Source organism: Spermophilus citellus, assembly GCF_964194105.1.
Source record: "Spermophilus citellus genome assembly, chromosome: 1".
In the NCBI taxonomy this organism is placed as follows: Eukaryota; Metazoa; Chordata; class Mammalia; order Rodentia; family Sciuridae; genus Spermophilus; species Spermophilus citellus.
In genome coordinates, this window is record NC_138182.1 from 268,792,930 (window position 1) to 269,036,722 (window position 243,793).

Genomic DNA, 243,793 nt, shown 5'->3' on the forward strand with positions numbered 1-243,793 from the left:
ACAACTCCAGCCCTATTTTATTTATTTTTATGTGGTACTGAGAATCGAACCCCATGCCTCATGTGCATGGCAAACCTGCACCAGTGAACTACAATCCTAGCCCCTTTATTTTTTATTTTGAAACAGGGTCTTACTAAGTTGCTGAAGCTAGCCTCAAACTTGTGATCATCCTGCATCATTCTCCCCTGTTGCTAGTATTACAAGTGTGTACCACCATGCCTGACTTTCTTTTACTCAGTTTTGATGGCAACATTGATTGCTTTTGGGAACAGGGCTCCTAAATTAATCTTTGGCTCTAGTGTTGTCTCCAAAGTTATAATGTTTCTTTTCCAGGAAAATGTTCTTATACCTACTGTATTTCAAATTTATTTTCAGCATTATTCTGCTATTCCTCTCTCTCTTAATATAATTCCAGTCCTGCATCATCTTGACTTAAAATTTTGAAGTCATCATAATTCTTTATTTACCAAATATATCCTGTTCTGTTACCTTCCTAAATCTCACATCTGCTTTCATTTCTGCTTATTAAAATTCTATCTGTTCTTCTAGGTCTCTATTAAGTGTTAATCTTTGAGCCAAGCTCAGTGACTCACGCCTATAATCCCAGCAGCTCCAGAGGCTGAGGAGGAAAGTTCAAAGCCAGCCTCAGCAAATTAGCAAGGCCCTAAGCAACTCAGTGAGACTCTGTCTCTAAATAAAATACACACACACACACACCAAAAAAAAAAAAAAAAAAGACTAGTGGTGTGACTCAGTGGTTAAATACGCCTAGGTTCAATTCCCAGTATCAGAAAAAGGGAAAAAAACAAAAAGAATGTGATCCTTGATCCTTCATGGACCCTTCCATCATTTCTTTAAGTCATTAGTTAATATTTTTTATATGATTTTATTAAGTCCAGGTGCTAGAAGTTTTAGAAATACTTAAAAATTATAGTCAGGTAATTTTACTTATTAGATTTTGTTGGAAAAGAATGCTTCACGTTTGGGCTTGTATCTCAACAGTAGAGTGCTCATCTAGCACGTGCGAGGCACTGGGTTCCATCATCAGCACCACATAAAAATAACCAAACAAATGTCCAACTACAACTAAAATATATATATATATATATAAAAGAATATTTCACGTTTTAAAATTAACATAGCTACTTAATATGCAGTATAACTAATATTTTTATTAGTGCATGAAAATGTCTAATTATAGCCATCTGTAACATGGGATATGTTTAAAGATATGGTAAAGATTTTATTTACCAGATAGTGTTCAACTGTTTTATTAGAGACATTATTCGTGTGGTAAAAGTTTTGCCTTTATGAGCCATTTTAATCTTATAATAATGTATTTTCAGGGATTAAAACCCCAGCTTCTGCAAGAGAAAACAGCAAGTGAATGATATATAAAGCATCTTGTTCAATTCTGACAAAAGTGCTTAGATAAGATAATTTTTTAATATTCTATCTTTACTGTATTGTCACTTTTATAATATTTCTATCACACTATAAGAAAATATAAAATGAGCACAACTGATTATTTCTATTGAATTATTTTTCTAGGATCAAGACCACCTTTAATTCTACAATCTCAGCCTCTACCTTGTTCATCACCTCGGGATGTTCCACCAGACATCTTGTTAGATTCTCCAGAAAGAAAACAAAAGAAACAAAAGAAAATGAAATTAGGCAAGGATGAAAAAGACCAGAGTGAGAAAGCTGCAATGTATGATATAATTAGTTCTCCATCCAAGGACTCTACTAAACTTACATTAAGACTTTCTCGTGTTAGGTCTTCAGACATGGACCAGCAAGAGGATATGCTTTCTGGTATGGAAAATAGCAATGTTTCAGAAAATGATATTCCTTTTAATGTGCAGTACCCAGGACAGACTTCAAAAACACCCATTACTCCACAGGATGTAAACCGCCCACTAAACGCTGCTCAGTGTTTGTCACAGCAAGAACAAACAGCATTCCTTCCAGCAAATCAAGTGCCTGTTTTACAACAGAACACTTCAGTTGCTACAAAACAACCCCAGACTTCTGTGGTACAGAATCAGCAACAGGTATCACAACAGGGACCTATATATGATGAAGTGGAATTGGATGCATTGGCTGAAATTGAACGAATAGAGAGGGAATCTGCTATTGAAAGGGAGCGCTTTTCAAAAGAAGTTCAAGATAAAGGTAAGATAATCTCATTACCACTTCAACATCTGGACAAATGTGCAATTAATTCTTTGTTTTTTCTCATATATATATATATATATTACTAATTTTTATACCTCAGAAACTAAATTCTTAATTTCATTTTTTATGCAAAGCAACTCTCAGATTTGGTATTTTTCTCTACTGCAGATCTGTCATCTATTATGCACTATATGATTTTACTTGCTTGTATTTTTCTACTAAAATGAACAATTTTTATATCACATGCTTTTTTCATAAATTATGTTAGTGTAATAGTGCATCTTCAACTTTCTTCCCCCAAACAAATTTAAATACTATAAAATTATTTTAAAGCAAGTACATTTAAGAAACATTTATCTGTAGGCTTATTAAGTAGTAAGATATTTCACTAGGTTAATAAGCATATCTTGATATATGATCTTTTTTTTGGTAATGAGCAAATTACAGAAAAGATTTTAAGTTAATAGCAAACTTTAAGCAAGGATCTTTTTATGGTGGTTAGTTATTGTTCCCTTTTTATCTAATATATTAAGATCAAGTTGGAAGACGGCCCACCTATTCTATGAGTTTATAGGCTTACTTAATTAATGCTTTGTAATTACATTCTAATCAAACAAAAGTAAGTCCCTAGAATGTTCTTAAATATTTGATATGAAAGATGGTGGAATGCGATGGACATTATTATTCTAGGTACATGTATAACCACTCATGGTATGATGCTATATCATGTACAATCAGGGAAGTGAAAAGTTGTGCTCTAATTGTGTACAATGAATCACAATACATTCTGCTGTTGTATCTATCTAATTGAAATAAATAAAATTTATTTTAAAAATTAATAAGAATGATATTTAAGGGAGACCAATGAATCAGTTATTAAAATTAGTAAATAATTTATGAATTTGCTGTCTTTGCAAATGCATACACACATTTGATATAATCCAAACCTAAAATATGCTTTGTAAATTATTTTTATGATTAAAACATTCTAGATTGATAAACTATTCTAATATAGATTTTAAATTATATAAATTCCAAAGTGTATGTCCTTTTTTAACCTCTTATAAAAGTATATGCATGTCAAGTGATGGTAGCAAATTACTCAGCTTCTCTTGATATTAATCTACTCCAAATTCCAGAATCCTACAACAGTCATTTTTGCCAGAAATATGCACAGTAGTGATTGTCTGACCCAGTAATATAAATTTCATAGAGAACTGAATTTCTGCATGAAATTTAATCTGTTATGGGAAACTGGGTTTTTAAAAAGGAATGTAATTTTTAAATGATTTTTTTAGTAGTTGTTGATAGAACGAAAAATGAAGTGGTGAAATTTTTTAAAACTTTCCTGAACTTTTATTGTATCACATTTGTTGCACACAAAATGTTTACTTTTAGAAACGGAAGAAAAGTGAAAGTATTAAATAGTTGTATTTGCATATTAGCAAACTCGTTTTATGCTGCTAACTTCTTTGGAGAATAAACAAAATCAACAAGATATACTGTTCTTGTGAAAAGTTATAATGTATGTTTTACTTTCACTTATCTAAACAGTTTTCTCTGTAATCTGATTGTGTGGCCATAACAAAGGTAACTGAAAAGCTCAATGAACAGAGTTGGGTTTACAGTTTTGGTGAAGATATAGTTTTCTGTTGCTATCAGGATTAAAGTAGGTTTTGCTGGCTTCATATTAGAGTTGTCATTTCTAAGTTGTTTTTCTGAAAGCCTTGTTGTTTTCCATAGATTTGTTTTACTTTTAGAATCTAACCTTTGATTTAAACCTGTTTTTTTTTTTTTTTGCATTCAATTTCTGCACTGTGTGATGGAAGTGTGTGTGTGTGTGTGTGTGTGTGTGTGTGTGTGTGTGTGTGTGTGAAATACCTTGAGATTTTGGAAAGGTTAAGGGTTCATATACGTTGTTGCTACGAGGTTTTAGGTGAGGTCACAAATCAAAGTGAAATTCTAACGAAGTAGTAATTTTATAATCAGCCCTTGATCGATGAAATACTTCATCATTGGTTATCTTATTTTTACTTTTTAGGACTGAATTCCAAATTGACTTTATGTGTGTGTGTGTGTGTGTGTGTGTGTGTGTATTTTAGTTGTCAATGAACTATTTATTTATATGTGGTGCTGAGAATCAAACCAGTGCCTCATACATACTAAGCAAGCACTCTATCACTGAGCCACAATCCCAGCCCCAAATTGACTTTTAATGTATTTAGTGTACGTGGCACTAAGAATTTTTTTTTTTTTCACAATGAGAAATAAGTAAACAAGACTACTTACCTACATGATTTTACTGAGAGCTCTGCTCTTGGGTCTTGAGTTTGTTTGCCAATATTATATGCTATCAGAAATATTCCTTTCAGTAACCAGAAATAAAAACTTTATATCTTATAAATAAGATTATAAAGTTTAGCTTGAGCACAGTGATGCATTTCTATAATCCCAGCTACCCAGGAGACCGAGGTAGAAAGATCACAAGTTTAAGGCCACCCTGAGCAATTTAGCAAGACTGTGTAAGTCTCTAGTACTTAAAAAAAAAAGAAAAACTTCAGCAAACATAGCTGATAATTATGGAATTCAAGAAAGAGACTAGAATAGTCTTTTTACCTAGGCTGTAGAAGAACCTAATATACCCTGGTTCCATACTTAGGAGACCCTTTTCTGGCTGTTAGAAAATTTCTGTCCCTTTGGCCTTTTTTTCCTTCTTTAGACAGTTCTTATGTATACACTGATACAGTAATTCTGTAACATACTCTGTTATAATAGTCCAAAAGGACATTTTTATCAGTCTTTTTGCTAATACTATTAACATCTGTAATTATATAAATTAATTTTAAAGGGCTAATCATCTTTGCTTCTGGGATGACCTGTCATTGACATTAATAACTCCTTCATGTGCTGACAATTCCTGCTTTCTTTTGTCAAAGAGGAAGTTTCTTTGTGTATCTGCCTATTTCATCTTTTCCAAGGTCCACTTTCCATGTTAGCAAGTACAAGGAATGGCATAGCTTTACTAATATTTTTGTAATGTTATAATACTCTTGCACTATAACCCTTAGAAGAAGTAAATTACAGATCAAGCATCCCTAATCCAGAAATCCAAAATGCTCTGAAATCCAAAACTTTTTAAGTTTCAGATTTCAGAGGATTTTAAATTTCAGATTTTCAGATAAGGGATCTTTAACTGGGAAAGTATATACAAATATTCAAAAATCTAAAATACTGAAATTGGAAACACTTTAGTTCCAAGTATTTTGGGTAAGGATTCTCAACCTGTATTTCCTACTATCAGTTGGAATAAAGAGACTGAGATTTTGGACAAGAATAGGATGATTCACTCAGCCTATACTTTGTATTAGGTGTGGGATGTTTTCATTTTTCTTAACTGGCTATTGTGTATATGATTATTGTGCTTTCAGTTATCACATGTAATGTCTTTAAGTGATAGTTTATTTCTTATGAGCATAATTGTTTAGAATTTCTATATGAGTGGATCTTATTTTTAAATATCAGAATCTGGATGGCAATTGTTGTAGTATCCTTTTGTTTACATTTTCTTTAGGCGTATATAAATTCTGATAGCTAATCTTAAGTTTCCTGATGCTGAAGAGGGCTTAAAGGTAATCAGTGTCCCAAATACTAAAATCATTCTTCACAGAGATGGCTTTCCATTATTAGATGACGGTTATGATATAATGAAGACATTACAAAAGTGAATAGACAAGTGACTTATGTAGACTGTGAAATAAATTCATAGTGAGTAAATTCATAGGAATAAATTCAACTGAATCAGACCAAGTAAATCAGAAATGAGTGCTTTTAACATATCCAAGAATCCCTACAATAAAATGGTGAAATTTCCCTGATTTTACAGAAAAGGTGAAATACTTTTCAATAGGTGAAATATTAGAACTTTGTATTTAGGGATATCTTACATATAGTAGGGGAAAAGTTTAAGGTTTTTCTCAATCTTAATGCATTACTTACATACAAATGCTTTTGTATATTTTCATTCAAATAATCATAGGATCTATAGTTTAAGATAGATTGAACCTGATAATTTCTTTGAAATTGACTTACTTGCCCAATTTCCATCTTAATGGCAAGAGGTAAATTGTAATGAAGTTAATGATAATTCTGAAATGTTTTGATCATTTAAAAATCAACCTGAGCATCTTGGAAGACTGAGACAGGAGGATCTCTAGCCTTAGCAAGTTAGTAAGGCCCTAAGCAACTTAATGAGACCCTGTCTCAAATTAAAAATTAAAAAGGACTAGGGAACCCTTGGTTCAATCCCTGGTGCCCCCCCAAAATTAGCCTTCTGAGCTATTAAATATTTTTCTAAAAAAAAATTCACTTGGATTAATAAAAGAATATGCCACACATTTCTTTGCAAAAATTTTCAGATGCCTGAAACCAATAACATTGTAGTTGTTAAATATGCTTAGGTTGCCATTTTGATGACTTTCTAAAGCATACTGCATAAAAATAAAGTCTTGGGCTATACTATATGAATTTCTGGGTTCTTGTCATAAAGGTTTAAGGTAAAGAGTATATGGTGATAGAGCATTCTATTTATAAGCTAGTAATTATTTGGTGTGCCCTAAAGTATTTTCTATGACATTTAAAAAACATTCTATAAACATAAATTTAGTATTCTGAGTATTTTTCCTAAGTATTGATGCAGAAAGCTTTATATAAATTCTTACCATGTTATAATTTTAGAAAATAATCTAATGATAGCATACTTTATTATTGTTATTATTATTATTAATTGTTTTGGAAATGAAGTATGTTTGATGGTATTTTGACTTCTAGATGACTGAAGGAGTAGATTGGTTTAGTTTTATAAGAAATAACTAACAAATATCCAAAGTGAATTGTTTTTCCCTTTTTAGTAGTGCTGGGGATGAGATCATCAAACTCAGGTCCTCCCGCTTTCTAAGCAAGCATCCTACCCACTGAAACACATCTTCACCCACAAAGTAAATTACATTTGATTAGATTTTAAATTGGGTTGAACTGCTGCTTCTCACTTTGAGAACAAAACAGTAGAATTTTGGTGTATTAAAGAATCATGTATCATTAAGTTTTGGGTTTTTTTTTTTTCCCCCTGAACTTTGTTTCCTAACAATAAAGGGCTGCTTTTCACTCTTCAGTTTAACTTCTAACTTGGTGATACTGTTTCCTTAAATGATGTATCACCTTAGTCAATGTCATAAAAGAATCTGGACATTCCTTTTTTATTGACTTTTAAAAACAGTCAAGCAGTTCAGCAAGTAAAGTAGGCAAATACTTTAATATATTAAAATGTAACTATGCTTAAGGACTAACTAAATACTCAATTTATAGCAAGTGACATAGCAATCTGGAGTCAGAAGTACAATCCTGCACAGAAATATATAACTTAAAAAAATACTATAACACTTTATTGCAGTGTGGATTTGTGATTATGTGTGTGTTTGTCCTTACATTTTAGAATACTCCAATTCTTTCTTTCTGAGGTCAGTATATAAACCCACAAAAATTTTTGTTGAAAAGTCAGAAGTATTTTTGTCACTGGACAAAAATAAAAAAAATTAAGACAGAGTTTATCTTAAAAGTTCTTACATACTTAAGTTGATACCTATGGTTTATGTTGTTTCCTTATTCTAAATTTAGCTTCTATGTAATACTGTGTGTTAATTTTTGAACTCCACCTACTTTATTAACAACTTGAAGACTTTGAATTCTGAATCAGAAGTTAATGACAGATTATTGATTTTTAAACTTTTTTCTTACTTTCTTCATTAACCTTTTTTCATTGGCATGGTTTATGTTTTCTTGTTTCATTCTTTTCCATACTTACATATATAGTGTATTTCCTGTTTGGTATATGGATAGATATGTGGTTCTTAATCATTTGTGGTTAACAGTTTAAATTGCCTTAAGTGAGAATGTATGCTTTGTAACTGGTTATCTTTTTTCTTATATAAAGAATCTGGTTTATACTTAACATACATGAACATAAGTGTGCATTTGTTTTTGATATATTATAAATTCTGTTCTTTTAAATCTTTGTACTTACATACTTAAAAAGTATGCTTTTTTAAATGAGAGTCATTAATATTTGTTGAAGTCCAGCAAGCATGAAGATTCCCTTAAACCTTTATTTATTTAAAAAGTATTATGTCATTCATGCTTACTATTTTATATATACATATTTACTTTTGCATTCTCTATATTTTTTTGAAAATATGACTTAAAAAGATAGTCAAAATCCATAGGTTTTTAATAGGATAAGAATATGTCTATTACTGATACTGAATATTTATCTTTAAATTTCAGATAAGCCTTTGAAAAAAAGAAAACAAGATTCTTACCCACAGGAGGCTGGGGGTGCTACAGGAGGTAATAGACCAGCTTCTCAGGAGACGGGTTCTACGGGAAATGGGTCAAGGCCAGCATTAATGGTTAGCATTGATCTTCATCAGGCAGGAAGAGTGGACTCTCAGGCTTCTATAACTCAGGATTCAGACTCCATAAAAAAGCCTGAAGAAATAAAACAATGTAATGATGCACCCGTTTCTGTTCTTCAGGAAGATATTATTGGAAATCTTAAATCTACACCAGAAAACCATCCTGAAACACCTAAAAAAAAGTCTGATCCTGAGTTTCCTAAAAGTGAAATAAAACAAAACGAAAGTAGGTTATCAGAATCTAAACCAAATGAAAACCGATTGGTGGAGACAAAATCAAGTGAAAGTAAGTTAGAAACTAAAATTGAGACCCAAACAGAAGAACTTAAACAGAATGAGAGCAGAACTATCGAACCTAAACAAAATGAGAGCACCATAGTTGAACCTAAACAGAGTGAAAATAGACTCTCTGACACAAAACCAAATGACAACAAACAAAACAATGGCAGGTCAGAAACAACAAAATCAAGACCTGAAACCCCAAAGCAAAAGGGTGAAAGTCGACCCGAAACTCCAAAACAAAAGAGTGATGGGCGTCCTGAAACCCCAAAACAGAAGGGTGATGGACGGCCTGAAACTCCAAAGCAGAAAGGTGAGGGCCGGCCTGAAACTCCAAAGCAAAAAAATGAAGGCCGGCCTGAAACACCAAAACACAGGCATGAAAATAGGAGGGATTCTGGAAAGCCATCAGCAGAGAAAAAACCTGAAGTGTCAAAACATAAACAGGATATTAAATCTGATTCACCTCGGGTAAAATCAGAAAGAGCTGAAGCCTTAAAGCAGAGACCTGATGGGCGATCAATTTCTGAGTCGCTAAGACGTGACCATGATAGTAAACAAAAATCAGATGACAGGGGTGAGTCAGAACGACATCGAGGGGATCAGTCTAGGATACGAAGACCAGAAACATTGAGATCCTCTAGTAGAAATGAACATGGCATTAAAACTGATGGTTCAAAAACTGATAAACTAGAAAGAAAACACAGGCATGAATCAGGGGACTCAAGGGAAAGACCATCTTCTGGGGAACAAAAATCAAGACCTGACAGTCCTCGTGTTAAACAAGGAGATTCTAATAAATCAAGACCTGATAAACCTGGTTTTAAATCACCAAATAGTAAAGATGACAAAAGGACAGAAGGTAACAGAAGTAAAGTAGATGGTAATAAAGCACACCCTGACAATAAGGCAGAATTTCCAAGTTATTTGTTGGGGGGCAGGTCTGGTGCATTGAAAAATTTTGTCATTCCAAAAATCAAGAGGGATAAAGATGGCAATATTACTCAGGAGACAAAGAAAATGGACTTGAAAGGAGAGCAAAAAGACAAAGTAGAAAAAATGGGATTAGTTGAAGATCTTAATAAAGGAGCTAAGCCTGTGGTGGTTCTGCAAAAACTGTCTTTGGATGATGTTCAGAAACTAATTAAAGATAGAGAGGATAAATCAAGAAGTTCCCTTAAGTCTATGAAGAATAAGCCTACAAAGTCAAATAAAGGTAAGAATACTTCTGATGTCATTTGTATTCTAATCAGCTTTATGTTTGAAAGTTACTAAGTTTCAAACAATGAAAATCTATATAAATTAAAGCACTACTACATGAAAATAGAACCTTTATATAAAACAATAGTAGACTGTTTCAGGAATACAGATAAAAAGTTCTCAATGAACTTTTTCTTCTCTCACCCCTACATGAACTACTCTAATAGTAATTAATTTTATCTCTATTTAGTTATAGAGATAAGTTCTTTCAATGTTTAGTTTCAGATGTTTCTGAAAGTTACTTCTTAATCCAGTGACTGATGTATTGGAATAAATGTTTAACTCTCCCAAAAGTTCCTTTGACTGTAGAGATACTCCATTTTGCAATGAGGGAGTGAGTTGAATTTTAATATCTAGTATCTCACAGTAAAGCTATGTGGTATATAACAACTAATATAAATTATTTTAAGGAAATTGTCTTACAATATTTTTTATGGAATTCTCTCTGATTTAATTATCATGAATAGTTTGAAGTTGCATAATTTAGAAAATTGTATATAAGGTTATTTTCGAAATAGTTTTAGCTGGGTGTAATGATGCATGCTTGTAATCCCAGCTACCTGGGAGGCTAAAGCAGGAGGAACACAAGTTTGAGGCCAGCCTGGGCAACTTAAGGAGACCCTGTCACAAATTAGAATTTTTTAAATTCTGGGGCTGTAGTTCGGTCATTACCCAGTACTGCTGCAGCAGCAACAGAAGGATAGTTTTCCCTATTTTACGCAAAGGTAATAGAAAATGATATTTGCCTCATAAATTTGGTTAAATTGTTAAATTCGTTGAGGTAGAGTTAGTGTTATTTTTGCATGATTTTTGGATGAAATTCTCTGGTTGCTTGAATACAATTATTTTGGGTATGGGGACAGAATTGTAAGTGCTGAGAATATAATAGCAATTTGTACAGTAAATATAATTTTATGTTCCTTTCTGTACTCACATTTAAAATACAAGGACTTATCTTATGATACTATAGCCCATGGAGTCTAATACTTTAAGCAAATTGAAACATAGTTTTAACTGAAAGTTAATATTAACTTTTCATTGTATGAAAGAGTTACACTAAGGACTTGTACTTTATGAACTTAGGAAATCTAGATTTACACTGTCCAGCATGGTAGTCATAGCGTCTTTGGCTGTTAAATTCAAATTAATTTAAATTAAGTTGAAAGACTCACTTCTTCAGTAGTCACATGTGGCTATTGATGACTGTATTGTTCAGCACAAATAGAGAAGATTGGCATCATCATAGAAAACAGAATTGTCTATCACCTATAATATTTTAGCAGATACATAAGTATAATGATTATTATTTTTGTAGCATACTATTGTAGCTTGTCTACCAAAAACATTGTATTATAAAGAACTCTTTATTCAAAGAAGTGACTTATAGCTAATCTTTTTATTTTTTACTTGGTCTTTATTAAACATGAACTTTTTCCGTGTTAATTCACTTTGTTTTTCTTTTAAAAATGAAAAAAATGACCTCATGTTATTTAACTTGAATGTGTCTTTTCAAAATTACTTGTTAATATAAAAGATATTATAGGATGTGGAAGCTAGCACCATAATTATATGAAGGTTTTATTTACATTTTTCAGTGAAAGTTTAGGGATATATTATATTTATAAAGAGCATAGTTATAAATTTTAGAAGAGTCAGTTGAAAAATGGAAAGTGGTACCCTCTTGTTTCCTTGATCTGGACCATTTTTCTCTCCCTGCCCTCTGTCAGCTTATACTAGCCTTGCTTTCTAAGCTCTGTTCTAACAAAGAGTCATTTATAAATGCTTTAAAAAAATAAGGAAATTAATATATCTCCTAATTAGTAAAGACTATTATTTCTCATGGTTTGTTCACTTGTAATTCTATTACCTATGAAAATGTGTTTTTAGTACTGACGTGTTTCTCTTAAGTGTATTTTTAATGGAAATGTGTATACCTAATATCTCATGTTAGTATTTAGACTACGTGTCTGCCTATTAGAGTGGTATGCATCTGTGTACATGTGCATTTTGTGTGTATATACACAGATATTAATTTATGTGCAATTATAATATAGAGATCTCTTCATAAAAAACATTATGTAAGTTGTTAGGTTTACTTCATGAAGCCAGCTGAGATGACTTTGGCTTTATGTCTTAGGAACTGTATTTTTTTTTTTTTAAGTAATGTTATAATTTGTTGTATTTAGATCTCTGCTTAAAAAAAAAAAAGAGCTCTGCTACTGTGTTAGCAATCATGAGTTAAATGATTGTGGGGATTTTTTTTTTAGTACTTATATATGAAGCATAGTTATGGATTGATGACCCTTTGTAATAAATCCCATTACTTGGGATTTTCTTTGCTAATGAATTTGTTTTGTTTTGTTTTGTTTTTTAGTCTGCTTATTACTAGGATACTTTTATGGTTGATTCCTTGGGCCAAAATTCTGAGTAGGTTCCCTTTCTTTAAAGAGCCATAAAATTCCATCTTTAAGTATTTTACTTGATGTGCATATATTAAATATTCATTCTTCAGTGTAATATAAAATCCTTGAATATACTTTAAGATGATAAATTTTGAATGTGTGGTAGGGGTATAGATTTATGACGTCTAATTTATTTATTCTGTCTTTTGTAGCATATTAGATGTAAAGTAATTTAACATTTTATTTCATTCTGTGGTGATATGGTTCTATCCCTAGTATGTAATCTAAAACCTCATAGAAAAGAGCATATTAAATGTCTATTGAATGAGCCGAGATGATGGTGCTGCCATGTTTGAAAAAGCTTTTGTGTGAAGATTAAAATTGTTCACTCATCTCTTGTGTTCCCACCTATACACACTAGTGTAAGAGCTATTTAACCTTGAAGTTCCTGATCTTTAAACTTTGTAATAACTTTTTCATCCTGTCAACTACCTCATTTTTGTTAAGATCCAAAGGAAACCCACTCATTCATGTCTATTTATTTCCATTTATGAATTTTGATCTGCAGCTTTTCCATGATGGGCTCCATATCAGTCCCATTCTCTTTTTACATCATCTTGTTTATTCCCTTTGGTGGTGAGGGAGAAAAATAATCTTTTAAGAAACCTTTTAAATTTTTAAAACACCTTTTGTTCTATTTCAGTCAGTATATTAAATGCCAAAAAATACTTCATTGTTAAAGTTTTATCAGATTATTACTCTAAAGTTTATGAGATCTTTGAAGACCAGTGTGATTATCATCTATAGATGTTGTTAACAGCTTAACATCAGTATTTACAAACCTTAATAACTTGACTGTTTTTTTTAGATACTTCATAGTGTCTCAAAATATCTTTATATCCAATGAAACCATTTTCTCTTGTTCCCTCCCCCCTTCCTTCCAACTACTAGTAGTAGTAGTCTCCATTTCTTGTAGTAAATGCCTTTAAGAAATATGCTGTAATCTTTATTGGGAAAAATTTGATATCACAAAGTTGTTTTTACTAAGCCTGATATAAAATCGAAGTTTTATATAGCTGAATGTGATAACTATATTATTTTGTTATTTTGTAGTTCTTATTCAATATTTGTAATTGTAGTATGAAATTAACCATATATATATTTTTAGCAGGATAATTAGTATTACTAAGTACTCACCTTTACATAGTGGAGGTATATTAATTGCTAACATTATTATACATATAATAAACACATAAGAGTATAATTTATTCAGATTTAAATTGCTTTTAAAATATTTTAAGTTTGTTAATTTTGAAATATTTATAATACTTTTCTCCTAATGGGAATACTTCTCTAATTTAATATAGAATAACTAAGAACTGACTTCAGGATATCAGAAAGAATTTTCATCTGGAAAAATTTCTTGTAAGACCACATATTCATTCTAGACTTACATTAAGTATTCAGCAAATATTTCTAAACATCTTCAGCATCCCTAACACTGCTAGATACTGCAAACACAATACAGTTATGACTACATCAAGTATATGACTTCATGAAAGATATAGGTAACTATATAGTTCTTAAGTTGTTATATGGTAACAATGTAGAAGCTGTTAAGGAGGAGGTTCCTAGGGATCACACATTTTGAGAACAAGAGTGTGGGGGGGAAACATGGCAAGTTTAGGAAACAAAAACATTTGAATGATGTTTAGAGTACAATGGAGAAATATGATGACAAGATTGGTTAATATTAAATATCAATGTTTTAATAAAGCTATCAGAAAATATGAACTGATATGGTTAGAAGATGTTTTTTCAGAAAGCACTATAATTCTGTACACATCCAACCTAATGTAATAGTAGTCCGTCCATTGAATAGCTAATGACATTTTATTTTTTATTTTACTTTTTTTAGTTGTCAAAGGACCTTTATTTTATTTATTAATATGTGGTGCTGAGTATTGAACCCACTGCCTCACACATGCTAGGCAAGTGCTCTACCACTGAGCCACAACTCCAGCCCGACATTTTATTTTTTAACTTATTTTGATCAACCCAGCACCTCACACATTAGGAAAGCATTCTACCTTTGCCTAATAATACATTTTAATACTTGATCAGATTGATTAAAATAATTAGGATAAACATCACTTGTGAATTTCTTTATCCTTGACTCCATTTCTTCTGAATTCTACACAACTTTAACATGTTCTGTACATAGTTGATAGTATATTGATGTATATCTCGTTTCCCAAAATGAGATATAGGAAGTACATAATGCTAATACGTATAACTCTCTAAAATAGTTAATAAATTCATAATATCTACTTAACAGTTCTCCACACCTTTCACGTAGACATTAAATAGCTCCTAGAAATGACCGCTCTGGTGCAGTATAAGCAAACCTACGAAGTTGGAGGCAAAGCCTGGATCATTTAAAATAGTCTCAAGTAGGCTTGTGTATTACAGTTAACTTCTATAGAATGTACAACATAGTGGAAAACTGGATCTTTTCAATAATGATCCTAAGTCAAGAGTTATTTTTTTTTAAAGGATGGGTATAGTGCTTTCTAAGATTTGCATAAAAATTTTATAATTCTAAGTAACCCAGGGTTTTATTTTAATGAACATTCATATCAACATTTACATCACAATTATAGTTGTAGATAAATAAGCTCTCTGATAGAAGGTAACCAAATTCTATCAAGTTATGATGAGTAAAATCAAATCAGACTAATTTTGAACACGTTAATCAAATTATCTTTCATTGAACCTTTAGCTTAACAACATTGACTAAAGCCCACACTTTGAGTTAGATTGACCTAGAAAAATCTTTTAAATATGAATTAATTCCTATGTGAGAGAAGTAAATAATGAAGTTTAAAGGACTTTCAAAAAAAATTTTTAATGATGTTTGGAAAGAAAGAAAATGTATGTTGTGTTCTAATATACACACATAAACACATTAACAATACCACAAAATTGATTCCACAACTTGTTTCAGTGACACCTTGAAAATTACTTGCTAAAATTTAAAAACTGGCGAATTAATAGATTATTGTGATTCTTTGTATTAGTTCCGGGAATATTTCCCAATACCACCAGAAAGAGAAAATAGCTATAGATTTGACCCTGAACACCTCTGTCAGCTACAGAAGAATGCTTGTTTCTTTAGCTTCTATTTTTTTTAATTAAAAAATTTATTTTTGTAATCCTAAGCAAGCATTATTAGGTTTCCAGCCAGTAACTGGGATCTCTGCTTTTTTTGGTCAAAAGTAAGACAACTTTAAACCATATTATCTCATCATGCTGTACTTGCAGTTATCCTGAACCATCATATAAAATGTAAATCCCTCTTAATTGTTTTCTGACTCTTCTTCATGATATAATACCTGATCCCGTGCTACCTTAAATTAAGGTATGACCACCTCAATTCTGAAGAGATCCTTTTTCTTATTACTTGGATGATTATTAATATTACCATAGAAATGATTTCACTTAATTTTCACTCAACATGTGAACCTTAGTACCAAAATGTGCTATCTTCTTTCTCCTAGTTTTCTATTGTTTTTACCAAATAATTTTTCAGATACATATGTCAGAGTTCTTCCTTGGAGGCCAACATTTTGTGACTTCAGAATTTTTATTCACTGATCCATGTCTCTGCATTCACTGAGGATTTCACTTCCTGGTGCACAATCCTCCTCTCTAACCCTAGTTTAGGAATATTGGGGTCCCTGTGGAAAGACCATCCCTGGTCTCATAGTTTAACCCCACATTTTTTTTTAGCTTCTCTTCAGGTTGCTGTCTTTTGTTTGTTTCTCAAATTTTACTATTTTTCAGGACTGGGTCAATAGTAGTTCATAGTCTTTGGATGTACACTCTCTTGGTATTTTCAAAAAAGTAGTTGTTTTACATTTAGGTACTATTTGTTACCCCCCCCCAAAAAAAAAAAAAAAGTTTTCAAACAATATTCATTTAGGACCACAAGAAGAGCACATTGACTATCTGTACTATTAATTTTTTCTTTTTGTTGCCCTTGTTTACCTCTAGTTGGAGTTACAGATTGGTTTGATGATATTCCTGTGTTATATGAGGCAGTTACTGGAAGGAATGTCACTGAAACATATGCCAGCCCAACTTGTGTGTGTGTGTGTGTATGTGATTATAAAATTTGGAGATTTATGTGAGGTTTGACTAGTTTCAAACTGTTCAAACTGACTCATAGTTTAGTCCCCAAAGGTTTGTTAATTAGAGTAATTTGTTTTAATCTCATGGTTGTTTTCTATTTAAAAAAACAAAACACACTGTTATTTATCAAATCAGTGAATCTTTGGGAATTTAAGTCTCTCAAAGACTTGTATTTTAAATAGTCTGGCAAATTTGCCACTATGAGTGATTTACATTAGAAATCCAAGATTGCTAAAATGTCACACATCTAAGAGTACATGTGTGTTTGGTCTTACTACTGTCAGAATGTAATGTTGTATTTATTTATGTAATGGAATATATTTATAAAAGTTGATAATGTGCTATTTCACAAAACTGACAAAATGGCATTATCCATCAAGCGAATAACATAAAAATTTGTAATAATTGATATAACTGCTTTAAAGAATAAAGTAGCTGGGACAAAAGAAATGAAGTGAAAAGGTAATCATAAAGCACTAGCATTCTGAGTTTCTAGAAAGTTATTTTATTTCTTACCCTTTGCAATCAAGAGATCTGAGTCCACTTGTAAAGTACTTCATAAAAAGAAAGGATGCAGCCAGGAACAGTGGTGCATGCCTGTGATCCCAGTGGCTAGGGAGACTGAGACAGGAGAATTGCAAGTTCAAAGGCAGCCTCAGCAAAAGTGAGATGCTAAGCACCTCAGTGAGACCCTGTCTCTAAATTTAAAAAACAAAACAAAACAAAAAAAGACTGGGGATGTAGTTGAGTGCCCCTGAGTTCAATCCCTGGTACCAAAAAAAAAAAAAAAAAGAGAGAGAGAGAGAAAGGGTGCGATTAGTTCAGGAAATGTATACGTTTCTGGAATAAACAGTTTGATTCAAAATGAAGCAGGGTTCACTTTTAGAGGACAGTACATTGAGAGACATTAACCATTACAAGATTTTCAGGTTTTTTCCAAAGTCAAGTCATCTTTTGGAGTAGGGGGAAAGTTTGATTACTGAATTATGTTCCTGTAACTTTCAAAGTTGCACAGGGTTTAAGAGAGAATATTGTGTTCTTAAATATCATCGTATTCTTGTTAATTTAGAGAAGGAGGATAAACTACTGATACTTGCATTATTAGATAGAAGACTCAGGTTGCCTTTCTTGTTTTTTGATTGCTGTAAAGAACTTTTGTGGGGCTGGGGATGTGGCTCAAGCAGTAGCGCGCTCGCCTGGCATGCGTGCGGCCCGGGTTCGATCCTCAGCACCACATACCAACAAAAAGATGTTGTGTCCACCGAGAACTAAAAAAAATAAATAAATATTAAAAATTAAAAAAAAAAAAAACTTTTGTAAGAAGAGAGAAAGAAGAAATCAAATGCTGAGGGCCATTACCAAGTAGGAAATTTCCTTGCCAGCGCACCCCATGTTAATTGTGGTAATGCTGGCATATCTTTGCTGATGGTGTCACCAGTGACGCAATTTTTCCAAAGGAGCCGCAGTCTTGGCTGGGCACAGAATCACGAGCCACCACACAGCTTTGTAGATTCAAACAGCAATTCTTTATTTTCGAACTCACACCGGCCTCCACACACGTTCTCTCGCAATCCCAGTTCTCCTGCCACCCAAATCACCTACTCCACGAGGCTTATTTCCCAAAAATGCTCTCTGAATCTCACCAGAGTTCAACAGGAGCTTAGGCAGCAGGAACGCCCTAATTCCAGCAGCAATAATCCTCAACATCGAACTTCCCTAAAATCCAAGGTCTTAAACTGGGAACGCCTTAAACTTGTCTTAAACCGGGAACGCCCTAAACCCAAGGATTGGGATACTTCCTCAAACTGCAGGATACACCCTAATCCTGGATCCACCCTCGTCCTTGGGCAGGGTCACCTAACATGCAATGTCAACAGCGAAATTAACATGGGGTACGCTGGCAAGGAAATTTCCTACTTGGTAATGGCCCTCAGCATCTCCCCCCTTCTGATTAATTAAACAACAAGCAATGTGGCTTAAGGACCGTGCCTGGTAGGTTGTCCAATTCAACATATGGTTCTTACCCGTCATGGGAAAACTGACCTTTAGGCGTCAGCCTCCTGTCTTAGGTTGAATCCACTGCAATCAGATCAACCCGTCACTGACTACCGGTCCAGCATTCAGCCAAGCTTGTGGAAAGGCCTATGCACCAGTGGGGGGGTGAGGTTTCTTGCCTCACCTCTGTTGGCCCCCAAATATCCTTGGTGCCAGTGGGGGGGTGAGGTTCTTGCCTCACCTCTGTTGGCCCCCAAATTTTAGACCATCACTAGTAGAAGGGAGGAGGATACAGAAATGCCACGACACCAAGCCAATTGACGGCTCCTTTGGAAAAAAAAAAAAGTGCTGGGGTTGTGGCTCAGTGGTAGATTGCTCGCCTAGCATGCATGGGTCACTGAGTTCGATCCTCAGCAATCAAAGTCTTGCGTATCTGCAGGATGTTATTAATTCTAGCATATTAGTATCAAGTCAGTATACTTTTGTGATCTGAATTTAATCTCTGAAAAGCAACCAGTTGGGTAAATCTTTTAAATAAATTCTTTGCTGGTGGCTTGAGAGTAGCTCAGTGGTGAAATGTGTGTTAGTATGCAAGAAGAGACCCTGGGTTCAATCCCTAGCACCAAAATAAATAAATAAATAAATAAATAAATAAATAAATGGGAATGGACTAAAGGCTACATGTGGCAATTCAGGAACTATACAAGAAGTACATGTGTAAGTGAATGCAAGAAATTATGAATTGATTCTTTCATCAAAAACATACTTAGCCCTGCACAGTGGTACATGCCTGTAATCCCAGCAGTTGGGGAGGCTGTGGCAGGCAGATTGCAAGTTTGAGGCCAGCCTCAGCAGTTTAGCAAATATAGCAAATATAGCAATTTAGCAACTTAGACCCTGTCTCAAAACAAAGGAACTGGTGATGTAGCTTAGTGGTAAATTGCCCCTGGGTTCATTCCAATTACACATACACACTAAATTAGACGTGTTTAGAGCATTGAAGACTCTTAAGTTAGATGCAGAGTGTGTTTGGTTTGGGGCTGAAAAATAGTGACAATGCAAAGCTCCAGTTAATTTCTTTTACCTATACCATTATTCTAAAAAAAGGCTCTTCTTGATAAAATTTTGTTAAGCCAATTCAAAGAAATATTGCATGAGTTGAAAATGACACAAGATAAGTTAAACTCAAATTTTTTGACAAGATTCTCAGCAGTGAAGTCTTTAGAATAGTAGCAGTCACCAGTATTGCATCTTTGTTGGGTAAAATTGCATGTCCTTAGAAGAACAGAAGACTGAAAGTTGCTGAAACTCCATTATATTCAGTAAAACCTTCAAAAGAATAAAGAGGGTTTAGTCTTCCATTGAGATTAATATGTTGCATTCCTTTTCTTGAATTATATGTTTATTCTTGAGACTTTTGAAATATATCTTAATTGATAAGTATTTTTCTTTCTTTTTTATTATTTATGTGAACATTATTTGAGTGTTAAGGATAGTTTTAATGTCGATTATAAGTTGCTTATATTTTCTGCTGTAAACCACTAAGACATTCTTTGCTTCAAATTCATAAAATTTATGAGGTAAGACATTATTTTTATACTTCCCTTCAAAAGGTTTACATAAATAAGTGAAGTAAGTTAAATTTGTCTTTTTCAGTAGTCATTAAGGATGAATTATTCCAAATAAATAGCTTTTGCTATTTCTGTTTTATTTTGAAACTGTCAGGAAGATGATAATAAATTATTTCTAAACAGAAATATGTGTATGCTTATATATATATATGTTACAGCATTCAGTAGTATGTTAATGCTTCTTATTGTAATATGTTAAAATATTTTTATTTTGTCTTTACTCTTTTATAAGGAAATATGAAGTTAATTTTCTAACAGACTTGAATTTGCTAAGTTGTATACATTTAACTCCAGTGGATCTCTAGTTTCAAAAAGCTTTTTTAATCAGTGTGAATAAATGAAACCATTTTATCAAAAATTGATGATGTAACTACCATTCATTATTATAGTAATATGCCTCATACACACATAAATTGTATTATCAGTTTAGGGCTAAGAGTATTATAATTGTAAATGCAAAACCATTTTATTAAAATGAAAAGGTGATTTATAAAACAAATACTAATATTTTGTTTTTATTATATTAATTTGGTTAAAATATTTCTTTTATATTCAGATTTAAATTTTTTCTTACCTTTCATTAATAGGTAGTATAGATCAATCAGTGTTAAAAGAATTACCCCCTGAACTCCTGGCAGAAATTGAATCCACCATGCCACTTTGTGAACGTGTGAAAATGAACAAACGCAAGCGTAGCACAGTAAATGAAAAGCCAAAATATGCTGAAATCAGTTCAGATGAAGATAATGATAGTGATGAAGCTTTTGAATGTAAGTATCACATAACTTTTTCAAAAAAAGAATTTAAAAGGTAGATTTATGTGTTTGTCTCATAATTCAGGGGGTCAACAAGAGCACAGTAACCTTAATTCTTAATAATCTAGAATCTAGTAGAGCAAGTTATTTTCTTTATATTTTAAAAGTATATGAAAGATGAGATCAGTTGGCACCAAGAAAAATATTTTAAATGAGCTATAATTAGTGTTAAGCACTAGGTATGTATCTGTATGTGTTCATTTATTAAGCTCCTACTATATGCTAGGCACCGAGAACAAAAATACAAATAAGATGTGACCCCTGTCTCAAAGAGTCTTCTGTCTATTGGGGGAAATAATTGAGTAAATGATTGTGGTACAGTGGTAATAGTTAAATCTAGGATGATATGGGAACACATTGGATTGGCATCAAAATCAGAGTGGGGGTTCAGAGAATGCTTACTGGAAGAGGTGACACTTGAGTTGAGTCTTAAAGGACACGTAGGAGATAGCCAATTGAAGAAATATTTAAAACCATACTATCACTAAATTATGAATGGATTAGCCACATTGTGGATTATCTGTGTGGTTTGGACCTGGCTTCTCCTTTTTGCCCAGCTGTGTCCTGGAATTCCTCCCTTGTTTCACTGTTTTCCAGAGCTGGCTTCTTCACTACACAGCTACCTCTCTACAACACTGTGATCACCTGTCTTTGCACTAGACTTGCTATACCTCGCCTGTCTTCCTACTGGCCCACTGAAAAAGTTCTTCTCTTTTATCCCTATCTTCCTTCTTCTGGAGCAAGAGAATTGAGCCTAGCCAAGAGGGGTCAGCAACCTTGTTTGACTTAAACGGCATTCAGTGGAAACAGACTATGGGAGATCTTCACTTGTGTGCCAACTGACTTAGTCATAATGACCAAAAGAAGTGGGAAGATCACCAGTGTGTTCTACCTTTTCCACCTAGTATCCATAGATTGAGGTGTGACAAGCAAGGGCAGGAAGGACAGATGCATGCTGCCATTTTTAAGTGTATATTGCTGATGGAAGCTCTTCACCTCCAAAGTTTTTAACCAATGTTCATTTATTCTGACTTTTTTAAAATTGTGAGTTCTTGAGCTATGAGCAGTAGACTATGACTGAACAAATCTGAACAGTTTTAAGAGTGAAATAAAATATACAGCAAACATAATCTGACATATTTAATTTATGTATGATTGTTATAATTTTGTATTACCTTGAGATGTATTTACACACAGTATATTAAAATGGCTAAGGTTAATTTTTTTATTACAATCAACATTTGGTCATATGGGGACATGATTAGCTCGGGCAAGTAAACAGAGAAAGGATATTTGGTGGCCCAGAATCTCCCTCCCTTTCATACACATGACTCCACTCCCTTCCCTAATATGTTACCACTTCTAGAACATCCAGGAAGTCCCTTAATCACAGATTTATTTTCAATTTTACTTCAATTCCAGTTAATTGATAGTGGCTGCCTGTATTATTAAATTGATGAGAATTCTGAAGCTACCTCACAGATAAGTGGAAAGGATAGCAGAATTAGAAATGTCCGCCAAGTGTAAAATGTAGAGCCACACAGGTCTCATGTTTGTCATAAGTGCAACCCCTATTCTTTTCCTTACTTTCCATTATGAGAGATGCTATTTTATGGGAACAAATAGATTCATCTTAAAGCCATGGATCTCATTCTTCAAATATTTTGAAAGCTATTATTGCTTATTCAGAGGACCTGAGCGTCAACCCTAGGTAAAAGGAAAGTTTCTCTAGGATTTTAAGGATAAGTGGCCACTAGGGCTATTGATTACAGTTATGAAAGAAATCCAATTGGAACTTGGAGTCACCAACCAAACTGTCATTATACTGCAGAAGAAGTAATAGTGAAAATATAGCATATTACAAAATGTAACATTATTGGGCTGGGGCTGTAGCTCAGTGGTAGAGCACTTGCCTAGCATGCGTGTGACACTGGGTTCAATCTCAACATCACATAAAAATAAATAAAATAAAAGCATTCTGTCCATCTATAACTACAAAAAATATATATATTAAAAATGTAATAAAAGAATTATGAGAACTTAAGTTTCAAGCATTATGCTGCTTTTAAAAGAGACTTTTTAAAAAATAAAGGTTTTAATGTACTTTAATCAATTGGTTTCCTAAAATCAAAAACTAAGGAAATATTTTGTTTAAGATAGGGGAAAGGATTGAAGAATAACTTTGAAAGTTGGGCCACACAGGCTTAGATAACTGTAGAACAAACATAAAGTCAGCGGGTGCCCTGGGGAAAACAAAGAGTGAGTATATAGGAAGCTAAAGAGAATTTTGGAAAGGGAAGGTAAAGAATGCCCAAGTCGTAGTTTATGTACCTCTCACTTGAGTCCCTTCCTCTCCCCTGCTTTTTCGAGAGTAATGAGGGAAATGAAAAAAGCCACAGTGAGTTGGGATCCTGGTAACCTCATTATAGCACACACAATGTCATAGAAGTTGTTTGGTTTTGTTATCCTCTACCCCATTTTTATTCAAACTACATAAACTAATGAATATGAAGAAAAATTTCAAGGGTCTATAAACAGTTGTCACAATACAGCATATTATATGTAATTACTAACAACTGTGAGATTTTTTAAGCATTTTCTGTTCATGAGATTTCACACTAGAGGGGCTGAGGTTGTGGCTCAGTGGTAGCATGCTTGCCTAGCATGCATGAGGCACTGGGTTTAATCCTCAGCACCACATAAAAATAAAAAAAAAAAAGATATTGTGTCCACCTAAAACTAAAAAATAAATATTAAATTTTTTAAGATTTCATGCTAGAAATAGATTTCTTATCAAAATAGTTACAGTGCAGAAAGACTAAAGTAGCTCATTAATTTTGGTTCATGTCAGACTTCATATCTGAGATCACAGAATACTACTTTCTGAACAAGTTTGTTTATTAGTTGCCAAATCCTTATTTGGTGGGCATTTCAATACTTTGACAAAACATTGAGTGAATATTATAAAGAAATGACCTGTTTCTCATAGACACACACACACACACACACACACACACACACACACAAACCTACTTATAGTAATATATGAGACAACCCTTAAAAGGGAAAGGGGGAAAAATCCTATTTCTCTTCACATACTTCATAACCAAATTCATGACTGATTATGAAGAAAATCATGATTTTAATATATTTATTTACACTTGTCCTTTATATGATCTCGCTATGCCAAACCTATGACCACAAAGAAGTGGAAACAGAATTAAATTCCTTTTCCTGCCATGTTGTTGATAGATTGGACAGAAGGGTTGGAACCAGAAACCAAACTAGACTTGAATAGGAATAGTTAGGGCAGCAGATAAGAGTAAGTAATTGTGTTATCCACATATAAGGACACTGACAGAAGTATAGATAGATGAATGAGCCAGAGATTGACATCCTTAAATCAAAGCCAAGTAGGGAACTCAAAAGGTTTGTCTTGAGTATTTGTGTGTTGATCAGTTAGGCATTCAAAAACAAGACAGTCAGAAGCAAGGGAGTCAAGCAGCAGACTAAAAAGTATGTCTCTGTCAGCAACAAGTGTTCCCTCTGATAAGCAGTGTATGATTTCAAGGTAGGACACATCAGTTCTCTACCCTGGTTTTAACTTGATGGTGCCTACACTCTAGAGTAGGTATGATAAATATGTCTCCCTTGTACTTCACTCCACCTGTCACTGCAGAAATTTCTAATCTGTCTTTTTTTCCTGAACTGTGATGCTTTCTTGGGGCTCAGAATTATATTCAACTTAATACTTTAGGCAGCTATTACCAGTTGATCAGAGTTGATATATCAAATGAAATCTGTTTGCCACATTTGCCTAGAGAATCCTGTCAGTCTTGTGATTTTAAACAGAATGCTTAGATTCCTGGAAGGATGGGAAAAAGACTGAAAGTAACATATAAACATGCTAATGTAGCATGCATAAACTTCGTGGCTTTTCTCCTTGGGTTTAACAAGCCTATTGTTGGAGAGCTGAATTCAGTAATTAGTGTTTACAATATTGGTTTATTCTATCTCTGTGGGTTTGTAATATTAGGTCATAAGAGTCTATGGAATTTATTGCTAAGTTGTGGGTGTAACTTAGCTATTAATTGATGACATATTTGGTTACTCATATTCTGTAACACAAAAGTTGACTCAACATCCAAATCCTGCTCCCCATCAATAATATAAATGCTTTAACATGATTCTGTTTTTTATCCAAATATTAAATAAAGGTTGTTTTACAAGCCTTAATTAATCTTGAAGTTTACATAAAATCTTTACTGACATATTGAATACCTTTTATTGAAATGTGTACTGTGTTTTAATTCTCAGAACCTTCCTGTTCTGTTTAGTAACAAACTGAATTAATGTAAAAATTTTTAATTTTAGATAAATCTAAACTTCTGAATAGACAAAATTACTCAATTCCTAGACCCACAGAAAGAATACCCCTCCCCCCCAAACATGGTTCATTTGTAAAGTACAAGTTTTAATAGTCTTTTTAAATGAGGTAAATTATTTGTCATGGGGATTTGCTTCTAGCCTCTAGGAAACGACATAAAAAAGATGATGATAAAGCTTGGGAATATGAAGAACGTGACAGAAGAAGCTCTGGGGATCATAGGAGAAGTGGCCACTCTCATGAAGGAAGAAGGAGTTCAGGTGGTGGTCGTTATCGAAACCGAAGTCCATCAGATTCTGACATGGAAGATTATTCTCCTCCTCCCAGCCTTAGTGAGGGTAAATCATCAGTGTAAACAGCTTTCTTACATACAGATTTAAATTAGGGCTTTAGCTTTGAAGAATATTTTATATCTTGTTTTGAGTTACTTAACTCTTGATTTTAATTAAGACAAAAGTAAATATTTAGTTTGGATTTTTTTATCATTATTGTTTAAAGTATTTAATTAATGTTAAGGAACAAACTAGGAACAGAAATGGAAATATTTTAAATTGTCATTCCTGCAGTTTAGTATTTCTTTTGTTTATTTCAGTCGCTAGAAAAATGAAGAAAAAGGAAAAACAGAAGAAAAGGAAAGCTTATGAACCAAAACTAACACCTGAAGGTAACATTTTAGGGTTTGTTCTTTTTTGTTTCCTTTTATTTTTGTGCTTCTTGATTATTTTTTTGTTTTTTGTCTTCAGCTTCATTTATCTACTTGGAATTTGGATATAAAAAAATTTTTTTCACTTGCAGAAATGATGGACTCTTCAACTTTTAAGAGATTCACAGCATCAATAGAGAATATTTTGGATAATTTGGAAGATATGGATTTTACTGCCTTTGGTAAAATCAATTTAAAATATGTTTATTTATCTCTTGTATATACCTAGCTTTTTGTGAATTCTCTAGAGCATTATAGAGGCATGCGCTGTGCTATCAAGGTACTTAAAATCTAGTTGTGCATTTAGGTCTAGTGCATGTTATCAAGAAACTGAAAACTTTTACACAAAAATCAGATAATAAATTAGTCAAGTCTTTTTTTATACAAGTCTGGGGGTGAGGGAAGAAGGATCAAATCCAGGGCCTTTAGCCAGGTGTGGTGTAGCACACTTATAATTCCAGCAGCTCCAGAAGGTGAGGCAGAAGGGTCACAAGTTTAAAACCAGCCTCTAAATAAAGAAATAAAAGCCTCAGCAACTTAGTGAGACCCTGTCTCAAAATAAAAAAGAGCAGGGGATGTGGCTTAGTGATTGAGCGCCCCCAGTTCAGTTCCCAGTACAAAATAATTAAAAATTTAAAAAAGCAAAAACAAATCCAGGGCCTTTCTTCCATAGGCTCTACAACTGTAGTATCATTGATTTACATCCTCAGGCCCCAATTAGTTAAGTCTCCGTATACCATCTTTTTAGAATCCTGAAAGTACAGCTACAATACTAGGTTAAAAGAATTAAAGAAAAGTCTTAATGCAGGTGAGGTTTGAATAGGCAGAAATAGGAATCTATTAATTTATTGTAATTGTATTTATTGAATCCTTACTGTACCATGTGTGTAGTGCTTTATTTTTACAATAGTATGTAAAGATTATCTCTGTAAATATAAAAATGAGTTCATAAAAACACTGCTTACAATAAATAGAGGTACTCAAAAATCTTATGCTACCTTCAGCTGATAAAAACACTAAGGCCTAATTTATTTGAAAACCTTATGGCAAATGTTAATTCTGATACAATTCCATCTATTTGAGAATACCTTTAAAGGTATGTTGCTCTCTTTATTTTTTATTTTTTAGTTTTGGTGCTGGGGATTGAACCCGAGGGCGCTCAACCTCTCTATATATGTATATATATATATATACACACATACACACACATATATATATATTTAGCTGTAGATGGACACAATATCTTATTTATTTAATTATTTTTATGTGGTGCTGGGGATTGAGCCCAGTGTTTCACGCGTGCGGGGCAAGCGCTCTACCACTGAGCTACAACCCCAGCCCCCTTTTTATATTTTATTTAGAGACAGGGTCTAAGTTGCTTAGCACCTCGCTTTTGCTGAAGCTGTCTTTGAACTCATAATCTTACTGTCTCAGCCTCCTGAGCTTCTGCGATTAAGGTGTGCACCACTGTGCCCGGTGCTCTCTTTATTTTAAAAGTGTTTGTTCTGTGAAAATTAGTGTAAATAACATTGTTTTTTATGATCATGTTGAGTATCAGTTTCATCTTTTTAAAAACTTCGCAATTCTATACTGAGAAATTGTCTTCTGTGTCATTTAGGGTCCCAAAAGGAAAACAGAAGCACTCTCAAATTAGGATACTTTGAGGTGGAGTTATTTACAAATAGATTAATTATGAAGATGGGGGTGAAGTAGTGCCAGAACCCAGAGTTAACTGCCATGGACTGTTACCATCCCTACACCCAAATGAATAAGGGTAAAGAGAAATCATAAGAATTCACTTGATAGGAAAAAAAAAATGTTATAGAGCAGGTACAAAAGAAGCAGTATTTTTGGACAGATCCAGCCTGAGACCTCATAAGAAAGGAGTCAGGGATATAAATAGCCTGACCTCACTCTCCTTCTCTTTGATCTTCTGACAGGGTACCCCACTGGCTGAACCCAAACAGAAGCCAGAGGGCATGGGAGACTATTGATGTAGTTCATACAGGTCAGCCTCCTGGGACAGAGAGAATGGTTGAAAAGGGTCAACAGTGTACCTGTCTACTATAGTAAAGACAAGAGAGCTGTCTGTCTTCCCATTTTAGTCAGAACTCTTTAATTTTACTCCTTCCCCTTTTCATTTAGGGTTTGCTTGAGATTTACAAAGGCCTTTTAATTTATTTGTTTAGTTTATTTATATTTTTGTGGTCAAATTTTTTATTAAAAGTTAAACTTACCATCTTGAGCTATTTCTTTTACCTAAATTCTATATTTGTTTGTTTGGTTTTTTAGGTGATGATGATGAAATTCCTCAGGAACTGCTCTTGGGAAAACATCAACTTAATGAACTCGGCAGTGAATCCGCTAAAATTAAAGCAATGGGTATAATGGATAAGGTATCTCAGTAAAGTAAAGTTTATAAATTTTCTGGTTTTTTTTTTTTTTTTTTTTTTTTTACTGGGGATTGAACTTGGGTACTCAACCACTGAGCCATATCCCCAGCCCTATTTTGTATTTTATTTAAAGACAGTGTCTCACTGAGTTGCTTCGTGCCTTGCTATTGCTGAGGCTAGCTTTGAACTCGTGATCCTCCTGCCTCTGCCTTCTGCACTGCTGGGATTACAGGCATGAGCCACCACACATAATGTTTTCAGGGTAAATTTATAAAGTTTATGGAAATAATAATGAAAACTCGTTATTATTCTTAAAAAGTCCTTGAGTGAAAGTAGTATACTATAGATATTATAAGGAAAATTATATTATTGTTTTGAAAGAGCATGGGTCTTGAAATTTTTTTCAGTTTTACAAATATTTAGATTATTAAATGCAGAAATACACAACATTTTTCTTTGACCTTTACTCATTTTGGATTATTAAAGAGTAGATGTGCAATTTTAACATGTTACATCCCATGGTATAGAATATTGGTTTTAAAATTGTTATTAAATATATATAGCCTCATTTTTTTAGTGAGTTGTCTTCCTGTGAGTGCACTGTCACTAAGAAATAGTTTTATTTCACTAACGAAATAGCAAATTATTTTACCAGTGATAACTGCAAGCAACAGTGACAGCATCAAGATTTAGCTTCCTGAGCCAGGCACTGTGGCGCATATCTATAATTCCAGCTCGGAAGGCTGAGGCAGGAGGATTGCAATTTTAAAGAAACTCAGTGAGAATCTGTCTCTAAATAAAATATAAAATAGGACTGGGGATGTGACTCAGTGGTTGAGTACCCCTGAGTTCAGTCCCCTATACCCCCCCACCCCCGGTCTACCCCCCCCAAAAAAAAGAGTTAGCTTCCTGCAGTCTTTATCTGCTATCATTCACACCTTAAATTGCTGTATGATTGCTATACAAAGAGAGTTTCAAGACAATTTCCCTCTCCTTCTCTTCTGACCAAGGTCCTTTCTGAACAACATTGTAACTGAGTCTTAAGTTTCCTGGTCTATAATGTAGGTACAGTGATCTAATCTTCAGAAATACTAAAAGAATTAATAAAAATATTATGTTGACTTGTGGAATCAATTCCAAGCAATTTAATCCTGTTTAACTTTTCTATTTTATAATTTTAAAGCAACCTATAAAGTATTTTGATGTTTTTATAAACCTAAAGTATAATTGGTTCTTCATTTTTTGTTGAAATATTATGCCATGAATTTGATTTTTAAAGCCAGACATACCACAGTTAACATTTATTGTGCCATTAGTTCACACCAGAATTTCTATATATGGTTGTAGATATTGGTGTAGTTGTGTATAAGAATATGTCAAGAGTTTTTTGAGGTGCCTGTGCCAGTCTTAGATATTTCTTAATTCCATAATTACATGTTAGTTAATATTTCAACTTATTTGCAAAGGCAAATTTGCTAGATACAACCAAAGTATAGATATTTATGAAAAGTCTCAATGCTTTAATCTATTATGAAATAGTCCAAAGCAGTGTTTGGGGAAATTTGCTTCTGTACTACAGCATGAGTAATCAAACTGGGTTTAACATCAGTTGCTTTGTTGGTCTCCTGTTGGCTCTTCTGGCTGATTTGGTTGAATGTCCCGGCAGCATGCTAGGAACTAAGTAGAACACTATTAAATCAAGAGAATCTGAGTAAACAGTTACCTCCTGATGATACTAACTTTTTAAATACAGAAAACATCCTTTGTAAGAAACTAAACAGGAAACATTTTTTAAATGTCTAAGAAGGATTTCTAAATAAAGCCGTGTTGTTTCAATTCACGTTCATAACTTTTATCATTCACCTTTTCATGCTTCCATTATTCAAAATGCTATCTGGGATTATAAATCTGCTGAATAACATTATAGTGTGAAGCTAAGTGATAATTAAATCAGTGGGTGAAATCTTTAATGTATACATGTGTTCATGTGCAAATTCACTGTCACTTCCACAAGGGCAGAGGGCCCAGCATCAGAACACATTGAGTCTTACCTGGATATATGCCCATTCTCTTTTCTCAGGGTGTTTTCAGAAAAAGTTGAATAATTCTTTACATACATGGAATTTAAGATTCTTTGAAGGGAAGCTATTTTTTCCCCACTCTTTCAAGTAGTAATGTTATGTTTTTCACAGCCCAAAAGGAATAATTGTTTTTTGAACAATTTATAGTTTTTTGCCAGTAATTGATAAAAAAATTTATGTTCCCATTTTAGCTTTCCACTGATAAAACTGTGAAAGTCCTAAATATCTTGGAGAAAAATATTCAGGATGGATCAAAACTCTCCACTTTGTTAAATCATGTAAGTGTAAATTAATATTGTTGATTTTACCCTTAATATTGTTAAGATACAAATTTTTTCACAAGCAACTTCAATTTATATGGAAAATTCCATATTTCATAATTTGAGCTTATTACTACAAATTATTAATTGTATTTCTTAACATTTCTAATAGAATTTCACTTTTAGTAATTCAAAATTAGTGTTATACATTGTCAATTTCCAGCTTTACCATGAAAAGTCAGATAACTTTTTTTTTTAATATATTTTTTTTAGTTGTAATTGGACACAATACCTTTATTTCACTTTTATTTTTATGTGGTGCTGAGGATCGAACCCAGGGTCCCGCACGTGCGAGGCAAGTGCTCTACCACTGAGTCACAACCCCAGCCCCCCCCAGATGACTTTTTTTATTTTAAAAGTGAATCTTGACTTTGCTCTTCCTTGTATGAGTGTTTAAATTTTCATTTTATAATGTTGTATAAGTAGTAAATCTTTTTGTTGATCTTTTAGAAAAAAGTGAGAAACGTTATGCTGATTTCCTAATGTATACTAAAACATTAATCTTTTATATGCCATTTTTATACCTAGTTCAAAGGTAGTTGAAAGGATTCAATGGGTTAGTTCATGTAGTGTTTAAAACCATATCTGGCATGTTGTAACTATACACTAAATGTTAACTGTAACTGTTACTGCATTTTAATATGTTTATATCAAAAGCAATTGGAACATGGTTGCATGAATTGACCAAAGTACATTTTCAGACGTCTACCTTCCTAGCATTGTAGCTAACTTTATAAATCACATATGCATTCAAATTGATCTTGATATTTCTAACATTAATGAAAACAAACATTGATATTTATAGGAATTTAGTATAAGAGATAAGATTTAGGGAAGTTTTAAGTCAATGAACTTTCTTTTTTTAAAAAAAGTCTAGGGGATGGGTTGAGGTTGTAGCCCAGTGCTAGACCACATGCCTTTTGTGAAGGATGCCTGGTTCTGGGTTCATTCCCCAGCACCACATAAAGGAAAAGAAAAAACACAGTGGGGTGGGGGACTTGCATATATGTCAGCAGTAGAGCTCTTGCCTAGCATGCATAAGACCCTAGATTTTATCCACAGCACCACAAATTAAGATAAAAAGGGTTGGGGGAGCCTGGTGAAAATTTTCAAAACATAAAAAAGTTCATACTCTCCTATAGCACTGGCCACTTTTAATACTTTTGAGATATAACCACAGTTCCATTTTTGGATATATGTGTGGGTGTGTGTATTTATAACACACTGAATTTTGTTTTATCTTATGAAATAATTTGGTGTTTTTAGAAGCCACAGGTTTGCTAAGTATCCATATGGAATAAGACATGGAGAAAAAATAGTCTTAGGTAGTAGTTCTCTGGATTATTAAATGTATGTTTTTGGTTTTTTTTTTTTTTTTTTTTTTGAGGTTCTGGAGGTTGAACCTAGGAACTCTACCACTGAGCCATAGCCCCAGCCCTTTTTATTTTTTGTTTTGACAGAGGATCATACTAAATTGCCAAGGCTGGTAGCATCAGCCTTGTGATCCTCCTGCTTAAAACCTCTGAGTAACTGAGATTATAGGAGTGCACCCCTGCACCTGGCCTATATCTATACTTTATAATTATTATTTTTTGTAGTTGTAGATGGGCGGAATGAAATGCCTTTATTTTATTTGTTTATTTTTATGTGGTGCTAAGGATTGAACCCAGTGCCTCATACATGCTAGGCAAGTGCTTTGCCACTGAGCTACAGCCCCAGCCCTGTATCTATACTTCTCAATACCCTCTTTTTTAGACTAGTTTTGACATTTTTTTTTTTATTGTTGTTGTTTGGTTTTTTGTTGCTAGGGATTGAACCTAGGGCCATGTATGCTGGGCAAGCACTCTACCCACGGAGCTACATTCTCATCCCCTTGGCTAGTTTTTTAATCATATGGAAAAAAGGCTAAAAGAAACCTGTAGTGGCAGTCTACTCTATTGTTTCTATAAGTTACTTAAAACTTTGCCAAGAAATTATGGGTTCTGGGACTGGCAGTGTAGCTCAGTTGTAAAGTACATGCCTACCATTCATAAGACCCAGAAGTAATACTATAACATGAAGTTTGTATTTCATGAAAAAGAATGTGATAGGGCCTGGGTTGTGGCTTCGTGGTAGAGCGCTTGCCTAGCAAGTATGAGGCACTGAGTTCAGTTCTCAGCACCATATATAAATGAATAAATAAAAAAACAGTTTATCAACTTAAAAAAATATATTAATAAAAAAAGAATGTGGTAAAAATATTTGCACTTTTAATAGTAAGCTTTAAAATATTCCCTCCCAGTTGTAATGTCAAGTTGCTAATGTGTGAAATAAAAGGAAGTCTTTTGTCAGTTGTTGAATTAGAAAATGAGTTATGTCTTCAGTAGTCTTTTTATCACTACTTTGGGTGCGGTGAAGTTGCTGATGTTTGATTCTAAGGTCTCTCATGCATGGTAATAAGCGCATGCTCTACAACTCAGTTATATTGCCAGCACTGAATATTTCTACTTTTAATTTCAGTTTCAGAAATACAGTGTGGTTAATAAACAGGTATTAGGAACTGCTCAGTCAATAAATTTGACTACTTATAAATAAAAACTTCCCATGTTAATTTCTCTTTGTTTTTACTTAAAAAGTTATTTTAACTATCATATTTATACCCAAGACACAAAATAAATTTATATGCAGTGTAGTGTGGTAAGTTAAAATCTTAGATCTAGATAAAGTACACAAAAAGTAAAGGTAACCATAATTTATCACTGGAGTGTCACCTACTGGGGAAATTAGGAGGCAAGTATATCATGTTTGCAAATACTGATAACAAAATTTTTAAAAAAGAAAACCTTGCCTAAAGTAATATAGTATTTGTGCTTTATTCCGGATATTCTTTCAGAGTATGCACATCAAAATCCTGTGTTTTCTACCATTGAAAATCAAATATATCATAATTTTTTATTGATGTTGTAGACTTATACATGTGTTTATTTCCACTTCATTAAACATGTGCTCTTTTATAGAATAATGATACTGAAGAAGAAGAAAGGTTATGGAGAGACCTTATTATGGAGAGAGTTACAAAATCAGCAGATGCCTGTCTTACAACTATCAACATTATGACATCCCCTAACATGCCAAAAGCTGTATACATTGAAGATGTAATAGAAAGAGTTATACAGTACACTAAATTTCATTTGCAAAATACACTTTATCCTCAGTATGATCCTGTTTACAGATTAGATCCTCATGGAGGTTAGTTTGTCCATGTATGTGGGTAGTTTTTAATATAATATCAAAAATGTCTGTTGTAAATTTTCCCATGTTAGATGAGTCAGAATATAAGAAATATATAAGATATTCCATTTTAAAATGGAATCAAAACTATTAGATCACATAAATCATACTAAACATTGACTTTGGCTTTGTATTTGAGTAGAATATAGAACTCTTAGTTAATATAGTGTTTCCCTAATTATGATTTTTTTTTTTTTTTAGCACTGAGAGGTTAACATCCTAATCTGAAAATCTAAATGCTCTGACATCTGAAACTTTTTAAAGTTCGTGGGGTTTTTTTCCCTTTTATTAATGCATTGTAGTTATACATAATAGTTAGGTTCATTTTGCCAAACATATACATGCATAGAATTTGATTTACTCCATTTTAGTCCCAAGTTCTACCATCCTCACCATCCTTACTCCTGAAATCTGAAGCTTTGTGAACACCATCAATAATAATGCTCAAGAAATTTGGGGATTTTGGAGTATTTCATATTCTTGTCTTAAGGATGCTCAACTGGTAAAGTCTATGCAAGTAGTACAAAATCTGAAGAACTTCGAAATCCAAAACTCTTTGTTTCCAAAAATTACATAAAGGATACTTAACCTGTATTTATGTATGATTGAAGGTACTTTTACTAGTCAAGAGAAAAATCCCAGATGCTCCTGTTTCTGTTACCACTTTTCCCTAATTTTACCGAGGTAGTTTTCTCTTTTAATAAATAACTGGCTTTATTTGCCAGATTGTGTTTTAATGTAGCCAGAAACAAGATTGTGTTCTTTTAATTCAGAAAATCGATTTTAGCATTCATTATGGAAAAATATTAAAAGTTGCTATTTTCCTTATCTTGATATTTCTTTCTTTTTAGGAGGGTTATTAAGTTCAAAAGCCAAACGAGCTAAATGTTCCACTCATAAGCAGAGAGTAATAGTAATGCTTTATAACAAAGTTTGTGACATTGTTAGCAGCCTGTCAGAATTGCTAGAGATACAACTTCTTACAGACACAACAATTCTTCAGGTAACTTTTTTTTCTTTTTTTAAGCATTTTGTAAATTTTTAGATGAAACAATATAAGAATAGAGGATCTGATGAAGTCTTGTGTAATCTTGTTTTACTCAGTAATAATGTCATTTCTACATTAATTTTTTGCATTCAGACAATGTTATAATCAAATTAAAGAAATTAAAGTTCAGGGGAGTTTTAAAAAGAAACATTTTGGCTAGAAGAGAAATGAATGTAGTATAAATTCCAAACTCTAAATTCTTTGAAAGATATTTCCTTTACAATATGTCAGGATATTTTCACACAGGAAAATGAATGGTTTTTGTTTCTTTATATTTACATGGCATTTATTAATCTAAAAGATAGATATTAGAAAAATGGCAGCTATGAATCAAGGTAACTAATGTATGAGCTAATGTCCTTGAGAGATGAAGGGGAATAGATACTGACTACATGAGGGAAAGAAAATGCCCTCTGAATGTCTTCTGGTAAAGTTACATGTTGTTGGAGTACCAACTAGTAAGATACAATATTACTGAAATCAACTAAAGATATTTACTTATTTTTTCTTTTCAGGTTTCATCCATGGGAATAACACCATTTTTTGTGGAAAATGTCAGTGAACTACAGTTGTGTGCCATTAAATTAGTCACTGCAGTAAGTATAATCAATTTGTATTTTTAGTTATTCCCCAGTAAAATAATATTGACATCATTTAATCCAGACTTGGAAAATTAATGTAGATTCCTGGTTTCAAGTAGGTTAATTTTGCTATCAGGATTATTTTATGTGTCTTATTAGATTCTGTGAACTAAGGATTCATCTTTTTGTTCCATGAATTTGTCTAATTAATCTGTGTTCCAGCTAAAAATTCCTTAATATTTATAATAAAATCAGAATGGTTTGAAGTCACTTAAATTTTGTCTTATTTCCATATCCAAAATATCATACCAAATGATACAATATATTCTTTGACTTCTTTTTTTAGTTGTAGATGGTTACAATACATACCTATATATTTTTTTTTTTATATGGTGCTTAGGATCAAACCCAGTGCCTCATACCTGTTAGGCAAATGCTATACCACTGAGCTACAACCCCAGCCCTATTCTTTGCTTTTATAAGAATGTTGTAATCAATAACAGAAAATTTGAGCAAATTGTCTTAAGACATTATCATTGAAAATGAAACATCTTCATTCTAAATAAATAATATTTTTATTACATGTATCATTTTTGCTTTGTTTCCTAATATAATAGTTTAATTTGTAATCTTATAATTACTTAACAGGTATTCTCAAGATATGAAAAACATAGGCAGTTAATTTTGGAAGAAATTTTTACTTCACTTGCAAGATTACCAACCAGCAAGAGGAGTTTAAGGAACTTCAGGTAACTAATTATAGAAGTAGTCAAGTAATGAAGAACTTCGTAATATTATAACCAGGATACATTTATTCATCATTTCTGCCTGATTTATATTCTTTATGTTCTAATGACTAAATAAAAGGCAGTTTAGTTAGAACATCATGAAGAGTAGCTTAGATATGGGGAATCATATTTGGGGAATTCAAAGTAGTTCAGTCATCCTCAAACGTCAGGATCTATGGCAGTATTTTATAATTTTGGTTTATATAATCAATCAACAAACATATGACAAAATGTTCAATATCTCTAGCAATTACAGAAGTGCAAATCAAAACTACTCTAAAATTTCATCTCACTCCAGTCTGAATAGCAGCTATTAAGAATACTTAAACAACAATAAGTGTTGGCGAGGATATGGGGGGAAAGGTACACTCATACATTCCTGGTGGGACTGCAAATTGGTGCAGCCAGTATGGAAAGCAGTATGGAGATTCCTTGGAAAATTTGGAATGGAATTACCATTTGACCATCTATCCTACTCCTCACTTTATACCCAAAGGACTTAAAAATAGCATAATACAGTGACGCAACCACATCAATGTTTATAGTAGAACAATTCACAATAGCTAAATTGTAGAACCAACCTAGATGCCCAGTAGATGAATGGATAAGGAAACTATGGTGTATATATATACACATATATACACACACACACAATGGAATATTACTCAGCATTAAAAGAGAATAAAATTATGGCATTTGCAGGTAAATAGATGGAATTGGAGAATATTATGCTAAGTGAAGTAAGCCAATCCCAAAAAACTGAAGGCCAAATGTTTTTCTCTGTTATATGGATGCTAATCCATAATGGGTATGAGGGTGGTGCATGGGAGGAATGGAGGAACTTTAAATAGGGCAAAGTGGAGGGAGAGGAAGGAAAGGGGCATGTGGATAAGAAAGACTGTGGAATGAGTTGGACATTATTACCCTATATAGATGTATGAAGACACACACAAAAAAAGAGTGAGGCCTATGACTTGGACTTAATTTTAAATAGTCGTAAGCCATTGAATGTTTTGGAAAGAGCTGAAAGATTACTCTTCACAGCAATATAAAGAATAGACATGAGGGCTGAATACTTTTAAATCACTAAGTACACTCTAATAAGGAATGTTATCCATTGCTATGGTATTATTGTCTTTGTTGTCAAAGGGAATTCTTTAGTGATTATGTTGACCTGGCATGTAGGTTTATTTTTTAAATTACTTTGAAGGCTGTCTTCTATAATTATTTTTATCTTAATTTACTTTTAGACTCATGTTTATTGATAAATGTCTGTTATCTGTTAACCCTGAAAAAAATAACTATCAATATATAAAAGAACTCTTATTTTTGTACAACCTCTGTAGAACAAAGCACTTGTCAATTGATTTTTCATAATCTGTGCCACTGACATCATACTCACAAATGATCAAGAGTTGAATTTGTATTCAATTTTTTTTTAAAGAGAGAGAGAGAGAGAGAATTAATATTTATTTTTTAGTTTTTGGTAGACACGACATATTTATTTTATTTTTATGTGGTACTGAAGATCGAACCCAGTGCCCCGCACATGCCAGGCGAGCGTGCTACTGCTTGAGCCACATCCCCAGCCCCAAAGAGTTGACTTTGTATTCAATTTTAATACCAAATGACCACTTCATTCAGCAGATGGAAACTGAAAGCTTTTATCATTTCAAAATCATTTTGATAAACATTCAGTAATTTTTCATTATAAATTTATCTGCAGTGCATATAAAATAGAAATTTGGATTAACCATTGTATTTTTCTTCTGGCTACTTTAATTATCTAAGCACACATTGCATTGGCATTTATTTGGTATTTTTTATTACTCATTAAAAATAATTAGACCTAAGAACACTGTTAGAAGGACTAAAGACAATGCTTAGAAATATTAGTAAAACTGAAACTTTCAGATAATGATTGACTTGTAAAATAAGATTTTCTTCATACCCCGTATAATTCAAACCATTTTTTCCTTACTAAAGGTTAAATAGTAGTGATATGGATGGAGAACCTATGTATATTCAGATGGTTACGGCACTGGTTTTACAACTTATTCAGTGTGTAGTACATTTACCATCATCAGAGAAGGACTCTAATTCAGAAGAAGACTCAAATAAAAAAGTAAGGAAATATTTTAAAGTTTTATAACTTTGCACTTTAACAATCAGAAACACATATATTCTCTGTAATTCTTTAAAAAATCTGAAGTTCTTAATTAGGATTTCATGATTGGCCTTTTAGTTCTTATAGAGCATTGGATAAGGTTTTAGAAGACTGGAATTCTAGTACTGATTTGTAGCTACAGGTCATAAAACATGCAAATCTTTTTGACCATTTTGGGTTTCTTCTCCAGCTGTAAAATGAAGGTAACAATACTTAACAGGCCTACTATCCCAGATTGTGAAACTCTAGTGAGATATTGAATATGAAAGTGAATATAATAACTCTAACATGTAACATAAATGTGCAACATATAAATATAATTGATATGGAATTCATATGGAAATGTGTTTATGCCTTCCCTGATAGGTTACTCTTTACTAAGGTTTTCTCTGGTATCTTTGTTTTTGTGTTGTTTTGTTTGTTTGTTGTAATTCTGGGAATTGAAGCAAGGCCTCTTTCCACTGCTACGAAAGTGCTCTACCATTTGGCTACACCCCTATTCCTCTCTTGGTTCTAATAGACTCAGTTGACACTTGGACTTTTCCAAGTTCTATAGTTGTACCCCAACAAAAGTTTAAGAAACAGAAATAGTTTTATTTGTCTATTCTGTTATAGCTAAATACTAATAAATATTACTAATATGTCATAGTTGACAAATATTGTCCAAAAAGTTGAGATCCTGTTTGTTTCTCTCCTCCTTTTTTTTTTTTTTAAAGACCTTTATTTTGTTTGTTTATTTTTATGTGGTGGTGAGGATCAAACCCAGTGCCTCACATGTGCCAGGCAAGTGCTCTGTCACTGAGCCATGACACCAGCCCCTATTTCTCCCCTCTTCTGGTCCCATTGTTTTGTCTCTAATCTTCATTTCTTTACCATAGGGGACCAGTATCATGAGTATGTTTATCTTCTTCCATTAATTTATTTATCATTATAGATTTCAGTAGGACTATTTTGTTTTTAAAATGTACATAAATGATAGTGATATATGTACAGTTAATATTTTCAGTCAAGATTTTGGGGAGGGGCATGTGCTGCGGATTGAACTCAGGACCTTGTGCTTATAAGGCAAGCACTCTACCAACTGAGCTATATTGCCAGCCCTCAAGATTGTTTTTAATACACATAACTCAGGTTATTTTTTAGTTGAATTAATAAAGCTATAGTAGAATGTTGTCATAGCCTAAAGCAAATGCTTTTTAGATGTACTTAGAAGTATAATTATTAAATTATAGAATACATACATTAATTTCACTTAATGTTGTCAGTTTGTTCACCAAAGTGATATTTTAGTTTACGTTTCTTTATTATTATTATTTTACCTAGTATGGTCATTATGAAATTATATCAGAGTTTTATTTCATGTTTCCCTAATGAATATTAGTGAGTTTGAGCCCCTTTCCTTGTATTTGTAAACATTTGGATTTCTTCTGCTATGTGTTGAATATTTATATCCTAATCTTAAAATTTGCAATGAATTTGTTGAATTTTCCTTTGAATTATATTCCATTGTTTCATAAACTTTGAGGTTGGAGTATTCTTTGGTTGGTTTTTGTTTTGCTTTTGCTTTTTTTGTTGTTGTTGTTGTTGCATTGCTGAGGACGGACCCCCAAGGCCTCATTCATACACTAAGCACGCATGCATTCAGTTACCACTGAGCTACAGCCCCAGCCCTGAAAAATTATTTTTGTACTTTTAGTTCTTATCTTCTTATCCTGACCTGTATCGCTATAAGCAACGACTCACTGCATTTTCTCTCTTAACAAACTCTACCAGTATTTTTATCCTTATAGTTTTAAAATTTGTTTAGTATGCTAACTGTGGCTTTTCTTTTTTTATAGAAAAGAATAAATATTTAGTATTTGAATGTATTTATTACCTCTGTTTAGTAATAACATGGCAGTAGCAACAATAACTTATTTCTTACATCATTATAAGTTCATTTTTCTCACTGTAGGTTGACCAGGATGTTGTCATTACCAACTCTTATGAAACAGCTATGCGAACAGCCCAAAATTTCCTTTCCATCTTCCTTAAAAAGTGAGTAAAATTAACTTAAGTCTGATTTTTATTTTCCACAGTATATACTTTACTTAGAAAAAAGATGAATCCAGTTTCCTGCCATAATCTGAACTTAGGGTACACCTCCCTGGTCCTTGCTTTCCTTATCTTTAAAATGAGGCTGTTAGAATATTAACAGTTTAAGATTTTTTTACTTTCTTATGTTAGACCTTAAGGTACTACATTGAAGTTCGGTAATTTTTCTTCACTAAATTTTGAGATATTTTACTCAAAGTTTGTGGAGAGAGGTTACTTAACGTCATAATTATCATAATTGTGGAGAGAAAAAAACAGTGGTTGTTTTTTAAAAGTTGTTATGGTTTCCAGAAAATAATGTTAATTTTGGTTAATAAGTGAATTCCCTATACTGGGGGGGAAAATGGGGTTTGAGAAATAGATCCATAGATCATATTTTGTCTAATGTCCTCCCATATGCCTTGTTTCTAAAATACAGAGAAAAGATGAATCAGTTAACAAGTTTAGTTGTAATAGTAGACATGTCACCTAAATTAACATCCTTTTCATTATTTGTCCTTGAATAGATGTGGTAGTAAGCAAGGTGAAGAAGATTATAGACCACTCTTTGAAAATTTTGTTCAAGACCTTCTTTCAACAGTCAATAAGCCTGAATGGCCAGCTGCCGAACTACTCCTTAGTTTGTTAGGGAGACTGTTGGTAAGAGTATAGCATTTAAAGATTATTAGATTTCTAGAAGACAACATAATGAGGATGTACTCTGATTCACAGATGATGAATTCTTTAAAAATGTGTAAGGAAATATGAACATTGCATCTCTATTTTTGCATGTGTATAACTGTACACTATATTACCAGTACTTTGTGGAAAACGTTAAAATGTGAATTTTAGTAGTTTCATTTTATTATATAAGAAAACAATGCTTTAACATTTTTGGTTTGGTTTAGTTTGGTTTGATTTGGTTTGGGGCTATTAACATTCTTAGTTTAAAACATCTCAACAATGAGCCACAAGTTATTTTATTTACTCATTTCAAAGCATGAAACTAACTAATATGAAATCTTCATCATCTTTAAGAGTATTTCCAAAACTATATGGTTTTAGTCCTCATGAAATACAATAAGAAAATGAAAAGAAATATTGTGATTTTTCTTTTTACTTTTAAAGTACATTTGGATTTGTACAATATAAACTGTTACAAAGCTTTTGAGAACTTTTTGTGAACTGGGAAATATGTTAATATTATTCTAAAACTATTTAATGTTTCATAGGCATCAGAATTCAACCCCTAAGAAATTCTTACTCAGTAACATTCAATTTTATACAGTTGAGTCTGCACTTTTTAAAAACTGACTATGCTTTATCTGTAAATTTTTTTAGCAAATGAAAATGTTCAGATTTCACAAAACGATAAGGCAAAAATCACTTTATGGACAGTACACAAGAAAAAAAGTTTAAATTCCAAATAGTTCAACATAGATTTAAAATTTATAATCTTACAATGATTATTAAATATAAAATGGTAAATTTATATTAAATATAAAATTACTTAATTTTGATGTTTAGGTTCATCAGTTCAGTAATAAGTCAACAGAAATGGCTTTAAGAGTGGCATCTCTTGATTATCTTGGAACTGTTGCTGCACGACTAAGGAAAGATGCTGTTACAAGCAAAATGGATCAAGGCTCTATTGAACGAATTTTAAAACAGGTATTGAGATAAAGATTTAAAATTATGGAGATAAATAATAGTTAATTTCTTTAGATGTTTTTACATTAGTGTTTTATTTGTAGTTTCAAAATGAGATTTATACTTCTAAAAGTGGACTTTTTGAAGTTCCAAAGATGAATTTAATACTTTAGGGTAAATTATGTAAAGTCCTTAGTTTACTTTTTTTTTTAACTACTGTTGTGAATGCATAATGTTATTTTTATATTTGGTTTGGCTTAATGGAGATATAGCTCAGTGGTAAAATGGTCACGTAGCATGCTTACGGCCTAGGGTTTCAATTCTTAGCATCACCAAAACAAAACAAAAAAAGCTATGTTTGGTTTGACATTTAAATTTTTTAATTACTAAGATGGTGATGTGGCGTGCCCATTCAGATTATTTTGTATCTTTAAATGTTGTACATCTTATATTAGGGAGGGTTGGAGAGGGCTTCTTTTCAGATTATATTATTAAAAGAGTGTTCATCTAAGGGAAAAGTTGTTTTATTGTTTCATATATTCTTTTTTAAAAAAAATATTTTGTTAGTTGTTGATGGACCTTTATTTACTTATTTGTGGTGCTGAGAATAGAACCCAATGCCTCACACATTCTAGGCAAGCACTCCACCACTGAGCCACCACCCTAGCCCTTTTTATATTCTTTCAAAGTATGGATAAAAAGTTAATTTTCTAGTCTTATGTTCAAAACTGTGTCCACGTTGGTAGAAACGCCTGATTTTTTTCACTGTACTTTTGTGTTTTGAAATAATTGCAACCTTATATGTAAGTTGTTAAGAATAGTACAAAAAATACCATCAATTCTTCATCCAAATTCCTTAATTTTTCACAATTTGTTACATTTGCTTTGTCGTTCTCTTTCAAAGTATGCACATCTTTTTTTTTTAATGTTTATTTTTTAGTTTTTTTTTTTTAGGTGAACACAATATCTTTATTTTATTTTTATGTGGTGCTGAGGATCAAACCCAGTGCCTCACGCATGCCAGGCGAGCACGCTACCAGTTGAGCCACATCCCAAGCCCCTGCACATCTTTTTGTGGGACTGTGATGGAACAAAGGAAACTCCATCTACTGAGTTATGTCCCCAGTCCTTTTCTTTATTTTTATTTTGAGAAAGAGTCTCACTAAGTTGCCAAGGCTAACCTTAAACTTTCAATCCTCCTGCCTCAGTCTCCCAAGTCTCAGGGATTATAGGCATGTACCACTACACCCTGCTTATATATGCACTTATTATTATTTTAAAAAATATTTTCTGAACCATTCGTGGTTAAATTAGACATAATACCCCTATTATCCCTACTGTATTCTCTAGAACATTGGTTTTCAAATTGTGATTCCCTGTCAAGCTGCACCAATATTTATATGACATGGGAACTTCTTAGAAGTATAAATTTTTTAGGACCTTCTCTGTGTTTACTGAATCAAAAATTCTCAGAGTGTGGCAGTTACTCCTCCAGGTGATTGTAATGAATGCTAAAGTTTGAGAGCCACTGTTTAGTGTATATTTCTGCAAATAAGAGCTCTCACTTAAATATCCATAGTGTAGCTATCAAAAGTGAAAAATTATCATTAATGTTAATATAAATACTACTATCTAATGTAATACTATCATTCCTATTCTATTTAATAGATTATAACTTACTGCTACATTATTTTACTGTTCAAATTGTCCTACATTTGCCCAATTTGACTCTGTAAGCAGTCTTTTGTGTCCTTTTGATATGTCCCATCATTCTTTAAGGACTTTTCTGGAACAGCTTGGTGTTTCAGAGACACTTTTTACTTTTCCTGCCTAACCCTGCCCTGGGATCAGCTATTTCTCCAAAGAATCCTCTTCCTTCTTAGTGAATGGTAATGTGGAAAACAAAATGTATATTGACCTTCAATATTTCCTTGAGAGGCCCTGGAACCTGTTATGCCATATATGACTGTGTAGGTTGTTCACTCAAGGGGAGGTATCATTTGTGGGAGGAAAATGTTTTTTTCAAATATCATTTGTAAATATGAAAGCATACTTTCAAATTGTTTTTGAAGTTTATAGAATGTTTCAGTTTCACCACCCTCCTAGATCAGGGGTTACCTTAATCTTTGCTTTCTTTTTTGAGATATAGTCTAAAGTATGTGTTTGGCATTTCACATGCTAAAGCTAAAACTGCTAAAGGAATAACTGTGGACAAAAATATCAGCTCACAGTTAATTTCTGCCTCTTTAAAATTCTTGACAAAAACTAAACATTTAATCCTTTTATGCACCTAATTCAGTAAACAGCTCACCTGTTATCTAATATCCTACATGAAATAAGTACTATTGTCATATTACTAATAAGGAAAAAATATTTCCCTTCACAATGTTCTTTTTAAATAATGTCTTAAAGAAATTTGTAATGCTTGGGGCTGGGGCTGGAGCTCAGTGGTAGCACACTTGCCTGGCATGTGTGAGGCACTGGGTTGTATTCTCAGCACCATTATAAATAAATAAAATAAAGAGTTATCAACAACTAAAAAAAAATTTGTAATGCTTATTAATACAGATGATAACAATTTCCATTTACTGATTTAAAAGTTTGAAGACCAGGATTTTCCTACATCTGAAGATTTAACAGATTGTTCTCATAATTTTTTTGTCAATTACTTGTAAGCTTTTTAAATGAAATATGACATGTAGTTCATAAAAATAAAAGCTAACCTCATCTATTAATTTATATTTTCAGAAGTTGTTTTTCTGTTCCTTCCTTTGAGTTGCTATAATTATATTTTCACTTTTAATATTAACATTTCTTCTCTTAGATTTGTGTTTATATATAGACAATTTGCTAAAACATAACAGTAATATCTTTTTGGTTCCTAATTGATTTATTTTATAGGTTTCTGGAGGAGAAGATGAAATCCAGCAATTGCAAAAAGCATTGCTTGATTACTTGGATGAGAACACTGAAACTGACCCTTCACTAGTGGTAAGATTGTTTGCTTTTTTTTATTTAAATTTGGTCTTAAGAAACTTTGGAAATGAAGAGGAAAACTTAAGTTGTTTTGGAATATTGATTTTGAAACAAAAAATTACTTGGTCTTCTAAATAGAAAAGAATGGTTAACTATTATTTTGTCTGATGTGGGATTCTGATTACAGATACCATAAGCTGAACAAAAAGAACTTGTGTAAAAAGGGGAATATTTGGGCTGCACATGTGGCTAACACCTGTAATCCCAGCCAGCTCTTGGGAGGCTGAGGCAGGAGGATCATGACTTCAAAGATGCCCTTAGCAACTTAGAGAAGCCCTAAGCAACTGAGTAATATCCTGTCTCTAAATAAAAAGGGTTGGCGATAAGTGCCCCTGGGGTTCTATTCTTGATACCAAAAAAAGAGGGGTGGGAATACTTGGAAATCTTCTCATTAATTGTCTTTGAATCTAGGGTAGGTTGTTGCCCCTCAGTATAGGTATATGTGATACATAGATGATCTTTTTAATTATTATATGTTATATATAACCATTTTTATGTATAATCTTTATTTTTATGTAAGTTATATAAACTACCCAAAGTATTCGTATAATAGGCCATGTATAAAATTTGTAAAGTATGTTAAAGAAAAGGATGCGTATATTGGAGTGTTACGTTTTTGCTGAATGGCTATTCTGCTGAATGAGATTGGAGACCGACACATTATTCAGCCAACTCCTGCAAGTTTTCAATTTATATTCATAGAACAGATTTATAGGTGTGCCTCCATATTAAACTATTTCAATGATAACTGGCCTTTGCATTTCTTAGAAAAGTAAAACAAGGTTTGAAAATGGATGGAGTCTTCTACCTTCAGTATTTTATCCATTTATTCTAAACTTTACTAGTTGACCCATAACCTATCTAATCTTACTAATTCATGTGATATGCCCTTGGATAAGTAATTGATAGTAGTATTTTATATTTCATACAGATGTATTTATTATCTTTTGACCTCATTAGTATAAGTGTTTTATCAAGTCTAACTAGTAAGTTTTCTATTATCCAGGCTATTCCCAATTTTCTGTTCTTAAAATTGGATTTTTTATGATATGAGTTGGTTTACAGTAAACCTGAATAGTTGTATTTCTGATTGTGAACATTCTAACTTTATTAATGACTGCAAATGTTGTTACTAATTTCATCAAGCTTATCTATCTAATTTCTTTCCAGTTTTCTCGTAAATTCTATATAGCCCAGTGGTTTCGTGACACAACTCTGGAAACAGAGAAAGCAATGAAATCACAAAAAGATGAAGAATCATCTGAAGGAACACATCATGCAAAAGAAATTGAGACAACTGGTCAAATTATGCATCGAGCTGAAAACCGGAAAAAGTTTCTTAGAAGCATTATCAAAACCACACCATCTCAGTTCAGCACATTAAAGTAAGATCCAGGGAGAAAATGTATTAGATGTATAGATTGCTTTGATACCTATTTACAAAAAACAAAAAAATAAATTAAAATTTTAATGACTTTTTGTTGCAGGATGAACTCTGACACCGTGGACTATGATGATGCTTGCTTGATTGTTCGATACTTGGCCTCTATGAGGCCGTTTGCCCAGAGCTTTGATATTTATTTGACACAGGTAAACTGGGCCAGAATTCCTTATACAGTGTTATTGACTTTTTTGATTCTGGATGCTTATGGAGTAGCATATAATATCTACTTATTGTTGAACACAAATATTTCAGAGATTATGGAAATAGGATTTGTTGTAATATTCCATATTTGTTAAGATGCCATTGTTCTATATGTCCTTTTTATATTGGTTGTTTTGTTCTACAGATACCTGCGTATATATCTGTATGAATAGACACAGGGTATAGGTAGTGAGGTTGTACAAAATTATTCAGTTGGTCAAATTATGTTTGAATGATAGTAAATATTCTTTATTAAAGTTCACATAACAAGATTTTAGTGTGACTGTAGATTCTCAAAAAGGAAACATAACAGTTGGTGTAGTTGAGAATGCTTACCTGAAAGAGACCCTGAATGCTACACTTCCAAAATGTACTGATCTTTATTTTTTTTTTTAATTTTTTTATTGGTTGTTCAAAACATTACATAGTTCTTGATATATCATATTTCACACTTTGATTCGAGTGGGTTATGAACTCCCATTTTTACCCCGTATACAGATTGCAGAGTCACATCAGTTACACTTCCACTGATTTATGTATTGCCATACTAGTGTCTGTTGTATTCTGCTGCCTTTCCTATCCTCTACTATCCCGCCTCCCCTCCCCTCCCCTCCCCTCCCCTCCTCTCTCTCTACCCCCTCTACTGTAATTCATTTCTCCTCCTTGTATTATTTTTCCCTTTCCCCTCACTTCCTCTTGTATATAATTTTGTATAACCCTGAGGGTCTCCTTCCATTTCCAAGCAATTTCCCTTCTCTCTCCCTGTCCCTCCCACCTCTCATCCCTATTTAATGTTAGTCATCTTCTCATGCTCTTCTTCCCTACTCTGTTCTTAGTTACTCTCCTTATATCAAAGAGGACATTTGGCATTTGTTTTTTAGGGATTGGCTAGCTTCACTTAGCATAATCTGCTCTAATGCCATCCATTTCCCTCCAAATTCTATAATTTTGTCATTTTTTAATGCAGAGTAATACTCCATTGTGTATAAATGCCACATTTTTTTTATCCATTCGTCTATTGAAGGGCATCTAGGTTGCTTCCACAGTCTTGCTATTTGTACTGATCTTTAAAGTTTGGGATCAGGGGGCTGGGGATGTGGCTCAAGCGGTAGCGGGCTCGCCTGGCATGCGTGCGGCCCGGGTTCGATCCTCAGCACCACATACCAACAAAGATGTTGTGTCCGCTGAAAAAAACTAAAATAAATAAATAAATTCTCTCTCTCTCTCTCTCTCTCTCTCTCTCTCTCTCTCCCTCTCTCTCCCTCCCTCCCTCCCCCCTCTCCTCTCTCTTTAAAAAAAAAAAAAATTCTCTCTCTCCTCTCTCACTCTCTCTTTAAAAAAAAAAATTCTTTAAAGTTTGGGATCTGTAAGATAATGAATCTTGTACTCACTTATATACAAATTCAAAGGAGATAAATAATAGATTGTTTTCTTTTGTATGTCTTCATCTATGCTTTGTTAAATTTTATGTTTTAAAATTTGCAAAATGTCAATGTTTGCTTGGCAGATACTTCGTGTTCTTGGTGAAAATGCAATTGCTGTTCGAACAAAAGCCATGAAGTGTTTATCCGAAGTTGTTGCTGTAGACCCCAGTATTCTAGCAAGGGTAAAGAGAGCAAAAATAATTTTCTTCCTCATGTTTTCTAGTGAGATTAAAATATTATCTCTACTTAATATAAATTATAATATATTTTTCATTAGCTTGATATGCAGCGAGGAGTTCATGGACGACTGATGGATAATTCCACTAGTGTTCGAGAAGCAGCAGTAGAATTACTAGGTCGATTTGTCCTTTGTCGACCTCAGCTTGCTGAACAGTATTATGATATGCTGATTGAAAGAATATTGGTATGTTTGTTTTGCCATTTTTTTAATGAATGCAATTTTGACTTTAAATATCACAATTTTAAAACGATAAACTAGAAAAGAGACTCACTTCTTAGTATCATAAAGCAAAACATTGGCAAAAATTGTATTCCTCTTTTCAGCATGGCAGTTTACAGTGAGTAAATGATAGGAAATGAGATAATTATTTTTGGACAGGAATGTAGAGTAATTATATATTTATACATATGTATGTATGTATGTAAACAATAAGAATTATTTGAGTGAGAAACAATTATAGAACATTGGTATCTGAGAATATTTTTGGATCCTTTATATGTATCTGCATGTTTCCTTAAAGCTAAATTATGGTAAGCTCAGATACCTGCAAGTTAAACCAGAAAGTTACTTGAGGTTTAAGAATGAACTTAAGGGCTGGGGTTGTGCTCAGAGGTAGAGTGCTCGCCTACCATGCGTGAGGGACTGGTCGACCCTCAGCACCACATAAAAATAAAATATTGTGTCCACTTATAACTAAAGAATAAATTTTTAAAAATAAATTTATTTTAAAACAAAAGAATGAACTTAAAAAATACTGTTCTAAGTTACTCTTTCCTTGCATATCATAGAATTTTCTGGCCTTGAAGGATTTTCCTGGAAAATAAAATAAAACATTGGCATTCAGAAATGACTATTCTTCTTACCACCCATTGTAGGCACATTGACTTCTTTTTGTATATTCAGCATAGATACATTAATACACAAGATTAGATGTGCATATAGTGAAAAGAATTTGTTTTATCATCATTAGTCAAATATCAGAGTATTGTGTAATTGAGCAGTATAGAGTAGTTTTCAGCCTCTGCTAGGCATTAATTAATTTCATTGAATAAGAAAAGGGTAGAAGAATTTTTTTCCTTTTTGTACCTCACTCTTTCCCCAAGAATAAAGGATATAATTAATAGGATTCTCAAATATCTAATGAACTTGGATAGAATTAATCCTAGAAGAATATCCTAAAATGTTTTTAGGACTGCTGAACTGTTTATGAGAAATTAAAAATTTATATATTAAGCATCTAGAGTTTGTTATTTATTTTTAAAACTGTTGGGGTTTATTATAAAAACTGCTAGGGTTGAGGTGAGGATGTAGCTCATTGGTAGAGCTCTCACCTGTCATCCATAAGGCCCTGGGTTCTATCCAGAATAACACACACACACAAATTTACTATGAAAATATATAAATTAAAGGAAAATAAAAACCCACCTTTCTATTTCACATGTGTTTTTGCTAGATTATTTTAAATTAAATTATAAATATTTTACTATTTTTCCCAAAGATACTTCAACTTGCAATGCCAAAAAATAAAGATATTATAAACAAACCCTATCTTACCTAACCAAACTAACACTTTCTAACATCATCTAATAACCAGTTCATATTCACATTTTCCTATTCTTCCCAAAATAATGTCTTTGAGTGTGTGTTTTTTGTTGTTGTTTTTTTTAATGCCTCAGATAGCACATTGCATTTGGGGATCTTAAAATTGAACTCTATTTTCCCACTTTTTTTATACTTTCCCCTTAACTGAATAATTTTAAAGACCAGGAATTCTATTATTTTTCCATGGTTTAATATATAATTTGTCCCTTTTTGCATTTCCTGCAAGCCTAAATTAGGTAGTGTCAAAGGTTTTATTAGTTTCCATTTAAAATTTTTTGTTAATTCTACTATATAGATGCTTCTTCCCTGCCAGACACTGTTCTAAAAGCTTTGTAATTTTTATCCCACTTAACTCTGGAAAGCTTGTATCTAGTACTAAACTATAGAAAATGTTTCGAATATTTATTTTAAAGTACAGACTATCATAAGATTATCCATATTTGTAATAATATTAATAAGAAAGCATGTAAAGAGTAAATGTGCCAGGCATAATGATGTACAGCTGTAATTCCCATGGCCCAGGAGGCTAATGCAGGAGAATCTCGAATTCAAAGGCAGCCTCATCAATTTAGCCAGGCCCTGTCTGTAAATAAATTATAAAAAGGGCTGGGGATGTGGCTTAGTGGTTAAGCATCCCCAGTAAATGTTTGGACCATGTTTATCATATTAACATATAGTGAATGTGATGGTTTGATGTATAGTTACTAATTTTATCAAATTGTATTCTCCTAAAGCATCTGAAAATTTTCTAACAATTGAAAATACCTTTCTGCTCTTAGGATACTGGTATCAGCGTCAGGAAAAGGGTAATAAAGATTCTAAGAGACATCTGTATTGAACAACCAACATTTCCAAAAATTACAGAAATGTGTGTAAAAATGATTCGCAGAGTCAATGATGAAGAAGGCATAAAGGTAAGATGAAAATTTACTAATATAAAATTTATTTTTCATAAATATTTGAAATAATGCATGTTTATTGCATCTATATTTTTTTTCTTTAAATATATGCTTTACAAGTGAATCAACATTGTTAAGTTAAGAAAAAGACATATTTGACACTATTTCTTTCTTTGTTACCTGGGATTGAAGCTGGAGTGCTTTACCACTAAGCTATTTCCCCGATCTTTTCTATTTTTTATTTTGTGACAGGATCTTATTAAGTCACTGAGGCTGCCATTGAACTTGCAATCCTCCTCCTGCCTCAGCCTCCCAAATCACTGGAATTATAGGTGTGCACTCCATGCAATCTGCTTAAGTAAATACTTTATTAAAATTTTAATCCTAAATTGTAATTTCCATATATACATACACACACACACACACACACACACACACACGCATACACTTATAATCATTTATTTGTCCCTAGTTTTTTAAGTTGAGCAAGCACTGTAAAAATGTCTCTCTTAAAATGCAGTAAAAATAGACAGATATTGTGGTTCACGCCTGTAATCCCAGTGACTCAGGAAGCTGAGGCAGGAGGATCACAAGTTTAAAGTCAGCCACAGCAATTTAGCGAGACCCTGTCTCAAAATTTAAGAAAAATGAAAAGGCTGGGGATGTGAATCAGTGGTTAAGCAACCCTGGATTCAGTCCCTATAGCCAAAAAAAAGGGCAAAGAAATACTTTTTGTTGGATCAAAAATATTTGTTTACTAAGCATAGGTTCTAGGCTAGGCATAATATCACCCAAATTATTTAAAATTTGGGTGATATTAAATTTACCAAAACGAAAAGTTTATAATTTCAAAAAATTAATGGTGATTTTAATTATAAGGAAATTCATACCAGAAACTTTTGGGAATTTTGTTTTGGCTAAATAGGCTTTGTGTTGGACCTAATGAGAATTTAGTGTTGAAAATTTGCCATATTTGTTGTAGTTACTTAATTTGAAATTTGTTTTCTTCTAGAAATTAGTAAATGAAACATTCCAAAAACTCTGGTTTACTCCAACTCCACACAATGACAAAGAAGCAATGACAAGGAAAATTTTAAACATCACTGATGTGGTAAGAATGATAAACAAGTATGTGGTCACTGTGGGTCCAAACCTAACTGAGACCCATTGTATCTTATGAAGGGGGAGAGAAATGTGATGAGCTATTTGGTTTTAATCTTTACATTTAGTACTACTTCCTGCATATTTTTGAAGTTTCTCAACAGACACAAGTAAGATTGAAATTGATGTCTTACAAATGCCACAACTTCTTGGCATTTGTTAGTGTAAGCTCTTATTGATCATCTTCTTGTCTTCCAACAGTTGAAATCAGAGAGAGAAAAAAGAAGAATAGATATAGTAGCCAAGGGACAGCAACATACAATTCAGAAAATATGAAGTCAGTTTAGCTTCATTTTGGTTTTTAAGCTATAATTTTTGAACCCAAATTTGTTCATGTTTTGAATATAAGAAATTTTATATACTCAGTATTTATATTTTGAATATAAGAGATTTTTTATGCTCAGTGACATGATCATCTACATTTTCACTGATACCTTTAAACCTACCATAAAGAAGGTTAAGAAACAAATATCTTTATTTTTATTTTTTAGACCTTACAGATTTTTCTGATAGAATGCACTTTTAAGTTGTTATACAAAATTTAGTTCCATATTAATCCTCAATATATTAAATTAATTGATTGCTTTGGAATAAAATTCTGTAACATTGGCAAATGTTTAAATTACTGATAAAGGATAGTTTAACTAAAGTATGATGTTTGGTTTTTTTTTTTTTTTTTTTTTTTTTTTGTGGTGTTGGAAATCAAAACCTAGGACCGTGAGCATGCTAGGCAAGCTCTACCCTAAGATACATCCCCAGCCCCCAAAAGTATGTTTTTTTTTTTTTAATAAATTTCTAACTTTGATAGTTTCACCATCTATTATTTCCCCCAGGTTGCAGCATGCAGAGATACTGGATATGACTGGTTTGAACAACTTCTTCAAAATGTGAGTATTATTTTGACTTCTGATGATATGAAATTTATATAAGGTGGTTCTATACAGACTTTATGATCTTAAAAAAATTGTTTTTTAGTTATTTTGTTAAATATTTGTCTTTTGATGGGAGACATTTATTTCAGTATGCTAGGCTGAATGTTTTTAATTTCCCTAGGATATGATCCATTATTCCATTGCCTGTTTTTGAACCACTAATGAAAATTCTTTATTTCTGTCTTTTGAGATTATATATTTTTATCTTATCCCTTTAATTAATAATAGACATAATATATATAAATAGATATACAGATTGCCTGTGTTACTTGTCATATTATAAAATCCATAGAATTTCCTTTAGTGGTGTAGATATAACAAAAATTTGTTTTGTGAATGGAAATGTTTCTCTAAGAATTTTAAATTATTTTAATTTCAGAAACTTTCAAATAAAAATATTCATCACTCAGCTTCAAAAGTTAGCATTTTTCAGTCTTGTTTTATCTATCCTCTCGTCTTTTCTCTTTCTTCCTTTCTCTTTCTTTTTTAATTTTACCCTCCTGTAATAATTTTTAAACAAATCTCAAGCTTTATATTTATTCCAACCATAAACATACAATACTAACTCTAACAGGTAATGACTTTGAGCGGGGAGTGTCATCTCTATCAAAGTAAATTGTAGATTGTTTCCCATTACCTAATATCTATAAAATGCTCATATTTCTTCAACTATCTCAATCTTCAACTATCTCAATGTATATTTATAGTTAATTGACAGTGGGTTCTTTTTTATATAGCTTTAAGATTTTTTTTAATAAATATTTTTAGTTGTAGTTGACACAATATTCTCCCTCCCCTCCCCTCCCCTCCCCTCCCCTCCCCTTCCCTTCCCTTCTTTCCTTTTTTCTTTTTCTTTCTTTTTTTCTTCTTTCCTTCCCTATATGTGGTGCTGAGGATCGAATCCAGGGCCTCGCATGTGCTAGGATAGTGCTCCACTGCTGAGCCCCAGCCCCAGCCCCCAAGATTTCTTAATAATAGTTGATCCCTTTCCTCTTTAGTTTTTTTTTTTTAATGCCATTTGTGTTATTGTAGATTGTCCCACATTCTGTATCTTGTAGATCTCATCTAATGTCTTTGAAGTTGTTTCTCTATCCAACATTTTTCCTATAAACACCGGGTTAGATCTAGAGGCTTAAATAAAATTGAAGTTCACTGTTTAGGATAAGGACACAAATACTTCACAGACAGTGGTGAATATTATTGCATCACATCAAAAAGCACATAATATCTAGGTCTGTCCTTAGTGATTGATCTTTGAGTTTAGGTGTTGTCAGTGTGATGCATTATATAAGTCTCTCAGACTGGTTTTTATGATCATTATCTAGACTCAATATTTCTTTCATTCTTAATGTATTAATTAGGTGGGACTTTTCTTTAAAAATAATTTTTTAGGCCAGGTACAGTGGTGTACACCTGCAATTTCAGCCACTCAGGAGGCTGAGTCAGGAGGATCATTTAAATTTAAGGCCAGCCTCAGCAACTTAGCAAAACCCTGTCTCAGAATAAAAACTAAAAAGACTGAGGATGTACATTAGTGGGTTTTTTTTTTTTAATTCCCTGTCCAAAAGCAAAAAAAAAGAGAATTTAAAATTTTTAAGTTTTATTCCTGAATAACTATCTGGTTACTGTGAAATACAATTTGTACAGAAAATGCTTGATTATTTTATACTGTCAATCTTCAGAATGAGTTTTATCAACATTCAGAGGTGATTGTTGAGTTTTGTTCATTTTTTAATCAGTGTGAACTAATAGATTATGTATGTTATATATTTTATTGCAATCATGATTTGTTTTGAATCTCAAATTCTCCCATCTTTTTCTAGTACTAGTAGTCTGTTCAGGTTAGTCCTGTATACTTTTTGTAAATTGGGATGGTATGGGATTTGAATGTAGGAGTTTACGCACAAAGAATTAAATGTAGCTATAAGAAATTACATTATTTGGGATTACTAAAAAGAATCTAAAATAATATCACTGAATTAGAGCTGTGTATTGTGGGCAAGTTAGAAGCAAAGGGGAGATGTCCATCCAGATTCATGATCTTTTAACAGTGGTAGTTTTATTCTTACATTTTTTGTATCTTTGCTCTACAATCCTATTTAGTTAGCTAATTAATTGTCCATTCAATTCATGCCTCCTATACTTTCTTACTTTTAGTTTCTACCAGCAATTTAGTTTCCAATAACATTCTTACTTTGTGATCTAGTTTCTTAAACAAGCAGAGTTTGATTTGATGAAAGAAATAAAGCTCAAAAATATTTATGCAAATACATGTGAAAGACATAATCACCCTTAGTAATTTTAACAATATGTATGCATAAGTTTTAAGAGAAGCTAGGAAGAATAAAACAATGGACTGTTAAAGTTATTGGAAATTCTTGAATATTATGTTCACACATATATATACATTCTACTCAGTACAATTTCATATATTTCTAATTTTTGTTTTGGGGTTGTGTTCATTTCTTGTAGATCAGTGATTTCCCATTTATGGAATTATCTTCTTAGGGAACCATGAAGTACTACACTAAATAGCTTGAAATTCATATATGTACCAAGTTCTGCCCATTGACTAAGTATTTATGTTAAAATATCACTTTTAAAAGATCTGTGGAGTAGACAAAGGGAAATAAAGAGAAGGGAGGAGGAATGGAATTTTCAAACACAGTGAAATGAATCTGACCTAACATTCCTATGTACAAATATGAATAAACCCCAGTAATTATAGGGCGGGGGTTGTGGCTCAGCAGTGGAGCGCTTGCCTAGCATGTGTGAGGCCCTGGGTTCTATCCTTAGCACCAAATAAAAATAAATAAATAAAGATATTGTATCCAACTATAACTAAAAAATAAATTTAAAAAATAATTATAAGTAAATAGCAGAAAGATCAGTAGAGGAAAGGGAGAAGAAGTATTGGGGACTAAATTAGAGCAAATTATATTTCATACTTTTGTAATTATGTCAAATGAAATCTATTGTCATGTATAACTAAAAAAAAATCAAGAAAATAAATGTAAAATAAAATATAACTTTTAAATATATGGAGCTAGCTGGGCCCAGTGGTGCACACCTGTAATCCCTAGGGAGACAAAGACAGAAGTATTATGAATTCAGAGGCAGCCTCGGCAACTTGGTGAGACCCTCTCTCAAAATAAAACATAAAAAGGGCTGGAGATGAGGCTCAGTGGTTAAGGGTCTCTGAGTTCAATCCTCAGTATTAAAAAAAAAAAAAAAGTATGAAGGTATCATTTCCTTTAAAACCTTAAATGAAAAAAAATAAAAATTTTAAATGAATGAAGTCATATTTGAGTTTTGTGCCATAGTTAAGTAATACATGAAAGAATAACTTATAAAGGTTCCCTTTTTTATATATTTTTAATTGTAGATAAACACAATAGCTTTATTTTATTTACTTATTTTTATGTGGTGCTGAGGATTGAACCCAGTGCCTCATACATGTGAGGCAAGCACTCTACCACTGAGCCACAACCCCAGCCCTCACATATTTTTATTTCTTAAAAAAAAAAAATTCAAATTAGTTTAGCCATTCCCATATGTTTAGTACTTTCCTAAGAAGCTCTACATTAACAGCCTTCAAAAGGTACTATCATAGCCCTGTGATAGGTACACTAAAACTGAATTGATTTTTTAATAGTGCTATTTATTTTAATTAGCTTATAATCCAAAACTGGTCAATTTTTAGTGTATGAAGAAAATTCACACAATGAAAAAAATAAGGATGGTCCCATGTTTTCTCTCTTTCTGGGTAATATGATCCATAGTATGGTCTTCTTGAAGTTTACAGTTAAACACTACCTCTGTCGACCAGTAAATGAATAAACTAACTGTGATGATTCTATACAATGTAATAGTACTCTGCATCAGAAAGAAACTAGAATATTAATACATACATCATAAATGACCAATGAAATATTATGCAGAAAGAAATTAGACTTACTGAGGTGTGTATGTCATTATTCCATTTATATAAAATTATATAACAGACCAAACTATTTGTATTAGAAAAATTCAGAGGAATGGTTGAAGAGAGTTGGAGATTGGGAAAGAACATGAGGGAGCTTTCAGGGATTATTTATAGTAATGCTGTATGTCAGTGTTACTAATTGGTGCATCCGTATTACCTGAGGAATTCTTAGAAGTGTAAATTCTCATGCCCTTTCCCAGATTTAATGAATCAGTAACTCTGAGGATAGGGCCCATCATTCTATACTTCAATAATCTCTCCGAATGATGCTGATGAAAGGTAAAAACTGAGATCTCTATTCTCTATCTTGGTGTAGGGGTTTGTGAGGTATAATGGTGAATCTGACAAAAGTGAGCAAAGATATGCTGAAGATTTACCCATTTTATTACATATACATTTTATCTCGGAGGGAAAAGAGGGGCATATACTAGTAGTTTGCAAATTACTTTGAAATGCATCAAAAGTAAAATAGAAGGTACTGCAGATATAGCTCAGTGATAGAGTATGTGTTTAATACAATATTAATGGTATAAAATCTAAAGGGTAAGTTGAGTGTATTCATGGTGAAAGAATTTTTTAACTTATTTGTATGCTCAAAATTTTCATAATAAAATATTACTGTGAAGTACCTAAATCATTTGGTATGTTGGTACCTTTAAAACATTTTTAGCTAGGAAAAATACTGTATTAGAACATTTTATGTACCTTAATTAGTATATTGTGAGTGCACAGCTAGTATACATGCATGTGATTAAAAGAAATGATCATTTCCAAGGATATAAGAAAAAAGTTAATAAAATTTAATACCTTTGAGTAATAAATTATAATAAAATATGAATTCATTAATTTGACAGATAATAAACTATAAAACCTAAAATAAAAATAATGCAAAATGAGGAACTGTTAAGGGATTTTATCAAAATCAAGAATACAAAATATTCATCATGTGGCTGTGGTTATAGTTCAGCAGTAGAGCTCTTGCCTCTCACGTGTAAGGCACTGGGTATGATCCTTAGCACCACATAAAAAGTAAATAAAAGATATTTTTTAAAAATATTCATCTTTCATGCCAAGATGATCATAAAGTGTACGTGGAAATGTAAAGGCAAACAAAAACAACTAAGCTACTGTTAGAACTTATTTTTAAAGATAAAGTAAATGAAGATATAACAATAATAAATAGATCAATACTAAACATACCAGTAGAACAAGATAGCCTAGACCTACATTTGCTATTAAGATGTGGCAGTGCAGATTACGGAAGAAATGAGGTTGGAGTATTTGACTATTCATCAGATTTTTTTTTTAAATCGATTCTACTTGAACTCAAAAATCAACTCCATATAGATTTAAAAAAAAAAAAAAAACCTTTGAAATTTTTAAGCAGAAAATAATCGGTGAGTACTTTTTTTTTAACCTTTGTGTAGGGAATGATTTAAAGAAGTCACAAAAAAACTGAACATTAAAAGACAGATAAGTTTCACTGTCTTAAAATGAAGAACATTTTTAAATCAAAAGACATCTTAAAGGGAGAAGACAAGTCACAGAGAAAATATACTCGACATACACATAACCACCAAAGAATTAATCTTAACAATCTATGTGGAATTTCTTTGTTTACAAGCAACATAAGAGTCCTAGTAGGATAATAGGTAAAAGGCTTAAACTGTGTTTCATAGGAGAAAAAAAAAAAACGGTTTAAACTTGTGCTGTTGCAAACTAGCTACGTGCATTATATCTCCAGAATTGTTTTAACTAATCATTATTAGCAAAACAGATATACCTTAATGATTTTTCCTTGGATCTATCATGAAAGATTGGATTAATGCCATTAACTTAGAAGTGATCTCTATTTTCATCTCATTATTCATAGTATTTTTAGCATTTTTTATAAATGATTTAGTAGAAGATAATAGAAGAAATTATTTTGTGTTTGCCAAATTTGAGATGTAATCACATACAGATACAGTTATTAATTCTTTAAAATAATTAAATTAATACCGAATGATATTCTTTGTTTGGGGTTGGAGTAACAGAGAGAAGGAATATCTCATATTCTACTTCAGGTCCAACACATAGCATAATAAAATCGTTTGAAAGTATTTGTAAATTATTGGTTTATATTTTTAAACATGTCATATATTTTTGTTATTAATTTGACTTTCAATATTTGTTAATGACAAATTGAAAAGCATATTACTTACAGACACGTTTAATGTGTTTATTATTATTGCCTAATGAATAATTATACTGGGATTTTTTTTTTATATATATATACATATATAGTTGTTGAAGTCCGAAGAGGATTCCTCATATAAACCTGTGAAGAAAGCTTGTACTCAACTTGTTGATAACCTAGTTGAGCACATTCTTAAATATGAAGAATCTCTAGCTGGTAAGACATTTTATCTATTGGTCCTTAAGTTTGATATTATAAGATATTTTAAAATACGTTGGACACATTTCTCATCTTTACCTCTGATTCTGCTTGCCTAATAATTATCTACTTTACTTTTCAGTGAAGTTTCTTTTTATTGTATAAATATCTGTTTAATGATGCAGTCTACATTATATTTTTAGAGATGACTAAAATTGTCTAGCACAATATAGTGAAAACGTAAGCCTCATCTCTTCTACATATCTTTCAGTCCAGGGTCTCAAATGTATTTAGGTAATGGTACTTATCACAAAACTATTTGATATCTTTTAAATCACATAAAATTTTCTCTCAAATGAAATTATTTTACTATTTTGTATTATCTATCACACTATTTATTAGTTACAAATCTGAAATTTTCATCAGTTGTAAATAATTATAGAAAAATACGAAAGTCATAATTGATACCTATTAGCTGAAAGCATGTAAGATAAATGTTATTTTCCATCTCCTAAAGCACATTAAGGAGAAAGAACAATTAGCCTCAGTCATTCTTCATGCTGGGGACAGATAAGTGTCTTAACAGAGATACCATTTATGACACCTAAGGAAATTGTTGATAATTGTTAATATTTTTATAGCATTTTTTTCTTCAATTTTTTCCCATTTTCCATGTGTACCTCTTTTTCCCTTTTATCTCCTTGTTCTGTTTTTTATTCTGGTTCTCTTCATCCTAGATTTTAACGGTGATACTGATGTCCTGTCCGTTCTTGTTAAAATTTGCTAATTCCCTCAAAAAATTAGTTTCCTATGAACTAGTATCTCCTAATTAGTATCATTTTTTTCCCACCTGAAGAGCATTTTTTTAACATCACTTTTATTTTTAACATTTTTCAGCTAGAGCAGCATCCCTTTTTTCCCCCAGTATCCCTTAAAAACAGTATCACCTTAGCTAAATTGTTTTTGTTCCTCTTTATACCACATTTATTCCCAAAAACCCATCCTTGAACTTCCCAACTTCCATTTTACTTTTTTAACTTTAGTCCTATCCTCTTATGTGAAACTTGCCTTACATGGTGATGTCTCTTTGTCCTTTATCTTCAGTGTATTTAATTTCTATAAGAGAAAAAAAATGCAGAATAGTGTCATAAGAAATGCTAATCTATTGTATTGAGACTATCCTGAATCTATTTAAGGGATAATATTGAATAATTGAAATAATATTCTGTATTATTTCCTCTGCTTTGTCATATTTTAGTGTTTTATTTCTTTGTTTTTTCAGACTCTGACAATAAAGGTGTGAATTCTGGAAGACTGGTAGCTTGCATAACCACTTTATTCTTATTCAGCAAAATAAGACCACAACTCATGGTTAAACATGCCATGACTATGCAACCATACCTTACCACTAAGTGTAGTGTAAGTATAATGTTATCTTAATGTTCTTTCTTACGTTAAACTTCCAAGTATTTTGAATTTAGAATTCACATTTGTTACCACATTCTCATTGACAGATCAACTTTGTCATTTACTTAAATGTACATTCTAATATTTGTAGCAAGTATATTTTAAATAAAATTTAGGCTTCATTTCTCTGTAAGTTCCTCAAGACAAATCCTCAATAATTACTTAATACATGCAGCTATTATTAAAACCGCAAAGGTGAATGAAGCAGAGTTCCTGTCTTTGAGAAACTTATTATCTTTTGGATTCTGAGTTCGCTTTTCCTTTGTTTGTCATTTAGAATATATTTATATTAATCATTTTTATAGCAGAAGTTTATTGAATATGGAAGATCTAGTATCACACCAGAGATATTAGACTAATTAATATTGGATATTAGATATTCATGTTGATACTTTAGATCAACATTAACGTATACGGTTTTCCAAAATAAAATCCAAAAATTAAAATTGAAGTAAAGCAATTTAGCAAATAAATTGAAATTTTTTAAAAAATATATATAAGACAGCATTGTGGATGTGTTATCTGTTACAAATGCTAAATTTTAAAATACTAAAATAAGTTCAACATACTATGTTTTCAGTATTTCTAAGGAGCTAATTGTAACTGTTTCTCTACTATATTCGTTTTTCTTTGCTGCTGTTTTAAATAATCTGAATTATAAGTGAATGTGAAAACCTCAGAATTTAAGAGTATTTTGAGGACTTAGGAGAGTATCAGAGGATAAAAAAATACATTAAAAACAACATATATTACTTCTGAGATACCAGTTCTATCTTTATGTCTTGTATTAAGCCAGAAATAAATTGGTTAATATGTAATCTGACTAGTAATAGCTCATATTTATTAAACACAATTATTAGGCACTTCCAAGAATTTTGCATGCATTGTCTCATTTGCTTGTTAAAGTTGGCACTATTTTATCCTAGTTTTACAAACTAGGAGACTAAAGTTTAGACAATATAAATAACTTACCTAATGTCACATAGCTCCCCAGTCACAATATTAGAATTTAGTTCTTTGTCTGTCTCCCTCTATCTAGAGTCTGGACTATAATGTAAATGTCCTTGCATGATTTTTAAGGTTTTTGGTTTTATTTGTGTGTGTGTGTGTGTTTTGTTTGTTTGGGGTACTAGGGATTGAAACCAGGGGCATTTTACCACTGAACTTCATCCCCAGCCCTTTCTATTTTATTATTTTGAGGACAGTTCTCACTACGTTGCTGAGGCTGGTCTTGAACATGCCATCCTCCTGCCTCAGCCTCCCGAGCTGCTGGGATTACAGGTGTGCACCACTGGGCCCAGCTATAACACTGTTCATATATATTTAAGCACTTCTGCTTTTATTCCAATGGGATGGATTTTTAGGACTGGACTTGCTAGGCAGAGAATGCAATTTTTTTTTTTTTTTTTTTTTTAAGTTTCTGACTTTTGAATAGATCTTACCAGATTGCTGGGGGTATGTTTTACAACCTTTTTCGAAATCTATATGTGACCATTAATGTCATTAATTTTGTGTGCTTTACCAGTCTAACAGATGTAAAGGAATACTTCATTGTTGCTTCAGTTGTTTTCTCTGACCTCCAAGAAAGTTAAGCAATTTTCATAATATTGAGCAGATATTTTTTGGTAAATTCACTATTCATATCATTGGCTCATTTTACCTTTGAATTATGGGCCCTTTTTTAGATTTTGAAAGCTCTTTAAATATATAGCTGTTAAACCACCTTACATTATATTCATTTCAAATACATTTTTCTTATATTCTGCTGCTCTTTTATTTCATGATCTCTTTCATTATTTAAGGTTCTTTTCTAGATTTTTAAGATATTTCATTTACCTGGTTTTTCAGCCTGGTATTTAAACAAATTTCAGAAAATGCTGCTACTGCTTTTATTTTCTTTTAAGTAAAATGTTAACAGTGGATCTCAAATAAATTTATCTTACCCAACAAAAACTCTTAACTTATCCCCTTTTGCTTTAAGGAGTTAGGAGTGAGGGATAAGGAAATGACAGAATTCCTGTGTTACTTAGAACATAGTATTCTTTTTTTCCACCCCCCAATGTATTTATTTAGTCCTGTGGGAATCCTGAAGAATGAACGCAAGGTAGGAAAGTTTTTAACCAGTGATATAGTAAGCTCAAAAAGTCCAGATGAAGATTGGTAATCAGTTGCTAAAAACAAGGAATGGTAGCATGGCTAGATTAAAAGCATACATTAAAAACCTCACTCCACCAAAAAAAAAAAAAAAAGTAACTTTGGTCACCTTTAAGAGACTTTATCATAATCCTTTAGTACATTCTTCAATTTTTGTCTTAACGTTCTACCAGTTTTTAAAAACATGTTTGGTATTTTTTTTTTAATCAAAGAAACATTTAAATTTAAAATAAAGAAGACTTATGCCTAGTTTTAGGATTGTACTTTTTTTTTTTTTTTTTTTTTTTTTTTTTTTTGTACCAGGGATTGAACCTCAGGGGCATTTGACCACTGAGTCACATCCCCAGCCCTATTTTGTATTTTATTTAGAGACAGGGTCTCATTGAGTTGCTTAGCACCTCACCATTGCTGAGGCTGGCTTTAAACTCTCGATTCTCCTGTCTCAGCCTCCCAAGCTGCTGGGATTGCAAGCGTGCACCACCACACCTAGATGGGGTTGTACATTTTTCATCACAAAGTTTAACACAGGATTTACCATTCTCAGCACTATTGACAGAGCAGGATTATTCATTGTTGTTAGAGATTCCAGTATTCTTTGCATCATAGGATGTTTAGCAGCATCCCTGACCTCTGTTCACTAGATGACATCTGTGCTCCCATCATGACAAGCAAAAATATCTGTAGACATTGCTAGATACTCCTCAGTAGCGAGTGGAGAGCCATCTCATCCCCAGTTGAAAACTACTTGGTTAACATACCCCAGTTTGAAAAATACTAATCTTAAAAATATACCTGTCTTTGTAAAATGTTCTGCTAATGCTTAAATAACTTTTGTTTAGCATTAACTTATCTTTCCTTTTAGGAAAAAAAAATAACTTTAGCAATGTAATTAAGTGACCCCAGGTTCACATAGTAGGTTAGTGTTAGAGCTGGAATCCAGACTTTTTTCTTCTTGTTACTCTTCCTTCCATACTTTAAACAAAAACTCTTTTCTAGGTAGACCTTTTTATTTTTAACTGAAATTTTATATACATATGTCCCATAAATGCCTCCAAATACATAAATTTGTATATAGTTTCATTTTAGATTTTGGATATTTATATATTAATTTTGTTCTTATAGACACAAAATGATTTCATGGTTATCTGCAATGTTGCAAAAATCCTAGAACTAGTTGTACCACTGATGGAGCATCCAAGTGAAACTTTCCTTGCCACTATTGAAGAAGATCTAATGAAGCTTATCATCAAATATGGCATGACTGTAAGATCCGGTTTACCACCTCTGTATTAATTGATATATAATTTGCAGATGATAACTTATAAAGTATTATTGTGTCAGATTAAGTTCCAATGTATTTTATTATATTTTTAAAGCAAATATATATAAAGGATAAAATTAATAGTACATTTTAACTTCATCTTTAACTTTTACCTAAACAGTAACACTTTATTTATCTTTTAGGTAGTGCAGCATTGTGTGAGCTGTCTTGGAGCTGTTGTTAATAAAGTAACACAAAATTTTAAATTTGTGTGGGCCTGTTTCAATAGATACTATGGTACGTTCAATGCCTGAGCTTTAAAATTACTCTGCTAGGTTCTGAAGTGTGTCTAATTCATTTTTAATACACTTGATAAAGGGTAGCATCAAGAGAATTATAACCAGTGTGGTTTTCCTCCATGGTCCACAATCAGAATCCTCTGTCTGAACATGGTGTAGAGTCACACTGGTATCGTAATCATACACGTATATAGGGTAATAATGACCATCTCATTCTACCGTCCTTCCCATCCCCCCACCCTCTCCCCTCTATTATCTTTTGTATTCCTTTAAAACTCCTCTATTATTCAGAAACTTGTCTCCTTACAAATAAAGGCTGATAAATTTTCTGTCTACTATGTAAAGTAGAATTTAAATATTTCTTCCTACATTAATTATTTTACCCTTTAAGAAATGTACCTATATTTTTAGACATATTTAATTATTGGAACCTTTACTAAAAACTAATTGTAATTCTTTAGTAATTATTTGAACCTCATAGTTTAACTATAGTGGGTTTATTGTAAATAAATATTACTTATCTTCATTAGGTGCCATTTCAAAATTAAAAAGTCAACACCAAGAAGACCCAAATAACACTTCACTTCTAACAAATAAGCCAGCACTTCTTAGATCCCTTTTTACTGTTGGAGCACTGTGTCGGCATTTTGATTTTGACCTAGAGGATTTTAAAGGCAACAGTAAGGTAAAAATCATAATATTATCATTGTGCTGTAAAATAGTCTTGTGTGGCCATGTGAGCTGAGAATGACTATAGTGACAATGGATGAAGGCAGCATTAGAGCAGTCAGGTTAATGAGAATTCTGAAAACAGCCCTACTCAAAGCATGGTCCTCAGACTTGTTTCTGATACATAAACTGTTTATTATTGGTCTGTGACAAGTTTTGAAGTTTCCACCATCATCTATATCAGCTCTTTAATAGTCACACTATTTAGATCAGTACTTTCCCCCACCCCTCCATTTTCTCAATGAATGGAGCAGTGCATTGATTTACATCCCAATACAAGCCCTTTGTCACAATCTGATACTTTGAATGTGACTATTCTAAAATAAATGGAATTGGGTTTTATTTCTTTTGCGGCGTTGGCAGTTGAACCCAGGGCCTTTGTGCAAGTAGGCAAGCACTCTACCACTGTCCTCAACCCAGTTTGTTTATTTTAAAATTCACGAGTGGAAATACTCATTGTTTTAAATTTCACATGTGGAAATGCTCATTGTTTCTAGGCCTTTTTTTTGGGGGGGGGGGTAACTAAAAATTGATCTAAATTACTCCTTTTGAATACTTTAATGTGATTTCCCCCCCTTAGGTTAACATAAAGGACAAAGTACTTGAACTATTAATGTATTTTACAAAACATTCAGATGAAGAAGTACAAACAAAAGCCATCATTGGTCTAGGTAAGTTCAGACTAAATTTATTTATAGCTTTTAGCTCTTTTAAAAGTGGAGTAAACTTTTGAATATTGTGAATCTAAATTGTTAAGTTTATTTAAATATGTTTCTACTGGCAATGTTGGTATGTAGAAGGAAGGACTGGGGTTTAAAACACCTGGATTTCATTCATGCCTCAGCCAGTGACTTTGAGTGACCTTGAGAAAGCCACTTAATTTCTCAGTTCACCAGTCTCCATTAGTATAATAGAGGTAACTTACTGTCTCCCACCCGTACTTCCTAGGGTGTCGTAGAATATTCATCCAGGTTCAGTGGCGTACACCTGTAATCCCTGCAACTCAGGAGGCTGAGGCAGGAGGATCTCAAGTTCAAGGCCACCCTTGGCAACTAGGAGAACTTTTTTCAAAATACAAAATAAAGATGGCTGGATGTCGCTCAGTGGTAGACTGCCCCTGGGTGCAATGCCTAGTATAAAGGAAAAATAAAAAACATTCATTATAGCACTTTCGATAAAGAAAGATAGCATATAGAAACTTGGTGCTATTTGCATACCTTTTATTATTTTTCATTGCAAAATTTTGTCATTACACATAACTACCACTAAAGGTTAAAACACTGGGCAGTATACACAGCCTTATATAGAAACACATGGTAACCAACCCAAGAGGAACAATTTGTCTACATACTTTTTTCATGTCATTTTTTCAGGAGCATTGGTATAATAAAAATGTGTTCTGCCAACAGGTCTATATGGCTTACTGGAAAGAAATTAGAATATAAGAAATAAGAGAATAGTACTAAATCACCTAAATTGAATAATCTTTAAAAATATGAAGTGTAAAACTTTCTTGCCTTAATTAAACATGTAATAAATTTTCTTTCTCTATAATGTAAAATACAAGTACAAGAAGAGCAGTTTGTCCAGTTTTGGGGTTTTGTTTTTACTGTTTTATGCAAATTGATATAAAGCTACCCAGTAAGTTTTAAAAATTATTTTTATCTATTTGGAAATGATATTTTGGTAGCATTGTCAAGGTTTATAATTTAACTCATATGCATGGGTAGTCATTTGAATTAGTCTTTTGACAAAAGTTAATAATAAAAAGATTCCGAGTTACCTACACCTTTAAATTTTGTTCATAATATCTGTAAACAAACTTAAATCTTATTACCTTATAATTCTTCTATTCCTTTCAGAAAATTATTTATAGCAAGTATAGTGAAAATCCAAACATCATTTACTAGGAAGTTAAATTGATGTAATATTGCCTTTAAGCCAGTGTATATCATTAAATATTTAGTTTGAATATAGGTAACATGGAATGGCAAAAACCATTGTTACAGCTAATTCAGAGAACAAATAAAATTTTAACTTAAAGAAGCAATACTATCCAAAAAATTGAACCTCTAGACAAATTAATAAGACATCTTTCTTACCTGGGCCATAGTTATCCTATGTCTGATCATTCCATGCTTTGAGTTCAGTTGGGTTTTTGGCATCAATTCTTGGTGTCTTCAAGGATCATCTTTTTTTTTCTCAAATATTTATGTATTAACATTGATAATATTCTTTTGCTATTTATTAGTGGTTATAGAATTCAGCACTGTGGCCTCGTGTTAATTCCATATGAGAAAGAAATGGAAGATATTTTTAACTCTAGTTAAATTTAGAAGTTTTTCTGTTTCATAAAATGGATCTATTTCAATATATTTTTAAAATAATTTCAATGTGGTGCCTTCTGCTAGGGATCTGAAAAATGTTTGCAGACATGACTTCTTAAATCCTGAAAACATCCCTTTGAGGTAGGCGGGTGGTAAATATTATTGTCCCCATTTTACAGATGGAGAATTGAGGCACAGAGAGATTGTATGACTCACCCAGGGTCACAATACAAGTCAGTGGTGGAGCCAGGAATAGAACCCAAGACTCCTGACTCCTAATCCACTCCCCTAGCCACTAGGCCCTGCTCCCTCCTCAAGGTTTCCTCTTGTGTGAAATTCTCCTTTGAAATGCAATTTCTTGTTTTTAATTCATGGGGAAAGAAGTACCTGCTCTAATACTGCTCTAGGTAAGGCCACCAGCATATTCTTCCAGTCATTCTAAGTTTTAAATTTTTGAAATAAGGAGCTTTTTATATAATTTAACATTTTCAGTAAATGTCGCGTTTAATAGGAACATATGAAGAGTTTTCCCCCCCTCTTTCTTAGGATTTGCCTTTATTCAACATCCAAGTCTAATGTTTGAGCAAGAAGTGAAGAATCTGTATAATAATATTTTATCTGATAAGAACTCCTCAGTAAACTTAAAAATACAAGTGTTAAAAAACCTCCAGACCTACCTACAAGAAGAAGATACACGTATGCAGCAAGCAGATAGAGACTGTAAGTGAAAATATATTCTTAAATTTCACAGTACAGTTACAGTTACAATATTCTGTAACTCATTTTCTTTAATCCAGATATCTAAATTTCCTTATATTTTAGATGAAGGAATTTAATTAATTAAGTAGGAGTCCTTGAGCTGAATTCGTATCTAGACCTTGGGATATTTTTAAAATTCCTAAAATAGTTGTAATGTTTGGATATATAGAAACCTTAATATGTTGAAGCAAGAGAAGGAATTACAGTACTCAGTGGGGTCTCAAAGGAGCCTCTGACACAAGGAAAAAAACATTTTGAGGTTTGAGTTGTAGCCTTAGTTTATAGCTAGTAAAGTTAGTATGCTCTTACTCTGTGTTTTCTATTTGCTTCCTTTTTTAGGGAAGAAAGTTGCAAAACAGGAAGACTTAAAAGAAATGGGTGATGTTTCCTCAGGGATGAGTAGTTCCATCATGCAACTTTACCTCAAACAGGTGCTTGAGGCGTTTTTTCACACCCAGTCAAGTGTACGCCACTTTGCCCTAAATGTCATTGCTTTGACTCTAAACCAAGGTCTTATTCATCCAGTTCAGGTAAGCAAGTTTCAAAGTAGTAGCACTACTAAAGAGCCACTTTGTCATTTGATGACATTGTGATTAGAGAATTAAGTAGTTCTTGATTCCTCTTAATCTTTAATTTCTTTTTCTAAACTCTTCTTTTGTTTTAAAGAGTTAGAGTCTTGCTATATTACCCAGGCTCTCTTCACATTCTTAGATTCAAGTGCTCCTTCTGCCTCAGCCTCCTGAGTTGGTCTAAACTTTTAAAAATCTAAGTTTTTGACAGTCTCTTAGGTTGTCATTACTGCAGAGTACCTATATATTCATAATACTATCTCTATTAAACTTTACTTCCAATTTCTATTGATAGAACATGGACTCTAATCTTTTTTTAAGTAGGAATGACAAAATTATTTTAATCCATATTTTACCCTTAGCCCCATTAATCAACAATATGATAATAATACTCAAGAGAATTGACCGGGTTTAAGAGTATATGTTCTGGGGCTGGGGTTGTAGCTCAGTGGTAGAGCACTTGCCTAGCATGTGTGAGGCATTGGATTTGATCCTTAGCATCACATAAAAATAAATGAATAAAAGTATTGTGTCCGTCTACAGCTACAAATATTATTTTGAAAAGATTATATGTTCCATAGAATAGAATTTTAAACATAAGAAAGTAAATTTTATAATCTGAGCTTAGTTTTTGCCTTTTTAATTTGGATGTAATACGACCTATCCAACATGTTAAAGCACTGGTGTGAGGATGAAATGATTTGATAAAGGGCTGGGGTGTAGCTCAGTGGTAGAGTGCTTGCCTAGCATGCACAAGACCCTGAGTTCAATCTCCAGCACCACAAAAGAGAGAAAGAGAAGGAGAGACAGCAGGGCAATGTAATAAACCTATTAATATTGCTGAGTATTATCAGCCAAAACTAAGGCAATATCTTGTGCTCAGGAGAATGCCATAGACTACAAAAGTAATCTTATCAAATTGTCAACTCTGTGCCCTTTAAAATTTTTTATTATTTCCTTGCTTTTTTTGGATTTTGGTTTTTGGTTTTTTCATGGGGCTTTACCTAAAATATGCTATATTTAAATATAACGGGGCTCAGTCAGTGATGGAGCACTGGCCGAGCCTGCCTGAGGCACTGGTTTCAAGCCTAGCATACATAAAAATAAACAAAATAAAGGTATTGTGTCCATCTACAACTATAAATATATATATATTTTAAAATAAATAAATATAATGTGCTCTTCCCTGTGGGCTGAAACAAAATACACTGACAAATATTTAATCAGTTCTTCATGCCTCACAGCTGTCATCAACAAGATCACTTATCACAGTGTACAGCAATATGTTAAGAATTTCGCCTTTTGCAAACTTAAGTTCTTTTTATTATTATATAGATTGCAAATCCCTTATCTGAAATATTTGGAACCATAAGTTTTGTATTTTAGAATTTTTCATAGTTGGAAATATTTGCTTAGCTTTTACCAGCTAGACATTCCTAATTGAAAATATGAAATGCTCCAAAATCCAAAATTTTCTGCTGGGCAAAGATTTCAGATTTTCAGATTATAGATTTTCAACAAGTATCTGCTTATTTAAACCTTTTATTTCATTTGTTTTGTTTGTTTGTTTTGTGGTAGTGGGTATTAAACCCAGGGACATTCTGCCACTGAGCTAAACCCAACAGCCCTTTTTATTTTTTGAGATTCGGTCTCTCTCACTGTGTTGCCAAGGCTAGCTTTGAATTTGTGATCCTCCTACTTTGCCTCCTGAGTCACTGGTATTACAGATATGTGCCGCCATGCCTGACTTGCTTTTCAGAACTGGTTAAAATTTTCACAAAAAGAAATTGCAAGAGTGGTACAATAAATTGCTTTATGCTTTTCACCCGTATTCACCGTATGTAACGTTTTGCCACATTTATTTTTATCTGTCTTCTTACATCTGCTTTTTTCTGAATCATTTGATAGTAAATTTCAGATGTGATTCTTTACATGTCAGCATGTATGTTTAAGAACAAGGATATTGTCTATATACAGTCATCAAGTTTAGGAAATTTAAAAGTTGATCTAATAAATGGGTCCGTTTTCAAATTTTTCCTAGCTAAGCCAATTATGTTCTTTAGAGACATTCTCATTTCTGGTCTGAGATTTAACCCATGATCACCCATTTCATTTGTTGTGGTATCTGTATCTTAAAGTAGTTTTATGTATTTTTCTGACCTTCTCAATGCTGTCTGATTCAAATTCATTTAACATAGCAATGGTATGTCTTAGGATTTAGCCCAGCACTTGCTTAATATGCGTGAGGCCCTGGATTTCATCCCCAGCAACAGGATAAAAAAGTAAAACAAATATGGCTTTACAAACTATCTGATTGTTTAGATCACATCTAAAATCAGCTTAGTGAAAAAATTATATTTTCCTAAGCTTTCGCATATTGGAGGAAATTACTTTTGCCCTGTATTATTTTTACATAGCAATTTTAGTTAAGCTTCAAGAATTATTGAATTACACATTTGTAGTGTATTTTATGTGATAATCTTAGTGTGGGAGTACTCTAAAGAATCTTGGGGCTGGGAATGTGGCTCAGGCGGTAGCGCGCTCGTCTGGCATGCGTGCGGCCCGGGTTCGATCCTCAGCACCACATACCAACAAAGATGTTGTGTCCGCCGAGAACTAAAAAATAAATATTAAAAATTCTCTCTCTCTCTCTCTCTCTCTCTCTCTCCTCTCTCACTCTCTCTTTAAAAAAAAAAAGAATCTTAAATTTACTTTGAAATTATTAAATTTCACATCAATATTTTGCTAATGCTTTATTTAAAATCAAAATTTATCATTTTAAAAAGAACATTAAAACACAGCATTTGTAGGCACGCCTATAAAGCTAAATTTATATGTCCCAGATATACAAATTTTGACATATGTTGAAGTACATATATTTTTTTTTTTTACTGTAATATCTTATAAATATTTTTTTTCCAGTGTGTTCCATATTTAATTGCTATGGGCACAGACCCAGAACCTGCTATGCGGAACAAGGCTGATCAGCAGCTTGTGGAAATAGACAAAAAATATGCTGGATTCATTCATGTATGTATTTTTTTCCTCTTTTCACATTTTTTGTTGGTGCATTATAATTGTATGTAATGATGTATAATAATGGGATTTGTAGTTATATGTTGCACATGCACGCAATTTAACAGTACGGTTTAGCCAGTTTCACCCCCAGCACTTCCCCACTTACTTCCCACATTGTACCACCTGGTCCCTTTCCTCTGCTAATCTCCCTTTGATTTTCATGAGATCCTGTCAACCCTCCAACTTTGTTTTCATTTTTCCTTTGTAGCTTCCACATATGAGAGAAAACATATGACCCTTGCTTGACCTTCTGAGTTTGGCTTATTTTGCTTAACATAATGGTCTCTCATTTATCCATTTTTTTCTGCAAATGATGTGATTTCATTTTTTTTAATGACTGAATAAAACTTACATTGTGTATGTATGCCCTCCTTTTTTACTCGTTCTTCTGTTGATGAATGCCAAGACTGGTTCCATAGTTTGACAATGGTGCACATATATATTTTTTAATAGAATAACATGTATTTAAACATCTTTCTTTAACAAACAGGTCATGTATTTTAGAATAATATGTTTTGCTTAGTACTTATCTTTTAAACATGCAATTAAGTATCCCCAAACTGTTTATTCTAGTTTAAAATTAACTTAAGATAGGTCCAGTAAGTACACTGGCTGAAAATTAGGAAGCGTTAGTTCTAGAGCCTACTCTGTGAATATGGCAGCAAAGACTTCCAGTCCTCAGTTTTTTCTTATAAAGAGGAGATGTCTAGAGTTCCTTCCAGCCTTTCATTCTGCAAATTGTATTATTTTAAATAAGAAAACCAAATAACAAAGTTAATCTCAAAATGTTATGCTGAAAGTATACTTTCAATTTAATTCTTTTAATTAACTTACCAAAATTAGACTTTTATTGATTTCAGATGAAAGCAGTGGCTGGTATGAAGATGTCTTACCAGGTACAACAGGCAATCAACACGTGCCTAAAAGATCCTGTAAGGGGTTTCAGACAAGATGAGTCCTCTAGTGCTTTGTGTTCACACCTTTACTCCATGATCCGTGGAAATCGCCAACATAGACGAGCCTTTCTTATTTCTTTACTCAACCTCTTTGATGACACAGCAGTAAGTATAGAAATTGTTATTTTAAAAATATAAATGTTTTAGAAATTTTATGCCTCAAGTAGTCATCACTTTTAAAATATTGCCATTTTAGATAATTTAGTAACTATATTATGTGTTTTCTTACTCTGCTTTTATTTACATTTAATACAGTCAAAACTGAAAGGGAGGGGCTGGGGTTGTGGCTTGAAGGTGGAGCGTTCGCCTAGCATGCGTTAGGCACTGGGTTCGATCCTCAGCACCACATAAAAATAAAATAGATATTGTGTCCACCTATAACTAAAAAATAAATATTTTTTTAAAAACTGAAGGGGAAATTTTATATGAGAATAAATGTAATGAGGAGTAAAGTATAATTGTACCTCCATCCTGAGTATTATATTTATTCAGTACGTGCTGTTATATCAGTCATTGTATAAGAGATTACAGGATAAAATACAAAAGCATACTTTAATTAAAGAGTAGTGGTATCTACTCACTTAGAGCTTACAGACCAGTCTCTGTATATAGCAGCTTTAAAAGAAAATCTTTTAAATCTTTAAATGTAAATCTTTTTTTTTTTTGACCACTTGTTAGCCTGACACAGATTTTTCACAATAAAACAAAATTATAATTGCCAGAGTAGAGATACTTTACTAGACCTTTTCCTTTTACAGTGCTACATGAAATTTTACTGTGTATGACCTAGCAAATAAATATTACAAACATCTGTTTCAGAATTGCCTGGGATATAATTTGTCATCACCACCATCATCATTATATCATCAGTATTCTGCTTTCACTATATGTAGGACTCTTTGCTTATGATGTAGTACTTTTGCCCTCAGAGGATTTTTACCTCCAGTTATGGGGATAAGACACAAAATAAAAAGAATAAATAGTGATTGAGGGTAGCATATTCTGAGTGCTTGGTGGTTTGTATTGAAGCTATTACTGCAGTCCTTCCTTGTCTCTCTGTTGAGCTTAATTCCTGTGTGGTTTCACTGCCTACTGTGTATTATCCCCTGGACATTTCTGTTATCTCAGCATTTGAAACTGGAAATTCAGCTCTCATGATGCAGTATTTTCTTCTAAGCACCTCCAAGAAAGGTTATCAGAGGAGGAGCATATCACTGAAAGCCTAAAGGGATTTGATGAGCCAAATCTACTCTATATACCAGAAGAGGAAGATGTTTTTACCCCCAGGCAGGGGTAATACAAATAAGAATATGTGGCAGATAATAAATAGATTGTCATTTGTTGGGGCAGGAAGGTCTCAACATACTATCTGAAGGATCCTATATAGACATTGGAGGATTGTTGAAAATATTTAAATAAAATGATGAGAACAAGTGCCAAAGAGCATTTTTAAAACGTGATTTTTTTCCATCATTGTTTTCACAATGGAGTTTATAAAGAATTGATTTGGGGCTGGGATTGTGGCTCAGCGGTAGAGCGCTTGCCTAGCATGGGGCGGGACTCAGGTTCAATCCTCAGCACCACATAAAAATAAAAGCATTGTGTTGTGTCCATCTACACCTAAAAAATAAATGTTAAAAAAAAAAAGAATTGATTTATTTTAATGATAGTAAAGAAAGAAGAATGGGTAATAGGAAAGAAAAGGAAAAACATTGTGAGGAAGAAATAAATGAGATTGTATAAGAAGAATAGGCAAAAAATAACTGGAATATATTTGTGCTGAGCACCAAAGAGAATAATGGGACTGTTGCTAATACGAGTTTGAAAAGGAGTTGACTTGAGGAGGATATGTGAGGGAATAGTCAAAGAGTTAGGAAGAGAAAACTGAGGAACGTTTCAGGAAATAAAGTATGGGTAATAGTGTCAGATGCTACTGAGAAGTCAAGGAGAATAGAAGTAAAAATAAAAATACATAGGTTGGGATGATTGGTGAACCTGGTAGACAGAAACAGTCAAAGAGTGAGATACAAAAGCATACTTTAATTAAAAGAGTAGTGGAGAAGGTATGGAGAAAGCAGTCTAAACTCTTTTAAAACCTACTATGTTCCATTATTCTATACAGAATTGAAAATTTGAGACTTAATGAGTTAAGAAGTTTAATTTTGAAAGGAAGGAGCAATAAGACTTTTATGACAAAAGTTGGAGAATTATCAAGTCCTTCTGTTTACATTTTATATGATTTATGAAATGCTGAGAATCTGTTTACTTCTTTTTAAAACCAACAACTAGCAATAACTATAATTTTTCTCTTAAATTTTGCCTATCTGGTAATGCTGTCAAAACAACTCTGACATTCTAAATTACAAATATATAGGAAACTGACAAATGTTTTATTAGTACATGAATTTGGGGTTGCTTTTTTTTTTTTTTTTTAACCCATGTATTAGTACTATAATTACCACTTGATTTTGAGGGCAGAATAGTAACTGTGTGTAACTGATCTCCATATGAGTTAAACTCTTAGAAGCACAATGACAAACAATGATGAACTCATAGGTATGTTTTCTGATGCAGTATGGCTTTATCATAAAGGTCACATATACTCTATAAGAAAACTTCAAGGATTTTCATTTGGGTACACTAAAAAATTCACCTCTTCCCTCTTAAGTTAGTATGGTGTAAGTTATCATAAAAATCTTCTAAAATAGGTATAAGATTATTTTATAAACTCTGTTTCTGTCCCCAACCGTTTTCTTTCTTATATACCTTTCTTCCTCTTTCTTTCCTTCTGCCTTCCTTCTTCCTCCTGTCTTTTTTTTAATCCATCTCCTCTTTTATTTCTCTTTGTCTCTATTTAACATTAACTGAGGTGAAAGTGCCCTGTAATATTTTTTTCTAAAACGTTTTTTTGGATGGGTTTTTAGGCTATCCACTAAATGTGTGTACCTTTTTTTTAAAATTTACAGAAAACAGAAGTGACTATGCTCTTGTATATAGCAGACAATCTAGCCTGTTTTCCATACCAGACACAGGAAGAGCCGTTGTTTATAATGCATCATATAGACATTACACTCTCAGTTTCTGGTAGTAACCTACTGCAGTCATTCAAGGAGGTAAGTTACACACATTACTATTCTTAATGCATCTTTCAAAATACAGGCATGCTGTTTTCATTGTTTTGTTTTTCATTTTTATTCTTTTACAATATATTAAATCTTTCTAAATTAACTTATTGAAATCTGGTTAGTCCTTGAATTGGGAGAGGAAGTGGGTTACCATTTCTAGTCAGAAAGATCTAAAACCATCCATTTCTAGATCACTTAGGTGATTTTATAAAATATACACACATGGATTATTCTGATAAGCCATCCCACTTCTTATTTCTCATCTTAAACAACAACCTTAAGTGTTTCATTTTCATTCATATATCCATTTAAACCTCATTTTAGAACACCTTACTATTTTGTAAATCTTGTGCTATAGGTCATAATAGTGTACATAAAGATATGTAGATATGGGTATATAGCCTACTTATAGAGAAACATTAAATTCATAATACCATTGATCGCCTTGTCCTTCAACAACAGCTTCATAATGGAGTTATAGTATTTTATATGTCCAAAATCTTTGCTAAATTTCTTATAAACTTTGTCTTTTCTGTTATGACATTTAGAAAATTTTAATTAATTATAAAAGCACCCTTAACATAGTTAAGCACTCAGTAAATTCTTTAAAAGTTGAATGGAATATTTTTATGTGCTTGATAATGCAATTAGATCTCATTTTACAGTAGTAGTGCTCAAAACAGCCTTGTCAAACCAGTAAGTCAGGGAAATTGTTTAAGCTATTTTATTAATTTTAAGCTATCTTAAATTATTAAGCTATCTGGTATTAAAGAAGTATTTAAACCCTTGCTAATTTAAGTGTGAACCTCAGACTAGAAGCACTAGGTTCACCCAAGAGCCTGCAACGCCTCAGACCCCACACTAGCCCTGCTGAAATGCCCATCTGCATTTTTAACAAAATCCATAGGTTATTAGTATGCCCATTAATGTTTGAGAACTTAATGATTATACAGAAATTTTAGCCATCATGCTTATTTTATTTTGTTACATTTGTAAATAGAATTGTAACATTTTTCCTGTAGTTTTCCTGAACTACATTCCCAGCCCTTTTTACTTTTTATTTGGAGAATTGCCAAGGCTGTCTTAAACTTGCCATCCTCCTGCCTTTGCTCCAGAGTCACTGGGATTGGAGACCTGTGCCACCAAACCCAGCCTATTTTATTTCTCGGCAGTTAACATTTTTAATAATTGTTTTTGTAATTAAGTTATCCTCCCCATTCCACCACCTAAACCCAGTTGACTTAGAGCTAACATTTTCAAAAAGTACAGAGAAACAGGATTTAAGTTTTCAAGGAGTAGTTTGATAGATGCTGAGGATGTTTAAGCCTACTGTATTCTCATTTATATAATTGCTTTATATAAATGGCATGCCTCTGTACCAAACTGATACTTTTGTAGAACTATCTTTCATTACTATCCTTATGAGAAAATTGTTTTTCCTTCTAGTGATATTTCAAAGGGGTATTTTGAAATTCAGAGGTATTTCAGGGGAGAGGAGGGTGGGTATTTTATATGATTTTACTTATTATAAGTCTTGGGACCTAACTTTTCCCCAAGACATACTTCTCCAATTGTTTATAGGAAGTCATGGGCTTTATAAAATGTTAGTTTAAGGAAGCTTTTTTAAAGTTATTGAATGGAACATACTTACATCTGTTAGTGGTAATTTATTTTTATTATTTTTCAAACGGAAGAATTTCCTCTTTCTTTCAGTCTATGGTAAAGGACAAAAGGAAAGAGAGAAAATCATCACCTAGTAAGGAAAATGAGTCAAGTGAGAGTGAAGAAGAAGTTTCCAGGCCTCGGAAGTCACGGAAACGTGTAGATTCGGATTCAGATTCAGATTCAGAAGATGATATAAATTCAGTGATGAAATGTTTGCCAGAAAATTCAGCTCCTTTAATTGAATTTGCAAATGTCTCCCAGGGTATTTTATTGCTTCTCATGTTAAAACAACATTTGAAGAATCTCTGTGGATTTTCTGATAGGTAAGTTTACATAAGCAGTGAGAGGAAACCAAAAATTCACTCTGTTCAAATAATAAAGAAATATAAACCTAGTTTTTATTGCATGCTTATCTTAATATTGGAAATAGTTTTGGTTAAAAAAAAAAATGCATGAAGTGGTGCATGCCCATAAGCCTAGCGACTCAGAAGGCTAATAAGGCTGGAGGATCACAAGTTCAAGGTCATCCTAGGCAACTTAGACCCTATCTCAAAATAAAAAGGATTGGGAGTGTAGCTCAGTGGTAAAGTGTCCCTGGGTTCCACCCCCAGTATCAAAAAATTAATTAATTAATTACAATTTTTAAAATTAAAAATGCACAAATTGCCATGCATGATGGCTTGTACCTCTGGCCCCAGCTACTTGGGAGGCTAAGTCAGAAGAATCACAAGTTTGAGTCCAACCTGGGCAACATTAGGCATCATTGAGATGATGTCTGTTTCAAAAAATGTTAAATAAATACACAAATATATGAATTGGCCAGTCAATATCATGATCCTGAATTCAACCCCAGAACATGATCCTTTTTATTATTACATAATATTCCACTGTGTAATATATTATAATTTATTTATTTTCTTACAGTATTCAAAGAGGAAAAACTTTTTTTTTTTTTTTTGGTGACAATGCATTATGAATAAAAGGATTCATTTTGTTGATTTCTTTAAAAAGGCTTTCCTTAAGACAGTGAAATCTTAAAATAGATAACAACTTTAAATTCATAAGGAACTATGAAATCAAAATAGATGTAAATCGGGGTAGGGATTTAGCTCAGTTGGTATAGGGTTTGTCTTGCATGCACAAGGCCCTGGGTTCAATCCCCAGTAGCACAAAAACAAGATATAAATCAACTAGGCTGAGCTCTAAGAGACCCCATGCTAGCCTTCGTGTGTATGGGTGTGTAGGGGCGGGTGTTACTAGGTATTCTGGGGATTGAACACAGGGGTGTTCAGCCACTGAGCCTATATCCCCAGTCCTTTTCATTTATTTTGGGACGGAGTCTCCATAAGTTACTGGGTCTGGCCTCTAACTTGTGATCCTCCTGCCTCCACCTTCCAAGTTGGTGGGATATGGGCATGCACCATCGTACCTGGTTGCCAGATAATCTTTATAAAGTAGGAGATGGAGAAGTGCTAATTATTAGTCACTAAAGGTATCTTTAGTATTCTTGACATGTCTTACAGTCTGAAACCTTATAATAGTAATCAAAAATTCAAATTTAATAAGAGACAAATAATGAAATAAGTGGACCAGGTCAGTGGCCAACTAGAAAGAGTATGTTTCATGTAAAAGGATCACTTAAGTGGACATTTTTAGGACTTAGGGATGTAACTCAGTGGTAGAGTATATCACTAGCATGTGGAAAGCCCTACGCTTGATCCCCAGCACCCAAAAAAAAGGACGCTTCTCGGTAATGCGCTCGCCTGGCATGCACAGGGCGCTGGGTTCAATCCTCAGCACCACATAAAAATAAAATAAAGATGTTGTGTCCACCGAAAACTAAAAAATATATATTAAAAAAAAAAATTCTTTCTCTCTTTAAAAAAAAATTAAAAAAAAAAAAAAGACACTTCTTAGGTTTTCATTCACATGTTGCCACAGGAGAAGTGGGTAGAGTTCCTACATTTTCAAGAGAAATTTAAACTATTTTTTTCTAACACAGTGCTGCAGATTGAAACCAGAGTCTTCACACACACTAAGCATGTGCTCTATCACTGAACTACATCCCCAGCTTTAGAAATTCAGAATTTTGTGATTGGTAGGTAAATTTTAGCAACTAATCTAGAGTAACTTAAAACCTTATAAGATCTTGGCAGTGAAAAGGAGTTGAAAAGATTTGTAATCAGAGTTGCTAGTAATCTGAAACAAGTTTATAAACCATCAGTCTGGCTGCTGTGCAAAGAATGAATAGGCAGAAGGCAGCAAGCAGGGGGCAAGCCAGCTAGGTTTTAGTAAGTCACTGTACTAAAGCTGCCTTGTAATCACAGTATTACAAAACAGACATGAGAAACTAATTTCATTAAAAGAATATTTCTTATCTATAATCAGATTTCTCCAAATTTGGTGCTTCCTTACATCCAGGTATTTTTTTCTCCATCCCCATCCTTTTGATGCCTCTATTTAAGACAAACACTGATAGAAACAAGATAAAATTATTTTTTCAATCTTTGTTTCTTATGTCTTTCTTTTTTAAAATTATATTTTTATGTCCAAGTTCATTAGTTGAAATCTATGTAATAAAAATGTTGTTAATAAATAACATATAACTTTAATCAGTTTAAATGTAAGCACCTGGAAATGTTTTAAGCTTTTGGTTTTGTTTTCCCAAAACAGTAAAATTCAGAAATACTCTCCATCTGAGTCTGCAAAAGTATACGATAAAGCAATTAACCGAAAAACAGGAGTTCATTTTCATCCCAAACAAACACTGGACTTCCTGCGGAGTGATATGGCTAATTCCAAAATCACTGAAGATGTGAAGAGGAGTATAGTAAAACAGTATCTAGATGTGAGTAGTAAAACTGAAAATATTTCTTTCTCATTATGACTGTTTTGGAAAGTACATTTTCAGGAGAGAGATAGCTGTCTCATTTACATTGAATGTAAGCTTCGTGAACTATCATTTTATTATTCTCTGTATAGTTTTAATAAGGTACTTTAAGAGTGACTTTCCTTTTGCACCCACTACATCATAATTATTCTTCCTTAGGAAAAAACAGTTCATAGATAAAATATGAAAGATTATAGTAAAAGTGTGTGTATTTTTAACTCAATGAATTATATGTTATATTTCATAAAGGAACAACTGTGAACAATCCTCTTTTTACCTTTGGCTATTCTGTTCTCCTTTCTGACAAGCAATATTACTTTTCATGTATTCTTACATGAGTAATATGTTACATATTTATATATCTCTATGTATACTTATTTACGAAGTATCTGAGACAGTGTGTACAAAATGTGCTTAAATTCATAGAAACAGAAAGTAAAATCTAGGTTGCCAGGGTCTGGGAGGAAGAATGGATAGGTAGCTACTGTTATTAATGAGTATAGGGTTTGTATTTAGAATGATAAAAAAGTGGGGCTTTTTTATTTATTTATTTTTATGTGGTGCTGAGGATCAGACTCAGGGCCTTGCACATGCTAGTTGAGCACTCTACTGCTGAGCCACAACTCCAGCTCCAAGTTTTGTATTTTAATCTGCTCAAAGCAATAACTGAACATAAGTCATATCAGCTTTTTGACTAAGAATGAAGTCTACACAATGGTCATATTATTCACACATTTTACTAATGTTTTACTCTAAATTTTTTTTAAAGTATTTTAGTTCTCTTTTGTGCATGGTGAGAGAAAGGGATTCAGTTTCATTTTGTTGAATATGGATTTCCAGTTCTCCCAGCACCATTTGTTGAAGATGCTATCCTTTCTCCATTGCATGCTTTTAGCACTTTTGTCTAATATAAGGTAGTTGTACTTTTGTTGATTGGTCTCTGTGTCCTCTATTCTGTACCATTGGTCTACCCGCCTGTTTTGGTACCAGTACCATGCTGTTTTTGTTACTATTGCTCTATAGTATAGTTTGAAATCTGGTATCGCTATACCTCCTGTTTCAATCTTCCTGCTTAGAATTGCTTTAGCTATTCTGAGTCTTTTATTTCTCCAGATGAATTTCATGATTGCTTTTTCTATTTCTGCGAGGAAAGCCATTGGGATTTTGATTGGCATTGCATTAAACCTATGGTGTACTTTTGGTAGTATGGCCATTTTAATGGTATTAATTCTGCCTATCCATGAACAAGGTATATCTTTCCATATTTCTGATCCTGCAATTTGTACACATGGAAAAATGAGAATTCATACCGTATTTGAATCAAATGTATGATATGTCAGGATCATTGTATTGTCTTGAGCAACTAAAAAAAAAAAAATGAAAATCTATAGCTTTCAAACAGAAAAAAAAAAGTATTTTAGTTCTCATTTTGAATTCTTCACCATTCTTTGTTTCCTTTTTCCTCTTGTTTTTTCTTAGCAGAGAGCAAAGAGGGCAAAGATCTAAAAAGATGTCTAACCGTATTTCTAATCACCTGAGTACTTGATGACTTAGAGCAAGAGTTAGCAAACTATGGCTTATGGGCCAAATCTGACCCATTGCCTGTTTTTTTTTTTTTTTTTTTTTTTTTTTGTTGTTGTTGTTGTTGTTGTTGTTGTTTGTTTTTGTTTTGTTTTAATGAAGTTTTAGTGAGATAGCCATGCTCAGTCTATAGCTGCTTTCTACAGCAGTGGTAAACTTGCATAATAGTGACTTAAGGTTTGCAAACCCAGAAATACTTATCCAACTCTGTTTACCAACAGTTATTTTGAACAGTAAATGTGGTCTTTTCACCCACTACTGCCATAGGATACTGTATACCATAGGATACATTTAGGAATTTGACAATCTTGTGTGAAATATTTACTTAAAACTCTGAATTAATATCTATTTTTTTTATAGTTCAAACTTCTCATGGAACATCTAGACCCTGATGAAGAAGAGGAAGAAGGAGAGGTGTCAGCTAGCACAAATGCTCGGAACAAAGCAATTACCTCGCTGCTTGGAGGAGGCAGCCCTAAAAATAATACAGCAGAGACAGAAGATGATGAAAGTGATGGGGAGGATAGAGGAGGAGGCACTTCAGGGGTGAGGCGGAGGAGGAGTCAACGTATTTCGCAGCGTATTACGTAAAATGATTTTTATGTGCTTATATATGTCAGTCTATTAAATGTACACCAAGTAATGTAATACTTATAAGAGAAAACATTTTGTAGATAGAGATTCTCTACCTAACCATTTATATACATCCTTTTGTAGAAAGTTTAACATAAAAGATAATAAAAAAAAAAACAGAAATGAGATTTATGCAGCAAAAAGGGTTATTAATTTTTCTTTGAATTGTATTAACGTGTGTTATCCTTTTTATTGTTGCTAAGTTTTATGTAGCTTTATGGTTCATATGTATATATAATTTTATATCAAGAGTAAAGACACGGGTACAAATTAAGAGTTTTATGGTTTTACAAGTATATTGTTAACCCCTTGGCGCTGGCGGTCACGGTGCGTCTCATTGCCGGCAATGGAAGTGTGCTGGGAAATCCCAACTCCCGGCGTCAAGGGATTAAAAGCAATAAAAACAATAATTTCACTAAAATTCTTTTGTGTAACACTTCGTCTTTTTTCCCCCCCTCCCAATGTTTTAGTCATTGAGAAGGTCAAAACGAAATTCAGACTCTACGGAGTTGGCAGCACAGATGAATGAAAGTGTTGACGTCATGGATGTCATCGCTATTTGCTGTCCAAAGTACAAAGATCGACCACAAATTGCAAGAGTAGTACAGAAAACCAGCAATGGCTTCAGTGTTCAGTGGATGGCAGGCTCCTACAGTGGCTCCTGGACTGAGGCTAAGCGCCGTGATGGCCGCAAACTGGTGCCTTGGGTAGACACTATTAAAGAGTCAGACATTATTTACAAAAAAATTGCTCTAACGAGTGCTAATAAGCTGACTAATAAAGTTGTTCAGACTTTACGATCCCTGTATGCCGCCAAGGATGGGACTTCCAGCTAATGAATTTGTACATGCAGCCAAATTTACAGGAATTTTTTTAAAAGGCAGAAAAACTTGAAATATCAACATTCTGGCAAAAAAAAAAAATCAGTTTTTTGAAGAGTAAGAGTGGAACCTGGGATGCAGGAACAAAAGAAGGAAATGTTGGGCAAACATTTTTGTGGGAGCTCCCTTCGCTGTTGTGCAGCAGAAACAGATTCTCAGTTCATTTTTACTCCCACTGTATTATAGTTTAACAAAAATTGTTTATATCTTGGAAAAAAACTTTCTGTTTAAAAAAAATAAACAAGTGAATGTTGGAAATTAGTCTGTTAATGTTCTTAATAAAGTGTTCTTGGAGTTTAACCTAGCAGCGGATGGCTTTCTTTAGCTTAGCCCAGTTTCCAGGGAAGCATTGTTTTTTCCAGGCTGTAAAATGGCAGAATCTCCTGGATATATAATTTATTATGTTGAAAAAAAAAAAGCATGCAGTATCTATGACCTATCTGCAGAAGGAGTTTTTGTAAATGTAGATTTTGTTGTATTAGGTCACCCTGAAAACAATACAAGAAAAGGGATCCCCAGGCAATCTGGTGGAGCGAATACTGCAATAAATTTTTTTACTTCTCTTTGTTACTTGTCTGTTTCCATTTGAATTTCTTATTGTAAAAAATCTGTTTAAATCCATTTATATTATTTTGCAGTCTTATGTAAAATTTATTATATCACTGATTTTCAAAGCAAAACATAAAAATATTGTTTATACAGTTTGTATAGGCTGACTTCTGAATAATTGGTATCTTATTATTTTCATTCCCATAAGAGGGTGTAAACAATTAACTCCAGGGTTTTATTGTATCCTGCAATATTTAGTATTAACTATATATGATTTAGCACTGTGCCAAACACATTTTTTCAAGAGTACATTTTGATATAAAAAGAAACTATAGTTTATTCCTTGTATGCTTCAATTTCTTTCTAGTGATGTCATAATGGTAATATTTATTTTTTAAACCTTGGGGAAAGGTAACAGTTCCTCTATTTTGAAAAAACAGCATTTCTCTTTAAATGATGCCATGCTATTTTAGAAATAGAATGAAGATGAATGTGACACTTCATCATTACACACATTTTTCACAGATTATTTTTTAATGCTGAAAGAGTAATTTTACTAGTTGAAATATTTCTTCATTTTCTATTATAAATGTTTTATCATACATTTTTGGGGAGCAATTGTCATTTATACATTAGTTACTACAAATACCTCGACTAAATTGGGAGAAGGGTGTTTAGCCTTAGATCTACATCGTTGATACTCAGAAAAATAGTAATGTCAGAAATTTACAGTGGATGAGGTCTGTTTCAAGTTTATTTTTTAAAACTGTGTACTTATTAACACTTTGAAAAAAAGTTGACTTAGCTCTAAAATGCTAAGTTTCATGAATCTGGCAAGTAATGAAGGTATTCAATTTGTGAGGAAGAATGACTGCCACAAAATACCTTTTTGTGAACACCTATTAAACCACTGTGAAAATAACTTTTCAGGATCTATTTCCTATGTGGAATTCTTTCAGAATGCTTTCTTGAAGGAAGTGTTTTCATTTTTTTCCTCATAATTGCATGTTCCCTTCCCTTTTACTGTGAACTCTTTGCGACAAAACTAGATTGGGTTTTTTCCCCTCAGAATTTGTCATTTTGTATTAAAAATGGATTTGAGGAAGCCTATAAAAACAATATCAATAAGAGTAAAATACCAGTTAGAGAAAATATAAAGTTCAGCCTAGAGTACTAAAGAATAAAAATGTGAGTAAAAAAAAACAACTTTCTATCCTATATGTTTGGTAGTGTTGCATGTTGTCATTTTATTCTCACAAAACCCCTACTAATTAAAACATTTTATCCCCATTTTGTACATGAGAAAATGGGCTCAGAGATTTCAGTAATTTGCTATTTAATGTCACAATAGAAATTTAAATCTGGAATTGGAACAATTGTGTCTCATTACTTTCTTTACACAGTAAGCATTAAGATAGAGTATCCTTACTCAAAGTAAACCAGTTTCTAAAGTATCCTTGCAGCATAGCTACTTGGGAATCCTATTTAAAGTAAACTTTAGAAAATGAATTGCACAGTAATAAGTGTTCTGTTGCCTCTGATGATCATGGGTGAATTGCTGTGTGTTTGTTGTTCATTGAAATTTCAGGAATTCGAAGGTTTGGAGTTTTCCGTGTATTCTAAGGACTGATATTTTATGTATGAGTAATATAAGCTGAATGTTAATGGATAGGATTCAACTCTTAATGTATAGCCAAAGTTTTCAGAAAGTTGAAGATTTCTCAAAGATGATTTTTTTAAATATTTATTCACAATACCTTTATTTCACTCATTTATTTTTTACGTGGTGCTGAGGATCGAACCCAGGGTCCCACTCGAGCGAGACCTGCGCTCTACTGCTGAGCCACAACCTCAGCCCTCAAAGATGATTTTTTTTAAGATCTAGGAATATAATTTGGTGGTAGTATGCTTGGGGCCCTGGTCTTAATCCCTAGCACTACAAGACTTTTAAGTCTTTAAAGTTAAGACCTTAGAAATGTTCTAGTACCTCTGTATACACACACATATGTGTGTGTGTATATATATATTAGTATGAAATTTAAGTTTTCTTATTCAATTTGTCTTATTATTTTAAGACATTATTTAATGTCTAGTTTTTAAAGACATTTATAACAAAATATACATGGCAGAAAATTTAGAGATCTATAGAATTTTCTAGAATTTCATAATCTCTAATAGAAATGCTGTGCTTTTAGAGAAACGTGATGTATGTGTGTGTGTGTGTGTGTGTGTGTTGAAGACAGGTAAGTCAAGTTCATTTGTGTCTAATGGGTTTCATAATCAGCAAGCACATTTATCATATTTTTGTATTTATTTTTAGTTGTAGATAGACGCAATGCCTTTTATTTATTTTTATGTGGTGCTGAGGATCGAACCCAGTGCCTCACTCGCATGAGGCAAGCGCTCTGCCTTTGAGCCACAATTCCAACTCTATCATTTTCATTTAGAAAGTAAACCAAACCAGCTAAATCCATGGTTCTTTGCAACACACATACACTTTTATTTGCATAAAAAAATATGATTACTGCACTGATATCCAGGTGGTCTTCATCTTCAGAACTAATGGTATGGAATAAGTTAACTTTGGCAGACTGCTCACTTAAAATAATAATGTCATTTGTAGCACTCAATAATTTTTGTTCTACTAAAAATCCTACTTGGGAGTGTGTGTAGCTCAGTAAAAGAGTGTGTGCTTAGCATGCATGAGGTTCTGGGTTCAGTCCCCAGCACCGCCACCTCAAAAAACCCTACTTTTTGCTGTTTATCGTGCTTATTTTAAGACCAAAGTTTCATCCCCTAGCTAATTTTTCTCATAGCAAACATATCACACATTGATTCTACTAATTTTATTTATGTTTTTTTTTTTCTAAAACTACCCCTTGCTGTCTGTATTGGTCCTTTCTGAGAAAAGTAAAATAGAAATTTAGGGTGATAGAAAGATCACTGACCAAACAAATTAATAGCTTTGTGGCAAAGCACTTACCTTGCATTCAGGAAGCCTGAAATTCAATCCTCAGGTTAAAAAAAAAAAAAAATCGTTTCTGTTACAAAAATGCTGTTAGTTTTACATGACAATGTGGGTATCACCAAACCATTCTTTTTAAAATCTCATTATACATGGCTTCATTGCTCAAGAGTAGTATGGTACAGTGTAAGTTGTACCCTGTGTGTTCCCCTCCCCCATATTTTTTTAAACAAATCCAGGCATCGAATTGTTTCATCTATAAATTTGTTAAATATTAATGTTCCCTTAATATCAAATATCCCATATGCATTCAGATCTTTAATTTTCTAGCCAGGTATAGACCTGTAGTCTGGGCTTTTGGGAAAGCCAAAGCAGGAGGATAGTTTGAGCCCAGAACTTGAAAACAAGCATGAACAGCACAGCAAGACCCCATCTCAAAAAAAAAAAAAAAAAATTTTGTCTCAAGTGTTATATGTTTTTAGGTGGTGGTGTGTTTTTTCATCTGTCTTTGTTTTCTTGCAAAGTTTCTTTTGAAAAAAAAAAATTTTCTTTAGTTCTTAAGAAAAATAATTGATTCTAAATGGAAGAACTATAGTTACTCTGGGTTTTACCCCCCCCCTTTTTTTTTTACCTGAATTATAGATTTGAGCAGTACTGGATCTTCATATCCCATAATTTTTAAAATGCAGGAATCATACAATAAGAGATCTGAGAAATCTTTCAATCCAGATGTTCTTAATTTTGAAATTTATGAACCCCTTTGACAATCTAATCAAAATCTCCCCTCAGAAAATGAAAAATTCACACCCAGAATTGTGCCTACAATTTTAGGGGATTATTCATGGTTATTCCTATTCCAATTCCATATATGACTTGTGAAAACCTGGACTACACATTTACCAGTCCTGTTCAAACACTTCTTTCTATAAAGGGAAATTGAGGCTAAAGAGGTGACCTGACGCCCACAAGCTGTAGACCTTATTAGTACTAGAATCAAGAGCAACTGCAGGTTCTTATCTCCCAGATGAGCCACTCTTACAATGAAGATTTCATCTCAGAAATTCTTCATTCAGGCTCCTGATAAGATCTAAGTGTGGGCTACATAACGACTTAACTTGTTGATTTGATTCTTAGATTTTGTGATACCTACCATTGTGTTAGATAAATGGGGAATAGAAAATAAGGAATTTTATCATGTATTTTTATTAATTGTTTTCTACATTACCTCTTGATGTACAGGATTAAAACTTAATAGGTTAAGAAAAAAAGTGTTTTGAAATCAGAAGACACAGTCTGCAGCCATGTGTTTTTGAAATCAAGTGTAAAATGAAGTTTGGTAAATAAAATCACTTAGCATCTTAGATGGAAGCTGTATTTAAAGAAATCCATAGCTATTTTTGTATGTATTCATATATGTACATCATTAGAACATTAAGTGGGAAATAGAACCCCACCTTTAAGTGGGAATAGCAGTAGAGGAGAGGAACTGGGATGCATGTACAATATCAAAAGACAAAGCTATTACAGAGGAGGGATAAATGTCCAATTTTGATTAATAATGTAATTTGTTTTAATGTTTAGGCATTTGAAGGGCTTTAAGGTGTTAATGAAAGCCTACTGCTATGCAGAGGATAGATTTAAGGGTGTCAAGTAAAGGACACTAACAATAGTTTCAGCAACTGCAGTAGGATGATGATGGCACTGGGGATAAAAAAGGATCAGAGTGATTACAGATGAATCTAGAAAATAAAAATAGGACATGACAGTTGATTGAGGTAAATGCACACAGAGGTGTCAAGGGTAGACCAGGTTTCTCTAGCTTCAGTGAATAGTTTCGATTGTTTAAATATTGAAGCAAACTGTGGGCCATTCAGTTGATGTGCAGAAGGAATATGCACAAGTGCAAGACTTGCAGAGGTGAAGCCTGGACTGCACTATGTTTGGGAGTTATCAGCACGTAAGCTATAGAACAAGAGTAGCACAGAGCAAAAAAGAACTTTGGAGCCTACCAACATATAAAGTATGATAGGAGAAAATTAATTCTTAGGGGAGTCTGGAAAGAATGCAGGAAACATGAACCAAAAAAGTTCAAGAAAAAGCTGAGTGCCATGGTACATATCTTTGATCCCAGTGACTATAATTGGGAGACTGAGGCAAGAGGGATCACAAGTGCCAGGCCAGCCCGGGCAAAAAATAAAAAAGGATTGGGATGTGGCTCAGTGGTAGAGTACCCTTGGGTTCAATCCCCAATGGCAAAAAAAAAAAAGAAGGGAAAAAAAAGTGGAAACGTAGTGGTAAGACTAAGACTGAAAAATGTGAGATCTGCTGTTCAGGATGTATATTTTAGCCTTTAGGAGAGGAATATCAGAGGCCATGAGAACAGAAGCCAGATTGTAGCTAAATTGGAATTGGGAAATGGGTGAGAATATAGGGACAGTGACAGAGCAGGGAAGGAAATAGTGCAATACTGAAATTCTGAGAAGGGCAGCTGGAGAAGAAAACTGATAATAAAGGGCTTCGAGTGCCACATTCAAAGATTTGGAAGGACTTTAAATTTTTTTTTTTTTTAATTTTAAATGAGTATGAAATGGCCTGTGCATTAATCAGTGGCTGCAGTGGACAGCATTGTGGTGATGCTAAACTGTATGATTGTGCTATTTTTTAATACTTATTTTTTAGTTGTAAATGATCACAATACCTTTATTTATTTTTATGTGGTGCTGAGGATTGAACCTAGGGCCTCACAGGTGCTAGGCGAGCGCTCTACCACTGAGCCAAAACGCCATCCCTGATTGTGTTATTTCTCTCCAGCAATGCTCATTGAGCCAGATTTGGGAGGAGGCATAGTTGAAGAGCTAAATTGAGAGCAAATGGGAGGCTCAATGTTCAGAGGTCTACATCAAGTGAAAGAGCATGTATAACAGGAACAGCAGACAAGGAATGATGGGACAACAGAGTCAGGGAAAGAGATGTGTGAGATTTCTAGAGAGTGGTTCTGGAGGTGAGGCACAGTGTTCCCCAACAGGGAATGAGTCAAGTGAGAAGATAGAGGTCTGGCACTGAAGTCTACACTCCTTTCTTGAGCTAAAGCATTGGCTTATTCTTTCCAGCCACACTAACAGATTGTCCTAGAGATCATTAGGTACTGACACTCATTCTTATTTTTATTTTTGCAGATTCCATCATTCCTTTTCTTTATTTTTTTTTCCTTTTTATTTGGGGCTGGGGATTGAACCCATGGCCTTATACATGTGGCAAATTCCATTGTTTGACAAGAATTTACTTGAGTGCTTGTGGACCCATTGGCAATAAGCTTGCATTCTAGTAGTTGTAATTATACTACAAAGTATACAGTATCCGATCATTTAATTACAACTGAGGTGAGTGAAAGAAAAAGTAATAGAAGTCGGTGATCAGAAAGGCTTCCTTCTCCAAGTGAAAGTCAGCCTCAGATAAAGCCTGACATATAATGGATATAATAGATACCAAATAATGTTGGTTGACTTTTTTTTTTAGAATTTTTTAATATTTATTTTTTAGTTTTCGGCAGACACAACATCTTTGTTTGTATGTGGTGCTAAGGATCAAACCCAGGCTGCACGCATGCCAGGCGAGCGCATTACCGCTTGAGGCACATCCCCAGCCCCTGGTTGACTCTTGATAAATACAAAATGACAATATTTTTTTTTCTCTCAGCAATTCATTACTTAGGGGAAAAGAATAGGTGAAGGGAGGTGTTATGGTTTAGATTGTAAATGTCCTCTGAGGGCTCATGTGTTGAAGGCTTGGTTCCCAGCTGGTGACACTATTGGGAGGTGGTGGAACCTTTAAGAGTTGGGGTTAGGTCACTGGGGGCATGCACTTGATGGGAGTATCGGGAGCCTGGCCCATTCCCTTCTCTCTTCACTTCCTGGATGTCACAAGCTCCTATGATATGCTGCCAAACCACAAACCCAAAGTAACATGACCAAGAGACCATGGACTGAAACCATGACCCAAAGTTAACCTTTGTCCTTTGTCTATTTTAGGTATTTTGTCACAGTGATGGAAAGCTGACCAACCCAGGAGGAGAGGAAGAAGGAACACATGGCCTGTAACAGTTCCAAGGAATGGCAGGGAAGAAAAGAAAGAATGAGGAGGCTGATGAAAAGAGAAGGACCAACTCGTGCTTCTGCAAGCAATGTTAAGGATGTCCAATGAACCAGCCGTGAAAGAGGTTAAGATGGATGGGAGTGAAAAGGAGATTTACATGTGTGGAGTCCAATTCACGTTTTCAAAAGACCACTGACTACAGCCAGGTGCTGTGGAGCACGCCTATTATCCCAGCCATTCAGGAGGTTATGGCAGGAGAATCGATAGTTGGAGTCCAGCCTTGACAACTCAGTGAGGCCCTAAGCAACTTAGCAAGACTCTGTCTCAAAATAACAAATAGAAAGGGCTGGGGAGGTAGCTCAGTGGCAAAGTGCCCCTGGCTTCAATCCCCAGTACCACAACCTATAATATTTTTAAAATTTTAAAAATACCACTACAATTTATGGAATGATTGGAGGGGGGTGATGGTGACAGGCTGGAGTGATAGTAATGGAAGAAGAGGAATGAACTCATTTATAGACTGTTTATGAAATTACATCAATCACATTGTTTTGTTTGGTTATTTAAATTGTAATGAGATAATTGGTGTAAATTTCCTTAGGAAGGTTAGGGTATTTATCCACATAGAAGATAAACTGATGGACCCTTTGGTTCATCTACAGAACAGCCCAAGAATAATAACTATGATTTGAAAAGAAGAAATAAATTAACAGACGGTGTTATCTAGAAAGGAGAAAGGTCTTACTGGATTTCTGCATGATTTCAATCAATTACACGTTTAAGATCCTGCCTTTTATACAATTCAAAGTAATTGTATAAACTATTGATACAAACTATGAGTAGACAGGATTTTATTTAGCTCAGTATTAAAGTTTATTTTATTTAATACTTTCATTTTTCTAACCAACCTTAGGGAAATAATGCCTTGCCCCGCCCTTCCCCACCCAGTTCAGTCCTTCTGTGTAGTGGCAACTATTTTGAACCCTTGGCTCTTTCTTGGGGTCATTATATCTATATTTCTAAAAAATATATTCTTAAAATTTATGAATTCAAAATCTATATATTGAATTAGGATTGACTTTTATGATGGATAAAGACTTGGCTCTCATATCTCCCCTCCTCAATATGGGTATCAATATATTTAATAAGCATTTAAGTAATATAAAACTATGTAAATATTTTTTCAATCATAACCAAAACTTAATGTTATCATGAATATTTTTTTCTTGTATGCTTTTTTTCTGCTTCAGTAAAATTGCTTTGTTTCTTCACTCATATTTTTTTCATAAATAGAAATATTTAATTCTTTTGGAATGCTTGTTGACATAATTCATCCTTTGTTTGTTTGCTTTGTGGTCCTGGGGAATGAACCAGGGGCATTTTAGCACTAAGCTAAGTCCCCGGACCTTTTTTTTTTTTTTTGAGACAGGGTCTCACTACGTTGCCAAGGATGGACTTGAACTTGTGATCCTCTTGCCTCAGCTTCCACAATGGTGGGATTACAGGTGTGTGCCACCACATCTGGTGGCATAATTCATTATTTTAGTCTTCCCCCACCCTCTGCTCCAACCCACCCCCTGTGCCTCATCAGGAAACTCTGTCCTGGGAATATTCTTTCTTATGCACTAATTAAGACTGGTTTTCTGAGACTGCCGCACAGTTGTACCAGTTTTCCTTCCCTTCCCTAGTCAGATCCAAAATCCACCTCGGGAATCCACACCTTCCTCCTTTTACCTTAAATGCGCTCAGTTTACTTAAAAATATTTTGCTGTGACTCCCTAAGAATGGGTGCACAGACACAAACTTTGGAATCATTAGGTGTGTGGAAATTTCTCTACTCTCCCTCTCATGATGATAACTGGGTCTAGAACTCCAAGTTTTTCCCTTTGAAAACATTTTACCATAATCTTATAACCTGTGCAGACTGATACCATTCTGTTTATTCCTTTGTATCTGGCATTTATTCTATCTAGAAACTTTTAGGATATTTTCTGTATTTCACACTGATGTCCCTTAAAGCATATCACTTTTAAAAATTCCTTTTTCAAGATATGTTGTAGACTTCTTTAATCTGCCCCTAGCACTGAAGAATTTTCTTTAATAAAAAAATAAAGAATTTTCTTTAATTTCTTCCCCTTTAGTTTCTTTATCCTCTCTGAAATTTCTGTTACTTATGTTCTTTACTCTTTTTTTAACTCTTGTCATTGAGGCTTTTTCCGTTTTTTAAAAAAACCACTTCTTCTACTTCCTCATAATTTCTTTTCTGTATTCTGTGTTTCATGTGTGTGTCTGTATGTATGTGAACATGCACATATGCTGAGAATTAAACCCAAGGTCTCACACTGTTAGACAAGTGCTCTACCACTGGCCCTTGCCTGTTTAATTTGGATTCTCCTTTCTATAGTGTGAATTTTCTCTATGCATCTGATTATAGCTAACAGTCATTTTATTTTATTTTTATTTATTTTATTTTATGGTACTGCCAATCGAACCCAGGGATACTTTACAACTAAGCTCCATATGTTCCCACCACTTTTTAATTTTTATTTTGAGACAGGGTTTCACTAAGTTGCCCAGGCTGGCCCCAAACTTGGAATCCCCTTGCCTCAGTCCCTCAAGAAGCTAGAATTATAGGCAAGTGCCAACGCACCCAGCCCAACTGTCCACTTAGGCGAAGGTACATTGAGGCACAGAGCATGTAGTTGTGGTTCCTCTGGAGGGCTCCACTGGAGGACAGTGGCCAGACAATGCTTCTCTGTGAAGTCAGAAAATAAGTATTTTAGGCTTTGCTGTTTATAAGATCTATGTTGCAATTTTGCAACTCCAACCCTGAGGCACCAAAGCAGCCACAAGGAACATGTAAACTGATGGGAAAGCTGTGTCTCAATCACATGGACAGTTGTTTGAAGATGATGTGAACATATTGAGCTAAGAGGCTAGAAACCAAGACTATTAGTTCTCTGCTAATCTCTGCTCTGCTCTCCTTTATTCATTCTTTCAGGTTTGCTATTTGGAGATAAAATTCCCTAAGAGAGGACTCACTTCCAGCTATGACAAAATAACTAGTACCTGCTCAGCCTACAAAACATATGTGAGATGCCTTCTCCTCGATATCAGTCACCGTGTGGCACAAGAAGACCTAAGGGGAGTCCCATGGGCCCCCAGCTGTGTGCTTCAGGATATCATCCTGACTCTAGCACAACTCCAAGAAGATGACAGTGCTCCCACTGGTTGAGGAGGCAAAGGTAAGGGTTCAAGGTATTCAGAGTGACTGTCTGCAGGGGAGAGCAACAACAACAAAAAACCTCACATTAGTACGCCATAATCATGGGAAATTTTTTTCCACTTTATTGTGATAATCCTAAGCAGGGTATCTGCTGATATACTATCCTGAGTCCAAAAAGGTATATTTCTTATGAAGCCTTACATTATCTTGCCAAAAGTCCATGTGGGACTTTCCTATGAAGTCTTTTCTAAGGGTTGCACTGCTTGTTTGAGTGTAACACTATGTGTGGCTTACCAAAAAGCAGGTTGAGGGAGAACAGATACTCAAAGTTGAGTAGTGTGGGGAATATCGGGGCCCAGACCAGCCAGAGTAGGGTGCTGACACCTCCTTAATTCTCCAGACACACAAAAAAGGATGCCTCAGAATTAAGGGCTATGCTCTGGAGTAAGGTCTAGAAAGCCAAAAATCAAACCTGGATTTTGGAGATTGTATTCTACCAAGTTAGAGAGATGTGGGATACACCTGGGGCTTTCCTTAAGATGCCATTAACAAAATGCTAAGCCTACACATAAGCAAGATGATTAGCCTTGAACTGCCTATACGAATAACAACTATCAGCTCTTCAGTGGAAACTAACAGAATCTAGATCTATTATATATCACCCACTGTATTCCTTACATAATAAAATTAGTAGATATTCAAAGAAAAAAAAAGTCAACAGAAACAAAGTTTGAGATGCCCCAGAGAAAGACTTTAAAGACACTCTTATAAGAACAAAAATAAAATGTTTTAAAAATTAAAGGAGTCTCTCTGCTTCCTGATTACCATGTGCTTAGCTGCTTTCCTCCTCCACATTCTTCTGCCATGATGTTCTGCCTCACCTCAGGCACAGAACAAAGGAGTCCTTCGTCTATGGACTGAGACCTCTGAAACCATAAACACCAAATAATCTTTTCTTCCTCCAAAAGAAGAAAAAGAAGGAGGAGGATAAGGAGAAGAAAGAATTAAAGGAAAATGTTGTTTTAATGAATGAGCACATAGGAGGGACTCAGAAGATCAATGGAAATCATAAAAAAAAAATATCAAGTGGAAAATCTAGACTGTTTAAGTACAATAACTAAAAAAATCATTCAATAGGCTTAATGATGGACTGGAAGTAGAATAAGAAAGCCAGTGATGTTCAAAGTGCACTTGATAGAAATTAAAGAAAAGAGAGAAAGAAAACATGATCAGAGCTTCAGGGACTTACCTGACATTATCTGTTAACCTATCATACAGAGACTCAGAAGAAGAGAGGGAGAATAGGGCAGAAAAAATTATTTGAAGAAGTAGTACACACGAAACTACAAAGACCCTAAATAGCCACTGCAGGCCTAAGCAAAACAAACAAACAAACAAAAAACACCAAAGTTTAGAGGCATCACATTACCTGATCTCAAAATCTATAAAGCTAGGGGCCTGGGGATGTGGCTCAAGTGGTAGCACGCTCACCTGGCATGTGTGAGGCACTGGGTTCAATTCTCAGCACCACATAAAAATAAAATAAAGATATTGTGTCCATCTAAAACTAAAAAATAAACATTTAAAAAATCTATAAATCTATCGTAATCAGACAGTAAATACTGTTATATTGTTTGATTAAAAAATTCAACTAGGATTCAAGAGCTTAGCTATAATGCAAAGAAAAACACACTATAGTCAAACTGCTGAAAATCAGAAACCATGAGCAAATATTAACAATATCCAGAAGAAAATGACACAGGTAGAAGTGATGGAGGGAATGGCCAGCTTCTCCCTAGAAACGATGCAAACAAGAAGACAATGCAACGAGACCTCATGAATGCTGAAATTCTACATCGAGTGAAAACACCTTTAAAAAATGAGGGTAACTGTTATGGTTTGGATATAGTTTGCTCTTGGCCAGGAAGTAATGCCCTCACCGTGGAGCGTGTGCTGTGCTATTTGGACTTCCAGGATGTGAGCTAAACAAACCTCTTTTCTTTGTATGAGCTTATGTGAGGTGTTTCATTACCATGAGGAAAAGCTGACTGAGGCAGTGATTGAAGACTTCATGCAATTTCTATAAAAATTCAAATAACATTTTTTAACAGAAACAGAAAATAGAATCGTAAAATTGATCTGGAACTACAAAAGACCCTAAATAGCCAATGCAAACCTAAGTAAAAACAACAAAGTTTAAAGGCATCACATTACCTGATCTCAAAATCTACTACAAAACTATCATGATCAAAACAGTATAATATTGTTATAAAAATAGACACATAGAGGACCATAAGAGTGCTGGCTTAGCATGCATGAAGCCTGGGCTCCATCCAGCACTGCAAATAAAATAAAATAAAATAAATTTAAAAGACACACACACACACACACACACACACACCCACACACACACACAAATGAAACATGATGAAGCCAGAAGTAAACTTAAGCCTCAATGGTCAACAAATTTTCAATAAGAACATCAAGAAGACACAATAATGAAAGGATAATCCCTTCGATAAATGATGTTAAGGCTGGGTGCACTGGCACATGCCTGTAATCCCAGCAAGTGAGGAGGCTGAGGCAGGAGGATTGCAAGCTAGAGGCCAACCTCAACAACTTTAGTGAGACCCTGTCCCAAAATAAAAAAATAAAAAAGGATAGGGAGGGAGCTCAGTGGTAAAACACTCCTGGGTTCAGTCCCTAGTACTGAAGAAAGAAAGGAAAAAAGGAAAGGACAGATAGAAACGCTCATGCAAAAGAATGAATTTGGACCTTTTCCTCACACCATACACAAAAAGCAACTCAAAATAGATTAAAGACCTAAATGTAAGACCTGTAAAACTCTTAGAAGAAAACACATGGGAAAAGCTCCCTGACATTGGTCTTAGAAATCATTTTTTTGGATAGAACCCCAAAAGCAGAAGCAACAAAAAAATAAATGCTCAGCAAAGGAAAACATCAGGAGTGAAGACACGGATTGGGAGAAACTATTGTACACCATATATCTGATAATATACAAAAATATATGAGGAATTAAAAGCAAAATAGCCCCTCAAAAATGGATTAAAAATAGGCAAAGGACATGAATGTGCATTTCTCCAAAGATGAAATAAAAATGGCCAACGGGGACGTGAAAAGGTGCTCAACATCACTAACCATGAGCAAAACCATAGTGGGCGAGAGGGTTGCAGTGTTGCATATCTGCCAACTACTTGAAGGCTGAGGAAGGAGGATCACCTGAGCCCAGGAGGTCAGGGGCCAGCTGGGGCAACATGGTGAGACCCCATCCGTTAAAAGAAAATAATAATAAAACCACGATGAGATATTGTCTCATAACTGTTAGGATGGTTTTTATTAAAAACAAGAGGGTTGTGCATGTGACTTAGTGGTAGATTGCTTGCCTAGCAAATATTATTCAACCATAAAAAAGTGTATCCTATGGGCTGGGGATGTGGCTCAAGCGGTAGCACTCTCGCCTGGCATGCGTGCGGCCCGGGTTCGATCCTCAGCACCACATACCAACAAAGATGTTGTGTCCGCCGAGAACTAAAAAATAAATATTAAAAATTCTCTCTCTCTCTCTCTCTCTCTCTCTCTCTCTCTCTCTCTCTCTCTCTCTCTCCCCCCCCCTCACTCTCTCTTAAAAAAAAAAATGTATCCTACCAGGTGCAGTGGCACATGCCTATAATCCCAGAGGCTTGGGAGACTGAGACAGGAGGATTGCAAGTTCAAAGACAGTCTCAGAAAAAGTGAGGTGCTAAGCAACTCAGAGAGATCCTGTCTCTAAATAAAAATCAAAATAGGGCTGGGGATGTGGCTCAGTAGTTGAGTGCCCCTGAGTTCAATCCCCAGCACCTCCCCAAGAAAGGTATCCTGCTATTTGTGACAATAAGAATGAAAATAGAGGATATTCTGTTAAGTGAAATAAATCAGATATGAAAGTGTTATATAATCAGTTACATATTTACTTGTATTTTACTTTTTGCTCTTAATTTATTCCTTCCATATTTTTATTGCTGCTTTATAATTACACATAATAGTGTTTTGTTACATATTTATACAAGTATCTGATATAATTTGCTCAGTATTGTTCCACAGTATTTCCCCTTTCCCTCTCTCTTCCTTTGATCCCTTTCCTTTATTCCACAGATCTGAGATCTTCCCCACCACCACCTTTCTTTTCCTTTATCCTGTCTAGAGCCACACACGACAGAAAACATACAACCCTTGACTTTCTGAGTATAGCTTATTTCCTAACATAATGCTCTCAAGTTCCATCTATTTTTCTACAAATGAGATAATTTCATTCTTTTTATGGCTGAATAAAACTCCATGATATATATACAACACATTTTCTTTATCCATTCAGACATTAATTGACACTTAATGGCTGGTTCCACAATTTGTCTGCTGTGAACTATGCTGCTATAAACTTGGGAGTGCACGGATAACTATACATTTTATTTTGTTGTTGTTGTTACTGGGAGTTGAACCCAGGGGCACTTAACTACTGAGCCACATCCCCAGCCCTTTGTTATATTTTATTTAGAGACAGGGTCTCATTGAGTTGCTTAAGGTCTCCCTAAGTTGCTGAGATTGGCTTAGAACTCAAAATCCTCCTGCCTCAGCCTCCTCAGCAGCTAGAATTAAGATGTACACTCCCACATCTAGCTTGATTTTAATTCTTTAGGAATAAATATTGAGGAGTGGCATATGTAGGCCATATGGTGGCTCCATTTCTAGAGTTTTGAGGAACTGATTTCTATGGTAGTTATACTAATTTACAATCTCACCAACAGTTAAAAGTGTACCTTTTTATCCTACATCCTCTATAGCATTTATTATTGATTGTGTTCTTGATTCTAACTGGAGTGAGATGAAATGTAGTTTTGATTTGCATTTCCCTAATAGCTAAAGACGTTTTAAGATTTTTTAAAAATATTTTTTCAGTTGTAGATGAACACAATAACTTTATTATTTATTTTTATGTGGTGCTGAAGATCGAACCCCGTCCCTCATACATGCAAGGTAAGTGCTTTACCACTGAGCTACAACCCCAGTCCAGATTTTTTCATATATTTTTGACTACTTGTATTTCTTCTTTTAAAAAGTGTCTATTTAGTTAATTTGACCACTTATTGATTGGGTTATTTGGAATTTTTTGTTTGTTTGTTTTGTATTATTAGGGTATTTTCAGTTTTTTTTTAATATATTCTGGATATTAATCCTCTATCAGAGGAATAGCTAGCAAAGAGTTCCTCCCTTTCTGTGGGTTCTCTCTTCACATTCTTGTTTCCTTTGCTGTGCAGAAGATTTTTAATTTGATCCTGTCCCATTGATTAACTCTTAGTATTATTTCCTAAGCTTGAGGAGTCCTACTAAGGAAGTCACTGCTGGGGCCTACATGTTGGAATGTTGACCCCACGTTTTCTTCTAGGAGTTGCAAGGTTTCTGGACTAAGTCCTATGTCTTTGATCCATTCTCAGTTGACTTTTTTGCAGGGGGGAAGAGAGGGATCTAGTCTCAATCTTATACATAATGGATAACCAATTTCCTTAGCACCATTTGTTAAAAAGGCTGCCTTTTGCCAGGCATGGTGGTGCACGCCTGTAATCCCAGTAGCTCAGGAGGCTGAGGCAGGAGGATCGTGAACTTAAAGCCAGCCTCAGCTACTTGGCGAGAACCTTTTTCTAAATAAAAATATATAAAAGGGCTGTGGATGTAGCTCAATGGTTCAATTCTCCATACCTCCCTGCAAAAGAAGCTTTTTCCCAATGTATGTTTTTGGCACCTTTGTCAAAGATCAAACTGTGTGTGTCTGTGTGGGTTTGTCTCTGTGTCTTCTATTCTATGCCCTTGATCTCTGTGTCTGTTTTTATGACAGGACCATGCTGTTTTTGTTATGATAGTTCTTTATTAATTTGAAATCAGGTATTCTGATGTCTTTAGCATTGTTTTTTTTTTTTTTTTTTTTGCTTAGAATTGCTTTGGCCGGGGGCTGGGGATGTGGCTCAAGCGGTAGCGCGCTCGCCTGGCATGCGTGCAGCCCGTGTTTGATCCTCAGCACCACATACAAACAAAGATGTTATGTGCGCCGAAAACTAAAAAATAAATAAATATTAAAAAAAAGAATTGCTTTGGCCATTATGAATCTTTTACTCTTTCAAATGAATTTCAGGACTGTTTTTTTCTAGTTCTGTGAAGAATGTCATTAGTATTTTGATGGGGATCACATTGAATCTGTATATTCCCTTTAGAAAAACAATATACTTGTTTTTCTATGTTCTCTTGGAATTCATTGATCATTTTTATAATCATTCTTTGAAATTCTTTATCTGAATTTATCTACTTTAGTATCTTTGAGTTAGTTGATGAATTATGAATTTTAGGATGTGTCATGTTACCTTGTTTTTTCACATTTCTTATATTGCTGTGTTGGGTTTTGTGCATTTATTGGAATGGATTTCTCTTCCACTCTTACTTAGGGGCCTTTTTAAGACCCAGCCTTCTTCTGGAAGCATGTTCTTGGATATCAGGTTGTTGTGAAATTTTCAGTAACTTTCCAAAGTGGGTTTTATCATATAGATTCCCCTCTAGTTCTTTGGTGATGTTAGTGTATTTTGATATAGTGTGTATTTTGTCAGAGTTTGAGAATCCACTTTTCTTATGTCTCACAAGAATGGAATCCTTATAGATCTGGCTATATAACCTCTGTGATTGCTATTCTGAATTTAACAACTCTGTGTATTCTAAGCAGATATATTAATCTGGTTTTTAATTCTGTTACCAAGAAACAAACAAGAACAACCTTAGAGAACAAAAAATTTATTTTGGCTCATGGTTTCAGAGGTTCAGTCCTTGGTAGGCTAACTCCATTGCTCTAGTCCAAGGTAAGACAAAATTGCATGGCAGAAGGGCAGAGTGAAGCAGTGCTGCTCCATTCATGGAAACCAGAGAGAGGGGGAAGGAGCTTCAGGGAAGATTTACCTATCCAGGGCACCCCCCCCCAGTGCCCACCTCTTCCAGCCATACCCCACCAGCCTATTGTTAACACCCAGTTAGCCTTCAAACTAGAATGGATTGATTAGGTTACAGCTCTCATGATCTAATCATTCTACATCTGAATATTCTTTTTTAAAATATTTTTTAGTAGTAGATGGACACAATATCTTTATTCATTTTTATGTGGTGCCAAGGATCAAACCCAGTACCTCACATGTGAGAGGCAAGTGCTTTACCACTGAGCCATGACTCAGCCCCTGAATATTCTTGCATGAACACAGGAGCTTTTCAGAAACACATTCTCTGCAAACCATAGCATTCTGTCCCTAACACTCAAAAGCTCATGAGCACAGTCTCAACTGTCTGCATTCCTATCAGCATTCTGGTCTTCTCAGGTCCCACCAAAATCACCTATTATGCACCTTTGGAACTTTTTCAGGTTTTTCCTGCAAACCAGTTCCAAAGGCTTCTGAACCTCAAGGTAAGGTTAATCACAGCAATGACTCCACTTCTCAGTACTTATTTGTTATACAGCTTTTTGTTGCTGTGACCAAAATGCCAGATAAGGACAACTTAGAGAATGAAAAGTTTATTTGGCTCAAGTTACAGAGGTTCAATCCATGGCAGACCAACTCCATTGCTCTGGGCCCAACTTGAGGCACAGCATCATGACGGAAGGGTGTGATGGAGAACTGCTCCATTCATGGTGGCCAGGAAGCAGGGGTGAGGGGCCACAGGGAAAATGAACCCTTCCAGGGCTCACCCCGCAGTGACCCACTTCTCCTAGCCATGCCCCACCTGCATACAGTTACCACCCACTTAGTCCATTCAAACTAGGATGGACTGATTAGGTCACAGCTCCAATGATCTATTAATCTCACCTCTGAATATCCCTGCATTATCACAGAAGCGCATATCCAAACCAAAGCAGTGGGAACTGGGAGCAAACTAAGTTGAGACGCCTGGTAGGTGTGGTGTTCACAGTGTTTGTTTATTTATTCACTTTTTGCTGTAAGAGCACATGGTCATGAGTGGGCTTCATGGGCCGCCCAGCCATTCCTATTTGGGGACTGGTCATTGATTTGGGGTTTTCCCCCTCTCCTATCTTTTCAAGTATCATTGAAGCTTGAGTGTGGTTAGTTGTGTGTGGAGCAAGGTGCAGTGTCTCTTGGCTGGGTTTTGTGTGTAGCTCAACAACAGAAGCTCTAGCCTATGAATTTGTAGTGTCCTAGTATATTCTCAGAGCCTCACAGAAAATGGGAAACAAACAACAACAATAGCAGTGAACACCATCTAGCATTAAAATAAAAGACCCAATGCCTACTATGACACCTATACTACCAATTACCACAAAAACAGCAAAGGCAGCAACTGCCAATGGCAACAGCAACAAATAACCATGAACTAGATCTGGCACTGAAGTAAACAGCAGGTGTCAAACATGCCATCCACATACTAATACCTAAAACAAAATGGTGGGGGTGGAAATTATGTCAACGAAACAGTTCTAAGAAATGATAAAAATAGGGGCTGGGGATGTGGCTCAAGCGGTAGCGCATCGCCTGGCATGCGTGCCGCCCAGGTTCGATCCTCAGCACCACATACAAACAAAGATGTTGTGTCTGCCGAAAAACTAAAAATAAATAATATTTTTTTAAAAAGATGATAAAAATAGTTTATTGATAAAAGAAAATGTAAAAGAATGTATAGAATATTCAAAATATGAACAGAGAAAGCAGACGAGATGTAACAAACAATGGTTATAAAGAAGGAGAAAAATTAAAGAAACAAAATAAATGTCCATATATAGAGAGAGAAAAGGAGAATTTGGCTATTAAAGGAAGAATAACGGAGAGAGTGAGAAACAAAACCCCCAAATAAACAATAAATCCTAGCCCTGCACAGTGCACTTGCCTGTAATCTCAGCAGCTGGGGGGCTAATGCAGGAGGATTGCAAGTTCAAAGCCAGGCTCCACAAGGTAGGCCCTAAGCAACTTGGCAAAACACTGTCTCAGAATAAAAAATAAATAAAAAGGGCTGGGGATGTGGCTCAGTAATTAAGCACCTCTGGGTTAAATCTCCAGTACCAAAACAACCAAACAACCCCCCAATTAATCCTAACCCCTCAAAAGACCCCCCAAAAATGTTAAATATAGAAAAAAATGTGCACACATTTCATGAACCAATCAGCATAGCAAGAATAACCCCACCACACACACACACACTTATAAAGGTGATGGGGAGAGTCTTAATAAAAAATGAAAGAATTGGGCTGGGGTTGTAGCTCAGTGGTTGAGCACTTGCCTTGAGTGAATAACGCACTGGGTTCGATCCTCACCAACACATAAACAAATAAATAAAATGAAGATATTGTGTCTATCTACAGCTGGAAAGATGAAAAAAGAAAAGAGAAAAAAAAATGAAAGAACTGTCTCTGCATTTCTGCTGAGGTGATCAAAACTATTGGACAAGGACAAATGTTCACTGCCTATGCCAGACTGCCCTCTTCTTCTTGGGCGGTTAGAGCAAGGGCTGGGATTCCTCTCTTTGTGTTGCTCACTGAGCTGCCAGTTGGAGTGGCCTAGAACTGCAGGTGGCTAAAATAGCTGTCAGCTTCCCCTGCCATCAGTACAATAGGACAGAGTGGAAAGTACTCTTGATTGAAGTTTTGTTTGGACAGAACAGATCACTGAGCTCCTGGGGTGGGGCTGCTGCAGAGTTCTAAATGGGAAGTTCCACTGGCTGGACTTTCACTCTCATCAGATCTTTGGGACTTTGTTGGATGGTATCTGTTTTGGAGAAATCAGATCAACACACCCTTAGGGTTGGGTAGTTGCTGATCTCTCCAGGGCTTCCCAAAATCTCAACCCATAGGCTGCGGAAGCCAAACCTTACAGGTCTCATACATCCTGTTGCCTATGGAGGTGGTGTTCCCAGGCCGAGTCCCCAAGTGTAGTTTCCCAACACTCTTTAGCTGGTCATGCGAGCTGCCAGATGCAAAGAGAAGGGAGTTGCATCCCCTCTGTATCTCTGACTTGAATCCCCCTGGGTACCAATCTTCACTGTGCCTGTTTCAATCATGTTCTGCTAGGCACACCCTAGTCCGCCCAGTGGGCACCTGGCAGGACAGTAAGGCCATATTTGTTATGGTCTGGGCTCCCAAAGTAGCAAGTTGCAGTGTGGACACCTCAAAATGGTTCCCGCCTCACTTCTCCACCTGCCAGTTGAAAAATGGGGAGCCCTTTTCAAACACCAGTTGGCCCTGTAGCCTCCGCATCAGCTAAGTTCAGGTTGCTCTCCTGATCTGCAGGTTTTTCTGTGCCAAGTTTGTCTGTTGTGTCCTGTTTATGTCATCTCTCCCCCTTGTGGCGAACCAGTGCTATTGCTGCTGATGCCGCTGGCTTGGCTCCAATGTTCTTTCTTGTTTTGTTTTATGCCCCAGAATTTCTGGGTCTCTTAAGAGTTTCTGACTGTCTGATGTTGAACTTCAGTGAATTCCCTCTTTTACCCACCTCCCTGAGAAATGGCACCCTGCTGCCTGAGCCATGGAGCAACTGGATATGCAGCCTTTCTCTAATCTGCCATCGTGAATCTCTTACACATGGATTTTTCTTGGGGGGGGGCGGCTACTGGGGGTTAAATCCAGAGGTGTTTTACCCCTGAGCTACATCTCCAGCCCTTTTTATTTTTTTATTTTGAGAAAGGTTCTGACTAAGTTGCTTAGGGTCTTGCTAAGTTCCTGAGGCTGGTCTGAAATTTGTGATCCTCCTGCTTCAGCCTGCCAGCTACTGGGATTACAAGTGTGCCCCACTACATATGGAATTTCAAAACAATAAAACACAGAAACAGGGGCTGGGGATGTGGCTCAAGTGGTAGCGCACTCGCCTGGCGTGCGTGCGACCCGGGTTCGATCCTCAGCACCACATACCAACAAAGATGTTGTGTCCGCCGAGAACTAAAAAAATAAATATTAAAAATTCTTTCTCTCTCTCTCTCTCTCTCTCTCTCTCCTCTCTCACTCTCTCTTTAAAAAAAAAAAAAAACAAAAGAATGGTGGTTACAAGTCAGGTATGGGAAGATGTCAATAGGTCAAAGGGCACAACATGGCAGCTCTTTAGGATGCATAAATCCAGAGGCCTAAAGGTACTTGAGGACCACAGTTGGTAGTGCTGCATCCTGCACACACGGTGGAAGATGACGCATGCTAACTTACTGGACCATAGTAATAACTTCACTATGTATATCAAATAATGCTGTACCCATGAAAGTTTATCAGAACACGTTGTACTCCTCAAATAACAGAATTTTAAAAAATTAAGACTAAAGATGAAATAAAGCTACACTTGGCCTCGATGAAATCTGAGAGAATTGCCAGAGATATACACTATAAGAAATGCTGGAGTCAGGCATGGTGACTCATGCTAGTAATGCCAGCGGCTCAGGAGGCTGAGACAGGAGGATCTCAAGTTCAAAGCCAGCATCAGCAAAAGCGAGGTGCTAAGCAACTCAGACCCTGTCTGTAAATAAATACAAAATAGAGGTGGGGATGTGGCTCAGTGGTTGAGTGCCCCTGAGCTCAATACCTGGTACTCTCCTCCATACCGCCCCACCCCAAAAAATGCTGGGCTGGTTGTGGGGCTGCAGGCCTGTAACCCTAGCTACTCTGGAGGCTTATGAAGATTGCATATTCAAGTACAGCAGCCTGGGCACTTAGTGAGACCCTGTCTCAAAATAAAATTTTAAAATGGGTCTGGGAGCCAAGTATGGTGGCGCACACCTGTAATCCCAGAAACTGACTGAGGCAGGAGGATCACAAGTTTTAGGCCACCCTCAGTAATTTAGTGAGGCCTTTAGTAAATGAGACCCTATCTCAAAATTAAAAATAAAAAGGGTTAGGGATGGAGCTCAGTGGTAAATCTCTCCTACCTGGGTTCAATCCCCAATACAAATGGGTCAAGGACACAGTTCAGCAGTAGAGTGCTTACTTAGCATGTGTGAGGCCCTGTGTTCAATCCTGCACTGGGCTGGGGTATAGCTCAGTGGTAGAGCACTTGACTAGCATATGCGAAGCCCTGGGTTCAATGCTCAGTAACAGCAACAGGAAAAAACAACAAAACAAACAAACAAAAAAACACAACTAATGTAATCTTCAGATTGAGGGAAATACTAAATAAGAAACTAAAGAACTGTGAAAAAATTTCCTTAAAAAAAAAAACCTGACTGTTTAATGGAGATAAAAGGAATTACTCTAAGAGTAGCTCAGCTGGAGGGAGTATGAAATATAAAAGAACTGTGAAACTTCAAGTGACTTTTGGCTCTGAATAGCCTGAATACTAAGGATTCCTTCTACTAACTATAAAGTAGCAGTTGCCAAATTTTGTTCTCCTTACATTAAAGGAGAACCAAAGAACTTTTATGTGGCTCTACCTGTAATTAAAATTGTTAAGCATTATTTTAAAGGACTGCAATAGTTATATCATCTAAAATATATTGTTATATCATGTGCATGAGCGTATATGAATATGTAATAACAAATATTATGCACCGATGAAAAATGTGGAAAAAATTGTAAAATGACTAATAATTCATTCAATATAACATTTTTATAAAAAACATTATTTTTTAGTTGTAGATGGACACAATACCTTTATTTATTTATATATGGTGCTGAGGATCAATCCCAGGGCCTCACACATGCTACGCAAGTGCTCTACCACTGAGTTACAGCCCCAGCTCCTTTATAAAAACCATTTTCAAAAAAATTGGAAGAATGTAATTAATTTACAGGTTCTGCAAATCTCTTTAATGTTAACGGCTAAATTCCCTGCTTCTTCATTCATCCTGCAGCAATATGTTCTTTTGGTTGAAGTATATGACGAAAATTTGGCTTCACAGCATTGGGAAAGGAGGAATAACTAGCATTGGGATTCTTTTTTTTAATATTTATTTTTTAGTTATAGTTGGACACAATACCTTTATTTCACTTATTTATTTTTATGTGGTGCTGAGGATCAAACCCAGGGCCTCGTGCTTGCAAGGCGAGCGCCCTACCACTGAGCCACAACCCCAACCCAGGATTCTTTGATACTACATCAACAATCAACAAGTGGCTAAAGGGTCCTAGTTTTTAGTTAAAACCGAGTATAGTTCTAGAAACTAGTGGGCCTCTGCACCTTGGTTTTTACAAGGTTAAGATAAGCTTTTGAGAACAGGATTCACATTTTCTTTCCACCTAAAGCATCCATTCCTATTTCCTTCCTCCAAGAATGTAGGTTATAGGGCAGAAGACAGGTCTCTAGTACTACATGAAACCTGGCTTATTTACAAGTTCAAGATCCATGTGAAGTGGCCAAACATTATACAAGTAATTTAAGGATATGTTTTATTTTGGGTTTTGTTTTTGTTTACTGATACTAAAGGTTGAACTTAGGGGCACTTTATCACAGAGCTAATATCCCAGCCCTTTTTAAAAATATTTTTTTTTAGTTGTTGACAGACCTTTCTTTTACTTATTTATATATGGTGTTGAGAATCAAGCCCAGTGCCTCGCACATGCCAGGAAGTGTGCTACTGCTGAGCCCCAGCCCCAGCCCCAGCCCCTTTATTTTTAATTTTGAGACACAGTCTTACTAAGGCACAGGCTGCCCTTGAAATTGTGATCCTCCTGACTCAGCCTCTTGAGTAGCTGGAGTTATAGGCATGTGCCACGATGCCTGGCAAGGATAAGTTCTAAAATAGTGTTCATTACTGAGTTTTTCAGGCAAGACTAGCGATTTTCTTCTCAATGAAAGAATTTTTCCTATTAAGTTCACCACAGAAAGTTATTTCTCAGAACACAGAATGTAGTAAAGGAAGAGGCATGATATATTTTTACTGAAAGTAGTTTATTATGCAAACATGGCTTGAAAGGGTACTTATGTGTTTTTAAATGATGCCTAAACATAAGCCAAATGCAAAGACTTAGCACATCTATTATAAAAAGCCCTTATGAAGACAAAATTAGTGAGAAATGTTTATTTTCCCTCTTGAAATGACTAATCCAGGAGATAATATGGCTGTAGGTGGTAAACTCAGTTTGCTTCCTTCATTGTTCCTCTCCTAAACCCCCAAATCTTTCAGAAGCACTTTAATGAGTTGCTTGCTGGTGCTTGGAAACAGAATGATGTCCAGACTTTACAGGCCCATGGCCCAGTGGACGGACAGGCTCTTTTCCTCCACACTGGCCACCATATCTTCGATGGCATTCCAGTCAAGATTGCTGAGGATGCTGCCAGTGCTCTCAGACATGCTGTGCATGCCAGCCACCCCAAAATGAGGCTCAGGCTCTTCCTGTGACAAGTCCTGTAGAATCGAGAGGGAAGACAGTTGTGGTAGCAGAGTTGTCCTATCCATCAAAGAGCTGAAGGGAGTCAAGGCTGTAGTTGCCCAGCACACCCAGAATGACAGTGAGCTGGACGTCATCTGACACTTACCCTGGCACAAGATCTGAACAGTGAGCAGAATGGATTTTAATGCCTATGGTACAGTTATTTGTTCTCATGTTTGCTGTTTTGTAATGAAAAAGAAAATATAAACACTAGGAGAATTCTGAAAGAGAAATGCTGGAATACTAACCCACAAGGGTGGATGCCTTGAACGATTATCTCAAACTGACTTAAACAATCACTCAGTATCTCCACATCTCACAAAAAACAAACAATAGTAATAACAGTAACAAACACAGCGACTATCAGACAAACCCAACACTAGAATGGTGCTCACCTGCAAAAGGGAACCAGGAGTCTCATGAAGAATTCGGTGGATTTCAGGAGGTAACGTCCAGGGACTCATGATCTCCTCTCTCTCGTATTCTATATGCACCTGCGTTGTCTGAGGTGCAAGCCCAGCACATCTATGTTTTTTTGTATGCTGCAGACATGGAGCATGAGAGCCTTTGGAGGGAGAAGGACAAAACATATGTTGGAACTGATTCATCAATTCAATTGTTATTTTATTGTGATTTTACTGTCAAAGCCAAGACAGATAGATTTTACCTAACATTTGAATCACATGATCTGGAGTGGGTTCACTGTATAGTTCCAACGATTCCTGTCCTGTCAGTGTGTGTGATGGACCACCTCTTTTGATTTGAAGTGTAACGGTAATCTTTACGACAAGAACTTCTAGGGAGGAGATCACAGGTAGAACTGGGAAGAACTCAGAATTCAGAACACAGAGCCAGGCTTTGCTTGCCTCTGTGGACCCTAGGAACAGTTTCCTACTTGCATGTGCTCTAGCTGTCTGTGCATAGTCTGCGTTTGGGCACAAGCCCTAGGGTGAGCATGGTGGCAACACATTATTCTCTTCCTCATTACCACATATATCAATATTTGTGGAAACTTTCATCTCAGGGCCTGGGAGCAGCTTAGCAAACCCCTCGGACATCAGGCTCTAGAGGAGCTTGTCTTGACAGCACATTCTACCCCTCACCAAGGTGGCCTCCCGAAGAAACACCCGAGATGTGGAAATAAACCCAAGCCGCCCAGAGGCAGCCACGTGGCTCCCTGAAGGGAGGAAAACAAGGTAAGGGAATGATGAATTTTGGGCCCACATGGCCTTTTATGGCTCTATATGTGCTTGAAGCCAATATACTTCCAAGAAATAAGCCCAGAAACAATGACAGCACACAATCTGTCATTTAGTGTGGGCTAAGCACTCTACGAACATTTAGTCCCTTACCAGAGAGCCACGGGCTTGGTCTTCGGTTCCTCTTAACATCTACACTCTGCCCAGCTGATGTCCTCTAAGTTCCCTGGCTTTAAATATCACCTACACGCTGAAAATTCTCAAACCTAAACCTCCAGCCTCACAGAGTTTAAAACTGCTTTCTTGACATCTTCACTTAGATGGGCAATAAACATCTGAATCTTAATATGTCCAAACAAAAATTAATTTTTACCTCCAAAATTCCATCCCAGTTAATGCTCAGGTTAAAGTCCCATCATCCCTCATCCTTTCTTAAATACCACACCTATTCCATTCAGTACATCTTAATCTAGTCTATGTTCAAAATATATCCTGAATCTAGTGAATTTCCCCCATTTTCTGTATTTTAACGCTAGTCTATACAACCTTTCGTTCCTTGTTTACTTCTGTTTTTCTTCTCCTGCAGGTTCTAAAACAGAAAATGTTACCTACATGCTTAATTTCCTCCAGTGGAGCCTCATGAATCTAAAACTCCTTGTTTTAGTCTGTAGTATTTCACCTCTCCCCCCAACCATACCTCTGGCCATTTTTCCACACAGATCTTCTCTGTCATGCCAACTTTGTTTCTGTTTGGTGGCACTGAACTTGCTGTTCTCTTTGTAATTGTTTTGCTTTATGTTTACAAGATTTATCTCCTTATCATCATGCAAGATCTGTAGTTCAACATCACTATCTCAAAGAGATCTTTACCAACTCCAGCTAATATCAGCCCCACCTAAACAGCCACACTCTCCCTTCTGTGTCAAGGTGCACTTCATGACTAAAATGACGTCATGTGGTAGGAGCTCACTGGATGGTTGCTGAATTAATGTTCTTCATGACAATCCTTGGGGAAAGTGTTATTATCTCCATATCACTTGCTTAAGATGTGGAAGATGACCTACCCCAGACCTGAGTTAATGCATTAACTTTCTATTCCTTAGTGTGCAGTAGTACACTACTGAGAGAGGCCTTTAATGATAATTTTCATATCTGTGAGAAATGAATGGTCTACTTATTTTGGTCCCTAAGGCAGCAACTTTCCAAAAGTCTCTTCCTGGGGTGGCGAAGGAAGGGAGTAGGTAGGTAGCAATTCAAAAAGACCTAGCGGTTTTCTTTGAACTAGTCCCCTGAATCTGAAAGAGAAACTAAGTTAAATCACTTGGCAGCACCTGTGATTGCCACTTTAACTTCCAGTGTGAGAGCTTGTGATCTAGTTGAAAACAGTTTGGCTTTTTTTTTTTTTTTTTTTGCTAAAGTCTATTTTGGGATGCCACTGAAAGTTCCAAGTTAAGTATTTCAATAAATATCACTAAGGAATAAATATTGAAAACTCAATGAAAGAAAAAAATCTAGGGCTGGGGATGTGGCTCAAGCGGTAGCGCGCTCGCCTGGCATGCGTGCGGCCCGGGTTCGATCCTCAGCACCACATACCAACAAAGATGTTGTGTCCGCCGAGAACTAAAAAATAAATATTAAAAAAAAAAAAAGAGACAGACTGAAGAAACCAACAAGTGGAGGTAGGGTGCTGAGGCTGTTCCTTCAGGTACTCAGGATATGGCCAGATCAGTGAAGGCCATGAACACCCACCCCACCCCGTCTCCGCTACAACTGATTTGGTATCTAGACCTCTACTCTTGTTTTGTTAAATAATTATTGCCATCTAGAAAGAATAACAAAAGTTAAACCACTGCCGAGTCTGCTGAAATTAAGATTAACATTTTAAAATTAAGGCTAATATCCCTACATTTAGGATAAACTTTTACCTGCGGAGTCTCTATAGACCTTGAGAGATTAACAGTGGCTTTCTCTCACCTTGCATTACCCATGGATGGCTCTGTAATTTCCTTCTCTTCAGATCATAATGAGTTTCTCTAGGATTTATTCGGGATATCAAATCTTGAGATGAAAATACAATATGAGAAAAATTCTGTGAAACTGAGGATGTGAACTTTCAAAGGGAGGGCATTCCTGCTCCCAGTGTGAATAGTAAAAGCTTTATTTATTTTTACAACAAATTGTATTGTGTATATTTAAAGTATGTAACACATGTATATACACAAACATCTATATGGAGGTCTATACATGTGTGTGTGTGTGTGTGTGTACATGGACACACATATGTGTGTATATATGTGTGTGTATGTAAGATGGTTACTGTGGTGGAACAAATTAATATATCCATCTTGTCACATACTCACCAGTTCTTCCCCCTGACCCCTATGGCAGGAATGACTACAATCTATTCATTTAGCAAAAATCGTGAATGAAATGTACTACTATTAACTACAGTCCTCATTTTGTATACTGGGTCTTTGGACTTGTTCATCCTACATACCTGGTATTTTGTACCCTCTGACCTACACTGTCGCATTTCCTAGCCCTCCTCAGAAACGACTATGTCTATATATGTTTGACACCTTCCCTTTTCTTTTAGAGTCCACATGTGAGAACATGCAATGATTTTCTTTCTGTGTCTGGCCTATCTCACTTAGCATGTCCTCCAGGTCCATCCATGTGGAAAATGGCAGGATCTCTTCTTCTTTTAAGGCTGATAATATTCCATCATGTGTATATATAGCAATCCCTCCTTATCTGCAGTTTTTTGTTCTATAGTTTCAGCTACCCTCAGTCAACTATGGTCTTAAAATATTAAATGAAAAATTCTAGTACACAAGTTTTAAACTGTGTGCTCTTCTTCATAGCATGATGAAATCTTGTGTCGTCTTGTTCCATCCTGCTTGGGACATGAATCATCCCTTTGTCCACTGTATCCATGCTGTATATGCTAACCACCAAATAGTTACTCAGCAATCTTCTTGTCAGATTGCCTGTCATAGTATTGTAGTGCTTGTGTTCAAGAAGCTCTTCATTTTACTTAATAATGATCCTAAAGTGCAACAATGATGATGATGGCAATTTGGATTATTAAAATAGTCAAGTGCTTCCTTTAAGTGAAAAGGTCAAGTTCTTGACATAAAAAGGGAATTTTAAAAACCCCATATGCTGATGTTGATAATATATAGAGTAAGAATGAATCTTCTATGAAATTGTGAGAAAGGAAAAAGAAAAATTTGCTGGTTTAGCTGTCACACCACAAACTGCAAAGTGTACAGTCACAGTAAATGAGAAGCACCTGATTAAGATGGAAAAGGCATTAAGCTTTATCATATGTATGTATGTATATGAAAAAAAAGAGTATGTATAAGATTTGGTTCTATCTACAACTTCATGCATTCATTGAGGGTCTTGAATTTTATCTACCTTAGATAAGAGTAGATGCATTCATTTCTTGATGAACACCTAGGTTGTTTCCGGATCTTGGCTATTATGCATAATGCTGCAATGAATGTTGGGAGTGTAAAATCTTTACGGGGTACTGATTTAATACTTGGTCATTGGGCAGCTCTATTTTCAATTTCTTTAGAAAATTCTATATTGATTCCATAATGATTGCACCAACCTACATTTCTACCTACAGCATACAAGGGTTCCAAAAACTTGGAGTAAATAATACTTATTCTAAAAACTCCTAGTTTTGATCCAGTTTGAAGTCCCCTGATATGTTTGCCATTGAGAGAATGATAGAAAAAGGAAGACCTTGTCTACTCTAAACATCACTGGGTTCAAAATTACCCTAAGACAAAGCAGAAACACCCTCAAAAAGGACTATGTACCATATAAATATAGCGCCTCTGTTTTTTTTAAAAAAACTATTAAAAGTATCAGTTTCACATGCTTATAAGTATTTTAAAATATTCATATGTATATTCTTTTGTTATACTATGATTGAACCCAGGGGTGCTCTACCACTGAGCTACATCTCCAACATTTTTAATTTTTATTTCTTAATTTTGTGACAGGGTCTTGCTAAGTTGCCCCGATTGGCCTCAAATTTGGGATCCTCCTGCCTCAATCTCCCAAACTGCTGGAATTACAGATGTGTACCACTGCACCCGGCTCATAGTGTTTTGATTTGCATTTCCTCGATGATTGAGCACCTTTTCATGTTCCTGTTGGCCATTTTTATATCATATTTGGAGAAATGTATAATCAAGTCCTTTGCCCATTTCTTCAGATTATGTTTTCATGGCCTGAAGATATGGCTTAGTGGTAGAGCATTTGCCTAGCATGCAAGAGAAGCTGGGTTCAATCTCAAGTACTGTTTTAAAAAAAATCTGATTATATGTTTCCTTACTATTGAGTTGTGTGAGTTCTTTATAAATCTTGGATATTAATTCCCTGATATATGGTTTGTTTGCAAATATTTTCCCCCAAAACTGTAGGTTGCCTTTTCACTTTGTTGACGGTTTCTTTGCTGTGTGGAGGTTTTTTGGTGTAATACTCAAGGCCAATGTCAACTTTTCCATTTTCTTCTATGAATTTATGATTTTAGGTTTTTTACTTAAGTCTTTGATCCACTTTGAGTCATGGATGGTGTAAGAGAAGGGTGTGCTATAGTTTGGATCTTGAATGTCCCCCAGGACTGGTGCTGAAGGCCTAGTCCTCACCTCATGATACAAGAGGGAGGTGTCAGAACCTTAGGAAGTACAGCCTAGTGGGAGGAAGTTAATTTGAGGGCATCTCTGCCAGGTGGCACTGTGACCCTGGCCCCGTCCTGAGGTACGCAGCTTCCTCTGCCATAAGCTCCCACTGTGACAGAGTACACTCCCCACACAGAGGCAGTGGGACCAAGCAAAGGTGGATGGAGACTTCTGAATCCATGAGCCAAAAACAGCCCTTTTTTCTTTATGCATATTTTGTCACAATGACAAAAAGCTAACATGGAATATTGGTACTGAAAAGTAGGGCCACCACTGGACTATAACTGATGATGTGGTTCAGAATTGGTTCATGGGAAGAGTTTGGAAAAGTTTGGAGGAGGAGGTCAGAGAATGCCTAGAATGCTGTAAGCAGAGCTTAATGGGTGGCTCTGGTGGGTCTAGAATGCTGAGAGGAAAGTGGACAGTAAAGTTTAGACTCACAAGGTTTCAGATGGGTATGAGGACTCTTGGAAACTGAACTGGGTGCCACCAATGTTACATCATAAAGAATTTCAGTTCCTTTTGTCCCCACCCTAAGATCTGATGTGAGGCTGAACTTAAGGAGGCTGATGGCTGAGGAATTTTCAAGGTAGCAAATCCTTTAGGCAGCAGCTTGGGTTTTGATGGCTACTTTTAGCCAGATTGATAGTGAGAACTGGAAGCAAACAACAAAGAGATGAAAAACTTGCAGGTTGGTGAGAAAAGCAACATGTTTACAGTTGCAGCCAAGGAGGGCATGGAGATTAGCACACCTAAAAAGAACCAAGAGCATTTTGCACCAAGATAACAGGAAAATGCTTTGTGGGCTCCTCAGGAATTGGCAGGACCTCTCCCATCAGACCCCACACATCACACTGCATATCATAATATCACAGGCTTAATAGTGTAAAAGTAAACTCACTTCAAAGCCAGTGCAGTGCCTCCTGCCAGAATGCCCAGTTAACTGGGAGGTTGAGGCAGGAGGATTGCAAGTTTGAGGTCAACTTGACAACTTAGTGAGACCTTGTCTCAAAATTGAGGACAGACAGCATGTGGCAGGTTGAGTCCCTGCAAGTAGCCTCTGACAGACTGATGAATAATGAAGCTGTTACTGTGAAGCCAGAGCTGCAATGGGACCCCAGGAAGTTGTGTTGTGAGAAACATAAAATGCCTTGCAAGGGAAGATGCAGGCAGGGAGCACAGCAAGTCCGAGACAGTGGGCTGCAACCAGCGATACGCATTTGCAACTTACTTCATGCCATTGTGTGCCCTGTATGTCAGACATGGAGCTTTAAGATTTAATATTTGCCCTGATGGGTTTGTTTTGCTTTGCTCTGAGTCTTCCTTATTATTTTACTATTCTCTCATCAAGAATGGAAATGTTCCTGTAGTGTGCTTTTTTTAAGTCCTTTGAATATAGACCAAGGAGAGGGATAGCTGGGTCGAATGGTGGTTCCATTCCCTATTTTCCAAGGAATCTCCATACTGCTTTCCATATTGGTTGCACCAATTTGCAGTCCCACCAGCAGTGTATGAGTGTGCCTTTTTCCCTACATCCTCGCCAATACTTACTGTTGTTTGTCTTCATAATAGCTGCCATTCTGACTGGAGTGATTTTGATTTGTATGTCTCTAATTGCTAGTGATGATGAACAAAATTTTTTCATGTGTTTGTTGATTGATTTTATATCATCTTCTGAGAAGTGTCTGTTCAGGTCCTTGACCCATTTGTTGATTGGGTTATTTGGTTTTTTGGTGCTTAGCTTTTTTGAGTTCTTTATATAACCTAGTGATTACTGCTCTATCTGATGTGTGAAGGGTAAAAATCTGCTCCCAGGATGTAGGCTCTGTATTCACCTCACAGATTGTTTCTTTTGCTGAGAAGAAACTTTTTAGCTTGATTTCATCCCATTTATTGATTCTTGATTTTTTTTAATATTTATTTTTCATTTATCAGTGGACACAACATCTTTGTTTGTATGTGGTGCTGAGGATCGAACCCGGGCCGCACGCATGCCAGACGGGCACGCTACCGCTTGAGCCACAGCCCCAGCCCTGATTCTTGATTTTAATTCTTGTGCCAAAGGAGTCTTATTAAGGAAGTTGGGGCATAATCCCACATGATGAAGATTAGGGCCTACTTTTTCTTCTATTAGATGTAGGGTCTCTGATTGTATTCTTAAGTCCTTGATCCATTTTGAGTTGAGTTTTGTGCAGGGTGAGAGATAGGGGTTTAATTTCATTTTGTTGCATATGGATTTCCATTTTTCCCAGCACCATTTGTTGAAGATGCTATTTTTTTCTCCAGTGCATGTTTTTGGCACCTTGTCTAATATAATTGTAGTTTTGTGGGTTAGTCTCTGTGTCTTCTATTCTGTACCATTGGTCTACCAGCCTGTTTTGGTGCCAATACCATGCTGTTTTTGTTACTATCGCTCTGTAGGATAGTTTAAGATCTGGTATAGCGATGCCACCTGCTTCACTCTTTCTGCTAAGAATTGCTTTAGCTATTCTGGGTCTCTTATTTTTCCAGATGAATTTCATGATTCCTTTTTCTACTCACATGAGGAATGTCATTGGAATTTTGATCAGAACTGCATTAAATCTGTATAGTGCTTTTGGAAGTATGGTCATAATATTAATTCTGCCTATCCAAGAGCAAGGTAGATCTTTCTATCTTCTAAGGTCTTCTTTGACTTCTTTCTTTAGAGTTCTACAATTTTCATCATATAGATCTTTCACCTCTTTCATTAAGTTGATTCCCAAGTTTTTTTTTTTTTTTTTGAGGCTATTGAAAATGGGGTAGTTTTCCTCATTTCCTTTTCTGAGGATTTGTCACTGATATACAGAAATGCTTTTGATTTATGGGTGTTGGTTTTAAATCCTGCTACTTTGCTGAATTCATTTATTAATTCTAGAAGTTTTTTGGTGGAATTTTTAGGGTCTTCTAGGCATACTACAGGGACACAGCCTTTATAGCAGCACAATTCACAATAGCTAAATTGTGGAACCAACCTAGATGCCCTTCGATGGATGAATGGATTTTTTTTAAAAAAACTGGCATATATACACAATGGAATTTTACTCAGCAATAAAAGAGAATAAAATCATGGCATTTGCAGGCAAATGGATGGAGTTGGAGAAGATAATGCTAAGTGAAGTTAGCCAATCCCAAAAAGCCAAATGCTGAATATTTTCTTTGATATAAGGAGGACGATTCATAGTGGGATAGGGAGAGGGATCATGGGAGAAATAGACGAACTCTAGATAGGGCAGAGGGGTGGGAAGGGAAAAGAGGGAACATGGGGTAATTAATGATGGTGGAATGTGATGATCATTATTATCCAAAGTACATGTATGAAAACATGAATTGGTGTGAATATACCATGTATACAACCAGAGATATGAAAAATTGTGCTCTATATATGTAATAAGAATTGTAATGCATTTCGCTGTTATATATAAATAAAAAAAGAAAAAAATGAACAACAACAAAAAAATAAAGGAAATGTTTACCCCATTCCATTGTATTTTGGAAATATATAACTTGCTTTTTATGTTTTTAAACTTTTTCCATATTTTTATTGGTGCAATACAATTAAAAATAATGGTGAGCTTTGTTATTATATGTTCATACCTGCACATGATATAACATTATAATTTGGCTAACATCATTCCCCAGAATTTCCCCTTTCTTGTACTGATCTACCTTTGATTTTCATGAGATCCCACTATCATCTTTTTTACTTTTTCCTCTTTCACATATGAAAGAAAACATGACCCTTGACTTTCTGAGTTTGACTTTTTATTGAACATAATGTTTTCAAGTTTCATCAATCCTCCTGCAAATGACACAATTTCATCCTTCCTTATGGCTAAATAAAACTCCATTGTGTATATATACTACATTTACTTTTTTTTTTCTTTTTTCCTTCTTCTGCTTTTTATTTTTATGGGATTTCTCAGCTCAGTTTGCCTTAAAATCTCACAAAACTATGGACTTGGACTTTTAAAATGCATTTTAACTTAGGTTTTGTTTTTTTTTTCTTTTTGAGAAAGGGTCCTGCTGTGTTAGCCAGGCTTGTCTCAAACTCCTGAGCTCAAAAATCCCCCCACCTCAGACACCCAAGTGCTGGAATCACAGGTACGTACCACCCACCACATGTGGCTTGGACTTAGACTTCTGAAAAATGCTGGAGCTATTCAGAATTTGGGGACTCTAGCAAGATAAAGTGCGTGCATTTTGCATTGTGAGGTGGACATGAGCCTCTGGGGCCAGGGATGGAAGGACACAGTTTTGAGTCTTTACTGTCCCCAGAAGGCCCACCTACTGTAGGCTGGCTCCTGACCCTGTGGCACCAGTAGGAGGCAGTGGAGTCTTAGGTGATGGGGCCTAAAAGGAGAAAGCAAGGAAGTCCGGTCATTGGAAGCATCATGGAGAAATGGGGACCTGGTCCCTTCTTCTCTTTCACTCCTAGTTTCCATGAGGCATACAGCTTCCCCCCACCCCAGGTGCTTCGGCCATGAATGACTGCCTCAGAATAGGCCCAAAGCAACGGGGACAAACAACTGTGAAATGAAATCTCTGAACCGTAAGCCAAAATAAAATTTTCCTTCTTATAAGTTGAGTATCTCAAATATTTTCACAGTGGTAGAAAGAAAGGACTAACACAGGGTCCGATTTCTTTTGAGTGTGGAAATCTTGTTTTCCAAGTATTATTTCCCGAAGAGACCATCCTTTCCACATTGTATCTCTCTGGTTCCCTTGTTGAAAATTAGTCTGCCATATATGTTTGGATGTATTTATGAATTTTCTCTTCTGCTTCACTGGTCTGTGTGTCTGTTTTTATGTCACTACCATTCTGTTTTGGTTACTATAGTTTTCTAATATAATTTTATTTATTTTGTGGTGCTGAGGATTGAACCCAGGCCTTCATACATGCTCAGCAAGTGTTCTGTACCCAAGCTACACACTCAGCCCACAATGTATTCTATTTTTAAATCAGGAATGTGAGGCTTCCCATTTTGGTTTTTGCCCAGAATTGCTTTTGGCTACTTTTTGTAGTTCCATACAAATTTTACAATTGTATTTTCATTTCTGATAGGGATTTGCATTGAATCTAGATATTGCTTTTGATAGGGACTGTATTGAATCTATATCTTGTGTTAGGTACTATGGACATTTTTACAACATTGTTTAATCTATAAGCCTGAAATATCTAGACTTTTTTGGGTATCTTTTATAATTTCTTTCATCGGTATTTAACAGTTTTCAGTGTACAGGTCTTTCATCTCCTTGGTTAGATTCATTCTTTAAGAGTTTTTTTAATGCTATCGAAAGCAAACTTTTATTTTATTTGTGGTCCTGGGGATCCAACCTAGGGCCTCATTATTGCATGGCAGGCACTACCACTGAGCTATATCCTCAGCCCCTGAAACTGTTTCCTTGATTCATTTTTTGGCTAGTCATTGTTTGTATATAGGGATGCAATGAATTTCTGTATGCTGATTTTATATCCTAAAACTACTCAGTTCATTTGTTAGACCCAAGTTTTTATTTAGTGGAGTCTTAGAGGTTTTCTACATATGGAATTATGTATACTTCTTCCTTTCTGATTTGGATGCCTTATTAGCAAGAGTTGTCTTAAATAGAAGAGTTGAAGGCATGTTCTTGGGGCTGGGGATGTGGCTCAAGCGGTAGCGCGCTCGCCTGGCATGCGTGCGGCCCGGGTTCGATCCTCAGCACCACATACCAACAAAAGATGTTGTGTCCGCCGATAACTGAAAAAATAAATATTAGAAGAAAAAAAAAGAGAGAGCATGTTCTTACTTTTACCAGATCTTGGAGGAAAAGCTTTCAGTTTCTCCACAAATCAATCATGCTAATCTAACTGTGAGGGATTTTTATAATAGCCTTCATTAAATTGAGGATGTTTTCTTGTATTCCTAGAATGTAAACAAGTTTTTATCAAAAAAAGATGTTGAATTTTTCAAATGTTTTTCCTGTGTCAGCTGATATGATCACATCTTTCAATCTGTTAATATGATATATCACACTACTTGATCTGTGTATGCTAAAATAGCCTTGCATGCAGGGATAAATCCATCTTGATAGAGATGTATAATTTTTTTGGTGTATTGTTGAATTTTATTTGCTAATATTTTATTGACAAATGTTGCATGAATGTTTATGAGTGATATTGGCCTGTAGTTCCCTTGTACTTCCTTTGTCTGGCTTAGGCTGACAAAGGATGCTGGCTTAGGATGCTGGCTTCACAAATGTGTCAGGAAGTATTTTCTCTAGATCTATTCTTGGAAGAGTTTATTATGTATTAATATTAATTCTTCTTTGAAAGTTTGACAGAATTCAACTGTAATGCCATCTAGTTCTAGATTTTTCTGTGTTAGAAATTTTCTGTGTTTCAAATTACTACTTCTATCTTTTGGCTTGTTATTGGTTATTTCAGGCTTCCTATTTATTTCTTCCTGACTCAATTTTTGTTTTTTTGTACCAGGGATTGAACTCAACGAGCACTTGACAGCTAAGCCACATCCCCAGCCCTATTTTGTATTTTATTTAGAGACAGGGTCTCACTGAGTTGTTTAGCATCTGGCTTTTACTGAAGCTGACTTTGAAACTTTGATCCTCCTGTATCAGACTCCAGAGCTGCTGGGAATACAGGTGTGCGCACCACTGTGCCTGGCCCTGACTCAACTTTGATAGGTTGCATTTTTCTAGAAATTTATCCACTTTCCTCTGTTATCAAATTTATTGCTGTAAAATTGTTCACAAGTCTTTCATGACCCTTTTTATTTGAGGTGTCACGTTTCCAGTTTTGTTCCTTACCTTACATATTTGAGTCTTTTCTTAGTCCAGCTAAAAGTCTATCAACTCTATTTTTTCAAAAACCAGCTTAGTTTTATTATTTTCCCATGTTATTTTTTTATTCTCTATTTCTATTCTGATATTTATTATTTCCTTTGTTCTGCTAAACTTGAGTTTGTTTCTCTTTTTCTCACTCCTTGAGGTGTAATGTTAGGTTAATTAATTGGGATCTTTCATATTTTTTAATGTAGGCATTTATTGCAATAAAATTTTCCATTAGAACTGCTTTTGCTGCATCCTATAGATTTTAGTATGTTGTGTTTCCATTTTCTTTTGAAGATACTATTAATTTTTCTTTTATTTTCTTCTTTGATCCATAGTTATTCAGGAGCATTTTAATTTCTACATATTTGTGAATTTTCCAAAATTCTTCCTATTTTTGATATTCAGTTTCATTCTAGTGTGGTAAAGACAAATCCTCTGAGAAGGAAATGAGGAAAACTACCCCATTCACAATAACCGCAAAAAAAAAAAAAAATACTTGGGAATAAACTTAACGAAAGAGGTGAAAGATCTATACGATGAAAACTACAGAACCCTAAAGAGAGAAATCAAAGAAGACCTTAGAAGATGGAAAGATCTACCTTGCTCTTGGATAGGCAGAATTAATATTATCAAAATTACCATACCTCCAAAAGCACTATATAAATTTAATGCAATTCCAATCAAAATTCCAATGATATTCCTCATAGAAATTTAAAAAAAGCAATCATGAAATTCATCTGGAAAAATAAGAGACCCAGAATAGCTAAAGCAATCCTTAGCAGGAAGAGTGAAGCAGGTGGCATCATTACACCAGACCTTATACTATACTACAGAGCAATAGTAACAAAAACAGCATGGTATTGGCACCAAAACAGACTGGTAGACCAATGGTACAGAATAGAGGACACAGAGACTAACCCATAAAACTACAATTATCTTATATTAGACAAAGGTGCCAAAAACATGAACTGGAGAAAAGATAGCCTCTTCAACAAATGGTGCTGGGAAAACTGAAAATCCATATGTAACAAAATGAAATTAAATCCCTATCTCTCACCATGCACAAAACTTAACTCAAAATGGATCAAGGACCTAGGAATCTGCATCTAATAGAAGAAAAAGTAGGCCCTAATCTTCATCATGTAGGATTATGCCCCAACTTCCTTAATAGGACTCCTATAGCGCAAGAATTAAAATCAAGAATCAATAAGTGGGATGAAATCAAACTAAAAAGTTTTCTATCAGCAAAAGAAACAATCTGTGAGGTGAATACAGAGCCTACATCTTGGGAGCAAATTTTTACCCCTCACACATCACATAGAGCACTAATCACTAGGGTATATAAAGAACTCAAAAAGCTAAGCACCAAAAATAAACCAAATAACCCAATCAACAAATGGGCCAAGGACCTGAACTGACGCTTCTCAGAAGATGATATACAATCAATCAACAAATATATGAAAAAATGTTCATCATGTCTAGCAATCAGAGAAATGCAAATCAAAACTACTCAAAGATATCATCTCACTCCAGTCGGACTGGCAGCTATTATGAAGACAAACAACAACAACTGTTGGTGAGGATGTGGGGTGGGACTGCAAATTGGTGCAGCCAATATGGAAAGCAGTATGGAGATTCCTTGGAAATCTGGGAATGGAACCACCACCATTTGACCCAGCTATCTCTCTCCTTGGTGTATACCCAAAGGACTTAAAAACAGCATACTACAGGGACACAGCCACATCAAGATTTATTGCAGCACAATTCACAATAGCTAAACCTTGGAGCCAACCTAGATGCCCTTCAGTGGATGAATGGGTAAAAATAATGTGGCATATATACACAATGGAATTTTACTCAGCAATAAAAGAGAATAAAATCATGGCATTTTCAGGTAAATGGATGGCGTTGGAGAAGATAATGCTAAGAGAAGTTAGCCAATCCCCAAAAAACAAATGCCGAATGTTTTCTCCATATGAGGAGGCTGACTCATAGTGGGGTAGGAAGGGGGAGCATGAGAGGATTAGATGAATTCTAGTTAGGGATGAGGGGTGAGAGGGAAAGGGAGAGGGTAGGGGATTATCAAGGATGGTGGAATGTGATGGACATCATTATCCAAAGTACATGTATGAATGCTAAGAGCCACAAGCAAATATACGATGTATGGCACCTTTGGTTGTAAAGTGACGCCAGCTAGCCACTGAGATGATTATGTTAAGATTTACATTCATATGGAAATCGGACTCCCGCTGTTCACCTTGGCCTGCTACCGGATTCATGTTACGGGACTCATGGAGAGTTCCCATTGGTTGGGGAAGGATAGTAGGAGGGAATTCCGGGGGAGGTGGGGGGGGGGACCCCCGGTTCAGGGGACGCGCGGTTCCCGTGGAGCCCCGCGTGGGAGGACCGGGTTTGGCTTGCCAGCGCCTACAGAGTATTGGCGGCCTTTTCAAAATAAAGTTTTGTTCCTGCTTGAGTGGCTCGTGATTCTGTGCCCAGCCAAGACTGCGGCATATGAAGACACGAATTGTGTGTCAACCTACTTTACATACAAACAGAGATATGAAAAATTATGGTATACATGTGTAATAAGAACTGTAATGCAAAAAAAAGTACATGTATAAAAATATAAATTGGCGTGAACATACTTTATATACAAAGATATGAAAAATTTTACTCTATATGTGTAATAAGAATTGTAATGCATTCCGCTGTCGTGTATTTAAAAAAATAAAACATGCTATGAGTTAAGGATGTCTCAATGGAAGAGCAATTGCTCAGCGCGTACAAAGCCCTGGGTTCAAATCCCAGCACTTCCCCCACTAAAAATCAAAACAAAACAAAAATGAAACTCTTGATTTTAATTTGTCAAGACTTGTTTTGTGGCCTACAATATAGTCCATGTATCTTGGAGAATGTTCCATGTACACTAGAGAAGAATGTGTATTCTGCTGTTGTTGAATGGAAGGTTCTGTATGTATTTGGTCCACTTTATCTAAAGTGCTATCAATTTCTGCTGATATGCATTAGTATTGGCTTAATGTATCTGGGTTCTCCAATGTTATATGCATATATATTTATAACTGTTATGTCTTCTTGATGAGTCCTTTATCGTTAAGTAATGACCTTCGTTTTTTGTGAAAGTTTCTGACTTAAAGAGAAATGTAATTTGATCTACATATAGTTACCCTTTCTCTCTTTTGTTACCATTTGCATAGAGTGTCTTCTTCTGTTCCTTCACTTTTGGTCTATATGTGTCAGTAAAAGCTTTCCAAGGTGAAGAAACCCAATAGTGGAAATCAGGCCAGCAAATACATTCTTTCTCTAATGGAGAGTGGGAAACGACACTCACTTTCTTTGAACAAATTGCCAAACAATACCTGAAAAATCTAAAACCGAATGATAAACCTAAACCCATTACTTCTTCCACTCCTAAAAATAAAATCTTACTCCCTAGTGGCATATATCTGTAATCAAAGCTATTTAGATGGCCGAGCAGGAGTATTGCAAATTCAAGGCCAGCAAGACAACTTAGTGAGATCCTATCAGGATCTGGGAATGTAGCATAGTCGGACACTTGCCTCAGACACACAAGGTACTGAGTTCAGTCTCCAGCATTGCAAAGCACAAACAAACTAAAAATCTTGTTTCTTTTGCCGTACTTGTGTCAATTAGTGGGTCACAGTCTAGTCAGCACTCAAGCCAGAAACCCAGAGTTATACTCATTTTTTTTTCTCTCAGAGGTAGGCTACCGCTGGACAATGATCAAATAGCTCATGCACAAATACCTCATCTCTGAAGCTTTCATAAAAATACAATATAAACAGGGCACAGTTGCACACTCCTGTAATCCCAGATACCTGGGAGGCTGAGGCAACATGATCACAAGTTTGAGGCCAGTCTTGGCAACTTAGATCCTGTCTCAAATTTTTAAAAAATAAGAAATGTTGAAGATGTACCTTACTGGTACTAGATTCAATCCCTAGTAAAACACACACACACACACACACACACACACACATACACACAAATTTACATATAATTTCCACTGCTTTTAAGGACAACATTGGGGACATTTTATCTGATGTACTAAACATTGTTAGATAGTTGCTTAGAAAATAATTTAAAAATTACCAATGGGCTGGGGATGTAGCTCAGTTAGTAGAGTGCTTGCTCGCATGTACAAGGCCCTGGGTTCAATCCCTAGCACACACACCCAAAAAGATTACGGAGTACTCTAAACTAGAAAATATTCTATAAAAGATTAAAATAAGAAACTGAAAGAAAAAAACATCTAGCCTGGGATTATAAAATTAAAAGCACAGGAAATTAGGCTACTAGGATTCAAAGTGATCCTCATAACTAAAAAGCTTAGATTTTAATGCATTCATGTGGAAATAATGGGAAAAGAATCAAATAGAACATTGAGAAAATACAGCCATTCACATTAAGAACTTGATGAATGAGTTGAACATCAGATTGGAAATAGCTGAAGAGAAATGTAGTAAACTGGAAGATCTGCAATGAAGAGGTATCGCAGAGAAAAAGGCAGTTCTTTTCTTTAAATGTGGATAACTACAGACCTCATTAGATGAGTGTGGGGATTAAGTGAGATTATGTACATAAGGTGTTAACAAATTGGCAGAGTAAGCACTCTTTTTTTTTTTTTTTTAATTTATGGGCACTCAACCACTAGAGCCACATACCCCACATCACAATTTTGTATTTTATTTGGAGACAGGGTCTCACTGAGTTGCTAAGTGCCTCACCTTTGCTGAAGCTGGCTTTGAAAACTGTTAACTACTACTACTTTTATTGTCCTAAGGAGATCTGAAGGTCCCTGGACTTCTCTATGCCTCATTGTGCTCAGCTGTAGGACTGGGATAGCAGTACCCTGCCTATCTACCACAGTTCTTATGTACATTAGAGCCTGTATTTTGTAGGTGAGAAAAGTGAGACTTGTATAAATGGAATTGCAACTCTTGTCCATGGTTACCAAGTCAACAGTGAATCAGGATTTCATACAAATAAACTTTCCAAAGCCTTATCTCTGAAACACATCCTCCTGTAACTACACCCTTCAACCTGAAATCTACATTTGAAATTTCTAAGTCTGATTTGTGATTATTTAAAATTTACTATTAAATTTAAGAACGTTCTATTCTTTATTCCTTACCTGTTGGGAAGGTAACTGGAGACTGCACAGCCTTTCTTAGTGCCTCTTTGGCTCCACCAGCTCTTTTCTCTATGGGGAAATTGGCAGCTCCTATAAAATCAGACACAATTTTTGTAGTTTAATAAGAATATGATTTTTCACACATCATAGTCTTAAGTTCTTTGAGGATAGAAACCTTCTGGAAGTTCTGATTCTGTTCAACAAGCCTTGCTTAGAGTAGGTGCCCAATCAATATTGGTTGATCCAGGAGCTGGGGATGTGGCTCAAGCAGTAGCGTGCGGCCCGGCATGCGTACGGCCGGGTTCGATCCTCAGCACCACATATAAACAACGATGTTGTGTCCGCCGAAAACTAAAATATAAATATTAAAATTCTCTCTCTCTCTCCCTCTCTCTCTCTAAAGAAAAAAAATGTTAAAAAAAAATATTGGTTGATCTGAACCAAGAAAGCAAAGTAAAGGTATGTCAAGCGTTGGGGTTGTGGCTCAGTGGTAGACACCTGCCTAGTATGTGTGAGGCACTGGATTCGATCCTCAGTACCACATAAAAATAAATAAATAAAGTTATTGTGTCTATCTACAACTAAAAAAAACCATATATACATATATATGTGCATATATATGTATATATGAATGAGAGTTATTTTTTTAAAAAGTAAGACAAAGGAAGAGGGGAAACTAAACTCTGGGACTTGATATCCAAGAGCACAACTATGATCATTTTTCAAATGGCAAATGTGTTTCAATGACATCTCTAGCAACTGGAAAATCCAAGAGCACAATAGCCTACTAGCAGTAAACACTCAGATAAAATGTCAAGTTAAGGGGCTGGGGTTGTGGCACAGTGGTAGAGTGCTTGCCTAGCAAGTGCAAGGTCCTGGGTTCAATCCCCAGCACAACATAAAAATAAATAAATAAAACAAAGGTATTGTGTCTAACCGCAACTAAAAAATAAATATTTAAATAAGTGTCAAGTTAAAATTTAGCAAGAGAATAATTAAGGTTTCTTAAACTCAAAGATTAATAGTAACCATTTGCCAAACATTACTTATAATCCTCAATGACTCTCAAGTAGGTTTCTTTCATTCATTCATTCATTCATTCATTCATTCATAGATGGGGTTGGCCTTGAACTCCCAGACTCAAGTGATCCTCCTGCCCCAGTCTCCCACACACTGGAACTACAGGCATACAACATGGCATCAAATGACATAGGTTTGAAAACAATTTTTTTTTCATGTTACTAGAGATTGAACCCAGGAGAGCTTTACCACTGAGCCATATCCTCAGCTCTTTTCATTTTTTATTTTAAGACAGGGTCTCACTAAGTTGCTATGTCAAGTTGGTGAAAATGGCCTCAAAATTTTGATCCTCCTGCCTCAGCCTCCCAAATTGCTGAGACTACAACTGGTGTGCACCATGACACCTGGTTAAATGAGGTAGATTTCAAAGAGAACATCTGAGGATACAAAATAGGCAGCAGAACTGGGAAATGAATCTAGGTCTTGATTCTAAAACCTAGAACTTCATTGAAGTGACAGTTAAGCTGGGATAATAGCTGGACACATGGTAGTACTGTTGACATTGTATAAATGCTATGGTACCCTCAATTAATATCTTTGAACATAATTTATTACATTTAGCTATTTTTAGGTCAATCAAAGCTAAATAGCCATTTTTCATTTAGCCAATTATCCAAGTATTTCATTTGTTCCATGTAAGGGGTAGTACAAAGAGGAGGAAGAGAGTGTTACTATACTCTAGCATGGTTCACAACATTTTATAAGAAACTATAGCATAAGACTTATTGTACCTCTTCCAGAGGGGCATAAACATGTTATTAAGGATTCAGAGACAGAAAAATAACTATTTTAGCCACCATTTACCACTAATCTTCACAGCAAACATGCAAGTTAAATATTAGCTTCAATTCAGAAATAATAATGCAGAATTTAAACAATATATCAGATTGGAAGAACTAAACAAGAGTAAGGATGCTTTTAAGACACAGAAGTGAGACACTATGAGTGTGAAAGTATAAGGGAGAATTTCAAATAAGGAATGTGAGTTCAAAAGCATAGCAGGTGGCTGGAAAATGAACATAGATTATATAAGGAAAGGAGTCAGGAATACTTGGAAGAGGGCCTGAGGCCAGGAAGGGTCTATACATATCTCTGAGCTTGTAGCAGCTCACCTCACCTGGTATATTCAGCAAGAGCAGGTGGACCAAAAATTGGCTGAGGCCACACTACACAGTCAAGAGTGCAAGGTGGGAGCTGAGGATATAGCTCAGTTGGCAGAGCGCTTGTCTTGCATGCACAGGCCCTGGGTTAGATCCCCAGCACCATCAAAAAAAAAAAAGTGCAAGGTAATAATGAAGAATTTTCATGGGGCAGATATGAGAGGAAGACACATTTCCATGTATTCCAAAACTTCCCTCAGATATTAAAAAATCATAGTAACTATAGAAAACATTCCACTGCTGTCGTGTATTTAAAAAAATAAAATCAATGACAGATAAAAAAAATAATAATGATAAATAAAGGCTGGGATGTATTAAAAAAAAAAAAAAAGAAGTGTCTGTTTCAGGACTGAGGTTGTGGCTCAGTGGTAGAGCGTTCGACTAGCTCATGCCAGGCCCTGGGTTCAATCCTCAGCACCACATAAAAATAAATAAATAAAATGAATGTACTGTGTCCAACTACAACTATAAAATAAATATTTAAAAAAGAAATGTCTGTTTCATTCATTTGCTCATTTATTAATTGGCGTGTGTGTGTGTGTGTGTGTGTGTGTGTGTGTGTGAACTTCTTTGAGTTCTTTACATATTGTGGATATTAATCCTGTGTCAAAAGAATAGCTAGCAAAGATTTTTCTCCCATCCTGTGGGTTCTCTCTTCACATTCTTGTTTCCTTTGATATGCAGAGGCTTTTTAATTTGATGTCTTCCCACTTATTAACTCTTGGTATTATTTCCTTTAGGAATCCTATTGAGAAAGTCATTGCCTGTGCCTACATGTTGGAATGTTGATCTTATGTTTCTTCAAGAATTTTTGTGATTGATTTTTGTGTGAAGAAGGTCATTGGTATTTTGATGCGGATTATACTGAATCTGTACATTGTTTTTGGTAGTATAGCCATTTTAACAATGTTAATTCTGCCTATCCATGAATATGGGAGGTCTTTTCATCATTTTTTGTCTTCCTCATTTTCATTCTTCAATGTTTCTATAGTTTTTATTGCCCAGACCTTTCACCTCCTTGTGAAAGGAGATTTATTCTTCAGTATTTTTTTCTTTTTCTTTTTTGAATGGTATTATTTTCCTGATTTCTTTCTCAGCAGATTAATTATCGGTATAATGAAAATCTAATGATTTTTGGGTCTTTTCACATTTTTTATTGGAGTCTTATAGTTGTACATAATGATGGGGGAAAGCTATTGATTTTTATATGCTGATTTCCTAATCTGCTACTTTACTAAATTTGTTTATTAACTCTAATAGTCTACTAATGGGGCTTTTTGGAACTTCTAAATACACAATCATATCATGTACAAACAGTGATAATTTGACTTCTTCCTTTCCTATTTTTATCCCTTATTTCCTTCTCTTGCCTACTGCTCTGGCTAGAACTTCTACTACTATATTAAATAAGAGTGGTGGGAGTAGACAACCACACATCCTTGTCTTGTTCTGGATTTTAAAGGAAATGCTTTTAGTTTTTCCCCATTCACTCTGATGTTGGCTTTCGACTTGTTATATATAGCCTTGGCGATATTGAAGTAGATTCCTTCTGTCTCCACTTTCGTCAGTGTTTTTATCGTGAATGCATGCTGAATTTTGTCAAAAGCTTCCTCTGCATCTACTGAGATAACTAAGTGATTTTTGTCCTTAATTCTATTTTGTGATGAATTACATTTATTGATTTGTGTATGTTAAACCATGCTTACTGTTAGGTCGGTGGCAGTGACTTGGTGGCGACTTAGTGGCAACTTAGAACAAAGCAGCCCTCACCAGAAAAGAACATCAATCAGATGCCGGAGGAAACGCCTGTCAATCAGCCAGATCTCCTGACTAACACCTGTCAATCAGCAGGACCCCCTGGCCAATCCTGGAGTTCAGCCAACTCCCCTGACCAACTCCAAGGCAGCAAGGGACTCTAAGAACACCTTTTCCTGTCCCAAGCCCTTCCTTTTCTGCTGTAAGCCCCATAAAAGTCCAGTCCGGTCGAGCTTCCATGCTGTTTCTCCTCAGACCCTCCTCCTGTCCCCTCTGTGGGTCTGATCGAGTTCCGCCCGGGAATGATATCTCAATAAAGCCTGTTCAGCGGCCCTTTTAAATCACTCCCGGGCGGTGAGGGCTGCTTTGTTCTAAGTTGCCACTAAGTGGCCACCAAGTCGCTGCCACGGACCTAACACATCCCTGGAAAGGAACCAACTTGGCAATGTTGAATACAATCTGCTAACATTTTATTAAGATTTATGCATCTAGGGGCTGTGGCTCTGGCTCAGTGGTAGAGTGCTTGCCTCAAATGTGTGAGGCACTGGGTTCAATTCTCAGCACCATATATAAATAAATGAATAAAATAAAGGTCCATCAACAACTAAACAAATATTTTTTTAAAAAGATTTTTGCATCTATGTTCATCAGGAATACCAGTTTATAGTTTCCTTTCCTTGATGTGTTCTTATTGGTTTGAGTATAAGTTTGACACTGGCTTCATATAATGAATTTGGAACTGTTCCATCCCTTTCTATTTCATGGAATAATTTGAGAAGCACTGCCTATCCATGAATATGGGAGGTCTTTTCATCATCTTGATGTTAGTTTTTTTTTAATATTTATTTTTTAGTTGTAGCTGGACACAACACCTTCATTTTATTTATTTATTTTTATGTGGTGCTGAGGATCGAACCCAGGGCTTCGCTCACACGTGCTAGGCGAGCGCTCTACCGTTGAGCCATAACCCAGCCCTTGATGTTAGTTTTCATTTAATTGTCTGGTAGAATTCAGCTGAGAATACATCTGGTCCTGGGTTTTTCTTTGTTGAAAGGCTTTTTATTACTGCTTCTATCACATTGCTAGTTAATGGTTGGTTTAGATTTTCTATGTTCTCTTGATTCAATTTTGGCAGGTCTCGTGTGTAGAAATGTATTCATATCTTCTAAGTCTTTCAATTTATTGGAGGATAAGTTTTCAAAGTATTCCCTTAGTGATCTTTGGATACCTGTGATTTCTGGTGATTTCTACTTTTTAATTTCTAATTTTATTAATTTGGGTCTTCTCTCTCTCTTTTTTTTTTTTTTTTTTTTGGTTATTTTGGCTAAGGGCTTATCAATCTTGTTTATCTCTTCAAAGAACCAACTCTCCATTTCACTGATCCTTTGAATGTTTTTATTGTTAATTTCACTGATTTTTACTTTGATCTTAATTATTTCCTTCTTTCTATTGTTTTGGCTTGTTCTTTTTCACGAACCTTAAGATATACCACTCGGTTATTTATGATCTTTCTGATTTTCCTAAGTAGCCACTCATATTTGTAAACTGAGTTCTTAGAACTGCCTTCATAGTGTCCAGAGGTTCTGGTATATTGCGTAACTATTACTGCTTCATTATAGGAACTTTTATATATGTGTAATAAGAATTGTAATGCATTCCACTGCTGTTGTATATTTAAAAAAAATAAAATCAATAAAAGATTAAAAGAAAAAGAATTTTTAAATTTGTTCCCTGGTATGAAATAAAATTAAAAAACAGAGGGACAGTATTTTCTATCTTGAAATTTTAGTTTAAAACGAACAGTGTGTTTTCTTACTATAATTCAATCAAAAGCAAGAGATACCAGGCACAGTGGAACATACCTTTAATTCAACTCACTCAAGAGGCTGAGGCAAGAGGATCACAAATTTGAGGCCTGCCTCAGCAACTTAATGAGACCTTGTCTCAAAATAAAAAGGGGGTAGGGATGTAGCTCAGTAGCAAAGCACCCCCGTTTTAATCCCAACTTACCCTCCTCCAAAAAAAAGCAGGAGTTAACCAAAGATTTTTATCAAAAGGATTAGAATTTGTGGTATTTCAATTTTCTGAGAGGAGGCAGCATATAGAGATGTAGTTTCTAAGTGCATAAACCCTAGACCCAGTTTGGGATTAAATACTGGCTCTACTACTTCCTAGCTTGTTATTTAAGCATCATCTACCTTGGTTTTCTCATCTTTAAAATGGGAACATAATAGTACCTATGTCACAGGGTTGTAATTAGAGCATAAAAAGAATCTGGAATATAATTTAGTTATTAAACATTTTCAGTTGTATACATTTGTACCATATGTTAACTATCAGCATATCCTTTTAATATGTAATCATTCTACAAATAAGTATGTTTTACTTTAGGAATCAAAACCCAATTCAAATATGGTAAAATTAACTAAGGAAAGGTTAGCAATGAATAACAGGTATATCTTCAAATATGGGAAAGGATGCCCAAAGGTAAAAATATACTATTTCAATGTGAGCTTCTTTTCATTCCTCTTCTAAGACATGGCCATTCTATAACTACCAAAGCTTGAGTTGAACAAATGTCTACTTTAGTCAGAAATACAAATAAAAGACTCCCAAATAAACTACCTCTAATCCACTGACTGTTCAAATTACATTATGAAAAGGCCACTAGTTAAGAAAGATTTATAGGGCCTTCCCATTTCAAAGCAACAGAACAAAATCCTGGTACAGCTAAGTCTTTATCTATCCCTTGCATTCTGTTGATATCAGCATTCTTTGTTACTAAGATTTATAGCTTTTACTGATGAAAACACAACTGTGGAAACAAGAAGGAAAAATAGGTCCAAAGTACACAAAATTAAAAAAGCTTTAAGTCTTACCACATCGCCAATGTGAATCTTGAGATGGTTCAAGTGTTTTCCCTTTATGGGTATGACTTGATTTTGAAATACATTTGACTTTTCCAGGTTGCTTTATCAGAAAATTATGTCCATGATGATACTCTCTAAAACAGAAATTACACAGTAACTATTATCCCTAATATCTCATATAAATAACATTTTTTAATATCTCAAAAATTCCAAATTATAGCCCAGATTAATACATGCACTTGACACTCCTTTTTTTGTACCTCAGTGTTTATTTTAAGATTAAAAAAATTAGTTGTAGATGGACACAATACCTTAATTTTTATGTGGTGCTGAGGATTGAACCAAATGCCTCACACTTGCTAGGCAAGCGCTGTACCACTGAGCTACAACCCCAGATCCTCAGGATTACATGATGACTCTCAAGAAATTATCTGTTTTATGTCATACCTCAAACCTTGTTCATTTGTTTCAAAGAGATTATTTTTAGTTCTCTCTCTACCCATTTTAAATTCTCCATATATTCACCAGTTACTTAGTATTTGATCCCCTACTTTATTCTAGAAAAGACACAAGGGGAATATTTGGCATTTTAAATAAACTCCAAAATACAAATGCAAATGAACTGATTATGTTTGGGTCTGTGTTGTAGCACTTCCTGTAGGCTCTTATTAATGTTCATAATTCTAATTACATAATTTGTCAAATATGGTATCTTTTTACTACCAGATGATTTATTGCTATAAGTAACTAAACAAGAAAGAGAAGAGATAGGCTGTTGTTTCAGTCAAGACAGTTGGCATTCCATCTCCAAGGTCTGCCAGATGTGTCTACTCAAAGCCTTAACAATTCTTTCTGAACAGTATAAACATGAGACCCAGCATACCTGGGTAACAACTGGGCCAATTATACACTGATTAAAATAGCACATAATGAGGGCACCCAACCAGGCAGGATGCCCTGAACTGACATGTATTCATAGGATGTGTTGAATACAAAACCTTAAAAAATTTTTTTTTTTTACATTAATACTAACACAGAACACTTTTAAACGTTCTTCAAGAATAGGTGCACAAAGAATTACCTCTTTATTTCCGAATTCCCAGCACCTAGGACTGTTTTGAGAAAAGCCAGGAGGCTGAGCACCTCCCCTTCCCAATGATGTCACTTTCTTTGCCAGAGCAGCAAGGTCTAGCTGGAGAAGAGAACCCACAGGGCTCCAGGGGGTGGTTAAAAGTCACTAGGCAGCTGCTGTGCAAAGCAGCAGGGGATGGACGCTGCCCTGGCAGGGTGGGAAGGGAACAGCAACTTTGGTTGGACCCAGGGATCCATGGATTTGACCCCAATGTGCCCTGGTGGTCCTGTGGGATTGTCCTAGGCACTGGATGGTCCAGACCATCCCTGAGGAAGAGTGGTGGAGCTAGGGCTGGGCCTCCAACCCTGGCGTCTAAAGGAAGTAACCTCACCCAGCATTATAACACAGGGTCATTCCGCTGCCTTCCAATCAGATGTGCAGAAACCAACACTGTCAGAGACGGGTCCTGGGAGAGGCTGGTGAGTTCACAAGGAAAGGTCAAGCCAAGCCAAAGGGTAGCACACAACACTAGGGCAAACCAGCTGCTGGCAAGATGCCTAGGGTTTGGCAGTTCAACTAGCTTTATTGCAAACTGCCGAGACTCAGTTTTCTTCTGCTGGAGCAGGCTTTCCAACAACTTCCTCTGCACCCCCATTCCCAGCATCCTCTCCAGGACTGGAGTGCTGAGGGCCACTGGCCCCCTGGCAAAGCTGACAGGACCATTCTGCACAGCCTCATACTCCACAGGACCCCACCCAGATAGCTGGCAGGGGCCATCTCTTCTTCCCTGACCTCTTGCATGGGGATGTTAACCTCCTTGGAGACCCCATCTTCCTGCTGCCTACCCAGCACACAATTTCCCACATCTCTGTCTTTGGAGAACTGGTCTTCTAAACTCTAATTTTCTTCTGCTAGTCATTTGTCTCTGACACCATGTTTACCTTTGGGTTTCCTCAGCTGTGCATTTCTTTTTAGGAGAATTGCCACTGAAACTTTAATTCCTTCTTCATTTTCTGAAGTAGATACGGTCTCTGAAGTAAGACAGTCGGCTTGGTGGATACGCTCCCTTTCCTGGTAGACTTGACAATGTGAGTTGGTAGCACACAGGTGAGCTGCCAGCCTTAGGATGCCCATGAGTTCAGCAGAGTCATGCAGTCAGTCTGAATCTCCATGCCTTCCAGGGCCATCCATTGTTTAACAACAATAGCATCATAGCCCTGTCTGCTTTTGCTAACTTCTGTACAAACAGCTTCAAAGATGAATACTACATCAGTCAAGCTGTATAAGGAATCATCCACCATTCCAAGGTGGAAGAGTAAATTCACCAGGACTCCTTTCTGGAAGTGGTCACTTATGTGCTCCAACCAGTTGGCATCCAAACTCCTCGCTATCTGGCCATTCTTGGAGACCACAGAAAAGAATACTGATGGGATAGTATTGCCAGCACTTCTGATAGCTCTTCAGTTTGTTGAAAGGGCAAATCTCCATTTTCCTAGAGAGGAGCCTTGTATGTGTGTCCATCCACTGTTGGGCTCATCCCCTATGGGGAAAATCCTCCACCCTCTCCAGAGGATAAGCTGGGCTCCTTGGTGAAAGGCAGCTCCCCTGTGTGGCCTGGGCTGGGCTCTGGGTTCCCATCCACCCCTGTGGGAGCAACACACACGTCTGCAGCCCCTGGCTTCTCATCCTCAGTGATGCATGGTTTCCACATACCTTTATCACCACTCTGGCATCTGTTGCACCATTGGCAGTGGGTGCAAGAGGGCTGCTGCCTGCTGAGTTCACAGGGGAGTGATACTGAGGAATGATACAGCAAACTCCAGGCCCCGACTTGCAGCCTCCTGGACCTTCATAATAAACTCTGGGATGATATTTTATCTGTCAGATGGTCTAAGGAGGAACAGCAATCTAATTTGAAGATGTAACCTTAATTGTGAAGATGAATCTTCTGAGATCTGTCAGTTTTCTTGACCGAGATTGGCCCTAAATGTGTGCTGGAGGGGCATCTTTTCCTACCTGTGAATGGGCTGCCCAAAGGGGTGCAGGGTGGCCAGGGAGAACCCCTGCTGGTACAGCTCCAGGAGCTGGGCTGGCAGGTCCCTCAAGGAGGCCAGCCTCACTGCTGAGGACCATGGGAGCTCCACAATATTCAGAGTTATGAACTACAGGAGGCAGTACTCATAGGCCACATCCACCTTGTTTTCTACCTGAGGCCTCTTCAAAGTTGAATAAATATTCCCAGGCAATTCCTCGTAGCACTTCCCTAACTTGTTCAATCCACAGCCCATTTCAGCAGATTTTGCAACTGGCGGTGGAGAAGGCACAGGCTGGGTTCCCTGAGACAGTGTGTTGTGTCCTGGGAGGAAAGCGGGTGGGGGGGAGAGGGGGGTGTCACTGCCTGCTCACGTATCAGTCCCTCAGGTTATTGGTGCATGTGTCCCTCCCCAAAGCCTAAGGCTTACGTGCTCCAGCTCACTAAAGGTGAGTGCTGCCAATTCATGTCCACCACATGGATTACCAACAGATACAACTTTGCATGTTTGTTAGCCATATACAAGAAATTTTACACTTGGGTACATTAGCACTTTCAATTAATTTCTGCTTAACAACTTATACCCAAACCTACTGTCTGTGATTAAGCTTGTGTAGTAAGCTGATGGGAGATGGCTGTTCCTGCCAGAGTGAAGATGACAGGCAGAGAAACAGGGAGATAGCAATTAGGAGGCAAATTAGAGAAACAAATCTTAACAGAAACTAAAAAAAAAAAAAGAAGACAGTACTGGACAGATATGAAATGTCACACTACAGGTATACTGAAGTGCTTTGTTACAGCTTAGTTAGAAACTGAATGCCATTTTTGCCTTTTTCCTTTGGTGATTCTATACATTTATAAAGACCTCATAATTAAGGAGCTATTTTGTTCTTTCCTTTATCATAATAATTCTAAGCAGGGTAGATGCAAATACACTGAGCTTGAATCACAAAAGAGATACTTTTTTTTTTTTTAACTAGGTCCAATGTTATTTTTCCAAATAATATGGTGAATTGTGTCTTCTTACCTCCTTGGAGAAGGGCAGCACTGCTGTCCAGAATGCCAAGCAGTGCTGGGTTTGTTAGGAGATGGTTTCTGTGCAGTTACTGGCAGTTGTACTGATTCTGATAACAGTTCATTCATCAGACTGTATGCTTGTGTGATTCGCCGACTATAGTGGTCAGAGAGCAGCAACCTTTTAGATAAAGAATTAAACACCATTTATTTAAAAAGTCACTTTTAGTTGTTTTTTTTTTTTTTTAAAGAGAGAGTGAGAGAGGGGAGAGAGAGAGAGAGAGAGAATTTTTAATATTTATTTTTTAGTTCTCGGCGGACACAACATCTTTGTTGGTATGTGGTGCTGAGGATCGAACCCGGGTCGCACGCACGCCAGGTGAGCGCGCTACCGCTTGAGCCACATCCCCAGCCCCACTTTTAGTTCTTATTTCAAGAAGGAACACAGTACTTTTGTTTTTCTTAGAACTTTTCAAATCCCTCTAATCATCAGATTTCTTAAAACCATTAGGAAGTAGAGTATATTATTAAAGATATTTGTAGTTATGGTCTTGAGGGTATTTCCCAAATACACATACATATCTGGTTTGGGAGAGAGAGTACAACAGAAATGAAAGTCATAAAAACTGTATGGTGCCAATAATATTTGAAAGCAAATTTCTAAAAAGGATACTGAGTCTAATTATTTTCTTTACAATGATATCTCCCACAATTTTCTGTTTATTGACAAGAAGACAATTATGAAAATAAATTCCTAAGAATTATCTACCAGAAAATGCTCAGGATATAGCTTCCAAGCTTACCTATCTTTCTCATGCTTCTTCTTTTGTCTCAGCCTGATTTCCTTTGAAGTCATGTAAAACTGCATAAGAAATATTCAGTTAATTCATTATTCCGCAGTCCAAAAAAAACCATTAGACATAATTCTACTATTTAGAAAATAGTACAAAATGAGGCCATATTTGATAAAATTTTCTATCCTAAAGCAAAACATAAAAATGTTAAATTAAAACATCATACAATTAAATGGAATGCAAAATGTATTTTACTAGTTATATTTTTTCGACAGAGGACATCCTACAGCTGCACTTAAGGTGGAAGAAAAGAACATTTTAGGGATATAGACACTTCAACTTCATCTTCAGTCTGGTGATTAATTTCACCAATAGCTTGGTTGAAAAAGCAGAAAGAGACACTCATTTAAAATCATTTTAATATTGTCAAATACTTATCAAAAGCCTACTGTAATGAGTTTGCTATAATTTATAAATTTTTCAAAATTATATGTCAGAAGGCAAACTGAGACAAATGTCAAATATATATATATATTCCAGAACATGAAGAATTATTATTGTAAGACTAGGATGGAGCTCAGTGGGAGAGTGCTTGCTTTAACATGTGCAAGGTCCAAGGTTCGATCCCCAGCATGGAATAAGAATAAGAGGAAGAGGAAAAAGAAGAGAAAAATAAGACAGGTAAGTAAAATACATTCTTTAAATAATAGTTCACCTACTTTTACATCATATGGAGTTTAAATGGGGCAACCTTATCTAGAAAATAAACTTACATCATTTGTTAATAATGCTTTAAAAATGAAGTGCTATCATGTTTTATTTCAAATTGCAAAGGGATAAACTGTAATCTAACCATAATCCAAATGTGATTTTCACAGTAATGTGGTTATCAAACACTACTTTTTTCTTGGTAGCAGGAATTGAACCCAATGGCATTTAACCACTGAGCCACATCCCCAGCCCTTTTTAATATTTTATTTAGAGACAGCGTCTCACTAAGTTGCTTATTAGGGTTGCGCTAAATTGTTTGGCATTTAACCACTGAGCCACATCCCCAGCCCTTTTTAATATTTTATTTAGAGACAGCGTCTCACTAAGTTGCTTATTAGGGTTGCGCTAAATTGTTTTGAACTTGTGATCCTCCTGTTTCAGCCTCCCAAGCTTCTGGGATCAAACACTACTTTGTTTTACCTTCTAAAGAAAAACTATTCCTGACCTGAACATGGGGATGCCCGTATTTCAGGGCTCAGTAAATAAATGCTAACAGTTTAAAGGCATTTAAAACACACCCACACACACACACACACACACACACACACAGGTGACTGCTCTGCTGTTACATGATTAGATCATAATTTTATTCTTTGCAGAAAACAAGTTTAAAAATGGCTTTAACACACATATAATCCATTATTTAACTGCTACTCACTCTCAATGAAAAAGATACACAATCACTCAACCTCATTTGTTTAAAATATTAAAGTCATAATTAACTTGAGGGAAAAAGAATATTTAATATAGATCAACAGAATATAGTTTGCACAATATCCTGCTATACTTTGCTAATGTAATTTCTCAACTTTTCCTGGCATAAGTAAAATGTTGACTTTTCATCCGCCCAATAAAAAAAGAATCTAAATTATGCTAATTTTTTTAAATATTTGCCAGAAAAAAATATAGACGTTGTATAATAATTCCATTACCCTTGATACTGCAGACTTACTGGATTGCTTCTGGCACAGAAGGGATCATGTTCTTGCCCTCTCTTTTCTGCCAGCTGATTTAAGTACTCTGCCATTCTTTCTTTTCGTTTTCTTTTCATCCAGGCTCGAATCTCTCTTCTCTCCTTCTCAGTTCTTTGTGGACATCTGCCAGAAGAATGCTGAATCCTGTGAAATTTAATGAGCAAAGCATCATTGGCTTTTAAATTTGTTGTGTAGGTAATAACTACCACAACTTAATCGTAGTATTCGTTTGAAAAGACATTGCCCTGTCTTGAAAGTAATGTACACTTATGGTCTCTAATCAACTTGTTCCAGTCTCATTCCCACAACTCCAGAGAAAATGGTCTCAGAAAGTTCACCAACAATTCTCTGAAACACTTGCTTTAAATGTTATATTTAAACAGCTTTTCCCTCTTTAAACTGTCTTACCTGGATCTTTTCTTACTCAAAACACTACATAGCCTCCTTTCATCTCTGCTCACCACTTCAATATTGATGCCTTAAAGGTTCTGTTTTGGACTTCCTTATCTACCATTCAGTTCCTGGACCATCTCAACCACTTCTTTTTTTTTTTGTACTTTCTAATTTTTTTCATTTGTTCTTTTTAGTTATACATGACAGTAGAATGAACTCTGGCAAATCAACCACTTCTAAAACCTACACACACAGGTAAGTTCCAAGCTGCTGCTTTTCTGGATCTACTCCCATCTTCAGGTCCATGCCACACGTCTCACAATCTGGTTGAGTTAATGACTAAGTATGGCAGGTATGTACTGGCTGGTTCATTTCTGAAATATGGGTGACTCCATGGGTGACATGGCTTGAGGCCCTATCACTGATCTAGCTGAAATATTCTTAAAATGGCGCTGGCATTCTGAAACCCTATCTCCCTAATTCTCTTTCCTTCTATCTTTCCTCACAAACATCTCCCAAAACAAATCTCTTATACATCAATCCCATCTTGGCTTCTGCTTCTTGGAGGATCTATAAGTTGTACTTTGGGTGGTCTGAGAAAACAGGGGATAGATGGTAGTGTGTGAAAAAGACACCATACTAGATGGAAGCTGGGTCACAGATACAGACAATGTGGTTTATTCTGAACACTTGCTTAACGAGTTTGGCTCTTGGGATGTGCCAGGAAGGATTCCCAATAAAATCCTAGGCACTGAATCTAATCAATTGCTAGTAGACAACATCTCATATGTGTTGTCACAACCTGTTGCTTGAGGAATTATGTTATGTCCTTTGTGACTCCACTGGGAGAGGATTCTGGGAAGCCTGTGCCTGGTTTTCCCTGGAATTTACCTAATGTACCTTTTCCCTTTGCTGACTTTGCTTTCAACCTTCTTGTTGAAAATTCATATTTCATATTTCATATTTGTGGCCACAAACATGACTAAACACTGTGAGCTCTCCTAACAAAATGCTGACCCTAAGGGTGACCTTTGGAACCCTCAACTTCAGAGCAGATCTACATCTGCACTGCAGTCTGATAGCTGGTCCCCACATTTCACGGCTCCCTTTTCTTTTCCTTCGCACGCATTTTCCAAACAAAGCTCTTCCTTATCTAAATACCACTTTGGCATCCGTCAGAGGACTTACAGTTGATATTAGCGAATGAATGTTATCCTGGAACTTTACATCTAAAACTACATTTTCCAATTTGCTAAAGAAATTATCATCAGTCATGTAAGAAAACCTATCATCCTTACCTCCTGACAGCCTCCAGTGTTTATCTATCCTGTGACCTACACTCTCCATTTTGATTCACCTCATCTCTGGCCTCTGGAAGTAAGTCATCCATCTGGCTCCCAGGTCTAGCTGATGATAACCTGCTGCTGAGCTCTGCTGCCAACAGTCAAGCCAGCTTAGTGCTTCTGTCCCCACACAAGCTAGTCCCACTCCCTTCCAATTAACAAACTCTAGCTACATTTGAGTCCTTGCCCTTTGTTGACCATATCTTTGCATATTTCTGTCTGTAATATCCTGTCTTACAGTTACCAGTCATTAGCAGAATACAATTTCTATTAATCCTGAGATACGAATCAAATTCCGAAACTGGTGACTCTGCTTTTTGACTGACCTTTTTTCCCTGAGCTCCCATAGCACACTGACAGAACTCGATCCTACATTTATATCCTTTCAAGAGTAGAAACAAAATATTATTTTTATATAATTTTAGAAAAAAAAAGAACTATTAGAGTTAACTAAATCCATTAGTTTAGGAAGTTAGGGTCTAACATGGTCTCGATATAAGGTAATAATATAGTAGATAAATTATGTAAACAAAAATAATCTTTTTTTCTAAATAATTTTAAGTTATAGATGGACAGAATACCTTTATTTATTCATCTTTATGTGGTGCTGAGACTGGAACCCAGGGCCTCACACATGCTAGGTGAGCACTCTACCACTGAGCCACAACCCCAGCCCTTCTTCCTTATTTTTTTATTTATTGTGCTGTTTTCTTTTAATAGTCTTGTAAGTTTGATGATAACACACTGTACTTTCACTGAAGTAATAAGTGGAATTATATCTAAAACAGATAAGGTTGACTGTTTTCTATGAAGCAACTAAGGGGTATAAAGGAAAATAAAGGTGAGCGAGCTTTTATTCCATCCAGGAAGGGTTGCATGGAAAAGTATTTTAACCTAATGTTCTATAGAAAGGCTACTGCAAAAGTAACCTAAGGGCTAGTATTTTGGATAAAATGCCATGAAGTAAACCATTAATTACTTTTAATAAGAAACAGCATTCATTCTATGTTGTACTTACAGTGATTAGACCTGAGAAAAACTCTCCAGATATAGATGTGCTCTGTTAGTTAAGTACAAAGTACACTTTGAGGAACATGGAGGAATGGCATACATCACAAAAATTATTTAGGTAGAAAAACTCCTAAACTTCAAATTTGTTTAATAAAAATTACATTGAAATGTGGCAAACTGGGCTGGGGATGTGGCTTAAGCGGTAGCGCGCTCGCCTGGCATGCGTGCGGCCCGGGTTCGATCCTCAGCACCACATACCAACAAAGATGTTGTGTCCGCCGAGAACTAAAAAATAAATATTAAAAATTAAAAAAAAAATGTGGCAAACTATTTACATTCCTAAATCAGAAACATTTTGAATGGGTTAAAAAGTAATTCTTTAGTGGCTAAATGCCAGCTTAGCATGCCAGAACCCAGTGGTCCATTCGTAGCACCAAAACAACCACAAAAAGGACTCTTAGTGAGTCCAGATTACCTGGAGATACTCCTTGCTTGTTGTTCTGTTAAACCAAGCTCTTTACTGGAAACTCCGCCTCTAGTTATAAGATCATTGATAATGTCTGCAATGTCAGTCAATCCAGCCATCTGGAGTGGATCTACTGAAATACTTCAATTGCAAATGAAATTTGACAAACAGAAACATTTAAGCATTTACAAATTAATTACATTAGGAAAAAACAAATACAAAAAACTATGCCATTCAAGAGCATAAATAGACACAAAATGATACGTCTACTTTTCCTTCTATTTCTACAATTCTGGTGTCTCCCACAAACACCAACTCATCAACAACTGATGACTTTGTAGGTACTCTTAAAAAAAAAAACAAAAAACTTTAGGCCCAGGAGAAAACCTCTATGGGTCTTGTCTGTTCAAATTTAATACATACTGAGTAAAAGAAAATGTAGCAAATGTAGCCTATTGTATTGTAATTACCTGTGTTGAAACAGCAAGGGATTTAACAACATTTCTCAGTTTCTCAGAACATTCCATTCCCAATAGAAATTTATTATATTTCATTAAACTTCAAAAAGATGTATAATATATAAGTTCACATTCAAAGGACAACAAAATTTCCAGGACACATATTCATACTCAAATTTTAAGTAAAATAATGAACTACTTCTTAAAATATTTACCTTTCAAATAATTCATCACTGTTATTCACACCTAAAAAAAAAGGAAACATTAATAAAAGTTACACATATTGGAAAATATCTAATTTAAACCCAAGAAGATATTTTCTTAGAAGAATAGGATCCAAAGAATGATTTTTAAGCCTTGCCCAATATAAACTAAGTATCTCTAATGCAAAACATTTAATCTATTTAACCTTCTACATGTTTAATCTGAAATATAATTAAGTTAATTAGGGAAAATGTTCTGACATCTCATCTCAAAAATGTTTCCTTGTTAAGATTTTTTAGAGCTCTTCGCAATGGCACACACCTGTAATCCCAGTGGCTCATGAGGCTGAGGCAAGATCGAGAGTTCAAAGCCAGCCTAGGAAATTTGCCAAGGCCTAAACTAATCAGTGAGACCCTGTCTCTAAATAAAATATAAAAAAGGGATAGGGATGTGGCTTCGTGGTTAAGTGCCTCTGGGTTCAATTCCTGGTTACCTGCCCCCTCCCACCCCCATACACCCCAAAAGATTTTATTAGACTAAGAGTAACTAAACTTCTCCTCAAACTTAGGCATCCACATGGGTTTTTTTGTTTGTATGTTTGTTGTTTTTTTATGTGTGTATGGTGGGGTACTAGGGCCTGAACCCAAGGGTACTCTACCACTGAGCTTTATTTCCAGCCCTTTTTTATTTTTGAGACATGGTCTTCCTAAATTGTCCAGGCTAGTCTTGAACTTGTAATCTTCCTGCCTTAGCCTCCTCAGTCATGTTTGTTTGTTTGTTTGTTTGTTTTGGGGGTAGCTGTAGATGGACAGATGCCTTTATTTATTTTTATGCGGTGCTAAGGAATGAACCCAGTGCCTCACACACGCTAGGCAAGCACCCTGCCACTGAGTTACAGCCCTAGCCCATGAATCGTAATTTTAATATGAAAGAATTTTGCTTTCTTGAGCACATATTGTTCTATTTATTAATCTCCAATTCTTTTATCTTTGTTTTCAGGGTCTGGGCACTTGTGAATTCTTAATAGTAATTCATTAAATTTAGCTAAGAGGGAAATACTTCCTATAAATGTAAAAGAAAAAGTTCCATTAAAGAAACATTTCCCCCCTGCTGTACTGGGGACTGAACCCAAGGGCACTCTACCACTGAGCCTCATCCCCTTCCTTTTTTATTTTTTCCTTTGACACAGGGTCTCACTGAGGTTGACCTCAAACCTTGCGATCTCTCGCCTTGGCCTCCGGAGTCACCGGGATTACAGATAGGCACCATCACACCTAGCCAAGAGATACTTTCTATCGGTGTTTGAATGGCCCCTGCAGATCTACTCATGAAGAGAGCTTGAAGGATTCCCTCCATCAACTGGCTGGATGAGGAAAGTGAGATCTTAGTCAAGACGGTAACCTCTCAGGTTAAAGGCTGAAGTTTTAGTTAACAAACATAGGTAACAAGTTGCTCTTCCTTCCGTTAGTAGCCAGTGACCACAAGCTCTCAGCCACAGCAGCTACAAACTTGACAAACCTTGCCAAGCGGGGAGAGTTTAGTTCTTCGTAATCATCGCTGCAAAAAGAGAATGTGCCTTTGCGGGACTCCAAAGCACTTTGGTAATGAGCACAACTTAACTGAACAGCCTCATGTTTAAAGATTAATTGTCTCACATCACAGAACTGAGGGCTGCTGATCCCTGACAAAGATCATCTTCAAATGAGTTAAGAAAAATCAGTTATTGTGAAAGAAAAAAAGTATACAAGAGCAAAAAAGTATTATATTCAAATGAATACCTTTAAAAGTAACTACACATGGGTATTCTATCCTTACTTCATTTTCAAACCATTTTTGGAATTATTCCCAAAGTGATTGATTGATTTTACTGGTGATTTACTAAACAAAATCAACTTTATTCCTTGGTAATTGTAATTCTTTATTTTTTATTCCAAATGGAGACACTCAGACTGATAACTTACTTTACTTACCACAAAGTACCTCTAAATATCTAATGGCTGTTACCAAAAATATTTGTTAGTAAAAATACTCAGAAGAATGTGCTAAGAAATGGAAGTTAGCTAGCTGCAAAAGAGGAAATCTATACTATTTTTTGATCAATAATGCCAGATGACAACTTTGGAGGAAATACCCATAAGGACATCTAAATTCTTTACTTTATTAAAAAATAATAATATGATTTCTTCCTAAGTTTATAACCATACATTTAATAATAGAGAAATATTTTATTTTTCCATCTTTATGTGGGTTGTATGGTAAATACTATGTCTTATTATTTATAGGACAAAATGTATTTGTTTGTTCTAAAAAATAACACTTTTAATTTAATTACAACCTCCAAATGAAATGGAGCAAAAAGTGACACTAAATCTTTCTAAGCCTCAATATCCTAAACTATAAAATGGGGAGAATATAAAATCTACTTCATAGGCTTAACTCAGCATCCAAGCATACAAAATAGCAGTGTTTGGCACATGATAAGAGGCCCCAGAAATGACAAACACTATTTTGTTCTCAGTTAAAACTCAAGTTCTGACAACTGGCAGTCTGAATTTCTCGACTTTTGTAAAAACAACAGTAATTCCAGTTGTTATATATTTAGCATGAATACATTCACAGAAGTATAATACACAGTTGAAGCATATCTTATGAAGTTCTTCATGTGAGTAGCACAAATTTTAACTTCCTTCTCCTGAAAATAAATATTACAAAATGACTTCACAAATCCTTCATGACTATATTCCCAGTATACAGTTCAGAAACATAATGGAAAATAAAAGTGTGTATAAATGAAAAAAGTGAAGAACATTACCAGGTGAAGGAGTATTCTGGTCACTGGAAAGACTGACAGCTGAATCAGCAGAAAGGAACACACAAGTTTTCGGACTAGAATGATTTTCTATTACTGAAAATGCAGCTTCTGAAGTCTCATCTTTGTCACTTCTATCTTCTTCATCCATATGAGTCAGGAAATTCACTAATGCAGAATATGTGTTACAATTAAAATGGTAGGAGGAAAAAAACACATGGAAAAAATATAACAATAACACTTTCAAAGGACAACACAAATATACTGGACATTTGCAATGTATTATTCAGATCACTTTCTACAGTATAATGAACTAATTTAATATGAAATCTAAAATGAGAATTTTCTCATATGAAGAATAATTACATTTAAGAAAGCATAGAAGCCACAATAAAGGAAAAGATAGATTCAAAAAAGAAATAGAAATTATAGATATTAAAAATGAAGTGACAAGAATTAAAATCATAATGAATAGGTGAAAAAGCAATGATGACACAGCAGAGGAGAGAATTAGCAAACTAGAAGACAAATCTGAGGAAATCACCATGAGATGAAGAGGCAGAAATCATGAGAGTGCTTTAAAAAATAGGAAGAGAATGAGAAGGTCCAACATACCTGTATTTGTTTATTGGTGTATTATAATTATGCATAATAGTGGGATTCACTTTATCATAACCATACATGTACATAACATAATTTGGTCAATCTTTTAACCTAATCCCTTCTGTTTTCCTCCCCACTTCCTGCCTGCTCTACTTTACTGATCTCCTTTCTACTATTATTTTGATTAGTATATTATAATATATATATATATATATATATATATATATATATATATATATATATATATATATAAGAGGGATTTACTGCAGCACATTAGTACATGGACATATTATAATTTGATAGATTACATTCCCCAGTATTCCCTCAAGCCCTCCCCTTCTCTCTCCCTCTCTATTGCCTTTCTATTCTCTGTTGGTCTCCATTATTCTAATAGTGTTTTTAGAAGACAGAGTAAAATAATGGGGTGGAAGCAATACCCCAAAGATAATGGATGAAAATTGAAGATAAATAAAATGAAATACACATCTAGACATGCTGTATCAAAAAAGCAAAATAAATAGAAATTTTTAAAGTGATCAGAGATAAATGAACAGCAGTTAGAATGACAGCACATAGGTAGTGTAAATTCAGCCATTAGGAATGTCAGTATATAATGGGATAATACCAAAAGGACTTAAAATAATCATATTACAGTGCCAGCTCAATTCACAATAGCTAAACTATGGAAGCAACCTAAATGCCCTTCTAAGGCATCTCATATGAAGAATAATTACATTTAAGAAAGCATAGAAACATAGAATATGTACATCGTCTACAGATTAATGGATTAAAAAAATGTGATACACACACATGGAATACTCCTCAGCCTTAAAGAAGAATGAAATTATGGCATTTGTCGGTAAATGGATGGAGCTGGAGAATATCATCATCCTAAGCGAAATAAGCCAGTCTCCAAAAAACAGAAACCAAATATCTCTGATATATGGATGCTAATTTTTCCAGAGCCATCCATGGGTTATGTGTGGACTACACCAGCATTGTAGCCTCTCATAGGAACACCTGGTATTTGGGAACTTCCCCTGGCAATCCCACAGGATAAGATTGCCCAAATATATGTGAATTTTTATCAGCTCTGCCTGGTCCCACACAGCACCAGAGATGGGGTGACCTGCTGCAGCCACACAGCCTCTCAGAGATGGGGTGACCTGCCAAGATGCCCATCAACCTGCTGACTCTAAGACATCAGGAAGCAAGACTCCACCCCTGAAACCTTACCCCCTGCCTTTGATGGACCCCCTCAAATAAACCACGGGAGCCATTTTCTAATTGTCTAGCTCCAGCTCCTGTATGGGTTGGATCTATCAGGTGCTCTGCTTCAAAACTCTCTTTGACTCTGTGTCTTTTGTTCTTTACTGATTCTGACTTATTTTCTCCAGTGGCTTATACCCTTTCCCTGGCAAGGTGCTGGCAGCCTCCCCATACTAATTCATAATGTTGGGGAGCCTAGGGAAGAATAGTTACTTTAGAGTAACTATTTAGAGTAGAGGGGAGTGAAGGGAGGGGAGAGGGTTAGGGTTAGGAAAGATAGGAGAATGAATCAGACATTATCATCCTGTATGCATATGTAACTGTACAACTGGTGGGACTGTACATCGAGAACCACCAGAAAAATGAGAAATTACATTTCATTACATATAATGTGCCAAACAGCATTCTACTGTCATGTATAACTAATTAAAACAAATTTAAAAAATTAAAGCACACACAAAACAAACAAACAAACAAACAAATGCTAAGGGAAATTCTAAAGTTAGAATCCCAGAATTCTGTAACTCAGTTATAAGTTACCACAAAAAAAAATTACAATAAAATTAAAGTTATTTTCAAAGACTGAGAATTTACCACTCACAGACTGTAGAAGAAATAACAAAGGAAAGAAGGAGGAAATGGAATTCTTAAAGTAGATGCAAGAAGCAGCTGCGGGCAAAGCAGAGAATAGAAAATGCCCAAGGGCATCTGGCATGTTATTTCATAAAGCTTGTATCTTATTTTTACATATTTACATTATTTAAATTAAGAAAAGTTTTAAATGAAAAAAAAACCTGACATGTTCAAAAACTCCTAAAGAAGCACTGACTAAATAGACAGGCGGGACCAAATGAGAGGGTTTAAAACCAGTATAGATTTAAGTTATTTAAAAAACAGCATCAGAGTATATCAAGGGAACAAATCATGTTAAAGGCTCATAAGTCCTTATATTGCTTGGGAAGTAGATACATTTACCTTAATTTTTAACTCAGTATGAAACAATTACTAAAAGAATAAAAATCAAAAGTATAATTTCTGAACCTATGGAGGGAGAAGAATGTGATAACTTAATCCAATAAAAGGCAAGAAAGGAAAGAAAACAATAAAGGAAAAAGGCTCTTTAACCCAGCACAGTGACGCATGCCTATAGTCCCAGCTCCTTGGAAGACTGAGGTGGAAGGATCATTTGAGCTCAGGAGTTTGAGTATAGCCTGGACAACAGATGCAAGACTGTGGGGAGTGGGGCATGCTAAACAGGAAGCACCAAGGATTTTAGAAGTAAGCACAAATATGGCAAAAAATACAATAAATGAACACTGATTATACTTGCCAATTAAAGAAACAAGATTGTCTAATTACTTAAAGGAATAAAATATAGTTATATGCTGGACACAACTACAACATAATTACATGCTTAAAAGTAAGGGGATGTCCAATTTATAGGACATTCAATGGAGCAAGGAACATATTATTAGATGACACCACACAGGCTCAATTAGCAAAATCCAGATTCTGACAAATACGTCAAGACCTACATCCTCGGTTCTTCAATGAATACACTGCAAAGGTGAAAAAACAACAGAGAATGGGAACCTAGAAGGGAAAAGAGACTTACAGCCCTACTTGGAATCCCACTAGAACAAAGAAACTAGCTTTAAAAATAAAACAATTGGCAACATTTGAACCTTGATTAGGTTCACCTTAATGTGAAAACGTTGTTCTGAAGGAGTAAAACATTATCATGCCTATGCCTAAAAAGGGAACTTCATCTTTGAGAGATACATCTAAAATATTTATGGATAAAATAATGTGCTACCTAGATTTTGCTTCAAAACAATCCAGGAAAATGTGGGAAGAATGAGTGAGAGTTTGGGTAAGAATCAATTAGTTGTGAGTTGGTAACATTAAAAAGCTTAGTACTGGGCACATGAAAGTTAATCATACTATTCTATCTTCTATTGAAATATGCTAGAAATTTTTCATAATAGAATTTTTTGTAAGTATCAAAAAAGATGTACTAGAAAAAGAACACAAGTATGCTAAGGAATTAGACAAAATTAACTATACAAAGAGGATCATTAATGATAAAATAAACAAAATTCAACAAAACATATAACATTCCTGAACTATATTCATCTTAAGCCTCAAATATATAAAGCAAAGTTTATTGTGTGTGTGTGTGTGTGTGTGTGTGTGTGTGTGTGTCTGTGTGTGTTACCTGGCTTGAACCCAGGGGTGCTCTACTACTAAGCCATAGCCCTGCACCCTTTTATTTCTGAGATACGATCTCTCTGTGTTGCCTATCCTGGTCTTGAACTTGCAATCTTCCTGCCTCAGCCTGCCAAGTTGCTGGAATTACAGTTGTACACCACCACATCTGGCTGAAATTTATCAAATTTAGCAGGAGCCATAAACAATTCCACAATGATTGTGGACAATTTCAAATGTATCTTGCTGAAAAATGAATGATCAGGACTGCGGTTGTAGTCAGCACTACATAAAAATAAATAAAATAAAGGCACTGTGTCCACCTACAAAACTAAAAATATTTTTTTAAAAAAGAATAAGACTAAAGAATGAAAGAATATTGGAAATGTGGACAATACAATTTAGAAACCTGAGTAATGATTTATACACTTACGTTATATCAACCAACAGACAATGTTTATTCTCTTCAAATAAATGTAGAATATTTAGAAAAAATGACTATGTATACTAGGCCACAAAGGAAATTTTAACAGTATCTAAGAAGTCATACCATCATATATATCATCTAATCACAATACAAGGGAAATGGAAATCAAATACAAAAACACATCCCAGACCACTTAATATTTAGAAGCTAAAAACCCTTTCTATGACATGAGCTAGTTGTATGGACATCAAATGATATGCATGTCACCACTCTTATCTAGGTCCACGTATGAATATGTTCAGCCATAAATGCACATATTGGGAAATAACAGAGTTAAGAAAAAAGAACAAACTAACCTCCCAAAATGGAAGAAAAATAAAGGTAAGAACAAAAATTAATGAAAAAGAAAATTAAGAAACAACAGGCTGAATGAGAAAGAGAAAGCATGTACATACTACTATAGAAAAAAACAAAAATGCAAAATGTAAAGTCATAATTACCCTAATTTTTCTTTCAATATTAAATGAAAACACTGATCACCTCACCACTGCTTAGCAAGAGCTCAAATTCCAGTTCAGCTGATAACCACAAATAGCAACCTCAGCACCAACCTCTGCAGTCCTCTGCAGTGCAGCCAGCAGGTGAAATCCACAGAAATAAAGACCCAAGCCACGTCATGGCCCCTTTCTGGTATAAAAGGGAAGGGAACTGGCCTCTTAGGGGGAGAAAAATTGGCACGTGGGCCTATGGCGTGTGATTACCCAGCCTGAGGTCCCCAGCCTGAGGTCAACAGACTCCGCAGTTAGCAGATATAGGTTAAAGCTTTTCAGGTATTTTTACTCATATTATAAGGGTTTAATCTGGTCATCTCATGCTAGTTGGAAACATGGGAGAATTGCAGACTCTGGGACAGGAGTCCCCTGTATTTCTCCTTTGCTAGCAAAGCAATAACATTTCTTTTTCTTCTTTCTCAAACAAAACAAAACAAAAACACACACAAAAAAAAAATTCTTAAATAAACTAAGTTTGGAGCAGTCTTTCTGTGACAAAATGTTTTTGGTAAAAAGACTGGAAACTATTCTACTTGGTGCTTAGTGAAAATATTTTGAATTAGTGTATATACCAGAAGTTATCAATCAAATAAATAATTTTTCAATATTGTTTAAAATCAAGAAAGAAAAGAAAAAGAAAAAAAATGACCTTGAAATGAAAGCTTATCACATTATTACAAAAATAATCCTGGGGAGTAGGGGAACAGCTCAGTGGCAGAACGCGTGCTTAGCATGCAGGAAGTCCTGGGTTCAACCCCCAGTTTCCCTCTACATCCTACTAACCAGAAAAATAATAATAGTAATAATCCTACTCTAAAACTTAGGGGGCTGATTGGCTTCAGCTCACATATGAAAACTATTTCTAGTACTCGTATTCCAAGAAGCCATGGTTATTTTTAAAGCCAGGCTTCAGTCACAGAGCACCCTACACACCTTCTTCAGAAATGCTGATGGCTTTTGAAGCTACTGGTTTTTTGTATTCAGGGCCAGAAGACGATTCAACATGATCCATCAATCCAACCTGTAGGAAAAAACATACAACAAAACAACTAAGTTTAATACTTTGATCATTTCAAAGTATTATACATAATTTTGTGTATGGTTTAAACATCTGCATTGATGGGATAAATGAAAACAAAGGGATTAAATCCAATATGAGCTACATGACAGAAATAACAAGGAAGAAACTATTTGTGGCTTAAGAGACTGAGAAAAATAGCTTCACATAATTTTAGAAGGGGAGAAACTGTAACTACCACCTAGACAAAATCTTTCATTTTTTAGACGAGGGAACAGACCCTGAGAGATTCAGCAATTTTTTTAGTGACAGAACATGATTTCGATCCAGGTCTTCAAAGCTCCTTGACCACAGTATTCCTCTGCCTCTTCTAGGTCTATGAGATATTTTCTTTAGGAAAGTCAAAGTGTTTGTATTTATGTACACATTCTAATAATAGGGCAATCACATTTTAAATATTATATCAGGTTTATCGTTTGAATTAATGTTATTTCCTTCAATGCAGTCATCCTGGAAGACTAATTTACTTTTGAACTTGAGCAAATATTTTTATAACTATTCCTGTGAAATTGTCTCTAAGCTTCTGCTACAATTATTAATATAACTGTTCTAGTGGCAAATCTTTGGTATATAAATGTGATTTCATCACAGAATCCAAAGACAGGTCAGCAAAGGCAAGCACAAAACACACATTTATCAAATGCGACAGACAGCAAAAATCAGTTTTCACCTTCCAACCCTGAAATGCTTGGACTGGAGGAAGCTGTATCCGAATTTCTCAAAACTCTCTGCCTCCCTCAAAGTCAGGAGAGCCAGCAAGTACGTTCTGAAAAGACGTCAGGGTGATCTTGACACTCAGCTGTTCAGCAGCCTACCACAACCAGCCCTGTGGCAGCTCTGCCTCGACATGGCCCCTTTGGCTGGCTGTTTCCTGAGGCTTTCACTAGGTGTGGAACAGCCTGCTGTCAAAGCCTCACTCTGACAAGGCAATGAGCCCACAGGACTCTGCTTCACATTTTACTCACTCCATGTGCTCTCTCCATCATGATTGGAATGTTGCCCTGATGATTCCAAAACCCCTATTTAGATCCTCAGCTTCAAAAGCATATGTCCAGCTAACTAATCTCATGGCACCTCAAATTTAATATCTCCCCAAGAGAAATCATGGCACCTCCTCCCCCAGCACGGGCTCCTGTACTTCCCCTTCCTTAGTTTAGAAAATGCCTCCTCCATTCTCCTGGGCTGTCATGTGGGTACCACTGTGGTCTTCTGGTACTTCTGGTCTTCGCTGGTCTTCTCTGACTTCCTACAGTCTGTCAGGCTCTTCAGTCCTGTTCTATCCTGCCCTCTATTCCTACTGCTAGAGTTGAGGCATTTTTGAACATTAATTTTTGCTTTGGGTATTCAATGGATCCCAAACACCCATCAGTGGACCTCATATAGAACTAGAGCATAAGAATCATCTATGAAGTTTGTTAATATTGTCTCTACCTCAGAACTATTTAGAATCAGAATCTCAAGGAAATGGTACCGAGATATTTGCATTTCAAACAAGTTTCCAAGATAAGTGACCAGGTCTGAAATCACTGACCCACCTGGTCTCCCTGTTTCCAGTCTTCTCCTTTCCAATGTATCCTCCACACTACTGTATCGGATCATATCACCCTAATGCTTAAAATAATGTTAAACATTTTGCTTGCTGATAGGATAAACTCCCAGTCACCTGGCATGACAAATAATCCTTTCCTTTCCTATCTGCCCCATCCCTTCTCTGATGCCAGATATCCAAAGCCCAATCCCACTGGCCTCTACCACCAAGTAATGCTTCTACAGTCCCCAAACATTCCATGCTATCTGACACCTTTCTGCTCTTGCTCACAGTGATTGCCAACCTTTCCTTATCCAATTTATCAATTCATTACCAGCTCCAAGAATCACCTCAATCAGGTCTCTTTGAGGCCACATCTTCCCTTACTCTGACTAGCCACAACAACCCAGGCATAGTACGTGTCCTCACTGCACCCAGTTCATATGTACTTACTAGTGTATACTTCTACCTTCATTTAGCCTCTAAGCTACTAGAGAGCAGGTACTTAGCTCCAGGTCTCATGTGTAGTAGATGCTCAATAAATGTGTGTTGAAGAAAGGAGTGAATTGTGGACTTCTGCAAGAGGTGAGCAATGCAGTATCAAAACTAAGGAGGAAGGAAAGTATTTGGCTTCAGATATGCTTTTCTACTAGCTCAGAAGGCAATTTCAAAAAAAGAGGTTCTCAACCTAGATACCCTCCAACAGATGAATGAATAAAGAAAATGTGGCATATATACACAATGGAATATTACTTAGCCTTAAAGAAGAATGAAATTATGGCATTTGCTGGTAAATAGATAGAGCTAGAGTTTATCATGCTAAATGAAATAAGCCAATCCCAGAAAAACAAAGGCCAAATGTTTTCTCTATATGTGGATGTTAATTCAGTGTGGCTAGGGAAAACGGAGAAGTCCTCTGGATTAGGCAGAGGGGAGTGAAGGGAGGGGGAATGGGGGTAGGAAGGACAGTGGAATGAAATGGACATTATTATCCTGCATACATATATGATTACATGACCAATGTGATTCTACATCATGTACAACCAGAAGAATGAGAAGTTATACTCCATTTAAGTATGATGTGTCAAAATGCATTCTACTGTCATGTATAACTAATTAGAACAAAAATTTTTAAAAAGAGATCGTTTGAAGTAAGGGGCTCCTAGGACTGCTTTGATATTCAACCTTGGTTGGAATGTGACAGTTCTAAGTTTATGTCAAAAAATTAAAAAACAAACATCATTAATATCATTACTTAATGGTGGTCCTATTTGGCTATTATTGAGCTGGGGCTGGGGCTCAACGGAAGAGCACTTGCCTAGCATGCGTGAGACACTGGGTTCAATCTTTAGCACCACATAAAAATGAACAAATAAAATAAAGGCATTCTGTCCATTTACAGCTACAAAAAACATTTTTTAAAAAAGAATGCTATTATCAAAAAGACAAGGGATAACAACTGCACACTGTGAGTGAGAATGTAAATCAGCACAGCCACTATGAAAAGGCTGGCTTTGAACTCAGAGCTGCTGGGATTATGTGTGTGTGCCACTCGGTTTGAAAGCAATTTTGATTGTTATAACTGGGGAAAGTGCTACTGGCAGCAAGTGAGTAAAGACCAGGGATGCTGCCAAATACCCTATAGCTCAGTCATGAGGACTTGCCAAGCCTAACAAAGGTTCTAGATTTGATATCCGTCTCTGAAAAAACAAACACCCCCCCTCCCCAAATCCCCAAATTGACCCAAATATCAGTAATTCTGAAATTCAGAAAATCTAGCTTAAAGAAACCAAATTTCCCATTATTTCAAAAAGTCCAGTGTTTTAAAATTACAAATTTAATAACTCAGTTACTGATAAAAATAACAATAATTAAAAAAAACTAAGGGTAAACTACCTTTTCATGATGTAAACTTAGCATTTCAGGTCTGGGGAAATCCTGCTCTATGTTGTCGGCAATGTTCTGAATTGCTAACAGCTGTTCATCAATTTTCTGAAGCTCAGCGGTGAAAAACTCTAGTCGGCAAGCTGCAGGGCTTGGCACAGGGCGAACTGCAGTATGGCGAGCTGCAGGGACATCCTGCAGCACTTTCCACAGCAGATAATTTTCTGCAGAGTCTGACTTTGTGCTCTGTTCTTGGAACTGGAATCTTGGTCTTGGTAGATCTAAATATTAATTACAGTAAAATCAGAATTGATTGTAATTAAGGAAGAGGCAGATAATGATAAATCTCATTGTTTGGACGATCTTACTTTAAGGCAACATAACATTATTTTCCAAATAAGTTTTAATTTAAATATATGTAGGGGATTGGGAATGTAGCTCAGTGGTACAGCACTTGCTTAACATGGGCAAGGCCCCTTGGATTCAATCCCCAGCACTGAAAAAAAAAAATTTAATATACTTATAAATTGTATTTCTTTTGCAATTTGTCTAATGTGAAATAAGGACCCTTAAGGATGTTAGTACCACAAGTCCTACATATGAGGCAGTCTGAATGTTATTTTTATCCCCTATTACAGATAATTCATCAAAAAAGAAACTTTAACATTTTTATGACTTTTTGAAACCAATGAAAACCAAAATCATCACATACTAGGTCCAATGATGGCTATTGCTAACTTTATGTGGGATCTCAGATAAACACCAAACCTCCACAGTCCAGTATCAAAGCCAATGACTGTCTCTACCAATTGATTCCAGACCCAAGTTTGAGATACCTTCTTTTTTAAAATGAACTCTCCTTCTGGCATCTCAGTCTCCCCTCCCTGTGTTACTCATCCTGTTTAGGCCTTCCTTTATCCACAGGCACCTTCAGGATGCCAGCCTCAGCACAGATCTCTCCTCACTCTTCTCACCATATCTGAGCAATGTCACACAAATGACTCCTAAAGGCCATGTGGTACTCCCTCTGAACTCCAGCTGCACAGTAAACTGAACTCATTGCTTCCTGCCACTTTGAACCCTCCTCCCTGTTTCTCAACTCAATGAACAGCACTACCATTTACCCTGTTTCCCAAGTCACCAGTCTGAGAGTTACTCAAGGTTCTTGTCTCTCCTTCAGAGCCAAGTGATACCAAGGATTGATTCCACCTCCTGAATACCTCCAATCCTACTACCACTGATCAACTCGATATATTTATTTTTCTTCCCAGTACCTTTCTGTGTTTCTCCAGTGCCTTCACTTCAAAGGCCCAAATACCTCAATATAACAGACAATGGCACTCATTTCTTGTTATTTTTTCCCCTTTCTTGTTTTGGTACTGGGAATTGAACACAGGGTGCTCTACCATTATATCCCTAACACTTTTTAGTTTTTACTTTGGGACAAGGTCTCACTATGTTGCCCAGGTGGGACTTGAACTTTCAATCCTCCTGCCTTAGTCTCCCAGATTCTCTGGGATTACAGGCATGTACCACCTGCCCAATTTCTTGCTATTTTTTTTAAACAAACAAAAAACATTCTGTTTGACTCCAAGCATACTGATGGTCACTTGTCTCAAACTCAGCAGGCTCCATCAAACTTCTGAATCATTGCACAGTCCATTTTCTCAGTCTGAATGCTCTTTTTCTAAATCCTACTCTCCTTCATTCCACTTTAGTGTCTCTCCCATAAATAGCCCCAAACCTCCCCTGAAATAGATGAGATGCTGTATTACCCAAGGTCTCATCCATGCCACTGTCACAGCCCTTTCCAAGCTGTATCATAATCAACCCCTTAATTACCTGTCTTTCTTCCCCCTATAGGTATGCTCACAGATTAAAGGTATAGTCCTTTCTTCTTTAGTCCTGGTACCTGGTTCCTAACTTAGTGTTTGCAGAATGAAGAACAGGTAAAGTGAATTATGATGCCTGACTCACTTAATTTGAGAAGTTTTGTGAAGATCAAATTTAAAACAAAGTTCTTTGAAAAAAATGTGAATTGGTAAACAAAAATGATTGTTATATTTCAGTCCCAATCTAAGGTGAATCTTCTGTGAGAAGACAATGGTAAATGCAATGGCAGTTTCCCTACCTCTTTCAGTTTGACTTTCACAATATTTTACCATCTGTCTAACCTCCATGTTTCTCAACAGCCTGAAACACATCCCCCTTAACACTTAACAGGAAAGATCTGGTGCACACAAACTTCAAATGGTAAAGACAGCAAAAGAGATGAACATGCTTAAAATCCAGACTTCCTTCTTCTGCTCTACTTCACTAACAGAAAATCACACAGGAGGGTTAAAACTGAGTTTCACTGACCTGAAATGTTCTTCCTTGGGTCAGAAAAACTCTGCCTGCTGTTACTGATGCTATCTTTCGTGGGAAAAGGATTCTAAAATAGGAAGCTACTGTAATTCACAATAGTGAGCAGGTCTCCCTAAAACAAGAACTGTTTACTCTTAATACCTAGAGACCCTATTCTTCCCTTCTCTGATCCTTCTTCTGTCAAGCAAATTCCACTCAACTCTAATGTGCAATTATATTCTGAGTCTTTACAGTATATTACTATAAATATCATGATGGAATTAAGTTTCAAAATATAAAGCTTTTCCTTTTAAATTAGCATTTTTAAGTTCTTCTCTTCAAGAGTAGATAGAACTAATGTATCTTTGCAAATAGATATTCTCCTTAAGAAAGGAATCGCCAAATGGTTGATTGCAGACCTGATCTTTCTGATAAAGAAAATTAACCTAAAGTTTGTAGTCTTTAAAATGCTGGCCTTAGCTACTCAGGAGTCTCAGGGAGATGGATCTGCTTCCAGTTTTCCCGGATTTCAGAAATTAAGAAAATGAAGGGAGACTAAGGGTATCTAAGCAGCCATGGCACTTGGACAACCCTATGAGATTGCAATTGTGTCCCACAGAGAAACAAATAAAGATCAGATAAAGTTAGCAAATTTGGAAAACATCTCCAAGCTATTTAGGAATAAAGCTGGGATTGAAACCTAGGTCTGTTCTAATTGAATCCAAAAGCCAAGCTCCTTTCACTCCAGTTTCTATATCCTTCACCAGCCTGAAAGACTATTAGCTTCTTAAATCCTGCTACTCCCATCACTTGTACATACTACTACCCAAGACAGAACAGAGAGAGGGCAAAGGCTTCAAAATCTGATATGTTGGCACCTGTTTGTTTATGCAGCTATAATGCACATCCCCAAACATCCTAAAGTGATACACAAACATCGTAAAGTGATGTGTCCCTCCTCCCATCCCTTTCTTGCTCCTTATACCTCTTGAGTGCCCACTGTTGACAGACAATGAACCTGCATCTTGCAACAAAGCAGGGTCCAGAATTCCAACAGCTGTGGAACCTAGAAAAGACATCAGCTCTGTTGTAGAAAGTCTGATTGCCAATTGGATTAATCTAACCATTCATAAGATATAATAACTATATACTGCAGAGAAATATTCTTCTAAATATTATAAAAATTTGCCACATATAACCTGATTTATTTAAAACTAAATATTTTACTGGTTAAGTAATGTTGGCTACCATGCCTATGTATTACCTCTGTACTGCTGCAGAATTTCCCAACTTTTTAAACATAAGAATTCATTTTAAGCATCAAAGTACTCAAGAACTCCCACAGGATATTTATATTTTAGCCTCCTTAACTGAGAAGATATATGTACAAGTACATCTATAGTCTCCTTGTAAAATAGGGTGCTAGCTTAATGGCTAAGCTCATTCATCTACCTGCCCTCTCCACTTAACAAAGGACAAATCTCTTTCATGTTTCTTTTGCAATTATCAAGTATTAGTGCTAGTTTCTATCATAACAGGAATTTGTGAGGGAGAGTCATGCTATACATCTTCTGTCATTCACCTTGCTCCTGCTGACGTTCTAATGGAGTCACTGAGGAGATCCCAGGTTCCTTCACTTCTGTAAAGTCTGCTCTCCAGGTTTTTTCATCTAGACAGGCTGAAGTCACTCCTGGAGGCTCAGAAAATAAATCCACAGGAGAACTGGCAGCTTCTATCAAGAATATGAAGGAGGACGTACAAAGATTGATTCTGAACTTCTAAAGAAGGTGAATTAAAAGATTTAAGAGATAATTTCTGAATGTGAATATAAACATCTAAAACTGCAGTGGGCTTTCAGAAAGGGAGCTATGAGATTTGAGTAGGAATAACAATGCTATGTTATGAAATTTTTCAAAATGTATTTAAAGTAGGAAAAAGTTATTACCTTGACTTTTACAATTGTGTGGGGGAAAAGTACTGGTAACTGAAGCTGCCAGATAATGTAACTCTGCAGATGATGGGACCTCCAGATGATCACTTTGCTGTTTGATAACATTCTCATTTGAAGGCTCTGCTCTGACAGGTAATTCCTGTAGATCATCAGCTTCAATGTCAACCACATTTATATAAGTGTGTCCAACCTGAGTTAAAGCACATAAAAATCATTCTTATTACCTTGGATAGCCACTCTATCTCCCACCCCTAAAAAGCTAAATTCTTCATTATTATTACTAAAAAGCAAGAAGAGCTTTTATGTGCCTAATCTTAGGGAAGCTGCAGGAAATAAGTCTCATTGGTTTTAGTTTACAATATTCCAGGGCATAATACTTAAATTGATTTTTGATCTTTCTTACAAAGCTACACAGATGAGATTTTTAGCTTCATTTCACCCATTCAATTGTATAATATCTAGAAAAAACATAATAAATTTCAGTACAATATTAAAACTTCTGAATATATAATTTATTACCATATCAGGTGCTGAAGGAGACAAAGATTTCTCTGATATTTTAGTAGGAAGTTCGACATTGAGATGTACATCTGGAACCAACAGCTGAGGAACAGTTACAGGTTCATATTCTGAAAATTAAGAAAAATTGGGAATGTAAAAATATCTTTAACTTGACCTAAATCATTAATTTTGTAAAAACTAGTAAACAACAAACAACATAAATGCATATGTCCTAAAAATCTAAGTAGAAGCTTCATGGGTATAAACAAATTAAATTCTATCATATTCTATGGTCAATTTACTCTAGAGTAATCCGTAATTTAATAAAGATAAGTATTGCCAGGCATGGTGGCACACGCATGTAGTCCCAGCCTCAGCAATGGCGAGGCACTAAACAACTCAGTGAGACCTGTCTCTAAATAAAATATAAAATAGGGCTGAGGATACGGCTCGGGTTGAGTTCCCCTGAGTTCAATCCCAATACCAAAAAAAAATTAAGTATTGATTTTCTCATAATGTGATAAGAACAACAAAGTATCTAAATTATGTCATGAAAATGCTATAATTTCCTATTTCCACTTCAGATATATTAACTCACATTCATCTACTTTATTTAAGAGAACTTCGATAAAGCCAAATTTTAAGAAATAAACCTATAACTAAATTTGTAAAAATTTTTGTTTCTTGATATTTAGGTCTTTATCTTATTACTAGTTTTATTTATATGAGAAATAAAGTCTAGTGGTCCATTTTCAGAATATAGTACTTACCTTAAATGTAACATTAGGATGTAAGAAAGGCAGTAGGAGGGGAAATGGAGCTGAATGGAAAGTTACAAGCAGTTAACTCACACAATAGCACCACAGCCTATGGATGTGGCAGATCCAAAGTCCATGCACCTCAACAGCTCATTCTCCCTGGAGGGCAACAGCAGCAGGAGCTCAGGGAGTGTGAAAAATCCCCAGCTAAGTGGGTACTGATTACCCAGGAGCTTGGGACTTACAAGAAACCTTCAATAAGGTTGAGTACACAAAGGGAAACTCAGTTATAGAAACCTAATGAAACAGAGGAATAAAAATTCTAGGCCTAGGAACATTCATAAAATGGAAAGATCCGATATGTACAAGTCTTCTTTCCCTTAAGAACCTTTTCCTGAGGAACTCATGGGCTCTCACATTCTTTAAATATCTGGACTGACTCTAATCTGATTCAAAAGCACACTCTGGTCTAATATAGATGTTCCACATGATCCTTTATTAAAGTAATTACAGCCATGCTATTCCTCCCAAGTTTGTCATTTTCTGAGCTCATAATTTTTCAGGTGAATTCTCCTTTAGGCCTGTGTATCTGAAGTAAGATATTTTGTTCTGATTAGTTTTGTTTTGTCTAACTGGGGGGTTTTTTGTTTGTGTTTGTTTTATTTTTGTTTTCATGCTGTTTTTATTCAGAAGCCGACTATCCAAGGGTCAGCTCTCAAATGCACTTAAAAATGAAAGAGGTCTTCTTCTTTGGAGAGTCCTAACAAGGAAAATGAACTGGTAATGGTAGGAGTAAAACTATCTCATGGAGGATGGGTGGTCACCTAAACCTCGGACTCTATTCCCAATTGTACAGACCCATCAGGTCTGAGTTATACTGTAAAAAAACTCTGGGACAGGCTGTTTAAATTTCTAAAGGGTCAATTTACATTGGCAAGAGTAAAGATGTCTTTAAAATTTCCAACCTACAAGCTTTTCTAGTTGACCAATCAATCAAGAAAACATTAATTTCTATAAAATGTTTAAAGTGCAATGTCCACTACATGTAAGAATTTTTCTTTGGTAAGAATTAACTGACTTAAAGTGTTAACTAGACTTCTCTGATATGTTGGTTTTCATGGGTACCCTAAGTTAAAAATGGGTAATGAGAGTTAACATGAATGGGATAAACATTGGTAAATGTGTTTGTTAGAAGTTTTTGCAATTGCAAAGTTAAAATACTAAAACATCAACTGCTAAATATACTTAAATGTGGCTTCTTAAACGCCATAAGGTAAAATATATACGGGTCTACTAAACGTGTTCTTAAAAGTTAGTAAATGGAAAAGTAATTTTTTAAAATATATATATTTTTAGTTGTTGATGGTCTTTTATTTTATTTATTTATATGCAGTGCCGACAATGGAACCCAGTGCCTCACACATCCTATCAGCCACAACCCCAACCCCCTGGAAAAGCAATTTTAAGGTTGCTTTACTTCTGGGCCTAAACTAAAAGCAAAGTTACTAAAAGTTAAAATTCTAAAAGGTACAATCCCATACATAAGGAGTATGAAAAGTTTCAGATGAGCTTTGATGAAAGGACTGTAAAAATCATTAAGTATTTCATCTTATTACAAAGAAGTAATTTGTCAAAATTCAGAAATTTCATAAGGATTGTTTCAAAACATAAATTTAAAAAGAGTGAACAACTGGAAGAAGGGAAATATAAAGTTTTAAAAATGAAAATGTGTGTTTCTAGATGAGAAAGTATTGTAGGGTAAAATAATATTCTTGTACTAAAGCTGAACATGAAAGAGAAGACAAAACTAAGAAAGTGAAAAAAATTATAGATTGTCTAAGTTTTTAGTTGTCAATGGACGTTTATTTTATTTATTGATATGTGGTGCTGACAATGGAACCCAGTGCATCACACATGCTAGGCAAGTGCTCTGCCACCGAGCCACAACCCCAGCCCTACCTTTGTTTTATTTATTTATTTTTATGTGGTGCTGAGAATCAAACCCAGTGCCTCACATGTGCCAGGCAAGCACTCTGCTACTAAGCTGTAAACGCAGAACCAACACAGCCATCATTTAAGGGATTTTTTTAAAATTTTTTTTATTTTTATTTTTTTAGTTGAGGTTGGATACAATGTCTTTAATTAATTAATTTGTTTTTATATGGTGCTGAGGATCGAACCCAAGGCCTAGCCCATGCTAGGCAAGCACTCTACCACTGAGCCACAACCCCAGCACCATTTAAGGGATTTTTTTTGAAGGTCAAATTTTTATTCACTGATATGAAAAAAAGTCTAAAACACTGATCTGCTGTTATCTATCAAGATAATTTCCTGTGTCTTACTTAGGGAAACTAAGTCTTAAAGGAATTAGAATTTTTACCTATTTTCAAGAACTCAAAAAGATAATCACCAAAAAAACCAAATAACCCAATCAACAAATGGGCCAAGGACCTGAACAGACCCTTCACAGAAGAGGATATACAAACAACAAATATTATGAAAAAATGCTCATCATTGCTAGCAATTATAGAAATGCAAATCAAAACTACTCTTAAGATTTCATCTCACTCCAGCCAGGGCAGCTATTAGAAACGACAAACAACAGTAAGTACTGGTGAGGATGTGGGGAAAAGGTACACTCATACACTGCTGGTGGGACTGCAAATTGGTGCAGCCAATATGGAAAGCAGTATGGAGATTTCTTGGAAAATTGGAAATGGAACCACCATTTGACCCAGCTATCTGTCTCCTCGGTCTATACCCAAAGGACTTAAAAACAGCATACTACAGGGACACAGCCATATCGATGTTTATAGCAGCACAATTCACAATAGCTAAGTTGTGGAACCAACCTAGATGCCCTTCAATAGATGAATGGATTTTTTTTAAAGCGGCATATATTCACAATGGACTATTACTCAGCAATAAAAGAGAATAAAATCATGGTATTTGCAGGCAAATGGATGGAGTTGGAGAAGATAATGCTAAGTGAAGTTAGCCAATCCCAAAAAGCCAAATGCCAAATGCTTTCTCTGATATAAGGAGGCTTATTCATAGTGGGGTAAGGAGGGGGAGCATGGGAGAAATAGACAAACTCTAGATAGGGCAGAGGGGTGGGAAGCGAAGGGAGGGAGCATGAGGTAAAAATGATGGTTGGAATGTGATGGTCATCATTATCCAAAGTACATGTATGAAGACACGAATTGGTGTGAATATACTTTGTACACAAACCAGAAATATGAAAAACTGTGCTCTATATGCGTAATAAGAATTGTAATAAAAAAGAATTGTAATGCATTCTGCTGTCATATATAAATAAAAAAATTAATTAAAAAAACAACAAAAAAGAAAATAGCAAATTTAACTGAGGATTTATTTATATCACTTAATGTTTTATAACTGGATAAAGATAACTTGTTATCAGTAAGTTTTATATACAGTTTATGATGCTTTACACTAGAATGGAAATTTAATGTATTTTTGAAAGATAATAAAGAGAGCCTAATTTGTTTAAAGTTCCACAATGTAGAAAATGAAAAATTTTTCTGTTCCACAAAAAGAGAGGAGCACTCTTAGCTTGTTTGATTCATTTTTAAAATATTTTTTTAGTTGTTGATGAACTTTTTAAAAAATTTTTTATTTATTTATAAGTGGTGCTGACAATCGAACCCAGTGCCTCACGCATGCTAGGCAAGCATACTACCGCTGAGCCACTACCCCAGCCCTTGATTCATGTTTTAAAATTTACTTTCCCCAGACTTAAGAGAGAGAGAGAGAGAGAGAATTTTTTTAATATTTATTTTGTTTTTTTTTTAGTTTTCGGCAGACACAACATCTTTGTATGTGGTGCTGAGGATCGAACCTGGGCCACACGCATGCCAGGCGAGCACGCTACTGCTTGAGCCACATCCCCAGCCCTTGATTCATGTTTTATATGTACTGTTGTATTGTGTTAGTTGATATTCACTTAGACTTGGGAAACAATATATGAAAACTTTGTAAATTATATTTAAGAAAGAGGTAAAGATCAACTTTAGAAATAAAATAGATTGCCTAGATTTGTCAAGAGCCCCCCTATCTGATTTAAGACTCTGACTCTCACCTTATTCCATGTTAGGATGGCTCCAAAATTAGGCCAGAATTAAGCTTATTTAAAGTTATATTCAAAGGATATATTTTTGTTATAAAGGTACTACAATCTCAAAAATAAACAAGACAGAAAATAAAATTTAAAACTAAGTAAAGAACTGGATAAATTGTAAAAGGTATTTAAAGGCTGTAAAAGAGTTTTAAAAGAGTAAAATTTGTCAAGGATCTCATATGAATGAACTCATATATATGTGGGGTCTTTGTGAGGCAGAATAGATATCAAATATACATTTGTGGTATTATAGAGATAATGTTTCTTGGTTCAAAGCTATTATACAAACTGAATATATTTTGCTCTAGTTCATTTTGTATTTTCTTTGTATACCTTTGTAACTGCTGCCTGTTAGTGTTTTGTAGAAGTACTTCTTCTAAAAGAACAATCTGAGTTAATTTGAGATAATACCCCATCACCTGTAGGACAGACAGGATATAAGGCAGATGTCCAGTACTAATGCTGACCCCACTTAAATGTAAGGGAAAACTATAAAATTATAGACATTAAAGTTAAAATACAGTACTCCAAATTCAAGACTGGTGAAACTGGCCTGCTGGATGTTTAAAACCAAAATTTGGAGACAAAAGTCAAGGAAATAAAAGGGCAAAGGAGAAAGTAGCCAATATTGTGGCCCTTGCACTCTAAGGTCAGCAAGGACCCAGGGAACAACAGGACCCTTCTAAAGGACCTGCAACTCTCATGAGTCATCTGACTTTCGAACTATGGGGAATTCTGACAACCCTAGAGAAAACCAACCAGTGCACATTCTGCAAAGAGGAGGTCACTGAAGATAAAAATGTCCCTGATGCTTCCAAGGGAAACTACATGTGGTCAGCAAGACCCTGACCCATTTTGTAGATGGCACTACTAGTAGAAAAAAGCTAAAGAAACCAAGAAGCTTCTCACAACTTCCCAAGAGTGATCTCTAACAAATCTCAGCTGACTCTTAACAACAGAGAAGAAAAAGATCAATTTTGACCAACTTGGTTTTAAATACCTGGCAAGAGAGTATTTTAAATACTTTAGTGCAGCTATACATTGACAATTAAAGAAAAGACAATGGTTCTTTTAATGTAACTTCATGGACATTTGTGTCAGTCCTCCCAAAAGTAAATAAAACCAGGAGGTTAAAGGAAGGGTTTTATACAGGAGTTCCTAATAACTCTAAAAACCTCTGTCAGAGTCATAAATTTGTTCTGAGTCAATTTGAGACCTACAAATCTTCTTAACCTCCTACATAGAAAGACTTTGTTGTGTTTCTGTTGTTTTGCTTATATAACATTTATATGAGCTCCCTTACTTGGGAAAAACTACAGAATTTCTTTCTATAGAAAGTAAAGACCAGGGGCTTGGGTTATGGCTCAGTGGTAGAGCACTTGCCCGCCATGTGTGAGGCACTGGGTTCGATTCTCAGCACCGCATATAAAATAAAATAAATAAAGGTCCATCAGCAACTGAAGAAATAAAAAAGAAATTTAAAAAAAAGAAAATATATACTAGTCATATCCTTCACTTTATCATCCCTCAAGTTAAAGGGATTCCTTGCTCGATATCTCCTCTGGTCACAATTCATCACTTCCAGCCTGGTGGCTTGGCTTTAATCAAAGCCTGGAAAGAAGACAAGCTTCAACTGAATTGGAAAGGACCTTACCAAGTGCTCTGGAACACTGGGACACCTTCAGAACTGCTAAAAAGGGGTGAACTCTTTACCATCGGAGTTTCCTCCTCAAAAACTAATATGGCTAGGATACATGACAATACCAAAGGAAAAAAAGCACAAAAATGAAAATGAGACCAAAAGGTAAAAAAGAAGGGGGGGCATGAGAAATAGAAAGTCCGTTTTCAGAATACAGTACATAGCCTTAAAAGTAAAATTGGGATGTAAGAAAGGCAGCTGGAGGGAAAATAGAGCAGAATTGGAAAGTTACAAGCAGTTAACTCACAATAGCACCATAGCCTATGGATGTGCCAGATCCAAAATCCAGGTACCAGAACAGCCCCTGGACAAACAGGAGGTGGAGGAAGGGGCTGGCCTGACCAACAGAGATAGAAATCTCTCTGTTAGGAAATAGTAACTTAGGTAAAGAATTAAGAACTGCATACATGTTAGAATACATTCAACCCAAAAACACTTTCCCATCATGAGAGAACAAAGGGTGGAAACAACTAAAGACATTTCTTGAAATAACCAAGAGTAAAGACAAGACAGTAAAACCTACGAAATGCTGGAGTAGACTGTGCACTTAGCCAGTGAGGAACCTGGAAGGGAACTTGCACACTAGGAAATAAAATGCCGACTGTAACTGCTCTGGGGGTACCCACTTACCCAGATACCCAATCTTGCAAGACCATCAGTAAAGTCTCATTATTTTGCTATACCTTGTGTCTCTTAATCCATTCTTTGGGTTTGGACAGGTGAGCCAGTTTCTCACATTAAGATATGATCATGCTCTTCAAAAGGGTGGTATTAAGTGGTCTTTAGTATATTCAGAATCCATAGCTAAATTTTACCACTCAAAATGTTTTAACATCTAAATTTCATAAGTTATTTGTTTCTTATTCAGTAGTAAAATAAACAGGTCTTGACTGAGACTATAGCTAGGGGTAGAGCACTTGCCTAGCATGTGTGAGGCACTAGGTTCAAACCTCAGAACCACATAAAAATAAATAAAATGAAGGCATTGTGTCCATCTACAACTAAGAAATAAATAAAATTTTAAAAAATAAAATAAGGGGCTGGGGATGTGGCTCAAGCGGTAGCATGCTCGCCTGGCATGCGTGCGGCCCGGGTTCGATCCTCAGCACCACATAGAAACAAAGATGATGTGTCCGCTGAGAACTAAAAAAAATATTAAAATTCTCTCTCTCTCTCTCTCTCTCTCTCTCTCTCTCTCCCTCCCTCCCTCCCTCTCTCTCACTCTCTCTTTTAAAAAAATAAAATAAACAGGACTGTCACATGTACATTAGCAGGCAGTGTAACTCTGTGCCTTTTGTTCTTGGGCTCTAATCTTATTTTCCAGCATTTCAATTTTAGTACAGCATTACTTTCAAATTTCATGCTTAAAAATACAACTCATTGTTATAAAGAAAACAGGAAACTTGCTATGAAAGTTTTGAATTAACCAAAAAACCAGAAAAAAGGAAACTGAAAACAATTGTCATTCTGTTTCTATTAAGTCAGCTGATTGGTTTAACTGCTTGTTTAAATGGGGTTGGTGACTTCGGCTTTGGCCTCATATAGATATAACTGTAATCAGTCTGGCTGTTTTCAGAAAAGAAAAAAAGAACACACACCTGAGGTGGAAGAAATGATTTGCTGATTTTTATCACATTCAGAAACAACTTCTTGAGAAGCAACTTCCTTATCTTGTAAATCAGAAGATTTGAAGCAAAAAGAAAAAACAGAAAAGATTTCACAAACACAGGAAACAAATATATGAATACTGACAATTAAATATGGAGCATAAAAAGTGGTAATAAAGATTGACAACTACTTAATTTTAACAATTTAAACAATGATTTTAGAGTTTTAGTATTATGTAGTTACCTGGCCTGTCTCCAGATGAATCTTAGCAAACAGGCTGCCAACTTTATAAGATTACCCAGCAGCAAGGCAGAGTACCTTCAAGGTCTTCTCAAAGACATACTTAGATAACAACATTTAAAGAATGTTTCCAAAGGCAAACTCATCATTTACCTCAAAAACATCTTTTTGAACCCAAAGGCACTTTATCACTGACCTACATCCCTAGTCCTTTAATATATTTTATTTAAGACAGGCTCTTACTAAGTTGTTGAGGGCTTTGATAAATTGTTGAAGCTGGCCTCAAGCTTGTGAGTCTCTGGGATTACAGGTGTGCACCACCATGAGCAGTCTCAAAAACAACTTTCACATGCTCAACCCAATCTCAATCAGTAATAAACACAAAAAAATGACTTTCTATCACCTATCTGATCAGGAAAGTCAAAATTACATAAATCATATGAACGACAAAAGGTGTGTGTGGGGGTCTTATGCATTATGCATAGAGCAGAAAAAACTAAAACCTGCCAAGTAGCCAGCAGCTTCAACAATAAGAAATTGGTTAAATATTTTATGGCAAATAAATACAAAGTACTTTTTATGTTTTGTTTTGATGATATAGGGAAACATTTGGCATAAGTAGAAATCAAAGTAAAACAAAAGAGATACAAAATAGGCTGAGTGTGGTGGCACACACTTGTAATCCTACAGCTCTGGAGGCTGAGGCAGGAGGAGCTCAAATTCAAGGCCAGCCTCAGCAATAGCAAAACCTTAAGCAACTTAGCAAGACCCTGTCCCTAAATGAAATATAAAAGGGCTGGGGATGGGGTTGGGGATATACTCCATCAGTAGAGTGCTTTCACATGCACAAAGCCCTGAGTTTAATCCCCAGTACCATGGGGGGGGGGGAGGGCTGGGGATGTGGCTTAGCGGGTTAAGCACCTCTGGGTTCAATCCCTAGTACCAATAAATAAATAAATAGAATATAAAATACCCCGATACACCTTGTAATCCAAATTTAATCTACTGAAAATATACTGAACTGTTAATTCTCGGATACCAGGAGGCTTATCTCAAATGAGAAAAAACATTGTACCAGTCCACTTTTTTTTTTCTTTCATTTTTCTCCCCCCATCCCCCAGAATGGGGATTGAACCCAGGGGATCTTTACTACTGAAGTATATCCCTTATTCATTTTATTTTGAGATAGGATCTCCATAAATTGCTGAGGCTGACTTAGAACTTGCAATCCTCCTGCCTCAGCCTCCTGGGTAGCTGGAATTACAGGTGTATACCACAGTACCCAGATAACATAAGGCATTTTAAACATCACTTAATTAACGTTCTTTTATTTATTGGTAGTGTGTGCCCTGCAGTATTGAACACAGATATGAATTACCTTCAACACTGCAGCAAGGACCACATGCAACATTACTGTAATGCAAATATAGTACAACAAAGTAATATGTTAAAAACACACTCTAATTATGCTGGGTGGTGCACACCTGTTGTACCAGGGACTTGATAGGCTGAGACAGGAGGATTACAAGCTCAAGGACAGCCTGGGCAACTTAGTAAAATCCTGTCTCAAAATAAAATATAAAAAAGGACTGAAGGTATAATAAAATGCCCCGAGTTCAATCCCTAATACCAAAAAAAAAAAAAAAAAAAATGAAACAAACAAATAAACAAAACCACTCTAATTGAGAGAGCTTCGAGTTATTTGGGAAATAACTATAACAAAACTCTCAGGGAAAAGCTAGGAAAGAGGAATACCTGGACAAGAGGAGTTCAAATAATGAGGATACTTGCTATTTAAGTATTCTATCTAACTACATAAAACAACAAAAGATAAAAGACAAAACCATCCCAAAACATTATTGCTAAATTGTATGATTATAGTTAATTTTCATCTATCATAGTTGCTATATTATCCAAATATTCTATAGTAATTATATATCATTTTTAATGATGTCAGTAAATACTTTATAAAAAGACAAAATTGGAGTGTGTTTAGAAAGTACTTAAAATATTCCACACATAGACGAAACTGTTCACTGAAAGTCATAATAAGAATTACTGTGACATAATGAGCAGAGCACTATTCAAGATACTATTCATAATGATTAGTTATATCGATGAATAAGTTTTACAAGCAATTAACAGCAGATCCTCAAACATTCCCTTCCTCTGCTCTTGAACAGAGTTATGAGAACTTCCCACACTAGCCCCAATCTCGTTTTCTACCAACCTCAACTTTATCAGCCCTACTCCCAGGCCCCTCAACCTTAGGTAAGCAATTCAAGTGAAGGAAACTCAGAGCACTGATAATCCAATTCAAAACATTATTTCTACTGACTTAGGATGTAGTCTATGTCAGTTTTAAACAAAATCTCTATTATGTTTTACTTATTATAAATTCAATCTCTAATTTCCCCTTGTTGGGGAGAAGAACTTTAGATAAGTAACTAATATCACATAATTTTAAATTCCCTTTAAATTGCTGCCTTAAGAAAACACACAGATTATCTTAAATACATTAAAATATATTAATTTTTTAAAAAAGAAAAATAGTACTTTACCTGGTTCTGTATTTGTGCTTGCATCCTGACTTCCTATAACTTTCTTTTGTACAGAAGCCATGAAGTGCAATCCCGCTGAAGTATTAACATTGTCTTTAAGCATTTCTTAAATGTAACAAAACATTGGAAGCAATCATTGAGCAGCACACACCTCAAGGGGAGCCCAGAGGCTCAGTGAGTCAAGGGAGATAAAGGAAGGGGTTAGGAGGTTATTGAAGCAGACTTTTTGCATGAGGTGGAATGTAAGCTAAATTTCAAAAGACACAGTCTAATCCAAACTAATACTGCGGAAGACTGTATATTCAGCCAAGAAACCTAGAGATTTTTCTGACTAATGAGGATCCAGTTGAAGGTTACCCAAGGAAGTGATATGGCCATATTACTGTTCTGGAAAAACCTCCCCAGCAAGTGTGTAGAAAAAAAAATAGATTTGCACAGATAAAATTGAAATAAAGCAATTAGTTAGATGAGGCTGCACTAGCAATGTAAACAAGCAAGAGAAAAAATTTAAGAATTATGAAGGAGATAAAATAGGCAGGAACTGGTTCTTGAAGAGAAGAAGAAAGAGAAAGGCAGAATTCAGAATGATGTTTTTTTTTTTTTTTTTGGTTAGGCTGGCATCAACACAAATGGATATAGACAACAGAGATAGGAGAAGAAAACTGTTTGTGTGGGGAGAGGTAATAAATTCAGATTTCTCATGTGACTTAAGGTTATTTCCACTCAGGCAGGAAAGCTCAGCAGGAAGTAAAATCAAAATCTAACATATATTATGGCGTTTTGGATTTAGATTTAGATTTTCCTGGGAGATGACACAGGGAGATTATGGCACACTGTGGTATAATAAAAAACATAAGTTTTGTATTTGTCCCTAGTTCCAGGCACAGACTTTGTTTACATATTTAGAATGTCCTATATATATCTATAGATAGATATAGATAGGTGTATATATATGTGTGTATAGCTATAGGTAGATATGGATAGGTGAACATATATATGTGTGTATATATATGTTGTATGTATATATTAGGAGTATCTTTTATTATTCAGAAGGAGCTCTTTTGATCAAACCTGAATTTATGCTAATGAGTGACTTCAGGATGGAGTCAGTCACCACACAAACCAACCTTATGGTTAGAGGGTTAAAACTATCAGCCCCCTATCCACCTATCCTACCCCTAGCTCTAGGGTAGGGTAGAGTAGAGACTGAGTTCAGTCACAGTGGCCATGTTTGTAATAAGTTATGCCTATGTCCTGAAACTTTAATAAAAATTCTGAAACAAACAACTAAAGGGGATTCCAGGTGGGTAGACCCATGATGTGCTAGGAAAGTGGCCTGCCTAGAGAGGGCATGGGAACTCTGAGCTGTCCTCCTTGCTGCCCTAAACATTACATTTGGCATTTTCTAAGTTGAAGCCTTTATAAAAAGCATCATAATTTCAAGTAAGGTGCTTTCCCAATAATTCTGTGAATTATTCTGGTGAATTTTGAAGGCAGGAGCAAAAGGGGGGCTGACAAAGGAACCTGTGAATTTGTAAACAGCTTGGCAGCAATGGAGGTGTCCTGGGGACCTTGTTTACAACTGGTTTCTAAATGAAGCCCTCTTGTGAGACTGAGCCCCTCACTTGTGGTGATCAGTGCTAACTCCAGGTAGTTAGTGTCAGCAATGAATTGAATTGTAGCATTCTTGGTTGGTCTCAGAGAATTGTTTGGAATGATACAACACACATCCACTGGAGTGTAATGAAGTCATTAAAAATAACATTGTAGGGCTGGGGTTGTAGCTCAGGGGTAGAGTGCTTGCTTAGCACTCACGAGGCACTGGGTTCGATCCTTAGCACCACATAAAAATAAAATAAAGGTTATTGTGTCCATCTACAACTAAAACAAATGCAAAAGAAAAAAATAATATTTTAGCCAGGTGTGGTCACCCATGCCTGTAATCCCAGTGGCTCAGGAGGCTGAGGCAGGAGGATCTTGAGTTCAAAGCCAGCCTCAACAACTTATGGATGCCCTAAGTAACTCAGTGAGACCCTGTCTCTAAATAAAATACAAAAAAGGACTGGGGATATGGCTTAGTGGGTAAGTGCCCCTGAGTAATTCAATCTCTGGTACCAAAAAATAAAAATAACATTGTACAAGAACATCTAGGGACATGGGGAAAATATTTACCTTAATACTAGTATGTAAATACAAGTTAATTGCACCTGCTTAGCATGTGCTAGGCCCCCTGTACAAAAAAAAAAAAAAAAACACACAAGTGAAAAAATTGTTTTAATATGAGTGGGAAAGAACTGTAGAGGGGTTAGGAAGTGCAAGACTGAAGCTGAGCAGGTCAGTTACAAGGCGGCTAAAAGGAGGCCTGATGCAAGGCAGAAGCCTTGGAATGGTGATATCACTGTTAGAAAGATGCCAATTTAAAATTCGTACATGTTAATAAAAGTAGAAAAGAAAGATGAGAGACTGTGTATGTATTTGAGCAACATCAAAAAAATGTAGAAGCTGAAGTAGTGACTGAAATAATGACTGAATGGCCCTATGAGCACAGGAGTGAACAAATGAATTGCTGAGAAGAAAGATGTAGGGAATACATGCATTCAAGGGGCAAGAAATAAACTGACCAGTTTAAGAAAAACTAATAATTTACTATTTATAAGTGAGTTCTTTTTCTGAACTGATTTCTCTATTTTTAAAGTACTCATATTTCTATGTTGAATTAAATCCTAGGCATATTCTTTCATAAATTCCTTTCATGCTTTTTACCTCATTTTTGAGATCCTAATTGATTACATGACCCTACAGCAGGGGTTGGAAATCTGTATAGAGCCAAATAGTAAATATTTTAGGGTCTGTGGGCTACATGGTCTCTGAGGCATCTATGCTATCCTGCTGCAGCTAAAAGCAATAACAGACAAGGCATAAACTAATGGGCATGGCTATGCTCAATAAAACCTGATTACAAGAACAAGCCTAAGCAGGGCACAGGTAGTCACCTATTGCTCTATTAGATATCAACAAACACAATGCATCTTGTCAAAGACAATATGAAAAGAATTTATTCTCTTTTTTTATATTATATCTATTTCTAAAAAGCTGATTTTAACTCTAAACTTAAACATTATATTAATCATGCATATACATACCAAGAGGAATGCTGAAATCATCCAAAGGCTGAGAAACATGATGTTCTTGTTCCTAAATGAATTTCCAAGTACCAATTTATGATTAACTACAAGACACTTATTTTGGGAAAAAAAAATGTAACTGTAAAATGTTAAATTCTTAAGTACAGGTTCAATTTTTATCATTCTAGGCATAATTACTTATTCTATCAAGTTATTTACTCTGTAAAAGTTAACTCTACAAATGAGTTCATGAAATTCACAAGCCAAGAAATTAAAAAACAGAATTACCAATTTAACACAAAGTTATTAAGCTACTGGTATGGTTTGGATCCGAAATATCTCCCAAAGTTCATGTGTTAGGCAATATAGCAACATTAAGAGGTGAAATGATTGGATCTTGAGGGATGTAATCTCATCAGTGGATTAATCCATTTGATGAATTCATAATTTGAATGGACTTCTGAGTGGTAACTACAGGCAGATGGGGTGTGACTGGAGGAAACAGGTCCCTGGGGGTATGCCCTTGAGGACTACATCTTGTCTCTGTCTCCTCCTTTTGCTTTCTGTATACCATAAATTGACCAGCTTTCCTCATCACACCCTTACAATATGATGCTTGGTTAAACCTCCTGCCCAGAGTAATGGAGCTGGCTAACCATAGACTGAAATCATGAGACAAAATAAACTTTTCAGGTATTTTCGTCACCATAAGGTATAGCTGATTAACACAGTATGTGCAATTATCCACTGCAGATTAATTTCAATATTCTAATAGAATCCCAATCCTGTCAAAATCTTTCATGGACACAACAAACATTTTCATGAAGTGCCTCTAGACATGCTCCTGAGGACTATTATGGTTTAGATTTGGTGTCCCCCAAAAGCTTATGTGTGAGACAATGCAAGTTTTGGCGGAGAAATGATTGGGTTATAGCCTTAACCTATTCAGTGAATTAACCCATGATGGGATTAACTGAGTGGTTAACTGGAGGTAAGTGGGATGTGACTAGAGAAAGTGATTCACTGGTGGTGGGGTTATGGGGTATATATTGTATATCTGGAGAGTGGAATCTCTCTCTCTGCTATCTGATCACCATGTGAGCTGCTTCCCTTTGCCATACTCTTCCACCATGGTACTCAAGCCTCACCTTGAGCCCCTAGGAATGGAACCTGCCTTCTATGGACTAAGACTTCTGAAACCATGAGCCCTCAAATAAATTTTTCCTTCTCTACAATTGTGCTGGTTGGATCCTTTAGGCAGACACAGCAGCGAAACAGCTGACTAAAATAAGGACTTACTGAAAAAGCATATCTTTAAAAAATCCACATGAATGAACTTCTGTTTATTTAATCTGTTGTTACCCAAGTAGCTAAACAGTCACCAAATTTTGAAAGAATGTTTACAAAGATCTGACTTACAGGTTATCTAATAAATGTTTGTTTGGCCAGGGTTGTGGCTCAGTGGCAGAGTGCTTGCCTGGCATGTACAAGAAACTGAGTTTGGGCTGGGGATGTGGCTCAAGCGGTAGCGCGCTCGCCTGGCATGCGTGCGGCCCGGGTTCGATCCTCAGCACCACATACAAACAAGGATGTTGTGTCTGCCGAGAACTAAAAAATGGATATTAAAAAAATTCTCTCTTTCTCTCTAAAAAAAAAAAAAAAAAGAAACTGGGTTCAATCCCCAGCACCACATTAACAATAATAATAATAACAACAACAATAATAATAATAATAAACAAAACAAAATTATAAAAAAATAAAATAAATCTATGTTTGGGAAACATTAGAGGCACCTCAAAGAGTGGTAAAATTCTAATAGGAAGACCCTAAATCACAAATCATATGCATTAAGATAACAGAGAAAAAAGCAAAGAATTATTTCAAGCATAAGAATGTCACAAAGGCCAGGTACAATGGCATATGCCTGTAATCCCAGTGGCTTAGGAGGCTGAGGCAGAAGGATCACAAGTTCAAAACCAGCCTCAGCAACTTAGCAAGGCCCTAAGAAACTTGGGGAGACCCTATCTCTAAAATACAAAAAAGGGCCAGGGATGTACCTCAGTAGTTAAGTGTCCCTGAGTTCAATCTTCAGTACAAAAAAAAAAAAAAAATCACATAGGCAGATGCAGGGATCTGTGTACTGAATGATGAAGAGACCCCTAGTCACAACCTGAAGCTTCCAGCACTACTAGACAAGCCACAAGAAACACCAAACTCTGTGAACATGCAAAGTAGGGAAGTAGTTGTTCTATACTCTGAGTTTCATGGCAATTTCTGAGTCATCATTATTAATGAAGGAATCCTCTGGCCAGAAACTCACACTTGTTTTTGTCCTCAGTTTTTCGCATCTTTTTTCTTGCAGCTCTTTCTCAGTTCGTCTTTTTTGCCTGTTAAAAACAAACAGCATAAGTCAGGCGTGGGCAGTACATGCCAATAATCCTAGAGTCTCAGAAAGCTGAAGCAGGAAGATCTCAAGTTTGAGGCCAGCCTCAGCATTTAGCAAGGCCCTGCCTCAAAATAAAAAAGTAAAAGGACTGGGGATGTAGCTCAGTGGTAGAATATGTGGTAGAGTGGCCCTGGGTTTAATCCCCATAAAAAAAAAAAAGGTATAAAATGTACTTAGTTTTTTTGTTTGTATCATGCTACACAGAAATCGTTATTAAAATCATGTTAATAAATTATTTAATAGAATTTAATTTAATTAGTAAGACATTCATTCTGCTAGATTGTAGACATATATACAAACAAAAAAATAAAAAATATGTGGTATTTATTCCTAGTTCTTCTACTACTTAACTGACTATTCTTTGGTGGCCACAGGATCTCAGGATAGGCTTAAACCTTTTAGTTAACTGTCAAACTCTCTTTTCTGCAGATTTGAAGCTGGTACTAGAGATTGTATCAGATACATTAATTTGCCTATCCTGATAATGCTAAGCACATTTATTCACCTCAGTGAAATCCCAGTAAGGAGGAAAAGAGGTCCCAAAAACCTAAACAGAAGACTTATATTGAAGAGGGAAAACACAGAAAGGATGGAAGGAGTAAATCATTTCTGGAAAGAGCAATGGGAATAAACTTTACAGTCTGATAATGTGAAATTTTAGAAGTATTCTCTAGATTCAGTAAATCAATCAATACGTGTCTTGAACATCCATTACAGGTAAAACACTAAGTGCTCTTCATTAGATATTACAGCCTTGCTTTGTACATATACACCTTTTAGTGCCATGAAGCCATGACCTACCCTCCTGCTTACTACAAGAGTCTGTAGAATATAAGATCAATAACAATAAATACTGGCTCAAAGAATCAGATAGTACCTGGAATACCAAATATTTTGCTGCAAAAGACAAGCATCTTTTACTCATTGTTTTATAAAAACACGTAAAAGAATCCTCCAGCCTGTGAACAGTAGAAACAAATTCCCTAATAGAAAAAAAAAAAAGATAAGGCTATCTCCCAATAGAGATATTTTCCTCATTATAAGACACATTAAAATACATGACACTTGCCAGGTGCAGTGGCACACTCCTGTAATCCCAGTGACTCAGGAGGCTGAGGCAGGAAGATCGCAAGTTCAAAGCCAGCCTCAGCAAAAGTGAGGCACTAAGCAACTTAATAACCCTGTTTCTCAATAAAATGCAAAATAGGGCTGGGTATGTGGCTCAGTGGTTGTGTGGCCCTGAGTTCAATCCCCAATTTAAAAAAAAAAATACATGACACATGGCAAGGAAACAGAATATGAAATTGTGTACTAAGCCAGGAGGTTGAACCAGAGGACTTCCATCTTTAAGACTACATGGATTACAACTGCATTCTTTGATCCATCAATAAATACTTGTAGTTTAAAAAAAAAGACTATATGGATTTATAAGTAATAACTTATTGATACATATCATCAAAAAAATCAGAACTTGCCTTTTTTTAATATTTATTTTTTAGTTGTAAATGGACACAATATCTTTATTTTATTTTATGTGATGCTGAGGATTGAACCCAGGGCTTCACACGTGCTAGGCGAGCGCTCTACCGCTAAGCCACAACCCAGCCCAGAACTTGCCTTTTGTGACTGTTCTTTCCTTGTCTTATTCCAGATGGTTCTACTTTGATATTGAGAAGCTGAAGGCAACCAGAATCCCCTTGTTGCAATAAATGATGTGTTAGTTTCTGCTCGCTTTGTTTAAATGTAATGAGGTTTTCAAGTGGGATAAGCTGCGGTTTCTTACACTACAAGAAACAAAATAATGAAAGTTTATAAACTCAAATATACAATACATTGACAAACTGAGAAAAAAATTTAATTAAACCAAAATATGCAAAAGACAGAAAAAATCAAATATAACAACTTGGTAAGCTAAGTATTCATATTTTGAAGAATTAGAGATTTTAAAATGGAAATTTTCAACTACGTCTTTTTTTTCTTAAACACGTTAAGGATCAAATCCAACATTAAATTGCACGAGGTAGACAAGCACTATATCACTGAGCAATATATCACTGTATCACTATATCACCATATCTCTGGTCCTCAAGATTTCTACCCTTTTATCTTGTTGTTGTTCTTTTTAGATATACATGACAGCAGAGTGTATTTTGACATATCATACACATATGTAGTATAATTCATTCTAATTAGGATCCCATTCTTTTGGTTATGCATGATGTGGAGTTACGCTGGTTGTGTATTCACAAAGTTACGTTTGATTCATTCTACTGTCTTTCCTATTCCCCTCTCCCTCCCTTCCCTTCATTCCCCTTTGTCTAATCCAGTGAACTTCTAATCTTCCCCTCTCTACCCTCCCTTGTTATGAGTTAGCATCCACTTATCAAAGAGAGCATTCAGCCTTTGGTTTTTGGGGATTGGCTTATTTCACTTAGCATGATATTCACCAGTTACATCCATAATTTCATTTTTATTTATGACTGAGTAATATTCCATTGTGTATATATACAACATTTTCTTTACCCATTCATCTGTTGTATGGCACCTAGATTGGTTCCATAGGTTGGCTATTGTGAATTGAGCTACTAAAACATTGATATGGATGAAGACCTCTAGTTTAATTTTTAAAACAAGTTTGACAATCCCTAAATATGGTGATGGGAACTTGAGGGTTCATTATATTATTCTAATAAAATTTTTTTTTAAATTATTTTCAAAATGCCAACTTTTCCACTTCTTTAATTCTTCCTCCTTCTTTATATTGTGTTCAGAAGGAGGCATGCTAACTATTTTTTCTAAGAAACAGCCATTTCTCTTTCCAGTATCATCTTTAAATCTTAAAGCATACAACAGAATGAATTTCTCCCTAAGATGGTACTACTCATGTACAAAATTAGAACCTAAACATTTTGTATTTCATAAATCAAAGATAATATCTTAAAAGAGGATTTGGTGGGTTTACAAAGCTACCATTTAATTATATGCACAGCTACTGATAGAGCAGGGTTGACTTAACTTTAACCTATAACAGATTTGAAGAGAGTCATATTGCAATTGTTAGCAATCTGACTGGCTCACTCTTGCTCTCTACACATGCACACACCCACATGCAAACAAGAACACCTAATAATTATATTTTATTTTTTATTTCTTCTCTGAGAAGAAATAACTATGAAAGATTCAATTAAATTCTGATATACTGATAAAGAAAAAAGGCCTAATATCTCTAAAATACACTTATTTTAAACCTGAAATTTCTGTTATATAAAATTAAAATACGAAAAACCCAAAAGCATTATTTAGAGTTTTCACTGAACTTATAGAATTCATGTTACAAAAAATGTAGGATCCTGCCTTTGTATCACTGCACAAAAATTAATTACCATATTTTCCGAGGACAAACATGATTGCAATAATGATAGTTGTGGGTATTTTCTTTCTTCTGCTACAGTTCTAATATGTCTTGGGGGAACTGTAATTGGTGCTCTTGTGGCTGATGAAAATATATAAGGAGACTTAAATTGCAGGTGCAACAATGGAAGTCCAAAGGAATTCTCGGGAGATACCTTAAGGGACCCTTGCTTAGCATCATAGAGTTTTTCTGGCTTTATTAATATTACAGAGTCCTGTTGAGATGTCAAGTTTTCTTCTCCAATATACTGACTGAAGTTCACTTTCATAGGAATGTCTGTAATTACAGTTTCTGCCCATTTCTTCTGCTCAGTTGCTTTGTTTATGGTTTCAGTACTGCAGTGGCTTGAGTTTGAGTGGGATCCTGAGGTAGCGGGTATTTTTCCCTGTGGTACAGGAGGCTGGAAGCCCCAAGCCTCTCTTGGCTGGGCCAGAGGCCGAAAGGGAATGTGTGGTACTCTTTCTGCTTGTAAAGAAAGGGGCTTGAATTCATGTTTATGCTCAAACTGAAGCAAAGGAAAGCCAGAATCAGGACTGGACGTTTTGGCAGGTGGGATAAGTCTAGGTGTCTTCCAGACATTAGAAGGCGTGGACAAAAGATGGAAGGGAGTGTTTCCAGCAGGAGTTAGAGAAAATGAAGGGGGTGCTAAGCTTTGAGATGCTGGGGTGAGTCCTATCTTCTGAGATTGGCCATCTACTTGACATGAAGATACACTCCCATGGGGAACATTCTGGAAAGGAAAAAAAAAGATATAATGTAAGTTTAGAATATTACAAACTCCAGATTTTGTAAATGATTTTAAACATATTTTGAGGGGTGGAATGTTAAGAAAATTATTAAAAAATTAATTTGCTCAGGGGACTGATGTTGACTGGAAGGGTCCAGCAGTACTGTGATGGTGCTCCTGGAGAGCCAGCAGTTCCTCGGGGAGCTGCCTAGGCTCTTCCAGAAGTGTCAGCTGTCGGCAGCACGTACATCACCTTGAAGAAGTATGATGGTCGAACTAAACCTACACTGAGGAAGGGTTCTGTGGAGGGTGTTGAGCCCTCAGACAAGAAGTGTCTGTTGAGAGCAATGGATGGGAAAAAGAAGATCATCACAGCGGTGAGCTCCAAAGAAGTGAATAAGTTTCAGATGGCTTACTCAAGCCTACTGGAGCTAACATGGAAGGGCTGAAGAAGAGAGAAAAAGAGCAAGAGTAAGAAGAGCAAAGCAGCACAGTGAAGAGCACTGCATTCTCTGCTTTTACCAAACCCCTGAATTGCTATATTTCCCTTTTGTTTATAGTTTTGCTCATAAATCTAGGTTTCTGGTTTCCCCATTAACTGTTTCCATGTGATATTAGGGTCATTTTGAAGAGAAGAAAGGTTGCAGTGTTTACAAGGTAGTTGTGGTAAGAAACCAGTTTATTTCAGATCTGTGATGCCTGGTTGTAAATTCCTAAATTAGTTTTTAAAAGTCTCTGTAGTCATCGTTGTGAAGAGCAATGTATCATTAAACACCTGCTTATCAGTACAAATTAATTGGCTCAAATACCAAAAGAACAATGATCAGACTACTAGAACATTAATGGTATTTTTATTGGCATTACCTGAAGATTTCCATTATTATTCTGATCAGAATGGATAATTCCTTCATGGCCATGTGAGTTATTCTTGCCAGGCTCCCTGGTGTACTCTCCCATGGATTGTGGTTTAATGAAAATTTTCTGACTAAGATTCCTACTTCTGTTGACTTCAACATCATCACTCCCTCCTGTAGGGTTTGAAACCTGGCTTGTTCCCAAACGTTCAATCTGAGTCTGCTGTAGAAGTTGATGCACATCTGGGAGGTTAGCAAAAGATGATCCTACTATTTGCATTAAACTAATGAAGTTGATCTGTTGCAGCTACAAGAAAACAGAATTAAAGAGATAGCTTAAAACATAATGAAAAGAATCTAAGGAATCAACAATAACCACCTGAATATTCTTTGTCACACTTTTGCCTTGGCATCTGTCAAGACTCATAAATGCAGACTGGGAGGCAGGGCCAGGAGAGATTTTTTTTTAAAAAAGGGTACAAAAAAGTACGGGAACATAAACACTAAATCACCAATGAAACCTGAGACTATGCATAAACCTATGAACCAGTTCACAAATCCATCCAGGGATCATAAAGGAGTGGTTCAGTAGAGGAGGGTGAGAATAAAGGATTCCTAGAATGGGTGTGTTTTGAACAAGTTTTCAAGAGAGAAAACAGCAGAGAGCAGCACACCAGTGAGAAATTCATTTCTGGAAGTTTATTAACTTTAAACCATACACAATCATTTGTAGATCTACTTACTTTTGTAGAGATATGCTCACCTGAACTAATTTAAACATTTCATCTTGGAGCATTTGTCTAACAGAATCTGAAGAATCTGGTAATTGAGCCCTGTGTTCACTTCTCTGGGTCGCCCCAGGTGATGGAACAGGTGTTTCTGAAGCAACATTGACTCCAGTTGATACCAGGGGCAGAAATGAAGGAGATTTACCTTTAAATGCAGAAATCTGTACACTATATGGAAACATTTAAATTTTAAAAAATGCAAATTAATTAAAAAAATCTGTAACATCAATATTTAGACCCCACTTTTTTTTTTTCAAATTTAGGGGTTATTTTGGCAGTTTTTAGGATCTCTGCAGTACCCATCATTTTTCATCTAAATGCCTGTATCAGGGACATGTACTGTCACAGTCAACGATGGTCCCTCCCAATGCTGCTACAGCACAGGAAAGTCCAGCATAGGTCCATGCAGGTATCTGAGTTTGAGACGTATGATCATTCTGATTAACTATACAGACTTCATAATTTGGCTTAGGAATAAGATTTTTGACTAAAATTAATGATTCAGATTAAAGAAAACTAAGGAAAGAATAGGTTAAAAAATTTAATTCTGGGATCAACAAAGCAAGCAGGTGCTGATCAAAAGAGAATTAAAAGTATTTCAAATGATATTAGAAATCAGAAGCTGAAAATAGCAACAATTACATCTTTCAATAATATATCCACTACTTTTTTTCTGGGAAAAAAGTATCCCTGTATGTCCTTAACAACAGGGAAAGAAAGAATCTTTGAATAATTAACTAAGATGTCAAAAATCTGTGCTATGTTACTCTTTCAATATTGCATGGTGTGTTCATTTATTATTTTCATAGTTTTAGCCAACATTTAGCAGTTATTTCAAACTGGTACAGTAGGCATCAATTCATCCTCTTACTTACTTGTACAACATGATCATTTTTAAAGTAGTAGACAAAAATTCTTACCTAGAAATTTCTGAATTTGTATCTATACAAAACGAGTGAGAAACAGCATGTTCAGGATTTGAAAAGGCTTCAGTCATACTATAAATAAAAGTTAATAAGTGATTAGGAAGGAAGATATTGTTTACATTATCTAACATACAGGTGATCTAATGATTAGCCATCTAAGAGTCTAAACATCCTCTAACACTCTGTAATGTTTGGCTCATAATCATAATCTATTTACATCTGTCTCCATAGCGATTAGAAATAGATTCAAACAAAAGCAAAAAAATATTTCTATATGACTTAACTTAAACAATGTTGATTGCTCAGCAACAAAAACAACAGAACCTAAAATGAGGGACATGAGGTTGGCTGGGACCCAAATTTCTCTTATGGAACAGGTAAACACTTTGCTTAAGAACACTGAAGAAATTGTTGTTGGGGTTGGGGTTGTGGCTCAGTGGTAACGTGCATGAGGCATTAGGTTCAATCCTCAGCACCACATAAATGTAAAATAAATATCTTAAAAAAAAAAGAAATTTTTGTCATGTATGAAACCGTAAAGACTAGTTTTTACAAACAGATGTATCTCATAAAGGCACATCACGTTAAATGTATAATTTGGGGGGCTGGGGGCAGAGGTCAGTGGTAAAGCATGTGCAAGGCCTTGAGTATCGAACCCCACCCCTGAGGGGGAAAAAGAATCTTTTTGTCAATTTTTCACAGTAGAACTAAACAAAATTTGTATACTAAAAAAAGAAAATCTAATTATGTTGCCTCTCATATTCAAGGTAATCCTAAAATTCTAACACTCATTTCTACAACTGCCCTCAGCTCTTTCCAAAACAGTAACAAGCCAGCCAGCAGAGCATGTGCTCCTTGTAGCTCTACTGCAGGGCTAATGGGGAAAGATCATGTGTAATCAGGATGCATAAGGGCTCTTTGATTCCATAAACATGGAAAGGTGGTTTGCTAATTGGCAGATGAACATACACTGTTCTATTTACAGTTATATTTTATTTTGATAAGACTGATAGTGATAGAGAAAAAGTATTTTCGATATTATTATTTATTCCACTCTAGCACAACTTGAAAATGTAACATTTACCAAAAATCATTGTTTACTCTAGCTATAAACTGAAGTTACCAATTTCATTAGAAATATAATAACACCATAAAATACGTAGTACAACTTCAGAGGAAAAAAAAAAAGCTGCAGCTTCACTGAGTTAAAGAAGCCAGTGAAGTCATTTCATACTATCTTCCCCTTACCCTTTCTGTTCAACTGATTTTTCTTTCATATTTGCCTCCCATGGTTCTTCCCTTGGACACAAAACCTCTTCTGTCAGATGCTGTAAAAATAGTACCCAAAATGAAAAGAGGTAAAACAAATAGGAATTTCCTGGGATGGGTATTTTGAATTTCACATGAGCTACTTGCCCAGAGTAACAGTTTAAAAGCAAGGGAAAATCAAATACTAACATGTACTCCCAGGACTGCTCTGGCCAGATCCTTAGACCATATGAACTGCCTTTGGCTATCATTCTGAGCTACTGAGCATATTCAGGTACAAATACATGATAATGTGAGTAGACTAACAGTTACATACACTCATCACTGCATGATTATTAATTAATCTGTGAAAACAACTACAAAATCAAAAAAGACCACTCTTTTCTAAAAGAATTGTTACATTAATTGGAAAACTCAATCTTCCACCTAGATGTTCAATGTATATAGAATTTTGAGAAAACAAATTAATATAGAAAGTGCATATAGTATTACAAACTACATCCTATACTGAATTATACTTCATAAATTACAAACATTTTCACCACTCTTGATTAATTTGCTGAAGCAGTTTATTAAAAGAGAGTCATTGCCTAAAATTATTGGACATGTACTAGTAAAATTTTAGTGAAAGAAAAATTCTGCAAGGCATGGCTCTATTCTTAGCTCAATAGTGCAGATGTAAAAGATAATAGCTTTGCTTTGATATATTTTGTAATAGTGGATAAAAACCCTTAGATATAATTTAAACTCTAGACAGAAGTTAGATCATTTTATCCACTATTGATTTACCTCTTCCAATTGCTGTGGTAAAGCTGGCATGTAAATGGCAATATTGGGACTTTTGAGACCTCCAACAGATTCTTCTAGAAGAAAATTAAAGGAAAAGAAAATTTGCCTTTTGAAAAATAATCGTTTGACTTACTTAAGGGTTTCAGGAATATTACAGGAAACATTTTCTACCTTAACAAAATATTTTTTAAAAAACACTTAGACTTGGGCTGGGGATGTGGCTCAAGCGATAGCGCGCTCGCCTTGCATGCATGCGGCCCGGGTTGGATGGTCGGCACCACATACAAAGATGTTGTGTCCGCCAAAAACTAAAAAATAAATATTAAAAATTCTCTCCCTCTCTCTCTCAAAAAAAAAAACAACAACAACAAAAAAAAAACACTTAGACTCTTCATCAGGTAAATCCCTGATGAGTCCTAGGAGAGCTCCTTTCCATATGTAAAGCTCTCAGAGTTTCTGCTTTGATGACATCTGTTTCATGGGGTCAGTTCACAGGAATTAAGAGGCCTGTCATTATTAAACAGGTAGGACAAGAGGCCCAATAATTGTAAAAACTACTAACAAAAAAATGCCTTATGTGTTTTTGGTTTTATTAAAAACCTAAGGTTACAAATACACTCAACATTTCATAAAGAACATTCTCTTTTTATTTCTGGGATATTGTAAACATACTGACTTAGATATAAAACTATAATTTCAGGTATCACTTATTAATTTCAAATTAATAAAGTGAAAGAAAATGATGATCTATATAACTGACCTTCACAGTTTGACATATGCATATCCATTTCATCCTGTGTAAATGTTTCTACTTCTAAAAGATTCTCACTGGAATCTATAAATTCTTTTTCAGAATTATGACTGATGGAAATAATCTCATCATTGACTTCTTTTACTTTAGGATTTTCTGCTTCAGTCAGCTTTCCACTGAAAAAAATGCAGCAACTAAAGTTACAACTCATTCTTAGGGACAAAGAGCATGCTTCCACTTGACTCCATGCTTTTTTAAATAACTATAAACTTCATTTTCATCTTTATCGAGTCTTTTTTTCTAATTTTTACATTTCTGGTACATAGCTCAGCAAAAAATTGATCAACAAATAGCTGAATATTCTAGTTTTCATTTACTCAAAAGACTAGAATAATTTCAACTTATCTAAAATTGCCTTTTTTCACAAAGGAATCTTCATGCTGTAAGAGCTTTTGCCTTGATATTTGCTATAATAAAGGTTCACATGGCAAACCTTTTTTCTCTCTTTCTCTCTCTCTCTCTTTTTTTTTTTTTTTTTTTTTTGGTACTAGTAATTGAACTCAGGGGCACTCAAACACTGAGCCACATCCCTAGCCCTGTTTTCGTAATTTATTTAGAGACAGGGTCTCACTGAGTTGCTTAGAACCTCGTAATTGCTGAGGCTGGCTTTGAACTCTCAATCCTCCTGTCTTAGCCTCCCAAGCCACTAAATTACAGGTATGTGACACTGCACCCTGCAAACCTTTTCCCAGGTACTTTGTTACAGGAAGCTAACACAGTATTCAGATATATTATTATTATTTCATATAAAAAAAACCTGATGATTGGATTAATTCAACTCCCTCTGAATGGTCAATAAACTAATAACTGGATCTGTCAAGATGAATTAGCTCCTCTCTAAAAAAGCCAGACCAACAGGGACAAAACATAATTTGCAATTAATTGTTGAAGTATATCAGAAAGCTCATTTCTATTCTTCTAGTTCAAAGAAAATGCTCATTTCTTTAACTTTCAAGGGTTCAATTCCTCCCTTTAAGCCCCAAACTAACAAACCAGTCAACCTCTATTGAAAAGAAGAGCACAAGGAGCAACTTACTTCAAGATACTTTGACAAAATTCATTCTGATCATCTCTTTCCTCAGTTCCACCTTGAGTTGCTACTACAGCTAAACAGCCAGCATCAGTTTTGTTCCTCCTCCTCTCCATACTGCATCCAATCTGAAACTTAGTATGATTCTCTAGCTCCTGAAACAAACCATTTATAGCATTTTGTTTTCATTAGTGATCCCTTAAGTTTTATATTTAAATTATTCATACTTTCTATAAACTTCTCCTGATCAATTCTCTTATTCATTTATCAAGTATTTATTGCAGTTTTACAACTCAATATTTATTGCTGAAGCAATGACCAAGTCTTTATTCCACCTGGAAAAAGCACACATGACTTCCTACATAGTATACCAAAGAAATAAACTTCGAAATTCTTAAAGTGTATCCTAATTATTTTCAGGTCACCAAACGATGGCAATGAAAATTGAATACTCTAGTTTCACTTTCTTTGCAATTATAAAGACATTTAGCTAGGTGTTGTGGTAAACACCTGTAATCCTGTAATCCAGTCTCAGCAATTTATACCCTGTCCCAAAACAAAATACAAAAAGGACTGGGGATGGAGCTAAGTGGTAAAGCACTCCTGATTCAATTTCCCAGTAGCAGAATGAATGAATGAATGGCAGACTATTTTAAAAAAATAAAGACATTCAGTAGTTATGACCCAGTGGCCAGGAGTGGCGGCGGTACATGCCCGTAATCCCAGCAGCTTGGGAGGCTGAGGCAGAAAGATTTTGAGTTCAAAGCCAGCCTCAGCCTTAACAACTAAGCAAGACTCTGTTTCTAAATAAAATATAAAGTAGGGCCGGGGATGTGGCTCAGTGTTTAAGCACCCCTGGGTTCAATCCCAGGAACCAAAAAAAAGGGCACATTGCATGAAAATACAGGCACCTAGGAATTTATGTGTATATTAACTAGAAAATGCAAGTTTCAAAGATAACACATAATCATAGCACCAAATAATTAAATTGTGTACCTTAGGAGAACAACTGATCTCAAAAACAAAAATAAAAAAGAAGGAAAGAAAACACCCATATAAACAAAAAATAATACAAATTCTGGGTGATAGCATGGATCTGGGGAGTTTCTACAGAAACTCTTATACAGTTGACTTCCTTACCCTTGAACCAGAATAAACTATTTTAGAATGAAGGCACTTGCTACTGACCAGAGAAAACAAAGAACAGCACTTCTCTACTGACAAAACACCTACCTTTCCAGGTGAGGTTCTTTGTACTCTTCTGGCCTGAGACTACAAATAAAAAGATTCCCTGTTGCATTTAATGAAGCATCAATAATAATAAATGGGTCAATACCTAATCCTTCATCTGAACCAAAGTCTGACACTTAAAAGAGAAATAATATAAATGTTATGGCATTTGTAATATCACTTAAAGTTATCCATCTTTTTTTTATTTTTCACAAACACATACACTTCAAAACCTATAGCCTCTATGAAAGCACTTGTACCCTCACCACCACCATTATCATTATTGTAGTGCTGAGGATGGAACCCAGGGCCTCACACATACTAGGCAAGTGTGAGTTACACCCCCAAACACTAATTATGTTTAAGAATTAAAAGAATTACTGGTAGTTGGGGCTGGGGTTGTGGCTCAGAGTTAGAGTGCTCACCTACCATGCATGGGGCACTGGGTTCGATCCTCAGCACCACATAACAATAAAAAAAATGAAGATGTTGTGTCCACCTATAACTAAAAAATAAATATTTTTTTTAAAAATTACTGGAAGAAAAAAAACTGAGTGATAAAGAATATAATCAGGAGCTAGGATTGTGTCTCAATGGCAAAGCACTTGCCTAGCATGTGTGAGGCACTGGTTTCGATTCGCAAGCACCACATGTAAATAAACAAATAAAATAAAGGTCCATCAATGTCTTAAAAAAATAAAGAATATAATCAACATTACTATTAATTTCCCATTAATTACTGATTCTTTAATAAAGGGGAAAATATACAGTTTTAATAAAAATTACAGTTCTTATTTCTAATAAACAGTTGACTTCCTTACCTTAATAATGTCATTTTTTGCCTTAGATGTAGAAAAATAATAGGGTTGCTCCAAAAGCCATAATGAGGTAAGAATGGCAGCTGCAGAAGTCTTCACACGAATTACTGGACTGTACTCACAGGGTGACCGAGTGATACCAGAATCACAGAGCAATCTTCGATCAGACCACCTTATCATCCACTCCAACAGTCTTCCTATACTGCCAAATGCATTCTTTACTGTCAAAGGGAGATCTTCCTGAGGGTTAATATCATTGCACTGAACTGCTTTGAAACTGTGTCTTCTAGGTATAGTGGTCTTGGAAGACCAAAAACTATGGTTTGATGGTCTCTGGTTCAGAGGTTTCTCTCGATTACCATCTTGAATTCTGTAAATAGACTTTTTTTTTAAACCAAACAATCCACTCTTTCCTTCATCTTTACTGATATCATGCAAAGGGTTCTCTAAAAAAGGTCTCATCCCATGACTAACAAGTTCTGAAGTCGAAAGTACGTGGTTTTCTAAAGTTATGGCATATCCATCACTTACACAGGATGCTTTTCCAGATTCAGGTGACTCAGGAGCAACAACAAAGCAAGAGCCAGCTCTAAACACATTCTGGCTTTTAGTTTTGCCCTGACGTCGTTTTAATGTTGTATGTACATCAAAAAGTAAAGAATTAAGCTCATGTTCTCTAAGTTGTACAGAAAAGCTGGTTAAAAATGGAATGCCAGGATCTCTGGAACTGAGCAGGTCTCTTTCAAGAACGTAACTCAAGAAAAGATCAAGGAATTTAATATATTCATCATCATCACGCTCAAATTCCCAAACACCTATTATAGGAAGTGTACTTTGTGACAGCTTTTCATGATCTTCTTTCTTTTTAGGGTTTTTGCTCTGATTACATATTTTCTTTCTATCACTGGGCTTATGAATCAGTGTTAATTCCATGTTATCTGGGGAGTTTCTACAGAAAAAAATTGAAAAAGACATAATTAATGATCACTGAATTACTAAAACTGATCTCAGAATTGACATACAAAATATCTGTACTGATTAAGTCATGCAACATTTTTGTGCCTCAATTACTGTTTCAAATGTGGAAGGAGACTAAAATGATCTCTAAAAAGTGGAACATTCAATAGGCTCAACAAATACAACACACTAATATCAGAGGGAAATCTTGTGTTAAAAGATATTAAAATATATTGACAGAAATTTAACTATAAAAAACAAGAATACTTTTTCTGGGTGTAAAATATGGTCCTCTAAATTTTATCCAGAATTTAAGAATACAAAATCAATAAAAACCACAAGTTCTTTCTTGTGACTGTTCCTTTCAGCCCCCTTACACATATCATGTGCAAAAGCGAGACTGCTCTTTTTTATTTTACCACAGAAAAGTTGGGAACTTTTTCTAAACACTTCCAGCTGCCAAGAAACCCATTAGGCAAGCACCTTAGCTGCCAACAATAATTACTGTAAAATTTCTTTTTCAACACTGTCCTTAGGGCAGAACAGATACTTAAGATCTCTTGATGAGGTTGAAACTAACACACTTTTTCTGAGAATACACAGTAAGCAGCTTTCATGGGGATGCCTGTGCTAACATTAAATGATAACTGTTTTGTGAAACAAGCACACCACTTAAAATGCCATTAGATACAGTTTAAGCACACATTTGGAGTAGATGTAATAATTTCACTTAAGCAAAATTATTGTTGATTATATAGTCTTTAAGTCACGAGGAAAAAAAACTGTACTGCAGTTACTAGAAACATAAAAGAAAAATTGGCTTAAATCACAGTGACATGGGTTTAGATAATAAAAGCAAGAATTTCCCAACAATTGATGAATAAATTTCAAAAATAAATATGCAAAATCAAAGCAGATCCATAGAGGAAAGGGATCAGGGTATGGTAGGAGAGGAGGGTAGAGGGGAGGATTGGGGTAAGTGTTGGGGAGTGATATTGGCCAAATTTTATACTGTTAAATTGTGTGCATGCATGAATACATACCCACAAAACCCATCATTATGTACAAGTACAATATACCAATAAAAAAATGTGGAAGGAAAAAAATGAATATTCAAGTACTACCATGGAAACCCTTAAAAATAATGTGGTTAACCCAATCACAGTGTTAAGGGTTGGGTGTCCCTTATGCAAAATGGAACCAGAAGTGCTTTGAATTATTTTTTTAAATTATTTTCCAAAGGAAGTGAATGGTTACTAAGAAATCTTAGTTGTACCTTTGACAGAAAGGTATCCTAGTTTTTTCTTCAGCCGACAAAGCTTCAGAGAATGTATCGGCTGTATCTCCTTCACTATGGATCATAGAATTTCCCAGTTCTGTGAGGGTGCTTCTGCTCAGGCTAGTCCCCAGAGAAAACCTATCCAAACCCACAGTCTCATCTGGTTTTTCTTCTTCAATTGGTTCCCATACATTCATCTCAAAAGAACCTATATTTCTCCGCACACGTTTTAGAGCTTTTACCCTCACTTTATGGATAGAATGCATGACAACAGACATCATTTCCTCAGTCTGGGGACCTAGAAAGAAAAGAAGAAAGGGGCTTGTGGTTCATTAAATTATTTCAACACAATATATGGAAACCCAATTCTGGTCCCTCTTGGGGACAGGGAACCTAAATAACAGCTAAGGCTTATTTCCATATTCTTACAGATTATGTTTTCTTCAGTATTCACTGGAAAGTCTATTTCAAAAATCAAATCAATAATTATTAAAAAATAACTAATATTATTTTCTATTTCCATAGAGTGGAGAATAAGGGAAAATGAGTATAATTTTATCCAAAATAATAAGGACACCTTTCGTATTGCAAGTAGTGAAAAATAATTTAAAGGAAAGTTTTTCAAGGCGACCTGTAGAAATTTTTTTAGAAAAAAAATTTAAGCATTTTTATTAATATATAAACAGGACATTTTAGAAGATAGCAAAATATATATTAAAAATACAAATCACAAAAGCAAGTTTGTTAATGTAATAATGTATGATCATGGGACATTATGTATGATCATGGACAATAATGTATGATCACAGGACATAACTAGACTTGATGATTGTAATTCTAAAAAATGACAGTTGGGGCTGGAGTTGTGGCTCAGTGATAAAGTGCTCGCTTAGCACGTGTGAGGCCCTGGGTTCAATCCTCAGCACCACATAAAAATAAACAAACAAAATGAAGGTACTGTATTAAGTTACAAAGAAAAAATAAATATTAAAAAAATGACAGTAATATGAATTCTTTAAAAATTTCCAGCCGGAGTGTACAGATTTAATGCAATTCCAATCAAAATCCCAGTGGCATTCCTCATAGAAAAAGTAGTCACGAAATTCATCTGGAAAAATAAGAGATCCAAAATAGCTGAAGCAATCCTTAGCAGGAAGAATGAAGCAGTGACATCACCATACCAGACCTTAAACTATACTATAGAACAATAGTAACAAAAACAGCATGGTATTGGCACCAAAACAGACTGGTAGACCAATGGTACAGAATAGAGGACACACAGACTAACCCACAAAATTACAATTATCTTATATTAGACAAAGGCACCAAAAACATGCATTAGAGAAAAGATAGCTTCTTTAATAAATGGTGCTGGGAAAACTGGAAATCCATATGCAACAAAATGAAATTAAATCCCTATCTCTCACCAAGCACGAAACTCAACTCAAAATGGATCAAGGACCTAGGAATAAAACCAGAAACTTTGCATCTAATAGAAGAAAAAGTAGGCCCTAATCTTCGTCATGTGGGATTAGGCCCCAATTTCCTTAATAAGACTCCTTTGGCATAAGAATTAAAATAAAGAATCAATAAATGGGATGGAATCAAACTAAAAAGTTTTCTCTCAGCAAAAGAAACAATCTGTGAGGTGAATAAAAAGCCTACATCTTGGGAGAAATTTTTACCCCTCCCACATCAGATAGGGCACTAATCTCTAGGGTATATAAAGAACTCAAAAAGCTAAGCACGGAGAAAACAAATAACCCAATCAACAAATGGGCCAAGGCCCTGAACATACACTTCACAGAAGAGGATATACAATCAATCAACAAATACATGGAAAAATGTTCATCATCACTAGCAATTAGAGAAATGCAAATCAAAACTGCTCTAAGATTTCATCTCACTCCAGTCAGAATGGCAGCTATTATGAAGACAAATGACAATAAGTGTTGGCAAGGATATGGGGAAAAAGGTACACTCATCCATTGCTCTAAAGCAGTATGAAGATTCCTTGGAAAATTGGGAATGGAACCACCATTTGACTCAGCTCTCCCTCTCCTTGGTCTATACCCAAAGGACTTAAAAACAGCATACTACAGGGACATAGTCACATCAAGGTTTATAGAAGCACAATTCACAATAGCTAAATTGTAGAACCAACCTAGATGCCTTTCAATAGATGAATCAATTAAAAAAAACGTGGCATTTATACACAATGGAATATTACTCGGCAATAAAAAAAATAAAATCATGGCGCAGGCAAATGGTGGAGGTGGAAGAGATAATGCTAAGGGAAGTTAGCCAATCCCAAAAATGCAAATGCTGAATGTTTTCTCTGATCCAAGGAGGCTGATTCATAGTAGGGTAGGGGGGGAAACATGGGAGGAATAGACAAACTCTAGATACAATTTGGGAGGGGCGGGAGGGGAAGGAGGAAGGTTAGAAATGATGATAGAATGTGATGGTCATCATTATCCAAAGTATATGTATAAAAACACAAATTGGTGTGAATATACTTTGTATACAACCAGAGATATGAAAAACTGTGGTCTATATCTGTAATAAGAATTTTAATGCATTTCACTGTCATATATAAATTTTAAAAAATAATAAAAATAAAAACTTCCAGCTGGGCTCAGTGTGGTAATCACAGCTATTTGGGAGGCTGAGGCAGGAGTATCACAAGTTCAAGGCCAGCCTCAGCAACTTAGCAAGACCCTGTCATGAAATAAAGGATTGGAAAAGGAGCTCAGTGGTAGAGCATTTGCCTAGCAAGGACAAGTTGCTGGGTTTAATTCAAAGCACCTCAAAAAAATAATAACAACAATAATCATATGGCCACTAGTGTAGCTCAGTTTAGAGCACACACTTAGCATGTATGAGGTCCTGGGATCTATCTCAACACTGCCAAAAAAAAAAAAGAAAAGAAAAGTTAAAACAATAATATATATTTTGCTATAATTTAAAAAAAATCCACAAGGTCATCTTGAATATATAATATAAAATAACCACAAATGGAATGAAAGAATACTACTTTTCAGTAGAGAGAGAGAGAGAGAGAGAGAGAGAGAGAGTGTGTGTGTGTGTATACTATTTACACAGTATATAAACACTAGTTTACAAAGCACTATATGCTGATCAAAGGTCACACAGTTAATGACTGACAGAGCCATGATCTAAAGTAGCTCAGTCTGGCTCCAAAGCAAGACAATTAGTTCTGCCATGAGGAAGTGTGGCTATCTTCTCAGAAAGGAAAGACAAAAATGCACAGACCCACACAAACAACAGAAAATGAATGCTTTCAAACAAGAGGGAGCATCTCTAGCCATTTATCTATTAAATATCTGAGAAATAACAAATACCTTTTACAACACAGTGTCTGAGTCTCTGTCGAAGACAGTGATACTTTTCTCTTAAAGGAACTCTTATTTCCTCGGGATTCGGAAATGCGTTCACAAATATTTCTGCCACCTTAAGAAAAAAATTTTTGAAATTTCTTTGAGCAACATCATTCTTTTTTTTTCCTTTTCATTCCTCAAACATTTCAACTCAAACATAAATGCATATTTATTACTAACTTTTTGATGTCAGGTCAAATCCTCTCTTAAGCATGAGCTTGCTAATGAAAGTTCAGCATCAGCTTTGTCTTTTTTATTTTTTAAATTTTAAAATATTTAATAAACAAAAATTGTGTACATTCAATGTGCACAATGTGATAGTGTCTAATTTTATTTATTTATTTATTTGTTTGTTTGTTTGTTTATTTATTTATTTTTCAGTACTAGAGATTGGACCTTGTGCATGCTAGGCATGCAGTCTATCTCTAAACTACATCCCCAGTCCTTTTCTTTTGAGACAGAAATGCAAATCAAAACTACTCTAAGATCCCAAATAACTGGGATTATAATCATGATGATTTGATATACATATACACTCTGTACTGATTACCCCAGACAAATTAATTAACCAGACATAGTTATCATTGTGTAGGAGATGAAAGACACTTAAAATCTCTCTTATCCAATTTCAGGTAAATAATACAGAATCATTAACTACAGTCACTATGGCTGCACATTGGGTATCCAAAACTTATTCCTCTTATAAATGAAAGTTTGGACCCTATAACCAACATTTGCCCATTTCTACCACAACCCCAGCCCTGACAACCTGTTCTACTACTGTCTGCTTCCATTAATTCGAATTTTTTAGGTTTTACACAGGGAGACCATATAATATTTGTCTCTGAGTCTGGAGGATATTATGCTAAGTAAAATAGGCCAGACATAGGGAACACTAATTTTATTAAACAAAATTAAAATTCTTCAAAGTCTCTAATTCAGATTTAAGTTTATTTTCACCTACAATCACATCACCTTTCTGATTGGTGGCAATTCTCCAATAAGGCTCAAAATTATATCCTGAATAAGTTCTTCAATATTAAAAAACCGAGAGAAAGGCAGCATTCTATAAGCCCATTCCAGTGCACTGAGACAATGCTCCACCATACAGGAATCAAACTCCTCTTCAAAGTCCTAAAGAGATATTGAAAAGATAATTGTCTCTTCAGTTTAGATGAATAGACCAGAGTGAATTTAAAAAAAAAAAAAAAAAGTTTATTTCAAAGAATAAAATCTTCCATTAAAGAATAATTTCCCAAGTAATGTTTGTTCATTTTTCTTATTCTTCTGCTGGCAAATACCTTTTCTCCCATCACATTTTCTCTTGCTTTCTGATATTGCCTACAACTATAGGATAATTTATCACGGATATGTAGCACCCAGCACAAAGCACAAAGTTCTCTGAAGCAACCTAAAGTAGGAATAAAAACATGAAAAGAATGTATGAGTATGTACATTAATAGAACAACTTCACCTCTGATGGTTATTTTTTCAAAATAAATGTCTTTATTTTATTAATTATAAAAGAAACACATTTATCATAAATACCTTATATGAAAGTCATAGGTTCTTCCAGAATTTTGATGCACATTATTGTATATATCATGCATATCAGTTGATGAAAATTTTGGAAACATAATCATAAAGTATATAACTTACTCTATTTATTATCAGTTTACTCATTTTGTAACTTCATGGGGTTAATATCACCAATATAGTATGGAGTATCATAACTTAACTACACATAATGCAAGGGCTCACAGTACAAGAAAAAAGAATTTCAACTATTCTGCTAACACTAAATTTACTTTCCCTTATTTTAATTAACTATGTCCATAAGTAAGACTCATCTTTTCTACTACTATAGCTAACAGAGTCTTTTCCTGTGGAGGGAGAAAAGTAATCCCCCCAAATTTAAGTCATTAAAAGCCTTAATATTTTATTTATTTTTTTTAATATTTATTTTTTAGTTGTAATTGGACACAATACTTTTATTTATTTTTATGTGGTACTGAGGATTGAACCCAGGGCCTTGCACGTCCCCAGCGAGTGCTCTACCGCTGAGTCACAACCCCAAAAGCCTTAATCTTTTTAAATGAGCCTATTTTTACAGTAAACTGACTTTTATTTTAGTGATTAGTATTTTCATTTTTGTTAGAAAGCTACTTAATTTATTTTAAAAATAACTTGCAAAACCACAAAGTATAGTTAGATGTTATGAAAACTGAGGAGAAAACAGGTCTTCTACAAATCTATCCACCCCAAAGAGAAGAGTGGTGAGTAAACACCCCTAAGACTGTCAGGATCATCTGGGGGCAGTTTTGCACTATGATCCAAGTCCATATCCCAGATTCTGATGAGTTCTACCAAGGGAGCATGGCCCAATCTGTTGAAAGGCACCAACTGATAAATGCTTCACTATTTCTTATTTCACAGGCATGCTGGGACCGAACTAGGGTCAAGAATCATAAAGTTACATGCAGAACAAACTCAGCAGCTACTCATCTAAAAACATCCCTTTTCCATGTTCTTCCAATTATAGATTGTTATCAGGCTATAAAATCAATTCAGTGAGTCTCAACCATTTAAAAAAACTAGAATACAATGCAACAGAAAATAGCAATAGTGTACGGTACATAGTAAGGATGGCTCCTTAAATTTTCATTTCCATATAGTACTGTACTGAGGTACATACAGTACTAATATATGTACAGTACTAATATAATATCTGTATCTTATTAGAAGTTGTGGTCATGAAAGTTTGAATACCAAAAAGGTATCATCAACTAAAACTGAATTAGAGGAATTCTACTAGATAAATGACCTGGTTTCCTTAATAAATAAATGGCCTGAAAAAAATAATGGGGAAAGAGAAACTATTATACATTAAGAGAAATTGACATATCAATGAAAATGCAATGTGTAGAGGACCCTGTTTGGTTCTAGATTTGAAAAAAAAAATAACTGAAGAGGTCATACTGAGATACTCAAGTAAATATAAAACACAGGATAGATAATATATAATGTGAAAGTATTTTAATGAATTTTGTTAGGTATAATAATGGAATTGTGCTTTCAAAAACTTCCTGTTGTGTTGACCACACATACTGAAGTACTTATGAGTAAAATCTCATGATATCTTAGATTTGCTTTCATGTGTTGACATCTGGTCGAGGTGGCTAATAAGTACTTGAAAGTTAATTATCTTTTTTGTTTTTTAAATTCTCTATAAGAAGCTTTAAAACAATTTGAACTTTGTTATTTTAGATAACTAGGAATGCAAACTTTTTAATCTAGCCAAATCACTTCTCAAAAACCGAAAGACCAAACTAAGCAAATTAAATAGTGACCCTCAAGGACAAGATTAAACTATTAAAATGTATGTTCAAGTGGCTAGGATTGTAGCTTAGTGAGAGAGTGCTTGCCTAGTATGTGTGAGGCATTACAGCATCCTCAGCATCACATAAAAATAAAGAAAATAAAGGTATTGTGTCCATCTACAATTTTAAAAAAATTAAAAACACATGTTCCACATCCTAACACACCCAAGAGTAAAATATGTCTCTGGTAACTTATCAGCTCCAAAGCACTTATCCTATTGCATAGTCTCATGTCATTTTAGCACACTTTCTTGCTTTTATTACTGATAGAAGTGGTTGGGAAGAATGTCAGAAGCCCAAAGTTGAATTAGCTGGACCTATTTTAGCAAACATATCAACCAGCATAGGGCTCTCTTACTTTGTGATTTTATTATTCTCTGCCTCTGCCCACCTCCCCACATTCACTACCCTGCCCCTCCCTTAAAATGTATAAAGATATGGAAAGATTTTCAAACCAGTACAAGTACATACGCATTGATAGCAGCACTATTCAAGAGTCAAAAGGTAAAAAGAGCTCAAATATACATTAAGTGATAAATAAATTGTAGTGTAGCCATACAAGGAGTCTTACTCACCCACAAGAAGGCATAAATATTAGCACATGCTACAATGTGGCTAAGCTTTTAAAACACTGTGCTAAGTGAAAGAAGCCAGCACTCAAAGGGATAGAGGGAGGAGAAAGTGAAAAGAAACTACTACATGGTCAAGAGACGCTCGGAATAGGTAGTGACCACACAACACTAGGAATGTACTAAATGCTACTGAATTATTTACTTTAAAATGGTTAAACTTGTGTTATATTAATTTCACTTCAATAAATTATTTCTTAAAAAATAAAAATGTATGTTCAAATCTTTATTTCAATCATTTGCAAACTTTTTTGTTTGTTTTGTTTTGTTTTGTTTTTGAGATGGGGTCTAGATATGTTGCTGAGGCTGGTCTTGAACTCATAGGCTCAAGTGATCCACTGACCTCAACCTCCCAAGTAGCTGAGTCTATAAGCACCACTACACTCAGCTTCATGTTTTATTTATGATCAACAATCTTCTAACTGGGATTTTTGTGAATTTAACTCATTATTTACAAAGTACAAATTTTTAAAAAATACGATTGGATTGTACACACATTTCCAAAGGACAACTGCCTGGCCCTTTCTTTTCTTAGAGTGAATGAAAAGTCTATAAACTAAGCTCATAACAGCTGAGAAAAGCAATTGAAAAGCATTTTGATGCCATTATAGTTTGAAAACAGACAATCTGAGCCCCAGGACATTTATTATTTAAGATTAGTACAAAGGTTAAGTGAGTTATAAAGGACCATTTTAATCAAAGTCTAGAGGGATCAAGGCTTAATATTAATAGAATGGTAAAAATTAATAAGTAAAGAGAAAAATGTGGAATGGCATCCAAAGTTTTACTTCTTTTTAGGCTTATTATGCAGATAACTGGACATAAGACTATGAATAGGAAATGAATTTATAAAAGGAAATATAATAGAAAACTAATACTCAGTATAGTCACAAGGAAAACATATTAACATAAAACTATCATTTGAACCCATCAAATTAATCTAAAGGAATTATAACATTTGGCATACTATTTTAAGAAATGTAAAATAGGTATATTCATTAACTAAACAATTCTACTGCTAAGAATCTACCTAAGAAAATTATTTTAAAATACAATAAAGGAACCTAATGTGTCAGAGGCAACTTAAAAGTGCAAAAACTGAATTAAATTTTTAATTTTTGCTAATAGAAATTTTCAACTTAATAGATATGAAAGTTTTTTAAATGGAAAAAATGTTTAGACAGCATATCTTAAGTTAGAAAAACAGAAAACAAATGATAAATCTATTCTGATAAGGTCAAAGCCTGTCCACTTCATGTTTGGCAGCATACCCTAACTTCAAGAAAATGACCACAGGTGGGGCTTGGATTGTGGCTCAGCGGTAGAGCGCTCGCCTAGCACGGGTGGGACCCGGGTTCGATCTTCAGCACCACATAAAAATAAAGGCATTGTGTTGTGTCCATCTACACCTAAAAAATAAATATTTTTTAAAAAAAAAGAAAAGAAAATGATCACAGGAAAAGCTTTTTTTTTTTAAATTGAATCTAGGAATACTCTATCCCTTTTTTCATTTTGTTTTATTTTGAGACACAGTCCCTTGAAGTTGCTAAGCTGGTCTCAAACTTGTGATCGATCCTCCTGCCTCAGCCTCCCAAGTAGCTGGAATTATAGGTGAGCACCACCAGGCAAGAAAAGCATCTAAATTTCAAATTTAAATAATGAAACAACAAAAATAATGTCATAATTTTGTATTATATAATAAATTCCTGGGGCTGGGTGTATAGTGCAGTTGGTAGAGTGCTTGCTTCACATGCACAAGGCCCTGGATTCAATTCCCAGCACCAAAAAAAAAAAAAAAAAAAAATCCTAATTGGATACCACACTATAATGCATGTACATACATGGCTGTTAAAATTATAGCATTCACTTGTAAACACTAAGTAAAATATTATACACCACTCCATATTTTGAAGAGTCAAATCATTTAAAAATTTTGCCAAATCAAATAAATTATACACCATTATTCACGTATAGGATAATTTCTAAGCAAGTAGTTCATTGTCAACAAACCAATTGCTCTAATGGAAACTTCATCAAGCTTGTGGTCTCCAGTTGCTCCAGGTCTGAAGAATGCTACTCCTCCTTTACAGTAGTTAAGTAAGGACTGGGGGAAAGGATTCAGTGATGGAAGAGAACCTTTCATTCGAATCTGAAAGTAAAAAAATGGCAATACATTAATCTTGGTATAAATAATGTTGAGAGGAAACTACAGAAGAACAAGGCAGTGAAGATCAACCATATAAAATGGAAAACAGCATGATTCCTCTAGTATGGAAGGACAATAGTCCTGAAATCAGCTATTCTTTCAGAAGCTTAGATCACAAATCTAATTCAAGAATTTCATTAGATTACATCTCAAAAGAGAAAAAAAAGTTCTAACTAAATCATTTATACTCCCCTGTCACTCAGTTTTGCTTATAAAAAACAACCTAAGGTTATTCATCCCTGGCTTACCCCACAGTTTAGAGAAAGAAAAGAAATACAGGCATCTAATCTCATTTAAGATAAACTGTGTAGACTCCAAAACCAAAAAACAAATATAAAAAAATTTAACTTCATATATAACTTTTAAAAACCTAATCTACAATGACAGAGGTAGAAAGTCCTCACTTGACAACACTTAAAAAAATGACTCTAGGCAAGGATCATCAATAAATGCCACTGAGATTAAAAGTTGGTGGGCTGGTAGGGCACTTGATGGAAGATAACAACATAAACCCAAACCCACTGATCAATCTCACTACCATCAAAAGTGCCACATGTGCCCCATGACATGGTACAATGGGGAAGCATTATGAAGGGTCATTCCTGAATAGCACCAAACCTCCCTACCTCCATGAGTATAGGTGGCTCACCCATGTACAGGAAATAAAACGAAACAAGAACGAGTTAAATGATGCTAAATGAAGAAACCATTAGACAAATCTAGAATATAGTACAGGAAAATTACCCTGTTTATCTAAATCAAGATTTTTTTTTTAAAGAGGGTAGCTGTTATAGATTAAGCAAAAGGAACATAAGAGACATAAACCTGGGAAGGAAGGATAGCAAATAGCCAAGTAATCACTCTAACTTTGGATGCTTTGAACCCACTTACGGAACAGGTAGACATGAGAGGCAGAAACATGGGATTAAGTGTGTTAAATCTACACAGGAGCCTATGTGCTAACTCTCAATATGTTTCTAAAGAAACAACTTAATAAAGTCATCCTGGCCCTGCTCTGATGTAAGAAAATAGCCTTGTAACAACATATCACAGGGCCAAGGAGTTTGCTCAAGACTCCTCCTTTGATAAGAGGAAGATGGCCTGCTCTACTTGGAGGGTGGAAAGCTAAATGGCCTCAAAGTTCCAGACAAAATAAAAAGGTGAAAGCCGAGATGATCAAAAGTTGCCTTTAGGTCCTCAACATATCATTTAATCTTATTGTAATTATAAATTTTCACCCTATGGATTTCACTTAGACACTCTTGACTAAGGTATACGAAACAGGGATTTAGAAATCTAATACAATCCAACTGTCAATCAAGAGCTAGGAGGTAGTGCTTGGGAAAGACCCTCTGGAAACTGTCACTTAGCCCTAACTAAAACTAGGACTGAAACGACACTCACAGAGACTACGCAAAGTCCAAAGACCACACCACACACCAGACTCTCACGCAAGAGATTTATTGTCAGTAGCACAAGGCAAACCCACAAGGCTGGGAGTTGGCACTCACAGAGCAGCTTTATAGCCCACAAGGGGAATTTCCTAAGCTGCTTAGGAGTTGCATCATAAACTGGGGTGGGGCTGATCCTTTAACAGGCACATGCGGCACTTTCTCAGAATGGAAACTTTGGAGCCTCTAGATAAAATGGCTCCCGGTCTAAAATGGCGAATCTGATGCCAACATTGATCTGATACCAGTATTGATCTGATGCCAATAAGGACAAAATGCCCCACTCCTCTTGTTGAGCAGCAACAACAATCTCCCTTGAGGGTGCTTTTCCCATGCCCTTCCTCTTTCTCTTCTAATAAACTTTGCTAAACTTTGACCACACCTGTGTCTTGCTTGAAATCTCTTTTTAAGACACAAGAGCTGAGAACAAACAACTTTCCAGTAACACACTGAAGCCCCAACGGAACAGAGATCTCTCCCCAGAGAGAAGTGAATTCTTCCCACACCTCAGTCCTGAATTGAGTTTATATTATCTTCAATGAAGAAATAAATTTAATTCCCAGGACCGAACTGACTGGACATTTTGTATTATCAGGCAGGATATAACTAACCTGGAGACCCAGTTCAAAGTTCTCATCTTTTGGCAGAAAGAATCTGCTCTTTTTATGTTGCTTACCATAAATAAGACTGAAATGTACGGATGCACAGGGCAGGACTCCTTGGAAAAGTGTTATTACAGTAAAAGTATCAGTTTATTTCAGTTGTTTAACACAGCACGTAAATAAGACATTCCCATACCTTCTGCATGACTTTTCTTGCCCTCCTCAGCTGCAAAATGTACCACTGTGCTACAGGAAAAGAACACCGAGTTGCCCTGAAGAGCAAGAGAACTCTCTGAAGTATTCCAGACACCTTTTGGCGATTGTCTTTTTCAGCTTTTACAAAAAGATCATCTCCATCTTCCTGGAAACAATAAGACAACCCATTTTAGTGATAATAAGAAAATTTAAAATGCTAAAGAAAAAATAAAGATAGGTTAATGACAATGCTTGACTTCAGGTTGACTATTTTTAAAACTGACCAAAATCAATTTTCAATTAATTAAAGGAATAATGCAAAAGCTTACTTGACTAAGAATAGCTGGCTGGGGACAATATAATGGAGGAGCTGGAAGATACAAGCCGGCAGGCACTAAGCCCCACAGTTTCTTACTGAAGTCCTTGGCAGAATCTATCAGATGCTGTAAAGTGTCTGAAAGAATATCCGCATCAGCCATAACTGATGCTTTCAGGACTTCTTGTACTGAACCAAATAGCAGATTTGCATCTTCTTCTTCAATGGGATCTACTAAATACAAAATTTGGTAAAATAGTTAAAATTCTCATTTAACTTCTCATCCTATTTTCTAAATTTTTTAATCTGAAAAAGTAGATTCTCGAGAATAGAATGGTTAATAAGCAAAACATCCAAACTTATAGACAAAAATTTATGAACTTTCTTGTTATTTTAAGATCATAAGCAATTAGAGCATGAAACTTTTTCTAAAACTAAAAAAGAGATACTCTAGGAACAACTACACATTTAATGTTAGAATATAGTCCTTAGTAAAAAAAAAAAAAAAACTTGTAGTGGTAGTAGTAATATTTGAAAAAATATCAATGGAAAAAACAAATACACCAAAATAATATACATTAAAATACAGCAAATCAACAAATGTTTCTTTTTTTTTTTTTTTTTAAAGAGAGAGCGATAGAGGGAGAGAGAGAGAGAGAATTTTTTAATATTTATTTTTTAGTTATCGGCGGACACAACATGGTTGTTTGTATGTGGTGCTGAGGATCGAACCCGGGCAGCGCGCATGCCAGGCGAGCGCGCTACCGCTTGAGCCACATCCCCAGCCCAACAACAAATGTTTCTTAATATACAACATTATGACAGAAGATGCTTAGTCGGGTTAATCCTGTCAAGAAGGGAGTGAAAGAGTAATCTTCCTTTCAGTGGTCCATGACAATTCTTTTATAATAATGTAATTAATAAAAAAAGCTTCTGGAGAAAATAGAAAATTGCAAAAGTCAGTTGTATTTTATGGCTTTAAAATATGAAAATATCTGTATATACACAGATATGTCCCAGAAGGCAAACTGAAAGGAGACATAGGACAGAACTGGAGATGAAAGGGTTTTTTCTATTATGAAGTACTTTAAGTACACTATGAACTATGGAATATAACACTCATATACTCACTTGTCATCCATGTCTGATATTAACATTTCACGATATTCAATTTAGATTTTTTTTAAATATTTATTTTAGTTGTAGATGGACACAACACCTTCGTTTTGTTTATTTATTTTTATGTGGTGCTGAGGATCAAACCTTGGGCACCATATGTGCTAGGTGAGCACTCTACCTCTGAGCCACAACCCCAGCCCCATCAATTTAGATTTTTTAAAAATAAAATATTATATATTGGGGCTGGGGTTATTGCTCAGTGGTAGAGCATTTGCCTAACATGTGTGGGGCACTTGGTTCGATTCTCAGCACCACATATAAATCAATAAAATAAAGGTTCATTGACAATGAAAAATATTTTTTAAAATATTACATATGTAGCTGAAATTCCTTGCATATCAATCATATTCCATCTTTCAGAGGTAGCCATTATCCAGAATTTGGTAGAGACACAACTGAAATTCCTAACAGACAACTTTTCTACATGCTACAAAGTTTAACTTCATTTTCTTATTCTTCAATTCTTGATATCTCTCTACATATTGTTTATATTTGTCTTTATCTCTATATTTATGTAGAGATGTATATATATTACATGCATATTTTATGGATATCATGTATCCATAAAATAAATAAATAGCTCAGATTTATCTTTTCATTAATTGGCTCTTAAACTGGTCTAATAACTTGAGTTTTTGTTTTTAAATCAGACTGAGGCATAATTTACATTCAGTAAAACTCATCCTTCTCAGTGAACTTTGATATATCTGCACAGGCCTGTAAGAACACTTCCATCACTCTACAAAATTCTTTCATTATGCTTTGTAGTTAATTCCTCCCCCACTACTCCTAGGCAACCACTGTTTCCTGTTCTTATAATTTTATTTTTTGTAGAATCATATAAATGGAATCATACAATATAAATCTATCTCCAGGTATTTATAAACTTCTTATATTACAAAATTTATATTAACCTGATGTCAGACCTTATGTATGTAACACACCTGAGAATTGTTTATATTTTGAGCCCATTTCCTGTTTTCCTTCCAAAGAGGTTGGTTGACCTAAAAAACACTGCAATTTTTTCTGAAAAATGTGAGCTGGAGTCATATTTAATGGTAGCTTCGGACACTTTTTTTTGGACCTGAAATGACATCAAATTAAGGGAAATGAATCCAAATTTTGATAAAAGAAAAGCTCAACGGTAGACACTTGCCTAGCATGTGTGAGGCCCTAAGCCCAATCCCCAGCACCATAAAAACAAACTAAACAAAAATTTAAGAAATAATGGAAAGCCAGGTATGGTGGCACACATCTGTAATCCCAGCAGCTCAGGAGGCTGAGGCAAGAGGATTGCAAGTTCAAAGTCATCCTACTTAACAATTTAGTGAGGCCCTAAGCAATTCAGGGAGACCCTGACTCTAAATAAAATACCAAAAGGGCTAGGAATGTGGATCAATGGTTAAGTGCCCCTAGATTCAATCCTCCAAACAACAACAACAACAAAAAGATGAAAAGAAAGAAACAATAGAATTCACACACTCTATTCACCCTACATACAAAAAACAAACAGTTTATTAAGGCCCTCCCTAATTATAATCCTAATACATTTTCCCACTCTTATTTCCTACTGCTATTCTACATACATACTTTATCCAAACTGAACCAAAACTTAATTTTGCCAAATGCCATTGCTCATACTTAGGATGTTTTCTTTGAATGTTTATTTAATTCATCCAAATCCTATATGTCCTTTGATTCCCATTTCAAATGACATCTCCTACATAGTGTTTCCTGTCTTTCCCCCACTTGACAATATCACTGTCCCCATGGTACCACTATCCTTTTCTTACCACACCAACTGCTGTGTAAATTATAATAATGCTTTGTCCTATTTTCTCTATTAAAGTATAAATGCCTTAAAGCATTGAAACTATGTACATTTAGGTTTATATCTACTAAAATACCTGACGTTAAGCTTTGTACAGGGCAGTTTCTTAATAAATAAATATAGGGCTGGGGATGTGGCTCAAGTGGTAACATGCTTGCCTAGCAAACGTGAAGTACTGGGTTTGATTCTCAGCACCACATAAAAACAAAATAAAGATATTGTGTCCACCTAAAACTAAAAAGTAAATATTAAAAAAATTTAAGCATATAAAATGTGGTGTCATGGTATTTTCAGTTTAATTAAAAGTAATTTTTTAAAAAAAGAAAGAAATATATATTGAATTAGTGAACTGAAAAACACATAAAAGACACAGCAATGCCATAATATTCTGAAAAGTTGAAAGATCAGATTAATTAATTTAAAACTCAAATCCTATTTGGGATAAACTCTCCCACTGACTAGATGTCCTTTAAGGGCATTACTAACACATAAATATGTTAAATGTTTTATTATAAATAAGCAAGCCACTGAGCTATCCAGCACAGTAATCACTATGTTACATAGCGTGTGGCTATGTAAATATAGGTGAAATTAAACTCAAAATGAAGCTCATTGGTCTCACTAGCCACATTTCAAATGCTCAACAGTTGCTTGTAACTAGTGGCTACCGCATGCACATTGAGCACATACAGAATACTTCTATCATTAGAAAGCTCTTTTGGCCAATGCTGAATAAAGAACTCCACATACGTAAACACCAATAATAAGAGAAATATAAGCTACTTTACATGATACTGTTATACTTAAGCTTACCTAAAAATACATACCTCACAAAATTGCTATCATGTTTATAGAAGAGTTGGAAGGCCACGCCAATTGCAACAGATGTCTTCCAGTCTCCAAGTTTATATGCTAACCATATAGCCTCTGTAACCAAGCCACCAATGAACAATAATTCCAGGGCATATTCAACTGTCCACACATTAGAAAGATTCTGGTCTCTAACAATACTGGCCACCTTGGAGTGTTGCAGAGGAATAAGTCGAAGAGACTGCTCTGTGAATAAATTAAAGAAAATGGATATTACAATTACACACATGCATCCAAATTCAAGCCTCCTTACATTTTATATTTATCTCTTTAATTAGTATCTTCTAAACAAGACCACAGAAAGGAAGATACATACAAAATGGGCTACAATAATACTAAATATACTAGAACAGTTTTTTTCAACACTGAAGAATATGCTTCATTCACAGTGAGCCATGAAAGAAATAACAGAATTCCTAAAAAACGAAACAGAACAGAAAAGAAACATACAGAATGAATCCATTAACTCAAAATAAAAGTAAATACCATTTAATGAGACATTTGTGTCAGATAATATGTACATAGGTATACATATGAACATGTACTGGGTCACAGTGCACAATTTATTACTGTGGGCTGCTCAGAAATATAAGCCTATTTTTCATATCAGATTATGAAATTTGGAGGGCTGAAATGGTGTTTTATCTGACTTTGTATTACCCATAGTGTTATGCAATAAAAAAAAACAATTTCAAATAATAAATATACAAAGTGTTCAATATATTGGTGTTCATTAATAAGAGGCCTTATTGTAGCTCAGTGGTAGAGTACTTGCCTAGCATATGCAAGGCCCTGGGTTTGGTCACCAGCACTGTAAAATATATACAAGCAAATAAATGAAAGAGAAAGTTTTATATAGGCATGTACCTATACTCCCAGCTAATCAAGGGACAACAGTGGGAAAATTACTTAGGCCCAGGAATTTGAGAGGAATTTTGGTAACATAGTGAGAACTCATTTCAAAACCAACAAAAGAATAAAATGTGCAATATTCAATAACCCCTGAATAAATGACAAGATTCTAGTTTGGCCTGGAATTCAACACAAAGCGGTAATATCCTTTCCACAAGACCTCTGTACCTTTCCCTAAAGTAACTTGAGGCAACCTGAAATATGATGACAACAATGTTATTAAAAAATACATGTTGGGGCTGGGGCTGGGACTCAGTGGTAGAGTGTTCACCTGGCACGCATGAGGCATTGGATTCGATCCTCAGCACCACAAAAAAATAAAATAAAGGTATTATGTCCATCTACAATTAAAAAACTTACACACTAAAAAAAAATTCATATTGGAGCTGGGAACACTGGCACATGCCTGTAATCCCAGTGGCTAGGGAGGCTGAGACAGGAGTATTGTGTGAGTTCAAAGCCAGCCTCAGCAAAAAGCGAGGCGTTAAGCAACTCAGTGAGACCCTATCTCTAAATAAAACACAAAATAGGGCTGGGGATGTGGCTCAGTGGTCGGGTCCCCTGAGTTCAATCCCTGGTACCAAAAGAAAAAAAAATATATATATATATATGTGTGTGTTGGCTGAGTGTGGCACATACCTGTAATCCCAGTGGCTCGGGAGGCTGAGGTGGGAGAAACACAGCCTCAGCAATTTAGGCCCTAAGCAAAAAAGTAAAAAGGCCTGGAGATGTGACTCAATGGTTAATTGCCCCTAAATTCAATCCCCAGTGCCTCAAATAAATAAATAAATATTCTGATGGGGAATAAAATGAGGAAAGTATGTTATGTGTATATATGAATATGTCACAATGTATCCCACTGTTATATAGAATTATAATACATCAATTAAAAAATAATTAGAAAGTACACATTGAAGCTAGACACTGTGGTGCATGCCTATATTCCCAGCTACTTGAGAGGTTGAGATAGAAAGATCCAAGTTCAGGACCAGGTCTAAGCAACCTAGTGAGATCCTATCTCAAAATAAAATAAGAGGGACTGAGGATCTAGATCAAAGATACGACACTTGCCTAGCACACACAAGGCCCTGTATTCAATTCCCAGTGCTGAAAAGAAGGAAAAAAAAAAAAAACTATGTTGAAAAAATTTTCACTCCTTCACTCAAAATAAAATTGGTCAATGGCATACATGGGTTTCTGACCCCTGAAATGAAAAATGAAGTGAATAGTTTCTTATGTGGACTATATTGGCCAACCCTACATTAGGCCCTAACATTAGGCTCTTTGAAAAACATATGGATTAAAAAAAAATATTCAATCTCTAGGGTATCTGATTCTGTGTACACAAAAGAGTCGAGGCAAATTTTTTTATTTTTTATTCACTGTAAGCAAGGCAGTATGCCATTAAAATAATTTGAATTATTTAATATTCTGAAAATTACACTACTTTCATATATTAAAAAAAGTTTGCCACTTTTTACAGTATTACATAAAATAAGCTACTGAAGTCCCCAGTACATTTTGTCATTAGCTCTGACTAGAAAAAGTAACATTAAACAGATGCTAAGATTGCTTACTTTACCATTTTCCAATATATTGGGAAACTAAAGGAACTAAAGCATAGGTACAAAATTTCAGGTATTTAAATTTTCAATAATCATAATCTCAAGCATGGAAAGAGACTGCAAAAACCTTCTTCTTCCATTCTCACTTCTTACCAGGAAGACATTTATGTGGGGAATACAAAGGTGTGTCTCTGTGCTTTTATGAGTGTTTATGAATGTATCTGGAAACAGTTCAATGATTCTATCACCTTTTTTTCCTAAACTGGGATAAAGACCAGTCTTACTTAGTTATATCAAGCAATCCGTAAAGATGAGAACCATAAGCAAACAGCAAAAATCTTACAGATTTATACAAGAAAGATAAGCAATTGAGAGAGTTTCTCAAGACCAGGATTTTATCTTTTATTCTTTTAGGTTTTTCTGAAAACCACTTGGAATACTACCTTTGTTAGTAAAATAATATGGATTAAGGACATAAATTGTCACAAACATTACTATCAAAAGCAGAGAATACAATAAAGTGATATATTCCTAAGTTATGACAAAAAAGAATATAAAACCACTAAAATAATAACAAATGTCAAGCATTTGAGGAAATAAATTCTATAATCTGGGTGTCTTGGAGGGAGGCATAAAGGTCAGAGAAAAAAAGAAGTGCAGGCTGTAGTCAGGAGCAGGCACTGGAGGTCTAACCAAGAAGATATGGTCAAAGGACAGGATTGTGACACAGGAGTGTGTCCCCCATCTCTGCTCCTACCAGCCCCGTAAAAGAAGCCATATCAAGTGAGGGCTACTTCTCTTCTTTCTCAGGGAAGTAGGAGTCTACTAGAAAGGAACCACTGGAAAATTTCCTTATTGATCCTATCTCACACACGTCATTTCCCAGGGACCCAGAACTTCCCATAGAACCCCAGGTGGCACTAGCACATTGCAGTAGAAGAAGTCCAGCTGGGTGAGGATGGTCCTCCATTCCCGTCCACATCCCAAAACAATCACAGATCAGAGTCTAAATATAGGGTCCAAAATCCATGGTTTGGTGATTAGCTACTAGTTCTATATTGCATTAAACTTCTAATTACACTCTACCTAGTACCATGTGTGTCTTACACATACTTTTCCACTCATGTCATCTCCTGTTTCAAGCCCAATATAACTTAAAATTCAGATTCCTTGCCATACCATCCGAACCCTTTTCTGACTACATCTCCTGTCACTTTCTACCTCAGCTTTTAGTCTACAGCCACATCAGTCTCAATGTCTCAAACACATCCAGCTATTCTTGCCTCAGGGCTTTTACACAAGCTCAGACTGGAACACTCAGACCTCAGGTGTCCAAGGTTGGCACTTTCTAGTTACTAAGAATTCAGCTCTGGGTTGGGGTTGTGCTCAGTGGTAGAATGCTTGCCTAGCATGTGTGGGGTACTGGGCTTGATTCTCAGCACCACATATAAATAAATAATAACACAAAGGTCTATTGACAACTAAAAAAATATTCAAAAAAAAAGAATTCAGTTTTAATTTCACCTACTTGGAGAGATCCTCCCTAAATTTCCAGTCTGGGGGCTGGGGTTGTGGCTCAGCGGCAGAGTGCTCACCTCACAAATGAGACCCTGGGTTCAATCCTCAGCACCACATAAAAATAAATAAATAAAATAAAGGTATTGTGTCCAACTACAACTAAAAAATAAATATTAAAAAAAAATCCAGTCTGAATACAATTTGGGTTTTTTTTTTTTTTACTCTGGGGATTGAAGGGCCTCTTGCATGTTAAATCATGTGCTCTACCACAGCCCCTAACTTCCCAATCTGAAATAGTCACAGTGCATTATTCTATTCTAATTCTCTCCAAAACAATAGTCAATATTTGATAAGTCTTATTTGATGTTCATTTATTTAATATTTTGTCTCAAACTATTGTATGTAAATTCCATAAGAGAACAGGTTATAATATCTGTTTTGTTCACAGCTGTTAGAACAAATCTGTTTTATTTAAAAAAAAATTATACAAATGTTTTCATTTATCAATTTCATGTAGTACAAGCTAACATACTGTCAGGAACTGCATAATGACATTTGGTCAATGATAGGCCACATGTATGATGGTCCCATAAGGTTATTACATGACCTAGTGAAGTCCAAGTCATCCTAGTTTGTGCAGATACTTTATGGTAGTCACTTGTTGAAACCATCCAACAATGCATTTCTGAGAATGCATCCCCAACCTTACACGACATGACTGTACTTGAAACTCCCAGTCAACTACCTGATACAGTCAGCACTTAAAACTTAGTACACAGGAGCTGAGGTTGTTGCTCAGTGGTAGAACACTTGCCTAGCAAGTGCGGGGCACTAGGTTGAATCCTGAGCACCACATAAAAATAAAATAAAGGTACTATGTCCAACTACAACTAAAACAAAATATTTAAAATAAAAAACTTAGTAGACAAATACTACACTATCTCACTTATATGAGGAATTTAATAAAGCTGAATACACAGAAGTAGAGAAAATTATGGTCACCAGGGGTTGAAGGTGGTGATGGGGGAAGGAATGAAGAATTACTGATCAATGGGTGCAAAGTTTCAGATAAGTAAAAATAGGTTTTGAGATGGATTACACAGCAAGATGAGTACCATCAATAACAATGCATTTATATTTCAAAATAACTAAGAGAATAAATATCAAATGTTTCACCAATGACAGATGAGTTGAGGGATGTTAACTCAGCTTAACATAATTATACATACACATATATGAAAATATAACACTGTAACCCATAAATGTATAAAATTATGATATCGATCAATTATAGTATTATTTAAAAATAAACTTTTTAAAATCAGTATAATGAATGAATGTCATAGAAGTTCATTTATATATTTATCTCCAAGAGGGCAGGGCAGTTATCTAGCAGAGGATTAGGTTCATTTAGACCCTATTAATGAAATAACTAAATAGACAAAAGTTGGGAAGGGGATGTAGTGCTCAAGCACTTGACTAACATGTTTGAGGCCCTGGGCTCAATTCCCAGCACTAAATAAATAAGTAATAAAGCAACCCCACCCCCTACTTTTAATACTGGGAATTGAACCCATGGGTGATTTACCATTAAAGTACATCCCAGTCCTTTTTATTTTTTTGAGACAGGGTCTCATTAAGTTGCTCAGGCTGGCCTTAAACATTTGATCCTCCTGCCTCAGCCTCCTGAGTTACTGGGATTATAGGCATGCACCATCATACCCAGTTAATAATACAAATTTTAAAAAATAAAATAAAATTTTTAGCTGGGTGTTGTGAGTGCACACTTGTAATCCCAGCTATTTGGGAGGCTGAGGCAGGAAGATCACAAGTTCAAGGCCAGCATGGCAACTTAGTGAGACCTTGTCTCAAAATAAAAAATTTTAAAAAGCTGGGGGTATAGCTCAGTATCAGAGCAACCCTGGGTTCACCCCTAGTACTGCAATTGATCAATCAATACATGAATATAAAATAATAGAGAAAAGTAAACAGTCCAAATAAAATTAAATTCTAAATTAGTAGATGCAAAATTTGTTAAATTTCCACATTTTCACATAAAGATAGCAGCTCTTTCACATTACAAGTAGAAACAAATGCCCAAATTTTGTGAAAAACAGTACATATTCATTAAAAATAAAACCAAGCAATTACTTTTCTCAAGTATAATTTATTCACAGGTAGTACTTGGGCACCTCCTATGTGCCAGGTGCTATGCTAGAATAGTGCCATTTCCATAAAATAATGACTTTATTTATCTATTTATTTATTTATTTTATTTAACTATTTATTTATCTTTGTGTAATGTAGTTTAAGAATTATATGTAAAATGAAAAGTGAGAAAATTACATTTTACCATAGTACCTGTTTTAATATGAAGTGGAGGAAGAACATTCACACTGTGAGGAGGAAAAATACAAAGCAGCTGATTGGTGAAGTAGGCAGCCATGAACCGAGCCATGGCCTGGATGACTCTCAGTGCAGCCTCAGGATAGACACGTCCAGACACCACAGACTCACAGCCAGACTGGTTCGGGTCTAAGGAATACAGAAAATGCCAAAAAGTAGTAATATTTAAGTTCATTTTAAAAGAAAAAAAAGTATAATTAAAATTTTTCTGAAATGAGCACCCATGGCCTATACAAGGTAAATTATAATAGGTGTCCGCACTTTTGAATAAGAAAATAATTATTCATGATGATAAGCAAATATACTTACAAACTATACACAACTTTCATCACTTTATTTTTAAAATGGAGAAATTTCTATAAAATAATCTAGCTTAGATGGACTTGTAAATTTAGCACCTCATTATTTACTTTCCCTTTTTCCTCTCTTTCCTTTTGTGTCTTTTGTTTGTTTGGTTTTTGTTTTTTAATGACATGAGTAGAGTTCGCTATGAAGATTAAAAAGCATCAAATTAGGGGCTCACTGCTTTTTTTCTATAACATTGGGTCTGGGAGATACACTCCCATTAGTCATACATAATGCCTATATACAAGTATAAAGGCTTACTAGGATAAGATTCTTTTTGTAGCAAAAAGAATGTAAAGGAAAAAGAATGGAAGGGAGATGGTGGTGATAGAGGGCAGTTACATCAAATTTCTGGAGCCTAGTTGGAGGTAACTTAGTGGTACAATACATACTCGATAAAGCACAGGGAGTTTCTTTTTTTTTTTTTTTTTAAGAGAGAGTGAGAGAGGAGAGAGAGAGAGAGAGAGAGAATTTTTAATATTTATTTTTTAGTTCTCGGCGGACACAACATCTTTGTTGGTATGTGGTGCTGAGGATCGAACCCGGGCCGCACGCATGCCAGGCGAGCGTGCTACCGCTTGAGCCACATCCCCAGCCCCAAGCACAGGGAGTTTCAATACCTGGCACCAAAAGAGAAAAAAAAAAGAGAGAGAGAAAAGGTAATTCTGAATCTAGCAGAATTATGTTAATAATGGCAGCCTTAGGCAATAGAAATTAAATAATACACAATGATTTAATAAGGCAGGTGTGAAAAAGAGTTAATGTAACAGGCCTCACAGCCTGAAACACCCTTGGGTGGCACCTGGAAGCTTAGATTTTGGAAGGATTTTCAGTATGCTAAGAGTAGCTCACTGGGCATACACTGTAAAAACAATGTGGTTTTGCTGAACACCTGTTTTCCCTCTGAGAGTATTGAATACTGGTGTGTGCCATATAAGACAGGAGCTATGTGACCAGCCCTTGTTGAAACCCTGAGCAGAATCTCTAATGAGCCCTTATAGATAACATCTCACATGTGTTGTCACACTTCTCACTGAGGGAATCAGACACATCTTGTGTCACTCCACCTGAAGGAATCTTGGAAGCAAATGTCAGGTTTTCTCCAGGTCTCACTCTAGGTGTCATTTCCCCTTCTGATTTGGCTCTGAATCCTTTCACTGTATAAATCATAGCTATGAGCATGACTGTCTACTAAGTGCTGTGAGTCCTCCAATGAATCATCAAATCTGGGAGCAGTCGTAAGGACCCCCAACCCAGTAAGTATATGCTTACTATATTTTATTTTATTTGTTTTTTTAATTTTTTAATTTATTTTTTAGTTGTAGTTGGACACAATACCTTTATTTTACTTATTTATTTTTATGTGGTGCTGAGGATCGAACCCAGGGCCTCACACATGCTAGGTGAGCACTCTACCACTGAACCACAACCCCAGCCCTGCTTACTATATTTTAAAGAAGCATCATTAAAAAATGAAACAGCTGGGCCGGATGGTGCACACCTGTAATCCCAGCGGCTCAGGAGGCTGAGACAGGAGGATCGTAAATTGAAAGCCAGCATCAGCAATGGCGATGCACTAAGCAACTCAGTAAAATACAAAAAAAAGGCTGGGAATGTGGCTCAGTGGTTGAATGTCCTGAGTTTAATCCCAGGTACCAAACAAAATAATAATAATAATAAAACAAATGAACTACTGAAGCTAAATCATGTAAAGACAACTGATGAAGAAAATGAAGATCATCCAATCATTTAAAAAGCTGGGTGCAATGGTGCATGCCTATAATCCCAGCAACTCAAAGGATGAGGAAGGAGGGGCTGGGGCTGTAGCTCAGTGGTAGAGTGCTTGCCTCGAACATGTGAGGCTCTGGGTTCCAACCTCAGCACCACATAAAAGACAAATAAATAAACAAAGATATTGTGTGTACATCTACAACTAAAAAAAATATTTTAAAAAAAAGAGAGGAAGGAGGATCACAAGTTAAAGGTCAGCCTCAGCAACTTAGTGAGGCCCTAAGCAACTCTGTGAGACCCTGTATCAGAATTTTAAAAAAAAAATTAAAAAGGGGGGGCTGGAGTTTTGGCTCAGTGGTAGAGCACTTGCCTGGCATGTGTGAGGCCTGGGTTAGATCCTCAGCACCACATATAAATAAATAAAATAAAATATCCATTAAAAAATAATTAAAAATGGCTGGAGATGTACCTCAGAGATAAAGTACTACTGGGTTCTATTCCCAATACCAGAAAAAAAAAAATCATACACAAAAGTCTCATTCATACACAGCCAGTCAACCTTTCTAGAAGGCAACTTGACAACAGAAACAGAAAATCTTCAATTGTGACTACCCGATTCCTAAAGAAATTATGGTGTTCACAAAGATTTACGTACACTAAAGCATTCTTTAAAACAGTAAATGTGTGGCAAAAGCTTAAAATGTACAATAATGGGAAAATACACACACACACACACACACACACACACACACACTGAAAGGCCCTAAACTAAAAGGTAATACACTGTAATTTTCTTTATATTTTTTTTCATATTTTCAAAATTGTCTAAAATGAATGTCATAATAAATACAAATTTTTTAAAATATTTTTTAGTTATAGATGCACATAATACCTTTATTTATTTATCTTTATGTGGTGCTGAGGATCAAACCCAGGACCTCACACATGCTAGATGAGCACTCTACCATTGAGCCACAACCCCAACCCTAAACACTAAAATTTAAAAAGATATGGGGCTGTTAGTATAGTTCAATAATGGAGCACTTGCCTATCATGTGTAAGGTCATATGTATGATCTACAGCACTGCAAATAATAATAACAATAATAGTAAGTATATACATAAAAACATAAGGTTTCCATATTAAAAATAATATGAACTCTACTTAGAAAGACCTGATCTATTTAGAAAGTTCTGCTACTTTGGGCCTTTCAGGCACATTCATGTGTGTGTGGTATATAGCTAACAGCTGATTACCCTTTAATCATTATAAATATATTAAGTATTCATTCATATATATTTTCCCCTCTGCTTTCTGTTTAATTTAAATATATGGCTTTGAAAACACACAATCCAGATACTCTACAGTCTCTTACACAAATTAAAGAATACTCAGAATGCCTCAGAAAGTGATTACATGACGTTCTAAACCACTTTCAGCAACATTTAAAGAAAATATAAACATATTAAGGAAAAATACTGGATACCTGATATTGTATCTAATAAATGGGGTATGAGAGAATATTTATATCAGTTCAGCAGGCAATTATTGCTATAATGTGGGGATCTTACAATTAAAAATGAACAAAACAAAAAACTCAGTATGATCCTTGTTACTGAGAAACTGACAGTCCAAAATGTAACATAACTTATTCAATGTTGAGGCAGGAGAGCTGACATTTATGTATAAGCAATGTCTTATAGAATCCCTTAAATATGAATTAACAAGATTAAATATATTGAGTTTTTAAAAGCATACCTGAACAATCTTCATTTTCTTTAACAGGTAGTTGGGACCATCTCAGTATTTCTCTTACTAGCTGATCACATAATCCTTGAGCATCATTTAAATTATAGCTATAAAGGTAGCAGTATAATAGAGAGAGATAATAGCGTATCTGAAAAAAACAGGTCCTTCTTCCTCCTGAAACAGGAAAGAATTAAGCTTACCTTAAAAGCAAATTAACAAGAGAATGCTCTTTGTCTAGTGCTAGGCAAACAGAAGGATACAACTTGTAAAAATTCATCAAGCTGCACTTGTAATGTATATACCTTCAGTATCTGGTTTTTGGTCTTTCTGGGTTTTGTTGTTTGTTGGTTTGTTGGTACTGGGGATTGAATCCAGGGGAGCTCTACCACTGAGCTACAATTCCTGTCCTTTTTATTTTTTGAAACAGGGCATTGCTAAATTGCTGAGGCTGGCTTCAAATTTGTGATAACTCCTACCTCAGAGTTAGCTGGGATAACACGTGTGCATAGTTTCAGAAAAATAACTTTTCAGTTTCATACATCAATACTTCAGTTTTAAACTTTAATAAAAGATTTTTTTAATAACAGGTAAGCAATACTTCGTCTTTTTTCAGTTTTACTTTCTTTCATTAAGCCCTAGAATGACTAAGATTTTTTCCAAAGAGAGATGCAAATTCTCATCATCTCAGAACTCAGGCCCACAAATGACTTCTATATCAGGTACCCAGAGTATGGAATAGAAGGAAACATGTCACAATACCCCCAAAGAGCCATTCATATATCCAAGAGATAGTCAAAGAGACTTTGTAAAGGAGAAGAAACAATAAGAATAACCTAGAAGATGGCTAGAACTCCAACAGCCATTTATTCCATGTAATGGTCTTAAAATTGGAAATAATGCACCAAGGATAACAGAACAGAAATACCAAAGGAGTCTGGGTTATTTTTTTGTTTGTTTGTTATGGGGAGGAAGGGTTACTGGGAATTAGACCCAGTGGTGCTTTACCACTGAGTTACATCCCTAGGCCTTTTTATTTTTTATTTTTGAGATAGGGTCTCACTAAGTTGATTAGGGCCTTGCTAAATTGCTGAGGCTAGCCTCAAACTTGTGATCCTCCTGCCTCAACCTGGATTACAGGTGTGTGCCAAAATGCCCAAAAGTACCCCAGATTACCAAAGATTGAACCTGGGGTACTTAACCACTGAGCCATATCCCCAACCCTTTTTTATATTTTATTTAGAGACAGGGTCTCGCTAAGTTGCTGAGGCTTTTTTTGAACTTGTGATCCTTCTGCCTCAGCCTCCTGAGCTGCTGAATTACAGATGTATGCCATAGAGCCCAGCGAGCCTGGGTTCTTAATAATACCCTGGGAACAGCAAATTAGCACCATCTGCCAAATTCTGGCTTACTTTCATAGTGACACCCACTTTAGTCCCAATTACTGAGGAGACTGAGGCAGAAGTATCACCTGAGCCTGGAAGTTCAAGGCTAACATAATGAAACTATTTCAAAAAAAAAAAAAAAAAAGAAAAGAAAAAGAATTTTCTTATGAAGCCTCTGCCACTTTCTATATTACTAGTAGCCATTCCTAGTGGTTAAAAGTTATAAATAAAATATTCACAATAGAACTCATAATGTATGATATGTCAAGGTCATTGTACTGTCATGTACAACTAATTAAAACAAATAAAAAATAAAACAAAAAAACTCATAATGAAAACTTTTTTTCATCCAGAACTGCCCATCTCTCTGAATTCTACCCTCCTTCATTCAACTGGATAATTCCTAAGTCTGAGAACTACATGAAATTTTTTCAAATGTACTGAATCACAAGTCCAGCTGATCAAACTTATTAAATATTTGTCAACTGTGACTTCCATTTCATTACCTTTGACATTGTTTTGGTTCATCTCACTAATTTCCCTGCTTCTAGGTAAAACCTACAATGTTACATCACAGTCCTACAACTGACCCTTCACAAGCTATCAAAGTGGCTTTTCTAAATGGCTTATACACATATCCTTTGATTTACCATAAGGTCACATCATGATTTGCCCTCAAATTTTCCCTCAAATTGCCCACATGTAACTTCCCATAAAACCATCCTCAGAAATATTCTGAGTCAAAAATGCACTTACAAGGGTTGGTGTGGCTCAGTGGTAGGGCATTTATCCAGCATGCATAAGGCCCTGGGTTCAACCCTGAGTACCACAAATAAATAAATAAATAAATAAATAAATAAATGCGCTTATACATCCAACCCATGGAACATCACAGCTTAGCAACACAGTGCACCACAGAGCATCAGTTGTTTACCCCTGTGATCACATAGCTGACTGGGAGCTGTGACTCACTGCCACTGCCCAGCATAAGGAAGAGTGTATCTTATATACCATGTACTGCCAGCCCAGAAAATACCAAAATGCAAAATCTGAAGTAAGGTTTCTACTGAAGGTATATTACTTTAAGGTCATTGTAAAGTTGAAAAATCTTGTTATAGTAGAACTTATCCATTCATTTGAACAGGTCCCTTTCCTACAAAAAAAAAAAAAGTCTTAACCATTCCGACTCCATGAAAGACCTTTCTCCACCATCAGTTCTCCATCTACCTCTCACTGTCTTATCACCAACATCACCTATGTGTCATATAATCTAGTCCTACTAAACTACTTGTGGTTTGTCAAACTGTCTTGGTTCCTAAGGTCTTTTTTTTTTTTTTTTTAGACTGCTATTTCCTCTGTTGGTAAACCATCTCCACTGCCTTAACTGGCCAATTTATATTCAATTTTAAATATCAATCCCCCCAGTTTTTCTCCAGACTGTTTGTGCCCCAAACCCAGATGGTGTGAAATGGTCTTCTGTGCTCCCGGGACCTACCACACAACATAAAGAGACAAGTTAAATGTGGGCAATTTGAGGGCAAATTTGTTTTTTATTTCAGTTATCCCTAGTCCCTTGTATAGTACTAGGCAGACAGCAGGCACAAATACATACTAATTAAGTGATGGATGAATAAATGAGGCATACAAAGCCACAAGAGCCAGAAAATAAATGTAATAATTGGCCCAGCTAGTATTGGTGGTATACACCTATAATCCCAGTGACTGGGGGAAGCTGAGGCAGGAGGAGTGCAAGTTCATGGCCAACCTAAGCAATTTAGCAAGGTCCTAAGCAACTTAATAAGATCCTGTTTCAAAAAATAATAATAATAATGGCAGGGGGTGTGGCTCAATGGTTAAGTGCCCAGGGTTCAATCCCCAATTCCCCCGCAAAAAAGGTAATAATCGGCCCAATCTGACCATGTACTAGTTGCAATCAGGGCTAGTTCCAGGCTTACCAGCTGAGAACTTCTGTTATCTTAGCCACACTCTGAGCCCTATATCATAAAAGATGTTACCAGTTTCTAGAGTTGCTATATGTTTATCAAAAACTCCATGTAAATCATATTTAACCCAACAATATATTTAACCAACAGGACATTCTTATATCAGTTAAGGACAAGGAGGCTCAGTTCCAGGTTTCTCCAAGAAAGTGGTAAAATATTTGGTCTACAGTTTCCCATTTGGATATGTGTAGTACCTCTACACAACAACAAAAAATAAACATTATTTTATTCAGGATCTAAATCTCATTGGTCTCCATTAACAATCAACCACAGGTTTCAGCTCTAGCAACAACCAAAAACAGGACAAGAGACTTCCCAGAGGTCACTGAAAAGATTCCTAGTGGCACAAATTTCAAGACTAAAAATAATTTTAAATAAGTATTTCTGATAGTCAAGTTGACAAAACAGATGTTCTACCTGGGCATTAGGATACTGTGAGCACTTTGAATGCTGGAATTATTTCAGAGCTCTGCAGCAAATTAATACATATTCTCACCAATATTATGGCATGTATCATTTTTTAATACCCCCCTACCTGTCTCTTGGGTTTCTTCTAGAGCTTTCTTCCACAGTTGAATAGACTTTTCATATGATCCTAACAGAAAACATTCTTCACCTAAGAAGTTTTTAACCAATAATTAGTCATAGTTAATTACATTAATTTATAAAAATTTATGGTTCAAAAATTCAATAAATACATCTCAGCCAGAAAATATTTTGAACAACAAATAAATTGCAGCCAATTAAAAAACCAAAGCCCAGTTAATTATTTCACTCATTTACAGAGCTAGATATTCTTTAAAAGACACTGACCATGGATTGATGTAAGTTCTAAGGCCTGGTTCAAGTGATCTCCAGCAGTCTGTAAATTAGCCTGTATATGACATAACAAGGATTTGACAGTAGATGCTTCATTTGCTATATTTTCAATTAACTGTCTGTCACCTTCAGGAATTCTTCGACTTAACTGTGCTTGATACCATAAAGTTTTTTTGTACAATATTCTCCAGAGAGCAATCAATCTGCACATAAAATTAGGTAATCATCAAAACAAAGTTTCAAACTAGTAATGAGTTTAGCTTCCTCATCTTATTTTTCTACCTGTATTCTTCACTGCTATAATAACATATATTGATCTGACTTAAATACATTATGATTAAAAATGCGTAATACATATGAAAAAAATATTAACAAAGTTTTACGTGTCTTTGGTCACTTTTTTAATAGTACTTAACTAAGTCAAAAAAAAAAAAAGGAGTGTGCTATATGACATTTGGCATAAATCCTAAAATATTTTTTGATAGGCAAATAAAATTATATATATTTATCAGGTATAACAAGATGTTTTTATGTACATAATATGTGTGTGTGTGGTGCTGGGATTGAACCCAGGGCCTTGTGCATGTGAGGCAAGCACTCTACCAACTGAGCTATATCCTAAGCCCTAAAAATATTTTGGAATTAGTACTAATAGTTTCACAATCTTATATGAAAAACCACTGAGCAGTATACTTTAAAATAATAAATTTTACAGTTTGGAAAATCTAATGGTATTTTAATAATAAAGTAGATAATTATACCTGTGACTCGGTTGTTGAACAAGATTTGTTACTTGAGGATGCATCTTGAAAGATGACTTCCAAGACCAGTTTTCCTGAGAACTACTGTCTTGAAACATTTGAAAAATAGATACCACCAATGAGTCTTGATCTGTTGTTCTACTTCCATCAGCTGATGCTGAAATAACTTCAGGTTGAAGCTGATATATGCCATTTAAATTGTCAGCTACCATTCTGAGTAAATAAAAGCAGGCAAAAAGTTTCTCTGAGAGTAAGTGACCCTTTTGTTGCTGAGTCAGCAAAAGCTTTATAGTATTTGAAGTCAGTTTTATCAAATGTCTCACGTCTTGCCTATATCTCATATCCCAATACTGGGTGGATAAACACTGATGAAAAAGCTGGAAGATACAAAGTACCCATGAATTATGTTTTGGGATCTTGCTTAAAAAAATACTAAGTTTTGGGAAAGGACACTTTACAAACTGAAGAATGTAGAAAAAATGGGTGATACAAACTACTGTATAATCTAACATTAAACTTTTTTCTATCACATTTTTTGAAATTCCTACAGTCCATGCTGCAAGAAGATTTTTCTGAATAGAATGCAGTTCTGTAATGGTTTTGTCTGTCTCCTTAATATCATCCTTTGCATGTATTGTATCAAACATAGATGCGAATTCCAATCTTCCCTCCTTGGCACTGATAAACAGAGGATCACTTTTTTGGCTCCAAAAAGGAAATAAGGTGTTTGGAAAGTATTTGCCTTCATTAGTTTCTTCTGCTTCAAAGTCCTAAACATAAAAGAAAAGATTACACTTAATACCATTTAAATCTTCATAAGTAGAATCACTGTGATATTCTCAAATTTCTCTTCCCTGTAACAAGTGAAAAACAAAATGTGTTTCCTGGAATATGGTCAGGATGTAATTGTTCAAAGTACCTGAAAATCTGCTTTTTCATTTAACTTTATTGTTTCTTCTGTTTGCAAAAACTTGGGGACAGTAGAATCAGCTGAACTTTCATTTCCTTGCTGTTTTAACAGGCTAGACTTTAGGGAATCCAGTGATTGCAAGTTCAGTCCTTTGCCTTTTGGCTATAGATGAAAAGAGAAAAGATTTCCAAGAACAAAATTTATATTTATTCTATTATAAGCAATTAAAAATTCTCTGGTTGACTGTACATAAAGAACATTACTGTTAGTATAGTTTCGACTTCAAAAAGAATGCAACATTACCAATGATACCAAAAAGCACTATACCTTAGACAACATCACACTTTGGTATGTTTTCTCAAGCCTCTGAGTTGAATCAAGTAGAAGTGATCTCATGAGCACTGAAGGAGACAGGTTATCAAGAAATCGAAGAGTTGTGATCATGTATCCATCAGAAATAATGAAGTAGGGTAACCGTGAGTGTGCTTTTATAGAAAACCTCTGTCTCATAGGGTCACTATCAGAAGCTGATGAATCTACAGAATTATTTGAATCTTGAAATGTAAAGTGCTGTGGTCTAGCAAACAAACATTAGAATTCAAGAATCAGTAAGAGAAGATCTTTTAAAACAACTATATTATTCCAAAGAAAAAGCAAAATAACAAAAATTACATAATGATAAGAAAGCAAGTAGATGAAAAATACATTAAAATATTAAATGTATACATATCTGTGAAGAAAATATAACATAGTGATTAAACACTATTAAAAGTTTTTAATTTTTCCCCTGGAATTGTGCCATTTACTGTTTTGTTTTTAACAAAATACAATTTATTTCAGAAAAGAATGAAGGTAGTTTATTTTTATTACTAAAGAAAGTTAAATAGTTAACATTCTTTTATAATATATTTAAATATATTTTTAGGGATATAATTAACAGTTCTTAGTATACTTGTTATTAAAGAGGGGTAAGAAAAAGAAACTCAGATGAATGTTTAGAAAGGATAATGATGAGTAAAATTTTATCATCTTTAAATTTGAGTGAATTTTTAGGGGCTGGGGATGTGGCTCAAGCGGTAGCGCGTTCACCTGGCATGCGTGCGGCCCGGGTTCGATCCTCAGCACCACATACAAACAAAGATGTTGTGTGTCCGCTGATAACTAAAAAATAAATATTAAAAAAAATTCTCTCTCTCTCTCTCTCTCTCTCCTCTCTCACTCTATCTTTAAAAAAAAAAAATTTGAGTGAATTTCCACTTAAATATACATATATATTGATTTAATGGTATTCCTGGTTCTAATTATTTAATATCATTGCTTATTAAGTTTGAGACTTTATAAAGGAAGTGGGCCGGAGTTGTGGCTCAGTAGTAGAGCGCTTGCCCAGCATGTGTGAGGCACTGAGTTTGATCCCTGGCACCACATAAAAATAAACAAATAAACTGATAAGAACATAAAAATAAAATAAAATGTTGTGTCTACCAAAAACTGAAAAATAAATATTAAAAAAATTAAAAAATAAACAAATAAAGGTATTGTGTCCATCTACAACACACACACACACACACACACACACACACTCTCTCTCTCTCTCTCTCTCCATATATATATATATATATATATATATATATATATATATATATGGAGATAAATTTATGGTACTTTTTGTCTTGTTAGAAAATTCATCAGATTTCTTAACCAGCTTTTTTATTAGCCAAATGGCCAACAATAGGATACTAGTTAACTGTAGTATGCACACACCACAGAAATCTACAGAACCATTAGAAATAATATCTAAAATGGAAAAATATGTAAGAGATGCTATCAAACAGCAAAGTAGTAAAGAGCATATATCATATAGTTTATCTTGTGTTAAAAAAGAAATTAACATTGTTATTATTATAAATGCTACATATATATTTTTTAAAATTTGGATGACAACATACTAAAATGTTAATTGTTCCTCAAGGAATAGAATTATAGGAGTGTATCATTTTATACACTTTTCTAATTTCAAAATAATGAATACCTATATACTTTAAATGAGAACCTCACTTAGTGATTTATAATTATGTAACTATATCATCTTACTGCACTTCCTCATCTTCATTTCACAAGGGGAAAAAAATGAGATTTAAAGAACAACTGAACAATACAATGAAGTAGAAAACCAACATAATCTTGATCTATCTGGCTCCAAAGCCAAACTGCTACCTCATTTCACAATTAAAATTTTAAAACATGGCTAAATTCTAAGTCTTTTATCCATTACCAACAATTTCCACCCTTTGGGTAGAAGTGCAATCCATGTATAGTTAATTTTGAGTTATTAACTTATCTATATGCTATTCTTTCACAACAATAAAAGTCATATCAGACTTTTATTATCTTTTATATAAAAAACAGATTTTTAGTGCTGTTGCATATTTAAATAACTTAGTCACATAGTCACAATGTCAAATTTTCACCACGATTAAGCCACAAAAAGAAATAGAAGAAAACTATAAATAAGAAACAGATATTGAGATGACAAACTCAAAGAAAGAAAAAGACAAATTGAAGATGAAATTATTTTTGAAAATACACAGTAAAAGTAATACCAAAAGAGAAAAACTTCTGAAAATAAAACAACTCAAATGTCTCACCTATATGTTATTAGTGGATGAAGAGGAATAAATTCTGCTGGCCCAAATTCAATAGAGCAACCAAATGTAATTAATGTTAGCAATTCACCTTGGCAGGTCAATAACAGCAGGGAACCACGTTTTAACACACAAGCCAGGAAAAGACTATCATGCGTCCAGCTGACATCACCTACCCAATAGGACCTAGAAAGAGCATGGCACATCATGTTTAGATAGGACTTTCTACAATGTATTCAACAGTTTATAATGGGCTGTATCATATAGGAGTGAGATATTTCAAAACACGAGGGTTAAGAAATTGATAGAAAGCAACTGTCACAGCTACTTCATGAATTTTACTTCCTAGAAAAAAGAGCTTGCTCATAGACATCTACTGCAACACTATCCTAACTAGAAATTTATTAAGATTCATAAGCAATTTAAAAATGGAAATACTCCCTGGAGTGAGATGTTTAGTCACATTTTAATTAGAATGAATTTTCTAATGGAGTCTACAACCAAGATCTATGGACAGATTTCAAAGCTGTGCCTGTCCTGCAGCTTGCTAGAGTGCTCAACAGCAGAACCTGTCTCCTCCCAAAGGTGTCACCATCACCACTCTTTTAACTACCTGATAATGTAAATGTTTCACAAGAACAAAAAGCAGCTCTGCCTCATGAAAATGATGGACAACTAACTCAAACCGACCACTGACCTGAGATTAGTGATACTTCTGGGAAGGAACTGTTGGAGAAGGAAAGAAAATGAAGAAGGAAGATAGGGTGACCAGAAATTCAGAAATAGCACAGAAAAGTGTTAAGAAAAGAAAGTCAGGAGCTCTAGGAGAAAATCTTCATACTCTATAATCCTGCATATGTCCTATTGGTAGCTCATGTGACATCCAAAGTAGCCAACAATGTTGCGGCAACACAGGATGCAACCGTTCACGAGGTAATAAATATGTTAGCATGCCTCAGAGAATAATGATCTACTCAGCCCAGGCTTCTTCATTGCAGCCCCTCCAATTACACCCAATACTTCTCTACCTATGTATGATCCCATTCCTTCTAGGACGACATAGAAAACAATGAAAGAGAAAAGATACATTCATGAATCTCCTACTCCCACCAGATCCTTCTGAAAAATTATTAAGGCTTTCCTTATATAAAGCAACTTTAAGAATTTATCAAGCACAAATGCTTAAAGAAGTTGTAGCCCCTGTCTAAATGATACCTATGGAATTATTAGTGTTCAACTTCTTAAGCTGTTGGAAAAGAAAATGAAAGTACTACTGAGAAAAATAATCAGAATCTGTACCTGACAAGTGTAGCTGGAACCACAGGATTCTTATTACTACATCCTTTAAGGCTACCACAGAGAGTAACAAAATTCACTGTGTTTATAAATAATACCTGAGTTGCCTAGAAGGAAAACAACACCACAAAAACATTATTATTATTTTACTGTAATCATTATTTACAACTCTGGAGACAAAGATCTGTCATTATTATAAACCATCTAGGAAGTCTTTCCAATTGATAAGACAGTACTGACCCCCTACAATTCCTTGCTCTTTTCTATTCCACCTTAAGAACATTACAGTTACTGTTCTACTCTTCTTTCTTCCTTTTCCCTAACCCTCTTTTCACTTCTAAAGAAAAACTTCTGAAAATTATGGCAGCTAACTTAAATAACCGTACCAATCCACATGGCAAGCTGCATTAGAAAACATCAATTTAGGACTGAGTTTAGGGTATAACTCAGTGGAAGTGTGCTTCCTTAGCACGTGTGTGGCACTGTATTCAATTCTGGGGGAGCAGAGGGAGGGATAACACCAATTTAAAGACCATTAAGTAATAGGAAAAAAAACTGTCATGAAGGAAAATAAGTCTCAAAGCTGGAGTAAATTCTTTCATAGAGTATCTTCCAACACAGATTAGATTTACTGACCTTTGGGTCTGTCTGATTAAGAGTTACTGCTAGGGTTAGGCCATCTCTTGAAAATGCAGAAATTAGTGCTCCTCTTGACTTTATGGATTCACATGTGGGAATCAGACTACTCAGAAGACAATCCTGTTGTGCCCAATGAACATGGTAGGGCAATGACCTAAGAAAGTAATAAATATTTGAACATAGGAAGCATAGCAACACTTTCGAGGGGTTGTTTGTTTTTGAGACGGATTCTCACTATACTGCCCAAGATGGGCTTAAATCCCTAAGTTCAAGAGATCCCCCTAAACCAGAATCCCGAGTAGCTTGGACTAAAGACTTGTGCCACATACCCAACTTGTGTAGTAACTGTAAAACTGATATACATAGTTCATTACAAAAAATTATAGGGTTGGGTTGGGTTGTGGCTCAGCAGTAGAGCACTTGCCTAGCACATGCGAGGTGCTGGGTTCGATCTGCAGCACCACATAAAAATAAATAAATAAAATAAAGGTATTATGTCCAACTATGAATTAAAAAAAAGTATAGAGTCCACTTAAATCCCTAAAAGTGCACAATTAGGCCTCTTAGAGATGGAGAAGAAAGGGATAGAAAAAGGAAGAGGAGGGAAGAGGGAAGAGGGAGGAGGAAGGCGAAAGAGGAGGGCAGAGGAGAAGGAGAAAGATAAGTTATTTTACCCAGGGCACAAAAGATTAGCTATCAGTCAATTAAACATGTTCAATATCAGAGTTTGTTAATAGAGCCAGGTTTCACAGTCAATCCTAAATACATCTACTTCAATTAAATGTTTAGATAATCACATCTTTACATCATAGCAAACGTTTTCACAAGGATTAAAGAAGTTAAAAAAGAAATTTTTTGGATACTGTTAATGTTCTACATTTCATCTGAGTAATAATTACATAGATGTATATATTTGTCAAAGTCTATATTGTTGTACACTTAAGATTTATTGATTGGGGCTGGAATTGTGACTCAGTGACTGAGCGCTTGCCTCGTACATGTGAGGCCCTGGGTTCCATCCTCAGCATCATATAAAAAATAAATAAAAATTTAAAAATGCCCCCATTTGCTATTAAAAAAAATTATTGATTGAAAAAAAGGTTTTTCATTTCATGTAAAGTAACTTAATAAAATTTTAATAAAGTACTATTGGCATAAAAATTTTTAACATTTTATTAAATCCTAGACCTTATGAGCTTCTAATGTATTTTTATATTTTATTGAACTTTTTAGAATAAAACTATTTTAATTAAAAAGCACTTGATGGGGGCTGGGATTGTGACTCCATGGTAGAGCGTTTGCCTAACATGTGTGAGTCACTGGGTTCGATTACAGCACCACATACAAATAAATAAATAAAATTAAAAATTTCATAAACAACTAATAAAAATATTTAAAAAAAAAAAAAAAGCACTTGAGCCAGGTGTGGTGGCATATGACTGTAATCTTAGTAGCTCTGGAGGATGAGGCAGGAAGATCATGAGTTCAATGCCAGTTTCAGCAACTTAGTGAGCCCCCATCTCAAAATAAAAAATAAAAAAGACTGGGATGTAGTTCAATGATTAAGCACACCTGGCTTCAACCCCTAGTTCCCCCCCCCCCAAAAAAAAAGCACTTGAGCATTTAAAATGCACAACAGTATATGTGACTTTCCATAATGTAGTTGTTCTTGTAGCTTTAAGACAAGGAAAACCATAGCATGGCTTGTCTTTTACATGTTCTCACTTTCAAAAAGATAAACAGAACAAAAAATAAGAAAAACTTTAAAACATTTAGAAATGAAAGGTGGGAAAAAGGATTTGTGAAGCCTCAGAAACTGAAATTCACACTAACATTTACAAATCTTAATTGCATACAACCAAAAGATAATGATATTTTAAAAGGAACAGAAAATAAGAAAGAAGCAAACATTTACCTCACCTTAAAGGGGTAAATACATTCTCATGCCACCGAATTGCTAGAAACGTTAACTTCAGGCATTCCCCAGAATAAAATGTAAATGAACACAGGCAGCAGTCACCAAATAACTGTAGATAAATTTAATATATTTTAGTATAAAATTAATATGAAAATAAATCAAGGTACAAAAAAACATATTTCTCATCATAAATAAACAAATGAAAACTATTGGGACCCTGGTTATATTCTTTATACCAGGGATTGAACCCAGGGGCACTTTATCACTGAGGTACATCATAGCATTTTTTAGTTTTATTGAGAGACAGGATCTTGCTAAATTGTTTTGAGCCTCACTAGTCACTGAGGCTGGCCTTAAATTTATAATCCTCCTGCCTCAGCCTCCCAAGTCCTTGGGATTACAGGTGTGTACTACCACACCTGGCAATATATTTTTATTCTTAACATTAAATTAAAAACTAAGGGCTGGGGATGTGGCTCAAGCGGTAGCGCGCTCGCCTGGCATGTGTGCGGCCCGGGTTCAATCCTCAGCACCACATACAAACAAAGATGTTATGTCCGCCAAAAACTAAAAAATAAATATTAAAAATTATCTCTCTCTCTCGCTCTCTCTCTTTAAAAAAATTAATTTAAATCTTAAAAAAATAAAAAATAAATAAAAACTAAGTAATTTTTTTCTTTTTGGAGTCAGAGGCAGATCCCAAACGGGAATCAGGTGGGGACTAGGGGTGGAGGAGAGGTTTGGCATTGGGGACTGAATCCAGGGTCTTACACATGCTAAGCATGTGCTCTACTCCTCAGGTTGCAGTTTATCTTCTCAAGAACTTCAATAAGGGGTAACAAAAAACTCTAGAGAAGAAGAAATAGTTCTGGTTTTTCTGTAGTACATGAGGATAATTACTGATTAAAAGAACCTATGATAAACTTCAAAACACATAAAAAAATATTTATTTTGGGGCCAGTCTGTTATAGCTCAGGGGTAGAGCACTTGCCTAGTATATGTGAGGCACTGGGTTCAATTCTTATCCTCGCATATAAATACATAAATAAACTAAAGGTCCATCAACAAATTTTTAAAAATTTCTTTTAATTTAATTTTTTAGTTATAGATGGACACAATATCTTTATTTTGTTTGTTTATTTTTATATGGTGCTGAGGATCAAACCCAGTGCCTCACATGTGCAGGGTAAGCACTCTGTCACTGAGCCACACTCCCAGCCCTCCCCAAAAAACAAAAAATATTTATTTTTGAACACATAAATACTTATTAAGTTTATTTATTGCATAATATATACATGTATCAAATTACCATAATTTACCCCCATAAAATGCACAAATAGTATATATCATTTTTTTTCCAATTTTTAAAAATTAAACACTGCCATTTATTGTGACTATAAGTCGAAAGTTTTTCTTTTTTTTGGGGGGGGGGCAGTGCTGGAGATTGAACCCAGGGTCTTATACATGTTCTATAAGTAGTCAATTCTTAAATAGCTATTTTTCCCTTTTTTACTACTTTTAAATTATTTATATTACAGCATCACCCCAGTTAGCAGTGGCAATAAAACTTCAAAATGCAATTTAGATGAGATGTTAAGCCACACATGCAGAGTACCACACAGCTATATTAAATGTTTTATTTTTAGTTAATAAATCTGTTGTTTCCTGAGTATTAAAAGGTTTATTTAATGGGGCTGGGGATGTGGCTCAAGCGGTAGCGCGCTCGCCTGGCATGCGTGCGGCCCAGGTTCGATCCTGAGCACCACATACAAACAAAGATGTTGTCTCCGCAGAAAAAAAAAACTAAACAATAAATAAGTTTAAAAAAAAAAAGGTTTATTTAATACCACCAATTCTGGCTTGACAAATTACAAAACAAGTTGTATTTTAAATTAGGGGGGAAAAGTTCTCATTTCTACTAAACACTTGTTTAAATGTGATTCAAGAAGTATACCTTATCCATACAATAATTTCACAACATCTATGATAACTGATTAGAGACGGACAACTATATCATCACACCCTCCACTAAATAGCTTCTCAGACAGGGTCTGTTCCTAGAGCCTGAGATCTCAACTCCTGCCACATCGTCTGCTTTGGATTTTACCTCATTTTCTACAAAAACAGCATTCACTACAGCTTCTTTATCATCAGTGGAAGGCAAAAGAACTGCTTCTTCAGGTATGATCTGGGACCACTGACCCACCAATACTAGGCTTTTTGAAGATACAATATTCTTTAATTCCAAATATTCCCAAAGAAATACACATCCAGAAGGTGCTATAAGCAGAACTCTTTTTCCATTTCCAGAAACATACAAGTGTAGTCTTGAAGAGCTTCCTAATTAACAAATAAAACAAAACAAATCACCCAATTAAACCTCTAAGTCTAAATTCTCCCAGACTTCTTATATGGCATTAGGAACCCACTTATTGCAGAATGTTAGGCATGCAGACTTTTCTTCAAGTTTTAAGTAGGTATCATAGATAAACATAGGTATCACAGAAAAACACTACCAAAAAATTTAAAAACATATATACAGAAACATATATATGCGCAAGTGCACACAGAGATACATTTTCAAAATAATAGAAAAATGTGGGCTGGGGATGTGGCTCAAGCGGTAGCGCGCTCGCCTGGCATGCGTGTGGCCCAGGTTCGATCCTCAGCACCACATACCAACAAAGATGTTGTGTCCGCCGAGAACTAAAAAATAAATATTAAAAATTTTCTCTCTCTCTCTCTCTCTCCTCTCTCTCTCTCTCTCTCTCTCTCTCTCTCTCCTCTCTCACTCTCTCTTTAAAAAAAAATAATAATAATAGAAAAATGTTTCATCCTCTTTTCCTTTTATTTCTCCCAGTTAAACCAATTTAACAAATAAAAAGTCCCCACCTACAGAGGCTTTTATCATTTCCTTAGGTTCTTCAGTTACTTGTAGAGTTTTCAAACAATCTTGATCTTTGTTCCAAAGGAAAAGCTCCCCAGTGGTGAGTACCCCAGCCAACCAGGCATCTGCATCCAAAAGAAATGCAATTCTTAATCTAATGTTTCTCTTAATATTGCTCTAAGTTTTTAAAAAACACAGTAAGTCTAGCCTTTTAAAAATATCTGTACTACTTAACCATTACTGGATGTTGTCAGGACAAAAACATTCTTCAACAAAGTCTGCAGACTAGGAATCTTCTTTGTTCTTCCTGACAGCAAATTAATCTCATTTATGAATTTACCATCCAAAAGAAAAACAGCTTCATTTTCCTGAGAGAAAAAACATGTGAAGGACTAGGTGATTCCAAAAATTAATTCAACTTCTTGTCTAATGTCTAAATAAATTATTCCAGAAGGGAAAACAAAATAACACTTAGGAAAGATTGTAGTTTGTATCACAAATCATTAAATAAACACTAAGGTTGCTATTCTATAGTAATTTAAAGATTTTTTATTCCATTTTAAAACTCTTATGGGCTGGGGGTGTGGCTTAGTGGTAGAGCTCTTCCCTAGCATGCATGAGGCCCTGGGTTCCATCCCCAACACTATAAAAAATAAGTAAGGTGGCCTAACAGCCACACTGAAATTTCTTTGAAATTTAACATTATAGGAGTATCTTCCAATTCTGCTAGCCAAAACTGTTTCCCACTGCTTAATCTCTTATCAGTTTTAAAAGTAGTATTGGTAAGTTTTTATATGATTTACTAGATTAACATGGATATGGCTTCAAAAATTCATAAACCCTTGACACAGATCATCTATTGATTAGAATAAGTGAGCTGTTTATTTATTTACTTATTTTACTTTTTGATACAGAAGACTGATCCCAGGGACACTTTACCATTGAGCTACATCCCCAGACCTTTTTATTTTTTGACACTGAGTCTTGTTAACTTGCAGAAGTTGGTCTTGAACTTGTGATCCTCCTGCATCCGTCTCCCAAGTCACTGGGATCACAGGTGTGCACCACCATGCCCAGCAAAAGTAGGCTGTTTTGAATGAACCTTGGTTTTGTACATCCTGGAGCAGGAGTTTTCAAGGCATTTGTGAGACAGCAGCAGCAAGCAGCTCCTGAGAATCTGTCAGAAATGCAAACTACACAACCCTCCAAAAGATGTAGAGTTGGAAACTTGGTGGTGTTTTTTTTTTTAATTTTAATTTGTGATATATGATAACAGAATGCATTACAATCCACATTACACATATAGAGCACAATTTTTCATATCTCTGGTTGTACACTACAATCTGTTTTAATAACCTGTCCAGATGATTCTGATGTGTCATAAAGATTGAAAATGCCTGATAATTAGTGATAAAATTTCTCACAGGAAACCTGACATTTTATTTATTTCATTAATCACTATTTATTATATACAAAACATACACACACACACCACTTTCCCTAAAGTAAAGAACCTACGTTACATTTTATGAATGGTGTTCCTGGATTATTGACACATGTGGCTCATCTCTTCTGTTTTAGCTCTGATGAGCCAGAGTCATGAAAATCACAGTAGTAAGAAACACTCCAATATTCAACTAGAGGAGTTTCAGGAGACTAAACATTTCCTTTTGATATATACCATCCTACCCTACTTAAACACAACAAAGAAAAAAAATTTCTGAAAGTAAAAATTTTCTTCTAGACAGACCACCTAACTTTCTGAAGCTAACTTGCTTGTAACAAAAACAAAACACAAGCAAAACCCTGTTCGGGGGGCAAGAAATTCTCTAAAATTGCTGCTTGATTTCTTTGAGCTTCTAGGACATCCTATATCTTACAGAAAAAACACACACACTTAACGTATATAAAACTGGTATTGTATGAGCAAGGAAAAACTCACCTGTCCCAACCAGGAAATTCTAGGCCAGGGTTTTTTCTGCTTAATACTTGTTGATGTCAAAACTTCTAATCTTATCTCCATGCTTGTTGAGATATCAATGGCTAATTAAGTAAAAAACATTCATAAGATGCTGAAAATAATAGTAATAATAGTTTATTAAGCATCTAAATTTAGAATTTTCATAAAGTTTTGATAATTACTTTTTCAATAGCTCAAGTAAGTTAACTCTTTTTTTAAAAAAAATATTTCTTAGTTGTCAATGGACCTTTATTTTATTTACTTATATGCGGTGCTGAGAATCGAACACAGTAGCCTCACACGTGCTAGGCAAGTGCTCTACCACTGAGCCATAATCCCAGCCCTGTAAGTTAACACTTTAAGGTAAGAGACTGAGGAATCATTTAATATCTCATGTCTTAAATAGCCAGGCAAAATGTATTTGGCCTCTTAATAAGTTATTTTTCATACAATAAAGATAAATATGAACTGGGAAGGATCCTGATGACAAAGTTTCTATCTATGTCATTTCCTTTGCTCACTGTGGCAGACTGCAGTTGGCAAAGATGGCTACAATAAAATCTATTTTTTGGGGGGGGGGTACCCGGGATTGAACTCAGGAGTATTAAACCACTGAGCCACATCCCCAGCCCTATTTTGTGTTTTACTTAGAGACAGGGTCTCACTGAGTTGCTTACGTCTCATCATTGCTGAGGCTGGCTCTGAACTCACGATCCTCCTCCTGCCTCAGCTTCCTGAGCAACTGGAATTATAGGTGTGCGCCACCGTGCCCAGCCCAAAATCTTGCATCTCAAATGCTTATACTGTGACTTTGATACATTTCCCACTGAGTGCTGTGGTCTTTGCCTCCTCCTCTGATGTAGGGCCAGATTTTATGATTATATGACTAAGAGAGTACAATGGAAGTGATGCTATGCATTTTCTAAGGCTAAATCATAAAAGATAATACACCTTCTACCTTGCTCCTAGGAATAATTACCCATGAAGCACCAATCACTACATAAGCCATCTAATGCCCAGAGCCCACCAAGCTGTGGGAAAGCCCCAACTAGCTCAAAGAAAAACAAAGTCCTGAGATAGCATGAAGTGAGAGATGCCTGACAAGCCCCACACTGAGTGGGGTGGGATGGCTATGGCAGAGGCCAAGAATAGTCCATTAGAGCCAAGCAGAGTGAAGAGGATATTCAGGTGAAGGCCCTAATATACATGAGGCATGAGAGTACAGGCAGAGTGGGAGAGCATAATCTTGGGAGAATGGCCATTAGGAGAATCTTGGAAGGATGATCACACAGTTGGATAGCCCTGCACAGTAAGCTAGAGCCCAAGTAGAAAGAGGACACAGAAATCATTGTAAAAGGGAGTTTCACTGACCCAACTGAGAATAACTGAGCATCAAAATGAATTATAAGCTGGTGCAGTATCACTTGCCTATAGTCTCACCTCTTTGAGAGGCTTAGGCAGCATGATCACTTGAGCCCAGGAGTCTAACACCAGTCTGAGCAACAAAGCAAGACCCCATCTCTAAAAACAAACAAAATATTATACTAATGTATTAAAATAGGAAACTGAATCCACAAAAATGAATAAATATGACATTTGATGGAAAACAAGATATTTGCATAGGAGCAAGGCAGACTCCATTTAATCCAATGATCAAAATGAATGCTATTAGAAATGGGACAAATGGAAATCATGTGCCAACTAATAGGTGAAATGAGAAGACCTCTGGACATATGTTGTAAAAATGTATAACCTGAATCCAACCAAAAGGAAACATCAGATAAGCCCAAACTAAGGGATGCTACAAAATAACTGATCTATAAGCTTCAAAGGTATCAAGGTCATGAAAGTCATGAAAAGGCTGAGGAAACAGTCCCAAAAAGACCAGATGACTAAATGCAATGAGTAACTGTAGACTTCATCATATTATAAAGAGTAATATAATGGACAACTGGGAAAACTCGAAAATGAAGAGAAACTAGGAATTCAATGGTTGTGATGCATTAGTTTTCTCATGTGAGTGGTTTTCCTGCAGTTAGGCAGGAGAATATCCTTGTGTATTTTTTTTTTTAATACACACTAAACATTTAAGCCCTTAGGTTCAATCTCTACCCCATTAAAAAAAAAAAAAAGGAATGTGTTTAAAGGAACACATCTGGGATAGTGAGCAATAAGTGCTCAACATGTTATAGCTTAGTAATGATTATATTGATAAAAGTGGCAGATGTGGAAAGTAACCATTTTGCAAACATTATAGGAAAACTGATTCTTGGGCCACATTTATCAACAACAGATGCTAAATCAAGCAGAGTAGAAGTCAGTAGTCTGATAAGGAACGGGATATTTACATAGTCTGCAAGTATCTCCCTACAAATTACTTATTAATTTGAAAAGAAAAACTAGCAGTACAATGGAGAAAAGGGATAACATCTTAACCATATAAGGGGTAGACATGATGCTCTTCTAGATGTTATCATCTGAAAAAGGACAGATTTGCTTATATAGTATTCCAACCTCAAAATGCTAATCTAAGTCTATTCATTAAAAAAAATTCAGAAAAATGACACCAAATAATGGGTTATAATTTCTTAAAAATGTCAGTATCATGAGAAACAAAGATTCAGGAGTTGTCTCAAGTTAAACATGATTGGGACTGGGACTGTAGCTCAGTGGCGGAGCACTTGCCTAGCATGCGTGAGGCACTGGGTTTGATCCTCAGTACCACATAAAAATAAACAAATAAAATAAAGGCATTCTGTCCATCTACAACTACAAAAAAAATTAAATTAAACATGATTAACTATACAAGGTAAGTAAATGGAATAATTCTCTGTACTGCATCCTGTAACAGAAAAGAAAATACGCTATAAAGAACATTATTCTGGGCGGCTGAAGTTGTGGTTTAGTGGTAGAGTGCTTGCCTAGAATGTTCGAGGCACTGGGTTCGATTCTCAGCACCACATAAAATAAATAAATAAAATAAAGATATTGTGTCCATATACAGCTAAAAATATTTTTAAAAAGAACATCATTCTGAGACAGGCGTGCGCAATGGCACATGCCTGTAATCCCAGCAGTTCAGGAGGCCAAGCAAGGCAGGAGGATTGAGAGTTCAAAGCCAACCTCAGCAAAAGGGAGGCAGCTAGGCAACTCAGTGAGCCCTTGTTCCTAAATAAAAATATAAAATAGGTTATGGTACCAGTACCATGCTGTTCAAGAGCTATGTAATGTTTTGAACAACCAATTATATATATATATATATATATATATATATATATATATATATATATATATATATAAAATAGGGATGGAAATGTGGATCAGTGGTCCAGTGCCCCTGATTCAATCCCTGGTACCCACCTCCAAAAAGCATTATTCTAACAACTGGCAAAATTAGAATATAAACTACAACATAGATAAAAGTGATGTGCCAATGCTAAATTTTCCAAATTTGACAATTGTACTTGATTATAAAAAAGAGCATCATTGCTCTAAGGAAATACATGTTATATTGAGTATTATAAAGATAAATATGTGAATGCATGACATACCCAACCCACTCTCAAATAGTTTAGAAAAAAAAAAGTATTTTGAAAGTCAAAATAGCTTCTAGATAGCATGTGTATGCACATGTATAAACAGAATAAAGCATGAACAAATATAAACTGGCTAATCTGGGGGGAAAAGTAGAGTACTTTAAAGTATTCTTTTCTGTAAATGTGAAATTATTTTAAAATAATTTAAAAAGACAATTGGGGAAAATTGAACATGATTCAATAAGACATTAGAATATATCAGTGGCTATTCTAACAGACTGAGTCTACTAGTCTACTGGATGGTGTCAAGGAATTAATGTTAATTTTGGTGCTGTGTGACAATTCTATTATGGCATATATGCATATATTTTTTAAAAAGGAGTCCTTACATCTTCTAGGTATCACAGATACAGTATATACTTAAGAATCTACCTGAGGGATTTGCTTTAAGATACTCCAGACGTATATACTTAAGATCTTCAATTAAAACATAAAGGATAAAGATAGTTAATCACTTTAGATTTTGAGGATGGAGCCATGAGGACTTGACGGATGGCCTTCCATCTTGAAGAACTCTAAAAATCACCTCTTGTTATACAGCAGCTGTTTCTGCTACATACTGCACTGCCTCTCAAAACACTAATGCTAGTGGATGTTTAAAAACAAATGTCACCGAACAAAAATAAAATTAAAGAAAAATCGATCACACAAAATATATTAGGAGGAGTAATACAATACAAAGGTCTACAGGGGCCACCTTTCTTGAAAACAAATCGGTGAATGCAATTTCAAAGGACTAATTCAAGTTCTGCTTTCCACCGCAGACACCCTAGGAAATCGCATCCATACCTCAGTGTTCAATTTACCACCAACCAGGGTCACCAATTGGTCTCCTGGTGACGCTGCGGCAGCAGTCACCCCAAGGAACCCTCGGGGGCGTCCCTCGGGGCCTACGAAAAGGCTCGGCTGCAACCAAGGGGTGCAGGGGTGCGGGCCCGGGCCTCCCGTAGGCACGCAGGGGGACCTCGCTGTCTAAGGACCGGGCGGCCGCAGCGCGAAGGGACCAGGGCCGGGGTGGCGGGGGACCTGGCTGAGGAGGCTGGCAGACAACTGGAGGGCGGCCGCACCGCTAGGGGCCAGGGCCTGGTCGGAGGCGGGAGACCGCAAGAGCGAGGGAGGCCTCGGACGCGCACGGCGGGAGGTATCGGGACCTAGAATGCCCCGGGCGGGCAGCGCGGGGCGGAGGCCGGGGGCCTGCGGGAGGGACGTGCGGGTGGTTACCTGCACCAGGGCCGGGCTCCTCCACGGCTAAGGCGGGGACGCGGACCCGTGGCTGCAGACTCTCGGCGGAAAGCGCCCCTCCGCGAGCCCGCGTCCTGGAGACGGTGGGCGGGGCCGTGCGGCGCCTGCTCCGAAGGCGGGTCCTCCTCCTGGCTCCGCCTTCCTGCTCCTCCTCCACCAGCCCTGGGGACCCCGCCCCTGGTCCTGCACGCCCGCGGGCCGCCGGCCCCCAGTCCTGGGTCTCCTCCTTCGTTCGCCCCGCGCGCATCAGCTTGCTATGGCCCAACTATCTTGGGCTCCCCATCCGTGCCTCCCTCTGATACTACTCTTCCCCTGCCCAGGCACTGTGCAGAGGTTTGCAGGAGAACCCTCCACAAGCCCGAAAATAAAGGGGTCGTGCACTGCCCTCCAAGACTACATAGGCACCTTAGAACACCCAAGAAAATATTTTCCTTGATGACTAATGGTAGTGAGCATTTTTTCGTGTATTTATGGGCCATTCGTATTTCTTCTTTTGAGAGGGTCTATTCAAATCATTTCCACATTTAAAAAAAATTGTTTGCTTTTTTGTGATTAAGTTCTTTTTATGTTCTGGATATTAACCTTCCGTCTGATGAATACCTGTTAAATATATTCTCTTATTCTGTAGGTTCTTCACTCTGGATTGTTTCCTTTGCAGAGGTAACCCCATTTCTCGGTTTGGGCTTTTGTTTCCTGTGCTTTTGGAGTTCTATCCAGAAAACCATTAGCTGTAAAAATCAGTATTTCCCCCATTTCCCTCTAGTCATTTCAGAGTTTCAGGTCTTCCATTCATGGTAAGCTGAGTTTTGTAGAGTGTAAGAGATAGGGGTTAAGTTTTAATCTTCTGCATGTGGATGGAATATACAGTATTCCTAGCACCAACTGTTGATGAAGTTATTCTCTCTCCAATTGTGCTTTCGGCACCTTTGCTGTATATGCATGTATATTTCTAGGTTCTCTATTCTGTCCTATTGGTATACATTGCTGTTGTTATGCTATGTTGTTATGGTTATTATGGTTTTGTAGTATATCTTCAAATCAGCTCAGAAGCCTCCAGAGCTTTTTTTTCCCCCTCAAGAATATTCAGGGTCTTTTTTGCTTCATGAATTTTAGCATTCTGTTTTCTAGTTCTGTGAACAAATGTCATTGGTATTTTGCTGGGAATTACATTAAGTCTGTAGATCACTTTGGGTAGTGTGGAAGAAAATAACAGTTCTGAGGAGATAAGAAAATGACTCTGAGCCAAATATGAGTGGATCATGCCCTGAGAACTCAAGTTACCTGGAAAGACATATATTTTAGTCAGCTTTTTGTTGCTGTGACCAAAAGATCTGACAAGAACAACAAAGAGGATGCAAATTTATTTGGGGTTCCTGGTTTTAGAAGGCTCAGTCCATGGACAGCTGATTCCATTGCTTTATGCCTAAGGTGAGGCAGCACATCATACTAAAAGAACATGATGGAGGAAGGCTGCTCAGGACATGGCAATCAGGAATCAACAGGGACAAAAGTCCACAGGGACAAAAGTCCACAGGGACCCACCTCCTCTAGCTATATCCCACCTTCCCACAGTTACCACCCAGTGAATCACGTCAGTTGATTAATCCACTGATTAGGTTACACATCTTATAACTGTTTCTCCTCTGAAAATTCACTCATTGTCTCACACATGAGCTTTTGGGAGATATCAACATAGTTCCCTTGAGGGAGATTACACAGATTTTATAGTCCCAAAAGAATGTAAGTGGTTTTATCAAATAAACTACAAAGGGTCAGGGAGGTATTTCCTATGAGATTCAAATGTTGTTTTCAAGAAGGCAGGGGAAATCTTCTACAGGATCAAATGGCATACCACTCCCAGACATAAGGCTGGGAGAGATCAGAAGTCCATCAAGCTTAGCATATTTATCTAGTGGTCACAGAAATGCTAGGTCAAGACAT

At 35.4% G+C, this 243,793-nt stretch overlaps 2 protein-coding genes and 2 pseudogenes across 5 annotated transcripts in view; 2 read left to right on the forward strand and 2 right to left on the reverse strand.

Moving 5' to 3' along the window:
* Positions 1-86,218, forward strand: part of NIPBL (NIPBL cohesin loading factor) — a 185,762-nt gene extending 99,544 nt beyond the window's left edge. The window contains exons 9-47 of one of the 2 annotated variants that reach the window (XM_081307128.1): positions 1,552-2,178; positions 8,518-10,143; positions 20,997-21,179; positions 25,752-25,949; positions 26,204-26,275; positions 26,407-26,496; positions 28,607-28,710; positions 30,980-31,066; positions 34,105-34,336; positions 35,230-35,381; positions 35,942-36,022; positions 36,656-36,756; positions 38,782-38,920; positions 40,917-40,999; positions 41,563-41,695; positions 42,563-42,706; positions 45,587-45,676; positions 46,892-47,106; positions 47,209-47,311; positions 48,874-48,972; positions 49,068-49,214; positions 51,413-51,547; positions 52,545-52,643; positions 53,527-53,580; positions 59,897-60,005; positions 61,270-61,406; positions 64,731-64,871; positions 65,073-65,166; positions 65,699-65,853; positions 66,478-66,568; positions 68,771-68,944; positions 69,323-69,513; positions 72,475-72,582; positions 73,491-73,691; positions 76,553-76,699; positions 78,425-78,699; positions 81,050-81,224; positions 83,208-83,393; positions 83,951-86,218. In XM_081307128.1, coding sequence (XP_081163254.1) covers positions 1,552-2,178; positions 8,518-10,143; positions 20,997-21,179; positions 25,752-25,949; positions 26,204-26,275; positions 26,407-26,496; positions 28,607-28,710; positions 30,980-31,066; positions 34,105-34,336; positions 35,230-35,381; positions 35,942-36,022; positions 36,656-36,756; positions 38,782-38,920; positions 40,917-40,999; positions 41,563-41,695; positions 42,563-42,706; positions 45,587-45,676; positions 46,892-47,106; positions 47,209-47,311; positions 48,874-48,972; positions 49,068-49,214; positions 51,413-51,547; positions 52,545-52,643; positions 53,527-53,580; positions 59,897-60,005; positions 61,270-61,406; positions 64,731-64,871; positions 65,073-65,166; positions 65,699-65,853; positions 66,478-66,568; positions 68,771-68,944; positions 69,323-69,513; positions 72,475-72,582; positions 73,491-73,691; positions 76,553-76,699; positions 78,425-78,699; positions 81,050-81,224; positions 83,208-83,393; positions 83,951-84,316 — 7,544 coding nt within the window. In that variant the 3' untranslated portion in view covers positions 84,317-86,218. Of the gene's footprint in view, positions 1-1,551; positions 2,179-8,517; positions 10,144-20,996; positions 21,180-25,751; positions 25,950-26,203; positions 26,276-26,406; positions 26,497-28,606; positions 28,711-30,979; positions 31,067-34,104; positions 34,337-35,229; positions 35,382-35,941; positions 36,023-36,655; positions 36,757-38,781; positions 38,921-40,916; positions 41,000-41,562; positions 41,696-42,562; positions 42,707-45,586; positions 45,677-46,891; positions 47,107-47,208; positions 47,312-48,873; positions 48,973-49,067; positions 49,215-51,412; positions 51,548-52,544; positions 52,644-53,526; positions 53,581-59,896; positions 60,006-61,269; positions 61,407-64,730; positions 64,872-65,072; positions 65,167-65,698; positions 65,854-66,477; positions 66,569-68,770; positions 68,945-69,322; positions 69,514-72,474; positions 72,583-73,490; positions 73,692-76,552; positions 76,700-78,424; positions 78,700-81,049; positions 81,225-83,207; positions 83,435-83,950 lie in introns of both variants that reach the window. The other variant, XM_081307129.1, reaches the window with a different exon arrangement.
* Positions 86,219-109,078: 22,860 nt separating this feature from the next.
* CPLANE1 (ciliogenesis and planar polarity effector complex subunit 1) lies at positions 109,079-242,014 on the reverse strand. The gene is made up of 56 exons (XM_081301656.1): positions 241,832-242,014; positions 236,997-237,097; positions 235,290-235,422; positions 235,060-235,179; positions 234,275-234,507; positions 232,170-232,276; positions 230,247-230,403; positions 229,614-229,717; positions 228,318-228,500; positions 226,000-226,249; positions 225,682-225,834; positions 224,763-225,532; positions 223,996-224,204; positions 223,718-223,798; positions 219,807-219,971; positions 215,928-216,101; positions 209,529-209,757; positions 207,815-207,954; positions 205,705-205,925; positions 205,377-205,541; positions 202,932-203,070; positions 198,214-198,323; positions 197,888-198,046; positions 196,877-196,985; positions 193,509-193,809; positions 191,279-192,224; positions 189,234-189,382; positions 188,147-188,313; positions 187,387-187,460; positions 186,577-186,656; positions 185,323-185,400; positions 184,378-184,570; positions 183,625-183,921; positions 182,005-182,763; positions 180,239-180,405; positions 178,496-178,562; positions 176,194-176,245; positions 173,051-173,155; positions 170,240-170,311; positions 162,062-162,171; positions 161,537-161,732; positions 161,174-161,323; positions 160,577-160,657; positions 157,258-157,526; positions 153,689-153,776; positions 147,701-147,865; positions 144,900-144,930; positions 144,236-144,367; positions 140,992-141,157; positions 139,278-139,336; positions 138,488-138,655; positions 134,366-134,490; positions 127,492-127,581; positions 112,738-112,821; positions 109,960-110,129; positions 109,079-109,539 (listed from the first exon to the last, which is right to left on the reverse strand). Exons 2-56 carry the CDS (start codon positions 237,075-237,077, stop codon positions 109,372-109,374), a joined length of 9,951 nt encoding a protein of 3,316 aa, XP_081157782.1. The 5' UTR covers positions 237,078-237,097; positions 241,832-242,014; the 3' UTR covers positions 109,079-109,371.
* LOC308653158 (raftlin-like) lies at positions 136,031-137,764 on the reverse strand (annotated as a pseudogene). Its single transcript has one exon. The product of its transcript is annotated as a raftlin-like (transcript).
* On the forward strand, positions 182,929-183,257 carry LOC308653163 (signal recognition particle 14 kDa protein-like; annotated as a pseudogene). Its single transcript has one exon. The product of its transcript is annotated as a signal recognition particle 14 kDa protein-like (transcript).
* Positions 242,015-243,793: the final 1,779 nt, after the last annotated feature.

Coding starts and splice junctions, on each gene's coding strand:
- CPLANE1 (XM_081301656.1), bottom strand. CDS start 237,077: ATGGAGATAAGATTAGAAGTTTTGACATCAACAAGTATTAAGCAGAAA. Junction 189,383..191,278: donor CAAAAAATGACATTATTAAG/GTAAGGAAGTCA, acceptor GGTTTGTTTCAG/GAGCTAGAGAATCATACTAA. Junction 188,314..189,233: donor TTTTGTCAAAGTATCTTGAA/GTAAGTTGCTCC, acceptor CATTTTTTTCAG/TGGAAAGCTGACTGAAGCAG.